We start from the raw sequence: 288,358 nt of genomic DNA on the forward strand, positions 1-288,358 counted from the left end.
ACATCTTCATCAAACTGCTTCCACAGTGAAGTCATGTTAGCTGTTGATCCGCCTCCTGTTAGACTTCATGTTCGAGGGATTAGTTTGCAACACTTGGAGGTTCCGGGCACTATGGGGTGACTCCGGGCCTGGCCCCTCCTTCGTCTCACCAGGTTGGACACCTGCGCGTTGTGCTGCTCCTGCTCCCGCCAAACACTTCATCCTCGCTTGGTAGATCTTCAAGCTGCGATCGTTCTTGCAGATTTTGCCACATGCACACTGCTTCCTCATCGTCGTTTGTTCATTGCCTGGGTCTGATGTCATTGTGTCCATCCGACTGGGGTGCTCATCCTCCAACCCCTCTCGGGCACCCCTGGGGGTATCTTTCCCTTAGATTCATTGTAGCTTTTGTGGGGGTCCTCCTCTCAGAGGACACAGTTTGGGTTGCCAGCCTGTTCTGCCCTGGTTGCCATCTCTCCAGCCTGTCTCAGACTGTTATCTAATATTTTTACAACATTTAGAATACCACAACACATCCTCAAGGAGCGATGCCTCAAATAGGCGGTATCCATCATTAAGGTCCTCCAGCACCCAGGACATGCCCTTTTCTCACTGTTACCATCAGGTAGGGGGCACAGAAGCCTGAAGGCACACACTCAGTGATTCAGGAACAGCTTCTTCCCCTCTGCCATCAGACTTCTGGATGGACGTTGAACCCACTACACTTTTTTCTCTTTGTGCACTACTTACTTATATAATTTATATAACTTATATACACATTTTACTGTACTTTACAATAATAATAATGTTTTTATTAATGCATTGTACTGTTGCCACATAACAGTGAATTTCATGACGTCTGCCAGTGATATTAAACTGGATTCTGAGATGAATTACAGTATAGGGAAGTGCTTCAAAACAGAGAGTAAATTCAGAAATCAGAAGTGCAAAAGGATTTGAGGGTCCTCGTGCAGAATTCCCGAAAGATTAACTTGCTGTTGAGTAAGTAGTAAGGAAGGCAAATACAATGTCAGTATTCATTTCGAGAGGTCTGGGATTTAAGAGCAAGGATATAATGCCAAGACAGCATAAGGCAATGGCAGACAACATTTGGAGTATTTAATATTGGCATTGGAGGGGGTCCCGAGGAGGTTTATGAGTAGGGTTGCCAACTGTCCTGTATTTGCCGGGACATCCTGTATACTGGGCTGAACTGGTTTGTCCCATACAGGACCGCCCTTGTCCTGTATTTCCCCCGCTAAGGTAGAGCGTTCCTATGAAATCGTTTGTAAGTGGAAATGGCGTAAAGCGAAGAAGCAATTACCATTAATTTATATGGGAAAAATTTTTTTGTGTTCCCAGACCCAAAAAATAACCTCCAAATCATACCAAGTAACACATAAAACCTAAAATAACACTAGCATATAGTAAAAGCAGGAATGATATGATAAATACACAGCCTATATAAAGTAGAAATAATGTATGTACGGTGTAGTTTCATTTAATAGAATTGGGAAGGTTAAACCAAAACCGATTTGTAGAAAAAAATTGGCATGTACACGCATGCGCACGTCACGCAGGTGCCCGCGCAAGGCTTCATGGTCATGGTAGTCTTTCTCGGGGTAAACACAAGTGTCCCGTATTTGACTGCTACTGTTGTCCCTTATTTGAGAGTGAGAAAGTTGGCAAACCTATTTATCAGAATGATCCCTGGAATGAAGGAGTAACATGTGAGGAGCATTTGATGGCTCTGGGCCTCTTACTGACTGGTATTAAGAGGAATGAGGAGGTATCACATTTAAAGCTACCAAATATTGAAAGGCTTTTATAGAGTGGACGTTGAGCGAATGTTTCCAATATTGAGTGAGTGAAGGACCAGAGGACACAACCTCTGAATAGGGATGTCCCTTTAGAAAAGAAATGAGGAATAATTTCTTTAGGCAGAGGGTGGTGAATCTGTGGAATTCATTGCAATAGATGGTCATGGAGGCCAAGCCATTGGATATATCTAAAGTGGAAGTCTATAGATTCTTGATTAGCAAGGCCATTAAAGGTTATGGGGAGAAGGCAGGAGAATGGGGTCAAGAGGGACAATAAATTAGCCATGATTGAATGGGAGAGCAGACCAGATGGGCTGAATGGCCTGATTTTGTACCTATGTCGTATGGTGCTGTGAATTTCAGTTCCTATCCACTGGTCCTTTCTCTGTAGTCTTGCAAACCTTTTTCTATGTATTTATTGATTTACCTCTCCTGCACCACACCTGCAGACAAAATGTACCAGATTCCAATCGAATGCTGGATTTAAAAAACTTGTTAAATCTAACTTTCTTTCCCTTAATTTTATTCCTATGATCTTGTGGTCTTCACCTCTTCCTCCAGCAGGAGCAAATATCCCATCAGCCTTTCGGTCCAGACAGTTCACCTTTTTATTTTTTTTATGTCGCATCCGGAATTATTTCCAGTTAACAGACGATTTCCTTCCACGCCGCTCTGATGTACTGGGAAAGTACGTACGAGGCAAGTTACAGCAGGGGTTTGCCATTGCCTTCTGCCGGGTGAGTTTCCAAAGAGATCACCAGCTCCTACCGGGAGGCGGCTGGATTCGAACTCTGGACCTCTCGCCCCGAAGTCCAGCGGTGATGCCACCTCGCCACCAGCCAGTATCATCTTTTTGTTAACTTCTATCAAATCACCTGTCAGTCTTCCTTTGAAACTAAACAGTCCCAGCTTTGCTAATCCATTCTTAGAAATGTCCCTCATCTAAGGAACCATTTTCATAACGTCTTCCCATTTTTCCAAGGAAAGTGCTGACTAGAATTGAACACAATTGCCCTGTGTGGGACAGTGTTTTACAAAAGATTCAGCACAACTTCTTTGCTTTTATACTCTGTGCCTGGACTGGTACATGCCTTGTTAGTCTCTTTCCCAATCTGCCCTTCTAATTTCAATGACATGTTCACCCATAGTCCCAGGTCTCTTTGTTCCTGTAAATCTTGGAGAAAATTATCTTTTATTTTACATTGCCTGTCTTCAATTTTCTTACCAAAATGCAAAACCTCATATTTCTTTACATTAAATGTCCTTGGCTGTGCATTTGCCCATTCATCAGCTTGTTGCAATCTATCATCTCACAGCTCATAATACTGTCAATTTTTGTGACTGACACCCTGATCCCAAGTTACTAGCAAAGATCAAAAATGAAAATCATTGGTCCCAACAATGATCCCTGAGGAATGTCAGAATCCCTCTCTTCTAGTCTGAAAACCACCTACCATGACCTTTAGTTCTTTGACAGAATTGTATTGATGCAATAATATCCCATTTATGTCCTGTCCTCCACTTTCCTGGTGTCTACTATCATTCGTTTGTTATGTGCCATGTCATATGACGTGGGCGATCATGGTCTTTCCATGACCATGACTGTTCTTGGCAAATTCTTCTACAGAAGTGCTTTGCCATTGCCTTCTTCTGGGCAGTGTCAATACTCTTCAGAGATTGTTTGCCTGGCATCAGTGGTTGCATAACTAGGACTTGTGATATGCATCAGCTGCTCATATGACCTGCTCCCATGGCTTCACATGACCCTGATCAGAGGGGTGGGGGGGAGAAGCTAAGCAGATGCTACCCCTCGCCCAAGGGTGACCTGCAAGCTAACGGAGAGAAGGAGCGCCTTACATCTGATTTGGTAGAGATGTACCTCCACCTCCACCCAGGTGTCTACTATATAATTATCTAAAGCCTTCTTAACCCCATGTACATCACTTCAAAGACATAACTTTCATAATCTTTCTCTGTTAACCTTATCAAATAATTCTATTAAGCTGGTTAAAATGAATTGGCCATTAACAAATTCTGTCTTGGTTTGTCTTAATTAATTTTTTTCCCAGGTGAAATATTGTGTCCCACATCAATGTTTTCAAACGTTTTCCCATCATCAAGGTTAAACCTTGTATGCTGAGCATATCATTAATGTATCATACAAGAGAATGACAATTTCAACCCCCCTTACATCACAGATTACATCACACCTGGAGTATTGTGTGCAGTTTTGGTCCCCTAATCTGAGGAAAGACATGCTTGCCATAGAGGGAGCACAAAGAAGGTTCACCAGATTGATTCCTGGGATGGCAGAACTTTCATATGAGGAAAGGCTGGATCGACTAGACTTATACTCGTTGGAATTTAGAAGATTGAGGGGGGATCTTATTGAAACGTATAAAATCCTAAAGGGATTGGACAGGCTAGATGCAGGAAGATTGTTCCCGATGTTGGGGAAGTCCAGAACGAGGGGCCACAGTTTGAGGGTAGAGGGGAAGCCTTTTAGGACCGAGATTAGGAAAAACTTCTTCACACAGAGAGTGGTGAATCTGTGGAATTCTCTGCCACAGGAAACAGCTAAGGCCAGTTCATTGGCTATATTTAAGAGGGAGTTAGATATGGCCCTTGTGGCTAAAGGGATCAGGGGTATGGAGGGAAGGCTGGTACAGGGTTCTGAGTTGGATGATCAGCCATGATCATACTGAATGGTGGTGCAGGCTCGAAGGGCCGAATGGCCTACTCCTGCACCAATTTTCTATGTTTCTATGTTTCTATATTATGGAAAAGCACTGGAGGAGTATGGTCAGAGCCTTTGTGATTTCCTCCCATATTTCCTGAAAGGATGCACCCCATCTGGTCATGGTGACTTACCTACTTAAAGTTCAGCCAACTTTTCTAATACCTCCAGTGCTTTCAGTTTTTAATGCAGCCAGTCTCTCTATGATCTCCTTTCTATTATTTTGGAAGTAGCAACATCCCTTGTGAAAACATTTGGCATCTTAACACTGTTCTCAGCATCCATGTGGAAGTTCCTCTTTTTGACCTCAATGGGCTCAAGTTCTTCACTCCTCCTTTTCATATTAATTTGTCTACAGAACACTTCTCGTTAATATTATCTCAAAAGTTTCCATTATCTCTCTTATCATTTTCACTACCCCTCTGATTATTTTTGTAATTATTCTGGTTCTGCTGATACTTACAACCCAGCATTTGTCATAAATTTGTCATTCGGGTGGCACAGTAGTGTAGTGGTTAGCACAATGCTTTATGGTACCAGTGACCTGGGTTCAATTCCCGCCACTGTTTGTAAGGAGTTTGTATGTTCTCCTTGTGACTGCGTGGGTTTCCTCTGGGTGCTCCGGTTTCCTCCCACAGTCCAAAGACGTACCGGCTGGTAGGTTAACTGGTCATTGTAAATTGTCCTGTGATTAGGCTACAATTAAATCGCGGGTTGCTGGGCGGTGCGACTCGTAGGGCTGGAAGGGCCTATTCTGCACTCAATGCTCCCTTTTACTGTATCTCTCTGCATCTCTTTTGTGACTGTGCTCCTCAAGGGAACATGCCTGGCTTACATATGAACTTAAAGGCAGCTCATTGTTCTGCTACAATTTTGGTTCCAGTTACTGGGGACAGATTCACTCTCACCCCATGGAAACTGGTTTTCCTCCAGTTAGTCATTTTCACCCTAGATTCATCCTCTAATCACGTAGCTAATTAACAAAGGAACCCAGCTGTCTGAAGTCAGCAAGTACATCACAAAGCAGGAGGGAATCTGACTGAATGCACCGTACTATAGGATTCACTCAGTTACTCACTGAACTCATCTCTTGCACCATTCCAATTTGAAGATATTACAATATCCATGGCATGTACTACTAACATGTTTTTGTATAAGATCAGAAACTGCTGACCAGCAAGGTAAAAAGATAACATTTTGAGTCAATATCTTTTCATCAGTATTCATTCCCTTTTGGGGTTTATTTATCTTTTCCCATAGCTAGCTGGAAATTGTTCCCAGTAGCATCGTTTACTGAAACCTCTGTTTTATGGCCTTTGTATAAACCGTCAGCATGAATACAGACACACATTAAATTAAAAAAATATTCAGGAGGCGAGTCAGTTCTGTATCAGTCGCAGCAGGGAGCAAGTCACGTGTAGTGGTAAAGCTCCTTTAAATCCACGGGGAGAGCACCTCACACATACGCACACACACACACACACACACACACACACACACACAGTTGACAGTCTAACAGCGGGAGGGAGGGGGAGCATGAATTCTGTTCTGATCGCAATAACTGTACTAAGTTGCGTTTCAGCAAATGAGCCAAAGATCAACGATATTATTTCCACACTGGAGAAGGCAGCTCTCTTCTTTGAAATCAACTATGATCGATTTAATTTGGATGGCGTGTCGGGGTACAGTATATTACAAGGTAAATTGTACGACGTGTCCTGGCCACGCCACGGATTGGCCCACTGCCCTGTCAGCTTCACCGAGTGCATGAGCTGCTGCGGGGACCGAGACCCCGTGAGTGGTTCCAGCACATGTAGGGGTGAAGGAGAATGAGAGGGTGGATGAGTTGGCAAGGAGGGCGTTAAAGAAAGAAAATGTGGAAATGCACATTAGTATCAGTAAAGCAGAGGTTAAGTGTGTAATCTGGGAAAAAGTCAACCGAATGTGGCAAGAAAGATGGGACAGGGAGGGGAAAGGGAGGCATTTATATCAAATACAAAAGAGTGTTGCAGTTACTAGGGTAGGTAATGGAAACAGAAGAGAGGAAATTGTGTGGACTAGGTTAAGGCTGGGGCATTGTGCATTAAACAAAACATTGAAAATGATAGGGAAACACCAGACAGGATTGTGTGAGGAATGTGAGGAATGTCAGGAAGAGGAGTCAGTAGAACATGTAGTTTTGTGTTGCAGGAAGTATGGGATACAGAGAGAGATGATGAGAAATAAATTAAGGGAGTTGGGGATGCAGGAATTCACATTAAAAGGGTTGTGGGGCAATGGGTGAGAGAGCACAAGTCCGGGTATTTTTAGCGTTTTTAAGGGGTACAGGGGTTTTTTATAGAATATGACGAATAAACAGGAATAGGATACTAGGATGGTCAAAGATGGGAGGGTGAAGTGTAGGTTTGTGTGTGTGTGTGTGTGTGTATACGCGCGCACGTGCGATTGGGTGAAGGGATTTAGAATGTACGTCTAGTGCACATTCTGGAGCAGAGGGTGGCGGTAATGCACCATTAAGCTGGATGCCAACCGCCGTAAAACAAGATACAGACAGACAGAGACCCCATGAGTTCCTCCCGTGGAACCGGCGACGGGGACGAGAGGGGAACGCCCCAGCTGTTACCACCTTGAACGGGTTTTGCGATCTGCTGATGTTAAGAAGAATGAAAAATGTTCTATGCAATTTAGTTTGTAAGGATGTAGAAGGACGATCTTAGTTTTAAAATCATTGCCTTTTTCTTTACAAAAGTTTAACTCGGGGAAAATATCTAGTATGGAAGAAGAAAGCAAAAACTGCTTTCGGAATAAGAAATCCTGCAGATGCTGCAAATCCAGAGCCACACACACACAATGCTGGCAGAGGTCAGCAGGTGTCTATGGAGAGGAAGAAACAGTCGAGCCCAGACCCTTCATCAGGACTCGGTAGGAAGGGTGGAGATGCCAGAAGAAGAAGGTGGTGGGGGGGGGAGGAAGAGGAAGGGATACAAGCCAGAAGGTGATTGGTGAAGCCGGGTGGATGGGGGAGGGGGAATGAAGGAGCCGGGAGGTGATTGGTGAAGCCGGGTGGATGGGGGAGGGGGAATGAAGGAGCCGGGAGGTGATTGGTGAAGCCGGGTGGATGGGGGAGGGGGAATGAAGGAGCCGGGAGGTGATTGGTGAAGCCGGGTGGATGGAAAGGTAAAAAGGCTGGAGAAGAAGGAACCTGATAGGAGTGGAGAGTCAAGTTTGGGAGAATGGGAAAGGACAAGGGGCACCGAGGGGAGGTGACTAGGCAGTTGAGGAGAAGAGGTAAGAGGAGGGTCGGTGGGGAGGAGATTGAAGAAAAGGGAAGGGAGATGTGGAAAAATTACTGGAAGTTGGAGAAATTGATGTTCATGCCATTCGGTTGGAGGCTACCTAGTTGGAATGAGATGTTGCTCCTCAACCTGAAAGTGGCCTCATAGTGACTGATATCTTTTATAAACCTACCAATTCCCATGACTGACTGAACCGCTTCTCATGCCATCTCCTGTAAAGATGCTATTCCCTATTCTCAGTTCCTTTATCTCCGTCACATCAGTTCCAGGACGAGGTTTTCCTTTCCCGGACATCAAAGGTGTGCTCCTTCTTCAAAGAATGGGGTTTCCCTTCCTCCACCATTGATACTGCCCTCGCCTTCATCTCCTCCATTTCCCTGACATCCACGCTCACCCCATCTTCCCACTGCCCTAACAGGGATAGAACTTATATTGTCCTCACCTACCACACAATAAGCCTTCACGTCCAACCCATCATTCTCTACAAATTTCACCATCATCAATGAGACCCTACCATCAAACGCATCTTTACCTGCACCCTTCCCCCCCTCCACTCTCAATTATCCATGGAGATCGCTCCATCCGTGATTCCCTTGTGCATTTGTCCTCCCTACTAATAATCCCTCCTGGCACTTACGAGGGGTGATTGATAAGTTTGTTGCCTAAGATAGAAGGAGTCAATTTTAGAAAACCTAGCACATTTATTTTTCAACATAGTCCCCTCCTACATTTACACACACAGCCCAGCGGTCGTGGAGCATACGGATTTTGGACCTCCAGAAAGTGTCCACAGCAGGGGTGATTGATAAGTTTGTGGCCTAAGGTAGAAGGAGATGAGTTATACAGCTCTCATTACATGCACATGCAGTTCAACTCTTTGAGTGATTACGCAGAAAGTTTGAAGTTAATAACATCTCCTTCTACCTTAAAATTAATTTATTATTTTTTCCTCTATATTATGTGCTGTATTGCATTGAACTGCTGCTGTTAAGTTAACAAATTTCATGACACATGCTGGTGATAATAAACTTGATTCTGACTCTGATTCAATTCCACTATCTAAATCATTGACAAACAATGTGATATGTAGCGGTCCCAATCGTGACCCCTGAGGAACACCACTAGTCACTGGCAGTTAACCAGAGAAGGCCCCCTTTATTCCCACTCACTGCCTCCTGCCTGTCAGCCATTTCTGTACCGAAGCCAGTATCTTTCCTGTAACGCCATAGAATTTCATCTCGTTAAGCAGCCTCATGTGATCCAATATGGCACCTACTGTTGTTGTACTCTCTGCATGAATGTGCACAACAAAGCCTCAACCAAGCGTCTGATATGGCCACAACACCTTCGTTCAATGTACTGATACATGCACTAAGTTCACTAGCTTAACTTAATCCTAGTATTAAAATACACATACTTAAACTCGTCTGTTCCATTATGTCTATTACCTGGGCCCTGCCCGTTCTTTCTGGTCATATCATCTACATGCCTCTCACTCACTCCACTTTTGGACCAGCTATTTTGGTATCCTTCAGCACAACTGAATTATACTATTGTATCAGAGGATTTGAGGGTTCATTGCAAAATAATGCGTTTTATTTTGAATGTTGCCGATAGTTCTGGATTAATATTGAGGAAATGTATTTCTTCATCTAGCCTTTGAACCATTACTACAAATTAATTTCTGGACTTTCAGACCTGAATGGACTCGGACAGACAGTACATTGGTCTATCCTAAATGGAGGGTTAAAGAATGTTTTGAAGAGGAAGACAGTGACACCTGTATGTTTCAAATATTAGGTACCGGGTATGTCTCGCTTTTGATTTTATAAATGGTTTATCATTTATAACTGTAATACGTCACTTATCATTGATAAAGCAACTTTTACAATTCCATTACACCTTACTATATCAAAATACTTAACATCTTAAATATTCTTTTAACATCAAACTAATATTTAGTTTTAAAAAGAAATATTATGTTCCCAGAGGCTGGAAAATGAACATGCAATACTTTATTCCATTAATCAGGATTCAAGTGCTTAATTACAATTTAATAACTGCAGCCTAATATTATGAACATTTTAATTGAGGAATCGATTGCAATTTTAGCTTGGTGATTTAATTATGATTGACCAGATTCGATTTAAATTTTCATTTCATTGTTTCTGTCAGAAATGATAAATTCAAATGTTTGTATCATTGGAGTGAATAAGTTTAATTTACTTCTGGTGAGATTTGTAAAGCAAAATCTTACTCTCTTTTGACAGTTCTGTTCTTATTTACCATTCTTAATTTAGATGGCTACATTTGTGAGATCAATTAAACATGGAAAATGGGAGTTTAAAAAAACAGCAAATGTTAGAAATCTGAAATAAAAGCTGGTAAAACAGTCACCTGTGGAAGGAGAATCAGTCAACATTTTATGTCAATGACCTTCATCAGAAAATGAAAGCATTCACTGTTTGAGACTTTTGTGGCATTTAATGTGATTAATGGTCGATCATATTCCATTTCCCTTGAATTAATCCCTTGGACTTGAGTTAGGAACTAGTACTGGTCCTCATTTTTGATGTTTTGCCAGTTGTCCTAGCTCCAATACTAAATGCAATTTCCTTTTCTATCCACAAATATTATATTTTTGCCATTCAGGAATGAAGAATTGTTTTGTCCATGCTCTCTATAAGCACTTGACATTGTTGATCAACTATCAACATGAGTACCAATCCCCAACTGATCTTGGACAACTCTCGTTTGATACTATAATAGTTCCCTTTATGTAGATTCAGGATCCTAGTCACTGAATCAACTACATTACTCTCCACTTTAGTGAAGGATTCCATAATAATATGGTCACTTCTCCTACGGGCCTCTCACAGCAAGACTGTGGAGTAACCCTGTTTCATTCCATATGAAACACGATCCATAGCCAGAGGTTGAGGAGATTTGGTATGTCACTTTGCAAATGTGTGCAGTGGACCATGCTTTCTGACTGGTTGCATTACCATCTGGTATGAAGGGGCCACTGCCCAGGATTGGAAAAAGCTGCAGATGGTTGTAAACTCAACCAGCCCCATCATGGGCATGTCAGCCTCCCCACCAGCAATGACATCTTTAAAAGGCGATGCCTCAAAAAGACATCCTTCATTAAGAAAGCCCAGCACCCAGGACAGGCCCTCTTCTCATTGTTACCATCAGAGAGGAGGTACAGGAGCCTGAAGACACACACTCAACGATTGAGGAACAGCTTCTTCCCCTCCACCATCAGATTTCTCATCGGAAGATGAACCCATGAACACACCCTCACTATTTTTGCTTTCTTTCTGCGCTATTTATTTAATTTATTTTTATATTTTGTAATTTATAGTATTTTTATCTACTGGACTGTAGTGTTGCCACAAAACAACAAATTTCACAACATATGTCAATGATAATAAGTCTGATTCAAATTCCCATACACAATAGTTAGTCTCCTGTCGACTGCTCTTGGTTGATTTCTGGATGCTTTGGATCACAAAACTGACCTATACACAATCCATGAATTCTTCTTCCATGGTATTGTTATTAATTTGGTTAGGTCAATTCTTGTGTCTATTAAACTCACCTAGTGTTACTGTTTCATCTTTTAGTTCTCTAACTTCCTGTTTAATGTCAACTCCCTAACATGACTGATTACTGTAACTACTCCTAATAGGTATTTTTAGATTAGATTAGATTCAACTTTATTGTCATTGGGCCGAGTACAGATACAAAGCCAATGAAATACATTTAGCATCTGACCAAAAATGCGAAGAATAGTGTTATCTACAAAATAACTGAATAAAAAAAGTGCTACAGCACACAAACATAAAAGTACTGAGACAGTACAATACGGATGCAATACTGCTTAGTGCTGTGACTCTTGTTATTTCATAGAACTGCTCATGCTGAACTTACTTAATCTTTGCATTCTTCCTTCCTATTGCAATAATCTTTTTAACCAGCAGTGCTACCTCTCCTTGTCCTTCTTGCCTGTTCTTCCCAAATATTGAACTCCCCCTGATTGTTCATTTCCTATTCTTGGAGCCCCACTGCCCTCTCTCTGTATTTCCAATGATATCCTATTCATTTACATCTATCAGCATAATTAACTTATCGACCTATTGAAGGATCTTTTCAAGAACCATTCCTATGTCTTCATCACTGACTGGACTGGGACTGCACTGTGGTATTTTGCCACAGAATAAGTAAGCTTGGAGATGGTAAGGATATGCCTGAAAATAGTTAAAAGTTATCCCTTCCATTGGCAGGTTTCTGTTACGAGTGAACTACTGAACTACTGAACTTCAGACCCAAATGATACAGAAGTCACACTCATTTTGTGTGAATAGGATCCTTTTGTGATCCTATTGCAGAGTTCCATTTAAATGAAGAACATCCCAAAGTATTTCACGGGGCACAACTGGAAATTGTACACGGAGTTAATAGAGATTTATTAGAAGGAAGCCAATGAGTTTGAGGTATTTAGGAAGACATCTAAAAATAGTTTTTAATATAATTTCAGGTGAACAGATAATGTCATAATCCACTAAAACAAGTCATCTAAATATGTTTATTCTTTAAAAACTAGGAAGGATTATAGAGTGCCTTGCCTGGATACAACCATGTGTAAGAAGCTGATGACAACACTATATTGCCCAGATTACTCCTTGCCACACCAACTGCTGTACTTTATTTTTACTGAGATTGTAAGTAAAATTACTGATTTATTAACAGCATTGATTCAAAAGTTGTCACTTTCATTATTGTAAAATCTTTGTTGCACTGTAAAAGCAACTATAGAGTTCCATGGCACAGAAACCAGCCCTTTGGACCAATTCACCCATATTGATCAAGCTGTCTATCTGAGGTAGTCTGGTATGCTTGCATTTGGTGTTTGGCATCTTTTAATCATTGTAAAACATTTAACCTTCTTTAGCACCCTGTCTACCTGTGTCACTCCTTTCAGGGAATTATGTCATTGTACCCCCAAGATCACTTTGTCCTACAGCACTATCCATTGTCCTACTATTTACTGTGTAAATCCTGTTTTAGTTTAACTCACCAAAAAGCAAAATTCGTAATTACCGAAGTTAAGTCTCACCTGCCATTTCCCCAGTTCATCCAGATCCTGTTGTAATCTTAGATGATCTGCTCCACTGTCCAATATACCACCAACTTCTGGTGTCAGAGCTACAAACTTGCTACATGTATTCTAATAAGGCACATGGCAAAGTCCCTCTTGGGAGGCTAATCCAGAAGATCAAGATGCATGGTGTTCTTGGTGAATTGGCTGTTTGGATTCAGAACTGGTTTGTGGATAGAAGACATAAGGTAGTGGTTGAAGGGACTTATTCGAGCTGGAGGTCTGTAATTAGCGGTGTTCCGCAGGGATCTGTCCTGGGACCTCTGTTTGTGATGTATGTAAATGACTTGGATGAAAATGTAGACGGGTGAGAAGTTTGTGGATGATACCAAGATTGATGGAGTTGTGGATAGAGTAGAAGACTAGCAAAGAATTCAGTACAATATAAATCAGTTGCAGATATGGGTAGAGAAATGGCAGATGAAGTTTAACCCAGATAAGTATGAGGTGTTGCACCTTGGTAGGGCAAACGCAAGGAGACAGTACACTGTTAACGGCAAGATCCTTAACAATGTTGCTGAGCAGAGAGATCATGGGATTGAAGTTCATAGCTCCTTCAAAGTGGCTACACAGGTCGGTAATGTCGATAAGAAGGCTCATATAAAGCTTGTTTTTATTCGTCAAGCCACTGAGTTCAAAAGTCAAGAGGTTATATTGCAACTTTATAAAACTCTGGTTAGGCCACGTCTGGAGTATTGCATACAATTCTACATGCTCCATTATAGGAAGAATATTGAGGTTTTGGAGAGGGTGCAGAGGAGGTTTACCAGGATGCTGTCTGGTTTAGAGGGCATGTGTTATCACAAGAGGCTGGGCACACTTGGGTTGTTTTCTGTGGAGCACTGGAGGCTGAGGGGAGATCTGACAGAGGTTTATAAGATTATGAGAGGCATAGATAGCATAGTATCGGTTTCCCAGGGTTGAAATTTCTAATTCTAGAGGGCAGGCACTTAAGGTGAGAGGGGGCAGGTTCAAAGGGGATATAAGAGGTATGCTTTTTACTCAGAGTCGTGGATGCCTGAAATGCGCTGCTTGGTATGCTGCTGGAGTCAAATACATTGGAGGCTTTTGAGAGGCATTTGGATAGGCACATGGATATAAAGAAGATGGAGGGATATGGGCATGGTGTAGGCAAGAGAGATTAATGTTTGGGTGTTTTTGATTTGTTGTTTTAGCTGGTTTGGCACAACATTGTGGGCTGACGGGCATGTTCCTGTTTTGTACTGTTCTGTGTTAACAACATCACCATCCAAACTGTTGATCCCTATTTCCAATTATAAGGCATTGTTTATGGTTAATATTTTTGCTATGCTCCCTACTGACCCCTCTCAGTATTTACCATGAACATTGAATTTATTTGTTATGCTGGGAGTGTCAATTCTGTGCCTTTTCTTGTAGATGTAGTGTACTTTAATACAGTTCACAGGAAGGTCTGCATGTAGTCAAAGGAATTGGTCTTCTCCAAGTCAAATTAAAAAAAAGTAAGGAAGTGGTCCTTTTTCAAAAGTTGGTTGACAAGTCAACACTTTATTTCAGATACACTGAGACAATGCATTTTGACCAGCCATTATCCTGTCCAAATGGACCTGCTCTCAAAGATCCAGTGACCCAAGCAAAGCTAAGTACATATTGAGATTCCCTCGACTCAGTCCTTGTGCCTTTGCCTCCTGCCCCACCTGGTGTCATCATCAGCCACCACAGAACCCACAGAGCTCAGGGGGAAACAAGTCAGTATGTGTCTTGCAATATTGAAATGTTAGCATCTTTACAGCTGGGACTGGAAGCCATTGCTTCTCAAGATGAAGGTCACAGACGATGGCAGTTTTTAGTCTCTACACTTGTATCTTGCAGTTCTCAATATGCATTACTGAATTTATAGCAGTGAATCCGTGGAACGCTCGGCCACAGACTGCACTGGAGGCTAAGTCCACGGGTATATTTAAGGTGGAAGTTGATCGTTTCCTGATCGGTCAGGGCATCAAAGGGTATGACAAGAAGGCAGGTGTATGGGGTTGAGTGGGATCTGAGATCAGCCATGATGGACTCAAAGGGCTGAATGGCCTAATTCCGTTGCTATATCTTACGGTCTTATTGTACTCATCCAGTAATGAGATCCTGAGAGCTCAGATGTGATAGGAATGTTGTGCTGAGGGTTCTGCATGGGAACCCAACCTGAAGCTCTCCATCTAGCTAGTCTGGGCTGGTTGGCTGATGGTCAATAGTGCTGAAGTGGCAGTGGTAAACTCCCTATAATCCACTTCAAAGGGAAGCAGCTACTTTGTATTCTGAGTAGTTTATTCTCTGGGGTGACAATTTAATAGATAAATTGAGTGACCTGAGGTAGATTGGATTATGAGGATGCTAGGGTATTCCCAAGATCTGGAACACTGGTGCCCAAAGCAATAGTCTGGACTTCTAGTATAACATAGTGGTTGCTGTTTTTATTGTAAAGGCTCTCAGCCAATGGACCTTGCATAACGGTTGGGGTGCAGGAGTTGGCCACATGTTTTATACGGGAAAAGAGAAGCTTTAGACACTACAAAGAGCTAAGTGCAAAGTTGGACCTGGACTCTCTTATGCTCTTCGATATTTCTCATGGGATTTTTGATGGGCCTGACACGTATCTGCCTTTTCCCAGTGTATGAAATCCAAAGCAGAGTTGGCATGTAACTTGCCCTCCAGGAAACTGGCACATATTACTATTTTCCTCTGGTCTATCTGTCTGAAGAAGATCCCATCTCCAAACCATTCTCAGTTCTTCCTGGACCACCAGAGTGTGCAAGTGAAAGTTGAAGTGATGGGATGTTCTCTTCATTTGCTTCAGTCTCAGAGGCTTGCAAAGCTGGGATCTGAAAAGACAGAGGGTCACAAATCTGTCCCCAGTGTGACAGGAGCAGCATAGAGTTTCTGCAAATGAAGAGATGGTGGAGTGATGGGAAAGCTGGATTTAAGCATGTTAGCGCTCTGATCTATTCTGGGTTGGCTGGCACTGGCAGACATAGTTCCCCAAGGGTTTTTTTCAGAACTGATTGGACTCTATTGTTATTGATCATCGACTGCACATGTTCCCAATTAACTTCTGTGCATTGAAACCCTGCTTAATGTACCTTAATTTGCTCAGTCTTAACGAGTGATCATATAAGTAGCAAGAGCCTCTGGTTTTTTTTAGTCTTTTGTTTTTTTTTGATGTATGTTCACTGCCTGCCATTTCTGGATCTTATTTGAGCATCGAGATCTTGGATTACTGTATTTCTGTTTGGATTACTGCATTTTTGAGTTGGACTGGTTGTCTTTTTTTTGCACATCTTGGCTAAAAGAAAGTAAAATTTGCATTTGAATCTGCACATCAACTGCCTGCCTGCATTGTGGATTCTACAATTGGGTTCATTCACAATCCTCAGTGGTAAGTGCTGGACTTGCAAGCCAGTGACCTGAGTTCAATTCCCAATCAGGCCATTGCCTTACAAAGCAGAAAGGACAACTGTAAATATGTACCATCTTCAGTGACTTCCACACAACCTTGAGCACAGACTCTTCTGGTAGCACAGCCACAGTCCAGACCATGAGCCTGTCTGTCACAAATCTGCTGTCACTGGTTGTGTGCTTCTCTTGCAAGAAATGGGTACTGGTGCAATGGATTGCAATTGTGTTCATGTGAAATTCCTACCATAGCTAAATACTGAACTGTGGAAAAGTCTTGGGTGTATATATCTATATCTATCTCTAGGGCGCACAGTACTGTAGCTGGGAGCAGGAATGCTCATGGGAATTTTAGTGTGGTGCAGGTTAAGTGTGTGCACACCTATACATCTGTTGGAGTGACCCAAAGAAGGCACCGTGGCCTTGCTTTTCCCATTTAGTGCATGGCCCTGACCGGGCGTATGTGGTATCTGCTCAGTGTGAGTGTTGTGGGAAATGATGCTCCACTTGCCGTCTCCTCTATCTCGGTGAGACCCAACATAAATTGGGGGACTGCTTCCTCGAGTACCTTTGTTCCAGCCACAACAAGCAGGGTTTCCCAGTAGTCAGCCGTTACAGTTCCATTTCCAATTCCCATTCTGACATATTGGTCCATGGCCTCCTCCACTGCCATGATGCGACCACTCTCAGGTTGGAGGAACAACATCTTATATTCTGTCTGATGGCATGAAAATCGAATTCTGTGTCTTCTGGTAATTTCTCCCCCTCCTCCTTCTCTCTTTTTCCATTCCCACTCTGGTTCCCCTCTTGCCTCTTCTCTTCTCACCAGCCTATCGCCTCCCATGGGGGCCCTCTTCCTCCCTTTCTTCCATGGTCCACTCTCCTCTCCTATCAGATTCCTCCTCTCTCCGCCCTTTCCCTTTTCCATCCATTAACTTCCAGCTCCTTACTTCATTCCCCTTCACCTCTCACTTTCTACTCCTTCTCCTCCCCCCAGCTTCTTGTTCTGGCCGCCTCTCCTGAAGACAGGTCTCAGCCCGAAACGTCGAGCTCCTCCAGCATTTTGTGTGTGTTACTCTGGGGCAAACGAATGTTGGGTAATCAATGGGGTTTGTAGTTCGTGATGTGAACTATGCAAACTTGCTGTACATTCCCCAACCAAAAGCCGTGGATGAATCAGAAGGTTCGTAGTCTGCTGAGAGCTAGATCTGTGGCATTTAAGTCTGAAGATCCAAGTCTGTAGAAGAAAACCAGGCATGACTTGTGGAGGGCTATTTCAAGAGCAAAGAAACAATTCTTGGGAGAGGTTGGAGGTGACATTGGATGCACATCAAATCTGGCAGGTTGTGCAGGCCGTGCAGGCCATTACTTCCTACAAAGCCAAACCCAACATGGTGAATGGCGGTGATGCTTCATTCACGGCCAAGCTCAATGCTTGTTATGCTTGCTTTGAGAGGGAGAATAAAACCATATCTCTGAGGATTCCTTCAGCATCTGATGAAATGCATTTCTAGTCTGCATGGACTCTGGCGATCTCCAGACCCTCACTGTAATGACTGTGGGACGAGACTGTAGGATAATTTGAGCCTTGAGGACCTCAGTACATCATCCATCTTGTGTCAGTTTCTAGACGTAATTTTTCTTTGTAACTGATCCATTTTCAATTCAATTTTAGAAAAACTGCACAAACATAGTGGGATCTCGGCACCCAGGGCTGAGACATTCAGTAAGTACTCAGCACCTTAAGAAAATCTACTGCACCAATATGATGGAAATAAACTTGCAGATTGAAAATGATGGTTTTCCTGTATATCGACGCGATTTATTTCTGGAAAACAGTAAGTGACTTAAATTTAAAATGAATTATTAAGATAAAATTGAAAAATTAAAGTAGTAGTATCATCTTGTCAGTGTTAACACGGAGTTGTTTTGTACACAAGATTGCAGTGCATCAGTAGAGAAGGGCTTCCCAACCTGGGGTTCATGGTCCCTTTGGTTAAAGGTTGGGGTCCATAAGCATAAAGAAGGTTGGGAACCCTTGTAATGGTGCAAATATTTTGTGTTTCAAGTTTAAATTTATTGTCATTGGCACACATATTCGGGGTATAAATGCTAGTTTTCCTGTAGCAGCAGCGCAAGGGTTCTTCAAACTCAAACTTTTTTTTTGCGTGTGCGTCTGCGTGTGTGCGTCCTGCGTGTGCGATGTTGGCGTGACAATGTCTCGTTCATGCCTTTACACGGCGCGGAGCGAGAGAGAGAGAGACTGTGTGGCGCGCCACTCCTCACACAGATATTTAGCAGCATTTTTCCGTTTTATTTTACGAGGTCGAGTTGCAATCTCGACACTCAACCCAACACGGATGGAAAGCGTACTCGGGAGTGGCCCCGACTGGGCTCGAACCCGGGAACCTCCGTTCCAGAGTCCAGCACTGATGTCATTGCGCCACCAGCCAGCCCTGCCTCAACCTGAAACATTAATTCTGTTTTTTTTTCTCCTCCAAGATGCCTTACCAGCTAAGTATTCCCACCATTTTCTGATATCATAGTTTACTTCTCGAGGGTATCGGAATGGAAAAGACTGAAATTGTCTGTTGGGACTACGGAGTTTTGAGAGAGTTGGGGGGATGGCAGGACTGTCACTATTCACATGGGATGGGAGCTGGGGTGGAAAGGCATATTTTCATGAGGACGGGGCACACGTGGGACCTGAAGGTGATCAAAACTGGGGTGACATTGAGGGGGAGTAGTCATTGAAAATGGTTGATTTATTTTATGGACTGGTTATTCAGCCGGATTCCCAGTCTGGCAATGCACTCAGAAAACCACATTGTCCTGGGAGTGCCCAATACCTGGAAATCTCAGATGACTTAGTCCACAGGAATGTTGCAGGATAACTTGGGCTATGTTGTTCTGGGGTGGGTGGGGGGGGGGGTGGTGCTAGTTATTCAGTTCACACGGTGCTTCTGAGCACAGACCCACCCTGGGAAATTACATAGAACCTAGAAATCTACAGCACATTACAGGCCCTTTGGCCCACAATGCCTCTCATCATCTTATACACCTCCATCAGGTCCCCTCTCATCCTCCGCTGCTCCGAGGAGAAAAGGCCAAGTTCACTCAATGTATTCTCATAAGGCATGCTCTCCCACCCAGGCAACATCCTTGTAAATCTCCTCTGCATTCTCTCTAAAGTATCCACATCCTTCCTGTAATGAGGTGACCAGAACTGAACAAAGTACTCATACTTTATGATTTATTATGATTTGGAATGTATTGTATATGTGATGGAGATAGAATAAATATTAACTGTCCAAGGAGAATTGAATATGTAATTGGTAACTACCCCTCCCAATAATATTAAGCTATTTTAGTGCTCCTACTCCAATGACATCCATTTTTTTCTGAGAAACTGAGCACCTTGAAATGTAATCTAAAGCCATGAAATTAGTTATTGATGCAGTTAACGAGCAGTCATCACTTCCCTTCCCCTACCCATATTGATGTCAAGAGTTGGGAGAACATATTTTTGAATTTTCCTTGTTGGAGAAGTTATTACTCAGTCAGTTCGACCCCGAGTGCCTTTCAGGTCCTGCTGGAATGAGCTGCTCCATGTGAAATTACTGCTCAAATCGGTTTTCTCCCAATACAGAGGCTGGGTCACATCTTTTATATCATTGTTCTTCAGTCAGTTATTGATGGCTGTAATTATTGATGTGTTTAGTTGCTCTGATTCACTTGTTCTTGGACTGCTGCAGCTTGTGCTCATTTGTTCGATTTTTAACTTTCACCAGTGAACCATACAATGAGAGAATGAACTGGGCAGAGTAAAAACACAAGAACAGGGAATGGGAGAGGGACATTTGGTCCCTTGAGCATGCTTAGCCATTATTTTAATGATTAATTCACAAATTTCAGCCATGTTGAATAACTGGAAGAGTGCAGCTAGCTAAATTTGAACGCAAAGACGTGAATAATGATTACATTCTTCTCATGCTCTGTTTCCAGAAGCACCTGAGAGTGTGAGGAGTTGTGAGCGTACTGACAGAGTATTTATGGTTGGACTTTAGTTGTTTAAGGACAAAGTTTCTGATTAAATGTATAATTTACACAGTAATGCTTTGCGGGATGATTGGATATTCTGATTTCTACAAGACCCGGTGGCTCGAAGCCATTCTATCATGGCAGTACCCCAATGGTTGCTATGTGAAGATGGGTGAGTTGATTGATTAATATTCATTGTTTAAAATTAAAGCTACTGTTTGTATTCCTGATGAGATATTTTGAAAAGGTTCTGGTGAAGATCGAATACCAGAGATAAAATGAGAGCACTATTTTTAATATCATGGCTACTTTTGCCTGAAGGTTGCATCAAGGAATTCTGGTTGATTGGAAATCATCATTTGGAGTCTCACCTTGTGCAAAGGAAGATGGTAATAGTCGGCAATTAATCTTTCCGGCTCCAGAGCAACTATACTGTCACTTGTCACGAGAGTGTCCCTTGCTCCATCTTCAGCAATGACTGACCTTCCTTCAAAAGGTCAGAAGTGCATGTTTCCTGATGATTGCATCACAGTATATGAAGCAAGATATGCCTACTTTCAGAAAGACCTTGACAATATTTTTCGCAGGACAGCACGCTTCTAAGATGATTGGAGGGAGGTGTGGAGAGGGGCATGTCAGAGGTGGGTTTTGTTATATAGACAGTGGTGAGTGCACGGAATGCACTGCCACGGGTGGTGGTCGTAGAAGCAGATACATTAGGGACATTTAACAGACTCTTGGAGAGGCACATGGTTGAAAGAAAACTGGAGGGCCATGTGGGAGGGAAGGGTTAGATTGAATCTGGAGTAGGTTAAACCCAGCACAATGTTGTGGGTTGAAAGGCTTATGGAGTAGCACAGCTACCTTGACTACAATTCCTTGCTTCCTGTAATCACTCCATTCCATTCTCCATATACGTGTTTTGTAGAGAACACTTCCATACCAGTCCTTCAGAAATATCTTCTTATTCCTCATTGAACCACAGTTGGCAAGGTTGTTATCTGCTGTCTGCTCTATTTCCAAAACTTCAGCTCTCATTCTCTGTACACTCAGTCAGAACAAAGATCGAGTTCTTCTTTGTTCCCACACTTTCCACCCTCCCAGCCACCACGTTTCAAAGGATCATCCCCAGTAAATTCCACCAGCAGCCACATCTTCCCCTCCTTTCAGTGTTCTGAATGGACCATTCCCTCTCAACTTCATGCTTGTCTTCACCAGCGTTTACCTTCTTCATGTTGCCTTCACATGCATCCTCAGCAATTGAAGCACCTGTCCCTTTTAGCTCTTCCCCACCCATCCAGAGTGAAAACAATTGTCCCATGAGAGCAGGTTGCAGACAGATAATGTAGAAAGGGAGAGAAGAACTGGTGGTGAATACTGATGAGTCCCAAGGGTGTGAGAGGAGAAGAATTTTTATTCTTTTTACTTCTTTAACATACCAAAAGGTCATGATATTTTTCTGGTGGGTACATTGCATAAAGTGATGACTTCCTAAAATTGGAGGAGTTAAAGCAACTGATTAACAGCTGTTAGTAGTAGAGATTGTAAATGGTATCTATAAAGGAGTAAAAAGAGCAATGGAGACTTGAGAAGTGTGGGGAGAGAATTCTGCATCTTAAGCTCTTTATACTAATGTGGAACCATTAACCAAGCAAGAGGTCAGAAGTTGAGTAGTGGGGACATTTCAGTTAATTACAGTGTAGACAGGTGTTATAGGGATGGAGGCAAGATTTGATTATAATGTAAAGTGCAGAGTTCACTGAAAGCGGTGTCATGGGTAGATAGGGTGGTGAAACAGGCATTTGCACTTTGGCTTGTATTAGTCAGAGCATTGAGTATAGAACCAGGGAAGTATGTTGCAGTTATATAGGATACTAGGGAGGCTATATTTGAAGTATGTGTGGTTGTAGTCATCCAGTTATAGGAAAGATGTTAATAAACTAGAAAGATTTACCAGGACTTTGCTTGGTCTTGGGGGTCTGAGTTACAAGGAGACATTGTGTAGACTAGGACTTTATTCCTTGGAATGTAGGAGGTTGAAGGATGACCTGATAGAGATATATAAAATCATGACGGTCATAGACAGAGTGAAGGCATGTTATTTTTTCCAGGGGGTGGTGTGCTAAAAATAAAATGGCAGAGGTTTAAGATCAGAAACTACAGATTTGAAGAGGGAGCTTCTTTATACAAAGGGTGGTGTGCAGTGGGAATAATTGCTAGAAATGGTGGTTGAGGTGGCATATTAGCAACATTTAAAAGCATTCTAGGTAAGTACATGGAGAGGAAGTTTAGATGCAGGAAGATGGGACTATCTTGCTGTTGGCAGGAAGAAGTTGGGCTGACGAATATGGAAAGAAACAAGCCCTGACTTTAAAACTGGGAATAATGTATTAATTTCTCCCTCTTTGAAATCTTGTGTGCCTGATTTAAAATGCTGTTCAACTGAGCACTTCTCCTGAGCAAGGACTCAAAGTGTGAAATGTGGATCCGGTGCCATTTAATTAGCTATGTTTTGTTCAGCTTTTATGTTTCTCTTGTATCGTAATTGCAGTGTTCTGCTTCACATCTCCCTAAAGAGTTCCTTTGCAATATCATCTCATTAGCTCAGGAAACTCTTGGAATATATTTGATCCTGTTTTTTAAAAATTCTTTGCTGTAATTTCTTACAGCTAAGCAGATGAAAAGCAATTCTTAAGCTAGCTTAAAGTCTGATTTACCCTTGTACCATAACAGATGGGCATTGCAAAACAGCTAGTAGTGTTGAGGTCCTGCTCAGTAGATTTTCATGCAGAAGCATTCAATGTGTAAAACAATGTTTTTAATCAGGTATTAATAACTTTGTTTTAAAAAGCAGCATTTTCACGAGTATTTCTTTAAAAATATTAACTATTTTAATCTATTAGTGTAATTAAAAAAAATTAAGATGTGTAATATTTTTTAACACTTATGTTCTGTTGAAACCTGTAAATATCCCTCCACAATTCATGCCTTGTATTTCATACAACATTAGGTAGGAGTATGCACCCAAAAGAGAGGAAAGAAAATGCATTCACAGCACACCAGGAAGTGAAGAGAGAAGATGTCCTATTGGATGGTAAAATATTTCTTTTTAAATATTTACTACAGTTTCTGTTATTGAAATCTGGTACCAAATAGTTGACCAGCACTTGAAATTAATGACAAATGCATGATGTGATTAAATCTCAATATAATCAATGTTTATCTTTTGATTTTTGAAAGTCTATCGAAGAAAATGAATTGCAGTTGCCCCACAAATTGCCTCAAAAAATTACAATCTTGTTGGTATGTCTCAGTAATTCTTAGAGCCTAAATTTCTAGATGTGATAGTATAGTAATTGTTATTGTTTCCATATTTAGAAATGTTTAACAAGGTGATGAAATAATAATGCTCCCTTTAAATACTGTTATACATTACAACAATATTGTTATTGAGACTAATATACCCATGAACTAATATTGTGGTCGTGCATTTCAATGATCCATGAAAGAAAACCATTTTCTATTTAAATATGATACCAAAAAGTCAATTCAAGAAACACACACAAAATGCAAGCCAGGCAGTATCTATGGAAAAGAGTAAACAGTCGACATCTCGGGCCAAGACCCAAAGTCTTGATGAAACAGCAGTGGACTGGAATGAAGTGCATGATTCTACCCGGTGCTGAGTTGAAATGGCCTCATTTTGTGAAATCTGATTCTAAGACGGTAAAATTTAAGATAATTTCACATTGTCCAAATAGTAATAAGACTCAAGATATATGATGTGTGTGTTGGGGGCATGGGGGTAGGGAAGAGAATGAAGGACTGGGGCGTAGTTATGTGATAAGTGTCCAGTGCAATACTACTGACACTTGCGCATAACTTCCAAAAGTGAGCTCCCAGGGAAGTAGTTTGTTAATTTCCAACTACCAAGCCCCCAACTTGCTTTCTATTTCCAACCAAGAGAAAATCTGCAGATGCTGGAAATCCAAGCAATACACACAAACTGCTGGAGGAACTTGGCATCTATGGAAAAAAAGTACAGTTGATGTTTCAGGCCGAAAGCCGTCAGCAGTTCTGTGACAATATAGCAAGTTCAGTTGCCTTGATTTACTACTGCATGATATTCTTAAATATTCCCAACAGAGACATTTAAAAACACATTAACAGTAGTGACATATTTGTCAGAAACCACAGTTTTTCCCCATTTTGAATTTTGTCGAGGGCTATCAGGATAATTCAAGGGTAGGACTTTGGCACTGTGCTCCCTGAGGACCATTTGACATCTGGACCTCAGTGCCCAACACCAGAATGCAAAGGGCCAGCAAAACCAGTCCATATTCTAATCCATTATGGGAGATCTGGGACAGTGGGTCCTATGCATTGCATCTAATCCATTGATGAAGGATCAATCTAAGTGTTCAAATTTAGAGAATTTGTTTAGAGTAAAAATGAAACAGTTGAAATAAGTTACAGCATCACAAAAAAAGATAAATGTCAAAGTAGATGAATTTGCTAAATGTAGCAAGTGATTATGACATGAAAAACACTGACTTAAAAGCAGATTCAGCTACCATGTTCAAAAGGGAATTGGGTGTAGACTTGCCTGCTAAGTCATTGTGAGAACTAAGGGAGGGGGACAGAGTTGACACAAACAAGAAGGACCACATTAAAATGTACTACAATAGTGCTTCTCCATTTGTCCAGGTGTAAATTGCACAAACCTTTCTTGCTTGATTTTCAGTTAATGATTTTTGCACTGTGCCAACAATCACTATCTTTTTTTACATTTGCAGCTGCTTAGCATTGGTAATTTCAGGAGCAATAAGCTCAAATTGAAATTAACCTGCGATGTTCTAGGCTCCGTTTCTTCAACTGTTTCATCAATGATTTTCTTTCTATTATTATTTATTGAGATTCAGCACAGGATAGGTCCTTTGAGCCGTGCAATCAATCCCCTAACTTGGTCCTAGCCTAATCACGGGACAAATTAAATGATCAATTAACCTACCAACCAGTGCGGCTCTGGACTGTGGGAGGAGACTGGGCCCCCAGGGGAAACCCACGGGGAGAACGTACAAACTCCTTGCAGGCAGTGGCCAGAATTGAACTTAGGTTGCCTGTACTGTAAAGTGTTCTGCTAACCACTATGTTAACATGCTGCCCCATAATGTCAGAAATGTAGATGTTTGTGGACAATGCTCAATTCCATTATTAGTCCACAGCAAATGAAAAAAGGATAACTCACTGCAAAGGTGTCACAGCAAAATTTAGATGCTGCATCAACATAGTAAATCATTGTGTTGTCCTTATTTCATGCAAAAGATAAACATTCTGATATTTCATCTCATCATTATGGAATTTTAACAATAAAATTAATAATGCCTCAGAGTAGAGTGGATTGTAGATTATAAAATAACAAATATTAACCTTTACCAAAGAGATCTGATGATCAATGTACTGGCTTCTTTTCAGATAATTGCTCATGTCACAAGACTGCTATCGCTGTAGGAGCTTTAGGTGGCTACCTTCGTTTCTATGGAACGTCATAGAACCATGAAAAATTTAACAATAAACCACAGCTTGTCCTTGCGATTATATTGAATTAATAACACCATAAACTTACCATAGAACAACAATTCTGTAGTTCGCCCTATGACTTAAGTTGATTAGACAATTATTCCTACAATTAGCTGAAGTTGAAGGTGGAAAAATGTTTATCTTGAGTAAGCAAGGGTAAGACATTCAGAGAAATTCTATTTAAAATAGATATAGAATTAGTTGTTTTCAAATGGCGAGTTCAGATCATGACTATGTTATTTTTCCTGGCTCTGGTTTCCTCTTATGTGACTTTTGTTAAGTGAATTAGCTTGGTTACCTATAGTACAGGTGAGTGAAAAAAGAATCAGGGGTAGTCAATAGGTGAGTGAGAAGAGGTTACAGGAAAGTAAGTGGGAGCTGGCCAACGTTCCATCTATTTCCTTTTACAACTGCTCTGAGCAGGAAATTTTTACACGGGCTCTAAACTTAAAATTTTTTTTTTGTAATATGCATATTACAGCATCAGCATTAAGCATGCCAGCAGTATGTTAACAATGAGCTACTGACTTCTGTGTTTGTTACAATTTGTAACTTGAAACACTGACAACGTAAATAGGTTGAAGCTCAAATGTTTCAATGTAAAGGTTGTGGTACGTTTATTATTTAGAAAATTCATGTATTATATTCATTAACAACGACAAGGTATTTTAGAATTGTATAAAAAGATTCAAAATTAGATCAGCATAATTTCAAAATTATATTAAATTACATAAAATAAGTTCCAGCTGTGCGGCAATGAAGTCTATGTGCGCAGGAGCATTTCAGTTAATGCACAACCTGCGCAGCTTCAAGGGACCGGTGAAGCTGGAGTAGGGTCATTAGGTTCAATAGTTCTATATTGTAGATAAATATACGTATCTGGGATAGCTGGTGGGATCATTTTCTTTGGCTGAAAGGACTGAAGTAAAATCAATTTGTTAGCATATACTGGTACTTCATGTAGGCTAACTAATAAGATCCAAAAGAAACTATTACATCAGTCCTATTTGCTTTAACATAGTATGACCTTTATGACTGACAGAACAGGAAGTTGATTAAAAATATTAACATTCAAGAGCCCAGGCTGCTTTATAGTAAATGAATATAATTGATTATTCATAGTAAAATGTTACCATGGGGGCAGTTAGCATTTAAAGTTTAATAGAAGTTCCACCCAATCAGTTGTACAGCATTGTATTGCATGAGTTATGATTCCATTGTTCCTATCATAGTGGCCCAAAAATTTGGAGCAAATCCCTTTCAAAAGATGCTGACAAAATGCTGGCAGGCAAGATAGCACAGTTCTTAAGTTCTTATGATAGACAATAACTTGAATTGTTACTCTGGTTCTCTCTCCACAGACACTGCCTGATCAGTTGACTTCAACCAACAGCATTTTGTTTCTATTTCAGTTTTCCAGTACTTGTATTTTTATTTTGCTTCTCAGTGACGTATTATAATCTTAGTTCCATTAGTTTTTGGATTTTTTAAAAATGTAGTTTATTTCAATGATTTTTTTCCTTACATTTTCTTGCTGAACTTTATGGAAACTACCAACATTTTTTTTTGGAATCAGAGGACTTTTCATTTAATCTTAGAAAATAAGATATTTGAAGTGATTTTTTAAAATACTGTCTGGTTTATACTGTGGAATGTTAAGCAACTCTACTGTAGATTAAATGATGCAACATAATCTGTAGTTTTCATTATCCACTTTATTCAAGATCTAAAATGCAAAGATTTTGTCATTATAGTATTTTAGAAACAGGATTTTTAAAAGTAAGATCATACACTTGTGCTTCCATAAATACACAGAACAATGAAAGTTCATAAAATACTTGTTTGGCATTATTTCTTAGAACTGGTTATTATATTTGGTGAAATGTGGAACAAAATCATCATTAATAGGATTTGAAGTAGTTTGCTTTATCCAGGTTTAGACAAATAAATATGTAAATCACATATTTGTGAAACTGGGAGCATTTATAACATAAATTATACAATGTTGTCTGAAAGCAAAATGCCAAAAAAAATTTCAATAAAAAAATTAACTTCTCAACTAGGGTTAAATTTTAAAATAATTTTATAGTTTAATAGATGATCCAAGTATGTTTGTGTTTTTAAAAATAAAATCTAAGTACTTATTAGCTATTCCACCCGATGATCTCATAGATGAGTGACTTCAACAGTCGTGCCTGGTACGTAACCGTATTCTTTCCTGTATGCAGTCTTTGTTCCTCTAAAGGTTGTTCAATTACTGCTAGTACATTTTTGCCATAAACTAATGGGCCAAAAATAAAAATATTAATGTAATTGTATATTATAATAATAATTATACAATGTTTTTCATGCTTCAGATATAGCAAAGTAAGTTACAATCAATTAATGTTTAAGTGTCATGACTTCTATAAATTCAGCTGAACTATTCATGTGTAAAACATGCAAGAAATGGTTCAGATAAATATTTGTTCCATTGTAAAAACACTGTACTCCTGAAAAGTGTGGTTCAGCTACTATGATCAACAAGATGAGGCAAGAGGCAACATGAAAAAGGCTTACACATAGCCAAGAAAAGTGTGAATGCAACAAATATCTAAATGCAATATATTGTACAGTAAAAACAGTTAAATGCAAAAATTGGAAGAAACACACAAGTGGCACCTAAAGATCTTCAGAAACATGTTGAGAGAATATCCATGCTAATGAAGAAAATGAGCGCACTCAGGTGACACCATAATGGAAGCTAAGGAATGGTTGGTGTTGAACTAACACTTTGAATTGGTTTCATATGAAGAAGGCAAAATACAACTTTTCCACGAAAACTGTATGTAAAGGGGAAGAGTCAAGTCAAATTAATTCAAGAAAAAAAATCTTATTTTTGCATGTCAGGTGGCTGCTCAGTGCTTGGGAATGCTCTTGTTCTTTCAATGACTAATCCAGTTAGTTCATGCCTCATCTCTCTTATGCAGGGAGACCTGGATACCCTGATTTGAGAAGGTTAGCATACAGCATTAGATGTAGTGTTCTTAGAAAATTTAGTCCAACAGTGCTATTAACTTATTTAAAACAAAACTCTTCTTTAATATAGAGAACCTTCAAGATTTTATACTGTAGCATGCAAAAGTTTGGGCACCCCAGTCAAAATTTCTGCTACTGTGACTAGCTAAGCAAGTAAAAGATGAACTGATTTCCAAAAGGCATTAAGTTAAAGATGACACATTTCTTTAATATTTTAAGCAAGAAAACTTTTTTATTTCCATCTTTTACAGTTTCAAAATAACAGAAAAGGAAAAGGGCCCGAAGCAAAAGTTTGGGCACCCTGCATGGTCAGTACTTAATAACACCCCCTTTAGCAAGTATCACAGCTTGTAAATGCTTTTTGTAGCCAGCTAAGAGTCTTTCAATTCTTGTTTGGGGGATTTCTGCCCATTCTTTCTTGCAAAAGACTTCTAGTTCTGTGAGATTCTTGGGCCGTTTTGCATGCACTGCTCTTTTGAGGTCTATCCACAAATTCTCTAAGATGTTTAGGTCGGGGGACTGTGAGGGCCATGGCAAAACCTTCAGTTAAAAAGTTCTATTTTAACTTCATTTGTCCACAGGACTTGTTTCCAAAATGCATCAGGCTTGTTTAGATGTTCCTTTGAACCTTTTGAATTGAACTTTTTGGCTGCAATGAGCAAAGGTATGTTTGGAGAAAAAAGGGTGCAGAATTTCATGAAAAGAACCCCTCTCCAACTGTTAAGCACGGGGGTGGATCGATCATGCTTTGGGCTTGTGTTGCAGCCAGTGGCACGGGGAACATTTACTGGTAGAGGGAAGAATGAATTCAATTAAATACCAGCAAATTCTGGAAGCAAACATCACACTGTTTGTAAAAAAGCCGAAGATGAAACGAGGATGGCTTCTACAACAGGATAATGAACCTAAACACACCTCAAAATCCACAATGGACTACCTCAAGAGGCGCAAGCTGAAGGTTTTGCCATGACCCTCACAGTCCCCTGACCTAAACATCTTAGAGAATTTGTGGATAGACCTCAAAAGAGCAGTGCATGCAAAACGGCCCAAGAATCTCACAGAACTAGAAGTCTTTTGCAAGGAAGAATGGGCAGAAATCCCCCAAACAAGAATTGAAAGACTCTTAGCTGGCTACAAAAAGCATTTATAAGCTGTGATACTTGCCAAAGGGGGTGTTATTAAGTACTGACCATGCAGGGTGCCCAAACTTTTGCTTCCGGCCCTTTTCCTTTTCTGTTATTTTGAAACTGTAAAAGATGGAAATAAAAAAGTTTTCTTGCTTAAAATATTAAAAGAAATGTGTCATCTTTAACTTAATGCCTTTTGGAAATCAGTTCATCTTTTACTTGCTTAGCTAGTCACAGTAACAGAAATTTTGAAAACAGGGTACTAATGTAGGTCTTTCATAACAGTGAGGTTTCGTAAAGCGAACGTTCGAAAAGCGGGGGACACCTGTATTGAGTTTGATGGAAACTTGGCTACACAATCGTGGGTGTACAGTGAGTACAGCAGGGGGCTGAGTACACAGCCTTATGGGGCACTGGTGCTCAGAGTGATTGTAGAGGAGAGCTTGACCCCTATTTTTACAGCCTGGGTCCTGTCTGTGAGGAAGTTGAAGATCCAGCTGCAGATCTGAGTGCTCAGGCCCAGGTTCCGGAGCTTAGAATCAGTTTATTTGGAATGATGGCATTAAAGGCAGAGCTGTAGTCAATGAAAAGGAGCCTTATGTATGTGTCTTTATTCTCCAGGTGTTCTAAGGAGGAATGTACGGCCAGACAGGTGGCATCTGCCGTTGACCTGTTGCTCCAGTAGGTGAATTGCAAAGCGTTGAGGTTGACCGGTAGGCTGTGGTTGATGTGTGCCATAACCAATCTCTCGAAGCACTTCATAGCAATTGATGTCAGAGCCACAGGTCGATAGTCATTCAGGCATGCCACCTTGCTCTTCTTCGGCACTGGGATTATCGTTGCCTTCTTAAAACACGAGGGGATCTTAGACTGAAGCAAGGAGCAGTTGAAGATGTCAGCAAACACTCCAGATAGCTCGCTTGCACAGGCCCAGAGAACCCGTCCTGGGACACCATCTGGGCCCATCGCCTTCTTTGGATTTATCTTCAGGAAGGCCCTTCTAATGTCCTCCTCAGTGACGATGAATCTTGATGCCACCAGGTCCGGTTCATCCGGAGGGAGCAGGACGCTCCTCTTCTGTTCGAATCTTGCGTAGAATACGTTAATTTCGTCAGGAAGAGAAGCACTACAGTTATTGATGTTCCCAGCTTTTTCTTTGTGCCCAGTGATCTCATTTAGACCCTGCCGTAGTCTACTGGCATCCCTCTGGTTAGCCTGGGCTTCCAATTTGGCTCGATATTGCCTCTTGGCACGCTTAATGGCTTTCCGGAGTTCACGCCTGGATTCCGTGTAGCGACTGGTATCCCCGGACCTAAAAGCTGCAGCTCTAGCCTTTAAAAGGGACTTGACCTCATAATTCACCCAAGGTTTCTGGTCAGGGAATACCCGGATCGTCTTGCGAGATACACTATGCATTTTGGAAATCAGTTCATCTTTTACACGCTTAGCTATTCACAGTAACAGAAATTTTGACCAGGGTGCCCAAACTTTTGCATCCCACTGTATCTTGTTCACTTTCTAGTCAATGATATTTCAGATTTAAGAAATGATGTTTTAGGGTACTTACGTTCACAGTGCTCGAGGAACTGAATACATTCCTGTATAACAGTGTCCCTTAGCATAATCATGTGTTTTGCCATATTTTCCAGTAAAGACAAAAAACATCTTTTGGCATAATACCACGTATCAGTTCCAAGCTGTAGAGAAGAAAATAAACTTTAAAGTTTGGGAGTCAATGTATACTAATATTTTATTGAATTGTTCGGTATTATCAACAACTGCCAATTAAAACAAGAAGTTTCATTTTTCTTTAGGTCTTCTTGAAAGAAAATTAATACATCCCTCTTAAATGTGGCTAAATCTAATTTAAAGGAAAATGTTTTTAATGATATTTCTTTGACATACAATGGAACAGAAGGCCATTGACTGTCAAGAATGTCATAGCTGAAATTGGTGGTGCACACAAAGAATTGCCATAATTACACTTGCAAGGTCAAGAATTGACAAGAACAGCCAATGAACTACTGCTTGATTACAAAACTGAATATAATCAATCACAATCAAGTTCTGATTAGTGCAGTGGGAAATTGGAATACACCTCATATTTTGCAATCAACAACCTACATAATGTGCAGATAGAGCATGTATAAAGTGCAGTGTTTTCCCAATGTTCATAGTTTTTAAATCACAGTTACATTGAGTCAAATCTTCTTAGAACTCTACCTGCATTAATGAATAAATCAGCAACAAAACCAGAGGATGAAAAACATGCTACAAATCTGAAATAGCTAATTAATTTACGTTGCTCATTGATAACTCACCCTTGGCCTCCTGTTTATTCTCAAGAACTTGCTAGATATATACAGTAAACTCGTATACAGACAAGACACTTGTATACAATCTGGTATCTGTTTTTTTTTCCCTTACCTTTTTGTTGTATGGTTCCAAGCTCTTTATTACTCTTGAAATGCCAAATTCATAATTTCCTTTAGCACAGTACAAAGTCCTGATAGAATTGAGAATATAAAACTGTGTAAGATTACAAAGAATTATCTATAGAAGTCACCATGTGACTTCTATATCTGCAACTTTAGCTATTTTGCCTGCTCAGAGTAAACAAATGGTGAGTCAGAAAACAACTACTTTACCTGCCAGTGAAAATTTTCAAACAGGCAATTCTAAACCCTTTGATATGTGGTTCAAATACCCACAGACCTGCTGTGCAAGGTTTGGTTTAAGCAAATAACAGGAGTTAACCTGCCCGGAAACATAATTTCCATAAAGTGCCACTTCAATAACAGTATAAGAACCTTTGTCCATGCTAAACTCATACAGAATAAGAGTCATAGAACATTACAGCAAAGATTCAGCCCATCTAGTCCATGCTGAACTATTAATCTGCCTAGTCCCATCGACCGGCACCTGGAAAATAGCCCTCCCTACCCCTCCCATCCGTGTATCTAACCAAATTTCTCATAAATTTTGAAATTGAACCTGCATCCACCACTTTCATTGGCAGCCTGTTCCATGCTCTTGCTATCCTCTAAGAATTCCCCTCTCATGTTCCCCTTAAACATTTCACCTTTCACCCTCTAGTTCTAGTGTTAGCCAACCTCGATGGCAAGGGCCTGCTTGCATTTACTCTATCTATACCCATCATAACTTTGTATATCTATCAAATCTCCCCTCATTTTTCTACACTATAGGGAATAAGGTCATAATCCATTCAACCATTCCCTATAAATCTGGTCCTGAAGTCCCTGCAACATCCTTCTAACTTCGTATCTTTCCTGTAGGTAGATAACCAGAACCACACACAACATTCCAGATTAGGCCTCACCAACTTCTTACACTGCTTCAACTTAGCACCCCAACTCCTGTACTCAATACTTTGATTTATGAGGGTGAATGTGCCAAAAATACCGGAATGGAGATGCTGGAAATCCAGAGCAACACACAGAAAATGCTGGAGGAACTCAGGAGGTCAGTCAGCATCTATGGAAATGAATAAATAGTTGACGTTTTGGCCGAGACCCTTCATCAGGAAAGGAAAAAGATGCAGAATAAAAAGATGAGGGAAGGGTAAGTTAGAAGGTGATAGGTAAAGCCAGGTGGGTGGAAAAGGTAAAGGGCTGGAGAAGAAAGAATGTTATAGGAGTGGAGAGTGGACCAAGGGAAAACGAAGAAGGAGAGGAACCAGGAGAGGTGATGAGCAGGGTAGGAGAAGAGGTAAGAGACCAGAGTGGGGATTAGAAGAAGAGGGAAGGGGGAGGGGAAATATAAAAGAGAAGAAAAATTACCGGAAGGAGAAATCAATGTTCATACCGGCAGTTTGTAAGCTACCTATATAGAATATGAGTTTTTGCTCCTCCACCCTGAGAGTTCCCTCATTGTGGCAAAAGAAGAGACCATGGTCCAACATGTTGGAATGGGAATGGGGACAGAAATTTTGCTTTATAACCCTATGTATTTGTGATGCCATTTTCAAGGAATTATAGATCTGTATTCCTATGTCCCTCTATTCTATTGCACTCTTCAGTGCCCTACCGCTCAACCTTTAAGTCCTACTCTGGGTTGTCCTCCCAAAATGTAACGCTCACACTTGTCTGCATTAAACTCCATCTGCCATTTTTCAGCCCATTTATCCAGTTGGTCCAGATCCAACTCCAAGCTTTGATAGTCTTCCTTGCTGTCCACTGCACCCCAATCTTGGTTTCATCCACATACCTGCTGAAGCAGTTCACCAAATTATCATCCAGATAGTTGACATGGATGAGAAACAAAAATGGACCCAGCACTGATCCCTGCAGCACACCACTAGTCACAGGCCCCCAGTCAGACAGGACACCTCCCGCAAAGCCAATATGTAATCCAGGACCGTGTCAAAGGCTTCCTAAAGTCCATGTAGTCATCATCCAATCAACGGTCCTGGTAACTTCTTTGAAAAACTCTTAAGATCGGTTAGAAATGACCTACCATGCACAAAGTCATGCTGACTATTCCTATCAATTCATATACTTATATATCCAGTCCCTTCCAATAACTTAGCCACTACTGATGTCAGGCTCACCAGTCTATAATTTGCTGGCTTACTCTTAGAGCCATTCTTAAACAATGGAACAAGAATGTTTTAAATTTCTCTGCTAAGGCCCCTGCAATTTCTACACTAGCCTCCCATATTTGTTGAGGGAAGACCGTGGGGATTTATCCACTCTAAGACAGCTAACACCTCCTCCTCTGTAACCTGTATACTGTCCATTGCCTCCCTTTTGTAGAATGTGTTCATCTTCCAAGTAAATACAGATACAAAAAAATCAGTTTAGCATCTCCTCCATCTCTTTGGCTCTATGCACAGTAACAACTCTGATCTTCAAGAGGACCAATTTTGTACCTTGCTATCATTTTGTTCTTAATATATCTGTTCAAGCCCTTGGGATACTCCTTCACCTTGTCTGCTACAGCAACCTCATGTCTTGTTTTAGCCCTCCTGGTTTCCTTCTTAAGTGTCTCTTGCATTTCTTATGCTATAGCTGATATGCTCCTTCTTGCCTATATCTGTTATGCATCTTCCTTTTTCTTAATCAGGGTCCCAATATCTCTTGTAGACCAAGATTCCCTTAACAGGGTATCCTTGCCCTTTATTCTGACAGGAACAGACAAACTCTGTCCTCTCAAAAATCTCACTTTTGAAGGCCTCCCACTTACCAAATACACATTTGTCAGAAAACAACCCGGCTGAATCTACATATGCCAGCTCCTTTCTGATACCATCAAAACTGTCCTTTCTCCAATTCAGGATCTCAGCCCAAGGACCAGACCTTTTCCATAATTATCTTGAAAATAATTATGATCACTAGATGCAAAGTGCTCCCCTACACAAATTTCTGTCACCTGCCCTGTCTCATTCCTTAAGAGGAAATCTAGTATTGCGCTCTTTCTAGTTGGGACCTCTTATGTACTGATTAAGGAAACTTTTCTGAACACATTTGACAAGCTCTATCCCAATCACTCCTTTTACAGTATGGGAGTCCCAGTCAATATGCGGAAAGTTTAAAATCACCTACTATCACAACCTTATGTTTCTTGCAACAGTCAATGATCTTTCTACAAATTTGCTCCTCTAAATCTTGTGGATTTGTTGGGTGACCTATAATCATCATCATTATGTGCCATGTTGTATGATGTGGGTGATTATGGTCTTCCATCTGTCTTTAATTTGAGATATTCTAATAAGCTCTTCAAAACTTTTGCCTGTCCATCCCTTGATGTAGCACATAAATGTCACGCATTGTCGACCGTGACCTTTTCTTCCAACAATTTTTCCCATCACTGCAAAATATTTGAGCTTCTCTTTCCTCAATACATGTCCTAGAAATTCCAGCTGTTGTTTCCTGATTGATAATATTGGCTTTCTTCTTATTCTGGCTTTTTGCAACACCTCCTCATTTGTTACGTCCACAATATTTTCATCATTCTTCTCAAAAACCACATTTCTGCAGCTCCAAGTTTTCCCACATTTTGCTCTGATATTGTCCAGCATTCAATTCCATGTTAGTGTGGAATGAACATAGCACCACAACACTGGTTTCATGCCCATAGAAATTAAATTATCTTTTACTAATTTCCTCGAACACTTAAAAGTGCATTTTAGCAATCCCAATCGTTCTTCTAATTTCAACATCAGCCCTATTGTAAGACGTTATCGTGCTCCCAGGTCATTGAACTTCCATGTTTGTTTGATGGTTTCATTGTCCACTCTCAGTTTGCATTTCTGTATTTCTTTCTTCTTTGTGATAACCGTACTGTATATTCGGTCTACTGAAGTTGATGGTCAACCCTCACTTAGCACTTTCTTTGACAACTGTATCTAGTATTTCTTGGAGCTTCTCTTTAGAAGTAGCTATCATTGTCTGCACATCGTAGGTTGTTCAAATTGTATCCATCAATTATCTTGCCTGGGGTACTGCTAATTTCCCTTGGAATCTTCACGCTGTAAAGGTTGAATAGGTCGAGTAAGAGAACACAATCCTGTCTGACTCCCCTCTTAATCTGGACAAAATCACTTGTCTCATATTCAACTCTCATTCCTGCTCTTTTATCCCCAGTCCAAATTTCTGATGATACTGATATCTTTCCCATCAACATCCAAGTGCGGAAGGATTTTTATAAGCTCATGTCTCCATTCCTGAGGAAATGATCACGTCAGTGTTTATTGCACTGTCAAAAATAACCTAGAGCAATTGAATACAAATTACATCACAAAATTAGTTTGAAGAGCCATGTTGTGAAAGTCCTGCTATAAACATAGAACATAGAATAGTACAGCACAGTACAGGCCCTTCGGCCCACAATGTTGTGCCGACCCTCAAACCCTGCCTCCCATATAAGCCCCCACCTTAAATTCCTCCATATACCTGTCTAGTAGTCTCTTAAACTTCACTAGTGTATCTGCCTCCACCACTGACTCAGGCAGTGCATTCCACGCACCAACCACTCTCTGAGTAAAAAACCTTCCTCTAATATCCCCCTTGAAATTCCCACCCCTTACCTTAAAGCCATGTCCTCTTGTATTGAGCAGTGGTGCCCTGGGGAAGAGGCGCTGGCTATCCACTCTATTCCTCTTATTATCTTGTATACCTCTATCATGTCTCCTCTCATCCTCCTTCTCTCCAAAGAGTAAAGCCCTAGCTCCCTTAATCTCTGATCATAATGCATACTCTCTAAACCAGGCAGCATCCTGGTAAATCTCCTCTGTACCCTTTCCAATGCTTCCACATCCTTCCTATAGTGAGGCGACCAGAACTGGACACAGTACTCCAAGTGTGGTCTAACCAGAGTTTTATAGAGCTGCATCATTACATCACGACTCTTAAACTCTATCCCTCGACTTATGAAAGCTAACACCCTATAAGCTTTCTTAACTACCCTCTCCACCTGTGAGGCAACTTTCAGGGATCTGTGGACATGTACCCTCAGATCCCTCTGCTCCTCCACACTTCCAAGTATCCTGCCATTTACTTTGTACTCTGCCTTGGAGTTTGTCCTTCCAAAGTGTACCACCTCACACTTCTCTGGGTTGAACTCCATCTGCCACTTCTCAGCCCACTTCTGCATCCTATCAATGTCTCTCTGCAACCTTTGACAATCCTCTACACTATCTACAACACCACCAACCTTTGTGTCGTCTGCAAACTTGCCAACCTACCCTTCTACCCTCACATCCAGGTCATTAATAAAAATCACGAAAAGTAGAGGTCCCAGAACAGATCCTTGTGGGACACTACTAGTCACAACCCTCCAATCTGAATGTACTCCTTCCACCACAACCCTCTGCCTTCTGCAGGCAAGCCAATTCTGAATCCACCTGGCCAAACTTCCCTGGATCCCATGCCTTCTGACTTTCTGAATAAGCCTACTGTGTGGAACCTTGTCAAATGCCTTACTAAAATCCATATAGATCACATCCACTGCACTACCCTCATCTGTATGCCTGGTCACCTCCTCAAAGAACTCCATCAGGCTTGTTAGACACAATCTACCCTTCACAAAGCCATGCTGACTGTCCCTGATCAGACCATGATCCTCTAAATGCCCAGAGATCCTATCTCTAAGAATCTTTTCCAACAGCTTTCCCACCACAGACGTAAGGCTCACTGGTCTATAATTACCCGGACTATCCCTACTACCTTTTTTGAACAAGGGAACAACATTCGCCTCCCTCCAATCCTCTGGTACCATTCCCGTGGACAACCAGGACATAAAGATTCTAGCCAGAGGCTCAGCAATCTCTTTCCTTGCCTCGTGGAGCAGCCTGGGGAATATTCTGTCAAGCCCTGGGGACTTACCCGTCCTAATGTATTTTAACAACTCCAACACCTCCTCTCCCTTAATATCAACATGCTCCAGAACATCTACCTCACTCATATTGTCCTCACCATCATCAAGTTCCCTCTCATTGGTGAATACCGAAGGGAAGTATTCATTGAGGACCTCGCTCACTTCCATAGCCTCCAGGCACATATTCCCACCCTTATCTCTAATTGGTCCTACCTTCACTCCTGTCATCCTTTTTTTCTTCACATAATTGAAGAATAACTTGGGGTTTTCCTTTACCCTACTTGCCAAGGCCTTCTCATGCCCCTTTCTTGCTCTTCTCAGCCCCTTAAGCTCCTTTCTTGCTTCCCTATATTCCTCAATAGACCCATCTGATCCTTGCTTCCTAAACCTCATGTATGCTGCCTTCTTCCACCTGACTAGATTTTCCTCCTCAGTTGTCACCCATGGTTCCTTCACCCTACCATTCTTTATGTTCCTCACCGTGACAAATTTATCCTTAACATCCTGCAAGAGATCTCTAAACATCGACCACATGTCCATAGTACATTTCCCTGCAAAAACATCATCCCAATTCACACCCGCAAGTTCTAGCTTAATAGCCTCATAATTTGCCCTTCCCCAATTAAAAATTTTCCTGTCCTCTCTGATTCTATCCTTTTCCATGATAATGCTAAAGGCCAGGGAGCGGTGGTCACTGTCCCCCAGATGCTCACCCACTGAGAGATCTGTGACCTGACCCGGTTCATTACCTAGTACTAGATCTAGTATGGCATTCCCCCTAGTCGGCCTGTCCACATACTGTGACAGGAGTCCGTCCTGGACACACTTAATAAACTCTGCCCCATCTAAACCCTTGGTGCCAATCAATATGAGGGAAGTTAAAGTCACCCATGATAACAACCCTGTTATTTTTGCACCTTTCCAAAATCTGCCTCCCAATCTGCTCCTCTGTATCTCTGCTGCTACCAGGGGGCCTATAGAATACACCCAATAGAGTAACTGCTCCCTTCCTATTCCTGACTTCCATCCATACTGACTCAAAGGAGGATCCTGCTACATTACCCACCCTTTCTGTAGCTGTAATTGTATCTCTGACTAGTAATGCCACCCCTCCTCCCCTTTTTCCACCCTCTCTATCGTTTTAAAGCACTGAAATCCAGGAATATTGAGAATCCATTCATGCCCTGGTGCCAACCAAGTCTCTGTAATGACCACTACATCATAATTCCATGCATGTATGTATCCAAGCTCTCAGTTCATCACCTTTGTTCCTGATGCTTCTTGTATTGAGGTACACACATTTCAGCCCTTCTACCTTACTGTCTTTACACCGTTTATTCTGCTTCTCTTTCCTCAAAGCCTCTCTGTATGTTAGATCTGGCTTTACTCCATGCACTTCTTTCACTGCTCTATTGCTCTGGGTCCCATCCCCCCCTGCAAATTAGTTTAAACCCTCCCGAACCATGCTAGCAAACTTACCTGCAAGGATGTTGCTCCCCCTCGAGTTCAGGTGCAACTCATCCAATCTGTACAGGTCCCACCTTCCCCAGAAGAGATCCCAATGATCCAAAAATCTAAAACCCCGCTCCCTGCACCAACACCTCAGCCACGCATTCAACTGCCATCTCCTCCAATTCTTACCATCACTGTCACGTAGCACTGGCAGCAATCCTGAGAACACCACCCTTGAGGTCCTGTTCTTCAGCCTTCGGCCTAGTTCCTGAAACTCACACTTCAGGACCTCATCCCTCTTCCTGCCTATGTCATTGGTCCCAACATGTATCACGACTTCTGGTTGCTTTCCCTCTCGTACCAGGATGCCGTGCACCCGGTCAGAGACATCCCGGACCCTGGCACCCGGGAGGCAACAAACCATGCGGGTGTCCTTCTCACGTCCACAAAATCTCCTGTCTGCTCCCCTGACTATAGAGTCTCCAATGATGACAGCTCTCCTCTTCTCCGTCCCACGCATCTGCACCACCGGGTTAGACTCAGTGCCGGAGGCCCTGCCACCGTGGCTCACACTTGGTCGGTCGTCCCTGCCAACAGTATCCAGGACTGTAAACTTATTATTCAGGGGAATGGCTACAGGGGTGTTCTGCACTACCTGTCTGCTCACCTTCGTTTTCCCCCCTCTGACTGTCACCCAACGACCTGCTTCCGACAGCTTAGGTGTAACTACCTCCCTGTAGCTCTCATCTATGACTGCCTCATTCTCCCTTATGAGTCGAAGGTCATCCAGCTGCTGCTCCAGATTCCTTACATGGTCTTCCAGATCGCCCAACCGTATGCACTTCTGGCAGATGTGACTCTGCGGGAGAGGGGCGTTCCCCCCAAGACTGCCACATCTCACATGAGAGGCACATCACCGTCTCAGGAGGCATTGTAAAGACTAACTGCGAGCAAGCTTGTCCTCCGCCTCTTCTCATCAAAGCCTCTCGAGTCAAGGCCTCAAAGCTCCACTCCTTCACTGGCCCACTCACTCACTGGCCGCTTCGCTTGAGCTATCCCCTTGCCCGTATGGGCAATAAATCAAATAAATCAAGATGGCAGCAAGAAAAAGCATGAAACCGGAGATCGCGCAAGAGCAGTGCGGCTTCATTGAAGACAGTGGGATGCAAAATACAATCTTCATCCCTAGAGTGATTTGTGAGCATGCCATAGAGATCCAGAAAGACCTACATCCGTGTTTCATCGATTACACCAAAGCTTTTGATAAGGTAAGACACGAAGAGATTATAAAAAATCTTCAACACTTGAACATTGATGGTTTATAACATAATCTCATTAACATGGTCATCCTTTTCTTATTCCTCAGTTCCACCCATATAATCTCCGTAAATGAGCACTCCAGTCTGTCCTACCTGAGCTCCGCTGTGATTCTTTCCTTGACTAGTAATGCCACCCCTCACCCTTTAATCCCTCCTGCTCTATCACATCTAAAACAATGAAACCTGGAACACTCAGCTGCCCCTCTTGCAACTAAGTCTCACTAAAGGCTAAATGTCATAACTCCATGTGTAGATCCATGCCTTAAGATTATCTGCCTTTCCTACAATACTCTTTGCACTGAAATAGATACAACTCAGAACATTAGTCCCACCATGCTCAATCTTCCAATTCCTGACTTTGTATATAGGCTTTGTTTATTGGAAGGTCCCACCTTCCCTGGAGGAGAGTCCAATGATGCAAAAATCTGAAGCCCTCCCTCATGCACCATCTCCTTGGCCAAGTGTTAAACTGTATAATCTTCCTACCTCTGGCTTCACTAGCATGTTGCACGGTAGAATTCCTAGATCACAACCCTGGAGGTCCTATTCTTTAGCATAGCACCTAACTCCTTAAATTCACTTTGCAGGACCTTGTCACCCTTCCTACCCATGTCAATATGTGGAAAGCCCACCATCCCATTTAACAATTCTGTGGACTCAATCCAAGATATCTCTAACCCTGGCACCTGACAGGCAATATACCATTCGGGATCTCGATCTTGCCCACAGAACCTCCTGTCTGTTTCCCTTACCATTGAATCTCCTATAACTATGCCTTGTTTCTTCTCCCTACTTCCCTTTTGAGCCACAGGGCCAGCTGAATGCCAGAGACCTGACAGCTGTGCCCTTCCTCTGCTAGGTCATCCCATTCCAGCACTATCCAAAATGGCATACCTGTTGAGGAGAATGGCCACAGGGATACATTGCACTGGCTGCTGATCTCTTTTCCCCCACCTGACAATCAACCTCCTTGTATGTCCGGTCAATCAACCCCTCAGCCTCCCAAATGATCTGACGTTAATCCAGTTCCAGGTATAATTCCTTAACATGGTCAGAAAGAAGCTGCAGCTAGATGCACTTCTTGCAGATGTAATCGCCAGGGACAATGGAGGTCTCACTGCCTTACCACACCCTGCAAAAGTTGCATACCACAATCCTGCCTAGCATTCACACTGCTCTGACTATGCAATGAGAAAGAATGAAAGAAAAATTAGATGGAAAAAAAGATCTACCCATTGCCTTTGTCTTCTTTTATCAAAGACTGAACTTCCCACTCTAACAATAGCCGCTCCTCTTAAACCTAACTTCTTTTTACTGGTCCTTGCCAAGTGCCTAATAATATACAATCCAATGTCTCCTCAGGAATTGTGGTGTACTGAATGTCCTGATTACCTTCATTCGCTTTATTTGAACTCTCTCTCTCACTACACAATCCAATGTTTCCTCAGGTACTGTGGTGCACAGCATACCCGTTACCTTTCTTAAAAATTCAATTCACTTGACAGAGTGACCATTGATCTACTGATGCTACACTGAGATTTGTTTGCAACTCTTCAGGTCCTATATTCAGTCGTCCGTAATAGAAATCCAATAATCTAATATGGTGTTGCTGGACGGACAGATTTTCCAGATTTTTGGATGTCACTCCCAAAACATCTTGAGTTCACTTTTGTTTAGGTGTTGCAGAATAGCGCAATAAACTGATCAGTGAACCAGGTGACATTAAAGGATGTGAGGAAATGGGACCTTGGTGTGTTTAAGTGGGCCACAGGAAACATCACTCAGTGAGCCAGATGCTGAACCATTGGGATTTCTGAAGAATGGGAGAGCAGATCACAGTTTTGGTGCGTTAGTTATTTTTTGAGATAAAATCCAATATAAACTAAATATAATTATCTAACACAAACACTTAATTAGTTCAAGATATTACCTACCCTATGACGAGATTAACGATACAAAGGTGATAAATTTTTTTATCTGGGTCATCATATGCCAGCTGTTCCTCTTCCTTTTCAATCTTCCTCATCAATTCTTCTGCCTTTCAATAGAGATATAAAAACCCAAAGTGAACTAGCATGAAAAATCATTAGTTAAAAATTAATTAATAAAATCAAAATTGAGAAGGAAATTAAAATAGACAATAGAACAAGGGGAAAAGTAAGTCAGATAGTAGAAACCTGCTGAAAGCTTAACCAACATGAGGCAAGGCTTTGTGGAAACACCAACTATAAAGGTAAATTTGATGTGTCAACCAAATGCATCACTTTGCATTTCTCTGTGTTACTTGAGCCGACATGTGTTCATCCATCTCTCAATGAGATGTGAAAATAATGAAGAGGGTCAATGATAAACTGGTATCAGTGCAAATAAAGGGGATAAAAAACAGGAAAAAGCTGGAAATACTCAACAGGTCAGGGAGGTTCTGTGGAGAGTGAAACAGAATTAATGTACCAACCTGATGATCCTTTATCATGATGGAGAAAATTTAGAAAGCATGCATGTATTAAACATAGAAACATAGAAAATAGGTGCAGGAGTAGGCCATTCGGCCCTTCGAGCCTGCACCGCCATTTATTATGATCATGGCTGATCATCCAACTCAGAACACCGCCCCAGCCTTCCCTCCATACCCCCTGACCCCCGTAGCCACAAGGGCCATATCTAACTCCCTCTTAAATATAGCCAATGAACTGGCCTCAACTGTTTCCTGTGGCAGAGAATTCCACAGATTCACCACTCTCTGTGTGAAGAAGTTTTTCCTAATCTCGGTCCTAAAAGGCTTCCCCTCTATCCTCAAACTATGACCCCTCGTTCTGGAAAGTAACAGTGGAGGAAAGGATAGGGAGAACAAATATAGTACCTTTGATAGGATGGAGATCAAGAAAAAAATGAGTGGCATATTTTGGTGTTGATAGGGAGAAGTTGAAAGTGCTTGTTTAGCTAGCTGAACTGTTTGGAGATGGTGGTGTAAATAGGAGGGGAACAGAAGTGCAAAAAATTACGTGGAAATGGTGCAATATAGAACACGTTGCTGGAAATGTGAAATAAAGGTGAATGTGGGAATATCTAGCAGATTGTGCAGCATCTGTGAAGAGAGAAAAACTGAGTTTTGCCACAGCTTAATCAGATATCAAAAATCTTAAGGCATTCAATAAATGGTGTGATTATACACACACACATTCTTGTATGCATTAAGCATTAACACATGCTCTACTTACCTCTTCATTTTGACTGGTCATTATATAGGAAACACAGAGATTAGCAAGGACAATGGCGCTCACATTTAAGATCTGAAAGTTGAATAAAGTGGATTGTAAGCACATGCCCTCATAAAATAGCATTTCATTTAAAATAATTGAAAGTAAACGGTTGGATGAATCTCAAAATCAAAATAAACAAATTGACACTTCAAACAAGCGCAAATATTGCAATGAACAACTCAGACATTTAAGAATCACAATTAAATTAGGGCACATAGAAATATATCAACATTTTCCTAAGAAATACATAATGCTCAGATGATTATTTCCTAAATAATTTCAGATGAGAAAAAATAGTTCCTCTAATGAAGACTATGTACAAGATTAATGCAACATTTACTAACAGCATTTTTAAATCTCTGTACAAGACACAGTATAAGAATTTATTTTACTAATCAGGATATTAATCCAGTAATGAGAAAATATAAACCTTCAGCCATCAATTTCAGAAACAAAATTGAACTAAATAAAGCAGAGGGATGGGTGGAACATTTTTCTTAGTTGCTAAATTCTAGCGAGTATTGGAATTGCAGTGAAACTAGGTACCTAAAGGATTGGAAATTGAATAAAGAGAGGGGAATGGGAAAAGTGGCCCAAAATAATTGAGCAGAACAGTGATATTGGTCTTTTATGAATGATTCCTCATCTGATATTATTGGGTGACAGCAAGAAGGTGGGTAGATGTGGAAGAGGAGACTTGGAAGATGAAGATGCCACAGTATCACGATTTAGCACAGTTTGGTGCTAAACGGTAGTGTACGGGTTAGAGAGATGCTGTTACAGCTCAGGGTAGAGAACGGCATTCTCTGTCAGGAAGTTTGTATGTTCCTTCCCATGTGTGTGTGGGTTTTCTCTGGGTGCTCTGGTTTCATCCCATAGTCCAAACACCTATCAGTTAGGAGATTAATTTGGTCGTTCTAAATTGTCCCATGATTTGGCTAGGATTAATTTGGTGGGTTGCTGGGCAGTGGACTCGAAGGGCCTGTTCTGTGCTGTATCTCTAAATAAATAAACATCTTTGTGCTAAGAAATGACAAAAATATCAGCAGTACAGTATGGCCAACTGATAAAAGTGGAATGGGATGGAAACCATCTTCGTTGGCTCTAATAGAAAAATATAATTGGTGAATTATTTTGAAATTAATATCTAATCAAAAGTATACTAATATTTAGTTTTATCGTGAAGTATTCCAACTAAAATTGGGCCATGTACTTTTTTTTATATAAGTGACTACTAGAAATAATTTGATGATATACAGGTACGTATTTTGAAATTTAATATAAAGTGCTACACAACAAAGAATGGGAAATGGGATTAGACTAGTTAACTCTAGTTAAGAGACTGAAGAACTGTTGTTACAGTGTGTTTAATAATCTTTTTTAATGATTGATATACTTGATTTTAAATGGAGATTGCTAATTAAACATTACAACCCAATTTAATCAAACAAGGGAAACAAGAAGTTCCAGCTGCAGTACCAATTGATTTTAGAATTAAAAATCTTTATAACAAAGAGAATGCACAGGGAGCTGTAATTCCCTGTTTGGAAGATAATCTAAGTGAATGCCAACTAAAACGTCACATTTAAATTACTGAATTGAGAGGAATGCCTAAAAGTTTCAAAACTACTGGTAATAACTGAAAGAAATAACTGGTAATAACTGAAGAATGGAAGATAGGCAATTCATAATATTACAATCTTCTGTAATATGAAGTCCTGTCACTCCCACATAAATTCAGTGAGAGTGAATTTTATTTTGCAGCTCAAATTTTTGCGTTGTGATTTGTTATTTATGTCAAGGCAAATTTCTGTCACCTGGATAACCTTTACACAGGGGTCACTGGTACTGGGTAGTTTAACTACAAAAAAAAACTGCCATCTCAACTGGATAGCAAATAAGATTAACCTATTCTTTTGAAGTAAAATATTATAAAAGGGAACACACACAAAATGCTGGAGGAACTCAGCAGGGCAGGCAGCATCTAGGGCAGAGAGTAAACAGTCAACGTTTTGGGCTGAGACCTTTCATCAGAACTCGAAACAAAGGGCAGAAGTCAGAATAAGAAGGTGGAGGAGGGGGGAAGAAGTAGTACAAGTTGGCAGGTGATAGATGAAACCGGGAGAGGGGGAGGGGGTGAATTAAAGTGCTAGGAAGTTGATTGGTGAAAGAAATAAAGGGCTGGAGAAGGGGGGAAATCTGATAGGGGAGGAGCACCAGAGGGAGGTGATGGGCAGGTAAGAAGAGATGGTGTGAGAGGGAAACAGGAATGGAGAATGATAAAGGAGGGGGGGGAATTACTGGAATTTTGAATAACCTCCTTGAGTACTGTATTGACCTCATCCTTCCAATACAGTTTACACATTTCAGACATCTGCTACAGCGTCTATGTATCCCAACGTCACCTCTCTATTGTCTCTTTGAGGTTTGGGATTAATCTTACCACCAACCTCTGACTCCCTTCTTTGTGATCAGAACTGTACAGGTGGTCTGACAAGCCACTGATAAGCACAGAATGCAGTGTTTGACTACACAGGGAACCCCTGCTTGCAAACATGTTTCATTGTTGAAACCTGCTCCTAAACTGAACATATACTTCACATCATTGTTACAGTAGCTTGAACTGTTAAGAAGAAACATTCTGGTGTCAGTAAGTGCACTAGTATGATATACTTAATAAAGTACATGAAATATCAAAAACTCAGCACACAGATCTAGATAATTCACTTTTATTTAAGCCTCTGTAAAACAATTGGAGATGATTTGTCTTGCAGTTAATTCTAAGAGCTAAAATCTGTCAACCATGCAAAAATGTCTTTCCACTTGTTTTTGTTTATACAGATGATCCTGTTTGCAAGAATGAATAGTAGGCAATGGTTCAATGAAACAATATCGAAATTCAAGAGAAGTAGGTGGTTCCTATCTAAAGCAATGGTTCTCTTAGGCTCTACTCCCTAATACTTACATTATAAAGTGTGTACTTTGGATAGCTTAATAAAGCGGAGCTTTGAAATGGTTTCTTAAGTAGCCATTTGTAAGTATGAGCAGCGGTACATTGGGAAGTGAGCTGTACTCTTCTAATATTTAGTCAACGTTTTCTTCTCTGCTTGCTTATTGGCTGGTTCAAAGACAATCTTTCAACTTCATCTTTTCTGTTTCCATATCACACATGAAGTAATTTTTGTATCATGTTCCTAATTTCATATAACTTTTGACTAGAATCATCAATTAGAATTTCATAGTTTTTCAGAATCCTGTAGTTATACTGTACGCTATAGCACATATTGCCATGAAATTTAACTAGATTGTTAACATTTTCACTTTCACACACCTGAGATTTACTTGATTATCAAACTACTTCCTAAGTGTATTAAATTTCTAAATATATCTAATATTTTTATATTTTATTACTTTATTGGTACATAATATTTCAAGCAAAACTACCCTTCTATCTAAAAAACATGTTAAAGGTTTACTAAAGCTACTTGCCAAGTACTGCACACAACTTTTATCTGATATGATGTAAACCACTACATTTTACACCTGGTGGTAGGTATAGATTATAGTAAATCAATATAATTATTTAGGTCAATCATATAATGATACTGAAGCCCATATGGTAAGACTTTACAGGGACAATTTAGCTTAAAAAACATTGTTTGAAATGTAATTAAAATCCATAAAATGAACTGTACGCACTCTGAAATAAATTATTAATACAGAAGACCTACTAAGATCTTATAAATACCTGAAAAGCTACTTTTAATCAATTTGCCTAACTTATATAGTTTAAATAATGCAATGGTTTTACATATAATAGTTAACAAAGTCTCCTTAAGTTCTATCTGGTGGATGTTAGCAAAATAGATCTCAATATCCACTTTAAAACAATTTCATAGGTTAATCAAATTTGTTAAAAAGTCAATTTTGCAAAAATGTCCTCAATATAAATTTTAGTTTAAGGTATTGCAAATTTACATTATTCATTACAATAGATACTTAATACCAGAGCTCTTCCTTTGAAACAAAACCAACAGTTTGCACTGTCACTTTGTTCCATTAAACTGCAATGTTAGTTGTCACTGTAGAGAAAGATTTTTGCTATCACAGTGGCCCAACCACAGAATTGCAGGTGTAAAAATTCCAGATAAAGCAACATAGGGTTAATAAGCATAATAAATACATTTAAAATGTAGTATTCCCTTGCTGAATTAATAAAATTGGGAACTCAGCAATTCATATACTATCTGACTGCTAAAACGGTTATTTACTAATGACTTTTAATGTTGGCACAATTCTAAAAGAAATCTGATTAGAATGGACTCTAAATTACCTGCAAATTTGCCATGTTCAAGTACAAATCCTGATGAAATATAGATGCAATATTTTAAGAAAAATCTCCCTTAAAATGTGACAAGTAGAAATTACATTTTACTAAAATTAATTATCTTTATGAAATTTAAAGAACATACATAATTTTTTTGCAAAAATGTTTTACAATTGATATTGTATTATGAAAACCTTTTAATATATTAATTTCCCTATTGCTAATCTATAACGGCAGATAAACCTTTTCCAAAGGAGATAATAATAATTTAGCCCCATGCAGAATCTAGCATTTACAATATTATCAAGCAATTATGACTAAAAATATTCTGAGGGAATGTGCGCAGTTTTGGGTCGCATATCTAAGGAAGGATGTGCTGGCATTGGGGAAGGTCCAGAGGAGACTTACAAGAATGATCCTGGGAATGAAATGGTTAACATATGAAGAGTGTTTGATAGCTCAGAACCTATACTCACTGAATGGTGGGTTGGGGGGGGGGAATCTCATTGAAATCCATTGAATATTGAAAGGTCTAGATCGAGTGGATTTAGAATTAATGTTCCCAATACGGGAAGAGTCTAGGACCAAAGGGCACAACGTTGGAATAGAAGGACATCTCTTTAACACAGATGAAGAGGAATTTTAGACAGAGAATGGTGAACCTGTGTAACTCACTGTCACAGATAACTTCAGAGGCCAAGTCATTGGGTATATTTAAAGCAGAGTTGATAGGTTTATGATTATTAATAATGTCTAAGATGGTAGGAGAATGGGATTGAGAGGGAAAGTAAATCAGCCATGACAGAATGGTGGAGCAGACTCAATGGGCTGAATGGCCTAATTTTGCTCCTATGTCTTATGTTTTTTTGATCTTCACTGCCAAACTTTCCAGCAACAGCCAAGGCATGAACAAATCCTTTGAACACAGTATCTGGTTTTAGCTCTCCAGATTATGCCTGTTCCAGTATTTAGCCCACTTTTTGTCAACTGCATATGGGCAGTAAAAATATGTTTTGTAGTATTCATATGCACACAGAACTAGATCAGCTGGCTTTACTGCACAGTGAATAAACAAGAACAATGCACTACAAAAGAGAATTCTGGGCCAATGAATTAGTGAAAATTGATGCTGATATGTAAATATTTTGGTTTATTTTTTATTAAAAGAGAACGATACAGGAAAATGTAAAACTCTACATTGACTGAGAGAGATGAGCGGTGTTATAAGAAATTGAAAGGAAGGTGTTAGTGATGTTAGTTAAATTAAAAATATTCAAAGTCCAAAGCCTAACTGATACATAGTGTCATAGACTCAGAAACTACAGCAGAGAAACAGGCCCTTCAGCCCATCTAGCCTGTGCCAAACCATTTGATCTGCCTACTCCCATTAACCTACAGCAGGACCATAGCCATCCATACCACTACCGTCCATAACCCTATCCAAACTTCTCTTAAACATTGAAATCGAGCTCGCATTCACTACTTGCGCTGGCAGCTCCTTCCACACTCTCCCGACTCACTGAGTGAAGATGTTTCCTCTCATGTTTCCCTTAAACTTTTCACCTTTCACCCTTAGCCCACGACCTCCAATTGTAGTCCCACCCAACCTGCTTGCATTCACACATCTATACCACTCATAATTTTGTATACCTCTATCAAATCACCCCTTACTCTTCTGTGTTCCAAAGAATAAAGTAGAATAAAGTCCTAATCTATTCAATCTTTCCTTATAATTCATGTCCTCCACTCACAGCAAAATTCTTTTAAATTTTCTCTGTACCCTTTCAACCTTATTTACATCTTTCCTGCACGTAGGTGACCAAAACTGCACCCAATACTCCAAATTAGACCTCACCATCTTAACTTCAAAATATCATTCCATCTCCAGTACTCAATACTTTGATTTATAAAGGCTGATGTTCCAAAGGGTTTCTTTACGACCCTATCTGACTGTGCCGTCACTTTCAATGAATTATGGACCTGTATTCGCAGATCCCTTTGTTCCACCGTTCACTGTGTAAGACTTACTCTGATCAGTCCTACCAAGGTTCCCTATAACGGTTATCTTCATCTTTTATTCTGACAAGCACATACAAGGTTTGTACTCTCAAAATTTCTCTTTTGAAGGCCTCCCACTTACCCTTTCTGCAGAAAGCAGCCTGTCCCAATTCATACTTGTCAGATCCTTTCTGATACCATCAAAATTGGCCTTTCTCCAATTCACAATCTCAACCTGCGGACCTTACTTATCCTTTTCCATATTTACTTTGAAACCAATGGCATTATGATCACCAGGTGCAAAGTATTCCCCTACACAAACTTCTGTCACCTGCCCTGTTTTATCCCCTATATCAGATCAAGTATTGTACACTCTCTTGTTGGGACTTCTATGCACTGATTAAGGAAACTTTCATGAACACATTTGACAAACTATCCCATCTAGTCTTTTTACAGTATGGAAGTCCCAGTAAATACGTGGAAAGATAAAAATCACCTACTATAAGAACCTTACGTTTCTTACAACAATCTGTGATCGCTCTACAAATTTGTTTCTCTAATTACATGGACTGTTGGGTGGTCTATAATATAGCCCCTATTAACGTGGTGGTACCTTTCTTATTCCTCAGTTCCACCTATAAATCCTCACTAGACGAGTTCTCCAGTCTGTCCTGACTGAACACTCCTGTGACGTTTTCCCTAACTAGTAATGACACCCCTTTTCCTTTAATCTCTCCCAGTCTGTTGCGTCTAAAAGAACGACACCCTGGAATATTCAACTGGCAGTCCTGCCCCTCCTGTTACCAAGTTTCACTAATGGCCAAATATCATATTTTCATGTGCTGATCCATGCCTTGAGCTCATCTGCCTTTCCTACAATACTTCTTGCATTAAAATATATGCAGCTCAGAACATTACTCGCACCATGCTCAACCTTTTGATTCCTGACTTTGTCTAAGGTCTTAAAAACATCTGTCCCCACACCACTCCACTATTTGTTCTGGTACTTTGGTTCCCACCGCCCCCCCCCCCCACAACACTAGTTTAAACCCCTTCCCCCCCCTCCCCACCGTGCTGCACTTGCAAACCTTCTCGTTAGGATATTAGACTTCCTCCAGTTCAGGTGTAAACCATCTTATCTGTACAGTTCCCACCTTCCCTGGAAGAGAGCCCAGTGATCCAAAAATCTGATGCCCTCCCTCCTACACCAACGCCTTAGCCACATGTTAAACTATATGATTTTCCTATTATAAGATGTCCTTGTGCGAATAGCATATTCCTGGGTGCAGGAGTATATGCTGAGGGACACAATGAACAATAGTGCAGTCACCACAAAAGCTTTGGGGGATGAGAGAGTGTGGGTGGAGGACAGGTGTCTAGGGTCCTGCCATCACAGGAGACTGAGGGGCTAGGTCCTGTGCAACAGCCTCTCAAGTACTTCATAGATGTAAGAGAATGTAGTCATTAGATGGTACAGTGAATGTAAAAAATGACATGCACAATTAAATTTGTGTCTAATCTTCACCACCCTGCTAAGTGTATTCACAAGGTTAAAAAGATTTACCATTTTTTTTTGGAGAAACTGATGTGTCATTAAAAAAACCAAAAAGATTAAAAAATACATATTTAAAAATAGATAACAATGAACATTTTAATAGGTACATTTAATAATGTATATAAAATGATCTTATTTTTAAAAATGTATTGTATTTCTGTCATTGAAATTACATGGAGGTTGCAATATTGTCAATCCAGTGTAATTATCTTACTGTCTAAAAATTCACTTATTTTAGTATGTTTATCATAAACGATCAAATTTTATTAGTTTGCAAGAACTTGATTAATTTGATGATATGCAACTTTTGGTCACTGCATTCATTAGTCTCTTACTTTTGAAGAATGTGTTAAAAAGTCAGAGACTGATGAATTTCATACTGTGTAAAATGTACATTCCTATTAATGATCTGAGTAAAGATTCATCTGGTTTGGGATACTGCAGCATGAATTCAAGATCACATATTAGACACACAATAAAACTGGCACCTGGTAGGTATAACTTGTAACCGACAGATGGAAAAAATATCATGTCATTGAATTGCTTTTACATTAGGCCCATCAACACAAGTTCTTGGGTGGGTATTCAATAACAAACTATTTCTAATTGATTCAATAAGGAATCCATAAAGGTTAGGGATTATACCTGATTTGAATTTGAAAAGCCTTGGTCACACAGTTAGTAGGGACACTTCCAAAAGGACAGCCATAAAAAAAACCTGTGGTGATCAATTGACCAATGCTGTTCATGTACTATTATTGCTTTTACTAAGTTTTTAAAAAAATTAACTAAAGATAAACTGAATTAGGTGATTGAGTGCTCACACTTTGAGCACCTGTTAGTTCATGTCAGGATACTGTACCTCTCAAAAGTAGTTTGGTTATGAGTAATAATCCTAAACATCAACTGCATACATATTCATAATCAACTTTTAATAACTAAATTCATTTTGTAAATTGTGTTGGTTGATAGCTATAGAATTGAAATAATAAATACTTAATCATAAGGGACACAGAATGACAGTTAAACTATTATTCTTAAAAACATGCAAACATTGGTATCTTACGTTATCATAATGTTTTTTCACAATTGGCTCATAGAAGCCTATTGCCTCTTTATACTTGTTCTCTTGCATGAAGAGAACGTGGGCAACATTCAGTTTCCAAACATCATGCTCATTGCAGAACTCCACTGACTTTCGGAAGATTTTCTCAACCATTTGGTAGTTTTCCAAATTCCAATAGATTCGGGCCTGAGCCATAAGCACTGGAATGTACCTGAGAAAATGCATTCCATTAGGTTTTTAATAATGAAGGTGCAAACTTAATACAAGACAAATGTTAAAAAAGCTAACGGATCTCTATTGTATTATTCCTATTTTGGTAGCTTGTAAAAATACTTCCTAGGGATATTGGACCACTCATTTGGGGGAATGTCACCTTACACTGATCCTTCATTATCAAGCAAACTGCAAGTTTATCTGTACTATGACAATAACCCAGTGTAAGAAATAGTCTTGCATTCTTCCCTTCCCTTTATACTTTCCTTCCCTTTCCTCTTTATTAAAAAAGCTTTATTGTACATTTTAACTCTGACACAAGGCTTTTGACCAGAGACATGAACTCTGATTCTTTTTTCTGACCTATTTCCAACATTTTCTTCTTTAATTTGAGAAGATATGCCAGTTAATCAATGATACTTCTTTATAGCAAAAAGAAGTTTAACTAACCACTGCATTATTCAGATCCTGCCCGGCTCTCAGTAGGTTTGGTCAATCAGTGTTTCAAAAGTAGGCTTGTGCATTCTGAGCATAAGCTTATCTCACAAGAATCACATTGAAAGTCAATGCACAGGTATCTGAAACCTGGACCACTTAAATCCCTCAGGAACATAAGAAACAGGAACAGGCAACCTGGCTTGTTGAGCCTGCTCTGCAATTCAACGAGATCATGGTTGATCTGGCCATCCACTCGGCTCCACCTACCTGAATTTTCCCCATAACCCTTAACCCATCTGCCATGTAAAAATCTAATTATAAGTTAAATATATTTAATGAAGTAATCTCTACTGCTTCTTTGGGTAGAGAATTCTATAGATCCACGACTGCCTGAGAAAAGCAGTTTCTCCTCATCTCTGTCCTAAACTTATTCCCCAAATCGTGAGGCTATTTCCCCTAGTTCTAGTCTCACATACCAGTGGAAACAACTTTCCTGCATTTACATTAATGATGCCTTTCATGATATTTTATGTTTCTATATGATCCCCACCCATTCTTCTGAATTCTAGTGAGTATAGTCCCAGGCAAGTTCATCTCCCCTCATTGCCAGAATCAATCAGAACATATCATTCCTCAAGTGAGATGCAGCCTCACCAGTACAATGTAAAGTTGCAGCATAAACTCCCTGCTCTTATTTGGAAGAAATAGTAATTCATAACATCACCAGAGTATTTTTATTCCCCAATATCTGGTGGAAAATAAAGAAGCTGTGTTGTCCTAGAAATTTTATTTCAGGGCTCTAGTGACCGGGGTGGATAGTAAAATGCTGGGAATTGTCCAAAAAGTTCTGTTTGTAAATATAGATTGACAAGCTAATTTTGATAATTACTGGTTAATTTAAAAGTTCATTTAAATTGTTATTTCTAAATAATCATGAAAGTACCATAGTATTTAGATCAAAGGAAGTATGTATGTAGTTTTATTGTATTTAAATCAATATTAAATAAATTGACTTTTGGCCAGAGGTTAAGAATAGCCTTTCAAAAATGACATTTCCACACTTTGTAATGGTGTTCTGGAGCTAACTTTATTCAATGTATCACTAATTTTGTTTTAAACAAAGGGAGTGGTTGAATTAGCAGTAATTTTGAAGATGAAAGGAAGCTACCAAGGGAAGGCGGAACCACCAGCTAGCTGCAGGCCACATATCAGTACTGCAGCACATCTGCTCTCTTGTTCTGCTGCTGGACTCCGCATTGGTAAATCAGCACTGAGTACAGATATTAGATACACTTTATATCTTGAGTGATGTTGTCAGTTTTCTTTAAAAAGGTAAGAGAAGATCAAGTTGTAAGAGGAATGTCAGCACAGCCGGGAACATGACCTCAGAATTTGTTCTCTGAAATGTACTTGCCTCTTGTGAACTGGTTAGTTTTGTGGAAATGCTCTGACAGTGAAGCTTACAGGGATAATGGGAGAAGAGTGGTGTAAAAGGTTAGTACTGCCCCAGTGATCCCTGCAGTAGCTGAATGTGAGGAATGAACCAGGCTGAGGGCAATCCAACACATTGATAAACTGAGGAAGAAGTGGAATATGGAGTTGAAAGTTACTAAGAGCAAGGTGACACAATTCGATCTGAGTAATTATTCTCTGAATACAAGTTGATGTGCTATTATGGAACAAACAACCAATTAGGAAACAAGAGATTTACAAGTGATTACGGTAATATGGTTATGTAATGATTGTTGTAATGCTACCACCAAGGTAAAATTCTGCTGCTGTCTGCAAGGAGTTTGTACTTTCTCCCTGTTTCTTCCAGTGCTAAGGCTTCCTCCCACATTCCAAAGACAAACCTTTATTAGATTAATTAGTCAGATGGGTGTAATTGGGCAGATGGGCCTGTTACAGTGTTGTAACAATAATATTAACTATTCGGTTACTAGCTCTTTACAGAGGAACTGACAAAACTGATCAACTGAAATAAGTTTACAACATAAATGGCAAGAAGTGATGAACCGATGATAATTCTTAACAATAAAGTACATAGAGCAGCAAATACCATAGTGTGCTCCTTGTCAATATGAATTATTAATATTAACATTAAGGGAAATTAAAAAGGGTTGGATTGAGGTGGTGTTGTGGAAGTGAAGTGGTGAAAGAATGACTTCTTTTGAATGATAAAACTGGAAGAAGTAGTGAAGATGAGTTTCATGATAAAAGAAATTTACACCTAGCATGAGATTATAATTCCAATGGGATCATCCTCCACTGAATTTCATCCTAGAAAAAATATATAGCTTCCATAAAACAGCTGCAGTTATATAGCATTTTGAATGTGGATAAGTCTAAGAATGCTTCATAGAGCCATTATTTAATAGACTGTACAGCACAGAAGACCATGTTAAGACCAAAAGGTTGGTTTAAAAGGCAGGTTTTAAGGAAATTCTTAGAAAACAGTATTGAGGTGATGGGGCTTAAATCAAGAATTTTAGAGACGCGTCCTTGGTAGTTGATAGCACGACTAAAAGAAAGGAGAAGGGGAAGAGTAGAAACAGTCTGCCTTGTTGTCTTTTTGTCATGGAACATTTATACCCAGCCACATCTGAAAAGCAAATATTAAATTCTAATCACATACTTCAAGGATTTTACTAAATGTAACTCACTTCTCAAGTGCTTCATCATACTCATTAACAGCCTTTTTCACAGCATCATCATCCCGATTATGTCTTGCTTCCTGTACCTGGATGGAAAGTAAATGTTCATGTGTACACATGGATCATATTTCACTATCATTTCATTTTCTCTTGCAAAAAAAAGTGAAGCAACCTTCAACCTTTTAGTCAGAATTGTCAAAGCATAGAAATATGGTTGATATTTCACCTCCAGAAGGATGTCAAAAGCTCCCAAATATTTTCATTTTGTCATTGTTATTGTTTAAAGTGAGTTAAGAGTTTGAGCAACACACACAAAATGCTGAAGGAACTCAGCAGGCCAGGCAGCATCTACGGAAGAGAGTATAGACGGCGTTTCAGGCCAAGACAGTTTGAATTCTTATAGTGTACATTACATCTCTATTTTCAGATTGGGTGTAGTTCTTAAAATAAGAGAAGTTCTTTTGTAATTCTTTTGCACTTAGTTTTGCGATATGTACACAGTTTAGAATTAGTTATTGTTTTTTTTCAAGGTCTATCAGCCACATTAACTATTGGAACTGTAAAAGCCTGCGTCTATGGCTAAAAGACAGATAAAAGAAGTCAAAAATATGTCATCTCTATGATTAGAGTTTTAGACTCATAGAACACCACAGCACAGAAACAGGCCCTTTGGCCCATCTAGTCCATGCCAAACTATTAATTTGCCTAGTCCCATCAACCAACACTCAAACCATACCCCTCCTTACCTCTCCCATCCATGTACCTATCCAAATTTCCCTTAAATGTTGAAATCGAACCTGTATCCACCACCTATACTGGCAGCTTGTTCTACAATCTCACCACCCTCTGAGTGAAAACATTCCTCCTCATGTTCCCCTTAAAGAATCCATCTTTCACCTTTAACTCATGCCCTCTAGTTGTGATCTCACCTAACTTCTGTGGAAAAAGCCTGCTTGCATTTTCCTGATCTGTACTCCTCATAATTTTGTATACCTCTCTCAAAGCTCCCCTCTATCTTCTACTTTCTAGGGAATAAAATCCAAAACCATTCAACCTTTTCCTATAACTCAGGTCCTCCAGTCCCAGCAATGCCAACAAAAATTTTCTCTGCACTCTTTCAATCTTATTTACATCTTTCCTATAGTTTGGTGACCAAAACTCCACACAGTATTTCAAATTAGGGGAGTAGGCCTCAGCAACGTCTTATACGGTTTCAACGTTAACATCCCAACTCCTGTACCCAATACATTGATTTACAGAGACCAATGTGCCAAAAGCTTTCTTTACAACACTATGTACCCGTGATGCCAGTTTCAAGGAATTATGGATCTGTATTCCCAAACTCTCTGTTCTACCACCCTCCTCACTGCCCTACTGCTCACTGTGTGAGACCTGCCCTTGCTGGTCCTCCCAAAGTGCAACACCTCATACTTGTCTGCATTAAATTCCATCTGCCATTTCTCAGCTCTTTTTTTCTAGCTGGTCCAGATTCTACTGCAAGCTTTGATAGTCTTCCTCATTGTGCTCTATACTACCAATCTTGGTGTCATCCATAAATTTGCTGATCCATTTTGCCACATTATCATCCAGATTGTCGATATAGATGACAACAATGGACTCAGCACCGATCCCTGAGGCACACCACCAATCACAGGCCTCCAGTCAGAAAGGCAAGCAACCTCTATCACTCTCTGGCTTCTCCTGCAAAGCCAAGGTCTAATCCAATTTACTACCTCATTTTGAATGCAAAGCAACTAAACCTTCTTGACCAACCTCCCATGCGGGACCTTGTCAAAAGCCTTGGTAAAATCAATGTAGACAACATCTACTACTTTGCTTTCATCATCTTTACTGGTAACTTCCTCAAAAAACTCGGTATGATTGGTTAGACATGACCTACCATGAACAAAACCATGTTGACTGTACCTAATCAGTCCACTTCTATCCAAATACCTATATATCCAGTCCCTTACAATACCTTCCAATAACTTTTCCACTACTGATGTTAGGCTCACCAGCCAGTAATTTCCTGACTTATTCTTAGAGCCTTTCTTAAACAGCGGAACAACATTAGGCATTCTCCAATCCTCTGGCACTTCACCCCTGGCTAAGGGTATTTAAATATCTCTACCAGGGCCCCTGCAATTTCTGTACCAGCCTCCCACATGGTGTGAGGGAACACCTTGTTAGGCCCTGGGGATTTATCCACCCTAATTTGTCTCATGACAGCAAAACCCCTCTTCTGTAATCTGTATACGGCCCATGACTTTGCTGCTGCTTTGCCTCACTTCTATAGACTCTGTGTCCATTTCCCGAGGAAATGCAGATGCAAAAATTCTATTTGAAAACTCCCCCATCTCCTTCAGCTCCATGTATAGATTACCACTCTGATCTTCCAGAGGATCTTCCCTTGCTATCCTTTTGCTCTTAATATATCTGTAGAAGCCGTTAGGATTGTCCTTCACCTTGTCTGCTAGAGCAACATCATGCCTTCTTTTAGCGCTCCTGATTTTCTCCTTAAATGTTCTCTTGCATTTCTTGTACTCCTCAAGTACCTCATTTGTTCTTACCAGTTCATAATTGCTATGTACCTCCATTTTTTCTTAACCAAGGCCTCAATATCTCTGGAAAAACAAGGTTCCCGAAAGCTATTATCCTTGTCTTTTATTCTGATAGGAACATACAAACTCTGTACTCTGAAAATTTCACTTTTCAAGTACACCTTTGCCAGAAAACAACCTGTGCCAATCCACACTTGGCAGATCCTTTCTGATACCATCAAAATTGGCCTTTTTATAATTTAGAATCTTAACCTGCAGACCAGACCAATCCAATTCTTTTCCATAATATTCTTGAATCTAATGGCATCATGATCACAAGATGCAAGGTGTTCCTCTACACAAACTTCTGTCCCCTGGTCTGTCTCATTCCCTAATAGGGAAGCCTAGTATTACACTCTTTCTAGTTGGGACTTCTATGTACCGATTAAGAAATTTTCCTGAACACGTTTGACGTACTCTTTCCTATCCAGCCCTTTTATAGTATTTGAGTCCCAGGCAACATGTGGAAAGTTAAAATCACCTGCTATAACAACCTCATGTATCTGGCAACAGCCTGTGGTTGGTCTACAAATTTGTTCCTCTATATAGCGCGGAATGTTAACTGGTCTATAATCCCATCAATATGGTCATACCTTTCCTATTCCTCGTTCTATGCATAAAGCCTCAGTAAACTAGCTCTCCAGACTGTCCTTTCTGAGTACCGTGGTGACATTTTCCCTGACTAGTGATGCCACCCCTCCCCCTTTAATCCCTCCTACTCTATCAAGTCTAAAACAAAGGAACACCGGAACACTGAGCTGCCAGTTCTGCCCCTCCTGCAACCAAGTGTCACTAATGACTACAATGTCATAATCTCATGTGCTGATCCATGCCCAACCACTGTGGCTTTCCTCTGCTAGGTCACTTCCCCTAACAGCATCCAAAGTGATTTACCTGTTGTTAAGGGAAACTGCCACAGGGGTACTCTGCACTGGCTGCCTATCCCCTTTCCCTCACCTGACGATCATCCAGTTTCCTGTGTCCTATACCTTGGGTATAACTAACTCCATGTACATCCTGTCTATCAACCCCTCAACCTCTTGAATGATCCGGGGTTCATCCAATTCCAGCTCCAGCTTCTTAACGTGGTCTGTTAGAAGCCGCAGTTGGTTGCACTTCCTGTAGGTGTAGTCGTCAGGGATACTGGAGGTTTCCCTGTCTCCCCACGTCCTACTGCTCTAAATGTGCAGTATGAAAGAAACAAAGCATAAATAACAAAAAAAATCCATCTATGGTCGACATCTCTCTTCGATGAGCCAAAGCCTAAACTCCCCACTCTAGCACTGGCCCACTCACGCAATAGCCGCTCTGCTTAAGCCTAACTTCTTTTTATTGGATCTTGCCAAATGCCTAATTATGCAGAATCCGATGCCTCCTCAGGAACTGTGCTGCGCAAAATACAGCGATTGTCCTTGCTTGCTTCTTTTAAACTCTGCCTCGCTGTATGAAACCCAGTGGTTCCTTGGGGACTGTGGTGCGCAACATGGAGTATTCTGTAGTTCTTTTTTTAAAAGGTACATTCTTTTGGTTTTCTTTCTGCACACAAGTTTGATGAATGGCATATATGTGAGGTATAGTAAGGGAAATGGGTCACTTGCACTACTTGAAGTGTAATACAATTCTCAATTGTACTTTGTAATGTGGCTTGGAAAACTGCATTATTTTCTTGAAATTAAATTCAATCATAAATATTAGCATATATAAAAAAAGCCTTGAGTTATTGGTTCATAAATCTAATATCTAGAAGAGTCCAAAAGCATGGCACTTTGTAGAATAATTTTGCAAAAGCTTGAAGCATTTAACTTTTGCAAATTCTATTCCTTCTAAACATCCCTCTCTACCTCTTCATCTTCTATCACTTGAAGCTATTGTCCACAATGATCTCTTTAGTAACGCATTACTGTTATTTTTAACTGCAAAATCTATCTGTCCTAATGTATCAATTTAGAAAGAATAGTCATACTTCTCCAAGTTGCTCTGAAACAGAATGAACAGCTGCTAATCACCAGCAATTATAGATTTGTTAGCAGTGTAGTAGTATCACACCAGACGAGCATCGATTTAATTATAGCAATTCTCTTAGCATAGTGATACCAATAAGCTATTCAGTTCTCATAATAAATATGATAGAACGAGGTTGCATATACACATCCACATTGGTATTTAATCTAAATTATAAACAATTATTTTTTAAATTTATTACCTGTTTTGTCAATTTCCTTAACTGTTCAGTGAGTTTACCAGCCATTTCATCAAATTTTCTGAATGCCTTTAACGAAATAAGTAATCAAAATAAAATTTTACTTTTTGAAGAAATTATTAATACAATTGTCTATAACATCAAATGTTCCCTCTGACCATCAACAATTCTGCTGTGGCCTCATGTACAGAACTGTAGACCTCAAGCAGAATCCTGTTTCTTCTGAATTGTTTCTATATTTTGCATGGGATTTTTAAAATACATTTCAGAACTGCATTATCTTGGAAAGTACTGTTGCCACAGGTAGCCTCACTTGAATCACCTCTAATAATGAAATTACTGAGGCTACGTCCACACTAGGCCAGATAATTTTGAAAATAAAGCTTTTTCTCTTTGTTTTGACCCTCAGTCCACATTGAAACGGCATTTTCATCCCCCGAAAACGGAGCTTTTCTAAAACACTCTCCAGAGAGTGTAAATTTGAAAACCATTGTTGTGCGTTGTAGTGTGGACGGGGTAAACGGAGAGACTTAAAAACGCTGTCATGACAACACCACAACAACAATGCTTTTTCTGCTTCTGCTTGGTACTGCGCAAGCACTGCCGGACGGCTGTTATAACGCACGGTCGGTGTGAACGGCGTGGGAGTTAAATTGTAAAGTGAGCTTTTTTGACTAGATCCCTTAAATTGATTTGATTGAGTCTATCTTTAAAAATATTAATGTCAGAAATACTGCGCGGTCTGGCAGCAGAAGATTCCACTCTCTTGTTGATCTTGGGTAGAGAACGGCTTCATGCGTGTGTTGTTTCCTTTATTGTCTACATTAATAGCTTGTTTGGAGTTTAAACATCTCCACGTTCTCCACTGCTTTGCTGACTTTGTAGTCGTTTGTAACTCGCAGAAACAGCTTGACTTCATTGTCTGTCTAAACGAAGTCCGATCTGCTTTTTCCAGCGGAGGTTTTCTTTGTATTCCTCGAAGACATTGTTGAAAACTTTCTTTCGCTGTTGTTGTTGGTACTCTAGCTTTTGACCAGTGGAAATAGCATAACACCGCCGCGGAAATGTAAATATTATACCGTTTCCTCTTCGCTTGTTTTCTGTAGATGTGTCTGCACATGCCCAGTAGGAGACCATTTGCCCAAATATCCATTTTAATGTGGACTGAGATATTTTGAAAAACGCCAAATGTGTGGACACCTGTTGTTTTCACTCAAAACCGGCGTTTTCAAAATTATCCGGTCTAGTGTGGACTTAGCCTAAGAGAAAACTCCAGACCACTCAGATAATTTACATTACAAAACTCTTACTGGCTAAACCGGCTTAATTAGAATGGGGACAATAGGGCAAGCAGAGAAGATAATGGAGCTGATCTTGTGCCAAAAGAATCATGGAACAGACAATGTTTCTCAATGAAGGTGTGGTAAAGTCATTCTTCACAAAGAAACAAGGATACTTCTCCTGACTGCTCTCTGCTTTCACTCTTTTTGATGGGAGACTCCTGTTGTAGTTCAGAGGTAAGCGGGTTGCTGCTGGCCTGCAGAGGTTTTCTGCTGGGTAGGTATGGGGATTTACCCCAGTGACTGGCAGAGCAGTGGGATGGCACAGTATTATCTAGCTGCTCTGGGTATGCAGTGGGTCTTCTTCCAAATGGATATTGGGAATTTCCTGCAGGGGGAAAACTGAAGACAAGAAATAGCTTAACCAGGAGAAAATGTATATCAGCATGAACTGGGATGATGGAAGAGTAGACAGTGCATTTTAACATGCAGGCACTGCTTTTCATACATTCAGAGTTATGGAGGGAGGCTTGTTGGCTTTGTGTTGGAATAATCAAAACTAGAGGCAATAAAGAGAAAGATGAGGGTATCAACAGCAGAAGTCAAGGGGGAAAATTTTGTTCCTCCAATTTTATCTGTCAAACATGCTCTTTGACAACTTTGATACAGTATTGGGTTCAAGAGAATGGAGGTGAGGTAAGGCATCGTCAATATAACGTGCAAATTGGTGTTATATCTTCAAACACTGTTGCCAAGAAACAGTTAATTGATTCAATATAGGAAAGGGCCAAGTAATGAACATTGGTGTGCCAGGAATAATGTTATAAAAGTGGGAGGATAAGCCAGTGCAAGTGCCTATCTGGTCAAAATGCATAGACAATAATCTTAATAATAAAGAACTATGTTCTCACCCTACTTGTTTTTCTGTCACATAAAAACAACTTTACTTGAAAAGCCACCAGTAAAAAGTTGTTAGTTTTAGTTGACCGTTGTTCTATTAATTTTCTACTATTCTTAATTCTTTGATTCTTTTTGAAGATGCTTTAATCCAACACCTTAAACAGTAGACATCTACCGAGGGGTATTCCAGAATAACAAACTAAACAATCAAGCCTATTAACCAATTGCCTATCTATCCAGTGCCTAATGCATAAAAATATTAAGTGTAGTACATGTTTTACAATCAAATGAGTACTTAAAATCATAAGAGATACAAACAAAACTCTTACCTCTTCTGGAGCTGTCTGACAGGTTATCATGGCATCCAGGAACTCATACAAGTACTATACAATATATATAAAAAATGATAAGTATTCAGGTGTGCTTGAAAAATTGTAATATAAAGACATAGCTGAAGAGAATGTGGAAACATTAGTAATGATCTTTCAAGAACCACTATATTCTGGAAAGTTGGAGTCCACTATTAAGGATAAGGATTTGGGGTTCTTGGAGCAACATGATAAAATAGACCAAAGTCAGCTTGTTTTCCTTAAGGGGGAATCTTACCTGACAAATCTGTTGGAATTCTTTGAGGAAATAACAGGCAGGCTAGACAAAGCAGAGTCAGTGAATGTTGCTTTCTTGGATTTTCAGAAAGCCTTTGATAAGGTGTCACACATGATGCTGCTTAGCAAGGTAAGAACGCGTGGTATTGAAGGAAGGATACAATCATAGAAGATTGGCTGACTGGCAGAAAACAAAGACTGTGAATAAAGGGGGCCCTTTCTGGTTAGCTGCCAGTTACTAGTGGTGTTCCACAGAAGTCGGTGTTAGGATAGCTTCTTTTCACATTATATATCAATGATTTGGATGATAGAACTGATGGCTTGGTGGCCAAGTTTGTAAATGGTAGAAAGATAGGTGGAGGAGCAGATAGTGTTTAGGAAGCAGGTAGTCTGCAAGACTTGGACAGATTGTGAGAATGGGCAAAGAAGTGGCAAATGGAATATAGTGTAGGGAAGTGTACAGCCATGCACTTTGGTAGAAGGAATAAATGCATAGACTAGTTTCTAAATGGAGAGAAAATTCAAAAATCTGAAGTGCAATGGGATTTGGGAGTCCTTGAGCAGGATTCCCTAAAGGTTAAGTTCAGGTTGAGTCATTTGTAAGGAAAGCAAATGCAATGTTAACATTCATTTAAAAGCAGATATCCCACCTCTCCAGGAAGTTCCGGGAGTCTCCCGTATATTAATAGTGGCTCCCTGATGCCCGCAAATTATATACAATGTCCCGGAAATTGATTTTTTTGAGAGCAAGCGTGAGAGAGAGCGCAAGAGCAAGAAAGCAAGCGCGAGTGAGAGCGACCTCAACAGCGCGAGAGCAAGAAAACAAGCACGAGAGCAACGAGAGAGAGTGCGAGCGCGAGAGCAAGGGCGAGAAAACAAGCGCAACAGAGAGACAGCGCGAGAGCTCCAAAAAAAGTCAGAGTGGCAGAGTGTTCCAAAAAAAGAAAATATAAAACGTACATCACCCCAGACTACACTAAAGTGTACCCCTGCCAAAAAATAATGACAGTGTTGCTCGCAGCACTGTTTGCAACAGTGACTTTTCTATTGCCCGTGGTGGGTTAAGACTGTAAAAGTCATGTTGAGGTGAGTTTAACAGGTGTCATTCGTTCATTAGCATAACTAACGTTATTTAAACTAGCTGGCTAGCTGCTAAGGAGCTACTCTATTGCAGACATCCCACCTCTCCCGGAAGTCTCCCGCAAATTGATGGTGCTACCTCCCTGAAATGAGTTTTTGCAGGGTGGGATGTCTGCAAAAGGACTAGAATACAAGTGCAAGGATGTAATGCTGAAGTCATTGGTTAGACTGAACTTACAGTACTGTGAGCAGTTTTAGGCCCTTTATCTAAGAGGAGAAATGCTGGCATCGGAGAGGGTCCAGAGGAGGGTCACAAGTATGATTCTGGTAATGAAAGGGTTAACGCACGAGGAGCATTTAATGGCACTGTGCCTGTACTTGCTGGAGCTTAGAAGAATGAGGGGGATCTAATTGAAATCTATTGATTATTAAAAGGCCTAGATAGAGTGGATGCTGAGAGGATTTTTCCTTTAGAAGGTGAGTCTAGGACTAGAGGACACAGACTCAGAATAAAGGGATGTCCATTTATAACAGAGAAAAGAAGGTATTTCTTTAGCCAAAGGGCAGTGAATCTGTGAAATTCATTGCCACAGACACTTGTGAATGCCAAGTTATTGAATGTATTTAAAGTGGAGGTTGATAGGTTCTTAATTAGTCAGGACTCAAAGGTTATAGAGAAAAGGCAGTAGAGTAGGGTTGAGAAGGGTAATAAATCAGCCATGATGGAATGGCAGAGCAGACGACGAGCTGAATGGCTTAATTCTGTTCCTATGTCTTATGTTCTTATCATTACTTTTGCCATTTTATAGAGGATCCATGTCAAAGCTATGTTTAAAACAAGGTGAAGAATTGGTGTGTTAAGTACACCAGAAAATAAATACATATATTTGGTTCTAAACTAGTAGATCAAAGGATGCAGCTGAACTTACAATACTAAAATTCTACATGAATATTATAAACCTGAGTTGCTGGGTGAAGATCACCTAAATCACCTCACCTCACTCATCCTTCAGATCATCTGTGTTAAAATCCCCAATTGAACTACAAAGCAACTTGTTAAATTTAGTCATTAAGCACATACATTTGCATGGATTACAGATTCTACCGGCTGCATGATGCCAAGAGAATTTGGATTATTTTCACATGAAAGAAATGCATGACCACAGGCATCATGTAGGTGTCATAGAATGAAAACAAAATTTCTCATTCTATGATATCTGTATTTCTATGCAACTCCTATTTATTAACTATTGCGATTCTAGACCGGAATATAGAACATACATGGAACACAGAAATTTACAGCACATCAGGCCCTTTGGCCCACAATGTTCTGCTGACCATGTAACTTACTGTAGAAACTGCCCAGAATTTCCCTTCCTCTATTTTTCTGGACTCCATGTACCTATCTAAGTGGCTCTTAAAAGACCCTATTGTATCCGTCTCTACCACCCTCATTGGCAGTGCATTCCATGCACCCACCACTCATCCCCCTTGTACCTACTTCCGAGCACCTTAAAACTATGCTCCCTCATGTTAGCCATTTCAGCCCTGGGAAAAAGCCTCTGGCTATCCACATGATCAATGCCTCTCATCATCTTATACACCTCTATCAATGTCACCTCTCATCCTCTGTAGCTCCAAGGAGAAAAGGCCAAGTTCACTCAACCTATTCTCATAAGGCAGGCTCTCCAATCCAGGTAACATCCTTGTAAATCTCCTTTGCACTCTCTCTATAGTATCCACATCCTTCCTGAAATTAGGTGACCAGTACTGAACACTGTACTCCAAGTGAGGTCTAACCAAGGTCTTATATAGCTGTAACATTACCTCACAGCTCTTGAACTCAATCCCAGTTAATGAATGCCAACACACCATACACCTTCTTAACAATACCATCAATCCGCGCAGCAGCTTTGAGTGTCCAATTAACATGGACCCCAAGGTCTCACTGATCCTCCACACTGCCAAGAGTCTTACCATTAATATTATATTCTGTCTTCAAATTTGACCTTACAAAATGAACCACTTCACACTTGTCTGGGTTGAACCCCATCTGCCACTTCCCAGTCCAGTTCTGCATCCTACTGATAATCCCACTGCAACCTCTGAAAACTCTCCAGACTATCCACAACACCCCCAATATGTGCACAAAGGGCCTAAAATGAGAGCCACATGCTCACAGAGAATATTAGGAACTATGTCAGAATGCACTAGAGCAGCTCCTGTGTACTGAGCTGAGTTGTTATCAGGTGTTCGATGCTACAAAATTGTGAATGCAAGAGGAAGAAGGGGGAGAAAGACAGCAGGCTAGAAATTCATCTTTGGTCACTCTTGCTACAGGCCGGTATGTAGTTGTTGCAGTATAATCCTCTATTACATTGAATTCTCCAGCTTCTTTTTCTTAATGGTGGGAGTTGGTGGTAACCCAAAAAGAGGAAAAAAGAAAATAGACTGTGGAAAAGTGAGTGAGGAAATGAAGTATGTGCTTCTGTGTATGTATTCCCTGCGGCTTGTATGTCAAAATAGAATGTAGGATAAATGAGAATCTGTCCAAAATAAAATAAGGCATGCAGGTTCCCGCACTATTTGCTCATACACAGCTCTGTCCGTGGCCACGATCTCAGTGATGCTCTTTTCCATGATGGCCTTTACCATTATGCCTCTGGGGTTCTGCAAATGTGTTCCATGTCTCCTTTCTTTTCTGCTGTCTATTGATATGTATCCCCTTTTAGATGAGAAAATGCACAAGGCAAACTAAGTGCTTGTCATATCGAGTATGAAATCTTTTACAATGATCAATTCTCTTCAGCATAAGTCTATGATTTCCTCTTGATCAGGGTTTACGTGGATGCATAATTCTTTTTTAAGCACTAAATCTTTATATTGAAATGCTGCTAATTTATACATAACAATAAATTTTTGCAAGTACAAGTAAACACATTGCCTCTTTGTGAAATTCACATACTTCACTATCTTACCGGTGTAAGAAACTTGTACGTAAGATGAGCATTTTCAGCCAAAACATCTGCAGCCAAGTCAAAATACTGAAAGTGTAGAGCAAAATAGTTCATGAGTTTTGCAAGTAGAATATTATTAGATATCTTTGTACAAATGAACCACACACAATAATATTTTAGTAATTTCTTCAGTATTTCTCATAAACTTACTTGATTTCATTTGGGTGATATAAATACCTTAAGATCAATGATATATTTCTGTATAAAAACAGGCATTTAACTTGCAGTGTAACACTAAAAGCATCATTTCACGGCAATAATGCATTGAGTAACTACTAATGTACACTTTGAATTCATGTATATATCTGCATAACCTTTCATTTCAAATTATGCATATTCTAACGAATCCTTAAAATTTCAAGACTGCATTAACTAATTTAAGATTTAAGTTTGTTTGTGCTTCCAAGCCAACCACGTTTATCCAGTGAATCAATGATTGATCTTGCATATGAATTACTGTGCTGCATATGAAAATTGTCAGCTTATGTTCCAGCAAATACTTGAGGATGCCACAAACTCCTTTATACAGTAACTCTCTTGCCTTTAACAGATGGAAGATATGTCATTAATTTCATTTCACTGTATTAAAATTGGATAGAAACATGAATTAATCAATACATAAAAGTAACAATATACTGCAGCACTTACCTATCACTAATAAAATTACTTTTTAGCAAGTAACAGAATTTCATAATTCTTGGAAGCTGATAGGAAATAAATTGATTAAAAAGCACTTCGACATTCTGGGAGGAGATCTATATGGCTAAATGAAGTGCTGTAGTGCCTAGATGAATTCTCTACCTGGCTTGGTTGTGCGTGATTGAAAAAAGTAATGTGAGTTTTTTCCTCCCTCAATGCTGAGAAAACTAGTACTGAACAGTCTCAAATCCAGTTTCACTCAGGATAATCCAATTTAACTTAATGTGATAATTTTAGGTATCCTGATCTTGTTCTGTTACAAATGGGTGGGACATAACACTCACAAAATGCTGGAGGAACATTCAGCTCCTATCACCCTTTGATCAATATATATTGAGTTTCACAATTGACAGTCAAAATTTTCGCACAACCGTAGCATTTTGAAATGCTGTTATTTAGTCAAGTTTCTCAATATTGGAATCAGGTTTACTATCACTGACAATGTTGTGAAATTTGTTGTTTTGCAGTACAGTGTAATAAATAAAAATATAAATTACAATAAGAATATAAATACAAATAAATCATGCAAAACTAGAGCAAAATAGCGAGATAGTGTTCATATCACAAACAAGTGAAAATCTGCAGATGCCGGAAATCCGAGTGACACACACAAAATACTGGAGAAATTCAACAGGCCAGGCAGCATCTATGAAAAAAAAATACAGTTGATGTTTCGGGCCGAAAGCCTTTGGCAGGACTGGAGATAAAAAACTGAGGAGTAAGTGTGAAGGTGGGGTGGGGGGGGCGGGGGAGGAGAGAAACATCAGGTAATAGGTGAAACTTGGAGGGGAGGGATGGAGCAAAGGGCTGGGAAGTTGATTGGTGAAAAAGACAGAAGGCCATGGAAGAAAGAAAAAAAAGGGGGGGAGCAATGGAGGAGCACCAGAGGGAGGTGATGGGCAGGCAAGGAGATAACATGAGAGAGGGACAGGGAGATGGCAAATGGTGAAGTGAGGGGTGGGGAACAGAGGCATTACAGGAAGCTTGAGAAATTGATGTTCATGTCACCAGGTTGGAGACTACCCAAACGGAATATAAGTTCAACGCAAACAACAGGAATTCTGCAGATGCTGGAAATTCAAGCAACACACATCAAAGTTGCTGGTGAACGCAGCAGGCCAGGCAGCATCTGTAGGAAGAGGTGCAGTCGACGTTTCAGGCCGAGACCCTTCGTCAGGACTAACTGAAGGAAGAGTGAGTAAGGTCCTTATCCCAACAGTGGAGGAGACCATGGATGGACATAGCGGTATGGGAATGGGAAGTGGAATTAAAATGCGTTGCCATTGGGAGATCTCACTTGTTCTGGCGGATGGAGCGTAGAAGCTCGGCAAAGCGGTTTCCCAATCTACATCGGGTTTCACCGATATACAAAAGGCCACACCGGGAGCACCGAACACAGTATATGATCCCAACAGACTTACAGGTGAAGTGTCGCCTCACCTGGAAGGACTGTTTGAGGCCCCGAATAGTAGTGAGGGAGGTGGTGTAGGGGCAGGTGTAGCACTTGTTCTGCTTGCAAGGATAAGTGCTAGGAGGGAGATCAGTTGAGAGGGACAAATGGACAAGGGAGAGATCCCTGCAGAAAGCAGAAAGTGGGGGTCAGGGAAAGCTGTTTGGAGGTGGCAGGAGTTTCAGAGACTTATGTGCTGGACACACAAATAGTGTTCATGGACTGTTCAAAAATCTGATGGCACAGGGGAAAAAATTTTTCTTAAATCGTGAGTGTGCTTCTTCAGGCTCCTGTGCCTCATCATTAATAGTAATAATGAGAAGAAGTCATGTCCTGGAAGGAGAGGGTCCTTCATGATGGATGCTGCCTTCTTGAGGCATCCTATTTGGGTACGTCCAGTATGTTCTCGAAGGGATACACGTATCCAGACAGGTCTTGATGAAGTTGGTTACAACTATGGCATATTCATTCAGATCTGAAGATGAATTGCTGAATATGGTCCAGTCTACAGATTCAAAACAGCAATGTCAGCCTTCCTCTACCTCCCATGACTACCCTTCTATGGTCCGTAAAAGTGGTGCTGCAGTTCTCAGTCTCCGTCTGTATGCTGGGAGTAGAAGTACAATCAGATGACTGCATTTGCCAGGTGGGGGTGTGGGATAACATGGTAAGCATTCTTGATACTGGTGCAACAGTGGTCAAGTGTGTTGACTATTCTGGTTTCACAGGTAACATGCGGGTGGTAGCTGATCAGAGACTTCTTCAAGCTGCCCTGGTTGAAATCCCGCACAACGATCAGGATGGCATCGTGGTGCGATGTGTCATGACTACTGATCATGGTACTCATCTGGTCTGGGTGCCAGCCTGACACTGACCTGAGGTGGAAAGTACACTACAACCTGGATAACAGCAGAAAATACCCTTGGCAGATAGAAGGGATGACCCTTGACTGCCTGATGTTCCAGGTCCGGGGTGCAGGACTGCCATGTCTGTGCACCATGATGAATTAATCATGAAGCAAACACTACCACCTCTACCTTAACCTGACACTGCTGTCTGATCCATGAAGTGGAAGATGAAGCCCTCAAGCTGAAGCGCTGTGTTCAGAGTGTTGGGGTGAGCCATGTCTCTGTGAAACAAAGAATGCAGTGGTCCTTGATGTCCCTCTGTACTGCAATCTTGCACCCGTGTCTTCCATTTTATTTTTTGGCGACTGTAAATTATCGAGGAGGATGGCAGGGTGTGGTGGCCCCGCAGTTCAGTGATACCTGTAGCCCAGCCCTGCAGCTGCACTTTCTTAAAGGGAAACTGTGACCACTACCTGGGTAGTATGCAGTCCAGAGTCTGCCGATCTTGAAAAGAGATTTTTTAAATGTCTTGAGACAATGTTGTTTACTGAAGTACCCATAACTGTGACTGTAGCTGTAGTAGCCAAAAAGGGAATATTTGATTATTTCCTTCAGAGATGCGCACAGAGATGCGTCATCTAATATACTTCACAATCTTTTAAGTTTCTTATCTGATCAGAACACCATTGTCAAAATTTAATTTGCTAAGGAATTTACTAATATTTCAAGTTGTGCTTCTGTCTATGGCATCACTCAGGGTCCATTCAATTAAATCCTGACTGATCTGTATCTCAAAATCATTTAAACAACAGGAATTCTGCAGATGCTGGAAATTCAAGCAACACACATCAAAGTTGCTGGTGAACGCAGCAGGCCAGGCAGCATCTCTAGGAAGAGGTACAGTCAACGTTTCAGGCCGAGACCCTTCGTCAGGACTAACTGAAGGAAGAGTTAGTAAGAGATTTGGAAGTGGGAGGGGGAGGGGGAGATCCAAAATGATAGGAGAAGACAGGAGGGGGAGGGATGGAGCCAAGAGCTGGACAGGTGATTGGCAAAGGGGATATGAGAGGATCATGGGACAGGAGGTCCGGGGAGAAAGACGGTGGGGGGGGGGATCCCAGAGGACGGGCAAGGGGTATAGTCAGAGGGACAGAGGGAGAAAAAGGAGAGTGAGCGAAAGAATGTGTGTATAAAAATAAATAAAGGATGGGGTACAAGGGGGAGGTGGGGCATTAGCGGAAGTTAGAGAAGTCGATGTTCATGCCATCAGGTTGGAGGCTACCCAGACGGAATATAAGATGTTGTTCCTCCAACCTGAGTGTGGCTTCATCTTTACAGTAGAGGGGGCCGTGGATAGACATGTCAGAATGGGAATGGGATGTGGAATTAAAATGTGTGGCCACTGGGAGAACCTGCTTTCTCTGGCGGACAGAGCGTAGGTGTTCAGCAAAGCGGTCTCCCAGTCTGCGCCGGGTCTCGCCAATATATAGAAGATCACATCGGGAGCACCGGACGCAGTATATCACCCCAGCCGACTCACAGGTGAAGTGTTGCCTCACCTGGAAGGACTGTCTGGGGCCCTGAATGGTGGTAAGGGAGGAAGTGTAAGGGCATGTGTAGCACTTGTTCCACTTACAAAATCATTTACTAGCATTGGTTCCATCATTTAATACGTTTCTCTTTCAATCTTCATTTTGAATATGAATGCTGAAACCTGGCATCAAAAACCTTTTGGGGGAGAATTTATGTGATTAAACGATTTCACTCACTTAACTGGAGGAAAAGCTCTATTGCTATATACAAACCATTTGACACAAGTGGTGAAAACCAATTACAAACCAGTATTGTTGCAAATTCAGCATGGCTTCAGTTTTGCTATACTTCTACTGTCAAATTAGACAATTTAGATAACATTCATATCTGCTATATTAGTGACCTCAAAAATGTACTCTTCCTAAATTTATAGTAATCAGCTGAAGTTTATAGAAGTACTCATTCACATCGTCTTTAATGGTGATGTTTAGGGTTCAGACCCCTCACCCAGACTGGCTGAAACTTTCACTGTTTATTTCCCTCCATAGATGCGGCCTGACAGCAGACTCTTTTCTGCTCCAGGTTCATGGATAGGAGGGGTTTAGAGGGATGTCTGTTAATTGTGGCAAAGTTGGGCTGAATGGCTTGTTTCTGTGCTGCATGAATCTATGACTCTATAACTCTATTCCAGCATCTGCAGTCCTTTGTGTCTCTTCTACACGGAAGATGTTTAAAGCAGAAATGCTTATTTTTAAAAGATGAAATAAAAACCTGCACATAAACATACTTCATATTTGCAGTACAAAAGAAGAAGGTTGCCAAAGGTTTCTGGTGGAAAAGGGTTCTGTTGGAGTAAGAATTGAAGTTTTTCAAAACCTTCGGTTGGCTTAGAGTCCATGTTCATCAGGGCTTGGTTATGAAGAGTGACTGGGTCAAGTTCCTGTAAGAAAGTTTAATAAATTAGTACAGATGTAATTAACCTCACTTAATACACGTGACAAATTTCTAACAAAGAAAGCTTTAGTAAAAATTCAAGTTTCTTCTTGCACTTCAACATATTTTAAACATTTCCAGGTTGCATTAGTCTTCTCACCCTCAGCTGGCTACAGAACCTTCCAATTCAACTTTCTCGTTTAAAAATTTGCTGTGCCCCGATTATTCTTTCATTTCGATCTCCTTAAGCTATCACCACAGGCCTCGTTTCCACTAATTTTATATCATACTCTACCATGCTGCTGGCTCCATTGGTTTTATACTGCTGTTTCTATATGTAGACATTGTACATGCCCAGCAGATCTCCTGGCCTGTTCCCTCTTCAGTGTATGTTCTAGATAAACATCAGTTCTTTTCCTGTCAGTCAAATCTTTGTAATGTTTCTCAAATAAATAATTTATTCTTCATAGCTCTACAGCTGGTCTCCCATGACTACATAGGTTCCATTATGAAAGGAAGGTTAAAAGAGATAGGGCAAGAAAACTGGAAGAGAGAATTTGGCAAATATCAGGGGAAGGAAAAGGAGTAAATGAGAACATCAAGTAATGTGCTTTATTCTAATAGGGTACAGAGATGAAAAAGTAAAAGGCTTGAGGGCAACAGAGTACAAATACTGAGGCATAAAACTGAAGGGTTGGAGTAAGAGTGCACGATGATTGCAGACATAAATAGAAAAGGAGAGGTGTAGCCAAATGTCAGCAGAGTTAGAATTGTAGACTAGAACTTCAAAAGGACATCGGAAGGTTGTAAGATGGAACAAACTCATCCACATAAGAGAAAAGCACAAAACAATGGGAAAATGTGAAAAATTTGTAAGAGCTGAAACAGCAATGTATGGTACATCAATGGTGCTTTCCAAAGATTTTCCATGTCAAGTTCTTCCAACATCTCCATTGCTTGTCACCTCCTTGTATTATATTGTCGATATAACAGACGGGGGTTACCTTAGCAACTTTGTGGGTAAAGCATGTCCCAGCTTATGCATATGACTTTTATCTCTCTGTGGGCCAAGACTTTACCATTCAGGTCCAGAGCATAATAGCTAGCAGATTTGGCCTTCTGGATCAGAACCAGGCAATACAAAATTCAACCAGTATATGAAGTTAACGGATCTCACATACAAAACAGGTCAAGCACTTTCTCTTTACTCAACCCTCTCCAGAAGCTTGCAGAATGATGGAACCTGTACTTGGCTAACAAAAAAGGGAGAAATGTGTCTACTCTCGCCACATTGGATCAAATCATCTCTACAGGATAGCCTGTCATCATATTCCAAAGGAAACTCAAATTTTCATTTAACACTTACAACATTACTGTTATAGTTTGAAAATTTAACATTTATTTTGACTTCTTTGTAGATAAGTTCAAATAAGTGGAATTAATTATTTGGACTATTACTTGGCAAGCTGTCTTTACTTTCAAGGCTGTTAGGTTTACCCTATTTATGAAAGGTAACACGCAAAACCATTGGATTACAATCAAAGTAATGCAAATGAGTTTTTAGAAATTTATACATAAAGGAATAATTTTGGTTATTTGCTTGGGTCAAATTTTAAAAGTTTATTCAAAAAAAAGTTTTTATCATGCTAAGATATACATGACTGAAAAGTGACATTTTAAACAATTATGACATTAAACACAAGGTGGGTCTTCCTAATGGCTTTACAGTCCAGAACCAAAATGGTTACAGCATTAAGATAAAGGGAATTTCATTTATAACAGGAGAAATTTCTTAGCGGGCATTGAGAATGTGCAATTTACCATCACAGAAGGAGATGGAGGATATGATATTAAACACATTCACAAATTATATATTTATTAATGCTAAAGGGATCAGAAGTTGAAAACAGGGTGTTAATGTGCTGAATTTATTGAATGGTAGAACATGTCTGAAGGCTGAACAGCCTATACCTGCTCATATTTTCTTGCATCTGGTTTACTGGGAAATTATTATAATACATTCATCCACTTGATTACTGGCAAAATTGTGAATCTTTATTGACTAGCAAGAAACTTACCTCTTCAGATCGTGGTGGCATATCTGTCAATGCCTCTTGTGCTGCTTCAACTGTTGAGATAAAAGGACAACAAAAACATTAACATCCATAATACTCAGCCATTACAACAATATTCTCCTAAGTCAAATTAAGCAGTAATATAATAAAGAAATCTATAAAACAAAGAAAATCATTGGAACAGACACAATACTCCCAAGAGAATATAGTTTCTCTTATTTGACTATGAGAATTATAAACAGCAAAGACCCACGATTTCTTCACAGCTGTGCTCAAATCACCACTGTAACCTAGAAATTTGTGTTCGAAATCCTGAACATGCAATAGAGGCTTTAGCAGGTGAAGTCTTGACATGTTATATAGTGTGTCGAAGGAAGTGTGGGTTAAGATAACAAGTGAATGACAGTCAATATTATTAAAGGAATACAATATGAATAATCAGCAAATCTGCAATACTGTTTTGAAAACCTATACAAAATTCATTATGGCTGATATGGAAATATAGAACATTCTTTCTCTGTAACTTGTTACATTGCAGCAATGTTCCCAATACAGGTTTCCCCCGCCATCCGAAGGTAGAGCGAAACAGTTCGTAAGCCGGAATATCGTAAAGCGAAGAAGCAATTACCATTTATTTATATGGGAAAATTTTGTGAGCGTTCGCAGACCCAAAAATAACCTACCAAATCATGCCAAATAACACATAAAACCTAAAATAACAGTAACATATAGTAAAAGCAGGAATGGTATGATAAATACACAGCCTATATAAAGTAGAAATACTTTTCCACAATCATTACTGAACTGTTCTCTGTAGCCAAAATCTCGCGCAAGCGCCGTCAGCAGAAAATCTCACACAACGCTGTTGGCAAAAACACTCTCTCCAGTAACCTTTAAGCTATGAAGCTGCCAAATCATACCAAATTACACGTAAAAATACACAGCCCATAGAAAGTAGAAATAATGTATGTACAGTGTAGTTAGGTGCCACCGACACGTAATTGTCGGCCCAGATCAGTGCTGATTTCCGATTGCGTCGTCTCTAATCTGGGACGACAATTACGTGTCAGGCGGCACCTAATTAATTAGCATGTTTATTTCAGCTTTTTTCTTAAAGATGTGCTGTGTGCATCTCGGCTAGCGTTGCATTTTCCGCGAATTGGTATCTGTCTGTGGCCTGGGGGTTGGGGTGGTGGGACACTAGGGTGTTATCTCATCGTCTGTTTCCATTAGGGCAGGCAGGTCATCTTCTGTCTCTGCCCGCCTCGATGTCGAAGGTCGAGGTTCGTCATCTGCTGTGGCTGATGTGGAAGGCTTGCTTGACTGCTGAGCCTCGCACATTTTTCTATCACACAGTTCTTTAATAAGGACTCAAACCATCCTGCAAATATCTCCTAAACCGACGTACCCTTTCAAAATTAAAATCATACTTTATCATTACTCATTTGATTTCGATTGTTATCCTTTTTTCTTCCAATTGCATCAGCTCTTCATCTGTCAGTTCTTGGTGATGGGATGCCAAAACCTCTTCAACATCATGTTTGTCAGCTTCCACAAGCCAAACTCACTTTGTCCTTACTTTGTTCACCACGATCGAAACGCTTAATTATGTCTAGTTTTACCGTAAGTGTAACACCCTTACGAACTCTTTCAGGCTTTTCTGATACCTTAGAACTCATCTTGTAAATGGCTGCTCACAGGCATGTGTTAAAGCAAAGCAGTTCCCAATCCGGGGGAGAGCGGCTGCTCAGGGTGCGCGCTGCCTTTTATCGCGTGCTGATTTTTTCACGCGCTGAATTTTTTTTCGTAACAGTGAAAACACCTACTGGAAGCGAAAATAGGGTACTAATGTAGGACTTTTGTAACAGTGAGGTTTCGTAAAGCAAACGTTCGAAAAGCGGGGGACACCTGTATAGTAAAACTGATAATCCAGCTTGCTCCGGACTTCCAATATGCCACATTTACAAATTTCTCCTGACCTCTTTTGTTTCCTAGGTTGTTACACAGTATTATAATACAAACGTTTGTAATTTCCTAGTGAACCAGTTAAATTTAAAGGGCGTGAGGGAAAAGGGACCTGGTCAGTTGAAAGACAGTATGGAAACCAGGACACTGGCGAGTCAGAAGAGGGTGACAAATGAGAGTGAATGAGATGCCAAACCATCTGGATTTCTGAATAGCTGGTGGTGAATTATTAGTGTTTTGCTATGTCTTGTCAACAGTTCAAACTTAGTTTTAAATGAATCACATGGTAGTTCAGTACAGATTCAGGCCTGTATAACAAAATACAATGGGTACTAGAAAGTCTTTTAAATGTGGAGCAGCAATGCTTAAAAACCTCCACCCCTGCCCCGTGAAAATGCCCAAACAAAACAAAAACAGCTGACAATGAATATTATCAAACTCCATTCCAAAAAAATCCATTTTCAATTGAATTTAGCTGAATTAAGTAGCCACATTAGAAGATGGAATTTCCAGAGGCACGTCCTTCACAGCTTTAAATAGAGTTTCTATCTATCCCACTGCTAATAACTGGTTTCCTGGATTTGTACTTTCTTCATTCTATCCTATTCTAAATACAAGAATGATATTAACTTCTTGTAAGTTTATTGGTATCATATATCTCCTTTATATTATTTTATTGTAAACAGATATAATTGATCTGAACCAGAACTATCCAAATTTTGACAATTTATTTTCCCTAATAGTGGAGTTAGATTTCTTAGTGATTTGTAATTCAGATTTATCTTTCTTTGTAACAAATTGTTAGGTTATTCACACACTATTAAATGGTGTGTGTATTAGATACCTGTTGTTTTCTCAGCAAGTTCATGGCCATGATACTCAGTAGTATAATTTATAGTAATGATTGTTTGCTGTCAAAGATGAGTTACCACTCTCCATCTTAAAAAATGCCTTCTTAACTTGCATAATTTGACACTCAGAAAAAGACGGCCCCAGAAAGCACAAAGCATCTCCACTTTGTTTTTCACACTTACAATTCTTAAGCTGATATTCAATGGCTGCTTTCAGGTTAAAAGCTTCAATCAATGCAGTTTCATGGAGTACCAATGTGTTTCCAACACTTCTTACATCAATCCCTTCGGTTGTCATTCCAACACTGAGCTCTAAGGAAGAAAGAAAAGTTAATTATTTAAAAAAAAGAAACTAATGGCACAATGATGCCATTCAGTATACTGTATTCATGCTGCCTTTAAAGGTAGATATTTGGTTTATTCATACATGCGAGCTCTTCATTTGTTGTTTTATGTTGCTGTTCTTTAAACGTTCATCCAGGTGTATTTGAAATGTGATGACCGTTACTGCCTCCAACCTTTTATACTGAGCCCTTCTACTCTTTGGGTCAAACAATTTTCCTCAACTCCCCTCTAAAACTACTTTACATCTGTGCCTGGTAGTTACTGACCTCTCTACCATGAGGCATAATTCAGGCAAATATCACGGAAATACTGTAATTAATGGCAAGTAAAATATTTACGGTCTTGAAACTCAAAGTGCGGTTAGGGCAGGACACCAGCAATCATTTTGGTCATTGGCCACCTGTGAATGAATGAGCACCACATCTTTCCATGAATGAAAATCTGTTAATCCTGGAGACAGATCCAAGACTGAATGACGTGGGTTGGATGCAAAATGGTGGGCAAGGAGTACGCAAGAAGGGAGAAATAGAATCACGTCCTCATTGAGGAAATGTGGTCAGCAGCAACATTTTGGAAGGTAAATGGGACTGGGTAGATCAACCCAAAGGATGAGAGGTGCCCAATCTAGCTCTGTGCTTGGAAGACTTTATGGGAGTGTGCATGATGGATGGGTTGAAATCCATATGGTTCCAAGTTCCCTCACAATGTTCCAAAACTAATAATGTGGAGGATGATGCTCTCTTGTGCATTCCAGACATGGAAATTACATTTGTTTACCTTTATATGATCTCTACTGCAGTCTGGCTGTGGTATATATTATTGCCCATAATTATCATGTTTTATTTTGTTTGTTGTGGATACATCCTCTCTCTTTAGTTTTAGCAGCTACTTTACATTTTTGTTCAGTATCTTTATTGTTTCCCAACCATTTCTGTGGCACAATTCCTCAACTTCAAGTCATTTACTCTTCTCTCCTAGAGAACAGCACAGCAACAGGCCCTTAAGCTCATGTAGTCTATGCCGAACCATTAAATTCATCGGCCTGCACCCAGATCACATTTTTCCATACCTCTCCCATCAATAAACCTATACAAATTTCTCTTGAATATTGAAATTGAACCCACATCCACCACTCATTCCACAGTCTCACCACACTTTGAATGAAGAAGTTCCCTCACATTCCCCTTAAACTTTTCACCTTTAGTCTCACCCAACCTCAGTGGAAAAAGCCTGCTTGCATTTATCCTATCTATCCCCTCAATTCTGTACACCTCTTTCCTATCTCTCCTCATTCTTCTACACTTCAGGGAATACAGTCCTAACTTATTCAACTTTTCCCAATAACCCAGGTCCTTAAGACCTTGCAACATGCTTGTAAATTTTCTCTACACTTTTTCAATCTTATTGACATCTTTCCTGTAGGTAAGTGACCAAAACTGAATATAATACTCCAAATTAGGCCTCACCAACTTCTTATACAACTTCAACATAATATCTCAACTCCTGTACTCAGTGCTTTGCTTTATGAAATCTATTGTGCCAAAAGCTTTCTTTAGAACCCCATCTACCTATGACGCCGTTTTCAAGAAATTATACATCTGTATACCCAGATCTGTTTTACCACACTCCTCAATGCCCTACTGTTCACCATGTAAGTCTTACCTTGGTTTGTCCTGCTAAAGGACAACACCTTGTACTGCAATTTATTATCATATATCATTTATTTTTGGCCTGTTAATTGTGGAACTCTTCACAATGAAATGGGTGTCATATTCAAGCGCTCACTTACCTGCTTTATCAAAAACTTGGTCCTCTTCTTTCTGACACACTGATAAGTCAAGCCTCCATCCCATGCTGTCAACTATCCATATCTACGTATATACTCTAAGTCAGTTAGCATATGGCTCAGGTAGCGATCCAAAGACTACTATTCTTATGGTCTTCCTTTTCAGTTTATTATATTTATCATGTAATTTTAAAAATAAATGCAAAAATAAAATCAATCAATTTACCTGGGTGTTCCCTGATTCCACGTTCTATTATTTCTGCAATATACTTAAGAGCAGGTGCATATTGTTTCATGCTGTAATAACACAGAGCGATGTTGTAGGTCAAATCTAAAAGAAAGCACAAGTAATAGATGATATTTTAAATAAAACTGCAAATTACTTTAAGCAAAAATAGATGCACAAAATCCCAAGTGATAGTCACATTCAGTGCTATATTTTCACTGTTTTTTTTAAATGTGAGAATTCTGTAAAAGTAGGTAATTATTTTCAGCCAATTATACACGAAGTTTATATTCTATCATACTGTATTTTTTTAAATTTCAAGTTGCAATAAGAGTAATTGTGAAGTATAAATAGTGCATGACAAAAATGATCCTTAATTTTAATTTGAAGTTTGCACGCAGACTATAAATTAACCTTTGAAAACTACCAATTAACTGTTTCAGTGGAAGTTCTTTATCCTTGATATTCCTTTGACTAAATCTATGTTTACATGTGCTTTGGAAAGGCTTGGCTACTGCATACATCTATATACTGTCTTAGACAGAACTATAATGAGAGGCCAGTACTCATTATAGAGATGCAAATACAAAAAGACAGCTGTTTTGTATTTATCATCATCAAACCTCTCATGATTTTGCACACTTTGCCAAGTTTCTTAATCTCCTCTGTTCTCAGGAGAACAACTCTACTTTTTTCTAGTCCTATGTAGTCTGACCACTATAACACAAGAAAATCTTGATCATTGAATTTTATATTTGACAAAAGCTGCACTTTGACTTAACAGCTAGTTCTTTAGAAGTCAGTCACTGCAGTAATCTGTAAAGCTATGGTCTTGATCTTGTCTAATTCCAGATGATATTATTAATACACCTTCCCTGCTTAAAAGAATCAGAGATATAATGAGATAAATTTACTTAAAAAACTGCATCAAGTTGTTGTGCAATGGAATATGTTGCATAAACAGATAGCAAAACAGATTCATCATTCAAAGAGAATGTCTAAAAGATTAGAGCAGGAGAATATCTGTAACAACATTAAAGAGTAGAGCAGGTAGTGTAGGCTGAGTGGGATCTTTTTTTGCTATATTATTCAATAATACATCTATTTTTATTACACAGAATAAGCACTGCATTTTGCCCTATTGCCAAATTAATGACGAAAACAAAAACCTTTACATTGGAGCATAATTTCTTTAAGAAATTCCTATTGTGGTTTACTGCCATTTAAAAGCATTGGAAACTCTTCGCTTATACACAGACAACAGGTTGCCGACTCTAATTCTGTATGGGTTTCTAGAGAAATGAGATAAAGTAGGTGGGGGAGATGAGAGAAATAGGACAGAGAAACTAGGGTTGAAATTAAAGGATGCATTGTTGGGTAACACGGCTCTTACATTACAGAATAGCAGAATTAGGTACTGTGCTGCCAATGGGCACTAAAACCATGATCATCATGGTTAATCACTGATGCAATACATTGCCAATAGAGATGTTTGTCAGTTCTTTATCAGTGTTGCTTTCCCATCAAAGGTGCAGCACTTATACATCGATGTGGGGAAGTCAATTAGAGTAAAAATAATGTCTGTGATACAGTCCTCATGATTGAATAAGGGAATTACCAGCTCATAACATTTGATTCAATTGCATTATCCCTTAGAAACTCCTCTTTCCACAATAAAATACAGAGAGAAATTATGGTAGTAGTAGAGCTACTAGGACTTGATGTTTCAATCCCTATGGTAAGTCAGCACTCTCGATGTTGGCAGTGGGTTTGGAGTGGTGACAAGGAGGGAGGGTAGATACGTCATCGGGGTCATCAGGTGGGCACCCTCCTTCTTTGACGTTTTGTTGATAAGCCCACGACGTCTCCAGAGGGCTCAACGGTGCTACCTGGCGTCCCAGATACACCCCCCTCAGTTCCATACCCTCCTGTCTTCATCTTGCAGCCCAGTTGTTGTTTTCCCTTTCAATCCAAATCCAATTGCTGCTTTCTTCTTCTTCCACTGAGGCAAGGGGAGAAAAAAACCAGAGGACATGGGTTAAGGGTGAGGGGGGAAAAGTTTAAAGGGAACATTAGGGGGGACTTCTTCACACAGAGAGTGGTGGGAGTATGGAATGAGCTGCCAGACGAGGTGGTAAATGCGGGTTCTTTTTTAACATTTAAGAATAAATTGGACAGATACATGGATGGGAGGTGTATGGAGGGATATGGTCCGTGTGCAGGTCAGTGGGACTAGGCAGAAAATGGTTCGGCACAGCCAAGAAGGGCCAAAAGGCCTGTTTCTGTGCTGTAGTTTCTATGGTTCTATGGTTTTCTATTTGACAAGGACTAGATTGCTTGTTGGAGGGAGTGACCTCTCACCCCCATCTTCTTCAATAGACTGGTCGTAGATGTAGCAACGAATCCCCTGCATCCCACTTCTACAGGGAAAATCTTGGCCTTCCAGCCATTCTGGGCAGCTTCAATTGCCAGTTCGGAGTACTTGGTCTTTTTCCTCTCATAAGCTTCTTTGACACCATCTTCCCATGGTACTGTCAATTCCACAACATATGCCAGCTTGGCTGTTGTGGACCACAGGACCATGTCTGGCCGGAGTGTTGTAGCCACAATGTCTGGGGGAAACACAAGCTTTTTTTCCCCACCCACGTCCATTTTCCAAACCCGAGCAACCTGCAGAATGCTTACATCTTTTGATGTTATATGATGCTCTGGAGGTTGGCCTGCTGGTACAAATCGTGTGATGTGGACATTTCCTGCCAATGTTTGTGGGAGAGCGTTCGTGGTGATTCGCCTCTGTCCCAAGATTGATGCCAGCTGTCTGAGAACTTGGTTATGCCGCCAAGTGTACCACCCCTGGGTGAGGTTCGTCAGTATTAGTGTAAATCACAACTGGTTCAATCACCCAATTTGCAGGATTTTAGCCAGGCATTGCCACGTCCTTCAAAACATAGGTAACATGCTTTTTGTGTATGATTTATACATGAAGAAGTATTTTTTTCAATATCGAAAAGACAAAATATAACGGGAACAAATGATTTTTTTCTAATCTAATTTTGAGGTTTATGATTCAATGAAAGCCAAAATAATTTGGGATTTAAGTCTTAAAAAGATTTTTTTTTTAAACTTTTTTTTTTTAACCAATACTTGGTTAAATTTTAGATCTATTTAGATAATTTACCTGGTTTGTAACCCACAACCTGCATGGCTGTGGTAAACTTTTTGCAGGCCTCTTCACAGTGTCCTTCCTTGTACAGCAAACACCCCAAATTAATCTCCGTGTCTGGATCATCAGATGGCTGCTGCTCTACTAGGCTCTAACGTTTAAAAATAATATATTCATAGAATCAGGTAAGAAAAAAATCTGTTTTCTAGAAACATTTATTCAGATGATGTATATTGCACACTTTATCACATTCTTTCTTTTTCAATCTTTTTATTAATTTCAAAATATAGAAACAAAACATAGCAATAATACAGATAATATGAGATGTATTGTTACATTTAAAAAAAGAGTAATTGCAAAACCAAATAGTGGAAATTACCAAAACTCCCATACATGTAGAACTGATCACGGATAATATAAAGCAAAAAAAAAAGAAAAAAGAAAGAAAGAAAAAAAAACAACTAAACTAAACTAAAAGACTTGGGCAAAACTAACAACTTAAAAATGGAAAAGAAGAAAACCTCAGCGTCGACGATTCCATTCCCCTCCAACAACAGTACAGAGAAATAAAACAAGTTTGGAAATGATCAAATTACATCAAATGAAAATGCTGAATAAATGGCCTCCAAATTTTTTCAAACTTAATAGAAGGGTCATAAACTGCACTTCTAATTTTCTCCAGATTCAGACACACCATAGTTTGTGAAAACCAATGAAATACTGTAGGAGGGTTGATCTCTTTCCAATTCAACAAAATGGACCTTCTAGCTATTTAAGTAAGAAATGCAATCATCCTTCGTGATGAAGAGGTTAAATTATTTGAATCTATCATTGGTAGTCCAAAGATAGCAGTAATTGGATGAGGTTGTAAGTCTATATTTAGGACCGTTGAAATAGTATCAAAAATATCTTTCCAATATTTCTCCAACAAGGGACATGACCAAAACATGTGAGTTAGAGAAGCTATCTCAGACTGGCATCTGTCACATATTGGATTAATATAAGAGTAATAACGAGATAGTTTATCTTTGGACATATGAGCCCTGTGAACTACTTTAATCTGTATCAACCTATGCTTAGCACATACAGAGGATGAATTCACCAACTGAAGAATTTTTTCCCATTTTTCAGTCGGTATATTAATCTCAAGTTCTCTTTCCCAGTCAGCTTTAATTTTATTAGAGGCATCAGGACATAAATTCATAATTATATTATATACAATTGCTATTACACCTTTCTGAGAAAGATTTAAGTCTAAGATTTTTTCCAAAGTGTCCATTGGATATGGGTGTGGAAAATTAGGAGAGACAGTAATTAAAAAGTTTCTAATCTGTAAATATCTAAAAAAGTGAGATCTGGGTAAGTTATATTTATTAGAGAGTTGATCAAAAGACATAAAACAGTTATCCAAGAATAAATCGCGAAAAGATATTATACCTTTGGTTTTCCAATCAAAGTAAGCTTGATCCATCATGGAAGGTTGAAAAACAAAATTTGATATAATGGGACTTGCTAGAATGAATTGATTAAACCCAAAAAATCTTCGGAATTGAAACCATATACATAAAGTATGTTTAACTATTGGGTTATTCATTTGTTTATATGATTTAAAAGAAGTAAAAGGAAGTAAAGTTCCTAAAACCGAACCCAAGGAAAACCCTTGTAATGAATTAGATTCAAGATTTACCCAATGAGGGTTTAAAGATGCGTCCAAATCTTATAGCCAAAATTTTAAATATCGAATATTAATTGCCCAATAATAGAATCTAAAATTTGGGAGGGCAAGTCCCCCCTCCTTCTTGGATTTCTGTAAATATCTTTTACCTAACCTAGGATTTTTATTCTGCCAAATATATGAGGAAATTTTTGAATCTACGTTATCAAAAAAAGATTTTGGAATAAAAATTGGAACCGATTGAAATATACACAAAAATTTAGGCAAAATGATCATCTTAATAGCATTAATCTGACCAATCAAAGACAAAGAGATTGGGGACCATTTGGTAAATAAAAGTTTAATCTGATCAATTAAAGGTAAAAAATTAGCTTTAAATAAATCTTTATAGTTTTTGGTAATTGTTATCCCTAAGTATATAAATGAATCAGTAACCAATTTAAATGGTAAACGTCCATAAATAGGTACATGCTTATTTAAGGGGAATAATTCACTCTTACTAAGATTCAATTTGTAACCAGAAAAGTTACTAAATTGAGCTAACAGATCTAAGATAGCAGGAATTGACTTCTCCGGGTTAGAGATATATAACAACAAATCATCTGCATATAATGATAGTTTATGTATTTCATTTCCACGGGTAATACCAACAATATTTGGCGAGTCACGGATAGCAATTGCTAAAGGTTCAAGAGCAATATTAAATAGTAAAGGACTAAGAGGGCAACCTTGCCTAGTACCGCGAAAAAGACGAAAAAAAGGAGATCTATAATTATTTGTACAGACCGAGGTTACCGGGGAGTAATATAACAATTTAATCCAAGATATAAATGTCAAATTAAAATTAAATTTCTCAAGAACATTAAATAAATAAGGCCATTCAACTCTGTCAAAGGCTTTCTCAGCATCTAATGAGATAATACATTCCGGGGTAGTAAGTGAGGGGGTATAAACAATATTCATTAACCTCCTAATATTAAAAGATGAATAGCGATTTTTAATAAATCCGGTTTGATCCATGGAAATAATTTGAGGTATCACCTTCTCCAGTTTCTTTATAATATTAAAAACATTTCTTTTTAATAACTTTCTTTAATATTCTTTATAATATTAAAAACATTTATCTGTTAGAATGATCAGAATGCAAACTTGTTTTCTGTTAGTGGTTAAGGATCTCAGAAGTACATTAAAATTATTGACAACTTACTCAACTCACCGAAGGGCTGTAATATAGAAACATAGAAAATAGGTGCAGGAGTAGGCCATTCGGCCCTTCGAGCCTGCACCGCCATTTATTATGATCATGGCTGATCATCCAACTCAGAACACCGCCCCAGCCTTCCCTCCATACCCCCTGACCCCTGTAGCCACAAGGGCCATATCTAACTCCCTCTTAAATATAGCCAATGAACTGGCCTCAACTGTTTCCTGTGGCAGAGAATTCCACAGATTCACCACTCTCTGTGTGAAGAAGTTTTTCCTAATCTCGGTCCTAAAAGGCTTCCCCTCTATCCTCAAACTGTGACCCCTCGTTCTGGACAACCCCAACATCGGGAACAATCTTCCTGCATCTAGCCTGTCCAATCCCTTTAGGATCTTATACGTTTCAATCAGATCCCCCCTCAATCTTCTAAATTCCAACGAGTATAAGCCTAGTTCATCCAGTCTTTCTTCATATGAAAGTCCTGCCATCCCAGGAATCAATCTGGTGAACCTTCTCTGTACTCCCTCTATGGCAAGGATGTCTTTCCTCAGATTAGGGGACCAAAACTGCACACAATACTCCAGGTGCGGTCTCACCAAGGCCTTGTACAACTGCAGTAGTACCTCCCTGCTCCTGTACTCAAAACCTCTCGCTATAAATGCCAGCATACCATTCGCCTTTTTCACCGCCTGCTGTACCTGCATGCCCACTTTCAATGACTGGTGTATAATGACACCCAGGTCACGTTGCACCTCCCCTTTTCCTAATCGGCCACCATTCAGATAATAATCTGTTTTCCTATTTTTGCCACCAAAGTGGATAACTTCACATTTATCCACATTAAATTGCATCTGCCATGAATTTGCCCACTCACCCAACCTATCCAAGTCACCCTGCATCCGCTTAGCATCCTCCTCACAGCTAACACTGCCACCCAGCTTTGTGTCATCTGCAAACTTGGAGATGCTGCATTTAATTCCCTCATCCAAGTCATTAATATATATTGTAAACAACTGGGGTCCCAGCACTGAGCCTTGCGGTACCCCACTAGTCACCGCCTGCCATTCTGAAAAGGTCCCGTTTATTCCCACTCTTTGCTTCCTGTCTGCTAACCAACTCTCCACCCACACCAATACCTTACCCCCAATACCGTGTGCTTTAAGTTTGCACACTAATCTCCTGTGTGGGACCTTGTCAAAAGCCTTCTGAAAATCCAAATATACCACATCCACTGGTTCTCCCCTATCCACTCTACTAGTTACATCCTCAAAAAATTCTATGAGATTCGTCAGACATGATTTTCCTTTCACAAATCCATGCTGACTTTGTCCGATCATTTCACCACTTTCCAAATGTGCTGTTATCACATCCTTGATAACTGACTCCAGCAGTTTCCCCACCACCGGCGTTAGGCTAACCGGTCTATAATTCCCCGGTTTCTCTCTCCCTCCTTTTTTAAAAAGTGGAGTTACATTAGCCATCCTCAGGAACTAGTCCAGAATCTAACGAGTTTTGAAAAATTATCACTAATGCATCCACTATTTCTTGGGCTACTTCCTTAAGCACCCTGGGATGCAGACCATCTGGCCCTGGGGATTTATCTGCCTTCAATCCCTTCAATTTACCTAACACCACTTCCCTACTAACATGTATTTCGCTCAGTTCCTCCATCTCACTGGACCCTCTGTCCCCTACTATTTCTGGAAGATTATTTATGTCCTCCTTAGTGAAGACAGAACCAAAGTAATTATTCAATTGGTCTGCCATGTCCTTGCTCCCCATAATCAACTCACCTGTTTCTGCCTGCAGGGGACCTACATTTGTCTTTACCAGTCTTTTCCTTTTTACATATCTATAAAAGCTTTTACAGTCTGTTTTTATGTTGCCTGCCAGTTTTCTCTCATAATCTTTTTTCCCCTTCCTAATTAAGCCCTTTGTCCTCCTCTGCTGAACTCTGAATTTCTTCCAGTCCTCAGGTGAGCCACTTTCTCTGGCTAATTTGTATGCTGCTTCTTTGGAATTGATACTATCCCTAATTTCTCTTGTCAGCCACGGGTGCACTACCTTCCTTGATTTATTCTTTTGCCAAACTGGGATGAACATTTGTTGCAGTCCATCCATGCAACCTTTAAATGCTTGCCATTGCATATCCACCGTCAATCCTTTAAGTGTCATTTGCCAGTCTATCTTAGCTAATTCACGTCTCATACCTTCAAAGTTACCCCTCTTTAAGTTCAGAATCTTTGTTTCTGAATTAACTATGTCACTCTCCATCTTAATGAAGAATTCCACCATATTATGGTCACTCTTACCCTAGGGGCCTCTCACGACAAGATTGCTAATTAACCCTTCCTCATTGCTCAAAACCCAGTCCAGAATAGCCTGCTCTCTAGTCGGTTCCTCGACATGTTGCTTCAAAAAACCATCCCGCAGACATTCCAAGAAATCCTCTTCCTCAGCACCTTTACCAAGTTGGTTCACCCAATCTACATGTAGATTGAAGTCACCCATTATAACTGCTGTTTTTTTATTGCACACATTTCTAATTTCCTGTTTAATACCATTTCCGACCTCACTACTACTGTTAGGTGGCCTGTACACAACTCCCACCAGCGTCTTCTGCCCCTTAGTGTTACGCAGCTCTACCCATATCGATTCCACATCTTCCCGGCTTATGTCCTTCCTTTCTATTGCGTTAATCTCTTCTTTAACCAGCAACGCCACCCCACCTCCCCTTCCTTCATGTCTATCCCTCCTGAATATTGAATATCCCTGAACGTTGAGCTCCCATCCCTGGTCACCCTGGAGCCATGTCTCTGTGATCCCAACTATATCATAATCATTAATAACAATCTGCACTTTCAATTCATCCACCTTATTACGAATACTCCTTGCATTGACACACAAAGCCTTCAGGCGCTCTTTTACAACTCTCTTAGCCATACAATTATGCTGAAAAGTGGCCCTTTTTAATGCTTGCCCTGGATTTGTCGGCCTGCCACTTTTACTTTTCTCCATAGTACTTTTTGTTTCTACCCTCACTTTACACCCTTCTGCCTCTCTGCACTGGTTCCCATCCCCCTGTAGTGAACTAACCTCCTCACGCCTAGCCTCTTTAATTTGATTCCCACCCCCCAACCATTCTAGTTTAAAGTCACCTCAGTAGCCCCCGCTAATCTCCCTGCCAGGATATTGGTCCCCCTTGGATTCAAGTGCAACCCGTCCTTTGATATATCACCGTTTGAAAAAGAGGAGAAAGATAAACCAGGAATCTATAGGCCACCCTAACAGGAAAGTTGTTGCAAGCCATTATCAGAGACCAGCTAAATATGTAGATGTTTTACTTAATTACTGACAACAAGCAGAAATCAACTCCAATATTCTTTGATATGTTATGCATGATACATGGAGTTTTGGAAGATATTCAGTTGCAATATAGTACGCTTATTAAGCTAACTGAATTGAGTGGAAAAATTCAGCATGAATGCGAAACTAGCTCATTGACAAGAAGCAATGGATAATGGTGGACAGATACTTTTTAGACTGAGAGTTGGTTTCCACAGAAATTGTTTGGTCTATTATCCTTTTTGATTCTTCAATGAAGGAGAAACAATGTAAAATTTGGAAACAGTTGGAAATCCTTACAGATTTCAGTTTGGCACCTAAGGGATGATGAAAAAGGTAGAAGCAAGGCAGCTTGGAGATCAATATGAGGAAGCGTTAAATGACAATTTGAGAGGGCTAAGGTGGATAAAGAACAAACGTTAAAAGTTTGCTTGGACAAATGGTTTATGATAGAGGGTGAGAGTGTAAGTTGATAAGCTGGTTGAAAAACATTTGTTATATGCATGTATGAATAAGAGAATGAAATACAAGCATGCTAGAGTTTTATAACTCATTGGTTAGATCTCAACTGGGCAACCATACAAAGGAACATTTTAGGAAAGATGCTTTTGAAAGAGTTCGGTCAGTTTATCAGGATGCTCATGATGGAATTTAGTTATGAGGAGAGACTGGAAAAGACTGGACTCCAACCAGTGTAGCCCTCCTGTCTTCATGAAAACACTAAGCGCTACTGGTGGTCCAGACTCACCCACTTTGTGTCTGGATTGCAACAGAAGCAAATGAACTTCATGCTTCCATAGAAACTGTTAGTCAAGGTCTGCAACTGGATCTTAGTCTTCTTGATGGAAAGACCCCAGTCAGTCCAAGTTGGTAGCAATGTCTCAAGCTCTATCACACAGAACACTGGAGCCCCCCAGGGCTGAGTGCTCAGCCCACTGCTGTTCACATAGTAGTCATAGTCATACTTTATTGATCCCGGGGGAAATTGGTTTTTGTTACAGTTGCACCATAAATATGAAAACCAATTTCCCCCGGGATCAATAAAGTATGACATGCTGCTAAGACTGCATCATCATATAATATCCTGTGGGAAGCTTTGCTAGCACTGAATTGGGGTGGGGGGGGGGGAAGATGTTGGGGTTTAAACTAGAGTTGCAGGGGGATCAGAACTAGAGCACCAGAGCAGATAGAGGAGTGGTTGTGGGGAAAGACATTAAGCTACATACAAACGGAAACACGAGGAAATCTGCAGATGCTGGAAATTCCAGCAACACACATCACAGTTGCTGGTGAACACAGCAGGCCAGGCAGCATCTCTAGGAAGAGGTACATTCGACGTTTCAGGCCAAGACCCTTCATCAGGACTAACTGAAAGAAGAGCTAGTAAGAGATTTGAAAGTGGAAAGGGGAGGGGGAGATCCAAAATGATAGGAGAAGACAGGAGGGGAAGGGATGGAGCCAAGAGCTGTCCCCCTGCAACTCTAGTTTAAACGCCAACACCCTCCCCCCATACCCCAATTCAGTGCTAGCAAAGCTTCCCACAGGATATTATATGATGATGCAGTTTTAGCAGCGTGAACAACAGTGGGCTGAGCACTCAGCCCTGGGGGCTCCAGTGCTCAGTGTGATAGAGCTTGAGATATTGCTGCCAACTTGGACTGACTGGGGTCTTTCCATCAAGAAGACTAAGATCCAGTACCAATCAACTGTCCAGCTCTTGGCTGCATCCCTCCCCCTCCTGTCTTCTCCTATCATTCTGGATCTCCCCCTCCCGCTCCCACTTTCAAATCTCTTACTAGTTCTTTTTTCCATTAGTCCTGACGAAGGGTCTCAATCCAAAACATCGACTGTACTTCTTCCTATAGATGCTGCCCGGCCTGCTGCGTTCACCAGCAACGTTGATGTGTGAAGCTACATACAAAGTCAGGAATCGAAAGGTTGAGCATGGTGGGAGTAATGTTCTAAATTGGGTATATTTCAATGCAATGTAGGAAAGGCATGATGACGTTGCTGCAATTAGTGAGACTTAGTTGCAGGAGAGACAGGACAGACAGCTCAATGTTCCAGGGTTCTATTGTTTCAGACGTGATAGAGTGGGAGGGATTAAAGGATGAGGGGTGGTGTTACTAGTTTGTCACAGTAGTACTCAGACAGATGGACAGCTCATCTACTGAGGCATTATGGTAGAACTGAGGAAAAAGAAAGGTATAACTATGTTAATGAGATTATATTATAGACCACCCTACAGTCTGCAGGATTTAGGGGAGCAAATTTGTAGAGAGATCGCAGACTGTTTCAAGATATACAAGGTGATTTTAACTTTCCACATTGACTGGGAGTCCCATGCTGTAAAAAGGCTGGATGGGATAAGATTGTCAAATGTATTCAGGAAAGTTTCTTTAGTACACAGAGGTCTGAACCAGAGACAGTGTGATACTAGATCTCCTATTAGGGAATGAAACAGGGCAGGTGACTGAAGTTTGTGTAGTCATAGTCATACTTTATTGATCCCGGGGGAAATTGGTTTTCGTTACAGTTGCACCATAAATAATAAATAGTAATAAAACCATAAATAAATAGTAATATGTAAACTACGCCAGGAAATAAGTCCAGGACCAGCCTATTGGCTCAGGGTGTCTGACCCTCCAAGGGAGGAGTTGTAAAGTTTGATGGCCACAGGCAGGAATGACTTCCTATGACGCTCTGTGTTGCATCTTGGTGGAATGAGTCTCTGGCTGAATGTACTCCTGTGCCCAACCAGTACATTATGTAGTGGATGGGAAACATTGTCCAAGATGGCATGCAACTTGGACAGCATCCTCTTCTCAGCCACCACCGTCAGAGAGACCAGTTCCATCCCCACAACATCACTGGCCTTACGAATGAGTTTGTTGATTCTGTTGGTGTCTGCTACCCTCAGTCTGCTGCCCCAGCACACAACAGCAAACATGATAGCACTGGCCACCACAGACTGGTAGAACATCCTCAGCATCGTCCGGCAGATGTTAAAGGACCTCAGTCGTCTCAGGAAATAAAGACGGCTCTGACCCTTCTTGTAGACAGCCTCAGTGTTCTTTGACCAGTTCAGTTTATTGTCAATTCGTATCCCCAGGTATTTGTAATCCTCCACCATGTCCACACTGACCCCCTGGATGGAAACAGGGGTCACCGGTACCTTAGCTCTCCTCAGGTCTACCACCAGCTCCTTAGTCTTTTTCACATTAAGCTGCAGATAATTCTGCTCACACCATGTGACAAAGTTTCCTACCGTAGCCCTGTACTCAGCCTCATCTCCCTTGCTGATGCATCCAACTATGGCAGAGTCATCAGAAAACTTCTGAAGATGACAAGACTCTGTGTAGTAGTTGAAGTCCGAGGTGTAAATGGTGAAGAGAAAGGGAGACAAGACAGTCCCCTGTGGAGCCCCAGTGCTGCTGATCACTCTGTCGGACACACAGTGTTGCAAACACATGTATTGTGGTCTGCCAGTCAGGTAATGAAGAATCCATGACACCAGGGAAGCATCCACCTGCATCGCTGTCAGCTTCTCCCCCAGCAGAGCAGGCGGATGGTGTTGAACGCACTGGAGAAGTCAAAAAACTTGACCCTCACAGTGCTCGCTGACTTGTCCAGGTGGGCGTAGACACGGTTCAGCAGGTAGACGATGGCATCCTCAACTCCTAGTCGGGGCTGGCAAGCGAACTGGAGGGGATCTAATTGTGGCCTGACCATAGGCTGGAGCAGCTCCAGAACAAGTCTCTCCAGGGTCTTCATGATGTGGGAGGTCAATGCCACCGGTCTACAGTCATTGAGGCCGCTGGGGCACGGCGTCTTCGGCACAGGGACGAGGCAGGATGTCTTCCACAGGACAGGAACCCTCTAGAGACTCAGGCTCAGGTTGTATACACGGTGAAGTACTCCACATAGCTGAGGGGCACAGGCTTTGAGCACCCTGGTACTGACACCACCCGGTCCTGCAGCCTTGCTTGGGTTGAGACGTTTCAGCTGTCTTCTCACCTGTTCAGCTGTAAAGCCCACCGTGGTGGTTTCGTGTGGGGAAGGGGTATAGTCATGAGAGCAGGGTGGGGGACTGTGAGGAGCGGTAGGAGGGGAGAGTGGAATATGTGTTGGTTGGGGGCCGACAACAGATGACTCATGTGGGTGGGCAAGGGCCACAATGTCAAATCTAATAAAGAACAGGTTAAGTTCGTTGGCCCTGTCCACACTGCCTTCAGCTCCTCTGTTGCTAGTTTGCCGGAACCCAGTGATGGGAACTCTTTGCATCTAGTGATCATACTGCCATTAGTTTCAAGATAATTTTGGTGAAGGATAATTTTGGTGGTATCAGTAAGGATCTGACAAGGGTGCATTGGGACAGGTTGCTTTCTGGCAAAGGTGTACGTGGTAAGTCAGAGCCCTTCAGAAGAGAAATTTTGAGAGTAGAGGGTTTGCATGTTCCTGTCAGAATAAAAAGTCAAGGATAACAGGCTTAGGGAATCTTAGCTTCGGGAGATATTGAGGCCCTGATTAAGAAAAGAAAAAAAAAGAGATGCATAGCAGGTAAAGGCAGGTGGGAAATGAGCTGCTTGAGGAGTACAAGAAATACAAAATTTCTTAATTTTTTTAAGTAGGAAATCAGGAGGGTTAAAAGAATGCACGAGGTTGCTCTAGCAGACAAGGTGAAGAAGAATCCCAAGGGCTTCTACACTACCGTACATTAAGAGCAAAGAGAGCAGGGGACAAAATTGGTCCTCTGGAAGATCAGAATGGTAATCTAGGTGTGGAGCTGAAAGAGATGGGGGAGATCTTAAAAGGATTTTTTTTTTTTGCATCTTTATTGATTCGGAAGAAGGATGCAAAATCTATAGAAATGAGGTAAAGCAGTAGTGAGATCATAGACCATATACCTGAGGAGCAGGTGTTTGCTGCCTTTAGGAAAATTAGCATGGATAAATCTCCAGAGCCTGACAAGGTATTACCTCAGACCCTGTGGGAAGCTGGTGCAGAAATTGCAGGGGCCCTAGCAGAGATATTCAAACTATCCTTAGTGACGGGTGAGGTGCTGGAAGATTGGAGGATAGCTGATGTTGTTCTGTTGTTTAAGAAAGACTCTAGGAATAAGCCAGAAAGTTATAGGCTAGTGAGCCTGACATCAGTAGTGGGAAAGTTACTGGAAAGTATTCTAATGGACTGGATATTAAAATATTTGGATAAACAAGGACTGATTTTTCAAGAAAGTTTTCAGGAAAGCAAGGTAGTGGATGTTGTCCACATAGACTTTAGTTAAGGCCTTTGACAAGTCCCGCATGGGAGGTTCATCAAAAATGTTTTGTCACTTGGCATTCAAGGTTAGGTAGTAAATTCGATTTGATATTGGCTTCACAGGAGATGCCAGAGAGTGGTAGTAGATGGTTGTTTCTCTGATTGGAGGCCTGTGACCAGTGGTGTGCTGCAGAGGCTGGCGCCGGGTCCTTTGTTGTTTGTCATCTACTGTATAGGTATGATTTGGATGCTAAAGTGGTAAACTGAATCAGCAAATTTGTAGAAGATACCAAGATTGGGGGTGTAGTGCATAGCGACGAAGACTATCAGAGATTGCAGTGGGATCTGGACCAACTGGGGAAAAAAAAAGGGCAGAATGGAAGTTAATGCAGACAAGTGTGAGGTGTTGCACTTTGGGAGGACAAACTAGGGTAGGACTTACACGGTGATTGTCAGAGGACTGAGGAGTGTGGTAAGAAAGGGATCTGGGAATACGCATCAGTAATTCCTTGGAAATTATGTCACATGTAGATAGGATTGTAAATAAATCTTTTGGCACATTGGTCTTCATAAGTCAAGGTACTGAGTGTAGGAGTTGGGATATTATGTTGAAGTTGTATAAAACGTTGCTGAATCCTAATTTAGAGTATTGTGTGCAGTTTTGGTCATCTACCTACAGGAAAGATGTCAATAAGATTGAAAGACTGAAGAGAAAATTACCAAGGATGACCTGAGTTTTAGGGAAAGCTTGAATAGGTTAGGACTTTATTCCCTGGAGTGCAGGAGATCGAGGAAGCATAAACTGAGGTATATAACATTATGAAGGGTAAAGAGAGGGTAAATGTAAGCAGGCTCTTTCCACTGAGGTTGGCTGAGACTCGAATTAGAGGTCATGGGTTAAGTGTGAGAGATGAAATATTTAAAGGGAACATGAGGGGGAATTTCTTCACTCAAAGAGTGGTGAGAGTGTGGAAGGAGCTGTCAGCAGAAGTGGTGGATGCGGGTTCAATTTCAACAGTTAAGAGAAATTTGGATAGGTACATGGATTGGAGAGGTATGGAGGGCTATGGTCCAGGTGCCGTTCGATGGGCCTGGGCAGATTAATAGTTCTGCATGGATTAGATGTGCAAAGGGCCCGTTTTCTGCTCCATAGTGTTCTATGATTCAATGTCTCTGTTACATTTGCTGATGATACAACAGTGGCTGGCCTCATCAACAACAATGATGACTCAGCATACAGAGAGCAGGTAGACAGGCTTGTCATATGGTGTGAAAATAACAACCTGAGTCTCAACATGGACCGGACAAAAAAGATGATTGTGGAAGGCGCAGGTTGACCACTCTCCATTGCACATCAAAGGCTTTGCTGTGGAGACAGTGAGGAGTGCAAAGTTCTTGGTATGCACGTAACAGATAATCTAACCTGGACTCATCACATCTCCTCATTAGTCAAGAAGGCACAGCAGCATCTGCACTTTCTGAGGAGATTGAAGTGTGCAAGGCTCTCCGCCCCCATTTTAACAACTTTCTACAGGAGCACCATAAAGAGTGTTCTGTCTGACTGCATCATTGTGTGTTCCAGAAGCTGCAAGGCATCTGACAACAAGAACCTATAGAGGATAGTAAGATCAACCAAAATGATCACCAGGGTCTCCTTCCCTCCCAATCGTGACATTTATTGGGACTATTTAAGAAGGGCCAGGAGTATTTTTGAGGATCTCTACCATCCATCCCACTATCTCTTTGACCCACTGCTGTCAGGGAGGAGGTATAAGGGCACCAGGACCAAGACGGCCAGACCAGGTAACAGCTTTCTCCCCCAGGCTGTGAGACTAATGAATACCCTGCCATCACTGAGGTCTCATCATCACTAGGACAGTCAGCTGTTTATTGTACTGTTCAGCTGTGCTGCGCACTACCTGTATTTTGAATTATATTTTATTAACTTGTGCTAATATTTTGTTTTATTTGCTGGATGGAATATATGTACAGTATTGTAGGTGCACCATGGTCTGGAGGGACAATGTTTCATTTGGTTGTATATACGTACAGACAGATGACAATAAATGTGAACGTGAACTTGAAAGCACATATATCGCAACTAGTCACTCACATACAGGTCTGAAAGAAACTGACATCACCTGGCCTAGAGGAATTTTACATAATGGCGAGAAGCCTTCAACTTATGTTAGAATAGAAACAAAAATATCTGATGAACCACCTATAAACTGATTCATTCCCCATCTTTTGGTAGCTCAGTCTTAACTAGACTAATCGAAAGTTCAAGCCTGGCAAGTTCCAGCTTGGATATCCAGAGTGTTTTTTAATAGAAGGTGAAAAGAAAGAACCTGCATTTATACATGGGGTAAAGTTTCTGACTAGGCTATAAATCTGTTGCAAGTTTATCATTTCAAATGGAAATAAGACAATCTCCATAAACAAGCCTTTTTTGTTGACTAATTCTCCACGTATGAGGACACACTGATCTAAAGAAAACTGAAAATAACTTCTAATAAACCACATTGAACAATTTCAATGCTTCAATAATCTATGTTCATCAATTTCTTAATAAATACTTCCTATGCAAAAACTTTTACAACATATCAACTAATTCCTCAGCAACTAAGGAAACACAAATAGCTTGAAGAAACAACCTGAATTAGTGCTCCTGGGAAAATGTACAGTTCTAAGCTGGAGAAGAAGCTAACTGTGAGGGCAAAGTTTAATTCTGATGAATAAAATCCCAAATTAACATAAAACATTGAATAATAACTACACACAAGTAGCTCTGACTGTTAAGCTTTTAAAATGCCTAATCCTTTGTGTGTATTAAACCAAATCCATTCAGAGCGTAAAAGTGAGTGGAAAGTGTTTTCCGGTGCATTCGCTATTTAAAAAAAATACTTCACAGATAGCAAATGTGAGAACTTCTGTAAAGATGATGAGATGCAAAGACAAAATAGAGAGTAACGATGTAGCAAGATCTGAAGAAAATATATTTTGGGAGGGATACAACACCAATAATAAAAAGGAGAGGTTGAGATTAGTATATTCACATGAGCAATTACGTTTATAAGCATGATAACCATTTGATGTCTATTGTGGCTCTCACAGATTTACTGGAACAATGTTTAAACTTCATTTTTAGTTGTAGAACACTACTGCACAGAAACAGGCCTTTCAGCCCATCTAGTCCATGCCAAACTATTATTCTGCCTAGTCCCATCAATCTGCACCTGGGCCATTACTCTCCATAGCTCTCCTATCCATGTACCTATTCAAATTTCTCTTAAATGTTGAAATTGAACTCACATCCACCATGTGTGCTGGCAACTCATCCCACAAGCTCACTCTCCTCTGAGTGAAGAACTTTCCAATCATGCTCCCCTTAAACATTTTCCCTTTCACACTTAACCCAAAACCTCTTCTTCTAGTCTCATCCAACCTCAGTGGGAAAAGCCTGCTTGTGTTTACCCTATCTATTCTCCTTATACTTTTTATATACCTCTAGCAAATCTCCCCTCATTCTTCTATGCTCTAGAGAATAAAGTCCTAACCTACTCAACCTTTTCCTATAACTCAAGTTCTCAAGTCCTAGAAAATTCCTTGTAAATTTTCTCGGCATTCTTTCAATCTTATTAATATTTTATCTTTAAATAGGTGGTCATAAGTGCACACAATACTCCAAATTAGGTCTCACAGCTTCATCATAAAATCCCAACTCCTGTACTCAACACTTTGATCTATGAAGACTAGAGTGCCAAAAACTCTCTTTATGACCCTATCTACATGTGACATGACTTTCAAGGAATGATGAGCCATCTATTCCCAGATCCCTCTATTCCACCATACTCCGCAGTGCCCGATCGCTCACCATTTAAGTCCTAACCTGGTTTGCCCTCCCAATGTGCAACACATCACATTTGTCTGCATTAAATTTCATCTGCCATTTTTCATAAATAAAGGATTATTTACAAAAAAACAATGTAATGCCTTTTCATGACTAAAGATATTTTACTCATTTAAGTACAAGTCAATACTTCAAATTTATTTATATATAGAATTTTTTAAACTTTCTAAATTCACATTAATGTTCAGGTATCCAAAACTTAATTGTAAGGATAATGCAATTCTTACTTTTGCTCCTATAAGGTCTTCTTCTCCATATTTAATTGCAGCTTGTAGTTTCAACACCTGATTGGGAAAATCAGATTTTATTTATGCTTACGCACTTTCTAACAAAATTATTACTAAAAACAGTAACCCACAGCTTCTGATCAGTGCACCTTTTTGTTTAATTTATTTGAAAGCAGCAAAGCCAGGACAAAACTTTGCAGGGCCTCTAGCTAGTTCAAAGTCAAAATCAAAGTAAATTTATTATCAACATATGTACAGAATATGTCACTATACACTACCTTGAGATTCATCTTCTTGCTTGCATTTACAGAAAAACAAAGCAATAAACTATAATTTATGAAAAGCTATACATAAACTAAGACTGAAAACAAACCAATGTGCAAATGAAAAATAAATAAATGGTGTATAGAATATGAGTTGTAGAGTCCTTAGAAGTTAGTTTGTAGGTTGTGGAATCAGTTCAGAGTTGAGGTGAGTGAAATTATTCATGCTGATTCAGGACCGTGATGGTGGTAGGGTAATAACTGTTTCTGAACTTGGTAGCTTAGGGTCCTGTGCCTTTTGCCCAATGGTAGTACAGGTGTCCCCCGCTTTATGAACCCTCACTGCTACGAAAGACCTACATTAGTACCCTGTTTTCACTACAGAAGGTGTTTTCACTGTTACGATAAAAGCAGCCCGCGAAAAAAATCAGCGCACGCCCTGAGCAGCCGCTGTCCCCCGGATTCGGAACGGCAATCTCGCCGGCATTGCTTAAACACGTGCCTGTGAGCAGCTGTTTGCAAGATGAGTTCTATGGTATCGGAAAAGCCTGAAAGAGCTCGTAAGTGTGTTACACTTAGCGTAAAACTAGACATAATTAAGCGTTTTGATCGTGGTGAACGAAGTAAGGACTAAGTGAGTTTGGCTTGTGGAAGCTGACGAACAAGATGTTGAACAGGTTTTGGCATCCCATGACCAAGAACTGACAGATGAAGAGCTGATGCAATTGGAAGAGGAAAAGATAACAATCAAAACCGAATGAGTAATGATGAAGTACGACTTTAATTTTGAAAGGGTACGTCGGTTTAGGGGATATTTGCAGCATGGTTTGAGTGCTTACAAAGAACTGTATGATAGAAAAATGCGCGAGGCTCAGCAGTCAAGCAAGCTTTCCACATCAGCCATAGCAGATGACGAACCTCAACCTTCCACATCGAGGCGGGCAATCATAGGAGAAGATGAGCTGCCTGCTCTAATGGAAACAGACGACGAGATGACACCCCTGTGTCCCACCACCCAGGCCGCGGACAGATACCGATTCTCGGAGAATGCAGCAGTAGCCAGGAGACACACAGCACATCTTTAAGGAAAAAGCCGAAATAAACATGCTAATTAATTAGGTGCTGCCCGACACATAATTGTCGGCCCAGATCAGAGGCGATGCAATCGGCAATCTGCACTGATCTGGGCTGACAATTACGTGTCGGGCGGCACCTAATTAATTAGCATGTTTATTTCGGCTTTTTTCTTAATGATGTGCTGTGTGCCTCCCGGCTACTGCTGCATACTTTGTGGATTGGTATCAGTTCGCTGCCCGGAGGGTGGGGGCCACTGCACCACCCAAACTCTGACGACTCAGTCTAACACAGCATCATCAGTGTGCTCGACGCTGTTTTCCCAATTCCGGTAAGTGATACTACACTGTACATACATTATTTCTACTTTACATCGGTTGTGTATTTTTACGTATTATTTGGATGATTTGGCAGCTTCATAGCTTAAAGGTTACTGGAGAGAGTATTTTTGCCAACAGCGCTTGCGCCGTGTTTTTGCCAACGGTGCTTATGTGAGATTTTCGCTACGGAGAACAGTTCAGGCAATGAATGTGGAAAAGTATTTCTACTTCATATAAGCTGTGTATTTATCATATCATTCCTGCTTTTACTATATGTTACTGTTATTTTAAGTTTTGTGTGTTATTTGGCATGATTTGGTAGGTTATTTTTGGGTCTGCGAATGCTCACAAAATTTTCCCATATAAATAAATGGTAATTGCTTCTTCGCTTTACGACATTCCGGCTTACGAACTGTTTCGCTCTACCCTCGGATGGCGGGGGAAACCTGTACTGAGAAGAGAGCATGGTTTAGAAGGTGAGATTCTTTGATAATGCATGTAGCTTTTTTGTGGTAGTGCTCCTTGTAAATGTGCTTAATGGTGGGGAGAGCTTTGCCTGTGATGAACTGGGCTGTATTCATCACTTTCTGTTCCTGGGCATTGGTGTTTTCATACCAGGCCACGATGCAACCAGTCAAGATAATCTCCACTGTGCCACTATAGAAGTTTGTCAAAGCTTCAGATGACATGTTGAATCTACTAGGAAAGTAGAGATGCTGTCGTTCCCCTGACATGATAATACCAAGAAATCTAAATTTACTGATCCTTTCCTCCTCCGATCCCCTAATGAAGATTGGCTCATGAATCTTTGATTTCTTCCTCCTGTAGTTGATCATCAGCTGTTTGATTTTGCTGACTTTGAGTGAGAAGTTGCTGTCGCATCATTCAGATTTTCAATCTGTCAATTCATCACTACCTTGGATTCGGCCAACAACAGCAATGTCATCAGCAAATTGAAATACACCATTGAAGCTGTACTTAGCCACACAATCACAGGTATAAAGCAAGTGGAGCAGGGGGCTAAGCACACAGATTTTGACAAGTGGTAAGAATCAAGACATGAATATCACTCAAACAAATATGGGGAGGATAGGGAGAGGATGAAGAGCTCCAACCTTTGCTGTAATTGAACAGTTACCACAAGTATGGATAAAGACTGCAGTACAAATTGCTCAGAACATCCTGGGAAGTTGGTTCCAACTGGAGAACTGAAAAAAAAGTTTGCAATAAGGCATAAAGTAGTTGGGGAACTCATATTGTACTTTCTTCTTAGTACTAGAGTCCTGGAAGCTGATTTGCTTGTCCTTTGCCAAGTTAAAAACATCTCATCATGGCTAGAGAAATACTTTGAGGTAGATATTCTTCTTGTTATGATGACTTAAGGGAAATAACATAGCTAGAACTAGGAATGAGATTCTGCTGATGAAAGTTTGAAAACCAAGCATACAAAGTAGAAAAGCCAAATCTCTAGGTTACCAATCAACTTATGAGCAAGGTGGTACAGAAAGGCAGCCAGGCACTGGAGGAACTACGCTCTGTAATCAGCAGGTACGAAACTGCACACCCAGATGCCTTCCCTATTATTGCGGGAGATTTCAACCAGGCCATCTTGAAGTAATCTCTGAACAACTATCACCAACATATCACCGATGGAAAAAGAGGAACCAACACACTTGATCACTGTTATACCACCATCAAGAATGCTTATCATGCCCTCCCATTCCGAGCATCAGTGGTGAAGACCAAGACGGTATAGTCAAAGGAAGCGAAGATGCAGATACAAGATTGCTTTGAGTCAGTGGACTGGATAGTATTCAGGGATTCATTTTTAAATCTGAATGAATAAGCCACAGTTGTCACTGACTTCACTGAAACCTTTGCAGACGAGTGTGTGCCTTCGAGTACATACCAGACACACCCAAACCAAAAGCCACGAATGAACTCGGAGATTCGTAACCTGCTGAGGGCTAGCATTTGATAAAGCGAAGCACAGTAAATTATTTGAAATATTACAGAAAACTCTAGATCTAGATTCAAAAGACCTCCACCTAATCAGAAATCTGTACTGGGAACAAACTGCCACTGTAAGAATAGATGGAGAAGTGAGTCAGTTTACGAAAATCAAGAGAGGCGTTAGACAAGGGTGTGTTTTCTCCCCTGATTTATTTAACGTAAACAGTGAAACAGTATTACAAAAAATAAGAGACATCTTGGGAATCAAAGTTGGCGGTGAAAACATCAATAATTTCAGATATGCAGATGACACTGTGTTAGTTGCAAGTACGGAAGAAGAACTACAAAACTTAATTGATATAATTGTTGAAGAAAGTGCAAAAATGGGTCTATCTATCAATTGCAAAAAGACAGAATGTATGGTGATATCCAAAAAGGAGAATCCTATCTGCAGGCTGAGAATAAATGGGGAAGACATAAAACAAGTACAGAACTTTTGCTACTTCGGAAGCTGGGTGACATCAGATGGCAGGTACAATATGGCCATCAAAAGAAGAATAGGGATGGCAAAAGACACCTTTACGAGAATGAAGAGTATACTGACCAATACTAAACTAGGCATGACAACCCGCCTCAGAGTACTGAAATGTTATGTTTATCCAGTTATGTTATATGGCTCAGAATGTTGGACAATATCTAGTAACATGAGGAAACGAATTGAAGCAGCAGGGATGTGGTTTTTGAGGAGGATGCAAAGAATATCATGGACGAAACGAATATCTAACAAGGATGTCATGAACAGAACAAATACAAAAAGAGAAATAATGTATGAGATCATGAAAAGGCAATGTAACTTCATTGGACATGTGATTAGGAAAGAGGAGTTAGAATGCACAGTAATTATGGGAAAGATTGAAGGGAAGAAAGCAAGAGGAAGACAAAGACAAATGATGATGGAGACAGCAGCCAGAGAACTGGAAATCAATACCAATGAATTGATCCACTTGACCTGAAACAGGAATGTGTGGGCCATGACAGTTAAAGCTCAAACTGGGCACGGCACCTGATGATGATGATGATGATGAGGGCTAGATTTGTGGCATTCAAGACCGGTGATCCAGAACCACGTATGATCTATCGAAGACTATTTTAAGGGCAAAAAAACAATTCTGATTGAGGTTAGAAACGGAATCAGATGCACATCAGCTCTGGCAGGATTTGCAGGCCATTACTTCCTACAAAGATAGCAAAGATAGATATATTCCAAATAAGAAGAAATTTTTGAATGGAAGTAGGACACTACCGTGGCTGACAAGTGAAGTCAGAGCCAAAGTAAAAGCAAAAGAGAGGGCATACAAGAAAACCAAAGCTAGTGGGATGATAGAGGATTGGGAAGCTTTTAAGAACTTGCAGAAGGAAACTAAGAAGGCCATTAGGAAGGAAAAGATGAATTATGAAAGGAAACTGGCAACTAATATCAAAGAAAATATTAAAAGCTTTTTGAAGTATATAAAGGGTAAAAGAGAGTTGAGGTAGATATAGGACCAATAGAAAATGATGCTGGAGATACTGTAATGTGAGACGCAGAGATGGCAGAGGAACTGAATGGGTTGCATCAGTCTTCACAGTGGAAGACTTCTGCAGTATACCGGCCATTCAAGAGTGACAGAAAAAATTACGACTGAGAAAGTGCTCAGGAAGCTTAATGGTCTGGGGGTTGATAAATCTCCTGCGCCCTTGGGTTCTGAAGGAAGTAGCTGGAGAGATTGTGGAGGCATTAACAGTGATCTCTCAAGAACGGATAGATTCTGGCATTGTATCAGATGACAGGAAAACTGCAAATATTACTCCGCTATTTAAGGAGGGTGGGAGGCAGCAGAAAGGAAACTATAGACCAGTTAACCTGACATCAATGGTTGGGAAGTTGTTGGAATTGATTGTTAGGGATGAGATTACAGAATACCTGGAGGCACATGACAAGATAGGCCAAAGCCAGCATGGTTTCCTGAAAGGAAAATCCTGCCTGACTAATCTGCTGCAATTTTTTGAGGAAATTACAAGCAGGGTAGACAAAGGAGATGCAGTAGATGTGAGTGTACTTGGATTTTCATTAAGGTTTTTGACAAGGTGTCGCACATGAGGTTGCTTAGCAAGATAAGAGCCCATGGAATTACAGGGGAGTTACTAGCATGTATGGAGCATTGACTGATCGGCAGAAAACAGAGAGTGGGAATACAGGGATCCTATTCTGGCTGGCTGCCGGGTACCAGTGGAGTTCCACAGGGAAGGGTGTTTCCACTGTGGCTTTTTACGATGTATGTCAATGATTTGGACTAAGGGATTAATGGATTTGTGGCTAAATTTGCCGATGATACAAAGATAGGTGGAGGAGCGGGTAGTGTTCAGGAAACAGAGAGCCTGCAGACAGAATTAGATAGTTTAGGGAAATGAGCAAAGAAGTGGCAAATGAAATACAATGTTGGAAAGTGTATGGTCATGCACTTTGGTGGAAGAAATAAATAGGCAGACTATTATTTAGATGGGGAGAGAATGTGCAGCATACTCTAAAGGCTAACCTCCAGGTTGAGTTGGTGGTGAAGAAGGCAAATGCAATATTGGCATTCATTTCTAGAGGTATAGAATATAAGAGCAGGATTGTGATGTTGAGGCTCTATAAGGTACTCGTGAGACCACACTTGGAGTACTGTGTGCAGTTTTGGGCTCCTTATTTTAGAAAGGATATACTGAAGTTGGAGAGGGTTCAGAGAAGATTCACGAGAATGTTTCCAGGAGTGAAAGGGTTACTGTATGAGGAACATCTGGCAGCTCTTGGGCTGCATTCCCTGAAGTTCAGGAGAATGAGAGGGGATCTCGTAGAAACATTCCGAATGTTAAAAGGCCTGAACAGATTAAACATGGCAAAGGGGAGTCTAGGACAAGACGGCACGACTTCAGGATTGAAGGATGTCCATTTAGAACAGAGATGCGGAAAAATTACTTTAGTCAGAGGGTAGTAAATCTGTGGAATTTGTTGCCACGAGCGGCTGTGGAGGCCAGGTCATTGGGTGCATTTAAGGCAGAGATAGATAGGTGCTTGATTAGCCAGGGCATCAAAGGGTGTGGGAAGAAGGCAGGGGAGTGGGGATGACTGGAAGAATTGGATCAGCCCATGATTGAATGGCAGAGCAGAATCGATGGGCTGAATGGCCTACTTCTGCTCCTATATCTTATGGTCTAACGTCATGAATGTCTCTGATGCTTTGCTCCTAGTTGGCCTTGAATGGGAGAATAAAACTATACCTGTATGAATCCCCGCAGCATCTGGCGACGCTGTGACCTGTCTTGGAGGCCGATGTCATAACATCTTTTAAAGCGCTAGGCTCTGGTGATGTACCTAGTGAGGCTCTAAAAACCCGTGCCAACCAACTGGTTGGAGCGTTCAAAGACAGCTTCAATCTCTCACTGTTGTAGCTGGAGGTTCCCACTTGCTTCAAAAGGGTGACAATCCAAGAAGAGCCCAAGAAGAGCAGGGTGAGCTGCCTCAACAACTACTGTCATGAAGGGCTTTGGGAGGTTGGTCATGGCTCGAACCAAATTCTGCTTAAGGACCTGGACATGCTGCAATTTGCCTATCGCCACAATAGGTCTACAGTGGATGCAACCTTACTGGCTCTTCACTTGGATCACCTGCACAATAACAATACCTATGTCAGGATTCTGCTTATTGAATACAGGTCAGCGTTCAACACAATCACACCCTCAAGTTCTAATCAATGAGATCCAAAACCTGGCACTCTACTCCCTCTGCAAATAGATCTTTTATTTCCTCACTGGGAGATCACAGTCTATGTGGACTGGAAATAGCATCTCTTCCTCGCTGGCAGTCAACAATGGTGGGAGCTCAAGGATGCACACTTAGCCCACCGTTCTACCCGCTCTGCACCTACGATTGCGTAGCTAGGCACAGCTCAAACACCATCTATAAATTTGCCGACAGCACAACTATTGTTGGTAGCATTTTATATGATATGAGGAGCAAAATAGATCAGCTAGTTGGTTGGTATTGCAACAACCTTGCACACTCCATCAGTAAGACCAAGGAACTGATAGTGGATTTCAGGAAGAGGGAGTCAAGAGAACACACACCAGTCCTCATCGAGGGAGCAGAAGAGGAAAGGGAGAGCAGTTTTAAGTTCCTACGTGTCAACATCTCTAAGGATTTATGCTGGGCCAAACATATTGATACAATTACATAGGAGGCACAACAGCAGCTGTACTTCATTAGGAGCTTGAGGAGAATTGGTATGTCACCAAAGACACTTGCAAGTTTCCACAGATGTACTGTGGAGAGCTTTCTAACTAGTTGCATCAACATCTGGTATGCTATAAAGCGGCCAGTAAACAGGATTGGAAAAAGCTGTAAGTTCAACTGGCTCCATCATGGGCACTAGCCTCCCCAACATTGCGGACACCTACAAAAGACGATGCCTCAAAAAAAGGTGGCATCCGTCATTAAGGACCTCCATCACCCAGGACATGTCATCTTCTCACATTGGTATCATCAAGGATGAGGCACAGGACCCTGAAGACACACACTCAATGTTTAAGGACCAGCTTCTTCAACTCTGCCGTCAGATTTCTGAATGGACAATGAACCTAAGAACACTACCTCAGTTTTTTTTTGCTCGTTTTGCACTACTTATTTATTTTAATTTTTTATATATTACGTTTGTACTTCTGATTGTAATTCATAGTTTTCATTATTATGTATTGCAATATACTGCTGCCAAAAAAAAACAAATTTCAAGATATATGTCAGCGATATTAAACCTAAGCAACACACATAACATGCTGGAGTAACTCAGCAGGTCAGGCAACATCTAGAGCAATTAATTGATCGTCACTGTTTTGAGATCCTTCATCATGACTGCAAATGCCAGAATAAAAAGGTGGGGGGGAGGGGAAAGAGGCTAGCTGGAAGGTGATAGGTGAAACCAGGTGGGTGGGAAAGGTCAAGGGCTGGAGAAGAAGGAATCTGACAAGAGAGGAGAGTGGACCACAGGCGAAAGGGGAGGAGGGGGCCGGGGAAAGTAATAGGCTGGTGAGAAGTAAATGGTCACAGTGGGGAATAAAGGAAGGAGGGTGGGGGGGGTGGTAACATTTGTTTACCGGAAGGAGAAGTTGATATTCATGCCATCAGGTTGGAGGTTACCCAGATGGAATATAGGTGCTGCTCCTCCACCCTGAGGGTGGCCCCATATTGGTACAAGAGGAGTCCATGGATTGACATAGCAGAATGGGAATTAAACCCGATTCGAATTCTGAAATGTTTGAACGTGTGGCAAAAATATTAGTGTGGGAACTTGGATGTTTCAATTCATGGAATGGGGTAGCTATATAATTCGTATGGATTCCATTAATATTTTATCAAAAGGAATAACTGGCAAATCAATTAACTACTGAGACAGAGTCTTAAATTAATATGAGAATCAGGAGTGTCTTTTTATTGTCAGGCTAATAAACCACCTTCTGAAATATACAGGCAACACACATAATAGTTGCTGGTGAACGCAGCAGGCCAGGCAGCATCTCTAGGAAGAGGTACAGTCGACGTTTCAGGCCGAGACCCTTCGTCAGGACTAACTGAAGGAAGAGTTAGTAAGAGATTTGAAAGTGGGAGGGGGAGGGAGAGATCCAAAATGATAGGAGAAGACAGGAGGGGGAGGGATGGAGCCAAGAGCTGGACAGGTGATTGGCAAAGGGGATACGAGAGGATCATGGGACAGGAGATCCGGGAAAAAGACAGTGGGGGGGGGGGAAACCCGAGCAGATGGGATACGAGGGGGAGGTGGGGCATTAGTAGAAGTTAGAGAAGTCAGTGTTCATGCCATCAGGTTGGAGGCTACCCAGATGGAATATAAGGTGTTGTTCCTCCAACCTGAGTGTGGCTTCATCTTTATAGTAGAGGAGGCCATGGATAGACATGTCAGAATGGGAATGGGATGTGGAATTAAAATGTGTGACATATCAGAATGGGAATGGATTTTAATTCACACATCACGACAACTCAAGCACGGTTAAATGCTTTTATTAGTAAGAATATAATTTCCTTCTTAAAGAGTATTTACAAATGGTTACTATGAATGTTAATATAAACGATGCCAAGTCATTGAAAGGCACTTGATAAGTTCTTCACTTCTTCACTGATGTTGCTCACAGTGTGTCCTTTCAGTCTTTAAATTTTGTTCTTCACAGAGGCATCTGGTAAAGCCTCTTCACCACTCTCGTCACCTTGACTCGATGCGCATAACATCGGAGAAGCTCACCAGCTGCTGCTTTTCAAAGTAAACACTCTCCAATGAATTGGGTAGTGGATTTTGAGTGGAGTGGTACTGTTCAGTACCTGTACGATCATATCTCAGAACCTGCGATCCATCCTCGACACAGGTGTATGGGCTGCCATTCTCTATTCCAAAAAATTGATGAAGGTCTGGGAGAACACAGATTATCTTCTGCACCATCATGAACACCAACCAACCTGGAACTCTCATGGTGTTGATTTCTAGCACTCAGGAGTGATATTGCTGAGTCTGACTGCAGAAACTGGAGTTGTTGCTGCTATTTATTGAGGGGAAGATAAACACCGTGCTCAAATATGGTCGTTGTAATGATGGCTTCATCATATTAGGACATTAACATTATATCTGCCCATATTTAGTCATTTGGTTCATCTAGTTATCAACCATTGTTGATGTGTAACTATGTCACACAATTTATCTTCCCCCAATAAATAGCAGCAACAACTCCAGTTTCTGCAGTCAGACTCAGCAATATCACTCCTGAGTGCTAGAAATCAACACCATGAGAGTTCCAGGTTGGTTGGTGTTCATGATGGTGCAGAAGATAATCTGTGTTCTCCCAGACCTTCATCAATGTTTTGGAATAGAGAATGGCAGCCCATACACCTGTGTCGAGGATGGATTGCAGGTTCTGAGATATGATCGTACAGATACTGAACAGTACCACTCCACTCAAAATCCACTACCCAATTCATTGGAGAGTGTTTACTTTGAAAAGCAGCAGCTGGTGAGCTTCTCCGACGTTATGTGCATCGAGTCAAGGTGACGAGAGTGGTGAAGAGGCTTTACCAGATGCCTCTGTGAAGAACAAAATTTAAAGACTGAGAGGACACACTGTGAGCAACTTCAGTGAAGAAATGAAGAAGTTATCAAGTGCCTTTCAATGACTTGGCATCGTTTATATTAACATTCATAGTAACCATTTGTAGATACTTTTAAAAAGGAAATTATATTCTTACTAATAAAAGCATTTAACCGTGCTTGAGTTGTCGTGATGTGTGAATTAAAATCCATTCCCATTCTGATATGTCACACATTTTAATTCAACATCCCATTCCCATTCTGACATGTCTATCCATGGCCTCCTCTACTGTAAAGATGAAGCCACACTCAGGTTGGAGGAACAACACCTCATATTCCGTCTGGGTAGCCTCCAACCTGATGGCATGAACACTGACTTCTCTAACTTCCGCTAATGCCCCACCACCCCCTCCTATCCCATCCGTTATTTATTTTTATACACACATTCTTTCTCTCACTCTCCTTTTTCTCCCTCTGTCCCTCTGACTATACCCCTTGCCCATCCTCTGGGTTCCCCCCCCCCCACCAGTCTTTCTCCCTGGGCCTCCTGTCCCATGATCCTCTCATATCCCTTTTGCCAATCACCTGTCCAGCTCTTGGCTCCATCCCTCCCCCTCCTGTCTTCTCCTATCATTTTGGATCTCCCCCTCCCCCTCCCACTTTCAAATCTCTTACTAACTCTTCCTTCAGTTAGTCCTGACGAAGGATCTCGGCCTGAAATGTCGAGTGTACCTCTTCCTAGAGATGCTGCCTGGCCTGCTGCGTTCACCAGCAACTTTGATGTGTGTTGCTTGAATTTCCAGCATCTGCAGAATTCCTGTTTGTTGTTCTGAAATATACAAATTAATTTATGTCTGAGCAGATCAGCAATTTAAGTAACATCAAGGAAGCTGTATCAGGAAGAGACAGAGGATTACATAATGGTCATAGTGTTAAGTACAATATCTTGATTGCAAGAAATTAAATACTAGCACAAACAGAGATCAGCATGACCATGTTGGAAACTAAATGTTTCAGAATATGGCTTTTATAAACAATAAGGAAAAGGAAAAGGGAAAATGTGGTTATACAGACTGACAATAAAGGACTAAGTTAAGGGAGAGTGGGAAAAGATCTTATTCATTTCCAGAAAATCTGTATATAGAATTAGTATAGGTGGAATTAAGAAAAAAAATGCAAGAACATAAACACTGGTCGAAATACTTTATATATCACCAAACATTAAGCATGGTGTTGGAAAAAGCACGGATCAGGAGATTTGGAGAGCATACAAAATGGGAAAGTAATAATTATGGAGTATCATTGGAAACTTAAATAGGTTAAATTTAGAGAATGCAAGAATATGTTTCAAGTTCAAGTTCATTGTTATCTGTCTGTACATACATACAACCAAATGAAACAACGTTCCTCCAGACCACGGTGCACTCACAAAATACGTATCACACACCGTACATTAAACATATTACCAGAAAAATTAATAAAATATGACCCAAGATGCATGTGAAGTGCACAGCATAAGTAAACAGTAAACAGCCTCACAGCCTAGGGAAAGAAGCTGTTTCTCAATCTGACAGTCCTAGTCCTGATGTTCCTGTACCTCCTTCCTGACAGTAATGAGTCAAAGAGATTGTGTAATGGGTGGTAGGGATCCTCAACAATGCTTCAGGCCCTTCATATACAATACTTCCGGTAAATATTACAAACACAGGGGAGGGAGACCCTGGTGATTCTCTTGACAGTTTTTATTATCCTCTGTAGGATTTTATGGTCTGATGTCTTGCAGGTTCCCTACCACTCAATGGTGCAGCCAGACAGGATATTCTCGATGGTGTTCCTGTAGAAAGTTGTTTGAATGAGGGTAGGGAGCCTTGCACACCTCTATGACCTCAGAAAGTGTAGACACTGCTGTGCCTTCTTGACTAATGAGGAGGTGTTGTGAGTCTGGGTTAGATTGTCTGGTGTGTGCATACCAAGGAACTTTGTGCTCTTCACTCTCTCCACAACAGAGACATTGATGTGCAATGGAGAGTGGTCGATCTGCACCTTCCTGAAGTCCACAATAATCCTTTTTGTTTTGTCCACTTTGAGACTCAGCTTGTTGCTCTTATACCACTTGACATGCTTCTCTACCTCCTCTCTGTATCCAACATAACATTGATGCTGATGAGGCCAACCACTTTCTGTCATCAGTTAACCTGATGATGCTGTTTCAACTGGATCTGCAGCACACCATGGTGAGTCAGCAGTGGGCTGAATACACAGCCCTTGGGGGCAGGGGAGCACACCACTACTCAGCGTGATGTAGCCTGAGATATTGCTGCCAACTTGGATGGACTGGGGCCTTTCCATCAAGAAAGCCAAGATCCAATTACAAAGAGGTGTGTTGAGTCCCAATGAGGCCATTTTACGCAGCAGTCTGAGGGATGATCATGTTAAACGCCAAGCTGAGTTCAATGAACAGCATCCTGATGTATGAGGCATCGTTTTCTAGGTGTGACAGAATGGAGTGGTGGGCCAAGGCTATGGCATCATCAGTGGACCAAGTGAGCAGGAGATGAACTGGAAATGGTCCAATATAGCTGGAAGGTGGGCTTTTATATGATTCATTACCAACCATTCAAAGCACTTCATAATCATTGAGGTCAGTATCACTGGGCAGTAATCCTTTAGGCCTGTTACTGTTACTCTCTTGGGCAGCCGAATGATGATGACTGCCTTGAAGCCTGCAGTGACAGTGAACTGTTACAAAGAGATGTTAAAGATGTCCGTTAAGACCTGTCAGCTGGCCACACAATCTCTCAGCACCTGACCTGATATGTTGCCCGGCCCCGAGCTTTGTGTGGGATTACCCCGGCTAGGAGCCTCCTCACCTCAGCTGCGGCCAGACAGGGTGACTGTTCCTCAGGGGTACAAGGGGCTTTTCTCGATGTCACATCATTCATCGTGTCAAATTATGCATAGAAGGCATTCAGCCCATCAGGAAGGGAGGTGTTGTTGTCATTGATGCACAGGGTGACCTGTAATCTGTTATGGTTTGTATACCTTGCCACATGCGCCATCTGTCCCTGGTGTCACAAAGTTGTCTGTGGATTTTCAGTACATACTCATGCTTTCCCTTCTTAATGGCATGAGAGTATAACTATTCCTGACCTTACAGTTGTCTTATCCTCCAATATGAACACAGTATCCTGATCACTAGTAAGTGCATGAGCCTCTGAAGTCAGCCATGTCTTCTGATTTGCCTGGGCAGTGTAGTGCTTAATCATGGTGCATCCTTAATGCATTTTCCTATGTAGCCAGTTAATGATCTTGCATATTTATCAATGTCAACGCAATGATCGTAGGGAGCCACCTCCTTGAATATACTATAGTCCTTGCTTTTGAAATAGTCCTGCAGCGCTGAGGTGCCACTTTCTGGCCAGGTCCTGATCTCCCTGTATACTGGCTTGAATCACTTAACCATTGCTCTGTATGGAGGAATTAGCAAAATGGATATGTGGTCTGAGTATCTGAGGTGGGGGTGGAGGCAGCTCCACAGGTGATGGCATAGACCAGGTCAAATATATTCCCTTCTCTGGTTGCAAAATTGACATGCTGGGAGAACTTTGGCAGGAGTATAAGTTCGCATGATTGAAGTCATCAGCAACAATAAAGAAACCATCAGAGCCAGTGGCTTGGTGGTCGCAGATGGTATTGTAGAGTTCCTGCACTACTTCCCCGGCAGTAGCATGGGGGGGTGGGAGTAGGGGGTGCTAGCTGTAAGGAGCAACAATCACAATGGCAGTAAACTCCCTTGGTAAGTAGAAGTGCCTGCATTACACTATTAAAATCTCTATCTGCAGTGAGCAGTGGGCCATTACTACCAAGGTGTTCGTACACCAGTTCTTACTGATGTAGCCACCTAGAGTTCCTCCATGTGTGTTACCAGACGTCACAGCATTTCTGTTGGCCCAAAAGGAGATCAGGCCTTCTAGCTGGATGGCCGAGTCTTGAGTGGTGTCTTGGAGCCACATTTCTAACAGGATGAGTGTGCAGTCATCCCTCATCTCCCACTGGTACAGACGCCTATGCGGGTAATACAGCTTATTTTTTAGCAAGTAGAATCATCAGGATCGCAGGCCTGCAGGGATCTACTTTAAGTCTCATGCGAATAAGGACACGCTTATTACACTTCCGCATCCTCGTATGCCACTTCTGACGTGTTTCACTGAATAGATGCAGCAGGCTGCAGCACGGTGCGAGGGCCCACGCCATATATTAGGCCTTAACTGTGCAGTACCTTTGTTATCCAGTTCGCTAGCAAGGTAAACTTGCGGAATTTGGTGCTTATTACGATCAACAGTGATTCTTGATCATCGAAAAGATGAACAGGATGAGAAATCTCACCATTGATTGGAGCTGGAGAGGCTGTTGTGGCCATGTCTGCCACCATCTTGGAAGTCTAGGACTAGGAACCAAGCAAATGGTTTTAAGATTTAATATTATTTAATACAACATGGTTATTTAGTATGGTTACAGTAAATGAGGTTCTGACAAAATTGATTTTAATTTGACAGTATTTCACGGAGTGAAAAGCAATTAAATTCAAAACTGGGATCTTAAATAAAAAAACACGAACACAAAATGACTCACATATGTTGGGAAGTTTGCTTAAAATTGATAATGTTAAGCAAAGAGAAACATTTAAAGCAATTCTCAAATTTTCAAGAAGATTTAGTCACTGGAACAAAAAATCCACAGGTAAAAGTGGCAAGTCATATTAAACACTGAATAAATATGTTTCAGCAGATATACACAAGAGGGCGATAAACATTTCAAAGAGGAAATAAATTATGCACAGATTGCTGACTGTGCCCTCAGCAGGAAATTTATCTCATTGTTATGAAGATCCAGCAAGTTAAATCTGGGTAACTAGAAACGTTAGGTACAGTTTTAAACTGAGTACAGCAGCTTAAAACATTGCCAAAAACAGTAATATGGCTTTGGACTAGCAGACATTAAAAAAAATATAAAGGATGAGAAAGCAAATGAAATATACCATCAGGGAACAACTTTTAAGAGATTTTACAAGTATGCCAAGAGGACAAGATTAATGAAAATATACCTGGGTGCTTTCGAGATAAAGAAAGGGAAAAAATTCATGAGGAATAAGAAAATGTCAGAGACTATATTATATGTCACCGTTGGGACAATAAAAATAAAAATTATGGGCTATCATCAGTATAATGCAGCTGGAGCATGGTAAAATAAAAGTACAAGAAAAATTAATGGAGGGAAATAAAGGACTTCTGAGGAAGATGCTGAGAGGTTATTTTCTTTAACTGTTTAGAACAGCAAAATTATTGGATCAGCAGTTTAGAACTAAGGAGGAATCTTTTGAATTTTCTGCTTCAGAGGCCTGCTGATGCTCCATTGTCAAAATAATGTAGAGTCATGATCTTACTGAATGGCAGAGTAGGTTCAATCTCTAAACATGTTTGTTTACACCCAGAACCAAACGAATCACCGTTGGGAGGTTGTAAATAAATTCAAGTGAAAACCTTAAAGGTCACTCTAAAAATTGCATTTGTTCTTTTTTGGATCAAAGGTCCTTGGGAGTATATGTTACTCAGAAAATTGAATAATGTGCAGCCAAGAAGAGAAGCAATAATAGGTCAGGTGCCAACTTCCCTGAGAGTGACAAGAGTCCAACTCCAGAGCAGTCAGGTGAGGAGCCTGATGGAACAGCTGCAAACTCTAGGCTGAAAGACATAGTACATAACTGGAACTTTGCCAGATCTGCCTGAATGCATACACAAACAAAATCAAGGATAACCGGACTAATCCTATTCTAGGCATGCAGAGGACATTGGGTGGAGCTTGAAACCCATCCTTTTCAGCATGCTACTAACAACCATCTCCATTTCAACATTTAGCAACTTAACTAAGATGTAGTATCAACTGACTGAGACTTCTTCCATGACAGCACAGGCAGAAGTTGCTTAATGGTCAGCAAGCGCAGAAGAAATTCTGCCTGTTGATCTGGGTGCTCGTTTTGAAACAAAGATTTGGAGAGCTTGACAGTGCTCCAGCAATCCATCCTGAGATAGCTTAAGATTCAGGAGGTGCTGTCTTTGAAAATGGCACTTCTCAATGGAACTCAAATTGCTTGTCCTCAGGATGATGGCATTTGTGATGTCATCAATAGTATTCCACATTGTTGGTAGTTAACCAGTTAACCCAGACTGTTACAACTAATAACAAAGTTACAATCCAAAGCAGATGTTCTAGGCCCAGAAATGCTCAAGGATGCCTGTGGCCACCGGTATAGCACTACAATGAAGAGTAGGTCTAAGAAAGTGTTATACACAAGGGTGATTGGTTGACTTCTAATTTTTTTTGCATTTATTAGAAATGCAAAATGGTTAGTAATATTGGATTGATTTGGTCTCATATTCATAATCTGCAGCCAAGCAATTCTAAAAGAATAATAAATGGAATAAAGATAAGATGGAACTGAGATGCTTGGGTTGAACTTTGCTGTTTATGTTCAGTAGTCCTCCAGGCAGCAGGTCCCAAAGTCAGATCCAGGGCTTACTGAATGACAAATATATCTCATCTGTCACTCTGCTGCAATCCCAAAATCCTTTTGTAAGGCATAGCCTTGTTGGGACCTCCCAGTGTTAGGTGGCAAAATCACCTCAGCACACCTATGGCAGGCCAGATGTGTGTACAACTGAAGATCCCGTTCACTTCAAAAGGGATTCCCAGTCTATGGAATGAGGAATGTCAATTTTTTAATTTTCTTTTTCATTTAAAAAATATTTTATTAATTTTAAGTGTTTTAAAATTTGTTTTAATTTTTAATGTCCAAATATTTAACAATGCTCATCAGGACCTTTTCCTCTTTCCTTCAGCCTCACCTGGCATGTAGTCTTCATCTTTGGTCCCTCTACTCCTGTTCACAATCATACTGGAGACTGACAGGACCACAACAAAAGCTCCCACATTTATCAGTAACTAAGTTTTATACGTCATCTCAAATGGCCAAACGATATGGCAATATATTTTGCAAATGAACTTACCACCCAAGCAACAAGACAAACCTGCAAGTAATTAAGGAGTCCTTTACAGGAGTAATAATGATCGTCTTACAATGATGTCAAAGGATTTTGAAGTGATCAAGTTATTGCAAGTACAGATATTTTGCTTCAGTGTATGAATTGAGGCTCTTAGTGGTCCTTCTACCCAAATGTATTGAATTTTATAGAAAATGACTGAAGGAACATAAGCACCTTGCATCCAGTCATCTCAAATTACAAGGATTGTTATAAAGAAAAACTGTATCCTTCTGTCATTTTGATTGGGAACGTTTGGCTTTTGGGTATTCTCTATTCGTTCATATCCTTTCTAAGCTGCATAAGTATCAAGAGTTTGGATCCATTTTCTGATTAGGACATCCTGACCACATGATCCCTGAGAGAAAACTGAATGTTGGCCACCAAGAATGAGTTCAGAATAAGGCATCCTCATTGCACGATGTTGCCAAAATTATACATCAATTATCTTTTCACGATGACAACAACTGGACATACAGATTTGTATTCATATTTATGAAGTTATACAGTCAGAAACAGGCCTCTTGGTCCAACTTGTCAAAACTGACCATGTGCTCTATGAAATCCCATTCACCAGTGTTTGGCCCATATCTTCTAACCTTTCCAAATATATGCAATAGTCCAGCTATCTTTTATAAGCTATTAGTGTACCAGCCTCAACCTCTTCCTCTGGCAGGCCATTCCATTGCATGTTAAAAAAAAAAAATCCCCTCAAGTTCCTATTAAATACTTCCCATCTCACCTTAAACCTATGCCCTCTAGCTATGGGTTTGCCAACCCTGGTGAAAAGAATAAGTGCATTCACCCTATATATGCCCTTCACCAGTTTGTACATCTCTATAACATCACCCCTTCGACTCCTATACTCTAAGCAATAAAGTCTTTTACTGTAACCTGTTCCTGTGAGTCAGTTCCGCAAGTACTTGGCAAAATCTTCATAAACTTTTTTTTCTGCACTCTTTCCAGTTTAATAACATCTTTCTATACCAGGGACACCAAAACTGAACACAATACTCCAAGTATGGCCTCTTGTACATCATCACTGTGACCTCCCAACTTTTATACTCAATATCATGACTGATGAAAGTCAGCATGCCAAAAGCCTCCCTCACCATCCTGTCTACCTGTGACTTAATTCTATCCTGCAACTCTTTCCAGGGCCCTCCCATTCACTGTGAAAGTCCAACCCTGATTTAACTTTCTAAAATGCAACACCTCACACTTATTTGGATTAAATTCTTTTGCCATTCCTCGGCCCACTTAGCCAATCAAGATTCCCCTGTAATTACTGATAACCTTCTTCCCTGTCCAATATGCCACCTATTTTAATGTCATTTGCAAACTTACTAACCACACCTTCAATATTTTTAACCAAACTCTTGATACAGATGATATACAACAAAAGGTCTAGAACTTACTCCTGAGGCACACCACTACTTGTGGGCCTCCAGTCTGTGAAACAAGCTTCCACCATCACCCTCAGCTTCCTACCTTCAAACCATGTGAAAGGAAGGGGCTTGGGGGTTATGACCTGAACACGGGCAATTGGGACTAGCAGAGAGGATGCTGTAGTTGAACTAGTTGGGCAAAAGGCCTGTTTCTGTGCTGTATTACTCTAGGATTCTAAATAAATGTCAATTTGAGGTGCAATATTTTACCTAATGGATGTAACCATGGTGACTTTGCATGCTAGCATGGAAGTGGTTTGCATGTAGTTATACCATTGGTACTAGTTGTCTGTTTTGGCAAACTCCACAACAGATAAGATACTCAAGCATATTATAACTTGCAACACTATCAGCCTCTGTGGTGGCCGTGATGCCATACTTAGACAGATAGGAATGCATTGACAACTTCAAGTAAGTTGGTGCCCTTGCTACCTATGTCTAAACCTGACAGCCCTGATGCCATGTCTCAGTCAGTCAAATACCACAAAAGAACTTAGACAGGGCAAGTGGGGTTTTATTGCTACTGTTTATCAGGCATCTTGTGTGCCGCACACTCGAAGAGCTAACAAAATACATGTATCCAATTTAACAAAGTGGCAATAAGCTGATGTCAACAGCTGTCTATGCATTCTATGTACACACCTCAAGTGCCAAATAGTGCAAGGAATGTTACAATGGTGTGATAAGGATTTGCAACCAAAATTTAATAGTAGACCTGATTACTCTACTGAGTTTTTTCCCCCAGAATAACTGCAAGAATCCTTATAGCTACTTATGAAATTTTCTCATTATTGGTAACATTACATAAATCATATTATAGAGAAGTCTTGAAATTATCGAATATTGGCATTCTTCAGAGAACAATATGCCAATATAAATTTGCAATGAATTGTTAATTACTATACATACATCCAGTAACTGACAGAAGCTATGTAGTACTTTAAATTGGACAAAATTGACAAATTAATCGCTCCATTGAGTAATGGGAAATACAGATACAAGATTTCTTAGCAGTAAGAGTTCCAAACATATTACCTTTGTCTGATAAACTGGATTATCAATTAGAAAGGTTGCTTTCATGGCCTCTGTATACATGCACGCCTTGTATAGAGACTGTGCATAGTAGAGTTTGTAGTCATCTATTTCTTGATGAATCTGTACCAACTGTTCATAGCAGTCTGCAGCATTTGAGAAGTCTTGCATTTGATAATAGCAATATCCCAAGAGAGAGAGTGCTGCCCGAGACTGAAAAAAATTGGTATCAATTAAGAGGATTAGAGCATATATCATCCACTAGAAATATTAACTATCTTCTTAAATTCCAAAATATTTTCACATAAAAAACCATGAACAGCCTTATCTAAAAATACATCATTAAAGAAAGATGCACATACCTGCCATACAGTTCAACTGTATAACAACGCAAAGTTTAGCTGCAGTGAGATTTTCAGCTCATTAGTCTTAAGAAATTACATATGCTCCTTAAAGGGCCAAAACTCAAATTGCTTTCATTGTCCTCAGTGAGATCCGTGAACACTGACAACTGCAAATGCAACTGCGTGTCTACGTGGATTGCTCAGCCCACGGAAGTCAGGCTCAAAGTCACTTTCAGCTTCTAAACTTCAGTATCATTCCAGACTCCTCCAAAAGGTCTCTGCCATTTCTCGAGGTTTACTATTCAAAATTGAATTAAAGAGGTCACTTGAACTCTGTCCTCGAGGACAGAAGACTGCATCCACTATTCCTACAGACCGCAATAGCAGGCTGGCTGAATGTTGGTATTCACCTTCATTCTACGCTTTCCCAAAATATACATTCAGAAGATGAACTTCTATTTAATGATTCCATCAGCATTTCCTGCTGGGAGGATCACCCCTTCAACAAACATGCATCGCTCGGATTCTCCCCCTACCTGTCCAACTCTCTCTCATCCCCTCACAACAGTCACCTAGCAGCATCACTGAGTAGCAAAGCTCCCCGTAACTGAAAAGGTGATACTTGTATAACTAGATGGGCTGTTCAACAATTGTTAAGAACTTATAACACATCAACAGGAAACCCTGCACTGAAAACCAATGACGTGTGTTTTGGTTTGTTGTTATACAGAAAAAAAATCTAACACTATAGCAATGTCAACCTATCTACTGAAAATCTTAATCTTTATGTGACTTTCATTAAAATAAACCTTAAAGTGAGCCATAATGTTGTTTTTTTAAAATCAAAAACAAATCTTCTTATAACTAAGCAACACACACAAAATGCTGGAGGAACTCAGCAAGCCAGGCAGCATCTATGGAAAAGTGCACAGTCGATGTTTCGGGCCAAGATGGGTTCTAATGAAGGGTCTTGGCCCAAAACGTCAACTGTACTCTTTTCTATTGATGCTGCCTGGCCTTCTGAGTTCCTTCAGCATTTTGTGCGTGTTGCTTGGATTTCCAGCATTTGCAGATTTTCTCGTTTGTTATAACTAAAACTTTTGGCTCACTAGGTACTGCATTTCAGGGGGCAAAGCCTCCAGTCCAATTCCCCTCTATTTCTTAATACCCGTGGCAATATATTCTTTTCCATCTCTGCCAACCAACTCTCCGTTGATTCTTTTTATCCTTTCGTGTAGGGTAATGATATTTTATAGCTATACACTATTTATTTATTTAGAATTACAGCACTGAACAGGCCCTCCCAGCCCAGTGAGCTGCACTGCCCAGTAATACACCTATTTAACCTTCGTCTATCACAGGACAATTTACAATGACCAATTAATCTAGTGAACTGTCTGTCTTTGGAATGCAGGAGGAAAACAATGCACCTGGAGGAAACCCACACATTCACAGGGATGACGTACAAACTCCTTATGGATGGCGCCAGAATTGAACTCTGAACTCCGATGCCCCAAGTTGTAATAGCATTGCGCTAAACACTACACCATTGTGGCGCCCCATTTTTTGGGGTATGGAAGGAAAATGGAGTACCTGGAGGAAACTCAAGTTGAGCAATAATTAGTGCTGCTGCCTTAGACTTTTAAAATCCTGGGTTTGATGCTCAGCTCCAGTGCTTCCTGTGTGGAATTTGCACATTCTTTCCCATGGCTCTGGGATTTTTTTTTTTTTTTTTTTTTTTTTTTTTTGAGTGTTCTAGTTCTCTCCCACATCTAAATACAGGGTAGTAGGTTATTTGGCCATTCTAAATTGTTAATAACATACATAATGGGCAAAATGCTCAATAGGGATAGTCGATGGGCACATGAGCTAAGTTGCTGGGATACAGGGACATATGACTGACATTGATGATGGCATTGCCTTATTGGGAGCCAGTGTGCATTTGATGGACCAAACTTTCAACTTTGTGGTAAGCATATATATTATGCAGACTAATGAGGTTAAAATCATTCAGAAGATTAATTTTGTCTGCTTTGCTACAGCTGGTCATTTGGGCGAGATTTATATTGGGGGAAAAAAGCAAACAAAAATCCTGCCAAAACTTTAGGGAACAATTTATTTAATGAGTGCTAAGATAGTCAGAAATGTACACAATTATTGTTCTACTCTAGGTTAACCCAATTTCCAGTTGAAAGGCACTTTTTTTGTATTTGTGAAAATAATTTCTCAGCCAATGCTTCCCTGGAAAAAGTAGTATGGTTCTGTAAACAACAAACGGCAGAACAATGGCCATAGGAGATTTGTAGGAAACCCTAGTGCAATGCAAAGCCTCTGTAGTTCATTTGTGGCTGACAATAATATAATGAGGCACAATGTCTTCCATGATCTATCAGATTAACAACACACAAAACAATTTTTTTTAAGAATAATTGTTCTTCAGAGTAATAAAACATCTGCACAAATTGCATTGCAGGTCAAACTTCATCATGTAGCCGTTCACACTGTCTTTTATAGAAACAATAGTTTTACTTTTAAATAAACTCATCAGACCATATAAAACTTGCTGGTTAAGAAAATGCTCAGCCACTGGCAGTTAACTTCACAGCTTCTGGAACATCCCAATACGATGCTGTACTAATGAATTTTGTATTTTAGTAAATGCTTAACAGACAAGTTCATCCAAGGGTATTTTATTATTTTGACTATTTATAAGACACAGTACACCCTCAATATTCAGTACATTAGATGTACGTCAAGTTACTTTTGTCAGCAAACATATGAAAGCATTTAAAATTACAATACTTACTTTTGAGTGATTCTGTAGTTCATTGTTGAGAATATGAATGGCCTCTCCATATCTTCCATCTCGGATCTGAAAAATTGAATGGATGCCATTACAGGGATAATTAGTGAAATTTTTCCTTCCTGATATTAAGCAGAATGAAAACACCTAACAAAAGCTGCTAATTGCATAGCACCTTTAGTGTACCACCTTATTGATTGGCACTTTGAGGTCTGTTATCAAGCAAAATATATTACTACTGGGAGATGATAGTGCAGGTTACAAAAGGATGAGTCAAGAACCAGGCTTTGAAACCAGCTCATTAGAGGAACATGATGGAAATACACAAATATTTAGGAAAGTAAATCCAGATTTTAGACCTTTATACTGATACAATGGCCATCAATGGGAGGGAAGTTCATTTTGAGGCCATTCCCAAGCTTGCACTGAAAAAGTGTTAATATCTTGGAGGGTTGTATGAATGGATGAGATTACAGCAAGGAAGAGGGACAAAGCTATGGAGGGATTTCAAAATATGTATGAAGATTTTAAACTGAAGCATTAATCAATCTTGAGTAAACATTGTTTTAGCATAAGGGAGATGCGAGAGGAATGGAATTTGATGTGGTTTAAATCATGGTGTCTACAGAGGGCAGAAGGAGTAGTTTCTCGATGTAACAAAGGAATGGATTAGGATTTCAGCAGGAAATGATCTGGGATGGCTTGGTGTGAGAAGATGTTTTCAGGAAGAAAATAGGCAGCCTTAGTGATGTCAGGGACTTGGCCTGATACTGTTTCAAATTGCTACCAGGAATGCAATGGGTGATTTGGGAATGGGGTTTGTAATAAGGACCAAGAACAATTGGCTAAATAACCACTGCTTTACTATATTTCAGACAATGAATCATTTAAAACTGAAATTTAAGTTTACATTCCACAATCTATTTTTCTACGTCAGCAAAAAGCAATCAGGAAATTAGTAGGAGAGCTGTTAAGTACAGACACTTACTGGTCACACATGGTTCTAAGAATTTCTAAAAGCTCAAGTTTTTATAAATTGTAAATTCGAAGGCTGAAGTTGCACTGGTAGATTAACTAGCCATAAATTAGTATAAATCTTGCTTGATTTTAGATCTTTGGTAGATCTTGGTTAGAATTAGTGTAATTGAGCAGTCGATGAACAACATAGAGTTGGTGGGCTAAATGGGCTGTTTTCATGCTATCTCTCTCCAAGGTCTAATATCTCTCCAATATCTATCTGTACTACAATTCAAAAGTTAATGAACCACAGAACTGCAGACTGGAGAGTTTTTAACCTATATAGCTATGGCAGTGATTAACTGGGATTGGAAGGTTATGTGTTTTATTGGAATCATTACTATTATTCTGTTATCACTCAAACAGTAACTCTTTGTGATCAAAGTGGAACTGGTACAAGTTTCCCCCGCAATCCGAAGGTACAGCGTTCCTGTGAAACTGTTCGTAAACCGAAATGTCGTAAAGCGAAGAAGCAATTACCATTTATTAAAATGGGAAAATTTTGTGAGCGTTCGCAGACCCAAAAATAATCTACCAAATCATGACAAATAACACATAAAATCTAAAATAACAGCAACATATAGTAAAAGCAGGAATGATATGATAAATACACAGCCTATATAAAGTAGAAATACTTCTCCACAATCATTACTAAACTGATCTCCGTAGCGAAAATCTCACGCAAGCGCTGTCGGCAGAAAATCTCACGCAAGCGCTGTTGGCAAGAACACTCTCTCCAGTAACCTTTAAGCTATGAAGCTGCCAAATCATACCAAATAACACGTAAAAATACACAGCCTAAATAAAGTAGAAATAATGTATGTACAGTGTAGTATCACTTACCGGAATTGGTTCAGCACAGAGCACACTTATGATGGTGTGTTAGACTGAGCTGTCACAGGTTGGGGTGGTGCAGTGGCCCCCACCCTCCAGGCCGCTGACCGATACATTGCCATGAAGCATGCAGGAATGCAGCGGTAGCCGGGAGGCACACAGCACATCTTTAAGAAAAAAGCCAAAATAAACAAAAACAAGCTAATTAATTAGGTGCCGCCTGACACGTAATTGTCGGCCCAGATCAGTGCTGATTTCCAAATGCGTCGTCTCTGATCTGGGCCGACAAATTACGTGTCGGCAGCACCTAATTAATTACCATGTTTATTTCGGCTTTTTTCTTAACGATGTGCTGGGTGCCTCCCGGCTACTGCTGCATTCTCCGCGAATCAGTATCTGTCCGTGGCCTGGGGGTTGGGGTGGTGGGACACTGGGGTGTCATCTCGTCGTCTGTTTCCATTAGGGCAGGCAGGTCATCTTCTGTCTCTGTCCGCCTCGATGTCGAAGGTCGAGGTTCGTCGTCTGCTGTGGCTGATGTGGAAGGCTCGCTTGACTGCTGAGCCTCGCGCATTTTTCTATCATACAGTTCTTTGTAAGGATTCAAACCATCCTGCAAATATCTCCTAAACCGACGTACCCTTTCAAAATTAAAGTCGTACTTTATCATTACTCATTCGGTTTTGATTGTTATCCTTTTTTCTTCCAATTGCATCAGCTCTTCATCTGTCAGTTCTTGGTCATGGGATGCCAAAACCTCTTCAACATCATGTTCGTCAGCTTCCACAAGCCAAACTCACGTTGTCCTTACTTCACTCACCACGATCAAAACGCTTAATTACGTCTAGTTTTACACTAAGTGTAACACACTTACGAGCTCTTTCAGGCTTTTCCAATACCTTAGAACTCATCTTGCAAACGGCTGCTCACAGGCTCGTGTTTAAGCAATGCCGGCGAGAATGCCGTTCCGAATCCGGGGGAGAGCGGCTGCTGGGGCGCGCGCTGCCTTTTATCACGCGATTTTTTTTTTCGTAACAGTGAAAACACCTTCTGAAAGCGAAAACAGGGTACTAATGTAGGTCTTTCGTAACAGTGAGGTTTTGTAAAGCAAACGTTCGAAGGGCGGGGGACACCTGTATACAAATTCATGCAATTATATACGGTATGCGTACAGGGTAATCTTGAAGATGACATTCCAATGCAGCCTAATAGTGCATGCGTAATTTGTAAAAGTACAAAGATTAATCAGCGCAAAAAGGTAGTCCAAAAATTCCAAACTTTGTCCTGTCATCTACCAACTTCCTAAATTTTGCCTTAGTATGGTTCCTAATACAACAGTAGGTATAATTTTAAAATATATTAAGAAAAACTTCACTTGGCTTGCTACTCTCAGTCTCTGTGACCTTCTCCAGTTCTCCAACCTCCCAAATTTGTTGTGCCTCTGAATTCCTTTGTATGTCCAGTTTTGAACAGTTCCGTATTGGTGGGAGCACCAGTTAGCTCGGTTCAAGCTCTGAAACTTTCTCCACATCCCACCAACTTTACTACTTCTTTGAAGCCCTAGATCAAACTTACTAGATCAAAGTTTTGCTCACTTGATGTAGGCTTGACAGATCAAGTGGCCTCCTTTTATCCTGTAACTACCACTCTTTGTGATTCGATGTCAATTATTGATTGATAATATGAAACATACTGGAATATTTGTCTCTACAGTACAATACGTACTTTATCGTTTCTGGTATTCCATCTTGTATCTACTCCCCTGTTAAATTAAGTCAAATCTTTCCTAAAACGCTATTTAGCTGATACATTAATCAATTAAAAAAACATAAAACATGGAAGAACTTAGTGGATCAGGTAGCTTCTGTTTATTGTAGTAGTACATAAATCCAACAATCCTAGAACATCAGGTAGGAAGCAGGGATGAGTGCAATTCCAACAATTCTAAAGAAACTTAATACCAGACCAGATAACACAGCCAGCCTGACTGCTACCCATCCAAGCTAATCTGTTTTAACAAAGTGATACAACCTGTGTCAGGTAAGATTTGACATACATGAAAATACATTGAAAAACCCATGGAAATCTTCCTGCATAGGAACCAAATTAACTAAAAGAATATTATTCACATTCCATAGTTGTATGCAGTAAGACCAGACAACATGTAGACATGGGCTATTAAGTAGCAATTAATATTTATGTCATGAAAGTGTCAGGCAAAGATCATCTCCAACGAGATAGACTCTAACCATTTCAGTGAATTCAGTGGTATTATATATCAGCACACAGGAGGGAGATTGAAAACCTGGCTGAGCGGTGTCATGACAACAACCTCTCACTCAATGTCAGCAAAACCAAGGAGCTGATTGTAGACTTCTGGAGGGGGAAACCAGAGGTCCATGAGCCAGTCCTCATTGGAGGATCAGAGGTAGAGAGGGTCAGCAGATTTAAATTCCTGGGTGTCATTATCTCAGAGGGCTTGTCCTGGACCCATCATATAGATGTAATTATAAAGAAAGCATGACAGTGCCTATACTTCCTAAGAAGGCTGTAGAGATTCAACACAACACCAAAAACCCTGAGAAGCTTCTATAGATGTGTAGTGGAAAGTGTATTAACTGGCTGTATTACGGCCTGGTCTGGGAAAACCAATGCCTTTGAACAGAAAATCCTACAGATGGTACTGGATTCGGCTCAGTACATCATGGTTAAAATCCCACCCAGCCACTGAGCACATCTACATGAAATACATCTACACGTAGGAAAGCAACATCTATCATTAAAGATCCTCGCCACCCGGGCCATGCTCTTTTCTCACTGCTGCCATCAGGTAGAAGGTACAAGTATCTTAGGACTCGCACTACCAGGTTCAAGAACAGTTACTACCCCTCAATCATCAGGCTCTTGAACAAAAGAGGATAAATACATTCATCTACTGGGATGTTCCCACGAGCAATGATCTCACTTTAAGGATTCTTTATCTTGTTATTTCATGCTTTGGTTATACATTGCTATTTATTTATTGTTGCATTTTAACACTTTGTTGTCCTCTATGCTCTTGCTCTTTGATTGATCCTGTGTACAGTTACTGTTCTATAGATTTGCTGAGTATGCCAGAAAGGAAAAGAATCTCAGGGTTGCATGTGGTGACATGTACGTGCTCTGATAATAAATTTTACTTTAAACTTTGAACTTCCACATTTCCTGTGATCAACGGTATGGAGGTATGGTCATGGTTGAACGGAAACTCAATTGTACATAAACATAGTTTCATAAGAGCAGAACAGATCATTACCTAGGATGAGCGCTGTTCCAATGATTCCAGAATATCTTGATGCTGTCGTGGATAAAACAGGCAGCTTGACTGCTACCCCATCCTACAGCTTAACTATTTACTGCCTCCACTATCAGCATGCTGCTGCTACTCGCCTGGCTGGCACAAGACTGAACTTCAGCAACAAGTGCATGGGAGCACAACCAGTTGTAGGCTGTTTTCCAAAATGCACATTATTCTGGTGCCTGTCACTGTTCCTTCAATGTTGCTACCTTTCTCCGGATAAATAAGATTCAGAAAGGCAATGCAAACTTCAAATAATGAATAATTCTAAGCATTCACGTAACATCAGCAATTGTATTTTCTAGTCTTTTATCTAACTATTTGTAAAGCATATTCTGCAAATGCTGGAAATCTGAAACCAAATAAAAAACACTGTATAGGTCATCAACATCTATGAGACCATACATGATGCCATTTTAGGTCTGACCCCTTCAGCTAGAACAGGGGTTTCCATGGACCCTTACCATTAACTGAGCGGTTCACAGACCCCAGGTTGGGAACCCCTGGGCTAGAAGATAATGTGAATATTGAGACCTTACAAAAAAAAACACTATTGTGGGTAGGGGGAAAGTGGACATATACAAGGACTGCCATTATACCTAGACTGGGTAAGTCTCACAGAAAACAGCATGATTTGCTTTGGACTAATGCTAACAGGTTAGGTAACTTTGTTCTCCACTCTATGATGTCACTTTACCTCTCTATATTCAGTGAGGTGAGTGCTCAAGTCTCCAGGGAAAGGGGAAAAAATGAACCCAACATTGCACCTATCCTGATGGCCACCTGTGTGTGTGGCTGCACCAAATGCAGGAAATACCATCTGTTGCCATATGCTGAAGCTCTACCTGTCCTGGTTGTTGGGAAGGATTTTCCCACATAAATTCAATGAAAGTAAATTCAGATTCACATTCGCATTTATTTACATCGAAACATACAGTGAAATGTGTTGTTTGCACAAACAACCAATACAACCCAAGGAAGTCTTGGGGGCAGCCTGTAAGTGTCACCAGACGTTCCAACACCAATATACCATGCCCACATTTAATTCTGCACCTCAAAATTTTGGGTAATAATTTAGGGCAAATCTCCCTGACTGATTGACCATAACATACCGTACTAACAATATAGGTGTATAGACCCGATAACTCTGATCCAGGTAACACGATGGATATAAAGAAACCCAGACAATGTTTAATACATCTTCTGAATTTCTGATTTCTCTCTTGCAAATTATTTCCCGAGCTCTATCGTCATCCGCTCAGATTTTGGGCTTCTTGATTTTTATTTTTCAATTGTTCAGTCAAGAGATGTGGGCTGTACTGTCTGAACCAGTATTCAATTGCTCATTTCTAATAATCACTGAGGTCATGAAAGTGAGCTGCCTTCTTGAATTGCTGCAATCATTGAGGTGTGGGCATACCCTGAACTCCTTGCACAAGAGCGAATGATGTAAATTTATATAGAAAGATACTGAACTTAAGGATATCAACAATTATAAAAGGAAAATATTAAAACATTTTCAAACTTTGTGTAATCAGACTTTCAGATATACAGTACCTCCAAACATAACTGATAATCCTGACATACAAATATAACATGTGAAACAGTTCAAATATGAACATGGGAAGAGTCACAGGCAAATGGTTGAGGTGATGCAAGAAATCAACATAATTAGAGCATTAATTTCTTCCAAGTAAGTGTATAGTAATGGAAGTTGGGAGAAGTCAGGTAGAAAGGAGAAAAACTAGCAATGACACTTGTTATTCACAATTTGATCATATGAAGATAGAGGGTGGAACAAAATAAAACGCTTAAGGTATCGGTTAAGATTATATATCAGTAGGCTTGTGTGGGGCACATCAACTGGCACTGTGTTTATTAAGATGAATGGTTTGTTTATGTACCTTTGAATTGTCCATCTAATTTGGTATTTGCCCTTGAAGTGATGCTAATTTTCAATCAATAATTTGTTCATAGGCTCAGCACTGATAAGTTCAATGATGGATGAGGTCGAATGAACAGTGAAGGAAACAAAGGGCCAGGTGGAGGGCAAAACGAAAAAATATCAGGTAGTTGACTGCTGGACAGTAGGATGAATCTTGACTGTTGGGAATCAGTGGACCTGGGTTCAGCAAGGCCTGGGCAGGGAAAGGAAAGGAAGCGTCTTCTTCTCTCTGACTTTAAATGGCAATTGGCATTCCAACTTAAAGGTGCATTACCACCACCAACTAACCGGACTGGAGTATGGTGTAGGGTTGGGAAATAAAACCCCTACTAATAAGGGGTCTGTGGTTTTGAGTGGGACAGTAAAGTTAGTAGAATTGTGGCCTCACAATCAGTGATCAGTGCTGACGTCCAATGTTGTCTGTATATTCTTTCTGTGGCAGTGTGGGTCTCCTTGGGTGCTGCAGTTTTCTCCCACATCCCAAAAACATACAGCCTGCTATGCCACTGTAAATTGCCCCTAGTGTTAGAATCTGGGGTGGGCAGAAGGGAACGAGGAGAGAATAAAGTAGGATTAGAGTAAATGGGATTTATGCTCAGTGTGGACTCACTGACCAAAGGGTCTTTTCCATTCAGATGAAATGAGGACGTAGAAGGAAATTCATGGATCTTTTAATTTTCATTTATGCTTATATCGTTCAAATGGAACCGCAGAGGCACAAGTGTGGCGTCTTGCGATTCAATTGCTCGGCAAGATTGACTCAAGACCTCTGTGACCCAACAGGGGCCGTGAAAGACAGGCCACTTTGTAGCCAGGAGGCCCCATCCCCAATTTAGCCAGCAACTCCATCACAGAGGAAAACATCAACACCCCTCTGCACACCACCAACAAATTGCGGGAATTAATGACTTCAGTCAATCAACAAGAATCTCAGCACTAATGCTGTGAGTGCTTCCGGAATACTTTATTTCTATGCAAATATAAATCTCCGTTTCACCGTTTTTATCCGCCGCCCATTCCCGAGCTTCGTCACGACAAACTCACCAGTTTATAAATGGTCGCCGTATACTCCCCGTCTTTTATCTGCACCAGTGTCATTTCTAACTATGATAGGAACAATTCAAACAGACTTTGAAAGATCTGCTTGATTGATTATATATTAACTCCAATCATTACGGTCACTTGCGATAAAATCGTCCGTCTGCGCGTACGCTGTGATCATGGTAACCGGCCGGAAATGGGAGAGGAAATGAGATCACCGCCCTCGGCTTTTCCAGACAGACCGACAGAACTCCGGGTACCATCTTTACTACTGGCACAGTCGCTGGAGAGTCGAGGTGATGGGCGCCATATTCACTACTGGCATGTTTTGTTTGTACGTGCTGCCGTAATTGTTTTCAATAAATGCAGCTTCATCTAATATTAATTAACATAAATATGAGATGCATTTTCGAAAAGTGGCATCGGACCAATTACTAGAGATTTACATTTTTTTCTGCGAAACTACAGATCATCATAACAGAAGCTGACGACTATCTCACGAAGGCTGAAAAACAAACGTAAGAAAGGACGTACAACTGTATAAATATGCTTTTAAAGTAATTGTTTCAAAATCGCTGAACAAGTGGAACATATTTTTATTAAATAGCGTAAAAGGTTTTATTATTCTCATAAGACATGGATGTTTGCTTCTCCGGGAGGTTAGAGGTTAACAGAGGAGTACCGTTATATATACCATTGGTTGTAGAAATGATTTATACGAATGCTGCCACACTGTTAAAGAATTCTGCTTGAAATAAATTGTACAAAAATAGAGTTATAGCGTCATAGAGCACCACAGAACAGAAACGAGCCCTTTGGCCCATCTAGTCTGTGCCAAACTGTTATTCTGCCTAGTCCGAGCAACCTACACCTGGACTATAGCCCTCCACACGTCTCGCGTCCATGTACTTAACCAAACATCTATTAAATGTTCAAAATCAAACCCTTTCGCTGGTAAAGGTGTGAATGTTATTGGGCTGCTGATTGCAAAGTTCTAAATTCAAACCTGGATCTTAAGCCTTAACTGATATAGATAGCTATGAGTACTAAAGGGAGGTTATACTGTAACCACCTTTGTTGTGTATTTAATATTAAAATAATATTGGAGTAATCTTGTACATGTATTTAAAAACATAAACGAGGAAATCTGTAGATGCTGGAATTTCAAGCAACACACATAAAGGTTGCTGGTGAACACAGCAGGCAAGGCAGCATCTATAGGAAGAGGTACAGTTGACGTTTTGGGCCGAGACCCTTCGTCAGGACTCACTGAAAGAAGAGCTAGCTGTACCTCTTCCTAGAGATGCTGCCTGCAGCAACTTTTATGTGTGTTGCTTGTACATGTATTGTTTGATTAACCATTCTTGTTTTTTAATATAATTAATTACAGGTTATATATATAAATATGTGACCCTTGCACACATCATTACACTATCGCATGGTATACACGCGTCTTGCTTAAAGTAAACATGACAGTAGACCGCATTTCCCGACTCCCATGTCTTCCTTTGAATTAGCTTAATATTTTGAAGTTATAAAACAGATCAAGGGGATGATGAGACGGCCTACAGGGATGAGGTCCAGCACCTGGCTGCGTGGTGTGCCGACATCAACCTGGCCCTAAACACCCAGAAGACCAAGGAGATCATTGTGGACTTCAGGCATGCTAGGAGCCACACTCACGTCCCCATCTACATCAGTGGTGTGTGTATCAAGCTTCAAATTCCTTGGTGTCCGCACTTCTGAGGATCTCACCTGGTCCCTGAACTCCTCCATCCCGATCGAAAAGGCGCAACAGAGCTTTTACTTCCTGCGGAGCATCAAGAAAGCTCACCTCTGTCCCAGGATACTGACGGACTTTTACTGCTGTACCATTGAGAGCATACTCACCAACTGCATCTCAGTGTGGTATGACAATTGTCCCGTATCGGACCGCAAAGCACTCCAGCGTGTGGTGAAAACTGCCCAGCGGATTATTGGCACCCAATTGCCCACCATTGAGAACTTCTACTATAAACGCTGCCTGGGCAGGGCGAAAAGCATTATCAAGGATGCATCTTGCCCTAACCATGGACTTTCTACTCTCCTCCCATCCGGTAGGCGCTACAGGAGCCTCTGCTCAGCAGGCACAGGAAGAGCTTCTTCCCTGAGGCTGTGACCCTGCTGAATCTCACATCACAGCACTAAGCAGTATTGCACCCATATTGTACTGTTTCAGTACTTTTATATTTGTGTGCTGTAGCACTTACTTTTTATTCGCAGTTATTTTGTAAATAACACTATTCTTTGCATTTCCGGTTAGATGCTAACTGCATTTCGTTGGCTTTGTATCTGTACTTGGCACAATGACAATAAAGTTGAATCTAATCTAATCTAATAACAGTGGTGTCTAGTTACTTTTAAAACTAACCTCAGATGGCTACAGACCCTGTTGAAGCGCAGTGAGATGTTCGAACTAAAAATAGGCAGCAAGAGATGGTCGAATTACAAAAAGTAACGAAGCACGTGTTTTTTGGAAGGGAAGGCATGATCCAAGTTTTTAAAAAGTCAGAAAACAGAATTCACCGGATGATAATAATCGTAAAAAAAGAGCTGAAATGACTGGTTACATTGGAAAGTCAGACATTCTTGATTACACAAAGATAACTAGAATATGTATACTAAGCTAATTCAGAAGTATTTGAAGCAAATTAAATAGCCAATGGAAACAAGTACCAATTTTTCTAAGTGCATTGGATTTAAAGACATACAGTTTTCTTCAAAGTTTGACTGCTCCAACCAATCCAGCAGAAATGAGCTTTGCTGATATTGTCAATGTATTGCAGGAACGTTTAGGACCGAAGCTGGCCTTAGCAGCTAAATCACATGTGAAGGCCAGGAGCTGGTCTTGGTTGTCAGAGGCTATTTGAGATGCATATCAATGGGAACATTTAATAAATAATGGGAGCTTATCCACACTACTCCCCCCTACCCCAGGTATAACAACCTTAAGGAACATCTGGAAGTTTAAGTTACTCAAAAGCAACACTTTGATCTCTAGAAATGCCAGCTGCTGTGTTTGGAAAACTGAGCTTGGCAAAAAAGAAAGGCCTCCTGGTTATGGACTGTGAGCATCTATCACATTACAATCCTGATAGATAAAGATTTCTAACCCAGTGTCTTCCTGTAGAATTCAGCTTTGAGATCAGACTCCAGCCGAGATTCCTCTTGGGAGCAGACTACCATCCTATCAACTGTTCCAGTAGGTTACCATTGCTAGAATACCTCTTTGTGATTGGATGTCCAAAGGACTTATTGAGTAGCTCTCAACGTAGGGGTTTCTGTGAAATTATCTTCAGAGTATTCACTTCTTTAATATCAGCTGCACACATTCCCAAACCTCAAAGGATTCTTACCGTTATGTTTTCCATAAATGCATGACAATGACACATTGATGTCTATATTATACCATCTTTCAGATTTTCTTCCTCACAAACAGTTCTTGCCATTTCCTCGATACAAGTTTGGATCACTGAGTTTGCTGCCATTAATTCGTCAGGTCAGCTAATAATGTTTTTCACTGAGCTAAGGAAAGTTCATTTCTTTCACAGGGGTGTTCGTATTGCTTTGGATGCGAGGCACGATATTATTCATGTTTTCTCAAAGTGAGTCTTTAAACAAGTTACTCATTGTGTATTGCTGTCTTCCTTTACCCAAGGATTCTTTTTGCGTGCCATACCCTGCCAGAGCCTCAGCGACCACTTTTTCAAGTGGTTGTCGTGGAGGAAAGATTCTGTGAGTGGTCCCCCACGTCCTTCTCACAACGCAGTCTTTGTTTTTAATGAGTCCGAGTTGAGAGCTTGACACTCAACCCGGCACGGATGGAAAGCTTGCCCGGGAGTGGCCCGACCCGGTTCGAACTCGGGAACCTTTGCTCCGGAGTCCGGCGCTGATGTCACTGCGCCACCAGCCGGCCAAGGATTAGTAATCTTATATTCCTCAGTTACGTGATTTAACAATATATTATACATAGAGGGTGATTCATTTAAAGAAATAACTCACCTCTCTACATGTATAGTGAGGTAAGGAATGGTATAGTTCTCTTGTTGAGAATTGCGAATGTACTTTTATTCTGGGTGTCCTGAAAAAGATGTTAGAACATAAGGGTTGGTTATGTCCCTCCCATGGGAGTGAACATCCATTGGTGTGCTGTAGCTTAGCATTCTGATACCAACCATATCATCTGCATAAGTTTCTTCCTATTTTAGTGATTCTGGACTCCAGGTATAATTGTCTATTATTCCTCTTTACTTTGTTAAAGGATTGGACCTGACTAAGAAGAATTAACACATCTCCCCAACTTTTGTGTTTTCCCAGAAACTTTTAACTGAGCAAGGGCTAGCCATTCTGTTCTTTCAGACCATGGGATTTTATCAACTAAATATACATTATAACATTAATTATGACATAAACAGCAATATTGGTAGGCTTAGTGGTCCTACTTGTTGCATTCTTGGAGTACCACATAGGCATTATATGCGTATACCCAAATGGTAAATGAGACACATTGGGAAGTTCAACTTAGTGACAATATGCCTTGAAGGCATCAGAGGCCCTAGGATTACATCACTGTTTCCGAAGAAATCAGAAGAGAATAGCTAAACAGGTTATCAGGAGTATAACATTCCCCAGGGGTAGCCATTCTCTCCTCCTGGTAAGTCCTTTACCTTTGTATAACAGAACACATGAGTTAGTAAGACAGATTGGTTTTTATAAAAGTCAAAGGTGTAAATCATAATGATGTAATTCCATAATTAGCAGCAAACAACATATTTACAAAGTATATTATATAAATTCTTAAAAATCATATTATATTAAAACTTACCTATGTCAGAAAGTAAACATGCAATAGCCAAATAGGTGAGTGAAAATGTTTTTCAACTCATCTTTCCGTGGGATTGTGGTATTAGACCGATTGTTTGCAACAGGCACATCCTGACCCTCCTCAAGATGAGTTAGGAAACATGCATACCTGTTCGCAACGCTAGTAATCGGAAAGGATAACATGACTAAGGTAGTCCCTGCTCCTCATTCTTCCAAGGTTGAGGATGATCCAGAGGAAAAGGTAAAAGATGAGTATGAGGCAGTGTATGGCAAAACAGTCAGATGAGCCATAACCCATGGTAGTGCAGATTGTGTACTGGAGTTAATAGAGTCATACGTGTGGAGTGATTATACAAAGGCAGACGACACCAAACGTCAGTCTTCAGGTTTCAACGTTTCAATGGAAGGAGCACTACAAAATAATAAATTCCAATGATTAGGGGAATAGTCCATTGGAAAGTGGCAAAAAAAAACTTTAACTCAATTTAAAAATGCAAACACGAGGAAATCTGCAGATGCTGGAAATTCAAGCAACACACATCAAAGTTGCTGGTGAGCGCAGCAGGCCAGGCAGCATCTCTAGGAAGAGGTACTGTCGACGTTTCAGGCCGAGACCCTTCGTCAGGACTAACTGAAGGAAGAGCTAGTAAGAGATTTGAAAGTGGGAGGGGGAGGGGGAGATCCAAAATGCTAGGAGAAGACAGGAGGGGGAGGGATGGAACCAAGAGCTGGACAGGTGATTGGCAAAAGGGATATTAGAGGATCATGGGACAGGAGGCCTAGGGAGAAAGACAAGGATGGGGGGGAACCCAGAGGATGGGCGAGGGGTATAGTCGGAGGGACAGAGGGAGAAAAAGGAGGGAGAGAGAGAGAGAAAGAATGTGTGTATATAAATAAATAAATAACGGATGGGGTACGAGGGGGCGGCGGGGCATTAGCAGAAGTTAGAGAAGTCAATGTTCATGCCATCAGGTTGGAGGCTACCCCAACGGAATATAAGGTGTTGTTCCTCCAACCTGAGTGTGGCTTCATCTTGACAGTACAGGAGGCCGTGGATAGACATGTCAGAATGGGAATGGGACGTGGAATTAAAATGTGTGGCCACTGGGAGATCCTAAACACAAAATAATCTGCAGATGCTGGGGTCAAAGCAACACTCACAACACGCTGGAGGAACTCAGTAGGTCGGGCAGCATCCGTGGAAAAGATCGGTCGACGTTTCGGGCTGGAACCGTGACGAAGGGTTCCGGCTCGAAACGTCGACCGATCTTTTCCACGGATGCTGCCCGACCTGCTGAGTTCCTCCAGCATGTTGTGAGTGTCACTGGGAGATCCTGCTTTCTCTGGCGAACAGAGTGTAGGTGTTCAGCGAAACGATCTCTCAGTCTGCGTCGGGTTTTGCCAATATATAAAAGGCCACACCAGGAGCACCAGACACAGTATATCACCCCAGCTGACTCACAGGTGAAGTGTCACCTCACCTGGAGGACTGTCTGGGGCCCTGAATGGTGGTGAGGGAGGAAGTGTGCCAATCCTGTATTCACTGCTGCAGAAGTGGAGTTTGCAACGTCTGGAAAGGCCTTAGCTATTGTTTCAGCTAAAGTGTTAAGCCAGTTAAGGACTTAGTATTGATCTGCATAGGAAACTTGTGAAAGGTGGTGCCTCACTCACTTCAATGTGTCAGTTCAGTTACTCTAGTAGTGAATTGAGAAATATTCTTTTGATTTTACTGAGTTTCTTCTAGCCATTTTTGATGACTATCAAGATTTTCTAGAATATTCTTTGTTGCATCCATCGTAAATTGTTCCTTAAAACTATTTCAGCTTCTACCATCCAGGAAGCGGTACTGCAGCGTAAAAGCCAGGACCAACAGGCTCTTCCACTAGGCCATCGGACTGATGAACTCACACTGACTTGAGTGTACTCTGTATTACATTGACTGTTCTATTTATTATAAATTATTATAAATTACATTGATTGCACATTTAGATAGAGAAGTAACATAAAGAATTTTACTCCTTATGTATGTGAAGTCAAATCAATTCAAGACTTGTGTTTTTGTCTTGAGATTTGCAACATAGATTAACAAATCAAATAACTCCAAGAGTCTTTTCCTTTGTAAACGTTAAAAAGTGGGTCATCCTGTTATAGCAGTATGTCTGAACAACTTTTGTCATCAGAAATTTTTGCCTTCCGAGCGAACTGAAGGAGCACATAAGTGCCATTATAAGAATGAGCACTGTAAAGGCATGATTTTTTAAAAAAATATCATGACAATTGTTAAAGGCCAAATTGTTAATTTGCCTGTTGATGATAATGCACAGCAATAATTGAAGGCTTGTCTGTTTATGTAACATTGTCCATTTGGCAGTAATATTATCAATGCAATCCCAAAAATTAGCAGTATCAATTGGTTTCCAACAAAGAGGCTTGTTTATCCCGATTTTCAATTTGTAGTCATAGTCTATCAGAAATATAATTGTACTTATAAGGACACCAATTGTTCTGAACTAATCTTAGTAGTAAGGTATTATTCGCATCATGGCACAAACTATTCACGACTATTTGATTCAGAACAAATAGGAAATCTGGGTAGATACAATAGTCTCTAGGACTAAAATCTCTTAAAAAGTTTAATGGTCTTAACAGTTTCAATTCACTGGGGAAGAAAACATTTTCATTTTATCTTGCCTTGAATGCATCTATTCATCATATCTTCCCATGCAAAAAGCAGATAATGAGCTTTGCTGAACCATTTAGAATATAAACCAGTAATGCAGAAGATTGTCATGTTACATTTACATTTAACAATGGAGTGGAATAGTGGCCATAGCTGGGGAAATGGAAATGTCTAAAATCTTTGTATCTCTCTACATTCATATACTTTTTGGCCATAAAGGGAAATTGCAATAAGATATCCATCTAATGTAGAAGAACCTTAATGAAAAGGGTTTTTTTTCACAATGATCCAATCTAATGGTTTCAATGTCATAACAGTGTCTATACTTTCTTCAAGTCTAGAGAGATCCATGTCAAGGGATTCCTCTTTTGGTTTATCTTCAATACCTGGGCTGGAATGTTTCCGTTTTGTTAGGGTTTTATTATCAGTAATCATTTCTGCAACTGTTACTTTGCTTTCCCATGTATCTATGTTTATTCCATCTGCAATATTGTCAGAGTGAATGTTTAACTGGATGGAACAATCACTTTGTGGGTATAATTGAGTATACCCACAAGAAAATACATCTCAGGGTTGTATATGGTGATGGTAAACACAAAATACTCTGCAGATGCTGGGGTCAAAGCCACACTTACAACACGCTGGAGGAACTCAGCAGGTCGGGCAGCATCCGTGGAAACGATCAGTTAAAGTTCTGGCCCGAAATGTTGACTGATCGTTTCCATGGATGCTGCCCAACCTGCTGAGTTCCTCCAGTGAGTTGTGAGTGCATATGGTGATGTATGTGTATGTGCCTTGGAAACAGTAACTTAACACTAAATAAATGCCTCTCCTTTACAGACTTGACAAAAGTTTACTGACTGAAACAGGAGAAAGGGTGTTACATACCTCCATAATGAACACTAATTGGCTGGTATATCTATACTCACGAGTGTAATTGCCGACTCTGTTCAGCAGCCCATTTGCAAGAGTGTCCAGATCCTGCTGCAGAGTCCATGGACACCAACAGAATCAACAAACTCATTCGTAAGGCCAGTGATGTTGTGGGGATGGAACTGGTCTCTCTGATGGTGGTGTCTGAAAAGAGGATGCTGTCCAAGTTGCATGCCATCTTGGGCAATGTCTCCCATCCACTACATAATGTACTGGTTGGGCACAGGAGTACATTCAGCCAGAGACTCATTCCACCGAGATGCAACACAGAGCGCCATAGGAAGTCATTCCTGCCTGTGGCCATCAAACTTTAGAACTCCTCCCTTGGAGGGTCAGACACCCTGAGCCAATAGGCTGGTCCTGGACTTATTTCCTGGCATAATTTACATATTACTATTTAACTATTTATGGTTTTATTACTATTTAATTATTTATGGTTCAACTGTAACGAAAACCATTCCCCCGGATCAATAAAGTATGACTATGACTATGACTATGACCATGGTTGTGACAGGGTTTCCCTCCCTTGGTGCAGCTCCCGGGGAGTCAGAGACCTATGATCCTGGAAGTACCAGAAGAAAGACTTGTCTAGGATGTCATGGGCAGCAACACGTTCCTCAGGGTCGTACCCCTCCCAATTGACGAGATACTGCCCCACACTTGGTGAGACGCCAGGAAGCACTGCACAAGACAGACCAGGTACCCATCCACCAAGCGGGGAGGATGGGTGGAGGTCACCAGCTTGAGTTGGGAAAATGGAACATTGGATGAATCTTCATTGATGATGGTAGACTTTGTTGATAGCCTTCTCCACTGCAAATGGTTCCACATACTGTGAGGCCAACATGCAGCTCTGAACTTTCAAAGGAAGATCTCTAGATGGCAGCCAGACTTTCTCCCCTGGCTTGAGAGGCCTCCCCTCTTGGTGGAACTGATCAGCTTGCTGGGCATATTGATTCTGAGTGTGCAGCAGAGAAGCCCTGACCTGTCTCCATGTGCGCTTGTAGCATTGAACCAACTGCTCAGCAGCAGGAATTCCCAAGTCATTCTCTTGGTCAGGGGAGAATGGTGGCTGGAATCTCATCCGGCATTCAAATGGAGACATACCAGTGGAGGACTACTGAAGGTTATGGTGGGCAATCTCTGGCCAACCTAGCTGGAAGCTCCAGGTCATGGGGTTGGAAGAGACAAGGCAGCACAGGTTTGTCTCCAGCTCCTGATTCACTCTCTCAGTCTGGCTTTTAGATTGGGGGTGGAAACCAGCTGAGAGGCTGGCTGTGGCTCCCAAAAGAGAACCAGAAAGCCTTCCAAAATTGGGACGGGAACTATGGTCCTCAATCAGACAGCATGTCATGAGGGAAGCCGTGCAGATGAACACGTTCTAAACCTTGAGTGTGGCAGTTTCAAGAGCCGATGGAAGCTTGGGAGAGCAATGAAGTGGTCTGCTTTGGAGAACTGGTCCAGAATCACCAAAATGATAGTGTTTCCATCTAATGGGGCAGACCAGAGATGAAATTCAATGAGATGTGGGGCAAGGGGAGGTGATGCAAAGGTACTGGGCAGAGCAGATCCACATGATGCTGACATGAAGTCTTGTTCTGGGCACAAGTGGGATAGACAGATACAAAGTCATGGACTTCCTTTAGACATAGATAACCACCAAAATCACCTCTTTCCTTATAAATTCCAGGATCTGTTGAATTCCCAGATGGCCAACCAGATGGGAAGAGTCACCCCACTGCAACACTCTGGGGCACACAGTGGCAAAGACAAACAGCCATTTGGGATGTCCCCCCACCTGTACCTGGATCCAACTGTTTTGCAGCCTTCACCTCCCCCTCTCGTCCCCAAATCACTGGAACAGCAATGCACAAGTGAGGAAAGATGGGCTCTGGATTGATGCTAAACTGGTGGGAGAGAGCATTGGCCTTGGTATTCTTTCTGCCAGGATGGTAGGTGAGGGTGATAACAAACCAGGTGAAGAAGAGAGCCCAACGGGCTTGACAGGGGTTGGGTTTCTTAGGAATGGTTCTTCTGATCCATCCATACGAGGAAGAGGTGCTCAATCCTGCCAGCCAGTCTTACCATGCTTCCAGGGCAACCTTGACTGCCGGATGTTCTTGGTCCCCAGCATTATAGTTACACTTGGACGGAATCAAGTGACGGGGGAGAAAGGAAGCACAGGTGTGCAGCTGATTATCCGCAGAAGGGCATTGGGAAAGTGCAGCTCCAACGCCGACGTCTGATGCATCAAACTCGACGATGAATGGACAGATGGGCCTGGATGTTGAAGCAACCACATTAGTTCCGAGAAAGCTTGGTCTGCTTTATTTCAAAGTTGCTGGTGAACGCAGCAGGCCAGGCAGCATCTCTAGGAAGAGGTACAGTCGACATTTCGGGCCGAGACCCTTCGTCAGGACTAACTGAAGGAAGAGCTAGTAGGAGATTTGAAAGTGGGGGGGGGGAGGGGGAGATCCAAAATGATAGGAGAAGGCAGGAGGGGGAGGGATGGAGCCAAGAGCTGGACAGGTGATTGGCAAAAGGGATATGAGAGGATCATGGGACAGGAGGCCCAGGGAGAATGAAAAGGGAGGGGGGGGGATAATCCAAAGGATGGGCAAGGGGTATAGTCAGAGGGACAGAGGGAGAAAAAGGAGAGAGAGAGAAAGAATGTGTGTATTATAAATAAATAACGGATGGGGTATGAGGGGGAGGCGGGGCATTAGCTGGAAGTTTGAGAAGTCAATGTTCATGCCATCAGGTTGGAGGCTACCCAGACAGAATATAAGGTGTTGTTCCTCCAACCTGAGTGTGGCTTCATCTTTACAGTAGAGGAGGCCGAGGATAGACATATCAGAATGGGAATGGGACATGGGATTAAAATATGTGACATATCAGAATGGGAATGGATTTTAATTCACACATCACGACAACTCAAGCACGGTTAAATGCTTTTATTAGTAAGAATATAATTTTCTTTTAAAAAGTATTTACAAATGGTTACTATGAATGTTAATATAAACGATGCCAGGTCATTGAAAGGCACTTGATAATTTCTTCATTTCTTCACTGAAGTTGCTCACAGTGTGTCCTTTCAGTCTTTAAATTTTGTTCTTCACAGAGGCATCTGGTAAAGCCTCTTCACCACTCTCGTCACCTTGACTCGATGCACATAACGTCGGAGAAGCTCACCAGCTGCTGCTTTTCAAAGTAAACACTCTCCAACGAATAGGGTAGTTGATTTTGAGTGGAGTGGTACTGTTCAGTACCTGTACGATCATATCTCAGAACCTGCGATCCATCCTCGACACAGGTGTATGGGCTGCCATTCTCTATTCCAAAAAATTGATGAAGGGCTGGGAGAACACAGATTATCTTCTGCACCATCATGAACACCAACCAACCTGGAACTCTCATGGTGTTGATTTCTAGCACTCAGGAGTGATATTGCTGAGTCTGACTGCAGAAACTGGAATTGTTGCTGCTATTTATTGGGGGGAAGGTAAACACCGTGCTCAAATATGGTCGTTGTAATGATGGTTTCATCATATTAGGACATTAACATTATATCTGCCCATATTTAGTCATTTGGTTCATCTAGTTGTCAACCATTGTTGATTTGTAACTATGTCACACAATTTATCTTCCCCCATCCTTGCCCATCCTCTGGGTTTCCACGCCTCCCCCTTTTCCTTCTCCCTGGGCCTCCTGTCCCATGATCCTCTCATATCCCTTTTGTCTATCACCTGTCCAGCTCTTGGCTCCATCCCTCCCCCTCCTGTCTTCTCCTATCATTTTGGATCTCCCCCTCCCCCTCCCACTTTCAAATCTCTTACTAGCTCTTCCTTCAGTTAGTCCTGACGAAGGGTCTCGGCCTGAAACGTCAACTATACCTCTCCCTAGAGATGCTGCCTGGCCTGCTGCGTTCACCAGCAACTTTGATGTGTGTTGCTTGAATTTTCAGCATCTGCAGAATTCCTCGTGTTTACGGTCTGCTTCATTTGTCCAGTGGAAACCCGCAGAGATCTCCTTTTGTGAGTGCATTTATGGGGGCTGTGATGTTTCTGCTGAAGTGGTGATAAAAGTTTTCAAACCCATGAAGTGCCTCCCTGTTTGACTGTAGAGGGTTTGGGCCAGTCTGGGACTGCTTGAATATTACACGGATCCATTTTGAACACTGGGGTGAGGAGATAGCCAAAGAACAACACCTGCTCTTTCTGAAACTCACATTTCTTTGGCTTGGCATAAGGGCTGTTATCAAGGAGCTGTCTGAGAGTCTCCCAGACCTGCTAGTGGTGTTTTTGGTGGAGCAGGAATAGATCAGAATGTTGCTCAAATACACAAAAACAAACTGATTCTGCATGTACCAGAGAACATCTTTGACCAAGGCCTGAACAGCAGGGGTATTGACGAGACCAATGAGCATCATGAGGTACTCATAGAGGCTAGTGGGGTTATTGAATGCTGTCTTTCACTCGTCCCTTTCTTAGATAAGAACCAAGCTATAAGCATTGTGCTTACTGTATCTATCTTGGAGAACATGGTTGCGCCCTGGAGATACTCAAGTGCAGAGGCAAGGGGAGAAAAGACGTGGCTCTTTACTGTGATGTTGTCGAAGGACTGATAATCCATGCAGAGTCAGAGCTTGTCATCCTTCTTGCTCACAAAAAAAGAAGACCCCCCCCCCCCCAGCCCTGCTGGCGAGATTGACAGATGGATAATTCCCAAGGCCAATGGCTCCTGATGTACCCTTCCATGGCCAGCATTTCAGGACGAGAGAGGGGAAGGAGCCTGCTCTGTGGAGGACTGGTGTCAATACCTCCAGTTGGACCCTGTCTTTCTGTGTGTTTCCCCCTAGCCGTCAGTCTGTGGTTTTGTATTGCCACGTGCTCCTGCTCTACTCCATCTCTCATCTGCTTCTCATTATCACCTGTATTGCTGCCACCTGTGTCTCATTGTGCTCCACCTATCATTTGCCTCTCTGTTTATTGCTCAGTGTATTTCAGTCCTGTGTTTTCAGCTTCTTGTTGCCAGATTTGGTCAGTGAATTTTCCTGAGGCTTGCCAGCATTTGTAGCTGTACTCTGTCTGAGTGTTGACTCTGCCTGTTTCCTGATTCTGGGTTTTGGATTTCTCTGGATATTTTGATCTCTGCCTGAACTTTGATGCAGACTTTGTTTGCACCTCAGGATTTGTTAGTCAATTAATATCACTGTGTGCACAGTACTGTGTCTGCAATTGGGTCCCTGCTCCAGTGCCCTGACAGTACAATCTGGCCAGAATGGATCCAGCAGACCCTGGTTGTCTGAGAGCTGCCCTGGAACAACAGGGAGTGATGATGGGGAGACACCAGAATCAGCTGGACTCTGTGTTCAGGGCAGTGGAGTCTCTTTCTGCCAATGCAGCTGATCTTGTAGCCCAGACTCAGTCACTCCAGCTGTCCCAGAGTGCCTATCAATATTCTGTGACTGCATCTTCCGCCCCGCCCTCTGCGTTCTCGCTCACTCCTCCCGTCCAAGAGCCCCGTCTGCCTTCTCCAGAAAAGTACTCGGGTGAGCCTGGTGCCTGCTGCTCTTTGCTTTCCCAGTGCACCCTAATTTTTGAATTACAACCAACAACTTTTCCAACTGATCGAGCCAAGGTTGCCTAAGTCAGTGGTCCCCAACCACCGGGCCGCGGACCGGCACCAGGCCGCAAAGCATATGCTACCGGGCTGCGAGGAAACAATATGATTTGGCAATATGAAACAATGAGTCAGCTGCACCTTTCCTCATTCCCTGTCACGCCCACTGTTGAACTTTAATGCACGCGAGGTCATCAGTGACCCAAGATGTGAAAAGGAATGGGTCCGTAACCCATTTGTGGATGTTTCCGGTGAATCTTCCATGTCAGTGCGGTAAGAAGATCGACTCCTCAAGCTTGCAAATGACGGTGGGCTGAAAAGTATGTTTGACATAACATCTCTGCCGGCCTTCTGGATCAAAGTCAAGGCTGAATATACTGAGATAGCCACAAAAGCACTGAAAACGTTGCTTCCATTTGCAACATCATATCGCTGCGAAGCAGATTTTCCTGCAATGAATGGAACGAAAACTAAATTGCGGAATAGACTGGACATAAGGAACCCCCTTCGAGTATCGCTGTCTCCCATCACCCCTCGATAGGACCGTCTTGTTGCAGGAAAACAAGCCCAGGGCTCCCACTGATTCAGCGATATTGGTGTGTTGCAATGATTTTATATGTTCATGTGAGGAAAATATGTGCTGTGTGTTTAATATCCAAACGTTACTTAAAATGTTATGATGCTATTGACTAATAAGTGACTTATAATTCAGTGGTCCCCACCCTCTGGGCCATGAAGAATATAACGGTAGCCAGAACGCACCCAGCACATCTTTAAGAAAAAAGCAGAAATAAACAAGCTAATTAATTAGGTGCCACCCGGCATGTAAATGTCAGCCCAGATCAGAGGTGATTGCCGTTGTGTCGTCTCTGATCTGGGCCGGCATTTACGTGCTGGGCAGCACCTAATCAACTAGCTTGTATATTTCGGCTTTTTTCTTAAAGATGTGCTGGGTGTGTTCTGGCTACCGCTGTACCGCTGCATTCTTCACAGCCTGGAGGTTGGGAACCACTGTTATAATTGGTTTATCACTATATTCATGCAAGGAAAATATGCGCTGTGTGTTTAATATTAAATTTGTTAGATAATCCCCTTTAGAAACAAAATTGAGTGTATTAGCCACTTATAAGTGACTTATCACCTATGTTCCGGTCATGATTAACACCCACCCCCCACGCATCCCTGGGTTGGCCGGTCTGCAAGAATATTGTCAATATTAAACCAGTCCGTGGTGCAAAAAAGGCTGGGGATCTTTGGTCTATGTCGTCACTCAACTGTCCGGTCTGGCGAGAGATTGGGGAACAGCTGTCTGGGAGGCAGGCTCCCCTTTCTGCATCAGTTTTCAGTTATTTTCTGAGGAGATGAGAAAAGTGTTTGATCAGTCCAAACATGGGAGAGAGGCTGCCTGTGAAATGCTGCACATGCTCCAGGGGTGCAGATCTGTGTCAGATTACACCATGGAATTCCAGACCCTAGACACCTCCAGCGGCTGGAACTCGGAGACACAGTATGACAACTTCCTTCACGGCCTCTCCGAAGACATTAGAGATGAACTAGTTATCCAGGACCTTCCTGCCATCTTTGAAGCCCTGGTGGATATGGCCATCCGTATTGATGTTCGCCTTTAGCAGTGCCGCAGAGGGAAGGGTTCCAGAGAGTCCCCTGGGGCACTGGGTGAGTTCCAAGCTCCTCGTCAGTCTACATTGCCCTGCCATTTGCCCCCATCTACAACTCCCATTCCAGAGCCCGAAGCTATGAAGGTTGACTGTACCCACCTGATGCTGACTGACAGACGAAGGAGAATCAGCACCCGCTCCTGTCTGTACTGTGGCCAACCAGACCACTTCAGCTCCACCTTCCCAGTAAAAGCCAGTGCTCACCAGTAGGATGAGGAGTACTGGTGAGTGTTACCCCTGTCCGGCCCTCCTTGACACCACTCACTCTCATACCTGCTTCTCTCTAGTGGGCGTCCGACGACGAGCAGTCTCCGTCTTGGTCGATTCTGATGCGGAGGGGTGTTTTATCGATTCCAGCTTAGCTGCCCAGGGGGATTACTCGTGTCTGCCGTCCAGTCACCATTGGTGGCCAATGCCTTGAACGGTCAGAGACTGGTCATGGCCCTAGTGAGTCTCAGTTTATCTGGCAACCATCAAGAACAGTTAACCCTTTATGCTATTGACTCTCCTCAAGCTCTCATTGGCCTGGGCCATCCCTGGTTAGTAAAACACAACCCCATATTGACTGGCTCAGTTGCAAGATTATAGGCTGGAGCCCATTCTGTCACTCCTACTGCCTCCGCCACGCTCAGATCCCCTTGCCTCCAAGCCCAGTTTCCGCCCCCCCCCCGCCAAGGAACTTCCGGACCTTAGTGTCATCCCTCCTGAATACGTGGACCTCAAGGCTGTGTTCAGCAAGTCCTGGGCCACTTCCCTACTGCCTCATTGTCCATATGATTATGCCATTGACCTCTTGCCTGGCACATTTCCCCCAAGGGGCCGCCTGTACTCCCTGTCTGTACCTGAAACAGAAGCCATGAGTAAGTACACTCGAGAGTCTCTGGCTGCAGGCATCATCTGGCTGTCTTCCTCCCCTGCTGGTGTCTGCTTTTTTTTTTGTTAAAAAACATCCATGCACTGATTACTGGGGACTGAATATGATATGATTATGAAGACACGTAGTCCTCTTTTATTGTTATTTAGTAATGCATGCATTAAGGAATGATACATTATTTCCTCCGGTGTGATATCACAAAACACAGGACAAACCAAGACTGAAAAAACTGACAAAACCACATAATAAAAACATATAGTTACAACAGTGTAACAATACCATAACTTGATGAAGAAGTCCGTGAGCACAGTAAAGTTCAAAGTTTCTCAAATGTCCCACATCTCACGCAGACGGAAGAAGGAAGAAAAACTCTCCCTGCCACGCCGACCACAATCCGACTCTGAGTCATCTGAAAACTTCAAGCTCTGATCAGCCCTCCGACACCGAGTACTGAGTGTCATCTCTGTCCGAACGATTTGACCTCCTTCTCGGTCGCCAAAAGCAGGCAAGGCTGGGGATTTTGAGGCCTACCCTCCGAAAGATTCCCGACCACGCAGTAATGACAGCAGTGAACGGGCGTTTCAGAAACTTCTCCAGATGTTCCTCTGTGCTTTCACGTCCATTCTCCATCAAATCAGAATTGTCTATGGCCCCTATTTAACAAATACGATATCATTTTCACCGGAGAGCTGCGCACGTGCGGCGCGTCGCCATCTTCTCCAGTGAATGAAGTCACTGTTACCCTCTTCCGCTCATAACCTTAGCATTTGAACTACTGCAAGGATCCTTAGTTTTCACCAAGCTTGATCTCTCTAAAGCCTACCATCTTGTCCGGATTCGCGAAGGGGACATGTGGAAGACTGCCTTTAACATCACCTCAGGCCATTATGAGTATCTGGTCATGCCATTTGGTCTCACCAATGCCCCCGCTGTCTTCTAAGCCCCGGTAAATGACGTTCTCAGGGACATGCTGAACCAATTTGTCTTTGTGTATCTCAACGACATTTTGATTTTTTTTCTAAGTCCCTTGCTAAACACACAGGTCGTGTCCGCAGAGTTCTCCAGCACCTTCTGGAGAACCAACTCTTTGTGAAGGTTGAGAAATGTGAGTTTCAATGCAATGTTGTCTCCTTCCTGGGGTATGTAATTTCAGGCAGTTCCATTCAGGTGGACCAATGGAAGGTCAAGGCAGTGGTCGAATGGTCCCATCCTTTGACTCATCAGGAGTTGCAACACCTCTTGGGCTTTGCTAACTTCTATCGCCGCTTCATCAGAAATTACAGTACACTGACTGCACCACTCACTGCTCTTACCTCATCTGCTGTCAGATTCTCCTGGTCCCCTGCTGCTGAAAAAGCATTCTCTGACCTGAAGCAACATTGCACCTCTGCCCCCATCCTGATTCAACGTGACACCGACCGGCAGTTCATCGTGGAGGTGGATGCGTCTGACATTGGCGTCATCTCAGTGCTCGGCCAATGACGAGAAGATAGACCCCTGCGCCGCCTTCCCACGGAGTGGAATTACGATGTCAGAAACCGGGAGCTGCTGGTTGTGAAGCTAGCTCTGGAGGAGTGGCAGCATTGGCTGGAGGGAGCCAAGGTGCCATTCCTGGTCTGGAATATACCTGTACTGCCAAGCATCTCAACTCCCGTCAAGCTCGTTGATCCCTGTTTTCCTTAAGATTCAATTTTACTGTCCTTCCACCCCGATTCCAAGAATGGAAAACCTGATGCCCTCTCCCAAAGATTTTCTTCCTCTGAGACCCCTGAGGTACCCGAAGTCATCTTCCCTGCTCACTGTCTCGTGGGTGCAGCGCAATGGGACATTGAAACCATAGTGCAAGCTGCTCAACAGAGCGAGGCAGCCCCTAGTCAATGCCCCACTAACCGTGCCCAACTCTGTCCACTCACAGGTATTGCAGTGCGGTCATTCTTCCCGGTTATCCTGTCACCCTGGAACCAAGTGTACTCAGGCCTTCATCAGTCGGCGGTTCTGGTGGCCCTCCATGGAAGATGACATCCGCAACCATCTCAGCCTGCTTGCTCTGTGCTCTAGGCAAGAACTCTAACCGGTCACGTGCTGGTCTGTTACAACCCCTGTCTATTCCCAAGAGACCCTGGTACCACATTGCCCTGGAATTTGTCACCAGTCTTCCCCCATCAGATGGTAACACCACCATTCTCACAGTAGTTGATCGTTTCTCCAAGTCTGTACACCTGATTCCTTTACCTAAACTCCCCTCTGCCAAAGAAACAGCCAAATTACTAGTACTGTATGTTTTTAAATTACATAGTTTACCTGTAGATGTTGTGTCAAACAGGGGCCCTCAATTCACATCCAACTTCTGGATGGCATTCTGTAACTTTCTTGGTGCCTTTGAGTCTGTCGTCAGGATTCCACCCACAGACCAATGGCCAGACCGAGCGGGCAACCAACAGCTAGAGACAGTATTGCGGTACCTGGTCTCCCAGAACCCCTTCGCATGGAGTCAGTTGCTACGCTGGGCCGAGTACACTGTAAACTCTCATCTGTCCTCATCCACTGGTCTGTCCTCCTTTGAGTGCTGCCTTGGCTACCAGTCTCCACTGTTTCTTGCTGAGTGGGAGGAGGCTGGCATTCCATCTGCTAAGGCATTCATCCGCCGTTGTCAGTGGACGTGGGGGCGCACTCACTCTGCCCTTCTCCGTGCCTCCGCTAGGATCAAGTGTCAAGCTGACGGTTGTCGCTCCAAGGCCCCTCGTTACCACCAGGGACAGTGTGTGTAGCTTTCAACCCGAGACCTGCCCCTTGTGGATTCCCGCAAGCTCACCCCCCCCCCCACCAGCTTCATCGGCTCCTTTCCCATTGCTGAAGTCATCAGTTCAGCCCGGCTGCCGTCCATCTCAAGCTCCCCTCTACTTTCTGCTGCATTCATCCTACCTTCCATGTGTTGTGTGTCAAGCCTTTCATGAGCCCAAGCCACCCACCCCCCCAACGGCTCATCTTTGGGGTTCATCGATGGGGCAGAGGCCTTCACAGTGTGTCAACTGCTGGATGTTCATCGCCGGGGCCATGGCCTCCAGCACCTTGTAGACTGGGAGGGCTACTGTCCTGAGGAGAGGTGCTGGGTCCCCGCCCATAACATCCTGGACCCCCCTCTCATCAGGGACTTCCATCGCCAGCACCCAGCTCTACCTGCTGTAACACGCCAGAAAGCGTCCATGGGGGGGGGGGGGGGGGTACGGTCTACTGTCAGTGCCTCCAGTTGAACCCTGTCTTTTTGTGTGTTTTCCCCTTGCTGTCAGTCTGTGGTTTTGTATTGCCATGTGCTCCTATCCCCGCTCTTGCTCTACTCTGGCCCCTGTATTACTGAGTACTCCGTCTCTCATCTCTTTCTCATTACTACCTGTGTCTCATTGTGCTCCACCTATCATCTGCCTCTCTGTTTATTGCTCAGTGTATTTCAGTCCTATGTTTTCGCCTGTTTGTTGCCAGATTATGTCAGTGAATTTTCCTGAGCCTTGCCAGCATTTGTAGCTGTACTCTGTCTGTCTGAATATCGAGTCTGCCTGTTTCCTGATTCTGGTTTTTGGATTTCTCTGGATGTTTTGATCTCTGCCTGAACTTTGATGCTGACTTTGTTTGCACCTCGGGATTTGTTACTCAATTAATATCACTGTGTGCACAGTACTGTGTCTGTAATTGGATCCCTGCTCTAGCGCCCTGACAACAGCTACCTGCTAATGGTGCAATTGTATGGCAGATATGGAGGCAGGGAGGTGGCTTTCTTCCTCCAGAAGACATCAAGAAGGTCAGCATATTCAGCCAGAAAACCAGATAGGTTCACACTAGTAGTTGGCACAGGAAGGGATAGGGTGACATGGACTTGAGATGGACCCAGACAGATTTACAGGCACGTTTGTGTAATTGGATCCTGGATTTCCTCACTTGCAGACCCCAGTCAGTTCAGATTGGCAAAAACATCTCCTCCACGATGTCCATCAGCACAGGAGCACCACAGGGATGTGTACTTAGCTCCCTGATCTACTCACTTTACACCTATGACTGTGTCTTAAGCCCAGCTCCAACACCATAAGCAAGTTTGCTGATGACACCACTGTGGACTGTATTAAACATGGTGTTCAATCAGCATACAGGAGGAGGATTGAAAATTTGGTTGAGTGGTGCAATAACAACAACCTCTCACTCAGTTCTCAAAAGACCAAGGAAACGTAGACTTCAGTAGAGGGAAACCAGATATCCATGAGGCAGTTCTCGGAGGGTCAGGGGTGGAGAGGGTCAGTAACTTTAAATTCCTGTGTGTCACTATCTCAGAGGACCTGTCCTGGACCCATCATATAAACATAATTGTGAAAAAAGCATGACTGTGAGTCCACTTCCTCAGGAGTCTGGGGAGATACGGCATGTCATTAAAAACCTTGGCAAACTTTTATAGATGTGTGGTGGAAAGAATGCTGATTGGCTGCATTATGGCCTGGTATGGGAACACCAATGCCTTTGAGCAGAAAATCCTACAAAAAGTAATGGATTCAGCCCAGTACATCACAGGTAAGTCCCTCTCAAACATTGTGCACATCTACATGAAACTTTGCCATAGAAAAGCAGCATCCATCATCAGAGATCCTCACCACCCAGGCCATGCTCTTTTCTTGCTGCCGCCATCAGGCAGAAGGTACAGATGCCTCAGGGCTCGCACCACCAGGTTCAAGAACCTCAGCCATCTGATTCTTGAACACAAGGGATAACTACACACATTTATGGACTCTTTTATCTTGTTACTTCATGCTCATTATTTTTTGCTATTTATTTATATCTGCATTTGCACAGGTTAGAGTTCCTGATGTTTACAGTTTATAGATTCTGTTTACAGCTACTGTTCTATAGATTTGCGAAGTATGCCTGCAGAAAAAGAATCTTGGGGTTGTATGTGGTAACATGCATGTACTCGGATAACAAATTTTACTTTGAACTTTTGAACTTTGCAGGTCTCTACTCTTGGAGTGCCTTTAGGATCCAATGGATTCATGTATTGTGTTGGTTTAGCCAGGGAAGGCCAAGCTCCAGTGGCAGTTCAGGCGAATCAACAGGATAGACGGAGAGCTGTTCCTTGTGGTTTCCTTCTAGCACTAGCTGGAGGGGTTCTGTGGAAAGGTGAGTCTTCCCAGTGCCGAGAAGCTGACCATCTAGAATGTTGACATCAATATTCGCTTTCAATTGCTGAATTGGAACTCTTCATCTTTGAGCTAGAGAGATATCCATGAGGTTCCCTGCTGCCCTGAAGCTCGTGGGTCTGGGACCTGCATGACAGGGAAATTGGGAGCATTACTCAATTAGTAGAAGATGCTTTGGAGAGAATTGATCCATCAGAATTCTCAATCCTGCTGATGGGTAACCTTGTTTACTGGCCACATGGGGCATGATCAGTGGAAATATCCTGGATCATCACATTAGAGGCAAGAAGCTGTTGTCCTGCACTGAACTCATTTCTCCTGAAAGAAGTGCATGTCTTCAGGATATAATAGAATTTACCTGACAGTTTGAGATGGAGAAGTTAAAAACAGATGCAATGATATTATAGTGTAGTAAATGGAATCACAGGTGTGTAAGAGAGGAGTTGATTGGAAGAAGCACTAGCTATAATGAGCTCTTCAGGCCTGTTTGGGAAGGAAGCTGGGCTTTAAGGTTTTTAGAGCACCTGAACTGGTTAATTGCTGCTTACTGAAAGTCATTAATTGTTTAGATTTCCTTGTGTTTTTCCCGAGTAATGCACTCTCCTGGTACTTTCTGTTTAAACTTGTTAAGTTTATTTTGATAGGCTCGGGGATTCTGTGTTTTTTTTTGTATTACTTAAGCAGTTGTCTGATTAGTACTAATTGCGGGGTCCTAGTTTTGAGAGCGCCACATCTTGTGGTGTCACTCAGCGGAGACACCGATGTCCTGTTCAAACTCTTATTCAAAGTTCTGCTCACTGTCTCTACATTGGAGTCTGTCTTTCCTCCCCACTTGGGTTCTGACATTACCAGCGCACATCGTGACAGCAGCAGGGATGACAGTGAAGCAGTAATAGCTGGAGTTTTTGGGAGTACTTTGAATGTCGCAGGATCAATTCATCCCGAAGAAGAAGAAACGTTCTGAAGGGAGGCTGAGACAACCAAATCCAAATAGGGAAGTCAAACAGAGCATAAAAGCAAAAGCGAGGGCACACAACATAGTTTGAAGGTAGAAGATTGGGAAGTGTTTTAAAAAAAAACAACAGAAAGCGATTAAAAAAGCCAAAAGGAGATTAAAGGTGAAGTATGGTATGCTAGCCAATAATATAAAAGAAGAAACTTCTTTACTTATTGTAGTTATGATCTGGAACTCAGTGTAAGATTGATCAATTATTGCCTTTTATAGACTCATGGATATGATAGAGAACAGCTTTCAGGGCTTTGGAGGAAGAATGGTGGAATGGGATTGATGATCACTCAGCTGGATGTCAGTATATCCTTCATGGGCTGACCGGCTTCTGTTTGTGGTGTAAAATTATTCTGTTTCAGCTCGCACTGAGCTCAGCTTTGCATACAAAGGATATATGCCCACCCTCCAACGGCTAAAATACCTTGTTGCTCTGATGAGGCCTCTGTCAGTCAGGGTCGACCATGGATACTGCATCCTAGCTGTTTAGATATGCAAGCCAGGGCAGTGTAATATAGAGGGCAAGCAGTTGCCTCTGTGGCAAGTTCCTCCTCTCCACGCATCTGATGAACCCAAAGGAACGGCAGAGCCTGATATAGCTTGGCACCAGTGGTGTCAGAAGAGCTGCCAGTCAGCATTGAACTCAACATAGGGACGGCAGCTCTGGATTTTTCCATCAGAGTTTACTCCTGAAGCCTTCCACGTGGACTTTTTACTCTCCTCCCATCCGCTAGGCGCTACAGGAGCCTCTGCTCCCGCACCAGCAGGCACAGGAAGAGTGACCCAGCTGAACCTCACATCACAGCACGAAGCAGTATTGCACCAGTATTGTACTGTTTCAGTACTTTTGTATTTGCTTGCTGTAGCATTTACTTCTTATTCACAGTTATTTTGTAAATAACGCTTTCTTTTGCATTTCTGGTCAGATGCTAACTGCATTTCATTGGCTTTGTATCTGTACTCGGCACTATGACAATAAAGTTGAATCTAATCTAATGGGATGTGAACTGTGGTCCTCAATCAGACTCAATATCCTGAAGGATGCTATGAATCCTGACCACAGGCTGAGCTATGAAGGTGGTAGTCTCATGAGCTGACCAGAGCTTAGGGAAAACAATGAAATGGGCAACCTTGGAGAATTCATCCACAACCACTAGAATGGTAATGTTTCCATCAGATAGGGAAAAGCCAGTGATGAAATCCACCTGGTGGTGAGACACAGGCAATGTACGTAACAGACCTGCAGGGTGCTTGCATGACGTTTTGTTCTGGACAGAAGAAGGGACAGCAGAGATGAAGTCCTGGATGTCCTGGGACATCAATAGCCATCAGAACTGTCTCTTGATAAATTCCAGGGTATGTTGAATTCCATAGTAGGGGCAACTAGACAGTTGGGAGACCCCAGAGCTGAGCCTAGATCCCAGATCCCAGATCCCATTGTCGGGAGGCTCTCACCTTCACCTCTATTCCCGAAGTGACTGGAGCAGCAATGTATGAGTGAGGAATGGTGGCCTCTGGCATTGTCTTCAGACACATCAAAGTGCCTGGAGATAGCAATGGCCTTGGTATACTTTCTGCCAAGACAGTAGGTAAGGGTGAAATTAAACCAGGCCAAGAAGAGATCCCAATTGGCTTGACAGGAGTTGAGCCTCCTGGCGTCTCAAATGTAGGAGAGCTTCTTGTGATCTGCCCATACCAAGCAATGGTGCTCTGCCCCCTCCAGACACGGTCACCATGCTTCCAGGGCCCGACAGCCTGGAGTTCGCGGTTCCTGGAATCACAGTTGTACTCGGCCAGAGCCAAGCAATGAAAGGCATAGTGTTGCAGCCAGTTATGGGCAGATGTGTGCTGGGAGAGTACAGCTCCAGTGTTGACATCTGATGAATCCACTTTGCAGATGAGTGGACAGGATGGTTCTCTGTGATGCCACACCAGGGCAATGGTGAAATGTCGCTTTGGTTCTGAGAAAGCTTGGTCTGCTTCACTTGTCCAATGGAACCCTGAAGAGGTCTTCTTGGTGAGTGCATTTCTGGGGGCCATGATTAAACTGAAGTTTCTCGTGATGTGGTGAGAAACATTTGCAAACCCCATGAAGCACCTCAACTGTTTGACCGTAGATGGTTTGGGCCACGCTGTGACTGCCTGAACTTCAAGTGGGTCCATTTGTCAACAGCCGCAAGGTAGTGGGGCCAGACGGCATCCCAGGGCGCGTACTCAAAGAGTGTGTTGAACGGCTGACTAGTGTGTGTATATGAACATTATCTCTCCCTCTTCCAGTGTGTAGTACCCTCCTGCTTCAAATCATCCTTCATTGTCCCTGTACCTAAGAAAACCAGAGTAGCATGCCTGAACAATTGGTGTCCTGTCGCACTCACCTCAATTATAAGCAAATGCTTTGAGAGGCTGGTTGAATGCATCTGCAACATGCTACCACCCACATTGAACCCCCTACAATTTGCCTACTGACGGAACTGGTCTACCAATGACGCCATAGCCACAGCACTACACACCATCCTCACTCGGCTGGAGAAGAGGGAAGCATACGTTAGAATGCTGTTCCTGGGCTACAGTTCAGCATTCAATACCATAATTCCCTCCAGACTTGACAGGAAGCACAGAGACCTCGGCCTGCACCCTACCTTGTGCAGCTGGATCCTAGACTTCCTATCAGATTGCTGATGGGTGGTAAGGATGGGCTCCCTCACCTCTGCCCCTCTGACCCTCAACACAGGTGCCTCCGGGGTTGTGTCCTGAGTCCCCTTCTCTACTCCCTTTACACCCATGACTGTGCTCCTACACACAGTTCCAATCTGCTGATCAAATTTGCAGATGACACGACTTTGATCAACCTTATTTCTAGCACTGATGAGACAGCCTACAGAGGAGAGGTTAACACCCTGACACAACTTCTCCCTCATTGTCCAAAATACAAAAGAGCTGTTTGTGGATTCCAAGAGGAATGGAATCTGGCTCAGCCCGATCAACATCAATGGGTCTGCAGTTGAGAGGGTGAATAGTTTCAAGTTCCTTTGTATACACATCACTGATGATCTCACCTGGACTGTACACTCCGGTTTTATAGTTTTAAAAAAAGCGCAACAGCATCTTTCCACCTCAGGAGACTGAAGAGGTTTGGCATGAGCCCCTAAATCCTCAGGACCTTCTGCAAGGGCACCTTTGAGAGCATGCTGACTGGCTTTATCACCACCTGGTACGGGAACTGCACCAACCTTGATCGCTGGGCGCCTCAGAGAGTGGTACTGTGACAAGAATACACATAGATTAAGATGTTCGCTGTCCTGTGTGATCAGCAGTTGGTCTGCCACCTGTCTTCAGGAGAGAGAGAGATAAGGAAAACAATGGAGCAGCATTTGGAGATGTGTAATGAAGGGACGGGAGAGAGAGTAATAGAAGGCGGGAGCTGTCAAGAGCGGCTCCCCCTTTGAACCCTGAACTGTTTGAAGTGATGGACAGGCGATACCCCAGCAGGGGGATAAAAAGGGACAGGTTCGCTAAGGCAGCACACACACGACACCCGAGGTAACGAGACCCTGGAAGCGGTGCGCCTCTCACAAGTCGGTGGGAAGCTTTTGGACGGCTGATTGCGGGATCAAGCCTTAGACGCTCAGGGTGGAAAGGCACGCCTGGTGTGCGTCCACCCTTGCCTGGGTGCCAGGTTCAGCGCAGAGAAACGGTCGTATCTGGAAACGGAGGGGTCACGGTCAGTGACCTCAGATGACATCACAAAGGGCTCGCACGAAAGCTGACTGCGAAGATCTGTGTGTGGAAGCTGTTTTGAATATTCATTTGTTTTGCTCTCTCTCCTCCCCCCACACTGTCCATCTCCCACGGCAGCGATTACTGCGAACTGAACTGAACTTTGCTTCATTTTGAAACTGGTCATTTACCCCTAGACAATGATAGAGCTTGATTGATCCTGTTATCTTAATTCTGTGTACATGTATGTTTATCATTGCTGAACTGTTGCATTCATTATCCTTTTAATTAGAGTACTGTGTTGCTTGTTTCTTTAATAAAACTTACTTAGTTCTAGTAATCCAGACTCCAACTGAGTGATCCATTTCTGCTGGTTTGGCAACCCAGTTACGGGGTACGTAACAGTACATACAGCCCAGCGCATCTGTGGATGTAAACCTCCCTCCATTGAGGACATTTACGCAGCAGGTGTGTAAAGAAGGCCCAGGAGATTATCGGGGACACCAGGCACCCCAACCATAAACTGTTTCATTCTGGCAAATGGTACAGTAGCATTAAAGCTAGGACCAACAGGCTATGGGATAGCTTCTTTCTACAAGCCATTAAATGCCTAAATCCACATGTCTGTACATGGTGATGGAGTCATAACGCAAAGATTTTTACTCCTTCATGTTGTGGGATGGATATAAGATTTAAATAAATAAAAAGAATGGTCTTTGAACACTGGAAGAGGTGAGGACATAGATCAAGAACGGCACCTGCTCTTTTGGAACTTGCACTTCTCTGGCTTGGCGTAAAGGTTGTGCTTGAGAAGCCACCTGAGAGCCCTCTGGACATGCTGATGAGAGTGCGAATAGATCAGAATGCTATCCAGGTATATGCAAACAAACTGATTCGTCATGTTGACCAGGGCCTGAAAAACAGCAGGGGCACGAGCCAGATCAAATGACATCTCAAGGTACTCATAGTGACCAGTGCAGGGGTTGAATGCTGTCTTCTTAATGTTCCTTTCTTGGGGAAGAAACAGGTTGTAAGCATTATGCAGATCTATACTGGAGAATACAGTAGTTCCTTGGAGATGTTCAAATGCAGAGACATGCAGGGGAAGAGGGTAGCAGTTCTTCACTGTGATATTGTTGAGGGGCTGATAATCAATGCAGGGACACAGTTTTCCATCCTTCTTGCTCTAAAAAAAAGCCAATCCCTGCTGGTGGGGCTGATTAATGGATAAATCCTAAGGGCTACTTAATGTATTCTTCCATAGCCAGCATTTCTGGAAGAGAACGGGAAAAGAGCCAACCCCGGGGAGGGCAAGTATCTGGTAAGAGGTCAATGGCGCAGTTGCATGGCTGGTGTGGTGGCAGGGAGGTGGCTGCCTTCTTACTGAAGGCCTCAGGAAGGTCCACATATTCATCTGAAAAACCAGACATGTCCACACGAGCAGCTGGCACAAGAGAAGATATTCAGAATCATGTTTATTATCACTGGCATGTGACGTGAAATTTGTTAACTTGGCAGCAGCAGTTCAATGCAATACATAATGTAGCAAAGAGAGAGAAAAAAATAAAACATAAATAAACAAGTAAATCAAAATAGATTATTTAAAAAATGTGCAAAATCAGAAATACCGTATATTTTTAAAAAAAGTGAGGTAGTCTCCAAAGCTTCAAAGTCCATTCATGAATTGGATGGCAGAGAGGAAGAAGCTGTTCTTGAATCACTGAGTGTGTGCCTTCAGGCTTCTGTATCTCCTACCTGATGGTAACATTAAGAAAAGGGCATGCCCTGGATGCTGGAGGTCTTTAGTAATGGACGCTGCCTTTCTGACACACCGCTCCCTAAAGATATCCTGGATACTTTGTAGGCTAGCACCCAAGATGGAGCTGACTCGATTTACAACCTTCTGCAGCTTCTTTCAGTCCTGTGCAGTAGCCCCTCTATACCAGACAGTGATGCAGCCTGTCAGAATGCTCTCCACGGTGCAACTATAGAAGTTTTTGAGTGTATTTTGACTGTTATGTTTGGTCTTTAACAAAGATAAACTTGCATGGGAAGAAATACTAACACATGGTTTATTTACAGAATGACTTAATCTTGACCACATTTTACTTGGCACACTCTAGCCTGCCAAGAGTGTGTGTGTGACCCATTCACCAATGTCACTCCCAGTTCCAGGTGAACTGCCCACATTGCATACCGGGAACTGAAGTTCTTTATTATGTACACACATAATAACACACTGACAGATGCTTGAGCTGGACCCAGACAGGTAGAGAGAAAGGCCTGTCCCAAATCTTAGAGCACCTCTAGGGACTAGTCAATCCATGGGTGTGTTGGTTTAGCCAGGAAAGGCCAAGTACCAGTGGCAGTTCAGGCAAATCAACAAGATAGAAGGAGAGCTGTTCCTTGTGGTTGCCTTTTACCACTAGCTGGAGGGGTTAGTTAGAAAGGTGGATCTTGTCAGTGCCCAGAGACCAAACATCCAGTGTCTCTGACATTCTCTCTCAATTGCTGAGTCAGAGAGATATACATGAGCTCCCGGCTGCCCCAGAGTCAATAAATGCCTGAAGTTCATGGGTCTGAGACCCCTGTGACAAGGAAGCTTGGAGCATTATGGGATTTTGGGATGATGCTTGCAGGGAGAATCAACCCATAAGAATTCCTCTTCCTGCTAACAGGGATCCTCTGGGCATTTACTGGGCATTTGGGACATGATGCCCCAAAGTGTCCTGGATCCCCACAGTAGAAGCAGGAACCTATTCTCCTGCACCATCTCATTCCTCCTGATGCACCCCACCTGCATAGGTTCCTTTGTGGACTGGGTACTGGGTGATGAGAGAGAAGGTGAAGGCAGACAGTGATTCGAAGAGTAGGAAGCTCGGGGCATTTTTTCTCTGTGCCGGTTGCCATTTCGAATGACGAGATTTATCAGGTCATCCAGACTGTCCTGACTGTGATCTAATGCAAGACCCCTGTTCTCAGCACACGTTGGAAAGCAATGATGAGGGATCTCTCATTCCACCCTGTCTCAAGTGTGTGGAACTTTACTGTGTAGTCATTCACTGTTGATTTCCCTTGATGCAGGTCCAGGAGACAACGGGCTGACCCCAGATCCCATACTAGAAAATCAAACACTCTCTTGAACTCAACCACGGGTTGCTGGAGGGACTCAGAAGTAGGGGAAGCTTGTTCTCATAGACCATTGGACAGTCTGAGTGGTGGTCTGTCTCAGAGGCTCATCATTTACACCAGTTTATGTGAGTCATTACTGAACCAGCCAGGCTGCACTTGGAAGGTCAACTCACATTGGTAATAAAAGTCCTGCAGCCGTTGGAGTCACAGGAGTATCTGCTTAGTGGAGGAACACTTGTTTCTGGCCCAGACACAGTTATAGGAGTTGGGGCATTAGTGGCTGAGCTAGCTGACAACACTGAAGAAGAGAATCTGGGAGATGGTGGGAATGGGACTGATATGGCTAGAAGATGCTGAGTTGCAGCAGTGAGTGATAGTAGCTGTCACCTGATTCATGATGTTGTTAGTAAGCTGCTGGACTGCACTTTTGAGTAGTAATCTCTGCCTCCTGATTCTGGCTGTCTGCAGAGAGTTGCTGAAATGTTGTTGAGAGGGCTGATACCTGTTCCAGCAGCTTGCTTCTCTGAAAGTAGCTGTTGCACTGAGTAAGAAACATCAACCAGCCCAGCTTCTACTGATTTTAGTTTCTTCTCCATGAACTTTGGTTTGGATTAGGGTTGTCGTTCTGAAAGCAGCTGTTGCATTGCTACTGTCACTTCTCTCCATGCAGCTTCATCTGACTGTACCTTTGTTCCTATCTGGCCAATGAAAGTCAGGGCCAAGGTCAGCTGTTGTATCTTTGCTGGGTTCATTTTATTGTTGACTGAGGCTTGCTGACACAGATGTGTGTGTGGTTATGACCCAAGTGCAGAGGGGGAGACACTGAAGCAGATGAACAGTTCCCAGGCTTTTAATAAGAAATGTGCAAAATTAAAGGAAGAAAAATAAATGCCAGACCAACAGAGCCATTAACAAAAATACTCAGACTGAAAGCTAATGTCAACAATACGGCTAGGAAGCAGCAACTTAATATTATATGGATTCTGCTCCTTTACAGCGACAAACGAAATGGTAGTTTTCTTTCCTTTACAAGGACAAAGGTAAGCAGGGAGCATGGACGCGGATATGCTTTTTGGTCAAGTCTGGACAAGTCTGGAATGAGAGGAAGGGAGTTAAATACCACCACAAGGAAATACTAGTTGGCTGGAACATGCATACTCATGAGCGTGATTGCCAAACCCACACCGTGGCCTGCCTATGAGGGCACGCGGACTCCGCAGCAGAGTCCATAATTGTGACACTCACCCTGCCAAGTCTTGAACTCGGTGCTGCTGTTCTAGCAGCTGGGATGGCAGAGGTGATAACCGTACAGCTGGACTTAGAACTAGATAATATCAAATTATTTACCGACAGCAAGGTTGAGTTCGATTATATGTATATTTATTCAAACAAGGAGATTCCATGTTTGTGTATATTATAGGATCCCATGCATCAGCTAATCAACCCAATGAAACTACGTTCCTACTGATCTCAACCTTTTCTGAGATTGCTACAAGAGGGCTCCAAGCTAATCAGCTCAACCCCTCCTTGTGTTCCCAGCATTTCTTGCTGATGCCCAGCAGGAATATTATCAAGGCCAACATTTTCATGAAATGATCATTTGACTTTTAGCTTTAGTAGTAAAATTTGATATCCTATGGATGCCAGGCAGGGAGTGGTTTGGCCTCTAGACGCACAGTTTGTTTTGTATGCCTGTACGTAAACTTTTTTTAAAATATCATTTCCTGCATGGGTTAATTTGGATTCGAGTTGAAGCACACTGGAAAAGTATCTATCTCCATCCTCTCACTATCTGCCCTTGAAACAGCAATATCTTTTTCATAAGTAAGATCTCATTAAAACCGTAAAGAAAACTTCCATCTTGGGTGATTTCTGGATAAGCATTTAACTCACGGCATAGTTTTGTACATGTGCATTGTGAGCACAGTAGAAGTATAGTTTACCCTAATAAATATATGCTGGTGTTCCTTTTGTTAATTCACAGTTGTCCAAGTCAATCACAGATTTTGTTCATTCCAACAACTTTCTGTTGATCAAGATTCGTCTGATTGGCTTATTGTTACTGTGTTTATCCTTGCATCCTATTTTTAAATGACGGTATAATACTTGTGATTTCTAAATTGCAAAGCAACATTCCTTTGTAATAATTATTCAAAGAGAATCAGAGTATTTATGCTCTGCCCTTGCCTCAAGCATTGTACAAAATATGCACTCTACACTCATTGGCCACTTTATTTGATACACCTGCTTGTTAATGCAATTATCTGAACTCCCAATCATGTGGCAGCAACTCAATTCATAAAAGCATGCCAGACATGGTCAAGAGTTTCAGCTGTAGTTCAGTCCCAACATTAGAATAGGGAAGAAATGTGATCTGAGTGACTCTGACCATGGAATGATTGTGGTGCCAGATGGGGTGGTTTGAGTATCTCAGAAACTGCTGATCTCCTGGGATTTTCATGCTCACTAGTCTCTAGTGTTTACAGAGAACACCGTGAAGGACAAAAAAATCCAGTGAACAGCAGTTCTGTTGGCGAAAAGGCATTGTTAATGAGAGAGGTCAGAGGAGAATGGCCAGACTGGTTCAAGCTGACAGGAAGGCGACAGTAACTCAAATGACCATGCGCTACAACCTTGCTGTGCAGAAGAGCATTTTGAAAGCACAACATATTGACTCTTGAAGTGGACGGGCAGAAGACCACGAACATACACTCAGTGGCCACTTTATTAGGCGCAGGAGGTACCTATTGAAATAGCCACAGAGTATCTCTGCCCACCCCACCACCACCTTTTTAGGCCTCAATTTAGTTGGACCACCCACCCCTTTATGCTACTCATTTATTATTTACAAAGATGTAGAAAACTGCTGAATTCCTTTTTGTGTTAATTCTCAGACTACTCCATATTGTCCCTTCCCCTCTTACTGTATTTCCCCATTCACTTCTTCAGAAATGTTTAACCTGATTCTCACTGCCGTTATCAATCTGACACTAGCCACACGATGCTTTCTTTTCTCACTGTCTTGTTTATATCTATCTTCACCCATTAAGGTGTGGTTTTGGTTGCTCTACCTTTTCCCTGGTGGAAATGTACCCAGACATGCTTTACAGCAGCTCTTTAAAAGCTGCACTTGTTTCACTTGTGTTCATGCCTATTGTCTACTCATGTCACGATTTAAGTTTACTATGACCAGATTTATTTACAAGTCGCTGAAGTTGACCCTTGTTAAGTTAATGATTTTTATTCCTTGTCTTTTCCACAGATAATCAAAACTGTGCTCTACTGCAGTCATTATTCTACAACTGACACTTGCTTATCTTGACGTCACATCCAGATTCAGCAACGCCCCTTCCTTGGTGGACTGGAAATATCCTAGACAATATTCTCCTGAATATATCACATAAAACTACCTCTCCTTATCTTTTACACTGCAATCCCATCCTCTGTTATGATCACTGGACTTGTATTTGCATTTCTCTGTAATTTTCCTGCTCTGCAACCTCACTTTTAATTGCTGAGCTATTGAATACATCCAGCTGTGTAATGATACTACTACTGTTTTGTTACTCTAACCTTGCAGATTCTGTCCTTGATGTCTCAAGGACATCTCTTCTCTCCAGCACCACAATATACTCCTTAACCAATCCTATTCTGCACCCCCCCCATTTTGTTAGCTTCCTGTCTTTCCTGAACTCTTTTTCATCAGCAATATTTCAGGTTAGGTAACCATTATGGCTGCAGCATTATAATCTGAGGCAGTATATCCACTTAGGCTTCTCTAGCATTATCTACCACTCTCAGGGTGCTTACACACCTGTAATATAAAGCTATCTTAAACCGGTTTGAAAAACAGTAATTTATTTGTAAATTTTCCAATATAGTTAGTTGTATTTGGTGATCACAATGTGGCCTTTAGTTTGGAAAAAACGATCAACTGCAATTACAGTCAGTGTTGTTTTTGGATAAGTCTCTATTAGCTTTGCACAATATGATGGAGCTAGATTTTTCCTTTCCTTCCTGCAGAATTGCTCAAGTTGTGCCAGGTTAGTTGGGAGCAGAAATGGACCGCAATCTTGAGGACTTGCCAGAGATCCTTAACGTTCAGTTAAGTTAAGGTCAGGACTCTGACTGGTCCACCGAAGAACATCAGTCTTCTTCATTTGAAGTCACTCCACGGTTGCTCTGGCAGTGTGCTTCGAGTTGTCCTGCTGAAAGATGAGCTTCCTCCCCAGCTTTCTGGCAGAGGCTAGTATGTTTTTATCCAGCATCTCTCTATATTTAGCAGCATTAATCTTCCCATCAATCCTGACCAGATTTCCATTCCCTGCTGCTGAAAATTCGCCTACCGACGGAACTGGTCTACCAGTGATGGCATAGCTACAGCTCTGCACACTTTTCTCACTCACCTGGAGAAGAGGGATACATACGTTAGAATGCTGTTCCTGGACTACAGCTCAGCACTTGACACCATAATTCCCTCCAGACTTGACAGGAAGCACAGAGACCACTGCCTGCACACCACCTTGTGCATCTGGGTCCTACACTTCCTATCGGATCGCTGACAGGTGGTAAGGGTGGGCTCCCTCACCTCTGCGCCTCTGACCCTCAACACAGGTGCCCCCACGGTTGTGGACTGAGCTATGTTCCCTCTAAGCTGTGCATGTGTGTGTGCGCACACACATTTTTCAACCAGCGCGCAAAGGAAATTAATGTGCGCACAAAAGGTTAATTACCTAAAATAATGTAGTAATTAATAATTATTGAAAATAATCTTTTAGCTAAATGTTTCTGTTAACTAGTTCATTGGTTTTTCAAATACCACAATCCACGTCACTAAGTTACGTCACCTCACCTTTCCTGTTCCGGTTTGTACAGCTGCATCACGGCTGCAGCCATCTTTGGTGGACAGTGTTCATATCGTAAAGTTTACAAAGATCTGTTTCAAATCCTGTAGATAGCTTACTAAGTTTTTATTGAAAAAGATCAGTCAAATGACCCTGTGGCTAAATACTGTCACAAGAAATTGATAAACAGCACATACAAAGTAGCTTTACAGGTTTTAAGTGATGTCTTTGATGAACTGGACTTTGCTAAGCCAACAACGTGAAGAAAACGTCAGAGTAGATACAAGTTCGCTGTTGACTTTTATAAATAGTCTTTGTGTTCATTTAGAAGAAATGTTTCCTGAAGATGACGTACAAGAATGGTCAGCTTTTGATTTCTCTGCAATTGCAAATTGTGACTTCACATTTGGCGATGAACAAGTTAATGCCTTATGTTTAAAATATCATGCTTTTCGAGCTGAAAATACTGTAATAGTTTAATGATTTCAAATTTGCCGTGCAAGAAAAAATTAAATCCAAACCGATTTCAAACTTTGCTCAAATGGTGGCATTTGTACTTCAAAATGAACAGCTTTGCGACCTTGCACAGTTGATGGACATTGGGGGAACCTTCCTCGCGCTTAGTGCGGACTGTGAACGAGGTTTTAGCCTAATGAATCAACTCAAAAACAAGCTGAGAAACCGTTTAGGATATCATCATTTGGATATGTTAATGAGAATCAAAAGCTATCAATTGGATGGAAGTTCCATTAGTCTACATAGAGTTTACAAAGTTTGGGTAAATGCCAAAGACAGGAAAAATAACTGAGTGACTTAAATATGTATGTTACTTTGTTGTTATTCTGTGCAGTTTTATGTCAAATATTTTGTAAACCTACATAAAATGTGCCATGTGTGCATTTAGTGCGCACATACTTCCATCACAGGAAAAAAATTTGCACAACGTAAGATTTTTGCGCACACTGACTATTAAAATTTAGGGGGGACATTGGTCCTGAGTCCCCTCTTTTACCCAGTTTACACCCAGGACTGTGCTGCCACACACAGCTCCAATCTACTGATCAAATTTGCAGGTGACACAACGTTGATCGACCTTATTTCTAGTGGTGATGGAACAGCTTACAGAAGAGAGGTTGATACCCTGACACAGTGGTGCCAGGATAGCAACCTCTCCCTCAATGTTCAAAAAACAAAAGAGCTGATTGTGGATTACAGGAAGAAAGGAGACAGGCTCACCCCGATCAACATCAATGGGACTGCATTTGCCAGGGTGAGCATTTCATGTTCCTTTTTATACACATCACTGATGATCTCACCTGGACTGTACACACCAGCTTAGTGGCCAAAAAAAGCACAACAGCATCTTTCCATCTCAGGCGACTGAAGAAGTTCAGCGTGGGCCCCCAAATCCTCAAGATCTTCTACAGAGGCACTGTTGAGAGCATATTGACTTGGTACGGGAAATGCACCACCCTTGATCACTGGGCACTGCTGAGAGTGGTACAGACAACCCAGCGCATCTGTGGATGTGGACTTCCCTCCATTGAGGACATTTACGCAGCAGGTGCAGAAAGAAGGCCTGGAAGATCATTGGGGACACCAGTCACCCCAACCATAAACTGTTCAGCTGCTTCCATCTGACAAAACAGTACCGTAGCATTAAAGCCAGGACCAACAGACCATGGAACAGCTTCTTTCGACAAGCCATTAGACTTATAAATTCATATGTCTGTACATGGCAACAGAGTCATAACACAAAGGTTTTTACTCCCTCACATTGTGGGATGGATGTAAGATTTAAATGAATTCAAAATTTAAAAGCATGGTACAACCTCCACCATACTTAACAAGAATGATGTTACCTGGCTGTTGTGCAGTATTAGTCTTTTTCGCTGCACATACCACCAGGTGTTGAGGCAAAAAAGTTCCACTTTAGTTTCATTGGACCACTGGACCTTCTTCCACATCTTTGCAATATCTTCCAAGTGATGCTTTGCAAAGTCAAGGATACTCTTTCTTTAGCCAGGGGCTTCTTCCTTGCCTCTCTTCCATAAATACCCCTTTTGTGCAAGTCATTAGAAATGGTGGAGCCGTGAACTTCATCTTCAGTTGCAGCTACTGACTTCCGCAGCTCACTCAGAGTCACAGTAGCTTCTCTTACAAGTGCCATTCTTCGATGACTTAATTTAGAGGAGTGGCCTGACCTAGTGTCTGTGGTTTCATATTTTTTCCACTTTTTCATGATCGACTGCACTGAGTTCTGAGGTATGTTCAGTGCCTTATACTCTTCCCCAGATTTGTGCTTCTGTATTATCATTTTCCTGACTTGTCTGGAATTCTCTTTTGTCTTCATTTTGGGTTGGTCTGTTCAAAATCTACCATGTTGTTGGAGTTCACAGAGAGGGGTGTATTTATTCTTATGAATTCATTGAAAACGGGTGATGGTTTATATTTCTCAGTAAATTGTTGACAGGCTTTTGAATTTTTCTTTTGATTCGACATGATGCACATTGTTCTGTAGATAAGCTCAGTAAATCCTATTTCAATATACTTTAAATTTATAAAATGAGACAGTAAAATGTGAAAATAGCGATGGAAGCCGTATACTTTTTCAAAGCACTGTATATTCTGGTTCCTATTTCTCTGTTAATTCAGTTTAAATCCACTTGCACAGCACTGGGAACCTCCCTCCTATGATCTCAGCTCCAGGAAATGCAACTCACCAGGTCTGTGTAGGTCACAGTCAACATCAATGCCTCAGAAATTTAAAACCATCCCTCTTTTGTCTTCATCAACCATAAATTCAAAGTTAAATTTTTTTTTTGCATTTTTTCCTATGAGGCAAATGACACTATTGCTGTACAGGTTTCCCCCGCCATCCGAAGGTAGAGCGTTCCTATGAAACAGTTCGTAAGCCGAAATGTCGTAAAGTGAAGAAGCAATTGCCATTTATTTATATGGGAACATTTTGTGAGCGTTCACAGACCCGAAAATAACCTGCCAAATAACACATAAAACCTAAAATAACAGTAACATATAGTAAAAGCAGGAACGATATGATAAGTACACAGCCTATATAAAGTAGAAATACTTCTCTACAACGATTGCCTGCACATATCTCCATAGCAAAAATCTCACGCAAGCGCTGTTGGCATAAACACGCTCTCCAGTAACCTTTAAACTATGAAGCTGCCAAATCTACCAAATAACACGTAAAAATACACAGCCTATATAAAGTAGAAATAATGTATGTACAGTGTAGTATCACTTACCGGAATTGGGAAAACAGCACCAAGCACACTGATGATGGTGTGTTAGACTGAGTCGTCGCAGGTTGGGGTAGTGCAATGGCCCCCACCCTCCAGGCCACCGACCGATACATTGCTGCGAAGAACGCAGCAGTAGCCAAGAGGCATACAGCACATCTTTAAGAAAAAAGCTGAAATAAACGTGCTAATTAATTAGGTGCTGCCCGGCACGTAAATGTCGGCACAGATCAGAGGCGATTGCCAATTGCATCGTCTTCTCCTATGACTGCCTGCCTCGATGTCGAAGGTCGAGGTTCGTCGTCTGCTGTGGCTGATGTGGAAGGCTTGCTTGATTGCTCAGCCTCACGCATTTTTCTATCATACAGGTGTTTGTAAGCACTCAAACCATCCTGCAAATATCCCCTAAACCCACGTACGCTTTCAAAATTAAAGTCGTACTTTATCATTGCAGCGAAAATCTCACGCAGTTGCTTCACTTTCTGCATTCGGTTTCGATTGTTATCCTTTCCTCTTCCAATTGCGTCAGCTCTTTATCTATCAGTTCTTGGTCATGGGATGCCAAAACCTCTTCAACATCATCTTCGTCAGCTTCCACAAGCCAAACTCACTTAGTCCTTACTTCGTTCACCACAATCAAAACGCTTAATTATGTCTAGTTTTACGCTAAGTGTAACACCCTTACGAGCTCTTTCAGGTTTTTCCAATACCTCAGAACTCATCTTGCAAATGGCTGCTCACAGGCACGTGTTAAAACAAAGCAGTTCCGAATCCGGGGGAGGAGCGGCTGCTCGGGGTGCGCTGCCTTTTATCGCGCGCTGATTTTTTATCGCGCACTGATTTTTTTCATAACAGTGAAAACACCTTCTGTTAGCGAAAACAGAGTACTAGTCTTTCGTAACAGTGAAGTTTCGTAAAGCGAACGTTCGAAAAGTGGGGAACACCTGTATACTTTTTGAATATTAGTATAAACATCAGTTTATTTGGTATATCTGGTAATGGCTGTCTGTTTGGAGAAATATAACCATATAACAATCATAGCACGGAAACAGGCCATCTTGGCCCTTCTAGTCTGTGCTGAACTCTTACTCTCACCTGGTCCCACCGACCTGCACTCAGCCCATAACCCTCCATTCCTTTCCTGTCCATATATCTTTCCAATTTAACTTTAAATGACAACATCGAACCTGCCTCAACCACTTCTGCTGGAAGCTCGTTCCACACAGCTACCACTCTCTGAGTGAAGAAGTTCCCCCTCACGTTACCCCTAAACTTTTGCCCTATAACTCTCAACTCATGTCCTCTTGTTTGAATCTCCCCCACTCTCAATGGAAAAAGCCTATCCACGTCAACTCTATCTATCCCCTCATAATTTTAAATACCTCTATCAAGTCCCCCCTCAACCTTCTACGCTCCAAAGAACAAAGACCCAACTTGTTCAATCTTTCTTTGTAATTTAGGAGATGAAACCCAGGCAACATTTTAGTAAATCTTCTCTGTACTCTCTCAATTTTGTTGACATCTTTCCTATAATTCGGTGACCAGAACTGTACACAATACTCCAAATTTGGCCTTACCAATGCCTTGTACAATTTCAACATTACATCCCAACTCCTATACTCAATGCTCTGATTTATAAAGGCCAGCAAACCAAAAGCTTTCTTCACCACCCTATCCACATGAAACTCCACCTTCAGGGAACTATGCACCATTATTCCTAGATCCCTCTGTTCTACTGCATTCTTCAACGCCCTACCATTTACCATGTATGTCCTATTTTGATTAGTCCTACCAAAGTGTAGCACCTCACATTTATCAGCATTAAACTCCATCTGCCATCTTTCAGCCCACTCTTCTAAGTGGTCTAAATCTCTCTGCAAGCTTTGAAAACCTACTTTATTATCCACAATGCCACCTATCTTAGCATCATCTGCATATGTATCTTTGTAATTCTGAAGCCACTCAATCACATTATTTATGACTGTTATTTTGAAATAACAGTCATAAATATTTGCCTTACTAATCAAGTTATCTTCTTGCATCTAAATTAAGTCATTGTGGACATGATTTTCACTGTGCATGACAATTAAAATGTTTAGGCTGATTCAATTAAAAGTGAAGGTTTCCAGTAGCCTTTAACTTATCCCTTTCATTTGCAGCAATGTATCCCCTTTGTAATTATTGGAGTAATTCCACATGAGAACCTCTCAAAGAGCTCAAGATTTCCCTGTTTTTATCTACTTTTGAAGGAATCCCAGATTTTCTGTCAATTCCCTGTACTTCTGAGGAATATATGGGCCTTTATTTTATTTCTGGAAAAAATGTCAATATTGATGTAGGAGAATGCTTGTGATCTTAATTGTGAACAAAGATTTTTAAGGTTTCTATTCCTTTGAGATCATGCAGTGTGACTAACAGCTTGCTGGGTTTAAACAGTAAGTTTTAGGCAGTTCCTAAGTCTGCATAAAGCCCTTAAATATACTCCACATTGCTTGAGTTTTTGGAGGTTGGGAAACCCTGAGGACATGGGCTGTGCACTTGGTTGATGAGTGGAAGATGACAATGGAGTTGAGAGAGGCATTTCTGAAATGTCAACTGTTAATTCACCTCCATAGATGCTGTCTGATCTGCTGAGCTCCCCTGGCATTCTGTGTGTGTTGCTCAGAATTTCCAGCATCTGTAGAATCTTTTGTATTTCTGAAAATTGCTTGATGGGCAACCCAATGGACAAAGCCTGCAATTACAGTAACACAAGACACATTTGAATGAGAAATGTTACAATAGGCACACTTCTAATACACAAAATTTCTGCCTAAGAACAATAATAATTATGAAACTTTTCATAAAAATACGTCGGATCTTCTATGATGTTGCAAATTAGAAAGTAGAAAGTATTGTATATTCATGTAGGATCGTACAGGGATTGCCTAAGTTATCAATAGCCTGATTTACAGAAATACAATTTTACGCAAATTTTCCCAAGTATTTATAACACATTTTCAAGTTGGTAATAATAATATTAACAATAAGAAGAAAGGATGCAGTAAAGGACATGAAAGAATGTAAAGAACAAATGATATTAAATTCTGTAATTCTAAATCAATCCCAGCGGAACAGCAGAGTCTTTCATGTCATTATATTGACTACCAAAAGGCATTTGTTTCTTTTCCCACACTCATGGTTAATAGAAGCTCTTAATATATGTAAATTACATCCACTTCTTGTGAAATTACTACAACATCTAATGGAGTATTTGCATACCATAATTACTTTATTGTAAAGACCAACCACCATTATCAAAATAAATGGAGGCATTTTCCAGGGCAACTCCCTAAGTCCACCATGGTTTTGTCCAGCTTTAAACCCGCTCTCTAATTTACTGACTCAGATGAAAATAGGGTATAGGGAAAATAGAGAGAACCAAGTGAATTATACCTTGACACACCTTCTATACATGGGTACTTTGAAATTATGCACTCCTTCATTAGTAAGGCTAAAGCAATAAATTTAAATAGTGAAGCTATTTCCAAAGATATAAACATGAGTTTTGTACCAGATAATGCAGAACATCAAACATAAAGGAAGGTGCAATAGAGCTAGTAGAATATAAAACAGAGCAGCAGGATACAATACCACCGATGGATGAATATAAAACATATAAATATCTGAGATATCAACAAGGAATAGATCATAGTGTGATAAAGGGAAACATTTCGATAGAATTTACTTTAAGGCTTAAGAAAATCTGCCAGATGGAGCTCAATAGTAAAAATGTAACACAGGCAATAAACACTTCACTATTCCTATATTAACGTATTCCTTTGGTATAACGTTTTGGTCCAAAACCAATCTGGAAAATTTATAAAGGAAGATAAGAACTGAAATGACAAATTTTAGAAAACACTATGTACACTCGAAGGCACTTACATTAACACTACCTAGGACAGAAGGAGGAAGAGGAATTACAGACATAAAAATTTCTGTGGATATATTTTCATCAATGAAAACTGAATTCATCACTCCACGCGAACATATGCAATTCTGATGAGAGGAAGGTCCCTGCATTCAAATGATCTTTCCTTCAATGCTGTTGGAGGATGGTACCAAAGTTCTGGGTCTGTGGTTTATGGATTGGACTGTAGTTTGATTGGGCTCTTTTGATCTTGTGTTTTTATATTCTGTGTTTTCACTCACTCTTTCTTGTTGCTATATGTGCGACTTGTTTGTTTGTTTGTGGCTGGGAGGGATAGATGTTCTTGTTTGTTTGTTTGTGGCTGGGAGGGATAGATGTTCTTGTTTGTTTGTTTGTGGCTGGGAGGGATAGATGTTCTTGTTGCTATTTGCGCAATTTGTTTCTTTGCATGTGGGGCGGTTGGTGTTCTTGTTGCTGTTGTCGTGATTTGTTTTTTGGTATGTGGAGGGTTTTGATGTTTTTCTTCAAATGGACAATGGAATGCTTTCCTTTGTTTCATGGCTGTCTGAAGAAGATGAATCTCAGATATACTGTATACTGTATGCATACTTTGCTAATTAATGTACTTTGAAATTTGATAACAGGATAAACAAGCAAGCACAGCCTAATAGATGTAGCTGTTCCAAATACACAACATACCAAAATTAATAAGTTAAAAACACCAGAAATATGTTGAATTGAAATAGGAAATTGAAAAACTATGGAACATGAATACCAACATTACTATTGTACCAATAGTAATATCTACAACTGGTGTCATCCCAAAGTCACTACACGATAGCATTAAACATTTAGGCCTATACGCAGTATTGATGTAAAATCTCCAGAAGTCTACAATGCAAAGCACCACTAGAATAGTCCCAAAGTTCCTAACAATTGAGAGATGAATGAGCTTGGCTGTGCCTATACCTCAGGTTTTACCATCTTGAGCTGAGAAAAAATAAAAATAATAATAGGGTGAAGGAACCATGGGTGACAAGTGAGGTGGAAAACCTAGTCAGGTGGAAGGAGGCAGCATACATGAGGTTTAGGAAGCAAGGATCAGATGGGTCTATTGAGGAATATAGGGAAGCAAGAAAGGAGCTTAAGAAGGGGCTGAGAAGAGCAAGAAGGGGGCATGAGAAGGCCTTGGCGAGTAGGGTAAAGGAAAACCCTAAGGCATTCTTCAATTATGTGAAAAAAAAAAGGATGACAGGAGTGAAGGTAGGACCGATTAGAGATAAAGGTGGGAAGATGTGCCTGGAAGCTGTGGAAGTGAGCGAGGTCCTCAATGAATACTTCTCTTTGGTATTCACCAATGAGAGAGAACTTGATGATGGTGAGGACAATATGAGTGAGGTTGATGTTCTGGAGCATGTTGATATTAAGGGAGAGGAGGTGTTGGAGTTGTTAAAATACATTAGGACAGATAAGTCCCCGGGGCCTGACGGAATATTCCCCAGGCTGCTCCATGAGGCGAGAGAAGAGATTGCTGAGACTCTGGCTAGGATCTTTATGTCCTGGTTGTCCACGGGAATGGTACCGGAGGATTGGAGGGAGGCAAATGTTGTCCCCTTGTTCAAAAAAGGTAGTAGGGATAGTCCGGGTAATTATAGACCAGTGAGCCTTAAGTCTGTGGTGGGAAAGCTGTTGGAAAAGATTCTTAGAGATAGGATCTATGGGCATTTAGAGAATCATGGTCTGATCAGGGACAGTCAGCATGGCTTTGTGAAGGGCAGATCGTGTCCAACAAGCCTGATAGAGTTCTTTGAGGAGGTGACCAGGCATATAGATGAGGGTAGTGCAGTGGATGTGATCGATATGGATTTTAGTAAGGCATTTGACAAGGTTCCACATGGTAGGCTTATTCAGAAAGTTAGAAGGCATGGGATCCAGGGAAGTTTGGCCAGGTGGATTCAAAATTGGCTTGCCTGCAGAAGGCAGAGGGTGGTGGTGGAGGGAGTACATTCAGATTGGAGGATTGTGACTAGTGGTGTCCCACAAGGATCTGTTCTGGGACCTCTACTTTTCGTGATTTTTATTAACAACCTGGATGTGGGGGTAGAAGGGTGGGTTGGCAAGTTTGCAGACGACACAAAGGTTGGTGGTGTTGTAGATAGTGTAGAGGATTATCAAAGATTGCAGAGAGACATTGATTGGATGCAGAAGTGGGCTGAGAAGTGGCAGATGGAGTTCAACCTGGAGAAGTGTGAGGTGGTACACTTTGGAAGGACAAACTCCAAGGCAGAGTACAAAGTAAATGGCAGGATACTTGGTAGTGTGGAGGAGCAGAGGGATCTGAGGGTACATGTCCACAGATCCCTGAAAGTTGCCTCACAGGTGGATAGGGTAGTTAAGAAAGCTTATGGGGTGTTAGCTTTCATAAGTCAAGGGATAGAGTTTAAGAGTCGCGATGTAATGATGCAGCTCTATAAAACTCTGGTTAGGCCACACTTAGAGTACTGTATCCAGTTCTGGTCACCTCACTATAGGAAGGATGTGGAAGCATTGGAAAGGGTACAGAGGAGATTTACCAGGATGCTGCCTGGTTTAGAAAGTATGCATTATGATCAGAGATTAAGGGAGCTAGGGCTTTACTCTTTGGAGAGAAGGAGGATGAGAGGAGACATGATCGAGGTGACAAGATAATAAGAGGAATAGATAGAGTGGATAGCCAGCGCCTCTTCCCCAGGGCACCACTGCTCAATACAAGAGGACATGGCTTTAAGGTAAGGGGTGGGAAGTTCAAGGGGGATATTAGAGGAAGGTTTTTTACTTAGAGAGTGGTTGGTGCGTGGAATGCTCTGCCTGAGTCAGTGGTGGAGGCAGATACACTAGTGAAGTTTAAGAGACTACTAGACAGGTATATGGAGGAATTTAAGGTGGGGGCTTATATGGGAGGCAGGGTTTGAGGGTCGGCACAACATTGTGGGCCGAAGGGCTTGTACTGTGCTGTACTTTTCTATGTTCTATGTTCTATAATAAACAATTCCATGGTATCCAAAGTAAATTTATTCACTAATGATACAATAAATCATCTGTTAGTTTAATTGTGGTTTCATTAGGGTGATTATTCAATTAAATAAGAGGAGTATAGCAAGTATACGTAGGGCAACACAAAATGATTTACAGTGGAAGTCTGAAGTTTCTGACAGAGAAATCAGTTTACGGACAGTTCTCAGGAATAGAACCCTTGTATAACTCAATGGACAGCCTGAACTACATAACACATACAGTATATTAACAGCTAAAAATTATCTTCTCTTGATCATGTCCCTTTTTTTCCAAATAACTCCAGCTGAATGGTAGAATTCTTAGCTCTGAATCAGAAAATTTTAGGTTCAAGTTTTGCCCCAGTGCTGAGCAGCAATGTAAGCTGACACCTCACTGCTGGGCTTTCAGATATTATATTAAACTGAGGCATCATCTTCACTCCTAAATGGCCCCCTGGCACTATTTTGAAGAATAGCAGCCTGCGTCTTTGCCAATATTTAACCATCAGCCACTATTACTGAAAAGAATGTTTATTTTGTGCAAGCTGCCTACTGGGATTCCTGCACAGCAATATTAATTAAATGTAAAGTGTTCTGGCAAGTTCTATGTTACTGTCTACTAAGTGCTTGAGGGTCTCCATGAGATCATAAAGGGGAATATTTTTTTCATGCATATGTCCCTCTCTTTGTCTGTGTCTTTCACCATTTCCCTTTATGGCATGATTTTCAAATATTTTTCTCATTACAGCTTTTGTTACATTATCCCTAATGTTGTTACCCTCCTGTGTCTCTTTTCTCTCTGTCTGTGCAATATTATTTCCTTCCCTTTATGTATTGCTCCACTTCTTCCTGGTATATATAGTATTAGACTGATGAACAAAATATCCTTTTAATTATTGTAAGCAAGTGAAGAGGCAACACACACTGATTTTAAGATGGAGTTTTGAGTGAGAAGGTCAGTTTTGCTGAATATGGACTTGGGAACTGTCGCTTGTTTGACTGGGTGGTATTGGAAAGCAAAGAACCCTAAGTGGTGTAAAGTAAGGTGGGGGCAAGAGTTGTGAAAGTATAGGGGACAATGTACTAAAATGGGCTTGGATACATGTCACTACACATTGGCGTATCTAGAGTAACGAGGAGGGTGATAGTATCTTTTGGCATGAATGAAAATGCCAAGTGTTAGGATGGGGGCTGATTACCTGGAGGGAATCTTGGAACCTTGAGGAAGAAATGTAGACATAGAAGCAGTTCAAAACACACAGGGAAGCTTGTGTACTAGCAGGTTAAGTTTCTAGTCCAGGGATGTGGGACAAGCAGTTTCATGAATGGGAACAGATCCCAAGTGAGTGCACAACGTGGCAGATTGATTGGCAGCGACAAAAAGCAGAAGTAGCAGCCAAGGGACACAGAAAGGGCGTTGGAGTCTCTGAAACGGGAAGAATGCTGCATATGCCAGAAGTGAACACATTTAGAATACAGACAAAACACCTCTCCGAATAACATCCTGAAAAATAATTTGCTGTAAATTCTCAAGTCTGTCTTCAGGCGCTGCTCTTTCAAGTAATCACATTTCCAATATTAATAACAAATGTCTATAAAAACTATCTAGTTTTGTAGTTATTAAACTTCTTTTTGAATTAAGTCACAGAAAAAAGCACTAACTTTATGACACTCTTATCCAATGGTGTTGGCTAGACTATGTATTTTGTTTTACCTCTCATTTTGTTCTTCCTAAGCACCACGATTCAACAATTGCTTCTCTTCTTTTTTTATGTTTTCCTTCACTTTCATCTCCCTGCCCTTGCCTTCACAGTAGGCTGTAAGACCGAGCAGATCAGTAGCTGTAGAAATGGAGGTGCCAAGGCTGATGGTTGTTAAGTTGAAAGTACCGTTGTGAGTGAGCTTAGCGAGTGTTTTGCCGGAGACACAATCGGATGTTGAAATTTGGAGGGGGACGGGGTGTGGTGGGAGTGAAGGATGAAGGAACACAAGTCTATTGTTATGGTTCAAGTGCAGAAGGAGAGGCACTGAAATGGATGAACAGTTCACTGACCTTTACAAAGAACTGTGCTAAATTAAAAGCAAAACAATAAACGCTAGGCCAACAGGGCTATTAACTAAAATGCTCAAACTGAAAGCTAATGCCAGCTCCCTTACAGTGTCAGTCTAAGTGGTAGTCTTCTTTCCTGGAACAGGGGCGAAGGTAAACAGGGAGTGTAGATGTGGCTGTGCTTTTGGTCAAGTCTCAACAAGACTGAAACAAGAGGAAGGGCGTTTAATACCAGCACAATGAAACACTAATTGGTTGGAGCATGCATACTCATCAGCATGATTGCCAAAGCTGTTCCGCAGCCTACCTGTGAGGGTATGCAGGCTCCACAGAAGAATCCATGGTTGTGATGGGGCCCATCTCCCTAGGTGCAGCTCCCCAGGTGCTAGAGATCTCTGCCAGCCGTAAGTCCTGGATGAAAGAGTTGTCCAGGATATCATAGGCTGGACCCAAGGATGTTCCTCAGAGCCAGACTATTCCGAATCCATGAGATACTGGACCCTGCCCTGCACCTGGCAAGATACCAGGAGGCAATACAAGAAATAGACCAGGGACTTATCTATCATATGGGGAGGGCGGGGGAAGCGACTGCAGCAAGGTGGTGGATGCGGAAGTCACTGGCTTGAGTTGGAAAACAGGGAATACTGGATTAGTCTTCACTGATGATGGTGGGTGCAATCTATATGAGACCTTGTTGATAGCCTACACCACTACAAATGGTCCCACATAGCATAGGGCCAATTTGCTGCTCTTGACCTTCAAGAGAAGGTGACTAGATGCCAGCCAGAATTTCTCCCCTGGCTTGAGAGGCCTCACCCGTCAGCGGAGTTGATCAGCTTGCCTGGCATGTTGATTCTAAATGCACATGCGCTTGTAGTATTGGACCAACTGTGTAACATCAGAAACTCCCATGTCTGTCTCCTGGTCAGGAACGAGCAGGGGCTGTAATCATTTCTGGCACCCAACTGGGAGCTCCAGGTCATGAGCATGGAAGAGACAAGGCAGCGCAGAATTGACTCCAGCTCCTGATTCACTCACTCAGTCTGAACGTTGGATTGGGGTGGAAATGAGAGGCTGGCTGTGGCTCCCAGAAGAGAACAGAAAGCCTTTCAAATATTGGAAGTGAACTGTGGTTGTCGATGAGACACTATGTCCTGAGGGAAACCATGCAGGTAGAAAATATGCTGAACCATGAAAGTGGCACCTCATGAACTAGTGGGAAAACAATGAAGTGGGGAGCCTTGGAGAATTGGTCCACAGCCACCAGAATAGTAGTGTTTTCATCAGATGGGGGCAGACCAGTGATGAAATCCACCGAGAGACGGGACTGGGGCAGTGAGGCACATACCAGACCCCAGGGCCCTGGCATGATGTCTTCTTCTGGGCACAAATAGGACAGACAGAGATGAGGTCGTGGGCATCCTGGGACATAAGTGACCACCAAAATCAGCTGTTGATAATTTCCAGGGTCCGTTGAATTCTTGAATGTTCAACTGGACGGGAGGAGTGACCCTATTCCACCACTCTGGGGCACACAGTGGCAGGAACAAACAACCAGTTGGGAGGTCCCCCGCCTGGGCCTGGATCCAAATGTTAGGTAGCCTCTATTTCCTAAATGACAGGAACAGCAACGCAGGAGTGAGGAAGGATGGACTCTGGATTGGTGTTGTCCTCAGTCATGTCGAACTGCCAGGTGAGGGCATCAGACTTGATACTCCTGCTCTCGGGATGGTAGGTGAAGGTGAAATTAAACCAGGTGAAGAAGACAGCCCAATGGGTGACCAGATTTGAGTCTCTTAGTGTCCCGAATGTAGGAGAACTTCTTGTGATCTGTCCGCTCCAGAAAGGGCTGCTCTGTCCCTCCAGCCAGTTAGATTAGATTAGATTATGAGACATGCAGTCCTCTTTTATTGTCACTTAGTAATGCATGCATTAAGAAATGATATAATATTCCTCCGGTGTGATATCATAGAAACACAGGACAGACCAAGACTGAAAAACTAACAAAAACCACATAATTATAACATATAGTTACAACAGTGTAAACAATACCATAACTTGATGAAGAACAGGCCACGGGCATGGTAAAAAAAAGTTCAAAGTCTCTCGAAAGTCCCACATCTCATGCAGACGGGAGAAGGAAGAAAACTCTCCCTGCCATGCACGACCACAGTCCGACTCTGAGTTGTCCGAAAACTTTGAGCCTCTGACCAGCCCTCTGACACTGAGTACCGAGCACCATCTCTGCCGAACGGTTCGACCCCAGCCCCAGTCGCCAGCAGCAGGCAAAGCCGGGGATTTTGGGGCCTTCCGGAGATTCTCAATCGCACAGTAGCAGCGGCAGCGAACCGGGCATTTCAGAAGTTTCTCCAGATGTTCCTCTGTGCTTCTCACATCTGCCTCCATCAAATCAGAATTGTACACGGCATCCTACTTACAAATATGGTATTATTTCACCGGAGAGCTGCGCGCGCTGCGTCGCGCCGCCATCTTCTCCTCCTGCCTTGCCTCAGTATCATCTTGTTTCCAGGACCACCTTGACAACCAGAAGTTCTCAGTTCCTGACATTGTAGTTCCACTCGCCAGAGTCAAGCAATGAAAAGCATAATGGTGCAGCCGGTTATGGGCAGAAGTGTACTGGGAGAGTGCAGCTCCAATTCCGACATCTGATGTATCCACCTTGACGATGAACAGACAGAATGATTCTCTGTGATGCAGCACCAAGGCAGTGGTGAAATGTCATTTTAGTTCTGAGAAAGCTTGGTCTGCCTCACTTGTCCAATAGAATTCTGCAGAGGTCTTCGTGGTGGCTGCACTAATGGGGGCTGCGATGGAACTAAAGTTTCTGATGAAGCGGCGATAAAAGTTTGCAAACCCCATGAAGTGCCTCACCTGTTTGATCATAGATGGTTTGGTTTAGAATGGCACCTGCTCTTTATTGAACTCATACTTCTCTGGCTTTGCATAGGGGCTATTCTCGAGGAGCTGTCTGAGAACCCTTCAGACATACTGGACATGTTCCTGGTGGGAGCAGGAATAGGTAAGGATATCATCAAAATGCACAGAACCAAACTGATTCAACATGACCTGGAGCACATCTTTGACCAAGGCCCGATAAACAGCAGGGGCATTGGCCAGACAAAATGGCATCATGACATTCTCATAGTGGCCAGTGGAGATTTTGAATGCTGTCTTCCACTCATCATCTTCTTGGACATGAATCAGGTTGTAAAGCATTGTTCAGAGCTATTTTGCAGAATATCTTTGCTCCTTGAAGATGTTCAAATGTAGAGGCAAGCAGGGAAGAGAGCAGTTGATGTCTTTGAGGGGCTGATAATCATTCTTGCTCACAAAAAAAGAAGCCCACCCTTGCTGGCTAGGTTGCTGGATGGATAAATCCTAAGGCCAATGTCTCCTTGATGTATTCTTCCATGGCCAGCATTTCAGGATGAGAGAGGGAAAAGGGCTGGCTCCGCAGAGGCCTAGCACAGGGCAAGAGGTCAATGGTGCAGTCATATCGCCAGTGTGGAGTCAGGGAGGAGGCCTTCTTCTTACTGAAGACCTCAAGAAGGTCTATATGTTCAGCTGGAATCCCAGACAGGTCCACACTAGCAGTAGGCACAGGACCCTGAGCTTGAGCTGGACCTAGACAGGTAGATGGACATGCCAGTCCCCAGTCTTGGAGTGCCTTTAGTGATCAGTTGATCTGCAGGTTGTGTCAAGCTAGCCAGGTAAGGCCAAGCACCAGTGGCAGTTCAGATGAATCAACAGGTGAGAAGCAGAGATGTTCTCTATGGTTGACTTCTAGCAGTAGTTGGAGGGGTTCTGTGGATCTTTTGGACCCAGAGGCCAAACATCCAGAGTTTTCCCATCGATATTTTCTCTGAATTGCTGAGTTAGAACTTTCCATCTTTGAGCCAGAGAGACATCCATGAGGTTCCAACTGTTCCAGTGTCAATAAATGCCTGAATCAAATCAAAATCAAATCAAATCAGTTTTAATTATCATTCAAACCATACATAGACGCAGCTGAACAAGACAGCATTCCCCTGGGGCCAAGGTGCAAAACATTCAAAATAGCAAGCAAACGTTCAAAAATAGCGAGTAACAGTGAATAGTGAATGAAGCACATGGATCTGGGACTGCCCCGACAAGGAAGCTGGGAGCATTACAAAATTAGAGATGGTGTTTGCAGGGAGTATCGACCTGTCAGAATTCCCCTCCCTGCTGTTAGGAACCCTCTTTTACTGGGCGCATGGGACATGATGCCCAGAAGTGTCCTGGATCGCCACAGTAGAGACAGGGACCTGTTTCCCCATTGTGGGCACTTGTGCCCACCTGCATAGGCTCCTCCGTGGACTGGGGACTGGGTGCTGAGGGAGAGGGTGAAGACGGACTGTGATCTAAGGAGTGGGAAGCTCAAGGCGTTCTTTCTCTGCATTGGTCGTCAATTTGAAAGGTCAGATTTATCAGGTCATCCAGACTGTCTTGCTTTTCACACACTGTGACCTCATGCTGGAGCGTTGTACTCAGCCCACGTTGGACAGCAACGACAAGGGATCTTTTGTTTCACTCGGTTTCAACCTCAAGTGTACGGAACTTATTGCGTAGTCCCTCGTTGTCCCTTTCCTTTGGCGCAGGTCCAGGAGCACTGGGCTACTTCCTGACCCTGTAATTGGAAGATCTCAACCACTGAATATTGGAAGGACAGGGCCGTGGCAGAGCCTTGTCTTTTAGACCATTGATCAGGCTGAGTGCGAGCCCACCTAAGAGGCTGAAGCACCTTTAATAACTCCAAAAGACTGAAGCAGGGTAAATACTGAAAGGCTTTTGTTTGCTGTACAATACGACTTCCATGCTGAGTGTCTTCCCCCGGACTGAGGGGGAGGGGCATGGCGAAATCACCTTTATTCAGGGTTCTGTGGGAGGAGCCACAGGGGCAGTCAGCAGAGGGGCGTGTCCAGACAGGTAGCCCAGTTACAACATATGTATATGGTTTACCACATTCACCCCTCCTTTTTTTTTTATAAAAGAGTCCCGCGGGGTGAAGTGACTGACAATATTTAAAACAAGTATATTTACAGGTCAGGTCTGTCAGGTGGTCGAGTCCGTCGCTGTGATCTACGTAGCACCGGTGGTGATTGCGTTGGCGACGGCGGTTGTGCTGGCTCCGGCCTGACTTGAGGTGTCAGCATGTTAGGCATTGGTAATCCCTCGTGCGTGTGCGTTGCGCCCGGTATGGGAGTGTCGTGTGGTGTCTGTGTAGGGTTTGGAGTGCGCGGTGTCTTGTGGGTACATACATTGGTGGGTATGGGATCAATAGTCACCACGGAGTGTTCAGGCTAGGGGCCTGGTGCTCCTGCGGGCGCCGGGTCGCGGATGGAGACCATGTCCTCCCACCCATCAGGTCAAACCACATAGGCATACTGGGGGTTCGCATGAAGTAAGTGAGCCCTCTCGCCCATCGGGGAGTATTTATTGCTCCTCACATATTTCTGGAGCAGCACTGGCCCCGGGGAAGTCAGCCAAGTTGGTAGGGTGGTCCCAGTGGTCGATTTTCTGGGAAAAGAAAAGAGCCGCGCATGAGGGGTGGCATTGGTGGCTGTGCATAACGGGGAGCGGATGGAGTGGAGTGCCTCAGGAAGGACCTCCTGCCAGCGGGAGACCGGCAGTCCCTTTGACCTGAGGGCTAAGAGTGTGGCCTTCCACAACGTGCCATTCCCCTTCTCCACCTGTCCATTCCCCCGGGGGTTATAGCTCGTGGTCCGACTAGTTGCAATTCCCCTAGCCAGCAGGCATTGGCGCAGCTCGTCACTCATAAACGAGGACCCTCTGTCACTGTGGATATAGCATGGGTATCCGAACAGAGTGAAGAACTTGCGCAGGGCTTTTATAACTGACGTGGTAGTGGTGTCGGGGCAGGGGATGGCAAAGGGGAACCGCGAGTACTCGTCAATTACGTTAAGAAGGTACACATTGCAGTCAATGGAGGGAAGGGGGCCCTTAAAGTCAACACTCAGTCGCTCAAAGGGGCGGGTGGCCTTGATTAGTTGTGCCTTTTCAGGTCGGTAGAAGTGCGGTTTGCACTCTGCGCAGACTTGGCAGTCCCTGGTCATCGTCCTGATTTCCTCAAGGGAGTAAGGCAGGTTCCGGGCTTTCACGAAGTGGAAAAGCCGGGTGACCCCCGGGTGGCAAAGATCTACATGTAGGGCGTATAGCCGGTCGATCTGCGCACTGGAGCACGTTCCCTGGGATAGGGCATTGGAGGGCTCGTTTAGCTTCCCAGGCCCGTACATGATGTCATAGTTGCAGGTGGAGAGTTCGATTCTCTACCTAAGAATTTTATCATTTTTGATTTTGCCCGGCTGTTGGTTATTATACATGAATGCGACTGAGCGCTGGTCAGTTAGCAGGGTGAACCTTTTGCTGGCAAGATAGTGCCTCCAGTGCCTTATAGCTTCCACTATGGCCTGGGCCTCTTTGTCCACCGCGGAGTGCCGAATTTCAGGGCCTTGAAAGGTACGTGAGAAGAACGCCACCGGTCTTCCCGCCTGGTTGAGGGTAGCAGCCAGTGCAAAGTCGGAGGCGTCACTCTCTACTTGGAAGGGAATGGCCTCATCCACCGCATGCATTGCTGCTTTGGCAATGTCCCCTTTTTATGTGGCTGAAGGCCACGCAGGCCTCGGCTGAGAGGAAGAATGTGGTGGACTTGACCGGGGGCGGGCCTTGTCTGCGTAGTTATAGACCCATTGGGTGTAATATGAAAAGAAGCCCAGGCACCTTTTGAGGGCTCTGACGGTGTTGGGAAGAGGGAGTTCCAACAGGGGGCGCATACGGCCGGGGTCAGGGCCAATGACTCCATTCTCCACGACACACCAGCCTCTGCAGAGTATTTTGTGTTTCGTTAGGAATAGTCAAGGAACAACAAGAAGAATGACAGAGATGGGGTGAATTAGAATCCATTTCTTTGCTTTTGATTGGTGCTATGGAGGACTTACTTATTGCAACTCATTGGTATGTCTTTTTAACTTTTAGGAATTGTTCCTGTTATTTTGGAAATCCTTTGTGCTTAGAAATTGTAATTTGGAAATCTTTTATAAAATAGAACACCTCTGTGAGTTTTAAATGTGTTTTAAGAATATTATCTAAGTTTAAATATGTCACTAAAATAAATGAACTGTGAATACACGATTCTGAATTAACGAATAAATTACTTTTCTAGCTGGAAGTATCTCCTCCTTGGTAGGGATGGGAGACCCATCTCTTAGATAGCGGGTAGGAGCAGCTTAACCCACCATGGAGAATAACCAGGGAAGTAATCTAGCCTTTGAAGAGTAGGCAACTGCAGTATAACCTTCCTTTAGTGAAGGTACTTGTAGCTATCTATATTGGATATTAAGAACTTTCTTTGAGTCAAGAACTTCACGGTCAGCAAACCCAATATCATCACACCCAACTCCTGTATTCAATGGCCTGATTACTATACCAAAAGCTCTCTTTATTGTGCCACCTTCAGGAATTATGGATCTATATTCTCATTTCCCTTTGTTCTACCACACTCCTCAGTGTTCACAGTCCTACCCTAGTTTGACCTCCCGAAGTGCAACCCCTCACACTTGTCTGTATTAAGTTCCATCTTCCATTTTAAGCCCATTTATCCAGCTGGTTCACATCCTACTGCAAGCGTTGATAAGCTTCCTTGCTATGCTCTATGCCTCTAATCTTGGTGTCATCCGCAAATGTGCTGATCCAGTTTACCACATGATCACCCAAATCCTTAATATAGATGACAAACAACAATGGACCCGGCACTGACCCATGCTGCACACCACTGGTCACAGGCCTCCAGTCAGAGCGGCAACCATCCTCTACTCTGGATTCTCCCACTGAACCAATGTTGAATCGAATTGACCACCTCATCCTGAACGCCAAGCAAGTGAACCTTCTGGACTAGCCTCCATGTAGTACCTAGTCAAAGGCCTTGTGAAAGCCAATGTAGACAATGTCTACTGCTTTTTATTTATCAACTTTCCTGGTAAACTCCTCAAAAACCTCTATAAGATTGGCTAGACATGAACTGCCAAACACAAAGCCTTCTGGATTATCTCCAATCAGGCCTTGTCTATCCAAATACTTATATATCCTGTCTGTTAGAATACCTTCCAATGACCTGTAATTTCCTGGCTTATTCTTAGAGCCTTTCTTGAACAATGGAACAACATTAGCTGTCCTCCAGTTCTCCAGCACCTTACTCACATCTAAGAGTGTTTTAAACACCTCTGCAGGGGCCATTACAATTTCTGAACAAGCCAGAAATGTGATTCTGCTACCTTTGGAGCCCGTGATATACATTTTGGTGCCGTGTTTTTGGGCCGATTAAACAATCTGGCACCATGCTACCTCTGAGGGGGTTTGGTGAGGTTTTAAGCAAAGTGTGCGGCTTGGAGGCCAAGAGGCCTGTAGATGGATTGCGAGCCCATGATAGACTCCGTTTCTCACCAATTACTGTCTACTTGTGGGTGACCCATTTCTCTCTCCCTCTCGCTCGCTGCTGATGGAGGAAGGTGTCTGTGTGTGACGGTCTCTCACTCTCCCTCTGATCCACTGCTCCTGGAGGAAGGTCCCGGTGCTTGAATGGTCTCTCTCTCTCTCCCCCCCTCTTGCTCGATGCTGCCGGAAGATGGTGCCGGACTCCTGGGCAATCGACACGGCTTGTGGATTGAACGTTATTGTAGTTTACATTATGATATGTTTCTGGTTTCCGTTTTCTCCTTTTTTGTTGCTATTTTGTGTAATTTTAAGCAGCTTGAAGTTAATGAACGACACAACATTAGTTTGAACTCTCAGGTTGGAGGAGCAACACCTTGTACTTCATCTGGGTAGCCTCCAACCTGATGGCATGAACATTGATTTCTCGGAATTCCGGTAATTGCTGCCCTATTACTATTCCCCCATTCCCATTTCCCTCTCACTTATCTCCTTACCTGTCTATCACCTCCCTCTGATGCTGCTTACTCCTTCCCTTCCCTTTCTTCCGTGGTCTTCTACCCTCTCCTATTAGATTCCCCTTCTCCAGCACTTTATCTCTTTCACAAATCAAGTTCCCGGCTCTTTTATTTCAGCACACCCCTCTCCCAGCTTCACCTATCACCGACCACCTTGTACTTCTCACTCTAACTTCTCATCTTTTATTCCCAGTCCTGATGAAGGGTCTCGACCTGAAACATTGACTGTTTACTTTTTTCCATAGATGCTGCCTGACCTGCTGAGTTCCTCGAGCATTTTATGTCTGTTGCTAGATTGAACTGAACTGAATATGCCTGGATAGGTTTGGTGATTTGTGGTTTGGTGTTTTATATTCTGTGTTTTTCCCTCTTTTTTTTGCTGTTTGTGCAATTTGTTCTTTTTTGCGGTTTGATGTTTTTCTTTGAATGGGTTCCATGTTTTTTTTGTTTCGGCTCTGTCTGAGGGAAAACAAATCTCAGATTGTATACTGTATGCATACCTTGACAAGAAATGTGTTTTGAATCTTTGAATATTTGAATTTTTGAAATACTTCATATACAATATAATCTGCAGTACATACTGCTCCTAAGTCAAGCACTGATACTTGACTTTTCATAGTTAATTTATAGCCCTTAACCTCTCATTTGATCAAAGGTCATTGATCTGAAATGTTGACTGTATTTCCCTCCACTTTTCCTCCAGGCTGCAAACCAATTCATTTGTATTGTTGTAAAACTTCCACTGGTTTTTCAATAGTTAGAAAATTCACCTGGCAGAATTTTTGCTTTCAGTCAGGATCCACTACTATGTGGAAAGTTCAGTGCAGGACAGATTATGAAACTAGAGATTAGTTTATGATTTATCAGTAAATTTAACCTATTACACCAACAGATTTTTGAACTGATAACTGTAGGAAATGTTGTACAAATAAAAGCACTGCAATTGTATTGAAGCCCTGCTGGCCTCCCACCGCCTCTTCTGGGAGGCTGATGGAACGCTCTGGACAATTCAGAAGCAGGTTTAATACCTCCAGCATATCTTGTTAAATTTGTTGTATTTGTGGCAGCAGTGCAATGCAATGCAAAATTTAAAAAAAAACCTGTGAATTACAGTAAGCATATACAGTATATATTAAGTAGTTATATTAAATAAGTAGTGTTAAAAAAGTAGTGAGGTAGTGTTCATGGGTTCAATGTCCATTCAGGCATCTTATGGCAGAGGGGAAGAAGCTGTTCCTGAATCGTTGAGTGTGTGCCTTCAGGCTCCTGTACCTCCTTCCTGATGGTGGCAACGAGAAGAGGAGAAGAGGGCATGTCCTGGGTGATGGGGGTCCTTAATGATGGATGGAATATCAATAATGAAGGCAAGGAAAGTTCTTAGCATTTCCTTGATTTTCAATGAAGTAGAGTTTCTACTTAAAACAGGAGGCCAGAGGCACTGCTGTAGAATTTTATAGCCAAAAATAACAGTTCTCAATATATTATTTCAGCTGTCATATTGCCTCTGTAGAGATAACTCAAACATGTGACAGAAGCAGTCATACAAACTTGGAAAAGAATATTTATTGGTTTACTGAGAAAAATATTTTGATTCATGTAAATGAAGCCAGGAAAGAACAGTTCATCTGGAACCAGCAGCAGAACGTTATGTAAATTGACAGTATTCTTTCAAAATATGCAGAAGAGAATAATGGACAATAGCCCCTTATGTGCAGATAGTAGGTAAATATATTAACTACTCATTTTCTATGTATGCTTGTGGGGTAGTGTTCATGGGTTCAATGTCCAATGTATGTGTTCCTGAAATATATGTTTTGTTCTTTAAAACTGAAAGAACAATTGATACTATGAAAAATTTTGGAAAAAAAAACATGCTGAAAATGAGTTTAATGCAACATGTGCCAATACAAATATGGTTTGACAACGTGGCACTGTCATTCCCTTAAGTAGGCAACACACACTTTTCCTTTCTTGGTTTACATAACTCAATTTAAATAAGTTGACAACTTTTCCATAAACAAATGCAGTTTAATACTTAATGATATTTTATACTTTTTTTTAAACTAAAGGGCACACAGAGTAATTGTTCTCCAGTGCAAGCAATTTACAATTGAATTCTGCTTGGCATTAATTGACATTAGCATTGGACTAGACAATGTTTATTGTAATTATTTTATATTGACTTCTGTTTGTTTATGATCAGAGAGTTATACCTCATAGAAACAGGCTCCTCTTTCTGCGCCTGACATTCCACTTTCCTGCATTAATTCCCTGTCCCTGTCCAGATACCATTTAAATGTTGTTACTACCCTTGCCTCCACCATCACCTCTGGCAACTCAGTCCAGGTACCAACTACTCTTTGTGCGAAGCATCTTGTTAGATTCCCCTTAAATATCTTTCCTTTCATCTTAAACGTCTCTGTCCTACCGTGAGTGCCAGACTCTGATTATCTAGCCTGTTTGTGCCTCTAATAAATTTATATACCTCCATCATGTCATCTCTCAGTCTCTTTCACGCCCAGCCTATCCATTCTCTCCCTATAAGTCAAGCCCGCCAATCCAGGTAACATCTTTCTGAAGTTTTTCTGCACCCTCTCCGGCTTAGTTACATCTTTTCTTTAGTGTGGTGGCCAGAACTGCAAGTGCGACCTTAGCAATATTTTGTTCTGCAGTTACACAGCACCCCAATTTTTGTACTCAATTCCCCAGCTGATGAAGGAAGTGTACCGTTCACCTTTTTCATGACTCTTTCTACCAGAGTAATACTTTCACAAGGAATGGTAGGGCTCTGGTAGGAGAATGAGGACATAGTTCCCCAAAAATGGCTTCATACATTGACATGGTAATGAAAAACACTTGGTTTGTTGACCTTCGTCAGTCAGGGCACTGAGTACAGAAAATAGGATGTTATGTTAAAGCGGCTCACCTGAGGACTGGGAGAAAATCAGAGTCCAGCAGAGGAGGACAAAGGGCTTAATTAGGAAAGGGAAAAAAGACTATGAGAGAAAACTGACAGGGAACATAAAAACTGACTGTAAAAGCTTTTATAGGTATGTGAGAAGAAAAAGATTGGTTAAGACAAATGCAGGTCCCCTACAGACAGAAACAGGTGAATTGATTATGGGGAACAAGGACATGGCAGACCAATTGAATAACTACTTTGGTTCTGTCTTCACTAAGGAGGACATAAATAATCTTCCGGCAATAGTAGGGAACAGAGGGTCTAGTGAGATGGAGGAACTGAGGGAAGTGGTGTTAGGTAAATTGAAGGGATTAAAGGCCGATAAATCCCCAGGGCCAGATGGTCTGCATCCCAGAGTGGTTAAGGAAGTAGCCCAAGAAAAAGTGGATGCATTAGTGATAATTTTTCAAAACTATTTAGATTCTGGACTAGTTCCTGAGGATTGGAGGATGGCTAATGTAACCCCGCTTTTTAAAAAAGGAGGGAGAGAGAAACCAGGGAATTATAGACCGGTTAGCCTAACATCGGTGGTGGGGAAAATGTTAGAGTCAGTTATCAAAGATGTGATAACAGCACATTTGGAAAGTGGTGAAATTATTGGACAAAGTCAGCATGGATTTGTGAAAGGAAAGTCATGTCTGACGAATCTCATAGAATTTTTTGAGGATGTAACTATTAGAGTGGATAGGGGGCAACCAGTGGATGCGGTATATTTGGATTTTCAAATGCTTTTGACAAGGTCCCACACAGGAGATTAGTGTGCAAACTTAAAGCACACAGTATTGGGGGTAAGGTATTGATGTGGATAAGAGAATTGGTTGGCAGACAGGAAGCAAAGAGTGGGAATAAACAGGACCTTTTCAGAATGGCAGGCAGTGACTAGTGGGGTACCACAAGGCTCAGTGCTGGGACCCCAGTTGTTTACAATATATATTAATGACTTGGATGAGGGAATTAAATGCAGCATCTCCAAGTTTGCGGATGACACAAAGCTGGGCTGCAGTGTTAGCTGTGAGGAGGATGCTAAGAGGATGCAGGGTGACTTGGATAGGTTAGGTGAGTGGGCAAATTCATGGCAGATACAATTTAATGTGGATAAATGTGAAGTTATCCACTTTGGTGGCAAAAACAGGAAAACAGATTATTATCTGAATGGTGGCCGATTAGGAAAAGGGGAGGTGCAACGAGACCTGGGTGTCATTATACACCAGTCATTGAAAGTGGACATGCAGGTACAGCAGGCGGTGAAAAAGGCGAATGGTATGCTGGCATTCATAGCAAGAGGATTCGAGTACAGGAGCAGGGAAGTACTACTGCAGTTGTACAAGGCCTTGGTGAGACCACACCTGGAGTATTGTGTGCAGTTTTGGTGTCCTAATCTGAGGAAAGACATCCTTGCCATAGAGGGAGTACAAAGAAGGTTCACCAGATTGATTCCTGGGTTGGCAGGACTTTCATATGATGAAAGACTGGATCGACTAGGCTTATACTTGTTGGAATTTAGAAGATTGAGGGGGGTTCTTATTGAAACGTATAAAATTCTAAAGGGATTGGACAGGCTAGATGCAGGAAGATTGTTCCCGATTTTGGGGAAGTCCAGAACGAGGGGGTCACAGTTTGAGGATAAAGGGGAAGCCTTTTAGGACCGAGATTAGGAAAAACTTCTTCACACAGAGAGTGGTGAATCTGTGGAATTCTCTGCCACAGGAAACAGTTGAGGCCAGTTCATTGGCTATATTTAAGAGGGAGTTAGATATGAACCTTATGGCTAAAGGGATCAGGGGGTATGGAGAGAAGGCAGGTACAGGGTTCTGAGTTGGATGATCAGCCATGATCATACTGAATGGCGGTGTAGGCTCGAAGGGCCGAATGGCCTACTCCTGCACCTTTTTTTTTCTATATTTCAGTTGCACTAGATGTTAGCGAGGTCACATTTGAAATATTGTGTTCAGTTTAGGTCACCTTGTTGTAGGAAAGATGCCATTAAGATGGAAACAGTTAGAAAAGATTTACGAGGATGTTGTCAGGACTTAAGGAACTGGGTTATAGAGAGAAATTGGGGAAGCTGGGAATTTATTCCTTGGAGAGTAGGAGACTGAGGTGCAATCTTATAGATGTGTACAAAATCATGAGGGGCATAGATTTGGTGAGGAAGGCAAGTACAATGTTAGCATTCATTTCAAGAGGACTTGAATACAGACATCTCACCTCTCCCAGAAGTTCCGGGAGTCTCCTGCATATTGATAGCGGCTCCCTGACACCCGCAAATTATATACAATATCCCGGAAATCTATTTTTTTTAGAGCGAGTGAGCAAGAGGAGAGAGAGAGAGAGACAAACAGACGTAGCAAGAGAGTGACAGAGAGAGCATCCTGATTGGTCTCTCTTTGTGCTAAGTAGACCTACCAGTTTTCTCTGTGGGCAGCCTTTACAGTCGACCTCTCTTTCTCTTTCCTTGTCCATCAGTTCAGTTTAGTGTCCTGCAGCGCCATAGCAGAGTGTTCCAAAAAAAGAAAAAATAAAACGTACGTCACCCCAGACTACACTAAAGTGTACCCCTGCCTAATAGGGGTCAAAAATAATGACAGTGTTGCTCGCTGCACTGTTTGCAACAGTGACTTTTCTATTGCCCATGGTGGGTTAAATGACTGTAAAAGACATGTTGAGGTGAGTTTAACAGATGTCATTCGTTCATTAGCATAGCTAATGTTATTTAAACTAGCTGGCTAGCTGCTGAGGAGCTACTCTATTGATGTCCTACGTGATGAGGCCAAACTCCCTGCAGACTTGCTTAAAGTTGTAATAGAGTAAAAAAAATGACTCCATGACTCCATGATAAGTTGAGATTCAAAGAGCTCTGCCAGTTGATGAAGCTGCTTTTGGTGCTGCCAAGTTCTAATTGTGATGTAGAAAGGGCATTCAGCATGGTGCGTCACATTAAAGACTGATTTATACTTGTGTGTCAACTCGATGCTGTAACCTACGCAAGTGGCCTACGTGCGTTGTGAGCATTTATATTTGTGCATTGGTGTGTCTGCATCGCTCTGCAATTCGGGCACGTCGCGCATGCGCACACATCTGCCCATGCAAGGCTTCATGGTTATGGTAGTCTTTCTCGGGGTAAACAAGTTTAAAGCGAGTGTCTTTTTTCGTAAAAGCGAAATGTGTCCTCCATAATTTTGGAGGTCTGTGAAGCTTTATGGAAAGCATTGCAGCCAGAGTTCCTTCCCTGCCCTTCAGTCGCCCAATGGGAAGCTATTGCAGCATAGGAAGAAATGCGATGCTACCAGGCGGACCAATCATAGTTGTTGCGGTCTGCGTTCCTGCGATGCGTAGTTACATTTTCGGAGAGGTGCGCGTCAGGCTACAGCATAGGGATCCGCGTAGGCTCTGCGTAGGGTTCGCGGAGATGCCATACCTACATCATCAAGTTGATGCACAAGTATAAATCAGCCTTAAGACAGAATTCAGAAGTCAGTTGTCTCACTTGTGAATCTGATGTCTTGCAAAATTAACAAGTTCATTGACACAGACTGTTATGAAGTTGAGACTTCTGGCAAAATGCTCAAATCTGCCATGCAAGCTACATCACAATACAAGGAAAGTTTGCAAAAGAAATAGAAAAGCTATTTGCATTAACATTTACAGTATATGTGTGTGTAAATAGTTTCAATATGTGATCAAATAAATTGTTGTGTTCTTTCATAATCAAATGTTCTGTGTACATACACCCTTGGAGGTCGAACGGGGAGGGATATGGGGTTGTGGGGGGCGGGGGCGGTGGTGCTACCTCCCTGAAATGAGTTTTTGCAGGGTGGGATGTCTGTGAATATAAAAGCAAGGATGTAATGTTGAAACTTTATGAAGCACTGGTGAGACCTCATTTGGAGTATTGTGAGCAGGTTTGGGCTCCTTATCTTAGAAAGGATGTGCTGAAACTGGAGAGGGTTCAAAGGAGGTTCACGAAAATCATTCCAGGATTGAACAGCTTGTCATATGAAGAGCATTTATGGCTCTAGGCCTGTATTCACTGGAATTCAGAAGGATGAGGGGTGACCTGATTGAAACATACCAATGATAAAAGGCTTTGATGGTGTGGATGTGGGGAGGATGTTTCCTATGGTGGGAGAGTCTAAGACCAGAGGACACAGCCTCAGAATAAAGGGGCGCCCTTTTAAAATGGAGATTGCGAGTAATTTTTCCAGCCAGAGGGTGGTGAATCTGTGGAATTCTTTGCCACAGGCAGCCATGGAGGACAAGTCTTTATGTACATTTTAAGGCAGAGGTTGATAGATTCTTGATTGGTCAGGGATATGAAGAGATATGGGGAGAAGGCAGAAGACTGGGGCTGAGAGGAAAATTGGATCAGTCATGATGAAATGTCGGAGAAGACTCGATGGGCAAAAATGGCCTAATTCTGCTCCTGTATCTTATATCCCAGATGGTGAGAGTCCTTCATGACGGCTGCCACCTTCTTCAGCCATCACCTTTTGAAGATATTCTGAATGGTGGTGAGGTGAGAGCCCACGACAGAACTGGCAGAGTTTACAACCTTCTGCAGCGTTTCCAATCCTGCGCTTTGGTCCTATGGTCTTATATGAACGTGCATCATCTTTTCCCCTGAGTTATGGAAGCAAGAACTGGAAAGCATAGGTTTAAGGTGAAAGGGGAAAAGTTTAACAAGCACCTGAAGGACAACTTTTTCAGACAGAAGACACTGCACTTGTGTGAAATTAGCTCAGACAGCGACAATAACAACACTGTAGGATATTTGGTCAGGTAAATAGATAGGAAAGGCTTAGAGGAATATAGGTCAAACACAGGCAGATGGGACTAGCTTAGATAGGTACTTGGTTGGCATGGACAACTAAGGCCATTCTACTTCCACACTGCATAACTCTATCACTCTATGTCTCTACCGTGTCGCCAGTTTCAGTGAACTTGCACATAGTTTCATTGCACAGCTGTCACTATTTAGGCTCTATGATATAACTGCCATAATTGTCATTGAGATATGTTTTTATCATTTCTGTAAAATCTACGGAGTGAGATAAACCATATATATTTAATTGCTGGAACACAGGAAGAACACATCAAACCAGAAGCAGAAGTAGACCACCTTGTCCCACAAACTTGCCCCTCAATTCAATATAAACAAGGCTGATCTATCCCAGGCCTCAGTCCCTCCTCATGCTGGATCTCCATAGCACTCAATTCTCTAGTGTTTTAAAAGTGTATCTACCTCCTCTTTAAATGCTTCCAATTATCTAGCCTTCACCACTTTCTGAGATTCACTTCACTCTGTGAGAAGAAATTTTGATGTACTTTGGAGCTGACATCCCTGTCTGACTACCCCCGGTTGAGAGGACGGATCCCTCTAAGCACTGAGCTGATTTGGAGATGTTGAGAATGGCTTCGGGCTGGGCAGCATGGTGTAGGCCAGGAGTATTTTACTGTGGTGGGGCCCAGGCCCTAATGCAAAACGCGATCCACTGTGTGGACAATTTAAACACCGGCCCTGATAGATTGGAAAGGAAGGGTGTCGGGACCAGAGGTGAGATTCGGGCCAAATTCACTTGCCCTCCCGCGATGTTTACTCCTTTGTTTGTTAGGCAGAGGCTGTGAGGCTGCCATGGCTGCTGTGCTTCGTGTCTGCAATTTGCCCCATTAATATGAGGCTTTGGGCCTACTCCAAGCTGCTCTGGGGATTTGGATCTAAGGACTCAATTTGGTTCTTTTTCAATCTTTTTATTGGTTTCATAATGGTAAACATAACGTAATATTGATACAAAGTTATTGGGATTACATTGTTATAATTAACTTATTTAAATATAAACCCAGTTGACACACGGGTGTTAAATCTCCCAGTCATACAGGATACAAATATAATATACATAAAAAAAATCATGAAAAAGGAAAAAAAATATGAAAATATACCCCAAAAGAAAAACTAGCTTAAACAGTGTTAACCAACTAAACTAAAAAAAAAGACACGGGCTGTTATGTAACATCAAAAAAAAAGAACCATTCGTGTCGTCGACTCCACTCCTCTCAACATATAATAGAAAGAAATTGAATAAGTTTGGAAAAGGTCAAATTACATCATATGGAAGCGTTGAATAAATGGCCTTCAAGTCTTTTCAAATTTAATAGAGGGATCATAAATAACACTACTAATTTTCTCTAAGTTTAAACATAACATAGTTTGAGAGAACCAATGAAATTGGATGATCAGCCATTATCATACTGAATGGCGGTGTAGGCTCGAAGGGCCAAATGGCCTACTCCTGCACCTATTTTCTATGTTTCTATGTTTCTATATGGTGGGAGGATTAATCTCTTTCCAATTCAGCACTAAGGACTCAATTTGGTTCAGAATACTGTGCTCTCTAATGTTATTTGCATGATTTGTGTTTTTTTTTCTCTTTCTCTGCACATTGGGTGTTGGTCTTTATTTTTTTAAATTGGATTTTTTCAGGTCTCTTAATTTGTGGCTGCCTGTAAGCAGACAAATCTCCAGGTTGTATAATTTATACATTCTTTAATAATAAATGTACTTGAATCTCGAATCTTGAATTTTGAAATGAATGGCCACTTATTTTGTAACTATGCCCGCCTTGTTCAAGACGAGAGAAAATATCCCAGCATCTGTCTTGTCATTCCCCCCTTAGGATGGTATATGTTCTTCTAAACTACAATACAGAGCTAACATGTTAAGCCTCTCTTGATAAAACAAATCACTCATCCCAGAAGAAACCTGGTGACTCTCCTTTGGACTGCCTCCAATGCTACCATATCCTTTCTTAGATGAGGAGATGTACCAATCCGAAATAAATATATAGACAAATACAAACGGATTTTAATACTTGTGTAATTTACACCAGTTCTTTGTTGGACATTTCTTAATTGAGATTTTTTTTTTCAAAATTTCTCATTAAATTTCATTTAAATAGGTTATTAACCATTTTAACTTGAAGCATTTCAATGTCATCAGAGTACCTTCATAACAATGTTTTGCTGCGGGGTACTGTTAAACAAATGCTTAATATATTTGTGTAAAGTTCCTAAGCGTATTTTAAATGGATTTTTTATGAGTGATATGGATGAAATTGAAAGTAGGTTGATAAGTAAGTTTGCAAATGACATGAGAGATGTGGATGGTGAGGAAGGTTCTCAATGGATTCAGCAGGATATAGATAAATTGTAAATGTGGACAGAAGAAAGGCAATTTAATCTGGGCAAGTGTGAGGCATTGGATTTTGGGAGGTCAAATGTAAAATGAAAGTATACAACAATTGGCAGGACCCTTACAGCATTGACGTTCAGGGGGATCTTGGATGCTCCCTGAAAGTGACAACGCAAGTAGATAGATGGTAAGTAAAATATACGGTATCCTTGCCATTGGTCAGGGTGTTGAGAATAAAAATTAGGACGCTCACTTAGTAGCTATACAAAAGTTCGGTTAAGCTTTACTTGTGTGAAGTTCTACTTGCCACATTATAGGAAGGATGTGGAGGTTTTGGAGAGAGCGCAGAAGAGTTTTACCAGAATGTTGTCCGAATTAGAGAGTTTTAGCTATAAATGAGAGATTGGACAAACTTGGATTATTTCCTCTGGGGTGGTGGAGGTTGAGGGGAAAGCTGAAAAATAGGGACCTAAATTTATGACAGGAGACATAGGGTCGATAGAGTCTTTTATCTAAGGTAGAAATGTCAAATACTGGAAGGAATAACTTTAAGATAAGAGGAGGGAAGCTTGAAGGAGATTTGTGAAGTGAGTGTTCTACACAGAGAGTAGCAGATGCCTGAATCGTATTGGTAGAAAAAATGGTGAAAGCAAAAATGATAATAACATTTCAAAGGCATTTGGACAGGTGCACGAACAGGCAATGGATAGAAGGATATAGAACACATGCAGGCAGATGGGATTAGTTTGGATGGGCACCATGATTATCACAGACACTGTGGGTTAAAGAGCCCATCCCTGTTCTTTGTTCTTAACCTGCTTATATTTGTGAGGAGAACTTCATAAGGCTTTGTTAAGAGTTTAAGTGTTTTTATTTTGGGTTTCTTCATAATCTATAATGTTTCCTAAATGCTCATTAGAATCTACCAACAGCACAAGATTTTCAGGGAAGGTGTGTAGATGAAATTAGATTTATTTCCTATAGACAGAAATATGCATCTTATTTGCAACTCACAAGTATCAGCAGAAATAATATGGCATTTTAGAGTGAGAACCAAGACAGAAAATACCAGACACTTCTAATGGGTGAAGGAACATTTGTGTTGTGAATAGATTTAGAAATGAGCCATTTGTCAAAATACTTTATTGAGAATTTATGATTCTTCATTTCTCTCCTATTTCTTCTTAAAAGATAGAAAGAGGTCATTTGGCCCATCAAATCTGTTCTTACTCCCAGAGCAATCTCATTCCCCGATTTCCTCTTCTAATACTTCATTTCATCTTACTCTGAATCCACATCACTTTATCATGGTTAAATCCCAGTATAGTTTATCAAATCTGCTGTCAATAGTTGCGAGACGCTAATATGTGATGTTGAAATATAAATTAATAGCACAACTACATGACAAAATCGACCGCAGAATACCAATCATTTCCTAGATTGTTTTTTCTGGAGATCTTCCTGCTGTTATGATCAACCTAATGGATCTTCAAAAACCATGTTGTCTGGATCTATCTCCTATCCAATATGTACTAAAAGGATCAGTATTGGTCAAGATGTCACTCATTAGTCCGGTCTCTGCCCAGTTAGATAAGCGGATGACACCAAGATTGGGGGGATCGAGGAAGGCCATCATGGCTTGCAGCAGGAACTGGACCAGCTGAAAAATGGGCAGATGGAACTTAATGCAGCCAAGTTGTTGCACTTCAGTAGGACCAACCCGAGTAGGACTTAAACAGTAAACGGTAAGGCACTGAGGAGCTCAGTAGAACAGAGGGATCTGGCACTACAGGTCCATAATTCATTGAAAATGGACTCACAAATAGATAGGGTCGTAAAGAAAGCTTTTGGAACTTCGGCCTTCATAAATCAAAGTATTGACTACAGGACTTGGGATGTTATGTTGAAATTGTACAATTGTACAAATTGGTGAGACTGAATTTGGAGCATTGTGTGCAGTTTTGGTAACCTACCTACAGGAAAGATGTAAATAAGGCTGAAAAAGTACAGATACATTTACAAGGATATTGCTAGGTCTGGAGGACCTGAGTTTTGAGGAAAGATTGAAAGGATAGGACATTATTCCTTGGAATAGAGAAGATTGAGGAGAAATTTGATCGTGGTGTACAAAATTATGAGGGGTATACATAGGGCAAATGCATACAGGCTTTTCACACTGAGGTTGGGTGAGACTATAACTAGAGGTCATGGGTTAAGTGTGAAAGATGAAATGTGTAAGGGGAACATGAGGGGAAACTTCTTCACTCAGAGGGCCATGAGAGTGTGGAATGAGCTGCCAGCACAAGTGGTGAATTTGAGCTTGAATTCAATGTTTAAGAGAAGTTTGGATAGGCACATGGATGGTAAGGAAATAGAGGGCTATGGTCCAGGTGCAGGTCAATGAGTCTAGATAGTTTAAGTGGTTCAGCATGGACTTGATGGGCTGAAGGGCCTGTTTCTATGTCGTACTTTTCTATGACTCTCTGCCCAATGCTAAGTATCCTAACTGGTTGCATTTCGACTTGGTATGGAAATAGTAATGCCCTGATGGCCAGGAATGGAAAGGGCTACATACAGTTATGGATGCAGCCCAGTCTATCACAGGCAAAGCCCTCCCCGACTTTGAGTACATTTACATGGAGTGCTGCCAGAAGAAGGCAGCATCCATGATCAAAGACCCCCCACCATCTAGGCCATGCCCTTTTCTTACTACAACCATCACATAGCAGGTATGGAAGTCTTAGGTCCCATGTCACCAGGTTCAGAAACAGCTATTACCCTACAACCTTCAGGCTCTTGAACAGGTGTGGATAACTTCAATTGCCACTACTCTGAACTGATTCTATGCCCTATAGTACTTTCACGTACTCTTTACAGCTCATGTTCTCAGTATTATTTTTACTGGCACAGTTTGTCTTCTTTACACATTGGATGTTTGTCAGTCTTTGTTTATGTACAGATTTTCATAAAACTCTACTGAATTTTTTTCTAGTGAATGCCTGCAGAAAACAAACCTCAAGCTAGTATATGGTCACATAAACACACTTTAAATTTACTTTGAACTTTGAACTCTGTCTAAATTGCCCACCACTCAACTTTCCTTCAGTACGATGTTGAGGATCCCCTTGTGCTTTCTCCTTACCCTGCACCTTCAGCAATTTCTGCTACGTCTAAGTAACATACATTAGGACGTGGCTGTTGGTTCCCGACATGTCCTCCCCCAACTTCATAATGACTCCCATGATACACTGGTTCATTCTTCCATCAATTCTACCAAATTTTTGTCTCACATGCAAGTGTTGCAGATAATGTCTATTCATTCACCTCTTGCATTATGCCTTGAGCCTCAAATGCTTGTTCCTCCATGCTTTCTCCAACCTGTCTTTGCTGTTTGGACAATAATGCTATTAATAGTGGGAAGACATAAATAAAATATAAGTCAATCCTGTCATATCAGAACAAGTTCAATGACCTGACCAAAGCTGCAAAGATAGCAATAGTTGTATTGTTCTCTGTACACATCCATAATGACTCATAGAGCTCCGCATCTAACCCTCACCCTTCTGCAGTCATTGAACCACCTTCCACCACATTTTCTCACAATAATAGTAATAGATATTAGATTAGATTATGAAGACACGCAGTCCTCTTTTATTGTCATTTAGTAATGCATGCATTAAGAAATGATACAATAATCCTCCGGTGTGATATCACAGAAACACAGAACAGACCAAGACTGAAAAACTGACAAAAAACACCTAATTATAACATATAGTTACAACAGTGCAAGCAATACCGTAATTTGATGAAGAACAGACCATGGGCACGGTAGAAAAAGTTCAAGGTCTCTTGAAAGTCCCATGTCTCACGCAGATGGGAGAAGGAAGTAAACTCTCTCTGCCATGCCCGACCACAGTCCAACTCTGAGTCGTCCGAAAACTTCGAGCCTCCGACCAGCCCTCCGACACCGAGCACCGAGCACCATCTCTGCCAAGCACTTCGACCCCGCCCCGGCCACCAGCAGCAGACGAAGCTGAGGACTTTGAGGCCTTCCTTCTGGAGATTCTCGATCGCACAGCGATCGCAGCGGCAGCGAACCGGGCATTTCAGAAGTTTCTCCAGATGTTCCTCTGTGCTCCTCACGTCTGTCTCCATCAAATCAGAATTGTGTACAGCATCCTACTTACAAATACAATATCATTTCACCAGGGAGCTGCGTGTGCTGCGTCGCGCCTCCATCTTCTCCTCCCGTCGAGAGAAGGGAGAGGAGATAACTAAATGTTTAACTTTAGCTTTACCTATCCTAAATGTAACATCAACCACTTTTCATGAAAAGTACATTCCTAATAAACTTAATAACACTCAATGGAGAGGAAATGGAGGACTGTCTGGTAGGGTTATATGAAGAGGGTGGGCAGAAACCTTATGGGAGCAAAGTTCTGGCATATTCCAGGTAGAACCCCTGGCTCTAATGGTGTGAAGATACCTCTGCTACTTCAGGAGCAACAAGCATATGTTTTTGATGAAGCTGATTCATTCATCTCATTGACACATAAGAACATAAGAAATAGGAGCAGGAGTAGGCCATCCGGCCCATCGAGCCTGCTCTGCCATTCAATAAGATCATGGCTGATTTGGCCATGGACTCGTCTCCACCTACCTGCCTGCCTTTCCTCATAACCCTTATTTCCCCTACTATGCAAAAATCTATCCAAACTTGTCTTAAATATATTTACTGAGGTAGCCTCCACTGCTTCATTGGGCAGAGAGTTCCACAGATTCACCACTCTTTGGGAAAAGCAGTTCCTCCTCATCTCCGTCCTAAATCTACTCCCCCAAATCTTGAGGCCACGTCCCCTAGTTCTAGTCTCACCTACCAGAGGAGGCAACTTTCCTGCCTCTATCTTATCTATCCCTTTCATAATTTTATGTTTCTATAAGATCTCCTCTCATCCTTCTGAATTCCAGTGAGTATGGTCCCAAGTGACTCCATCTCTCCTCGTAGTCTAAACCCTTCATTTCTGGAATCAACCTGGTGAACCTTCTCTGCACTGCCTCCAAAGCTAATATATCCTTCCTCAAGTAAGAAGACCAGAACTGCACACAGTACTTCAGGTCCACGTAAGTTAGAGGTTAGGCAGCATGAGCTGATTTCAGGTAATGATTTATTAGGCATAAGTGTATAGGAGCTAAGACAGACATTAATGTTATCTCAGAAGGAGGAGAAGATGGTGGCGTGATGGCAGCGCGCACGGCCTCTCCGGTGAATGATATCTGTAATCTGTCAAGTAGGGGACCGTGCACAATTCTGATTTGATGGAGATAGGCGTGAGAGTGCGGAGGGACATCTGGAGAAACTTCTGAAATGCGACTGCTACTGTGTGGTAACCGGAATCTCTGGAGCAGAAGGTCCGAATCCTTGGCTTTGCTTGTTTCAGCGGCCGGGGCGAGGTCGATGGCGTTCGGGAGGCTGTATCGGAGGGGCTGGTCGGAGTCTCAAAGTTTTCGGATGGATGGACTCAGAGTCGGCTGCTTCCAAGGCATCGGCAAGTTGACAGTGCCTAGAGGTTTATGGCCGGGAGTTTCTCCCTTTTGCTGCCTGCTATTGGAGACTCAGGAGTCGATTTACTCGGGACTTTGAGACTTTTTTTTACCGTGCCCATGGTCTGTTCTTCATCAAATTATGGTATTACTTTGCACTGCTGTAACTATATGTTATAATTATGTGGTTCTGTCAGTGTTAGTCCTTGGTTTGTCCTGTTTTCTGTGATATCACTCTGGAGAAACATTGTATCATTTCTTAATGCATGTATGCATTTCTAAATGACAATAAAAGAGGACTGAGTGTTCTCATAATCTAATCTAATGGACAGCACTACATTATCCATTACCTTTGTCATAAAGCCTAAATTGCATAAGGAAACATCTGGCCATGTGTCATGAAAATGGGTGGACTGTTCAACTGCATCTCTTCCATTTTACACACATGTGCCCTCACCCCATCCTCCTGCCACCCCACCAGGGATAAGGTTCCTCGTCCCCTCACCTATCATTCCACCAGCTTCCCCTTCCAGCACGTAATTCTCCGTAACTTCTGCCATCTCCAACAGGATCCCAGTACCACAGCACATCTTTCCCTAACCGCCCCCCCCTGCACTTTCCACTTTCCACAGGGTTTGCTCCTTACGCGATTCCCTTGTCCATTCGTCCCTCCACAATGATCTCCCTCCTGGCGATCATCCTTGCAAGCAGAACAAGTGCTACACCTGCACCTACCCCTCCTCCCTCACTACTATTCAGGGCCTCAAACAGTCCTTGCATATGAGGTTACGCTTCACTTGTGGTCTATTGGGGTGACCTATTGTACCTGGTGCTCCCGGTGTGGCCTCTTGTATATCAGTGAGACTCGACGTAGATTGGGAGACCACTTCACCGAGTACCTGGGCTCTGTCTGCCAGAAAAAGAGGGATCTCCCAGTGGCCACCCATTTTAATTCCACTTCCCATTCCCATTCTGACATGTCCACCCGTGGCCTCCTCTACTGTTGTGAAGAGGCCACAATCAGGCTGGAGGAGCAACACCTTATATTCTGTCTGGGTAGCCTCCAACCTGATGGCATGAACATCGATTTCTGGTAATGCTACCCTGCCTTTCTCTATTCCCCATTCCCATTTCCTTCTGTCTCCTTATGTCCTTGCCTGCCCAACACCTCCCTCTGGTGCTCCTCCCCCTTTTTCTTTCTTCCACAGCCTTCTGTCCTCTCCTATTAGATTTCCCCTCTCCAGCCCTGTATCTCTTCCACCACTCATTTCCCAACTCTTCACTTCACCTTGTGTTTCTCCCTCCCCTCTCCCACAGTTTTACTTTGCCTCCTCATCTTTTTTCTCCAGTCCTGCTGAAGGATCTCGGCCTGAAACATTGACTGTACTCTCTTCCATAGATGCTGCCTGGTCTACCGAGTTCATCCAGCATTTTGTGTGTGTGTTACCTGGATTTCCAGCATCTGCAGATTTTGTCTTGTTAGTTAACTTGTTCCCATGGAATTCGTCCTGATTTGGGGCAAGGATTTGCTGAGAAAATGGAGGCCATGTTTTCCAAATGTAATTATCTATATCAAGAAGCAGGTTTGCTGAATGTCATGAAAGGGCTCAATTGCTATCATGGAAATGCCAAAAACTGTCATTTTGACTGAGTGGGCTGCAATTGAAAGAGGCTGCCCAATTGTTATCTCACCCATGCACTCTGTTCTTGAGCAGGGCTCTTGGTGTATTGAAGCACATTCCTGGGAGAGAGACTTTAGTTCCAGTGCCCTTGTTAGTCCCATGTGTACAGCTGGTCCACACTGAGATCCTGTGTCAGAGCACAGAAGGATTTGATCAGTTCAGGAGAGCAAAGTTAGGCCATGTGAAATGGCATAAAGGTTGATCTGTTTGGAGTTAGAGAAATGGCTTTGGTGAAGGGTTCTACAATGACTTACTCCTTTTGAATGCTCTGGTAGGGGGGTGCATCCAGGCTCTTACATATCAATAATTTGGCTGATGGAATTGATGGCCTTGTGGCCAAGTTAGTGGAAGATACAAAGATAGGTGAAAGGGAACGTAGAGTTGAGGAAACTAGGAGTTTGCAGAAGGACTTGGATATGTTAGGAGAATGGACAGAGAAGTGGCAGCTGGAATACAGTGTAGGGAATGCACTTCGTTAGAAGGAATAAAAGTGTAGGATATTTTCAAAGCATGGAGAAAATTTAGAAATCAGAGATGTAAAGAGATTTGTGTCCATCTGCTGGATTCCCTAAGCAGTAACTTGTAGATTGAGCTGAAGGTAAGGAAGGCAAATGCAATGTTAGCATTCATTTCAAGAAGATGAGAATATAAAAGCAAAGATATAATGCTTGGAATATTGTGAGCAGTTTTGGGCCCTTTATCTAAGAAAGGTTGTGCTGGCATTGGAGAGGGTCCAGAGGAGGTTCACAAAAATGATTCTGGGAAAGGGTTAATTTGTGATGAGTGTTTGATGGCTCTGGGTTTATTCTCACTGGAGTTTGAAAGAATGAGGGGATGGGACCTCATTGAAAACTATCAAATGCTAGAAGGGCTAGATGGAGTGGATGTTTGCTATAGTGGAGGATTCTAGAGCTAGAGGTACAGCTTCAGAAAGATGTCCCTTTAGAACAAAGATGAGCAGGAAGTTCTTTAGCCAGAGGGTGGTGAATCTCTGGAATTCAGTGCCACAAACAGTTGTGGCATCCAAGTTCTTGGGTGTACTTAAAGCAGAAGTTGACAGATTCTTGATTAGTAACGGTGTCCAAGGTTATGGGGAGAAGGCTGGAAAATGTGTTTGAGAGGGATATTAAATCAGCCATGATGGAATGGTGGAGCAGACTTGGTAGGCTGAATAAGCTAATTCTGCTCCTGTGATTTATAGTCTTATGGTCTTTCTATTTTCCATTCTCAGCACTTGTTGCTACACATGCGGTGGTGAGGCCTGCCACCACTTGATGCCAAAGTTACGGAGTCTGTGGGAAGTGGCTTCAAATCATATGCTTGTTCACTGTCATTCAGCAAAGCTCTTCCTACAAGGTCCAGACAATGGCAATGTCACTGTCATGTGAAAATTGTTTGGGTAATGCCATTGGACATAGCCTCTTCAGAGTCAGGAGTAAACTGGAATCTGGAAAGATCCTAATGGAAAAGAACAAAGATAGCAATATTATCTAAAATATTATCTAAGTGTTAATTTTAATAACTCTTCTAACTGTTATCTCCACCAGCTCACATTCCCTGTGGTGGCATAACTCTAATTGTAAGCTGGCACCGCTACTGCAGCTAGAAAATATTATATTGTCCATTTTAGAATGAAAGATTAAAAAAACTTGTTATCTGAATGATGAGGGGTTACAGAGCTTTGAGATGCAAAGGGTCCAGTGTGTCTCTGCACAAGATATGCAAAAAACTAGTACTGGAATAGGTTTATTCTTGTCACCTGTACCAAGATGTACAAGGTTCAGTGTAAAGCTTGTCTTACATATTATTTATTCAAATCAATTCGTTATCTCAGTGCATTGAGGTAGTGCAAGGCAAAACAAAAACAGAATGTGGAATAAAATGTTACAGTTACAGAGAAAGTGCAGCGCAGGTAGACCAAAAGCCTAGCAAGTAATTAGAGGAACTGATAGAATGTAACTGTTCATTGCTAGGGAATTGAATACTAAAGTAGGAAAGACATGGTTTAGTTATATAAGGAATTGGTGAGGCCACAGCCACTGTATTGGGCTCCTCATTTAAAGAAAGTTAATGCATTGGAAGCGGTTTTGAGAAGAATTATTAGAGTAATCCAAATCAAGTTTATTATTATTGATGTACATAGTGAAATCTGTTGTTTGGTGACAGCAATACAGTGCAATGCATAGAAAGATTACTCTAAGCTACAGTAAGAATATATAAAAGATAAATAGTGCTAAAAGGGAGCAAAATAATGATGTTTTTTGTCTACATGGGTTCATGGATGATTCAGAAATCGGACGGCAAAGATGGAGAAGCTTATCAGGTAGCTCTTTACCAACTATAGCTCGGTATTCAATATTATCATCCCTTCAAAACTAATCAATATGCTCCAAGACCTAGGCATCAGTACCTCCTTGAGCAACTAGATCCTCGATTTCTTGACTTGCAGACCGCAGTTATTTTGAATTGGCAACAACATCTCCCTCACAATCACCATTGGAACCACGGCTTAGCCCCCAGCTCTACTCGCTTTGTACTTATAATGGCTCCAATTCCATATTTAAGTTTGCCGAATCAAAGGGGTGATGAATCAGCATGTAGGAGGAAGACTGAAAATCTGGCTGGGTGATACCACAACAACAACCTCTCACTCAATGTCAGCAAGACCAAGGAGCTGATTAGTGACTTCAGGAGGAGGAAATCGGAGGTCCATGAGCCTGTCTTCATCAGGGTAATCAGAGGTGGAGGTGGTCAGTAACTTTAAATTCCTCAGTGTTACCATTCCAGAGGACTTGTCCTGGGCCCAGCACGTGAGTGTCATTACGAAGAAAGCACGGCATCACCCCTACTTTCTTAGAAGTTTGTGAAGATTCAGCATGTCATCTAAACTTTGACAAAATTCTGTAGATGTGCATTGGAGAGTATATTGATAGGTTGCATCACAGCCTGGTATGAAAACACCAATTCCCCTGAACAAAAAACCTACAAAAAGTAGTGGATACAGTCCAGTCCATTACGAGTAAAGCTCTCTCCCCCCCCACCCCCCCCATGAGCACAGCTGCTGGGAAGACAGCATCCATCTTCAGAAACCCCCACCATCCAGGCCATACGCTCTTCTTGTTGCTACCATCAGGAGAGAGGTACAGGAGCTTCAGGACCCACACCACTGGGTTCAGGAAAAGTTATTAACCCTCATCCATCAGTCTCTTGAACCGGAGTGGATAACGTCACTCACCCCAACATTGAACTCTTTCCACAGCCTATGGATTCGCTTTCAAGGACTCTTCGTCACATGTTGTTGATACTTATTGCTTGTTACAAATTTGCTTTTTTTTGTTGTTTCTTTATATTTATTGTGAATGTCTGCAAGAAAATGAATCTCATGGTTGTATATGGTGACATATATGTACTTTGATAATAAATTTACTTTGAACTTTGAAGCTGTTCTTAAGATATTGAGTGTGCATCTTTAGCTTATGTACCTTCTCCCCGATGGTAGTAGTATGAAGAGGGCATATAAAGTTATCAATATTACAGTAGAGTAAAGGGAATTACAGAGGTATGAGACAGAAAATGGCCAGAATTGACTGGAAAACAATACTGGCAGGGTTGATGGCAGAGTAGCAATAGCTGGAATTTCTGGAAGCATTTGGGAAGGCACAAGACAAATACATTCCAAAGATGAAGAAGTATTCTAAAGGCAAGATAACACGTGGATGAAATTACCAGAGAGACAGAGTCACTGATAGATACAAAGCAGCTTCTTTATTCAACACAACAAGGTACAGCAGGCATCATATGGACGGAGACGCTTTCGGTAGAAAGGTCTGCTAGCTCAATGTGGGCTCGATATTTATATGCTAAACACAAAGGCAATCGCTACTTAAAAAATTACAGACAATGCATAGACAATGCTTCCTTTTGAAGCAACATACAAAATATCACACCATCCTTTCCTCCCGACACCAACATGTCTGGGTTGGTATCCACAGCCTTTAGGAATGTAAGTTAAGTCTATGATACATTTATTTGGCATCTCCCATGCTAACATAGAAGACAATATTTATCATGTATAGATAATACTATCTTCGAAACTACAGCATTAGGTCAAACTACGGTGCCAGATGCATCTGGTATTTACACCTTTTAGGAAGCCCATTGTGGTGGACTCAATCCACAGTCCTTTGTCAAACAGTTAAAATAGAAGTCTGGTGGCCAAAGTCACTTAAGTGTAAATGAATCATCTACCCAAAAAAATTCACTCTAACAGTCCCTGCTCTTGGCCTTCCTGGACAAAAATTAAATTTGTATCAGGAAAGGCCAACCGAGGAGGATCTGCTCAAATAGGGCAGCCAAAAAAATGCCCTGTCTCGAAATTCCCCCCCAATCTTATGTACCTCTATCTATCCTAGCATTACCTAATCGCTAGCTACCAAATGTTAAGCAGAGAGGCTGTCCCAAGTCTTTAGAAATGCGGCTCCTTTCGTGTGCCTGTGGCTTTCCCTGCAGGCTGACTGCAGCTTAATTACATTCTATTGTCTGCAACCCTTTATCCTCTGGTCACTGAAACTCTCCTTCCAGGAGCACTCACAGGCTCTCTCATCGATGAACAGGAAGGGGTTGAGGTGGCCTCTATGTAAAAGGATCTCTCCCCAGTGACACCCCCTTCTGAACTGTTCGGTTGATCACTGGCTCAACTGCTGAAAAGGGCTCAGCTCCTCAGACTCGGGGTGACTGCTTTCAGATGCCGTGTGCAGTCTGACATGCCATCGAAGTGGTGGAACTTGTCGTCTCTGCTTTAACTCAAAAATCTCTCCCTGTCTATTTCCCAATAAATTTCCATACTATGCTATAAAATTAATCATCTACCTTCAGCAACCAGCCTTCTTTACAGAGCACCATCATCATCACACCTTAGCAGGCTATTCATGGTTTTCCAACACGTTCTCAGTGTCTTCTGCCATGCTCTCGCGTCATAAGGTGGTGGCTGGGAACGGACCCAAGTGTAAGACACAGACACTGAAGTACTAGGGACAGGACTAGGATACAGGGTGAGGGCTAGGACATAGACACGAAAACCGGGAACCCGGAACAGGACTGGACAAGAGAGCTAGGAGCCCGGGCTTGGACTCTGAGCCAGAGACTGGACAAGGACCCAGAACCTGGGTCTTGCCTCTGGCTCAGACCCCAGATCTAAGCAAGGATGTGACTTGGCTGGCAGGCAGGACGAGGCTGAAGTCTTCAGACTTGAGGCGAGGCTGGAGACCAGAGACTTGAGGCGAGGCTTGAGACTTGGGGTCTTGAAGCTTGGCTTGGGGTCTTGAAGCTCCTCCTGGGCAGAGTGTGGCACTCCTGGGCAGGGCACGGATCACCTGGGCAGGGCGCGGATTTCCGCCTGACGGAGGCAAGGGACAGGAAGGGACAGGAACCACTGCAGGGTAATGGCAATCTGGCCTGGCTTACCCGACGGAGGCAAGGGACAGGAAGGGACAGAACCAACCATAGGGTAACGGCAAAACGGCCTGGCTTACTCGATGGAGGCAAGGAACAGGGAGGGAGCTAGGTACAGGATGGCTCTAGGACAAGACTTCAGGGGAGACGAGGCGAGAGTTACCAGCAAGACAAGGCAAGGCTTCAGGCAATGCAAGGTGAGACAAGAACTTCAGGCGAGGCAAGAGTTACCGGCAAGACAAGGCAAGGCAAGGCAAGGCAAGGCTTCAGGTGAGAAAACAGAAAGCAGGGGAAGGGATACAAGGAGTAAGGACAAGAGCAATCCAGCAGCCACGCCCCGGTCTCTGGAGGTATTTATGCAGCCAGCCCCAATGAGAATCAGTTGCCTCAATTAGTGCTCAACAGGAACAGAAACAGGGTAGATAGGAAAACCTGGAGCAAGGGTCGATGGACCGGACTGTGAACCGGAATGCGGGCTTCACGGACCGGACCATGACATCTCGATGTTTTCTGCCTTTGCTTTTTCTCCAGGGATGTTTTCATTAGCTGTGGTCAGGTCTGGCATGGCCAACTGGTTTTCCTCTCTTAGGTTCTCTGTAATTACATGGTTACTGGGTACACTTGGTTCCCCACTCTGTCTGTGGGAGCAACAAGAGGGTGAGTTGCTTGCTTTAACCTGAGTCCAGTGTTTCCACTGGCTGCCTCACTGAGTCTGTACGCAGACACACGTATCATTGGTTAAGAGTACCGTCTGTGGTCCTATCCACCTGGGGGCAAACCCTGGCCTTTCTGGCAGCACCCCCACCACAACTTGGTCGCCGGGCTGTGGAAGAACTATCCCCTTTCCGTTGAGTTAGTCCTGACGAAGGGTCTTGGCCTGAAATGTCGACTGCACCTCTTCCTAGAGATGCTGCCTGGCCTGCTGCGTTCACCAGCAACTTTTATGTGTGTTGCTATCCCCTTTCCCTCTGGCTCTTTCTGATCAGCAATTCGCTGTTGTTGTTTCGCTCAGTCCTTTAATACTTTAAGTTGGTTACAAAGGTCTTTCACATATTGGGTCATTCTATCCCTGTAAGTCCCAGTCCCCCCGCAACCCACAATTACCCCATAAGGAAGTCGCATTGCTCGCCCCATCAATAATTCGTAGGGGCTGAGACCCAACCTGTGGTTCCAGGTTGCACGCAATCTCTTTAGGATTCCTGGTAATACATCAACCCATGTCTTTCCTGTCTCAGCTATAGTTTTGGCTAACGCATTCTTGATTGTTCGGTTCATCCTTTCTACCACCCCTGAACTCTGGGGGTGGTAGCGTACGTGGAACCGTTGTCGAATCCCTAGCAGTCGGCACATTTCCTACATCACTTTCACTATGAAATGTGCTCCCTGATCTGAATCCACCTGAACTGGGGTTCCCCACTTTGGGAGGACTTCCGGAACTAGGATCCATGCAGCAGTGCGGGCGATGCAGTCCCTTGTTGGGAAAGCCTCCACCCACCGGGTGAAGTGATCCATGATTACTAGACAGTAACTTTTCCCCCTGCTTTTTGGCAGGGGCCTGTGAAGTCTATATGGATGTTTTCCCAGGGTCCCCTCGGCCGAGGCTGATTTGCCAGCTGTAGCTTTCTGCCCTTACCAGAGTTATGCTGGGCACAAATGATACAACGGTGGCAGAATTTCTCATCATCCCTGCCCATCCCTGGCCACGACCAGTCCTGCCGGAGGGTTGTGATCACGCTCTGCCTTCCCTGATGCATCCCCTCATGATATAACTTTAGTAGTATCTGTCTAATACAGGGTGGGGCCACCGCGACTCTTTCCTCCCCATGTGTCCAGCACCCATCTGATCCCTCCTTTGCTCCTTTTCCCCTCCATTTTTCCTTCTCTTCTGCCTCTACCTCTTCATATAACTTTACTAAGCTGGCTTCTGTCGTTTCCTCCTGCACACTTGCAATTGCAATTGCCTCTTGTTCCCTTGCTGCCTTATTTGCAGTAATGTTTGCCCTGACAGGAACTGGGAAAACTTTATGTTCTGGAATGGCCGCAGTCTGTCCGAGTATCCCCTGGTGTTTTTGTTCCTTCGCTATACCCAAAACAGCGGTCAGTGTGTCAGTTTGTATTGGGTCCTGCTTAGGGGGTTTATACAGACCCTCCTCTATTTTAACTGGGTTTATCTTCACCTGCCCACAGTCTTGCTTGTCTCTAGCCCACACAGCTGGGAATTGCTGACAAGGTAACCCATAGGCCCCATCTGGGCTGCTGTCTCTGGTGATCGGGGCAGCTGCGACTGTACTAGGCAGGCTGTGTATTCTGTTGGTTGTATGCATTCGCTGCCCCTGACTCGTCCATATTATTTCTCAAAATATCATAAATGGGTAGCAGTTAAACAGTACATACTTAAAACCGCAGAGTATGTATTCCGCAATCTGCCACTTTTGAGTACCCGAACTCATGATACCTGTTGTATTCCTTTGCATCACATTTGCACAAGCATACACTAAAATGCAGCTCCCCAAACGAGTATACACGCCCCTACTCTGTGTCTGGAACCGTACCGTTGGTTACCACCTTTCGCAACTGGTGGTCCAAGTCTCACCAAGTTAACCAAGTTAACATGCAAAGTTTTCCCACTTACATAAACACACACACACACACACTACTTTTATATCTACCAGCTCAGCTCTCCACGTTCGTGATACCTCGTGTTCCTGTGTGTCCACCGACCGAATAGATCCAAGTGTGAGTGTTATTTTAGGAAAATGCTCACCAACTTAAGACTGCTAGGAACTCTGGCCACACGACGGGTCACGAAGGTATCCCACTCCTGACACTGAATGTTGTAGCGTGGATGAAATCACCAGAGAGACAGTCACTGGTAGATACAAAGCAGCTTCCTTATTCGACACAACAAGGTACAGCAGGCATCTTATGGACGGAGATGCTTTCTGCAGAAAGGTCTGCTAGCTCAATGTGGGCTCGATATTTATATGCTAAACAAAGACAATCACTACTTAAAAAGTTACAGACAATGCATAGACAATGTTTCCTTTTGAAGCTACATACAAAATATCACACCATCTTTTCCTTCCGACACCAACATGTTTGTGTTGGTATCCACAGCCCTTAGGAATATAAGTTAAGTCTACGATACATTTATTTGGCATTTCCCGTGCTAACATAGAAGACAATTAATACTTATAATGTATAGATAATACTATCTTCGAAATTACAGCATTAGGTCAAACTTCGGCGCCAGAAGCATCTGGTATTCACACCTTTTAAGAAGCCCATTGTGGTGGACTCAATCCACAGTCCTTTGTCAAACAGTTAAAATAGAAGTCTGGTGGCCAAATGAATCATTTACCCAAAAAAATTCACTCTAACAGTAATACAAGGGAAGTCAAAGCCAACATAAAAGCCAAAGGGAGGGCATATAATAGAGCAAAGATTAGTGAGAAGTTGAGGATTGTGAAACTTTTAAAAACCAACAGAAGGCAACTAAAAAGTCATTAAGAAGGCAAACCAATCAGAAAGAAGAGAAAATCAGCAGATGCTGGAAATCCAAGCAACAGACACAAAATGCTGGAGGAACTCAGCAGGCCCAGGCAGCGTCCATGAAAAAACATTACAGTAGACGTTTTGAGCCAAAGCCCTTTAGCAGGAGTCCTGCTGAAAGGTCTTGGCCTGAAGCATTGACTGTACTCTCTTACACAGATGCTGCCTGACCTGCTGAGTTCCTCCAGCATTTTGTGTCTGTTATTAAGAAGGTAAAGATAGAATATGAAAGTAAGCAAGCCAATAATGTTAAAGAGGATATCAAAAGATGCTTCAGATACATAAAGTGTAAAAGAGAGGTGAGAGTGGATATTGAACCACTGGAAAATGATGCTGGCCAGGTAGTTATGGGTGACAAAGAAATAGCAGACGAACTGAATAAGTATTTTGCGTCAGTCTTCACTGCGGAAGACTCTAACAGTATGGTGGAAGTTCCAAGTGTCAGGGGTATGAAGTGTGTGAGGTTACCCATAACTAAAGAGAAGTTTCTTGGGAAATTGAAAGATCTGAAGGTAGGTAAGTCACCTGGACCAGATGCTGTACACCCCAGGGTTCTGAAAAAGGTGGATGAAGAGATCATGGAGGCTTTAGTAATAATCTTCCAAGAATCTTTAAGAAAGAGGATGTGCTGGAGCTTTTGGAAAGCATCAAGTTGAATAAGTCTTCGGGACTGGACGAGGTGTACCCCAGGCTACTGTGGGAGGCAAGGGAGCAGATTGCTGAGCCTCTGGCAATGATCTTTGCATTAGCAATGGGGATGGAAGAGGTTCCGGAGGATTGGAGGATTGCAGATGTTGTTCCCTTATTCAAGAAAGTGTTTAGAGATAGCCCAGGAAATTATAGACCAGTGAGTCTTACTTCTGTGGTTGATAAGTTGATGGAGAAGATCCTGAGAGGCAAGATTTATGAACATTTGAAGAGGCTTAATATGATTAGGAATAGTCAGCATGGCTTTGTCAAAGGCAGGTCCTGCCTTATGAGCCTGACTGAATTTTTTGAGGGTGTGACTAAAGATGTTGATGAAGGTACTGCAGTAGATGTAGTGTATATATGGATTTCAGCAAGGCAGTTGATAAGGTACTCAATGCAAGGCTTATTGAGAAAATAAGGAGGCATCGGATCCAAGGGGGCCTTGCTTTGTGGATCCAGAATTGGCTTGCTCACAGAGGCAAAGAGTGGTTGTAGACAGGTCATATTCTGCATGGAGGTTTGTTGTAGCGTGGATGAAATTACCGGAGAGACAGAGTCACTGGTAGATACAAAGCAGCTTCTTTATTCGACACAAGGTACAGCAGGCATCTTACGCACGGAGACGCTTTCAGTAGAAAGGTCTGCTAGCTAAATGTGGGCTTGATATTTATATGCTAAACACAAGGGCAATCGCTACTTAAAAAGTTACAGACAATGCATAGACAATGCTTCCTATTGAAGCTACATACGAAATCTCACACCATCCTTTCCTCCTGACGCCAACATGTCTGGGTTGGTATCTACAGCCTTTAGGAATGTAAGTTAAGTCTACAATACATTTATTTGGCATTTCCCGTGCTAACATAGAAGACAATTCATACAATTAATATTTATAACGTGTTGGTGATACTGCCTTCAAAACTACAGCATCAGGCACCAGAAGCATCTGGTATTTACACCTTTTAGGAAGCCCATTGTGGTGGACTCAATCCACAGTCCTTTGTCAAACAGTTAAAATAGAAGTCTGGTGGCCAAAGTCATTTAAGTGTTAACAAATCATCTACCCCAAAAGAATCCACTCTAACAGTCCCTCCTCTTGGCCCTCCTGGACAAATTAAATTTGTATCAGGAAAGGCCAACCTAGGAGGATCTGCTCAAATAGGGCAGCAAAAATGCCCTGTCTCGGAATTCCCCCCCAGATTTTATTTACCTTGATATCTATCCTAGCATTACCTACCAAATGTTAAGCAGAGAGGCTGTTCCAAGTCTTTAGGAATGCAGCTCCTTTCATGTGCCTGCAGGCTGACTGCATCTTAAATCACATTCCTTTGTCTTCAGCCCTTTATCCTCTGGTCGCCGAAACTCTCCTTCCAGGAGCACCCACGGGCTCTCTCATCCATGTACAGGAAGGGGTTGGGGTGGTCTCTATGTAAATGTCTGCAAGGACCTCTCCCCGGTGGCACCCCCTTCTGAACTGTTCTGTTGATCACTGGCTCAACTGCTGAAAAGGGCTCAGCTCCTCAGACTCGGGGTGACTGTTTCCAGATGCCGTGTGCAGTCTGACATGCCATCGAAGTAGTGGAACTTGTCGTCTCTGCTTTAACTCAAAAATCCCCCCCATCTATTTCCCAAATAACTATACTATAAAATTAATCATCTACCTTCAGCAACCAGCCTTCTTTAGAGAGTACCATCGTCATCACACTTTAGCAGGCTATTCGTGGTTTTCCAACACGTTCTCATTGTTTTCTGCCTTTGCGTTTTCTCCGGGTATGTTTTCATCAGCTGTGGTCAGGTCTGCCATGACCGGCTGGTGTTCCTCTCTTAGGTTTTCTGTAATTACATGGTTACTGGGTCCACTTGGTTCCGCCCTCTGTCTGTGGGAGCAACAAGAGGGTGAGTTGTATGCTTTAACCTGAGTCCAGCGTTTCCACTGGCTGCGCTGCCTCGCCGAGTCTGTACACAGACACACGTATCATTGGTTAAGAGTACCGTCTGTGGTCCTATCCACCTGGGGGCAAACCCTGGCCTTTCCGGCAGCACCCTCACCATGACTTGGTCGCCGGGCTGTGAAAGAACTATCCCCTTTCCCTCTGGCTCTTTCTGATCAGCAATTTGCTGCTGTTGTTTCGCTTGTTTCACTCGGTTCTTTAATACTTTAAGTTGACAGTAACTTTTCCCCCTGCTTTTTGGCAGGGGCCCTGTGAAGCCTATCTGGATGTTTTCCCAGAGTCCCCTCGGCCGAGGCTGATTTGCCTGCTGTAGCTTTCTGCCCTTACCAGGGCTATGCTGGGCACAAGTGATACAACGGCGGCAGAATTTCTCATCATCCCCATGTGTCCAGCACCCACCTGGTCCCTTCTTTGCTCCTTTTCTCCTCCATTTTTCCTTCTCTTCTGCCTCTACCTCTTCATATAATTTTACTAAGCTGGCTTCTGTCGTTTCCTCCTGCACATTTGCAATTTCAATCGCCTCTTGTTCCTCTGCTTCCTTAATTGCAATAACGTCTGCCCTCGGAGGAACTGGGAAAACTTTATGTTCTGGAGTGGCCACAGTCTCTCTGAGTATCCCCTGGTGTTTCTGTTCCTTCGCTATACCCTGAACAGCGGTCAGTGTGTCAGTTCTAATAGGGTCCTGCTTAGGGGGTTTATACAGACCCTCCTCTAACTTAACTGGGTCTATCTCTACCTGCTCACAATCTTGCTTGTCTCTAGCCCACACAGCTGGGAACTGCTGACAAGGTAACCCATAGACACCATCCTGGCTGCAGTCTCTAATGATCGGGGCAGCTGGGCCTATGCTAGCCAGGCCGTGTATTCTGTTGGTTGTGCGCGTTCGCTGCCCCTGACTCGTCCATATTATTTCTCCTTTTCCTGAATCTATGACAGCTCCTGTTTCTCTTAATACGTCTATTCCAAAGATCGTGCCCTCATTATTTGGACATACCCAGAAATACACTGGAAGCTGTACTCCCCCGATTTCTAGTATTTGCTTCTCGCTTCTTTCTGCTTTTACTGTTTTCCCTCCTACACCCCTGATACAACTGGCCTGTCCAGTTGTTGGTAAGGGATAGTCTGTTATCGATACTGATGCCCCTGTGTCCACTAACATATTGCATTGCCATCCCCCAAACAATGCCGTAATGCACATCCGTGAGTCATCAGAGCTGGCCGTGGAGCCTGCTGCCACATCCTTTTCTGCCTTAAGAGGCGCTGTTACTAACTCTTTCATCTGATGGACAGTCAGACTGGTTGCTAATGGGATGAGTGAGTGGGTGCCTGCCGTGACCTTCGCCCGGGTTGCACCCCTCCCTTTTGGACACTGTCTCCAGCCATGTCCCAATAGGCCACAGCTGTAACATATCAGCTCCTTCACTGCCTTATACCTGGTCCGGCAGTCCTTTGCAAAGTGCCCTGGCTGCTGGTAAGCAAAGCAAGCCCTCCGGGACATCACAGCAGCTGCATCCACTATACCCACTTTACGATTTTGCTTGCCTTTTCTTTGGTGTATCTCACTGGCCCATGAAACTATCTCAGAGTAGTTGGACCCTACCGTTATGCCTAAATCTAAAACTTCCTGGTGGGCTGAACTCAGGCCTTCCTTCAGCATTTTTAGGAAGACTGGGTCGTCCCTCCCTGGGTTATCCAACCCGGAGTACTCCTTGTACACTCGGTATTTACATTCTGCGTAGTCCATGGCTATCTCGTCAGCTTTTTGAATCACTGCCATTATCGTTCCCCAGCTACTCTCGCCTCCCCCCAGCCGCTGCCTCACTTCCCCTTTAAAAGAGCGATATCTTTCTTCATTACTGGCGGTCCCGGTAGTTGCCCATGTACCATCCCGCACCCCCTGGGCCATACTGTCCCACATATTCCTCGGGCACTTGGCTTTCACTAACACATGTATATCTTTAGGGCGCATCTGGTGAATTCCAACCATTTCCTCGAGTTTACGCCAAAATTCTAAATTCCCACATGCGACTTTAAGTGAGGGCAACTCGGACAAAATGCTCTGTTTCTCCCCGGGGGTGAAGGGCTTATGAATAGTCGTAATCAAGGTCAAGGGCTGGCTCGGATTATCAGGGTTCTTAACCTGACGTTGCCTGACCTCAACAGGTGCCATTCTGGTAGATCTATCTGGGTAAAACCTCTCCCTGAGATATCTCCATACTAATTCCCACACTACGCAAAATATCATAGACGGGTAGCAGTTAAACAGTACGAACTTAAAACCACAGAGTATGTGTTCCACAATCTGCCAATTTTGATTACCTGAACTCATGATGCCCGCTGTATTCCTTTGCATCACACTTGCACACGCATACACTAAAACGCAGCTCCCCGAACGAGTATACACGCCCCCACGCTGACATCTCGAACCGTACCATTGGTTACCACCTTTCGCAACTGGTGGTCCAACTCTCACCAAATTAACATGCAAAGATTCCTCACTTACATAAAGACACATGCACACGCACACACTACTTTAATATCTACCAGTCATTTCTCCACGTTCGTGATACCTCGTGTTCCCCTGTGTCCACCGACCGAACAGGTCCAAGTGTGAGCAACAAACAACAGGAATTCTGCAGATGCTGGAAATTCAAGCAACACACATAAAAGTTGCCAGTAAATTCAGCAGGCCAGGCAGCATCTCTAGGAAGAGGTGCAGTCGACGTTTCAGGCCGAGACCCTTCGTCAGGACTAACTGAAGGAAGAGTGAGTAAGGGATTTGAAAGTTGGAGGGGGAGGGGGAGATCCAAAATGATAGAAGACAGGAGGGGGAGGGTTATTTTAGAAAAATACGCACCAACTTAGACTGCTAGGAACTCTGGCCACACGATGGGTCACGAAGGTATCCCACTTCTGACACCAAATGTTGTAGCGTGGATGAAATTACCAGAGAGACAGAGTCACTGGTAGATACAAAGCAGCTTCTTTATTCGACACAACAAGGTACCGCAGGCATCATATGGACGGAGACGCTTTCGGTAGAAAGGTCTGCTAGCTCAATGTGGGCTGGATATTTATATGCTAAACACAAAGGCAATCGCTAATTAAAAAGTTACAGACAATGCATAGACAATGCTTCCTATTGAAGCTACATACGAAATCTCACACCATCCTTTCCTCCTGACGCCAACATGTCTGGGTTGGTATCTACAGCCTTTAGGAATGTAAGTTAAGTCTACAATACATTTATTTGGCATTTCCCATGCTAACATAGAAGACAATTCATACAATTAATATTTATAACATGTTGATGATACTGCCTTCAAAACTACAGCATCAGGCACCAGAAGCATCTGGTATTTACACCTTTTAGGAAGCCCATTGTGGTGGACTCAATCCACAGTCCTTTGTCAAACAGTTAAAATAGAAGTCTGGTGGCCAAAGTCATTTAAGTGTTAACAAATCATCTACCCCAAAAGAATCCACTCTAACAAGGTTGGTGATCAGTGATGTGCCTCAGAGATCTGTTTTGGGACCACACCTCTTCACGATTTGTTATAAGTGACCTGGATGAGGAAGTGCAGGGATGGGTTAGTAAATTTGATGATGACACAAAGTTTGGGGGTGTTGTGGATAGTGTGGAAGGCTGTCAGAGGTTACAGCGGGACATTGATAACATGCAAAACTGGGCTGAGAAGTGGCAGCTGGAGTTCAACCCAGTTAAGTGTGAGATGGTTCAATTTGGTAGGTCAAATATGATGGCAAAATATAGTATTAATGGTAAGACTCTTGGCAGTGTGGAGGATCAGAGGGATCTTGGGGTCCGAGTCCATAGGACACTCAAAGCTGTTACGCAGGTTGGCTCTGTGGTTAAGAAGGTATACAGTGCATTGGCCTTCATCAACCATGGGATTGAGTTTAAGAGCCAAGAGGTAATGTTGCAGCTATATAGAACCCTGGTCAGACCCCACTTAGAGTTCTGTGCTCAGTTCTGGTTGCCTCACTAAAGGAAGGATGTGGAAACCTTAGAAAATGTGCAGAGGAAATTTACAAGGATGTTGCCTGGATTGGGGAGCATGCTTTATGAGAATAGGTTGAGCGAATTCGGCCTTTTCTCCTTGGAGCGACGTTGGATGAGAGGTGACCTGATAGAGGTGTATAAGATGATGAGAGGCACTGATGTGTGAATAGTCGGAGGCTTTTTCCCAGGGCTGAAATGGCTAACAGACGGGGGCACAGTTTTAAGGTGCTCAGAAGTAGGTACAGAGGAGAGGTCAGCGGTAAGTTTTTTTACTCAGAGGGTGGTGAGTGTGTGGAATGGGCTGCCGGCGACAGTGGCGGAGGTGGATATGGTAGGGTCTTTTAAGAAACTCCTGGATAAGTACATGGAGCTTAGGAAAATAGAGGGCTATGGGTAACCCTAGGTAATTTCTAAAGTAAGTACATATTTGGCACAGCATTGTAGGCCGAAGGGCCGGTATGGCGCTGTAGGTTTTCTATGTTTCTAATCACTAAATTCTGGAATCGTTCTGGAAGGCTGGAAAATTGCAAATGTCACTCCACTTTTCAAGAAGGGAGAGAGGCAGAAGAAAAGAAAGTATAGAGGTTGGGAAGATGTTGAAGTTGATTATTAAGGATGAGGTCTCAGTGTGCTTAGAGACACATGATGAAATAGGCCAAAGTCAGCATGGTTTCTTCAAGGGAAAATCTTGCCTGACAAATCAGGTGGAATTCTCTGAAGAAGTAACAAGCAGGACAGACAAAGTAAAATCGGTTGATGTCATGTACTTGGATTTTCAGAGGGCCTTTGACAAGGTGCCACACATGAGGCTGCTTAACAAGCTACGAGCCCGTCGTGTTGTAGGAAAGATTCTAGCATGGATAAAGCAGTGAATATTTAGCGAGAGGCAAAGAGAGGGAATAAAAGGAGCCTTTTCTGACTAGCTGCCGGTGACCAGTGGTGTTCCACGGGTTTTTGTGCTAGGACCAATTTTTTAAATTTTATATGCCAATGATTCAGATGATGGAATTGATGGCTTTTTTGCCAAGTTTGCAGATTATATGGAGACAGCTAGAGGGGCAGGTAGTTTTGAGGAACTTAAGAGACTACAGAAGGACTTAGACAGATTAGGAGAATGGGCAGATGCAATACCGTGTCGGGAAGAGTGTGGACATACAGTTTGGTAGAAGAAATGAAAGGGTTGACTATTTTCTAAGTGGAGAGAAAATACAAAAAACAGGTGCAAAGGGCCTTGGGAGTCCTTGTGCAGGATTCCTTAAAGGTTAATTTGCAGGTTGAGTCTGTGGTGAGGAAGGCAAATGCAATGTTAGCATTCATTTCGAGAGGACTACAATATAAAAGCAAAGATGTAATGTTGAAACATTATAAAGCACTGGTGAGGCCTCACTTGGAGTACTGTGAGCAGTTTTGGGCCCCTTATCTTAGAAAGGATGTGCTGAAACTGAAGAAGATCAAAGGAGGTTCACAAAAATGATTCCAGGATTGACTGGCTTGTCACATGAAGAGCATTTGATGGCTCTGTGCCTGTATTCACTGGAATTCAGAAGAATGAGGGGTGACCTCATTGAAAGCTATCAAATGGTGAAAGGCCTTGATAGAGTGGATGTGGAGAGGATGTTTCCTATGGTGGGAGAGTCTAAGACCAGAGGACACAGCCTTAGAATAGAGGGGTATCCTTTTAAAATGGAGATGAGGTAGAATTTCTTTAGCCAGAGAATGGGGAATCTGTGGAATTCTTTTCCACAGGCAACTGTGGAGGCCAAGTCTTTATGTATATTTAAAGCAGAGGGTAATAGATTCGTGATTGGTCAGGGCATGAAGTGATATGGAGAGAAGGCAGGAGAGTAGGGATGAGAGGAAAATTGGATCAGCCATGATGAAATGGCGGAGCAGACTCGATGGGCCACGTGGCCTAATTCTGCTCCTATATCTTATATCCCAGATGGTGAGAGTCCTTCATGATGACTGCCATCTTCTTGAAACATCACCTTTTGAAGATATTCTGAATGGTGGTGAGGTGAGAGCCCACGATGGAACTGGCAGAGTTTACAAACCTCTGCAGTGTTTCCGATCCTGCGCAGTGACCCCTCCATACCAGACAGTGATGCAGCCAGTTAGAATGCTCTTCACAGTACATCTGTAGAAATTTGCACAAGTCTTTGGTGATATACCAAATCTCTTCAAAGTCCCGATGAACTAAAGCTACTGGCCTGTCTTCTTCAATATGTTGGGCCCACGATATATCCTCTGAATACTGATGTCCAGGAACTTGAAATTGCTCACCTTTTCCATTGCTGACCCCTCAGTGGGGACTTGTGTTGGGAGGATTATCTTCTGAGGAAAGTTTTGTATCTGTCAGGGTTTAAAACAGTGAGAGGGAGTCTGATTGAAGGGTGTAGTCTATGGTTCCTTGCAACCCAGTGAATCCTACCATGTCGATGAAGGTAGGAGTTTTTCCCCATCCTAATTATTAGTCTCTGTAGAGAAGTAGATTCCACAGTATTAAAACACTAGCAAAATGTTAGCTGGCTGGAAGTCAAGTTTTTCACTGTACCTTGGTACGTGTGACAATAATAAACCAGTTTACCAATTTATCATGTCAGATAACAAGTTAAAGAAACAGATGTTAACTTAAAGCACAAGGAAAGACATATGTTTAAGCATATCAAAATCAGATTTCTCCAACAGGTTTAGAGTACAGTGTTTTCCATGGCTTGGAATGCACTGTGAATGCCTAATTCACTATGGTAGGCATCACATATCCAGCTTGGAATCAGTACACACTTCCTGTTCATCATTTTGGAAGAATCAGAATCAGGTTTAATATCCACAAGACCATAAGACATAGGAGCATAATTGGGCCATTTGGCCCATCGAGTCTGCTCTGCCATTCAATCATGGCTGATCCTTTTCTCCCCTCCTCAACCCCATTCCCTGGCCTTCTCTCCATAACCTTTGATGCCGTCTCCAATCAAAAACCTATCAATCTCTGCCTTAAGTACACCCAAAGACCTGGCCTCCACAGATGCCTGCAGTAACAATTTCCACAAATTCACCATCCCCTGGCTAAAGAAATGTCTCCACATCTGTTTTAAATGGATGCCCCTCTATCCTCTTGTCCTAGACTCCCCCACCATGGGAAACATCCTTTCCACATCTACTCTGTCTAGGTCTTTCAACATTAAAAAGATTTCAATAAAATCCCACCTCATCCTTGTAAATTCCAGAGAGTACAGACCCAGAGCTTTTGAACGTTCCTCGTGTGTTAACTCCTTCATTCCCAGAATCATTCTTGTGAAATGCCTCGGGACCATCTCCAATTCTAGCACATCTTTTCTTAGGTGAGGAGCCCAAAACCATTCACAAGTCTCAAGCTGAGGCCTCACCAGTGCCGTATAAAGCCTCAGAATCACATCCCTGCTCTTGTATTCTAGACCTCTTGAAATTAATGCTAATATTGCATGTACCTTCCTCACCACCAACTCAATCTGCAAGTTAACCTTTAGGGTATTCTGCACAAGGACTCCCAAGTCCCTTTGTATCTCAGGTTTCTGAATTTTCTCCCCAGTTAGGAAGTAGTCCACACATTTATTCCTACTATCAAAGTGCATGACCATGCACTTTCCAACATTGTATTTCATTTGCCATTCTCTTGCCCATTTTCCTAATCTGTCTAAGACCTTCTGCAGCCTGACTCTTTTCTCAACACAACCTGCCCCTCCACCAATCTTCATATCATCTGAAAACTTGGTAACAAAGCCATCTATTCCATCATCTAAATCATTGATGTGCAGCATAAAAAGAAGTGGTCCCAACACCAAACCCTGTGGAATACCACTAGTCACTGGCAGCCAACCAGACAAGGATCCTTTTATCCCCACTTTCTGCCTCCTACCAATCAGCCAATGTTCTAACCATGCCAGTAACTTTCCTGTAAAATGGGCTCTTAACTTGGTAAGCAGCATCATGTGTGACACCTTGTCAAAGGACTTCTGAAAGTCCAAATATACAACATCCACTGCATCCCCTTTATCTATCTCACTTGTAATCTTCTCAAAGAATTCCAACAGGGTCATCAGGCAAGATTTTCCCTTATGAAAACCATGCTGACTTTGTCCTATCTTGTCCTGTGTCACCAAGTGCTCCACAACCTCATCCTTAACAATTGACTCCGACATCTTCCCAACTACTGAAGTCAGGCTAACTGGTCTATAATTTCCTTTCTACTGCCTTCCTCCTTTCTTAAAGAATGGAGTGACATTTGCAGTTTTCCAATTCTCTGGCACCATGCCACAGTCCAGTGATTTTTGAAAGATCATTGCTAATGCCTCCACAATCTCTATCGCTATCTGTTTCACTCTTTCAGAACCCTAGGGTGCAGTTCATCTAGTCCAGGTGACTTTAGGTTCTTTCAGCTTTTTGAGCACCTTCTCCCTTGTAATGTTAACTACACTCACTTCTCTTCTTTCACACACTGCGACATCTGGCACACTGCTAGTGTCTTCCACAGTGAAGACTGATGCAACATATTCATTTAGTTCATCTGCCATCTCCTTGTCCCCTGTTATTATTTCTCAGGCCTCATCTTCTAGCGGTCCTATATCCACTCTCATCTCTTATTTTTTACATACTTGAAAAAGCTTTTACTATCCACTTTGATGTTGTTTTCTTGCTAGTTTTCATATTTCAACTTTTCCCTTCTAATGATTCTTCTAGTTGCTCTCTGTAGATTTTTAAAAGCTTCCCAATCCTCTATTTTCCTGCTAATTTTTTTGCTTTGTCACATACCCTCTCTTTTGATTTTACTTTGACTTCCCATGTCAGCCACTATTTTGTACTAATTTGCCATTTGAGTATTTCTTCATTTTTGGAATACACATGTCCTTCCCCTTTAGCCAACTTAATTTATCCAACTTAATTTATCCAAGTTACTTTAGCCAACTCCTCTCTCATACCACTGCAATTTCCTTTACTCCACTGAAATACTACTATGGCAGACTTTACTTTCTCCCTCTCAAATTTCAAGTTGAACTCAATCATATTGTGATCACTGGCTCTTAAGGGCTCTTTTACCTTAAGCTTTCTAATCACCTCTGGTTCATTATATAACACCCAATCCAGTATAGCTGATCCTCTAATGAGCTCAACAACAAACTGCTCTAAAAAGCCACCTCTCAGGCATTCAACAAACTCACTCTCTTGAGATCCATTATCAACCTAATTTTCCCCATTCAACCTGCTTGTTAAAATCTCCCATGACTATTATACCTTTTGACACTCCTTTTCTATTTCCTGTTGTAATCTGTGGCCAACATCCCAGATACTGTTAGGAGGCCTGTATATAACTGCCATCAACATCTTTTATCCTTGCAGTTTCTTAACTCAACCCACAAGGATTCAAATCTTCCAATCTTATGTCACATCTTCCTACTGATTTGATGCCATTCTTTACCGGCAGAGCCACGCCACCCCCTCTGCCTACCTTCCTATCCCCCAATTCAACGTGTAACCTTAGACATTCAGCTCCCAACTACAAGCATCCTTCAGCCATGATTCAGTAATGACCAGAACCTCATACCTAACAATCTGTAAAAGTGCAACAACATAATCCACCTAATTTCTTTTATTCTGTGCATTGAAGTATAAGACTTTGAGAGCGGAATTTGCTACCCTTTTTGATTCTGCAACCCTAATGCATTGATACTCACCCTGCTGGCTGCAATTTGTCCTATCATCTGCCTGCTCTTCCTGACAATCTGACTGCACGGTATCCTTGCTGTTTTACCATCTGTCCTATCCTGAGTCCCTTCACTGCTGTTCCCATGACCCTGCCAAGTTAGTTTAAACCCTTACCAGCAGCTCTAACAAACCTGCCAGTGAGAATATTGGTCCCCTTCGGGTTCAGGTATGACCTGTCCTTATTGTACAGGTCATACCTCCCCCAGAAGAGATCCCAATGATCCAAGAACCTATAGCCCTGTCTCCTGCACCAGCTTCTCAGCCACGCATTTATTTGCCAAATCATCCTGTCTCTACCCTCACTGGCACATGACACAGGTAGCAATCCAAAAATTACTATCCTAGAGGTCCTGCTTCTCAGCTTTTTACCTAGCTCTCTAAAACCTCTTTTGTGGACCTCGTTGCTTTTCCTTCCTATGTCATTGGTACCAACATGTACCAAGACATCTGGCTGCTCCCCCTCCCTCTCCAAAATGTTGTGGACGCGATCTGAGATGTCCCTGACCCTGGCACCTGAAAGGCGACATACCATCTGGGTGTCCCATTCATGTCCACAGATTTTCCTCTCTGTTCCTCTGACTATTGAGTCCCCTATCACTGCCACTCCCCTCACCTCCCTCTTTCCCTTCTGCACCATGGATCTATGCTCAGTATCAGTTACCTGGTCTCCACGGCATTCAACTGGGAGGTCATCCCCACAAAAGTATCCAAAAGTATCATCGAGGGGATGGCCACAAGCGTGCACTGCGCTAAGTGCCGATTCACATTGCCATTTCTCCTGACGGTCACCCAGCTACTCGCCTCCTGCAACTGCAGGGTGACTACTTCCCCGTAACTCTGATCGATTGTTTCTTCACTCTCCTGTATAAGCCAAAGGTCATCCGCCTGCTGCTCCAGATCCCGAACACGATCTTCAAGGAGCTGCAGCTGCATGCACTCCAAGCATTTGTAGTTCCCTGGGAGACTTTGGGTCTCTCAGGGCTCCAGCATCTGGCATGAGGAGTACACTATGGCCATTTGCTACGCTAAATACAGAAAGAGAGAGAGGAAAAAGGGAACCTTAGCAGAAACTTACCCAGAGTCAATGCCTCTTTTGAGCCCAAGCCTGACACTCCTGCTCTCACCACTAGCCTACTTGAACAATGGCCGACCCTCTTGTCCCTTCTGTACTTTTACTTAATTTACTGTACTCTGCTCATGATGCTGATTGACCCTCCAGAATGTCCGAACGCCCACGAGGATCTCCTTTTAAACAAGCATCGCCGACATGCGTATGTCATGAAATTTGTTGTTTTTCTGGCAACAGTACAATGGAATACATAATAAAAGAAATAAGAAACTGAATTACAATAAGTGTGTATGTATGTATATAAGCTAAATTCGATAAGTAGTACAAAAATAGAAATAAAAAAGTAATGAGGTAGTGTCCAAGGGTTCAATGTCCATTCAGAAATCGGATGGCAGAGGAGAAGAAGCTGTTCCTGAATCATTGACGTCTGTACCTCCCTTCTGATGGTAGCAATGACAACAAGGCATGACCTGGGTGATGGGGCTCATTAATGATGGATGCTGCCTTTTTGAGGCGTTGCTCAATAAAGATGTCCTGGCTACTACGGAGGCTAGTGCCCATGATGCAGCTGACTAAGTTTACAACTCTCTGCAGCTCTTTACTATCCTGTGCAGTAGCACCCCCCCCCCACCCCATACCAGAGATGATAGACCCAGTTAGAATGTTCTTCACGGTTCATTTGTAGAAATTTTCGAGTGTCTTAGGTGATATACTAAATCTCCTCAAACTCCTAATGAAATATAGCCACTGTCTTGCTGTCTTTGTGGCTGAATCGGTATGTTGGGTCCAGGTTAGATCCTCAGCGATATTGACACCTAGGAACTTAGAATTGCTCGCTCTTTCTACTTCTGATCCCCCTGTGAGAACTGGTGTAGGTTCTCTCGTCTTACCCTTTCTAAAGCCCACAATCAGTTCTTTGGTCTTAGTGACATTGAGTGCAAGGTTGTTGCAGAACCAACACTCAGCTCTCTCATCACCATATGAAATTCTGCCAACAGTAGTTGTATCATCAGCAAATTTATAGATGGCATTTGAGATGTGCCTAGTCACACAGTCATGGGTAGAGAGAGTAGAGCAGTGGGCTAAACTCACATCCCAGTGGTGTGCCAGTGTTAATTGTCAGCAAGATGGAGCTGCTATTTCCCATCTGCACAGATTACATAAGAACATAAGAAATAGGAGCAGGAGTAGGCCATCCGGCCCATCGAGCCTGCCCCGCCATTCAATAAGATCATGGCTGATCTGTCCGTAAACTCAGCTCCATCTACCTGTCTTTTCCCCATAACCCTTAATTCCCCTACTATGTAAAAATCTATCTAACTGTATCTTAAATATATTTAGTGAAGAAGCCTCAACTGCTTCCTTGGGCAGAGAATCCCACAGATTCACCACTCTCTGGGAAAAACAGTTTCTCCTCATCTCCGTCCTAAATCTTCTCCCCTGAATCTTGAGGCAATGTCCCCTTGTTCTAGTCTCACCTACCAATGGAAACAACTTTCCTACTTCTATCTCAACTATCCTTTTCAAAATTTTGTATGTTTCTATAAGATCCCCACTCATTCTTCTGAATTCCAGAGAGTATAGTCCCAGGCGACTCAATCTCTCCTTATAGGAGGAAGTCGAGGATCCAGCTGCAGACGGAGGTACAGAGGCCCAGGTTCTGGAGCCTTTTGATCAGAACTGTAGGAATGATTGTGTTGACTGCTGAGCTGTAGTCAATAAACAGCATCCTGACAGGGGTATTTGTATTGTACAGGTTTTCTAGATGTTCATGAAGAGCCAATGAGATTTCATCCATGGTAGAGCTATTGTGGCAGTAGGCAAATTGCAGTGGGTCCAGGTTCTTGCTGAGACAGGAATGGTAGAGCTATTGTGGCAGTAGGCAAATTGCAGTGGGTCCAGGTTCTTGCTGAGACAGGATTTAATTCTAGCCATAACCAACCTCTCAAAGCACTTCGTCAGCGTAGGTTTGAGTGCTACTGGACGATAGTTGTTAAGGCAGCTCACCCAGCTCTTCTTGGGCTGTGGTATGAGTGTTGCCCTTTTGAAGCAGGTGGGAACTTCTGACTGCAGCAGTGAGTGATTGAAAATGTCTTTGAACACCCCCAACAGTTGATTGCACAAGTTTTCAGTGCCCCACCAGGTACTCCATCAGGGCCTGTCGCCTTGCGAGGGTTTGTCCTCTTGAAAGACAACCTGGCTTTGGCCTCCGAGACAGAGATCACAGGGTCACAAGGTGCTGCAGGGATCCTCATAGCTGTCATTTCACTCTCCCTTTTAAAGTGAACATACAAGGTGTTGAGCTCATTCGCGAGTGAAATATCACTGCCATTCTTGATGTCAGCTTTCGCTTTGTAGGACGCAATGGCCTGCAAACCCTGCCAGAGTTGACATGCATCTGATTTTGCCTCCAACCTTGTTTGGTATTGTTCCTTTGCTCTGGAGATAGCCATCCATCATAGTTTTCTTGTGCAGACCTGCGTCACCAGTCTTGATTGCCACAGATATAGCCCTCAGCAGGCTATGATCCGCAGCTTTTGATTTGGGTATGTACAGTCTGTTCTTGGAGGCACACACTCAGTCACCCAGATTTTTATGAATCAGTGACAGCTGTGGCATACTCGTTCAGATTCAAAGATGAATCCCTGAATACTACCCAGTCCTCCAATTCAAAGCAGTCCTGTCAGTGATCCTGTGCTTCCCTTGTCCATACCTTCTTGGTCCTCACTACTGGTGCTGCAGTCTTCAGTCTCTGCCTGTACTCAGGGAATAGAAGTGCAGCCAGGTGATCTGACTTTCCAAAGTGTGGGCGTGGGATAGCACAGTAAGTGCTGTTGATGGCGGTCTAACAGTAGTCTAGTGTGTTGGTTCCTCTGGTCCTACGAGTGATTTGTTGGTAATAATTATTTTGAACTATTTACTATGTAAATACTTTAAATGTCAAATTCATAGTAACCTTCTCACTAGCAGCAAAGTAGCTACACACATCCTAAAGAATGCTTTAGGTGGAAATACTCAAAAGGTATATTTATGCATGGAACCAGCTGATTTCTCTGTGTCCACATGCTGTGATGCAGTCAGACAATGATCAATTGATGTGCCTGCTTCTCGGTGTAACAGAGTGCATTAAGTCAAAGAATCACCTATAAGTAACTTTGTTTGTTATTTTGAAAACGTATATGCATATATGTATATATGTTTGTATATATCAGAATCAAGTTTATTATCACTGGCATGTGACATGAAATTTGTTAACTTAGCAGCAGCAGTTCAATGCAATACATAATCTAGCAGAGAAAGAAAAAAACAAAATAAAATATGATAATAAATAAACAAGTAAATCAATTATGTATATTGAATAGATTATTAAAAATGTGCAAAAACAGAAATACTGTATATTAAAAAAGTGAGGTAGCGTCCAAAGCTTCAAAGTCCATTGAAGAATTGGATGGTAGAGGGGAAGAAGCTGTTCCTGAATTGCTGAGTGTGTGCCTTCAGGCTTCTGTATCTCCTACCTGATGGTAACAGTGAGAAAAGAGCATGCCCTGGGTGTTGGAGGTCTTTACTAATGGACACTGCCATTCTGAGACACCACTCCCTAAAGATGTCCTGGGTACTTTGTAGGCTAGTGCCCAAGATGGATCTGACTAGATTTATAACCTTCTGCAGCTTCTTTCGATCCTGTGCAGTAGCCCCTCCATACCAGACAGTGATGCAGCCTGTCAGAATGCTCTCCACGGTACAACTATAGGAGTTTTTGAGTGTATTTGTTGACATGCCAAATCGCTTCAAACCCCTAATAAAGTATAGCTGCTGTCTTGCCTTCTTTATGACTACATCAATGTGTTGGGACCAGGTTAGATCCTCAGAGATCTTGACACCCAGGAACTTGAAGCTGCTCACTGTCTCCACTTCTGATCCCTCTATGAGGATTGGTATGTGTTCCTTCATCTTACCATTCCTGAAGTCCACGATCAGCTCTTTCGTCTTACTGACGTTGAGTACCAGGTTGTTGCTGCGGCACCACTCCACTAGTTGGCATATCTCACTCCTGTACACACTCTCGTCACCACCTGAGATTCTACCAAGAATGGTCGTATCATCAGCAAACTTGTAGATAGTATCTGAGCTATGCCTAGCCACACAGTCATGTGTATACAGAATACAGAGCAGTGGGCTAAGCACACACACTTGAGGTGCGTATAAGGAATAAGAAAGTTATGACCACATTATTGGGTGTATATTATAAACCACCCAACAGTCTGCAGAATTTGGAGAATCAAATTAGTAGAGAGATCACAGACTGTTGCAAGAAACATAAGATTGTGAAAATAGGTGATTTTTAACTATCCACATATTGACTGGGATTCTCATACTGTGAAAGGACTGGATGGATAAAGTTTGTCAAATGTGTTCAGGAAAGTTTCCTTACTCAGTACAATCAGTACATAGAAGTCCCAAGTAGAGAGATCGTGATACTAGATCTCCTACTAGGAAAAGAAACAGGACAAGGTGACAGAAGTTTGTGCAGAGAACACTTTGCATCTAGTGATCATAATACCATTAGTTTCAAGGTGATTATGGAAAAGGATAGGCCTGGACCTTAGGTTGAGACTCTAAATTGGAGAAATGCCAATTTTGATGATATCTGAAAGGGTCTGGCAAATATAGTTTGGGATGGGTTGTCCTATGCCAAAGGTGTACTTGGTAAGTGCGAGTCCTTCAAAAGTGAAATTTTTGAGACTACAGAGTTTGTGCAGTACATTTCTGTCAGAATAAAAGGCAAGGATAACGGTTTCTGGGAACCTTGATTTACAAGAGATATTATGGCCCTGGTTGCAAAATGGAGGTATAAACAAATGAGGTACTTGAGGAGTATAAGAAATGTAAGCGAACACGTGAGAAGGAAATCCGGAGGGATAAAGGAAGGCATGAGGTTGCTCTAGCCGATAAGGTGAAGTAGAAGCCTATGGGCTTCTATAGGTATGTTAAGAGCAAAAGGATAGCGGGGGACAAAATTAGTCCTCTGGAAGATCAAAGTGGAAATCTAAGTGTGGAGCTGAAATAGATGGGGAGATCTTAAATGGAGTTTTTTGCATCAGTATTTATTTGTAAGATGGACACAGAGTCTGTAGAAGTGAGGCAAAACAGCAGCGAGGTCAACCACCCTATATAGAATACAGAGGAGGAGGTGCTTGCTGTCTTGAGGCAAATTAGGGTGAATAAATCCCCAGGGCTTGACAAGATGTAGCAGAAATATTTAAAACACCCTTAGCCAAGGGCGAGGTGTCGCAGGACTGGAGGATAGCTGGTGCTGTTTAAGAAAGGCTGTAAGAATATACCGGAAATTATAGGCTGGTGAACCTGACATCAGTAGGGTGAAAGTTATTTTATGGTATTCTAAGGGACAGGATATTTAAGTATTTGGATAGACAGGGACTGATTAGGGCTAGTCAACATGGTTTTTTTGCATGGTAAGTCATGTCTAACGAATTTCGAGAAAGTTAGCAGGAAAGCTGATGTTGTCTACATGGACTTCAGTAAGGCCTTTGACATGCCTCAGATGGGAGGTTGGTCAAGAAGTTCCAGTTGCTTGGCATTCAAGATGAGATACTTTACTTTATAGCTTATACTTTATTGTCGCCAAACAATTGATACTAGAATGTACAATCATCACAGCGATATTTGATTCTGCGCTTCCCGCTCCCTGGAGTACAAATCAATAGTAAATATTAAAAATTTAAATTATAAATCATAAGTAGAAAAGATATTAAATTGGATTAGACATTGACTTTGGAGGAGAAGCCAGAGAGTGGTAGTAGATGGTTACCTCACTGACTGGAAGCTTGTGAATAGTGAAGTGTCTTAGGGATTGGCACTGGGTCCATTGTTGTTTGTCATCTATAACATTGATCTGGATGATAATGTGGCAAACTGGATCAGCAAATTTGCGGATGACAATAAGATCGGGGATGTAATAGATAGTGAAGAAGACTATCAAAGCTTGCATTGGAATACGGATCTACTGGAAAATTGGGCCAAAGAATTTGCAGATGGAATTTGATGTAGACAAGTGTGAGTTGTTGCACTTTGAAAGGACCAACCAGTGTAGGACTTGCACGATGATTGGTAGGGCAATGAGGAGTGCGGTAGAACAAAGCAATCTGGGAATACAGATCCATAATTCCTTGAAAGTTGTGTCACTGCTTGATGGGATCGTAAAGAAAGCTTTTGGCACATTAGTCTTCATAAATCAAAGTATTGAGTACAGCAGATGGGATGTTATGGTGAAATTGTATAAGACGTTGGTGAGCTCTAATTTGGAGTATTGTGTGTAGTTTTGATCATTTCCTGGAGGAAAGATGTCAATAAGATTGGAAGAGTGCAGTGAAAATTTGTAAGGATGTCGCTGGGACTGAGTTATAGGGAAAGGTTGAATAAGTTAGACTAGAACCTAAGAGATTGAGGGGAGCTCTGATAGAGGTATACACAATTATGAGGGGTATAGTTAGGGTTAATGCAAGAGGGCTTTTCCCACTGAGGCTGGGTGAGACTACAACTAAAGATCATGGGTTAAGGGTGAAAGGTGAAATTTTAAGGGGAACTTCTTCACTCAGAGAGTGTTGGAAGTGTGGAACAAGCTGCCAGCACATGTGGAGGATGCGGGTTTGATTTCAATATTTAAAATAAATAGATAGGTACATGGATGGGAGAGGTATGGAGGGCTATGGTCCCAGGGCAGGTCGACAAGGCAAATTAATGGTTTGGCATTGACTAGATGGGCCGAAAGGCCTGTTTCAAAGCTGTAGTGTTCTATGACTCTATTGCATATCTTTTCTGTCTTTAATATGTTCATGAAAAAAATCATAGTTTCAATTAAAGATCACAGGAGGAAGGAGAAAATGTGGTTGCAGAAGAGCAGGAAGCAAATCTGATGATGCCACATCCATTTTTTACATTCCAAATATACACTTGAACATGCTGTGTGATTGGTGATGTTTACTCTAAACTCTGAACTGAAAGTGAACAGGAGTGGGTAATAATGATCTGTCTAACAATAAAACATCTTGACAGCTAATAACAGACACACGCCAGTATGATGAACCACACTGGTTACACATTAGCAGTTTGGAACTCATGAGGGCACTTGTTTAGTTTGAAAGTGTATGAGACTGTTTACTTGGGGAAACCTCCAGCCCTGTGCTGTCTCCAAGTGTGTTTGGTGACGCTGATGAAAAGATTTTATTTGAGGTGGTACTGCTTTACTTACTCTCGTGCCTAATTTTACTAATGTCCCCTTTGATAGACCCACAAGCATGAATGCTGTTCACTGAAATTACTTTGCAACAAACAATACTACATCAGCCTGCAGCTGTTAGATAGATTCTGATACAGGGGAAAGCACAACCCCTAATGTCTCTCGCCAGAGATACAGACCTATTATGTATGCCTCTCATAAGACATCTGTTCACTTGCTTGCAAAGACAGGTATTCTTTTTTATTTTACTACTTTTGTAACAGTAACTCTGTCCAGACACCACTTGACTTCAGATGCTAAACAGATGCCATGATTATATATTTTGGTGACAAAAGTAGCTCCAGAATCTTCCATATTAAGAAAGCTACATTAACTTGAAGCAAAATAACTTGGATAAGTTTGTAGTATTTTATTCAGCAATTATGGTACCTTCTCTCTGTCCTATCCACTTCATCCTGCTTCTCTGCAACTTAAACCTAGCATGCTTTCTCTTCACAGTTCTTGTAAAGGATATGAAATATTAACTCTAATTCTCTTTGTGCAAATGCTACCTGACCCTACTGAGTTTTTGCAGCATTTTCTTCTTACATTTCAATGTTCTCTGACTTGTGCTTCCTATATCTCAGGAATCTGATTAGAATTTAATTATTGTACTTTTGTTTGATTCTGATAAACAACCTTCCTGTTTTGTTGGCCACATCAATAATCATAAATATGATAACTGCACTGCACTACTTATCAGTACTAAAACAAGGCAGTGACAGAAAAATCAACCCCTTGATTTAATTTAAAATGTATTAATCTCTCAGAGGGAGTTAATCTCCGGATTCTGAGATGGTAGAGGCCCCATCATTAGAAATATTTAAGGAAAAGAAAGATAAATAATTGAAACATTTGAGTTGAACTGTAATCATATTGAATGCGGGTACAGACTTGAAGGAGATGGTGATCTACTTTTTCACCAATTTATTTTTGTGTTCTTTATTTCTCCTTTTCAATAATTAGATGCCCACTGTTGGAATGGGACAGTGTCAGAGTGGGAGACTTTTGACTTTGGCTCAACAGGATTGGGTGATGTAAGTATCTGGTAAGCTTTTTCTCTCTCATTCTTCGTCTAAAGTGCATAGTTAGGACAGCGAGAATGACTCCAAGGGGTGTGTTTTGTTCCTTGTGGGATGTGAGGAATCCTGGGAGCCCTCCACCCTCCCGGATAACCACATCTGTACCAGTCGCACTGAGCTGGAGCTCCTCGGAGAACGTGTTAAGGAACTGGAGCTACAACTCAATGACCTTTGACACATATGGGAGAATGAGGAGGTGAAAGGCAGGAGCTACAGGGAGCTGGTCACCCCTAGGTTGCAGGAGGCAGGTGAATGGGCGACTGTTAGGAGAGGGAAGGAATATAGGCAGCTGGTACCGAGCACTCCCGTGGCCTTTCCCCTCAATACCAAGAATATCGTTTTAGATGCTGTTGGGGAGAATGAGTTACCGGGGGTGCTGCACCGGCTGGGACTCTGTCACTGAGTCTGGCGCCGTGGCTCAGAAGGGAAGGGGGCAGAAGAGGAGGCAAAAGTGGTAATAAATAGATCCTTTTTGGATTGGCTGTTGGTGGCCATTGGTGTTCCAATGGGGTCTGTGTTGGAAATGCTTCTTTAAATGTTGTATGTCAATAATTTGGATGATGGAATTGATGGTTTTCTGGCCAAGTGTGCAGACAATACGAAGATAGGGAGGAGGGCAGGTAGTGTTGAGGAAGTAGGAAGGTTGCAGAAGGACTTAGGGGAATAAGCAGCAAGGTGGCAGATGGAAAGATGGAATACCGTGTCAGGAAGTTTATGGTCATGCACTTTGGAGGAAGGAATAAAAGCATAGACTATTTCCTAAATGAGGAGAAAATTTAAAAATCTGAGGGGTGCATAGGGATTTGGGAGTCCTTTTGCAGGATTCCCTAAAGGTTATTTTGTAGGTTGAATTGGTGGTGAGGAAGGTGAATGCAATGTTAGTATTCATTTCAAGAGGACTAGAATATAAAAGCAAGGATGGAATGCTGAGGCTGTATAAGACACTCGTGAAGACCCCATATTTAAGAAAGGATGTGCTAACATTGGAGACGGTTCGGAGGAGGTTCACGAGAATGATTCTGGGAATGAAAGGTTTATCATATGAGGAGTGATTGATGACTCTGGACCTGTACTCACTCGAATTTAGAAGAATGAGGAGGGATTTCACTGAAACATGTCAAACATTGAAAAGCTTAGATAGAGTGGATGTAAAGAGGATGTTTCATTTGGTTGGGGAGTCTAGGACCAAAGGGCACAGCCTCAATACAGAGGGATGTCCATTTAGAACAGAGATGAGGAGGAATTTCATTGGCCAGAGGTTGGTGAATCTGTGAAATTCATTACCAGAGGCGGCTGTGGAGGCCAGGTCACTGGGTGCTTTTAGGGTGGAGGTTGATAGGTTCTTGATTAGTTATGGGAAGAAAGCAGGAGAATGGGGTTGAGAAGGAAATGGATCAGCTGTGATGAAATGGCAGAGTAGACTCGATGGACTGAATGGCCTCATTCTGCTCCTATGTTTTATGGTCTTACGGCTTGAACAACCGATATTTGATTGTTGTCCGACACAGCTAAGTATTCACCTGTTCAAAGACATAAAAGCACACTGACATAGATGCAAAGTATCTTCCACAGCCACCATTGCCCAAACGTGTCCAGTTAATATTGATCAGGCCTCATTGATTCTGAGGTCAATCATTTGACAATTCTGATAAGAACTGAAGTGATAGACACCTTTTAAGCAAGTCACAGCCGTGTGCAAATCTTCAGTGGCCTGGAGCTGACAATGTTATTGGCAATGGCTGATTGGAACCTGGCTACACCTTCAGTTTACCACTATGCTGATCAAGGGAAATCAACTGAGGAGAAGATTGCCAAAAAGTTAAAAGTGTTTCAGTTACTTTTGAGAAACACTAGAGATTCTGCAGATGCTGAAAAGCAACATGCACAAAATACTGGAGGAACTCGGCAGGCCAGACAGCATCTGCGGAGGGAAATAAACAGTCAATGTTTCGAGGTGTGACCCTTCATCAAGTCTGTTCATTTCCCTCCATACATGCAGCCCGGTCTGCAGAGTTACTCCGCCATTTTGTGCGCATTGCTCAATTACATACAAACCATTTTAGCGAATGGATTAATTGGGCAACAAAGACATTTTATATAAATGTGCACTTAATTCTTTTCCCATGATGTGGTATAGATTGCTCGGTCCTTTTGCTCATCTGATGGTGCTGTTCTTTATAGGACCTCTTCCTGTCACACCCAGCACTCTTCTCAAATGCCTTATTTAGGTTGTTACCAGGTTCCTTTGGCTTGGTATAAATAAGGGCCAGCTTTAACATGAGTGTCTGCCAAAGTCCAACTCCTCATCCTTGCTGGCTCTTCCCAGTCACAGCAAATGAGCTGTGGTGAGGTTAAAGGCTAATAATAAAAAAGAATTCATGTGTTTTCCTTTTATAGGAACATCATAAAAGCAGATGAAAATCAAATAGCAACGTTTGCCATAACTTTGATCCACTTACCAATAAAAATCACAGCAAGACAGCCTTACACTCCTTCATTAGAGGAAGGAAAAAGGAAAGCTTGTAAATTGCTGCAGGAAAGGTTTTTGATAACATGGCTCAAGAATATAACCAAAAACATCTGTAATTAAGTTGTAACTCTGCATTTACATTTTAGAGTTTTACCCTTTTTATAGCAAAATGAGGGGTATGGAAGGAAATATGTTAACACAATGCAACATACTATGAATGCTGGAAGTTTGAAATGGAAACAGAAAATGCTGGAAAATAGTTGCAGATCAGGTAGCAATGTGAACAATGGCAAGGAATATTTAGGCTTCTTCCATCTCAGTAAAACCCACTCTCTTTTCTCTCAGTACCTCCCTATTGCTTGCATTTGTGACTCCTTTTCTCATGCTCTACAGATTTTCTACAGTGCCCATCTCTCAGTATGTGTAGGGTCAGTGGGACCACATTTCCAAAGGCATTTTAGATTCATCAGTACTGTGAGACACCAGTGTCCCTAACCATCTATGTAAGGACACTAGTCCTAAATGGTCTCAATATAGTGCTGTTCTATTTACCCCTTGGAATGCCATTCATAAACAGGATGCAAATGCAGTGGAAAAATGTTCACCTCTCCTCTGGTAACATATGGCCAGTGTGTCTACCTGGTCCTCTCTGTTAACACCTATAACAGAGGAATTTCAATTCCTCATTTGTTCCCCGACCTTGTCATTGTATATCTGGCAAGGCTGAGTGTGTATCTGGGTGCAACCACATTACAATCAGTCCATCATTGACCCTGTATTACTCTTTGATGACTAGTTGCCCGGAACAGCTCCTGAGGATCATCACTGAACACGTATGTCCCAATACCTTCAGCAATATCTCTCAACTGCTGTAACCTGAATGGGACATTCTGGTTTTGATTTCTTGTGCTGGCTCCCCACTTTCTGACAGTAACTAGGGGGGACAGTGGTGTCATCGGCACCATCAGTTCCTTAAGATTGTATGCTGGTGGGGCATCTTCAGAAAAGACTAGTGTAACCGTATCTGGCCACATCATCTGCTGAACCGCTCCAATCTATATCTCCATATTCACTCTCTGCCCCGCTTTCAAAAAGCACATCCCATTCCTCTCTGTGCAGTAAGCTGGTCCTGCAGCTTCTGTATCTGCTTTGAACACTTCTTATGAAGATAGTGTTATTTTTCTTTTCGTGTACTGATTTCTGTACCACATTCATAGCTGACTTTAATTCACTGCACTCTTTCTTCAATCCCTTCATCTCAGTCTTAACTACTTGGCTGCTTCCTCCTGTTTACTCTTTTATTTAACCCGTTTCTCACATTTTAGCTGAAACTGTTTCATATGCATCAAATCCATACTTCTATGTCCCTGTAAATCAATAACCTTTTCCTTGAGGTGAAGGAGCTTAAGAAGGGGCTGAGAAGAGCAAGAAGGGGGCATGAGAAGGCCTTGGCGAGTAGGGTAAAGGAAAACCCTAAGGCATTCTTCAATTATGTGAAGAACAAAAGGATGACAGGAGTGAAGATAGGACCGATTAGAGATAAAGGTGGGAAGATATGCCTGGAGGCTGTGGAAGTGAGCGAGGTCCTCAATGAGTACTTCTCTTCGGTATTCACCAATGAGACGGAAATTGATGACAGTGAGGACAATATGAGTGAGGTTGATGTTCTGGAGCATGTTGATATTAAGGGAGAGGAGGTGTTGGTGTTGTTTAAATACATTAGGACGGATAACTCCCCGGGGTCTGACGGAATATTCCCCAGGCTGCTCCACGAGGTGAGGGAAGAGATTGCTGAGCCTCTGGCTAGGATCTTTATGTCCTCGTTGTCCACGGGAATGGTACTGGAGAATTGGAGGGAAGCGAAAGTTGTCCCCTTGTTCAAAAAAGGTAGTGGGGATAGTCCGGGTTATTATAGACCAGTGAGCCTTACATCTGTGGTGGGAAAGCTGTTGAAAAAGATTCTTAGAGAAAGGATCTATGGGCATTTAGAGAATCATAGTCTGATCAGGGACAGAAGGCATGACTTTGTGAAGGGCAGATCATGTCTAACAAGCCTGATAGAGTTCTTTGAGGAGGTGACCAGGCATATAGATGAGGGTAGTGCAGTGGATGTGATCTACATGGATTTTAGTAAGGCATTTGACAAGGTTCCACATGGTAGGCTTATTCAGAAAGTTAGAAGGCATGGGAACCAGGGAAGTTTGGCCAGGTGGATTCAGAATTGGCTTGCCTGCAGAAGGCAGAGGGTCGTGGTGGAGGGAGTACATTCGGATTGGAGGATTGTGACTAGTGGTGTCCCACAAGGATCTGTTCTGGGACCTCTACTTTTCGTGGTTTTTATTAACAACCTGGATGTGGGGGTAGAAGGGTGGGTTGACAAGTTTGCAGACGACACAAAGGTTGGTGGTGTTGTAGATAGTGTAGAGGATTGTCAAAGATTGCAGAGAGACATTGATAGGACGCAGAAGTGGGCTGAGAAGTGGCAGATGGAGTTCAACCCAGAGAGGTGGGAGCCTGGTACACTTTGGAAGGACGAACTCCAAGGCAGAGTACAAAGTAAGTGGCAGGATACTTGGAAGTGTGGAGGAGCAGAGGGATCTGAGGGTACATGACCATAGATCCCTGAAAGTTGCCTCACAGGTAGATAGGGTAGTTAAGAAAGCTTAAGGAGTATTAGCTTTCATAAGTCGAGGGGTAGAGTTTAAGAGTCGTGAGGTAATGATGCAGCTCTATAAAACTCTGGTTCGGCCACACTTAGAGTACTGTGTCCAGTTCTAGTGGCCTCACTATAGGAAGGATGTGGAAGCATTGGAAAGGGTACAGAGGAGATTTACCAGGATGCTGCCTGGTTTAGAGAGTATGCATTATGATCAGAGATTAAGGGAGCTAGGGCTTTACTCTTTAGAGAGAAGGAGGATGAGAGGAGACATGATAGAGGTGTACAAGATAATAAGAGGAATAGATAGAGTGGATAGCCAGCGTCTCTTCCCCAGGGCACCACTGCTCAATACAAGAGGACGTGGCTTTAAGGTAAGGGGTGGGAAGTTCAAGGGGGATATTAGAGGAAGGTTTTTTACTCAGAGAGTGGTTGGTGCGTGGAATGCACTGCCTGAGTCAGTAGTGGAGGCAGATACACGAGTGAAATTTAAGAGACTACTAGACAGGTATATGGAGGAATTTAAGGTTGGGGGGGGTTATATGGGAGGCAGGGTTTAAGGATCGGCACAACATTGTGGGCCGAAGGGCCTATACTGTACTGTACTGTTCTATGTTCTATGTTCACTTCCCTGCAAAGCCTTTTGATTTCCTGTTCAAATCTATCTTGTTAGTGTTGCACATCCCTATGTGGTGGTGGTTGTGGGGGGGTGCGGTGCGGGGGTCCATGACATTCCTATGCATAGTCAACTGAAGGAGAAGGATAATAATCCTAAGATAAATATCTTTGGATGAAGAGGAGGGAGATATTGGCTAGGAAGAACTACAGTTTACAAACCAGTGAATTTGAGTGAATCAAGTACAGTGGAAATAGACTGACCAATTGACTTTGTTCTTGACATGAGGTCGAAGGAGTGGAGGCTGCCATTTTGTGAAGCTACTATGTATCCTCCATTTTGTGAAGTGGCTTTGCTTGGCTGAATAATTGTTTTAAAGTAGAGACAAAGATGTTCCAAGTAATCTGCTGGGCTAGAGTTGATTTCCAAATAAGAAGTTATTTGTGGGATGTTGGTATGATATAACATGCGGGTTTGTGACTAACCTGAGTGATTTGAGCTGGTTACTAGGTTGAAGAAAAAGAGTCTATGAACAGTTGTCACTTGTGGAAGAGGGCAATAAATGGATGCTGTCTTGGACCAGGTCAGTCAGGTGACCTTGAGCTAACGAGATTGAAATACAATATTTGAACAGGTGAGGAAAGTGTATAAAAGGAGAGGCTTCGAATGCAAGGCAGCGACAATTCCGGATAATACCCTTCACAGATATGGGTGAGCAATGCCACGTCAGACACGTGGAGAGTGGATTGGGACTACGAGGAACACTTGACGAGTGTAGACTCCTTTGCCTGGGTATTATCATTTCTATTCTTTGACTATTTAGGAGAGTCAGGGAAACCTAGTGAATATGCACACAGGTGCATAGTTTGTGAATTCACATGCTTGTCAGTTGAGACAACAAAGGTACTTGTCAGTAGATACAGGTTCTCTCTGTGCCCAGCTGGTTATTGTATCTAAGGTGTTACCCTTGCTAACACCAGGTAACCACAGGAGATGAAACACTCTCTCATAATTTCTTACTTTTCCAACATCAAGGAACCCAAGGAGCATTCACAGAGTGAGCTCTATATAGGAGAAGCCGAATGCAGGTTAGGTGACTAATTTGTCAAACTGTTACATTCGTCTACAAGGGTGACCCTGATCTTCCAGTTTCCTGTCACTTTACTTCACATCCCACTCCGATTTCTTAGTCTTTGACCTTGAACACAATTCTGATCTAAAGTCATGATGTGGAATAGCCCTCACTCAGTTCTCTACACCTTAGCATATGTTTGATTTGTAACTTCTCTCAATTCTGCTGAAACAACATTCATCTGAAATGCCAATTCTTGTTTCAATCTCCACACACACTGTCTGATCTGCTGAGTAATTCTGCAATTCAAATTAGTTTTAAGCAAGATGCAGGGGTGGGGAGTAGGGAGGAAAAATTACTAATGTTTTTCTGCCACGTAAATACACTTGAAGTGAACCATGCATAGGAAACCATGTCTAGACAGAAATCATCCTCACTCCTCTGCTTGGATGTCCAGAGTGATGACAAATTTCACCAAGAAGAAAAAGGAAGAGTATGTAAGCCTTCGGAAGTTAGGATCAAATGGTCATCCAAGGATTATGAAGAAGCCAGAAAAGAACTCAAGAAAGGAAATAGGAAAGCCAGAAGGGGAAAAGTCCATAACAAGTGGAATTACGGTGAATCCCAGGGCATTCCATACATTCATCAAGAACAAAAGGATAACTTGGGAGAGGGCAGGACCACCCAATGACAAAGGGGAAAACATTTGCCTGGACGCAGAGAATGTGAGTGAGGTACTTATTGAGTACTTTGCTTCAGTATTTACCTAAGAAAAGGAAATCGAGGACCAGGAGATCAGTGCTGAGTGTATAAATACATCTGGGCATTTTGTGGTCAAGGAGGAGCAAGTGGCTGGTCCTCCTACTGAGTATTATTATGATTATGATTATGAGGACACGCAATCCCCTTTTATTGTCATTTAGTAATGCATGCACTAAGAAATGATAAAAGTGCTTTTCCAGAATGATATCACGAAAACACATGACAAACTGACTTAAAAACTAACAAAAAAACCACATAATTATAACATATAGTTACAACAGTGCAAAGCAATACCGTAATTTGATAAGAACAGACCATGGCACGGTAAAAGTCTCAAAATCTCTCGGAAGTCCCATCATCTCACGCAGGCGGTAAACCCCCAGCGCCGCCAACTTGCCGATGCAGCAATCTGGAAGCATCCGACCACGGTCCGATTCCGAGTCCATCTAAAAAACTCCGAGCCTCCGACCACCTATTCAGCACCGAGCACCGAGCACCATCTCCGCCGAGCGTTTCGACCCCAGCCCCGGCAACAGGCGATACGCAAAGCTGAGGATTTGGGGCCTTCATCTCCGGAGATTCTCGATCGCACAGTAGCAGCGACAGTAGCGCAGTAGTATTAAGGTGGATAAGTCACCAAGGGTTGATGGGATTTATCCCAGGTTATTGAAGGAGGCAAGAGGTGAGATTTCTAGCCCTTAACCAGTATTTTCATGTTCTCTCTAGCCACAGGTGAGGTCCTGGAGGATTGGAGAGTGGCTAATGTTGCAGCTCTATGTAAGAAAGTAATAAGGGATAAGTCCTGGGTTCTATAGACTGGTGAGTCTCACACCAGTTGTAAGGAAATTGCTGGAGAAAATTCTTAGGGATAGGATATATGAGCATATGGAAACCCATGGCCTAATTAAGGAGAGCCAGCATGCCTTTATGCATGGTAGGTTGTGCCTTACGAACTTGATTGAGTTTTTTGACAAGGTAATGAGAGAGATGGATGAAGGTAGGGAAGTGGATGTTGACTACACTGATTTTAGTAAGGCGTTTGACAAAGTTCCTCATGGGAGGCTAATCCAGAAGATTTAGATGCATGGAGCCCGTGGCGAATTGGCTGTTCGGATTCAGAACTGGCTGGTGCATAGAAGACAGAGTAATGGTTGAAGCTAATTTTACAAGCTGGAGGTCTGTGGTTAGTGATGTTCCACAGGGATCTGTGCTAGGACTTCTGCTGTTTGTAATGTATATAAATGACCCCAATGAAACTGTAGATGGGTGTGTTAGTAAGTTAGTGGATTATACCAAGATTGGTGGAGTTGTGGATAGTGTAGAAGACTGGCAAAGAATACAGCATGATATAGATCAGCTGCAGATATGGGCAGAGTAATGGGAGACGGAATTTATCCCAGAGAAATATAAGGTGTTCCACTTTGAAAGGCAAATGCAAGGAGAGAGTACACTGTTAAGGGCAAGATCTTTAATAGTGTCGCTGAACATAGAGACCTTGGGATCCAAGTTCATAGCTCCTTGAAAGTGGCTATAGAGGTTGATAAGGTAGTTAAGAAGGCTTATGGAATGCTTGTTTTTATGAGTTGAGACATAGAGTTCAAAGTCAAGAGGTTATGTTACAACTTAATAAAACTTTGGTTGGGCCATACCTGGAGTATTGCATTCAGTTCTGGTCACTCCACTGTAGGAAGGATGCTGAGGCTTTGGAAAAGGTGCAGAAGAGGTCTACCAGGATGCTGCCTGGTTTCGAGGGCATATACTGTCACGAGAGACTTGATAAACTTGTGTTGTTTTCTCTGGCGCACTGGAGGCTGAGCGGAGATCTGATAGAGGTTTACAAGGTTATGAGGGGCATAGATAGAGTGGACAGAGAGTATCAGTTTCTGAGGGTTGAAATACCTAATACCAGAGGGCATGCATTGAAGGTGAGAGGGAGTTAGGTTCAAGGGGGGGTGTGAGGGGTAATTTTGTTTTACTCAGAGAATCATGGATGCCTGGAATGTGCTGCATGGTATGTTGGTAGAAGCAAATACATCAGAGGTTTTTAAGAGGTGTTTGGACAGACACGTGGATGTAAGGAAGATGGCGGGATATGGACATCATGTAGGTTAGAAGGATTAGTGTTTGGGTGTTTTTTGACTTACTTTCTAGCTGGTTTGGCACAACAGTGAGGGCTGAATGGCCTGTCCCCGTGCTGAACTGTACTGTCCTATGTTCTATGTTCTAAGTCCTCCCTTTATTGGTAGGATCGTTGATTATTGCATGGGAGGAGAGTGTTGTTCAAAGAAATAAGTGGCCGCATGGTGTCCAACATCTTCTTGAAGTAGAGGTTGCCATTTTATTTAAGAAGTGGAGCAGCACCGTGGTGTAGCGGTTAGTGCTAGCTGCAAGATCGGGATTCGATTGCTGCTGTAGTCTGTAAGGAGCTTAGATGTTCTCTCTGTGACCATGTGTGCTTCCTCCGGGTTCTCTGGTTTCCTCTTACATTCCAAACACATGATGTATGGTTAGGGTTAGTGAGTTATGTGTATGCTATATTGGAACTGAAAGTGTGGCAACAGATCCGGGGAGGATTGGGCTGACTACCCAGCATAATCCTTGTTGATTTGATTTGATGCAGATGTTGGATTTCACTGTATGGTTCAATATACAGTGACAGATAAAGCTAATCTTTCCTTTAAAAATGGGGATTTTAATTGTGATCCATTTATCTTCCAACATAATTCCTGCTACAGAGGGTCTGAAGACAAGTTTGCGTACCACTGAGGCCAAAGGGAAAGGAGGAGAGAGGCTCTGGCCATGAGTACTTACATTTCAAAAGTCTTCTCATAGCAACTGTTTCATGGCAGAGATAATATGTCAAAAGTTTAATTCTTCAAGATGCCATTCATTGTTGCCGGAGCTCTGGTCTACCAGATGTGCAGGGAAAATCAGTGCAGTCTTCAGTGTCTTGGGTTCTGCATAATTTTGGACATGTGTCCAAGTCCTCCAAGTTGAAGCATGGAGAAATAAATGGTAATTGCCATCTTCCAGGGAACTTTGGTGACTGAAGGCCACTTCAACTTATCCATTGTGCCTCTAACAACAACTGCCTCTTGGGGAGACAAAGGCTGTTCCCTTAATTTCCAGTGCCAGGGCTCCAGCTAGCCTTGCTAGTTACCCATAAAGGATCCATAGATATGGGCATATATGAAACCTTTGTGTACCTCAAAGAAAGGTTCCAGATGTGGCGGTGGTGTTTGGGGGTGGTGTCGGTGTGGGGAAGGGGAACTCTAAGACATTACAGACAGGGTTTCTCATTTGATCACCCTTTACAGCTCCTATGTAACCTGGCCTTTATACAGGTGTTGGCTTTGTCTGTGGCAGGTGAAAGAGATTTGTTGAGGAGTTCAGAGTTCAAAGCAAGACCTAACAACAAGTACATACTGTTAGCTATAGATTTCATTTCACCTAATTGAGGCTCAGATAAAGGGACAGGCCATAACTGGAAGACCTGGTTGACATTCCAGCTTAGGCAAACATGTAGTGAGCTACCTTCACACTGCCCAAGTATTGATTCCCACAATGGGAAGCCTAATTGTTGCCCTTCGAAATTCAGTGGCAGCACCATGGTCGTTATGGACTATTAACCTTCAAGCCCTGAGTAATGATTTCTAATTAATTTAAATGGTTAAATTATCTGAAATACTTCAAAAGATACCAGTATTGATAATGGTGACCTTGAAACTTCACAGTTCACTGATGTCCATCAGTAAAGGAAATGTAATCGGTTTTTAGGGCTAGAGTAACATGTTCAGCATTTAAGTATCCTTTGAAACTGAGTAAGTGGCTTAGTTGTAACAAACTGCTATATATAAATATTAGTCAGAAGTCAGAAACAGGAAGGGAGCAATAATTCTACTGGATGTTTTTTATAGACCCCCCCCCCCCAATAGAAACAGGGACATTGAGGAGCAGATAGGAGGCAGGTTCTGGAATGGTGCAATAATAACAGGGTTGTTGTGATGGGTGATTTTAACTTTCCTAATATTGACTGCTCCTTAGAACAGGGGGTTTAGATGGGATGCAGTATGTTAAGTGTGTTCAGGAAGGTTCCCTGAAGCAACATGTAGATAAGCCAACTAGAGGAGAGGCTGTATGTGATCTGGTGTTGGGAAATGAACCTGGTCAGGTGTCAGATCTCTCAGTGGAGAGCACTTTGGAGCTAGTGATCACAACTTTGTTTCCTTTACCATAGCGCTGGTGAGGTATAGCAGCAGACAATTTGGGAAAACACTTAATTGGGTGGGGGAAAATATGATGCTATTAGGCAGGAACTTGGGAGCAGATGTTCTCAGGGGAGTGCAGGTCAGAAATGTGGCAAATTTTCAGGGAATATTTGCATGGTGTCTGCATAGGCATGTTCCAGTGAGGCAGGGGAAGGGTGGTAGGGTAAAAGAACCATGGTGTACCAAACGATGTAGAAAATCTAGCTAAGTAGAAAAGAAAACTTATGAAAGGTTCAAGAAACTAGGTACTCACAGAGTTCTGGAAAATTACATGGTTGCCAGGAAGGAACTTAAGAATGAAATTAGGAGAGCTAGACGGGGCCATGAGAAGGCATTGACGAGCAGGTTTAAGGAAAATTACAAGGCATTCTACAAGTATGTGAGGAGCAAGAGGATGAACCGTGTGAGAATAGGACCAATCAGGTGCGATAGTGGAAACGTGTGCATGGAGATGGGGAGGTAACGGAGGTATTTAATGAATACTTTGCTTCAGTATTCACCAGGGAAAAGGACCTTGGCAAATGTCCGGATGACTTAACAGCGGACTGAAACACTTGAGCATATAGATATTAGGAAAAAGGATGTGCTGGAGCTTTTAAAAAGCATTAAGTTAGATAAGTCTCTGGGACCGAATGAGATATACCCCAGGCTACTGTGGGAAGTGAAGAAGGAGATTGCTGAGCCTATTGCATCATCAATAGGGTCGAGAGAAGTACTGGAGGATTAGAGGGTTGCAAATGTTGTTCACTTGTGCAAGAAAGGAAGTAGAGATAACCCAGGAAATAATAGACCCGTGAGCCTGAATGCAGTGGGCAAGTTATTGGAGAAATTATCGTAGATGGTTCATATTCTGTATGGAAGTCGGTGGCCAGTGGTATTCCACAGGGATCTGTTCTGGGACCTTTTCTCTTGAAGTTGAAGAGTGCGTTAGTAATGGCACAAAGGTTGGGGGTGTTGCAGATAGTCTGGAGGGTTGTCAGAGGTTATTATGGGACATTGGTAGGATGCAGAACTGGGCTGAGAAATGGCAGACGGACTTCAACCCAGATAAGTGTGAAGTGGTTCATCTTGGTAAGTCAAATTTGAAGACAGAATATAATATTAATGGCAAGACTCTTAGCTGTGTTGAGAATCAGAGAGATCTTGGGGTCTGTGTCCATAGGATACTCAAAGTTGCTGTGCAGGTTGACAGTGTTGTTAAGAAGGTGTATGGTGTGTTGGCCTTCATCAGCCATGGGACTGAGTTCAAGAACCGGGCAGTAAAGTTACAGCTATGTAAGACCTTGGTCAGACCCCACTTAGAGTACAGTGTTCAGTTCTGGTCACTGCAATACAAGAAGAAGGTGGATACTATAGAAAGAGTGTAGAGGAGATTTACAAGGATGTTGTCTGGATTGGAGAGTGTGCCTTATGAGAATAGGTTGAGTGAACTTAGCCTTTTCTCCTTGGAGCGACGGAGGATGGGAGGTGACCTGATAGAGGTGTATAAGATGATGAGAGGCATTGATCGTGTGGATAGCCAGAGGATTTTTTTTCCCAGGGCTGAAGTGGCTAACATGTGGGGCATTGTTTTAAGGTGCTTGGAAGTAGGCACAGAGAGGTTGTCGGGGGTATGTTTTTCACACAGAGAGCGGTGGGTGTGTGGAATGCTCTGCTGGCAGCGGCGGTGGAAGCGGATGTAATAAGGTCCTTTAAGAGACTCTTAGATAAGTACATGGAGCTTAGCAAAATAGAGGGTAATGCGGTAGGGTAATTCTAGGTGGATTCTAGAGTAGGTTACATGATCAGCACAACATTGTGGGCTGAAGGGCCTGTAATGTGTTGTAGATTTTATGTTTTGTGTTCCATAATATGAACAAAATCAAGCCAGGTAACAAATATGGACACAGCAAATACAGCCCAGTTGAGACGGCAAAGTTGTCTTCACAAAGATCTGGAGTATAATGTCCCAAGCAACAGCCTGACATAATTACATAATCATCTTACCGACAATGTGCCAGACTCTTCCATCCAAGACAGACCTATTAAAAATGGTGGTACAGTGGTATATGGGTGCAAATACTGACGCTAGATTCTATGACGTCTCAAGGCATTAGGTCTAACAGAAGCAAAGACACAGCTTGTCACCCAGGGTCTGCTTGCAACTTGTGAATAAGTGCTCTAATGCGCTGGAAACAATACACAGAGGCCCATGAAGTACTGAAGGTTGAAGTACCAGGATGAGTCTGCATTATGTGGAGAAAGAACCAAAAAGGGGATAAGCTAATCAACTTTGTCTTCATGAACACAAGAATTCTGTAGATGTTCAAAATCCAAAGCAACACAGACACAATGCTGGAGGAACTCAGCAGATCAAGAAGAATCTATGCAAATGAATAAACAGTTGACATTTTGGGCTGAGACCCGTCTTCAGGGTTGTGTTCATCCATCTGTTGACTTGTTGTAGGCTTACCTGCCCATTGGCAGGAGGGACCTTCCTACCTTTCAAATGGGTTAGATTGGGTAACAGTTTAAAGCTGGACATCCATAAGGTAGCATTAGTCATCAACAGCATGAAATTGTGTTTTTTCACCAATATTAAACCCTAACCCTTGTTTCCTACAGTGTGGGAGTCTAGGACCCAAGGGCACACCTCTGAATAGAAGAACAGAGATGAGAAGGAATTTCTTTAGCTAGAGGGAGGTAAATCTGTGAAATTCATTCCCACAGATGGCTTTGGAGCCTAAGTAATTGGATATATTTAAAATGGAGGTTGATAGATTCTTGATTAGTCCGGGTATCCAGGGCGAAGCAGGGGAATGTGGTTGAATGGGATAATAAATCGGTCATGACGAATGGTAGAGCAGGCTTAGTGGGTGAATGACCTCATTCTACCCCCATGTCTTGCGGTCTTATGATCTAAGGTTTGCTATTATGATCAGGTTAAACTAGTGAACCAATCTTGTTTAATGAGGAGCAGAGTGGTAGGGTCGAGATACGTCTCTTTCAAAGGAGGTGAAAGACACTCCTTCCCTTTGCTAGCCCACAGATCACCCTTGGGCAATCTGTAGCACCTGCTTAGTGCCCTCCCCCACCCGATCAAAGTTATGTGAAGCCATGGAAGCAGGTGGAGGATGGTCAAGTGAGCAACTGGTACATGTTACAATCCCTGGTTCTACGACCACTGATGCCAGGTAGACAATCTCTGAAGTGTATTGATAATGGCTTGGGTCACCCGTCCTGTAAAGACACTACCCAGAAGAAACAATGGCAAAGTACTTCTGTAGAATTATTTGCCAAGAACGTCATGGCCATGGTCGCCTATGTCACATGACACGATGTATAATGATGATGATGATAAGAAGGATATGCCAAGATCAGTAACAGCCATACCTAAAAATTAAGTGCCAAGTGGGTAAAGGAAAAGCATAGGACTGGATGAAAACTAGTGTGCAATCAAGTAATCCGACAACCAATAGTTCAGGTCAAAGCTTTGAAATGCTCCCCCATCCAACCATGAATGGTGATGAAAAATCAATCTGCTAATAGAAGCGGTAGACTTTGAAGAGAACTCACATCATGATGACACAGATAATAAAACTTTGGTTTAATTTATTAAGTATATAGGTATGCTTCAATAGTTATTCAAATGAAGAGTGCCTTACTGTATATTTAGGGTGTTGTGCCTGAGAAAGATGATTGTTTTTGTAAAGGGATAACTGAATTTTGAACATAGTGCTGACCTGAATTCAATGTGATACAGTCTGGCCCTTTTCTAAAATACCGTGAAGATGATATAATAAGTTTCACTGGGCTACAAAAACATTTATTTTTATATTTTAGTCATTAATGGAGATTTTCCTTTTCGTCCTCCAAGTGAACAGGAGGCAGATAGTGTTAATTACCTTAAGTGATGATTGGCACACTGTGTCTGAAGTTTCAAGTTAATTTGAGTTGAATCACAGGACTGAGCTCTGTGTGGAAAACATGGAAGAATTGACTGTTGCATATGAGGAATAGGAAATCCTCTGTTATTGAAGAGAACATAGAATCCTGTGGTAGAAAAGGAGAACCAGCAGCCAGTAGTGTCTGTGCTAAAAAGAGCGGCATGATCAGCCTTACACTCAGAATTTAATCTATAAGCTTCTTATTCTCCAAAGCCCAACTAACTCTCTTTAAAAAATATTCGTGGAATCAGCTTCCATCATCTTCTTCAGGGAGAATGTTCTAGTTCCTAACAACTCTCTAAAAGTGAAAACTAAACATTATCTATTTCCTCAATTTCTTGCCAATAATGTAAAACCCATTGAACACTAGCCAAACAGAAGAGTTTGTCTCTATTAAGACCGCTCATCCTTCCTGGAAACTTCTCTTATCCTTTTTTATTCCAAGGAGATTAGATTTGGCTTTTACAATCTCTCCTCATAACTGAAGTCCCTTACAAACCTGGTCATGTTCTGGAAAATCATTACATTTTTCTTAAATATGATGTCCAGAACTCTCCACAATTTATTAGCTGATGGCCAACAGATGATTCTTAGTATAATGGCTGCTCTTTTTTAAAATCCCATTCCTCTAAATACTAGTACTGCTTTGAAAAAAAAAATGTTTTTCTTTTTAACCACTTTTAAACATTGGTTTATATGGATAATGGGATCTCACTGGTCATCTATAAACATTATTCATCTATTCAATATACTTAACTAGCCTCATATGAGTCTTCACGGCGTGCACCACTGTACACTTCTCTGCACTTATTCCCAATGGCCATGCCTCTGCCCATTTCCCCATCCCGTTCAGGGCATCTTCAGTACTATCAGCTACTCCACCAAGTTTCCTGTGATCTGCAAGTTTTACATCGTTGCTCTTGGTTCAGTCACAAGAACATGTACAGTCACTGTAAAAGGTGTTTGATCCAAAAAGGATTGTTGCTAAGCCCCACTGTAAACTATTACCCAGTCTGAAAAATGCCCTCTATCACTACTTGTTGCCTCTTTCCACTGGATCAGCTTTGTAACCATATTTCTACTTTCTCCATAATTACATGGGTCCTCATCTTTTTGGCAAACTCCTGTGTCAAATGCTGGATGCTGATGATCTACATTTATGAATATTGTATCAACCAGACTACTCTTCCTTGTTATTTCATCAAAAACTGCAAAGAAATCAATCAGATATGAGTTCCTTAAATAAATACTTGCTGGTTCTCCTTGACTAATAAATGACTTTCTATATGAAGTTATTGTGTTCTTAATAATGGTTTCCAATAACCTTCCTGTTACTTATGTTGGGCTAACTTCCCCTTTTTTAAATATGATATAAATTTATTAACTCTGGTAGTCTGGTGCAAGTCCTGTATTGAATGATAATTGCAAGTTTATTACCAATGCCTCTGAAATTTCTATCTTGTTTTTTTTTAATCAAGCAATCTATGATGCATTCCGTTCCAACCAGTGATACACCAATTTTGACTAAAATTAATCTACCCAGCATGTTTTCCTTCTCCATTGCAATCTTGTAGGTAAATTCATTTTCTCCAATCATTGGAGGGTTACACTGGACAACAAAGTTTTTGCTTCCTGAATACTTCTGGGTGTATCTTATGGATTTTGGGCTGCTGGTCATGAAAATCACCATGAAATTTCCCTATCATGCACCATTTTTTTAAAACTCTCCTACATTAGTTATTTCAATTCATAATTCAAGTCAGAATAACTGATGCCAGGATTAAGGAAGGCATTTTTGTTGGTCCACAAGTCAAACAGGTCATCCATGACAGGCAATTTGAAGAACTTCTAGTGGGACTGCAGAAAATTGCATAAAAAGCATTCAAGAATGTTGTTGAAAAATTTCTTGGCAGCTACAGAGCACCGAACTACATGCAGCTGGTTGACAACATGCTTCAATCATACAAATTCATGAAGTGCAACATGCCACTAAAGAATCATTTTCTAAATTCCCACTTAGACTTCTTCCCTATAAATCTTGACGCTGTCAGTGACGAACATGGTGAAAGGTTTCACCAGGACATTGTGGTCATGGAGAAATGGTATCAGGGCGACTGGAATCCATCAATGCTGGCTGATTATTGTTGGATACTTAAGCAAGAAGCTTCAGACACTGAATACAAATGAAAATCATCAACAAAACAGTTTTAGCTTTGTTGAACTATTGCAAAACCTAAGCACCGTTATGCAATTAAGCACATTATATTCAATAAAAGTTAATTTATTCGTTCTCCAAGTTCTTCCTACATGATACAAACAGTCTGAAATTATATTTGTGTTCAGCCTCCAGTAGTCTATCATAAACAAAAAAATTCTGAGGAAGCATTACTTTTGTAAACATTTGTTGTCGAGTGTTATGGGCTGAACGCAGGCAACTTGCGCAAGTGGGGAGGATGCTGTGGTCGGCTTGGACCAGTTGGACCCAAAGTTCTGTTACCTTGCTCTATTACTCTATGACTCTATAACCTTCACACCATTTGGTTGCTTTGTATAGATCAATGTGACACTAATTTAATACTTCAACCACGCATTCACTTGATAAGATTTCCTTTTAGAGTTTTAATAAAACTGAATGTTTCTCATGGCCAACCACAAAAGATTTTATTTGCAATATGTTTGTGTTCAGGTTAATGCTCCTGCTAATCTAGTCTTTTAATCTTTTATTACTCCCGTATTAAGTATTTCAATTTCCCTTGGGAATTTCCATAACCTGCTTGTTTATTAAATGAATCTTGATCCTGCATGCTTACTTGCTTCTGAAGATATCAGTTTACCACTTTGGCTTGAAATGACCTTCTTAGGTATCAGAGATGAGCTCTTCTGTACTGAGCATTTTACCTTTGATGTTTCATGGCATCTTTCATCAACTGCTTATATCTGAATTATGCTTCGGTTGTTATTTTTCAGCTGTAGCATGCTTCACTTGCTCCATTCACATTCCCCACAAAGTCTCACTGGGCCAGAGACATAATGTATACAAGGCAGATAAATAAATAAAGTTCTTCTTCTTCTGTTAATGCTGTCTTCCTATTCTAAGGTCATAAAATTTTCCTAATTTTTGCCAAACAAATTTGTTTTACAAGCAAATATGTTTATGTTTCCTTAAAAGGAAATCCACACAATAACACAGCTACTCCTTATATTTTCTAAATTATGCCAAAGAGATTGAATCCAGGACTTCCTATTTACAGCCTTCCTATTTAGCAAACTAAGTTCACCCTTAGTCAGTACTGCCACACCATTTCTCTTCGCTGTGATCTCTGAATTCTCGACACCAGGAATATTCAGAAGCCATGTGTGAATAACATCTTTGTCAATCTAATCATATTTATAATCCCATGGTGCATCTTTTCTCAGAAACTCTCACATTTTACTAATTATTTTATGAGCATTGATATCTTATTTGCTTCAATCCAGTCCTTCCAATTTCTTTACTATTTCTCATCTTATTGTTGATAATTCAAATATTTCAGTCTTTTTCCCCCTACCAAACTAATGTAGACCCTCTCCAACCAGACTGGGGAGCTTCACAGTACAATTATAGGTCCTGGCTTTGTCTCAAAGCAGATTACCAAGGTGCACACGCTTATTCCTCCAGAACCAGTCCCCTTGCCAGGAAGGGTGCAGTTTGAACAACACTCGTTATGCTTGGCTCCAACAAGGTCAAAATGCATGCATAATTGGTCCCCATCTGTCACCCTAGGTATTCATTCCTTCCATCATTTTTATCAACTGGCAGCACCACAGTTTACAGATCCCTTCTTCAATTTGCACATCATCCGGATTTGGGAATAGGTTTCAAAAACAAGGAGTCTCACCAAAATCTTCTCAAAGGCAGACAGGGATGCGCATTAAATATTAGTCTTGTCAGTGACATACCAAACACTGTATAAACTCTTTTCTGTGTTCCTCCCATGTACAAACTCTGATTTTTGTAACACACAAAAGGCTGGAGGAACTGAGCAGGTCAACCAGCATCTATGGAGATGGATAAACAGTCGAAGTTTTGGGCTGAGGCCCTTCATCAGGACGAGTCGATGAAATGAGGTAGAAGGGGTGTGGACTAAGCTGATTCATATAGACAACAAAAATCTGCATCTTGCTGAGACCAAAAACCTGGGATGCAGAGGACTTGGACAAAAGAAGTCTTTTTGAGCATAAAAAGTTGCTTTCTTCTACTGTATAAGAGAGTTTTATTGAGTGCATTATTGATTCAAGTATATTAGTCTCAGCAACCAAAAATATCTTTACCTTCCAAAGGATTCATAGAGACTGCACATTTTAAGGATCTAGATATCATAACAAAGCTGTCAGCATCTGTATGATCAACACACATCAAAGTTGTTGGTGAACGCAGCAGGCCAGGCAGCATCTCTAGGAAGAGGTACAGTCGACGTTTCAGGCCGAATCCCTGCGTCAGGACTAACTGAAACATCGACTGTACCTCTTCCTAGAGATGCTGCCTGGCCTGCTGCGTTCACCAGCAACTTTGATGTGTGTTGCTTGAACTTCCAGCATCTGCAGAATTCCTCGTGTTTGAGCCTCTGTATGATAGCTATTTCTAAAGGTAAATTTAGGATGTGGAAATGTGTAAAACGATGAGCGACTCATCAATTCTACCCTGGACCTGGGGCAGCCTGCAACCTCTTAAAACTGACCAGGTCTGTCTGTCGCTATCTTGGGGTGCTAAAGCCTATGGCATCTCATGCTCTTTCTGAATGCATTCCCTAATTTCAATGTGCCCGATACGCAGACATGACCGCTTAAAGTGAAGCTATGCAAAAACAATGGGTGAAGATTCGTCGTCACCATATCAGTATCCCTCTCATAAGCTAAATTAACAAAGTGTTTTATTCTGGTCGCTCCATTTTTTTGTTGCTATTTTGTGCGATTTTGATTGGGGGAGCTTGCAGATAATGAACGACACAGTGCTACATTGAACTGAACTGAATACACCTGGACTCATTCGATTACTTTTGTGGGCTGGTGTTTAATATTCTGTGTTTTGGGTTTGATTTTTTTGTTGTTTGCACAATTAGTTTTTTTTGTGCATGGGGCTGCGGGGTGAGTGTGATGTTTTTCTTTGAACGGGTTCCATGGTTTGCTTTGTTTCGTGGCTGTCTGTGGGAAGACGAAACTCAGGGTTGTATACTGTGTACATACTTTGATAATAAATGCAGTTTGAGTCTTTGAATCAATAAAATAAAGGTAGGGTGACTAAGAGAAAGGGAAGGCATTTCTTCTTGTGTGGTCACATGTAGAGAGGCAAATCAAATCTAGCCCATTCCACACTAGCAATGTATGCATACATTCAGAGCATGAGATACTCCAAATATTACAATAGGTAATAATACATATAATAATAATATGTTGCATCCTTAATAATGAACAACTAGAGGGGAAACAAAGCCAAAAAAAAAACAAGAGCTCAAAATAACTGCGTAGGGTAAAAAGTGAGCGGCCTGAGGAACTCAGCAGGTCAGGCAGCATCTATGTAGAGGAACAAAGAATAAGAAACAGGTTTAATATCACTGGCATATGTCATAAAATTTGTTATTTTGCAGCAGCAGTACAAGGCAATACATAATAAAAAATAAAATATGATATATTAAAAATATATTAAATAAGTATTGCAAGAAGATTCTCTTTATTAGCCCAAAACATTGAATCTTTAGTCCTCTGCTGCCTGACCTGCTGAGTTCTTCTAACAACTTGTTTGTTTATAGCAGATTCTAGTATCTGCAGTCCCTGGTGTTTACCTCCTGTACCCAGTGAAGTGGCCACTGAGTGTATGATTGCGGTCTTCTGCTGCTGTAGCGCATCCACTTCAAGGTCTGACATGTTGAGCTCTTCTGCACACCAATGTTGTAATGTGAGGTTATTTGAGTTACTGTCGCACCCCACCCCTGTTAGCTTGAACCAGTCTGGCCAATTTCCTCTGACCTCTCTCATTAACAAGGCATTTTTTTGCCACAGAACTGCCACTCACTGGGGTTTTTTTTGTTCCCGCACCATTTTCTGTAAACTCTAGAGACTGTTCTGCGTGAAAATCTCAGGAGATCAGCAGTTCTGAGGTTCTCAAACCACCCCCGTCTGGCTTCAACAATGATTCCATGATCAAAATCACTTAGATCACATTTCGTCCCCATTCTAATCTTTAGTCTGAACAACAACTGAACGCCTTGACCATCTCTGCACGCTTTCATGCAATGAGTTGCTGCCACATGATTGGCTGATCAGATCTTTGCATAGGAGCAGGTGTACAGGTTTACCTAATAAAGTGTGCCAGTGAGTGTATATGTATGTGACATAGTGTGTTGTTATTGTTTAATATGATATTCACGTTAATTGTTAAGACCTTAGTTGCTGGGAGAAATGCGGTCACTTGCCTAATGAAGAAATGTTCAGTGTAATATCTATGTGAGAGACAAACTTAGAGTCGATGGAGCGGACCTGAACAATGTAATTGAGAGAAGATCAAGATTCAATGTTTACTGATAAAATGTACAGGATGATTGGAGACACAAGTGACTGTACACACTGGAATCTGGACACATGGATGATTGGATGGTTTGAGTTGAATGATTGGATTGTCAGGAGGTGACAAGACACACTCCAAAATTGACTAAAGAAATAAACAAAATTACATTAAGCCCACTTCTGAGATAGAAGTACAATAAAATGTGTGAAACTTGGGTTCACGGGAGAGATCAAGAGAAAGAGATAGGAAGCAAGAGAGTGTGAGTGAGCGAGTGAGCCTGGGCCTGCCTGGTCATTTGCACCAGTCTGTTGTTTAAATATGGTTAAAAACCTGAAGCCAGACAACCAGAGCTTCAATCAATATCAACACATGCAGTCCTCAGGAAACTTGTGGGAACTGGCCATCTGAGACTGGTTAATATCTATAACCTCAAAGTAGCTGGGGTGTTAAGTTTTGTAACTTCAAAACATTAAACCAATTCAAAGGAAGATGCAGGGTTCCAAAATGCAGGTCTAACTTTGTGTTTACTTCAAGCGAGGCGCACACGTATCACATGGCAGCGTGATGACGTATGCAACTCACGTAATTATACTTATAACCCATAATGAATTATTTAAACAAACAAAAATGCTTAGTCAACCAAAGTATATAAAAGATTACTCGAAAACTGCTAAAATATTAAATACACAACATGGGGATATAACATTAAAATCAATTAGTTTGACATGATTATGAGCTGTTGATTATTCAGAGGTTATTTATTTATTTAATTTATTGAGATACAGTGTGGAATAGACCCTTCTGACCCTTCAAGCCTCACCATGTGATGTTCTTACGCTGTGGAGAGACTGGTCCTCTTTCCATCTTTGTAAAGATTCTGAGTTCGTGCCAGTTCTACTGAAAGGGGGTTGTCCTCCATCAGGCACTTGCTTAATCTGAAGAGACACATGTTGTAAACGACGCTGAAACTTCTGTCACTTTCTGGTATTGGCCCATTGTGTTTCTGACTGCCATTGTTGACCTGTCTTCAGCACTTCTGTAGTGTGCATGTCTCCGTACAACTACCTCCAGTCATGTTGGGCCTCAAACAATTCCATCAACAAGATTTCATACCTGCAAGTGTGACAGTATGTTGGTCTATGACATTGAAGCTCTCTTGATTCCTGAAGTTTAATGACGGTTTCCTGAAGATTCTGTGAGCAATGCTCTGCTGGCTTCACGTAGTTCCACGTTGACAGTATAACTTGTTGGTTACAACTGCACTGCCTTTAGATTGATGACTTATTTCAGGAAGATGTTGCATGTAGTTCCTGAATCAAGTTGAAATATCACAGATTGTCCTTGCACCAGGGTATTGATGTAGGTTGTGTGTTCTGACTACTGAATCAGTCTCACTTTACACCAGCTGTACTCTATCTTCTTACTGCTTTTTAAGCTGCCCTCTGTTAGTTTTTAAAAGCTCTCCAATCCTCTATCTTCATGCTAGTTTTTGCTTTTTTGCTATATTGTATGCACTTGCTCTTGCTTTTATGTTGTCTCCGACTTCCCTTGTCAGGCCTGGTTGCCTCATCCTCCCTTTAGAATGCTTTTTGTTTTTTAGGATGAACCGGTCCTGCATTTTCCAACTTACTCCCAGAAACTTCAGCCATTGTTGCTCTACTATCATCCCTACCAGTGCCCTCTTCCAATTACCTTTGGCCATCTTCTCTCTCATGCATAGTTATCTTTACTCAACTGTAATAGTGATAAATCTGATTTTAGTTTCTCCCTCTCAAGTTGCAGGGTGAATTCTATCATGTTATGATTACTGTCTCCTAAGGTATCCTTTATCTTAAGTTCTCTGATCAAATCTAGTTCATTACACAACACCCAGTCCAGAACTGCCTTTTCCCTAGTGGACCCAACCAGAAGCTGCTCTAAAAACCCATTTCAAAAGGCATTTTATACATTCCTTCCCTATATACCTGCATATTGAAAATTCCCATGACCATTCTAACATTGCCCTTTTCACATGCCTTTTCTATGTCCCATTTTAATTTGAATCCCACATCCTGGCGACTGTTTGGAGGCCTGTATATACTTTTATCAGGGTCTTTTTCCCCTTGCAGTTTCTTAACTCTAATCCACAAGGGTTTTCCATTTTTTTCTGAGGATTTGATTTCATTTTTTACCGTCAAACACACTCCATTCCTTCTGCCCACCTTCCTGTTCTTTTAATACGATGTTTATCCTTGGATGTTAAGCTCCCAGATGTCAAACGTCCATGGGTGCAATCATAAGGTGAAATGCTCCAGTGTCTTTTCTTTCTTAGAAGGTTAAGCATGTTTAGCTTGTCATTCAACACTCTTAACAAACTTTTACAGATGTACTATTGAAAGTATCCTAACTGGTGGCATTGTGGTTTGATAGAACTATTCAAATGTGCGGGAAAGTGAGAAACGGTGGAGTGTAGTGGACTCCATCCAATACATCATAGGCACATCTCTCCCAACTATTGCTGATATCTGCAGGCGTCCATGCCTCAAGAAGACAGCATCTATCATCAGAGATCCTCACCATATGGGCCTTGCATCTTTTTGCAGCTACTATTGGGCAGGAGGTATAGAAGCCTGAAGTTCCACATCACCAGGTTCAAGAACAGATACCTTCCTCCAACCATTCGGTTTTTGTACCAACTTACAAATCCCTAATCATTATAGTTTAGCAACACTACAACCACTTTGACCACCTTGCACTAAAATGAAAATTATAATTTTTTAAACTTATGTTTTCTTCTAAAAATTGTGTATAATTTATGTTTTTTTTGTGTATGATGCTATGTGCCTGTGATACTGCAGGAAGTACTGTAAGTTTTACATTGCACATGTGTGTACAAATACTTGTGCAAAGATTTAGATTTTTAAAAACTTATTGCATGTCAGTGTCATAGGTAAAAATGTTTATTTAGTGCTTATCTTCTCAAATTGGTGTGGTACTTCTGGTGACATTAGTCCCACTGTGATATTGGATAGGGAATTCCAGGAGCATTCATGGTGAGAAATCGCAGTGCATTTTGTAGATGGCATGCACTGCAGTCACAACACGGTGAAGTTAATGTTTTAGGATGGTTTACAGAAAGTTTATCAAACAAGCGGCTTTTTTTGAGAAGAGATTCCATAATTTCATTTCCTTCTTAAACCATCTCTCAGGACCCAGTATGAATTACATAACACTCTAGTTCTCTGGGTTCCAAGGGGGCTGATGAGGCCAATGTGAGAGGTGCAGACTGCCCCACAGAGAGGGCAAGAGGTGCTTGATTGAGGATGATGGTGTGTTCCTTCTACCATTTACATTGGGCTTCTATGAGCTCCTGTCAAATGAACTTAAGGACCTCAGTGTCATTTCAATGTCCCTTTACATTCTGGATGATCAGTTAGGGATTCAAGATATGTGTAGGAACCTTACACCTTTTCAAGGAGTCTTTCAGAATATCCATGAATCTTTTCCTCTCTCCATCAATAATCTCTTGTTTTGACTAGGCTTGGAGTAAAATACTTATACTGTGAATGTAGCATTGGGCCTTTGAACAGCATGACCTGCCCATCAAAGCCAGCTGAGTAAAATTGGTGCCTCAATGTAATTGGAGTCTTTCAGCCTTGTGTTGTTTGCCTCGGAGAGGTTGCTGACATTTGCTTGTTTTTCACGTCAGTATATCTGACAGATGAATATGTGGTGTTTCTTTGTGGTACCTGCTCTATTTAGTTTATGGCCCTGAAGGTACAGGAAAGCAGGAATCTGTGTTGGGTTTGAGGTCATGCCTGATGTTCCAATGTTCTTTTCTACAGTTGGCCAAGGCTCTGTTGGTGCACTGGAGGCAAAAGCGAATTTCATCACTGAAAGATGGTACCTGAGATGTAGGCAGTGGTCCAGTCTAACCAGGATCTCATCTTGGATCTTTCTCTTTGAACAGTGGTGTTGTCAGTGGTGAAGTAAACTCATTTTGTTTTGTCCACTTCAGAGAAAGAGGTAGCATTGACTTGGAGTTTGGTCCTTGAGCATCCATCCCATGGCTGGGAGACAACTTGACCCTGGAATCGAGGAGACAGTGAACAGATACTTATTTTGACAGTAAGTGTCAAAGATGTGTTGAAAATACTTCTTGAAGTTTTCTTCCATCGAGCCCATTGTGAAGACAGAAGCTGGCAATGTTGCCTTACCAAGTCCGACAGCTACTTAGCTAGCTTGTCGGTCAGTTCAGGCTCCAGTCCAAAGATGGAAGGACCCTAGATAAAGTTGAGGAACAAAGGGACCTAGGTTTACAAGTCCAAAGATTCCTGAAAGTTTCAGAACAGGTGGGCAAGATTGTGAAAAAAGCATACAGAATGCTTGCCTTCATTAGCTGGCACACGGAGTAGAAGAACAGTGAGAACCTGGTACAAATTTATAAAACTTTAGTTCAGTAACAGCTGGAATATAGTGTGCAGTACTGGTTGCCACACCCTAGGAAGAATGTGATTGTAGTGAAGAGAGTGACAGAAGATTCACCAGGATATTATTTGAGATGGGGTGCTTCTGTATGAAGAGAGGCTGAGGGGGTACCTGCCAGAGATATACAATACTATGATACACAGAGATGGGGTAGATATTAAGAAACTTTCCCCATGGCAGATGTGTCCAAAACTAAAGGATATAGGTTTAAAGTGAGGGTGGTGGAGGCAGATATTCTCACAATATTTGCATAGCACATGGTGGAGAAGTTGAATCATTAAGACGTAGTTTGCTATGGATTAAGAAAGAACAATACTATTGGTTATATGGTATTGATTGTCAGCATGCACAGTGAGCTGAAGCACCTGTAGCCTTGCTGAATGACTCAATGGTGATGCTATCTCAGCCTCTCATCAGCAAATTTGCCACACTGAAGTTCAGTCCCTGGTTGGTACAAAGTGCTGCTCCATGTAATTTTATTCTTTTCCTGTTTCAACTTTGTGGTCATGTTTGGTCATTTTGGGGTCAACCAAATAGCTGCAAGTTTGGAGATACATAAACACCAGACCAAGTGAGGACAGCAGAATTCCTCCTCTGAATCACACCAGGCAGCTGGATGAGATTTTAAACAATAGGTCACTAAGTTTGAGGTTACTATAACAAAGAAATGGTTTTGTAAATCTTCTGTAGCTATTAACTGAATTTAAGTTTGACAGCTGCCATGCTGGGATTTAATCACATTCTTTGAGTTGTTAGCCAGATAAGTGGTTACTAGTGGAAGAACTGAACTACTATACTATGCCACTTAATGGATATTTACTGATGTAATTAGAATTTTCAGATCGGCATTGAACAAAGAATGCTGAATTCATCATTTAACTGAGAGATTGAACCTATCAAGGTTGTTATTCTGGTTGCAGGTCTGTGAATTGTGTTCGGCAGGGATCAGTGCTGGGACCTCTATTCTTTGTGACACTTAAATGACTTGGATGAAAATGTAGATGGGTTAATAAGTTTGCAGATGACATAAAAATAAGCAGAGTTACCGACAGTAACAAAAGTCATCAAGTGATACAGAAGGTTGTAGATCAGCAACAGTCATGGGTGGAGAAATGACAGATGGAATTTAATATGGGCAAGTGTAAGCTGTTGCACTTTGGAAGGTCAACGCAGGGGAAAGTATAGAGTTTCTGGCAGGATTCTTAACAGCATTGATGTTTGGCGGTATCTTCGGATTTAGGTCCATAGGTCCCTGAAAGAAGCAACACTAGTAGGTAGATGGTAAAGAAGATGAATGGCATGTTTGCTTTCTTTGCTATGGGGCATAGAGTATAAGGAGTCATGTTGCAGTTGTATAAAACTTTAATATAGGCTGCCCATAGAGTATTACTTTCAGTTCTGGTCACCCCATTACAGGAAGAACGTGAAGTCTTTGGAGAGATTTACCAGGATGCTGCCTAGATTACAGGATATTTGTTCTTAGGAGAGGTTGGACAAACTTGCATTCTTTGCTCTGGAGTGTTGGAGGCTGAAGAGAGATCTGTTTGAAGTTCAGAAAATTTTAAGAGGCATAATAGATAAGGTAGACAGCTAGAGTCTTTTCCCAGGGCAGACATGCTGAAAACTGGAGGGCAAGTGGAGAGATATGGATCCTGTGTGGGCAGAAAAGGTTAGTTTAATTTGGAGTCATGCTGGGCATAGGCATCATGGGCTGAAGACCCTGTTCCTGGGCTGTACTGTTCTATGTCCTATGTAACTCTCAGCAAATTTCCAAGTGGTTACGAGCCAATAGCCTCAGGGTTTAGGAGGATGTGTGTTGACAACTACTTCACACTACAAAGAAGTAATTTACTCTTTCATGTCCTGCAAGATTGCTCCTGATCAGTTGTATGCATTCACTACACATGATACTCCCACTTTATAATGCAAAATGCATTAGAGCAACATCCAAGTCACAATAGTAGGACTTCCAGACCCAACAACTTTTAAAGCATTATATATTGAATTTAAGTACACTACAGGGTGACTTATCCTTATACTCCAGATGCGATTTCAACATCACTCACTGATAAATTTAAGACATTCTTTGGATAGAAATGTCAAATGTCATACTATGATATTCCTGTTCTACAGGAATTTTATATTCTTATGAAAAGTCCCTATGGAACATTGCAGGAAAGAATAGGCCACACTGACCCAAGAACAACTATTGTTGGACACTTCTGGTTTTACTAATATGAACAAGGATTGAGATCCCTGTAAGTTATGGCCCATACCGACCTTTGAACCTATCCAAAATGGCAGCCCTATTTTTGCCCTTGATTCTCCTTGAGACACCCTAACACTCTAATACTCCAGACACATAATACCCTCAACTTCTCAAAATCTTTAATCTCCTAATGGTTATAATCCTCGGAACTCAGTGCCCCTGTCCTCATCCTTAGGAAAAATGTCCTAGTGTGTGTGAGAGAATTTTATCAAATAAAATTAAACTGATAGAAGGTTACATAAGACTATAAGGAGACATTAGTTCAGATAACTAAATGATGAAAGTGGTAGCTCTTAAAATAAACAGAAGGGTGGAAAGGTTTATAGAGTGAATGAAATTTAGGGTCTTTTCAGCTCATTGTTTGGCACCTAATAATAGACAATCACAAATACCCCAGGGTATGATAAGGCTGGAGGTGGTTAAGGAGACAGAGAAGTTAAAAAAAGAATCTTGAAAACAAAGTTGCTGCTTAAGCAGGCAACAATGAAGGTCAGTGAGTGCAGGGTTATGGTCAGGGAACTGGACAGGCTTTGGAGAGTGAATCATTTTAGGGTAGGGAAAGAGTGGGGAAATGGGAGTGGAGGGATTGCTGTATTAGGAAGCAGTTTAGATTCAATGGGCTGAATAGCTTCCCAAAGTTCATTCAGTTCAAAAATTCATTCTGTTCACAATACTTCTCCAATTATTTGACAAAGGAAATTCCTTCTTAAGCTTCTATAAAAGAATGCAAAATGATACCTACTTAAATGTGTAACAAGAAGACTAGCTTCTTTTTCTTTAAAAACTGTCACACAATATAGGGTTAAAAGAAGCTTTTTTTTGTAGCTGCTTAAAAATTTAAAACACATGCTAGGAGCATTTTTAGCTTTATCCAGATGCTAAGTACTTATTTTCTGTCCTCCACTCCCAGACCATGTGATGCTGGCAGTCGTCTCCACATGTTCCAACACAACATTCAAATCAATTCCAGATTAAAGATTGCAAAGTGCTTGTTGCATTGAAGGAGTTCACAGCAACCACTTCGTTCAGTATAGAGTAAGGAATTTTATTTACTTCTTGGAGAAATGCACAATCCATTGAAATAATATTTTCTTTTGTAGAAATGTGTATATTTAGAATTCTAATCATTTTGTTTTATAAAAGTCCAGCACTAAATAGTTTAAGAAATGTGATTTGAATATACTGTACAAGCTCATTACTGCTGTTTTTTACTTTGCATTCTCTCGTTACTTCAGGATAGTTATTGAGGGGAGCTTCCTACCTTTCAACTCAGGATGCTTCTCAGACTCTTTGTGATTTCCTTGTTTCTTTTAACGGTTGTGCAGAGCAGAAAACGACCTTTGCAAAGTGATGTGTGGGACTATAGATATGGATGTGAGTACTGTTTTTGTAACTGATCGATTGTGCTTTAAAATGTTCAATTCCTTTCGCCAACTGAGAAACCTGATCTGATCATCTTCAGGAAGCATACTTGAACTGATGATGGACACTTTGAAGACCAATGAGATATTTGTTCTTATCTTTGTATATTTATATTTACTATTTCAAAAGTAAAGTTGAGTATTGAAGCAAAGCGTGAAAGCACGGAGCTTCCAATTATTGTTTTGTTACCTTACAAATTGATTATAGCTTGACTTAAAACCTTCTGTTACCTTTCAAAGTCTTAGGTCTAGAAAAGTCATAAAAATTGCCAAATTTTAAATTGTACTTCCAATTTCCAAATTGGAATGTAACATTAAGCTCCTTCACAGTGTCTGTCAGCATGTCAAATAATAAAAACAGCTGCAGGTAGTAGTATTTCTTAAGGGCATGATGATAGTTTATATTATCAGTTTTTTTATTGAAGCAGTTCAATTAATATGAGTTATATAGATATCTAACATTTCTTTGCAGCTGAAAAGGTTAATATGCGAGGAGTTGCCAATTTGACAGAAGTATTGGACAACTGGAGATTTGACATCATGACTCAGATGAGAAACTTGCTGACAAATGATCACCAGTCTCTCCTCCCTGACTATTCCAGGTGATGGATATGTTAGATGCAGTAACTCAAAACTGATTGATCTAATTGCCTTTAACCAAACTTAAGCTATCATAGGAATTCTTCTTTAATGAGATATAGTACTAACACAGGGGTGCTCGTTTTATTTACTTGATTCAAATATAGATTCAGCTTCAGATTTAATGGACATTTTAACCTTAATTGTAATGACACCTGTTTGCCTAACTTAATATAGAAACTGATTCACTAAGAGTATAAATTAAACTTTTTTGCCAACTGAAATTGATCTTTTACTGTAGAACAAAGAATGGGGACATTTTTCAACAAATTTACATCTCACCCCAAAGGTTAAGATTAACAAAATCCAGAAGTCTGCTGAGTAAATATTTCAGAGAATTGTTTGATTTGGCAACTTTTATTTCAATGCTGGAGCTATCATTTTGTACTTGGATGTATCAACATTAGTTTCAGTAACTTAAATTTCCAATTGATCAACAAATCTAGTTTGATTTTAAAATGTTTTTGCAAAGTTAAGAGACAGAACTTTGGCTTTGAATTACTTAGTTCAATTTGTGCCAGGCTAGCATAATCCTGAATCCAAATTTCCTAGCGTTTTCTGTGGCAGCCAAGAACATCATGGTTTGATTCAGCACCAATTATGGGGTATTGCTGTAAAACGATTGAAGCTTCCAAATGTTGACTGTTGTTGATCCACCCAAATCATTTCACACATTTGAAATCAGCAATCACTTTGTCCAAGGTGGAATATTTAGAATTTTATAAAGCAAAGCTTAATGACAAAGAAAGAACCCTAGATGGTGCTGTGTTTTCAAGTCCATATGGGGGAATCAATATTTGATCAGAGTGCATATCCCTGAATAACAAGTAACTATCGCCATTTCTTTAAAAATAATTGAAGATCATAGACTGGAAAAAAGTACAGCCTTTAATGTTAAAAACAAGAGGAGATCTGCAGATGCTGGAGATCTGAGCAACACACACAAAATGCTGGAGGAACTCAGCAGGCCGGGTCAAGTAGCATCTAGGACATGTGTACAGTCGATGTTTTGGGCCGAAACTCTTCGGCAGGACCCGACTAAAGTTGGAATACAAGTTTACAATCAGATGCAGATACACTAGTTGAAAGGTACAGATAAAATCAGACAATATCCTGTGGACAACCTGCACCAGTTTGAAATTTACTCAATTTTCCAATGTCATTAGAACCAATTTGCAAACCTGCAGACTGTTTGCATAGATTGATAGTGGGGAAGCAAGATTTAAAAAAATCATGAAGTAATACCTACCATTGTACTTAAGTGCCTCTACATCATCAGGAACACTGATCTGCTGCGAACAGAGCTCAAATCTCTATCTGGAACACAGGTTACATCAGTAGAGAAGTGGAGGGAGGGGAAATCAGAAAGCAAATCAATTTGTCCCACCTAGTGCACCTTCTAGGATCCAAGCCAAGCCAACAGCAAAGTAGGTAACCCTGATAATTTAGGAAGGCCACAAAAAATGGAAAACAATGCAAAACAATGACTCAAAACAAGGCTACTTTAATAATTAGTGTAAAATTTGTTGCATTTTTGAAATCTTTTTCTATTTCAGAATCTCTCCTCTGTCCGAGGCACTTGATGATCTCTTCAAAGAGTTTAATTCACTGAAAGAACACCTCAGACACCTAACTGAAAAATTTAGTGCTCTGGAAGAGTCTGTTGATCAAATTAAAGTTAAACTTGCCGAAAAACCAAGCGGACCCAGGAAAAAGCAGAACCTTCCAAAGAGAAAAGTTCTGGTTCCAAAAAGGAAAGTACCTCAGCAATAAGTCAATATACAAATTATCTACATGATTTACAAATCATATATTTTATATATATATATATATATATATATATATATATATACACTTACTGATTTTGTTGCAGTTGGTTACAGTTTGATGGTGAAATGCTCAAAGAATGATTTTGTTAGTTAAGGATATTTCTTATATACTTCCAAAATCTGACCAGTACAATTTCATGTAAGCTGGTGTTCTCACACTATTTTGTTGATATTTTCTTCGCATTATCTTTATGCCTTAATATATGTAACACCAGTATTCCTGAAAACGTATCTTTTTCAGCATTTGTACTTAAAGCTGTTAAAATAAAGTATATGCAACAACACTGTGCTTTTTATTTGATTCCAACCAGCAAGCATTTAAAAATAAAGCTTCTATCACTCATGATTATATATGGGATATTATTTAATATCAAAATAACTAAGTAAGGTAAGTAAGGGCACGTTATTGGCACTGACTTTGTTTCATTTGTAATAATCTTATATAATATAATTATTTCAAATAATTTATCTTAGAGAGTGTGAGTGTACTCTTGAACAGTACATGTATCTCACTTTGAGATTATAGACTCTCCCTGCAGATAGTACTTAAAGAGTGCACTTCCCTCATCCTTCAGAGAGGTCAGATCCCTCACCCTTGGAGAGAACAGATCCCTAATCTGCCCAAGAATACAGACAGATTATATATCTAAGGTGAATATTATCCCCCTTAATAACTCAAACTCCTCACATTCAGAGAATGGAGGTCTCTTATCCTTTAAGATAGAGCCCTAGTCTCTCAGAAAGTATACGACTTGATGCTAAGTTGTTTTGGTTATCCGTATTCCACAAAAGAAACTTGGTTAGCTTGGTGTATGGCAACTCCAAGTGGAGAAGGCCTTTTGCTTCACCCTTGAGAATACAAATTCCTCACCTTCAGACAATATAGAACTCTTGCCCTTGGAAAGTACAGACCCCTCACCCCTGAGAATACTGATTCCTCAACCTTGAGACCACAGATCCCTAACCTTAGAGATCAGCAACCCCTCACCCCTCAGTAAAGAACAACCCCTCATTCTCTTAGAGAACAAAAACCTGCATCCTCGTGACCAAAGACCACAAACGTTTGGGCGGTACGGGCAACTCATCCTTAACAGTGCTGTCCCGGTAGAGTGTGACACAATGGAGCAGCTGATAAAGATGTTGTTCCACAACTTCAACGGTCCTGGTTTGATATTGATTTCCCATGCTGTCTGTGTGACGTTTGCACGTTCTCCCTGTGACTCAGTGGATATGCGGTGCAGGGTGCAGAGTTTCAGATTTCTGGATCATTGGGATCTCTTCTAGGAAAGATATGACATTACAAAAGGGATGTGTTATACCTGAATCTGAAGGGGAGGATTAAAATTGATTTGGCAGGGAGATGCGAACCAGAGTGTTAGGGCTGAGGATAGGGCTGTTGCTTTACAAGCAGAGACAGTGTATACTGAAAGTCAGGAAGGACAGGCAGATGATAGGGTAAGATAGCAGTCAGTAGGATGAGTTGCAGTGCAAAAAGGGGGACAAAATTGAAATGGGTGATGGAAACAGGACTGTATATGGAGTAAGGTAGATGATTTTGTAAAGCAGTTGGAGATTGTTAGTTGTGGGCATCACTGAGTCGTGGCCGAAAGAAGTTGGGAGCCTAACATCCAAGCATACATATTGTACCGAAAGGGCAGGCAGGTAGGCAGAGGGAGTGGTGTGCCTGTATGGTAAAAAATGAAAACAAATCCTTAGAGAGAGGTGACATAGGATTAGAAGATGTAGAATCTCTTGGGTAGAATTAAGAAATTGCAAGGGTAAAAAGACCCCAATGGGAGTTATGCACAGGCCTCCGAACAATAGCCAGGACGTAAGCTGCAAATTACAATGGGAGATAGAAAAGGCTTGTCAAAAAAGCAATGTTATTATAGTCATGTAGGATTTCAATATGCAGATAGATTGTGAAAATCAGATTGGTGTTGGATTCCAAAAGAGAGAATTTATAGGATGCCTACAAGATGCTTTTTAGAGCAGCTTGTGGTTGAGCCCACTAGGGGATCATCTATTTCTGGGATGGGCCTTGTGTGATGAACCAGATTTGATTAGGGAGCTTAAGGTAAAGGAGTGAGTGATCATAATATGATAGAATTCACCGCAGTTTGAGAGGGAGAAGATGAAGTTAGGTGTATCAGTATTACAGTGGAGTAAAGGGAATTACAGAGGCATGAGAAAGGAGCTGACCAAAGTGGATTGGAAGGGGACATTAGCAGGGATGATGGCAGAGCAGTTATGGCTAGAGTTTCTGGGAGTGATTTGGAAGGTGTAGGACAGATACAGCCTGAAGAAGAAGTAGTATTCTAAAAGCTGGATGGATGCAACCATGTCTGACATTAGAAGTCAAAGCCAACATAAAAGCCAAAGAGAAGGCATATAATAGAGCAAACATTAGTGGGAAGTTAGAGGATTGGAAAATTTTAAAAAACAAACAGAAGGCAACTAAAAAAAACCATATGGAGGAAGAAGATGAACTATGAAGAAAAGCTAGCCAATAATATCAACGAAGATACCAAAACATTTTTCAGATATATAAAGAGTAAAAAAAGTGAGAGTGGATATTGGACCACTGGGAAATTACACTGGAAAGATAATGGGGTACAAGGAAATGGCAGACGAATTGATTAACTATTTTGCTGTTGTGGAAGACACTAGCAGTATGCTGGAGGTTCGAGAGTTTCAGCAGGCAGAAGTCAGTGCAGTTGCTATTACTAGGGAGAAGGTGCTTGGGAAACTGAAAGGTCTGAAGGTAGATAAGCCACCTAGACCAGATGGACTATACCCCAGGGTTCTGGAAGATGTAGTTGAAGAGAGTTTGGAGCCATTAGTAATGATCTTTCAGGAAACAATAAATTCTGCCATGGTTTTCGAATACTAGAAAATTGCAAATGTCACTCTACTCTTCAAGAAGGGAGCGGGGTAGAAGAAAGGAAATTATAGGCTGGCTAGCCTGACTTCAGTGGTTGGGAAGATGTTGTAGTTGATTGTTAAAGATGTAGCTTTGGGATTCTTGAAGACACATGATTAAATAGGCCAAAATCAGCTTGGTTTCCTTAGGGGAAAAACTTACCAGACAAATCTGTTGGAGTTCTTTGAGGATAGACAAAGGAGATTTTGTGTATTTTGATTTTCAGAAGGCTTTTGACAAGGTGCTGTACAGGAGGCTGCTTAACAAGATTAGAGCCTGTGGTATTACAGGAAAGATACTAGCATGGATAGAGCATTGGCTGATTGACAGGAGGCAAAGAGTGGGCATAAAGGAAGCTTTTTCTGATTGTCTGCCAGTGACTAGTGGTATTCTGCAGAGGTCAGTGCTGATACCATTTCTTTTTATGTTATATGTCAATGACTTGGATGACAGAATTGATGGGATCCTAGTTGGTGGATGATACAAAGATAGGTGGAGAGGCAGGTAGTGTTGAGGAAGCAGGGAGTCTGCAGAAGGGCTCAGACAGATTAGGAGAACGAGCAAAGAAGTGGCAGATGGGTTTGGATTGGTATTGAAATGGGTGCTTCATGGTTGGCATGGATTTGTTGGGCCAAAGGCCTGTTGCATTACTGTAACTATGATCCTCCTCAGCTTGGAGAGTAAATATCCGCAGACATCCCGCCCTGCAAAAACTCATTTCAGGGAGGTAGCACCATCAATTTGCGGGAGACTCACGGAACTTCCGGGGGAGATGGGATGTCTGTAATAGAGTAGCTCCTTAGCAGCTAGCCAGCTAGTTTAACTAATGCTAGCTATGCTAATGAATGAATGACACCTGTTAAACTCACCTCAACATGTCTTTTACAGTCATCTGGGCAATAGAAAAGTCACTGTTGCAAACAGAGCAGCGAACAACACTGTCATTATTTTTGACCCCTATTAGGCAGGGGTAACAGGGAAAATTGATTTCCAGGACATTGTATCTAATTTGCGGGCATTAGGGAGCCACTATTAATATGCAGGAGACTCCTGGAACTTCCGGGAGAGGTGGGATGTCTGTATCCGGCATCTTCAAACGATACAAACCCAGCACACAGAAAGTGTATATGTCCTGGGCCCTGGGCCCTGTGCCCGGGCAAGGATGGACTGCAGAAAATGCTGGAAGCCAGCAACCTTGGAGAGATAAACAGAGTGGATGTTTAAGTTCTGATGAAAGATCTTTGACATGAAACACAAGAACAAAATAGAAGCAGGACCAGGCCATCTGGCCGCTCAATGCTTGCACCATTCAATATGATCATGACTAATCTGTCCTAGGCCTTAATTTCTATTTTGTGCTATCTATTTACTGCCCTTCCTGTCACACTTTGTGTCATCATGCACCATCATTTGCTCATTTCTTTCTGAGTTATTAAAGTTCCCATCACTATTACCCTCTCCTTTTTAATTTATTCAAAGTCTTTAACCATACTGATGTGCTTTGCACAGATCAAATGAAGCCTGAAGTCTGCCCAAATGGAACAGTTCTCTCTTCCTCCAGTGCAGCCGCCTGCCCCCATGATTCACAACGCAAGCTATTAAATCAGTTAAAATCAAAGAGCTTTCCCTAGCTCCCAAAGTAAGCTGTGGAACAATACACATCTTCCATCTGGGTGATAAGGCAATTCTATTTTAAGGCAATAACGCTGTTAGAACAAGCTATTGCACGGGGAGTTTGATCTTTCTTTCTAATGCGTGTTACTGATTTCACAATTACTAAACAAACATAATAATATATACTACATTACTTTGCTTCTGAAGGGTAGGATTGAGACTGAATGGAAGAATGAGAATCATAAGGAAACTCAAGACATTAAAAATTTATAATACAAGTGGAAAATCTTGGAAAAACTCATCAGCATTTGAGGAAAGAGAAGCAGAATGATTGTTGCAGGTGAAGGATCTTTGACCTGAAATGTAAAGGCTGAGGTGAATTATTTTAAATAAAGTTGACTTATTGTCAAATAACCAAGCTTAGAAATTACCCACTTAATGCATTAATCACATATAAAGAGCCCTTTGTACATTTTGAGCTTTTAAACTGTTAGCATATTGTGACTTTCTGAGGTGGAGGGGCGTGGTTGACAACCCGCCCCTGCATTTCTAATGACCAGTTCTGTTTATTGTTCTTGTGTTAAAATGCTTTTGTGGGATTATGGTGGGAAGTTCCAGTTCGTTTACTGTTACATTTTAGCTTGGGTTATGTAGTTGTTTCCTTGTGTATTAACTGTAACCGGGGTGTGTGATGGTCACCTCCCCCGAGTGGTGAGACTGGTTGGGTTCATTCTCCGGTCATGGTGCCCTGTCTGTTTTGTGTTTATCACAATAAAATGGTTGTTGAGTTCAATGAGCTTCCTCGTCTGTCATTATGGACCAAATGCTTGACACATTGGTGTCAGGAGTGAGATGTGAGATCGGCGATGAGATTGAAGAGCTATGACGCCGGATAGAGTGCCTTAAGACCCGGGGGTAAGACGAGGGACTGAGCAGTATGCCTCCCCAGCACCCATGGACTGGGCTTGTGAAGACAGGACCCAGAGGGAGGACCTGGGAACTGAGCATCGTGCCTTCTCAGGGAGCCCCAAAGGAGCGAGCGTACCCAGGCTCCCCAACCTAGGGGACAGAGCGGAGCGCATCACTCGTCTCCGTCGCCACCCACACTGGAGAACCCAAGCCACCGTAGCCGTGGGAGGATGGCCACCATGGCAGACGCCGCCAGAGCAACAGAAAGATCAAGGGCTGTGACGATTTGTGTCTCAAGGTCCGCCCTGGAGCTCCCCAGATAGGAGGGCACCAGCTGCCTGGAGCCTTATCTGGCACAAGTCAAACTTGCCACGTGACACAACAGGTAGAGCCCCATCGAGACCCCGGTGCACCCTTGCCCTGGCACTGGAGGGAGATGCCCTGCAGGCTCTCCTCAACCTAACGCCGCAAGAGCAGCGTGACTACAGGGCGTTCGTAGTGGCGCTGGAGCAGCGTTTTGAGCAGAGGCCGTTGGTGGAGGCAATGAGGGAAGAACTGTGCAGCAGACAGCGCTGTATGGGAGAAAGTCTGGGGGCATTAGCTGCTGATCTTCACCACCGTGCTCGGCATGGCTACCCCAAGTTCACTCCCATGAACCAGGAAGAGCTTGCCCTCCATGCCTTTGTAAAGGCACTGACGCCATGATGCACCATCAATAACTTCAAAAGACTGAAAGTAGAGTAAATACTGAAAGGCTTTTATTAGCAGTAAAATGTGACCTCCAGCATGCTGAGTATCTGCCCTGGACTGAGAGGAGGAGCAATGGCACAATCGCCTTTATTCAGGGTTCTGTGGGAGGAGCCACAGGGGCAGTCAGCAGAGGGGCATGTCCAATCAGGTAACCCAGTTACAACATATATATATGGTTTACCACATTCACCCCTCCTTTTTTAAAAAGAGTCCCGCGGGGTGAAGTGACTGACAATATTTAAAACAAGTATATTTACAGGTCAGGTCTATCAGGCGGTCGAGTCCATCGCTCTGACCTACGTAGCACCGGTGATAATTGCATCGGCGACGGTGGTTGTGCTGGCTCCGGCCTGACTTGAGGTGTCAGCATGTTAGGCATTGGTAATCCCTCGTGCGTGTGCGTGGCACCCGGTATGGGAGTGTCGTGTGGTGTCTGTGTAGGGTTTGGAGTGCGCGGTGTCTCGTGGGTACATACATCGGTGGGTACGGGATCAATAGTCACCACGGAGTGTTCAGGCTAGGGGCCCGGTGCTCCTGCAGGCGCCAGGTCGCGGATGGAGACCGTGTCCTCCCGCTCATCAGGTAAAACCACATAGGCATACTGGGGGTTCGCATGAAGTAAGTGAACCCTCTGGACCATCGGGGAGTATTTATTGCTCCTCACATGTTTCCGGAGCAGCACTGGCCCTGGGGACGTCAGCCAAGTTGGTAGGGTGGTCTCAGTGGTCGATTTTCTGGGAAAAGAAGAGTCGCTCATGAGGGGTGGCATTGGTGGCCGTGCATAACAGGGAGCGGATGGAGTGGAGTGCCTCGGGAAGGACCACCTGCCAGCGGGAGACCGGCAGTCCCTTTGACCTGAGGGCTAAGAGTGTGGCCTTCCACACGGTGCCATTCTCCTTCTCCACCTGTCCATTTCCCCGGGGATTATAGCTCGTGGTCCGTCTAGTTGCAATTCCCCTAGCCAGTAGATATTGGCGCAGCTCGTCACTCATAAACGAGGACCCTCTGTCACTATGGATATAGCATGAATATCCAAACAGAGTGAAGAGCTTGCGCAGGGCTTTTATAACTGACATGGTAGTGGTGTCAGAGCAGGGGATGGCGAGGGGGAACCGTGAATACTTGTCGATAAAGTTAAGAAAGTACACATTGCGGTCGGTGGAGGGAAGGGGGCCGTTAAAGTCAACACTCAGTCGCTCAACGGGGTGGGTGGCCTTGATGAGTTGTGCCTTTTCGGGTCAGTAGAAGTGCGGTTTGCACTCTGCGCAGACCTGGCAGTCCCTGGTCATAGTCCTGATCTCCTCAAGGGAGTAAGGCAGGTTCCGGGCTTTCACGAAGTGGAAAAGCCGGGTGACCCCCGGGTGGCAAAGATCTACATATAGGGCGTATAGCTGGTCAATCTGCGCGCTGGCGCACGTTCCCCGGGATAGGGCATCGGAGGGCTCGTTGAGCTTCCCAGACCTGTACATGATGTCATTGTTGTAGGTGGAGAGTTCGATTCTCCACCTCAGAATTTTATCATTTTTGATTTTGCCCCGCTGTTGGTTACTAAACATGAATGCGACTGAGTGCTGGTCAGTCAGCAGGGTGAACTTTTTGCCGGCGAGATAGTGCCTCCAGTGCCTAATAGCTTCCACTATGGCCTGGGCCTCTTTCTCCACCGCGGAGTGCCGAATTTAAGGGCCTCGAAGGGTACGGGAGAAGAACGCCATTGGTCTTCCTGCCTGGTTGAGGATGGCAGCCAACCCGAAGTCGGAGGCGTCACTCTCTACTTGGAAGGGAATGACCTCATCCACCGCATGCATTGCTGCGTTGGCAATGTCCCCTTTTATGCGGCTGAAGGTCGCGCGGGCCTCGGCAGAGAGGGGGAATGTGGTGGACTTGACCGGGGGCGGGCCTTGTCTGCGTAGTTAGAGACCCATTGGGCGTAATATGAAAAGAAGCCCAGGCACCTTTTGAGGGCTCTGAGGGTGTTGGGAAGAGGGAGTTCCAACAGGGGGTGCATACGGTCAGGGTCAGGGCCAATGACTCCGTTCTCCACGACACACCCAATGATCTCAAGTAGGGTGGTTCCGAATACACACTTGTCCTTGTTATAGGTGAGATTGAAAGTTTTGGCCGCTTGGAGAAATTTTTGGAGGTTGTTGTCGTGATCCTGCCGGACGTGACCGCAGGTGGTGGTGTTATCCAGATATGGGAACGTGGCCTTCAGTTGGCACTGGTCCACCATCCGGTCCATTGCCCTTCTGGAAGACAAATACACCATTCGTGACACCGAAGGGGACACGCAGGAATTGATAAAGCCTGCCATCCGCCTCGAAGGCGGTGTAAGGGCGGTCCTCCCGGCGGATGGGGAGCTGATGGTAAGCGGATTTTAGGTCTATGGTCGAGTACACCTTGTACTGTGCTATCTGATTGACCATATCCGCGATGCGGGGTAGAGGGTACGCGTCAAGCTGCGTGAACCTATTGATGGTCTGGCTATAGTCCACGATCATCCTATTCTTCTCCCCGTTCCGAATAACGACCATCTGGGCCCTCCAAGGACTTGTGCTTGCCTCAGTGACCCCCTCCCTGAGCAGCCGCTGCACCTCCGACTTAATGAAGGCTCTGTACCTCCTGCTTTTAGTTGCCACAGGTTTACAGTCAGGGGTCAGGTTGGCGAACATCGGTGGGGGAGGGATCCTGAGGGCGGAGAGGCCGCAAGTGGTGTCGGTAGTGCGGCAGTTGGCATGGTGTTGGGTGGGATGCGCGGGTCGGTGTGTGGGAGTGGTCAGTTGCGGGGTACGTGACGTATCCCTACAAAACTGGAGATTTACGACAGTGTTTGGTGGGAGGGGCCCATCATACTCCATTGTCACGCTTTTCAGGTGGCTCTGGAAGTCGAGCCCCAATAGCACAGGGGCACACATTTGAGGCATGACCAGTAATGTAAAGTCTCGATATTCTGTGCCCTGCACCACTAGCGTCGCTACATAACCCGCCCCCCCCCCCCCCGGATGTCTGCTGTATGTGACTCAGAAGCCATGGCGCATGGCGACCCTCTGACCTACCGGCCATATCGCGAGTTCGCAATGCCTCACTGTGTCCGGGTGGATAAAACTCTCCGTGCTGCCTGTGTCAAACAGGCAGCTTGTCCTGCGCCCCCCCACCAGGATGTCCATCATTGACCTTGCGAGCTGGTGGGGAGCGCTTTGGTCGAGGGTCACGGAAGCCAGGGTGGGGTCATTATCTTGGTCCGGCGCGGTGGAGTGCCCCGTGAGCACCTTTTGGTCGTAGGCAGTGGGAGGTGGCGCCGACCAAGATGGCTGCCCCCATGTCTCGCACGTGGTGGCGGCGTGCAGGGAAGATGGTGGCAGGCAAGATGGCGACCCCCATGTCTCGCATGCGGTGCTGCTCGATCCCGTTCACAGTTTGGACTTACAGGCCTTGGCAAAGTGGCCCTTCTTCCCGCAGCTGGAGCAGGTAGCTTCTCGGGACAAGCAGCGTTTCTGGGGGTGCTTCTCGAGTTCACAGAGGTAGCACTTTGCGGACTCGTGACTGGCAGCAGCCGAGGTCGATTCGCCAACGGGTTGCGGGGTCTGCGGCGCCTACGAAGCCATCGGGGGATTGCGTGCCTGGAGAGCCTTGGAGTTATGCAGAGCGGCCTCCAGAGTATCAGCCAGCTCGATCGCCGAACTTAAGGTAAGATTGGCTTTTTCCAACAGCCACTGGCGCACATACACTGACCTGGTCCCCGTGACGAAGGCGTCTCTCACTAGGAGCTCTGCATGCTGTTCTGCTGTCAGCCCCTGGCAGCCGCAGGTCCGCACGAGTGTCTGTAGTGCCCGGACAAACTCAGTACACGATTCCCCGGGCCGCTGTTGCCATGTCGCTAAGCGATGCCGTGCGTAGACAGTGTTTACCAGCTGCAGGTATTGTCCTTTGAAGGCGCTCATCGTGCCGTCGTAGCTCGGCTGGTCTCTGATCAGCGAATAGACCCATGGACTGACCCTGGAAAGGCGATCTCTGCGCTTCGCTGTGGAGTCGGTCACTTCAATCTCCTCGAGGTATGATTCGAAGCAGGCCAGCCAGAGTTCGAAGGCGTTTCCAGCTTCCGGTATTTGCGGGTCAAGGTCTAACTTGTCGGGTCTCGGAGCGCGTTCCATGCTTTAAAATTACTGCTAATAAAATTGATGCACTATCAATAACTCCAAAAGACTGGAAGTAGACTAAATACTGAAAGGCTTTTATTAGCAGTAAAATGTGACCTCCATGCTGAGTGTCTGCCCCTGGACTGAGAGGAGGAGCAATGGCTCAATAGCCTTTATTCAGGGGTCTGTGGGAGGATCCACAGGGGCAGTCAGCAGAGGGGCGGGTCCAGACAGTTAACCCAGTTACAACATATATATGGTTTACCACACGCCGGAGCGCTTTCGGCATCATGCTTGCCTGACCTCGTCATCATCGCTGGACAAAGCGCTAACTGAGATGGACAGAGCAGAACTAATTTTAGCCCCTCAAGGTGTTCCAGTGTCGCCTGCATGAAGCGAACCCGGGTTTGTGTCACCGAGGCGGAGGAGGAAACCGACAAGGAGGAGCCCGTGAGACAGGTCCGACCAGCGCCTCGCCGACCCTGCCAACGGCCACAAAATGACCTTGGCTACAGGGGCGGTGAGACAGGTCACTTAGCTTGGGACTGCCCCGCACCGGCACCACGCCACAACTCAGAACATCCATCTGGAAACGCCGATCGGGCAGCGCCGCCCGAATCCTCCAGCAGAACCCTTCCGTTGTCGCCCCTCCGGGTGGGCTGTTTGAGTGAAGAGCAAGGCTTATACGTGGACTGCGTGGAGGAGGGCATCAGGTGCTGTGCGTTGGTGGACAGGGGTCAAGCATCGCCATCATCCGGCCCGGTGTTCTCCCCAACACGGACCAGCCATCCCCCCGGGTGGACAACGATGGCGGTCCAGCTGGCGACTGTCACCGGTGACTGTACGGCGATGGGCAATGTGAGGGAAGAGGAGGCTGCACATCACAGTGGGGAGAAACGCAGCAGAGCACGTGCAGCTCGCTGACATCCGAGAGTCCTGCATCCTTGGCCTGGACCTGCTGTCCCGCTGGGCGGCCCGTGTGGATGTGTCGGGGAAACACTCTCCCTCGGCGCCGAAGCCGTGGCTCTCCAGCAGGGCAGCTCCAGGAAGCGGACCCAGCGGGAGCCGCAACCACCACCGGTCTCACAGCGGCCCGCGGCAGTGCAGCACACCCGGCTGCGGCCCAACGCAACACAGCTGAACCACAGGCAAGCGATAGTGATGGCCAGCGACGACCCCCTCGCCATGGAACAGCAGCTGCAAGGTGAACAGGTGAGAGGTCGCGTGCTGGCCCAGGTTAGGAGATGGCTGGGGGTGGAACGACAGCCAGAGTGGGCAGAAGTCTCTGCCCTGGATTCAGAGACCAAAGCCTTATACTCACAGTGGGGAACACTGGACCAAATGCTCGCCACAATAGCATTGCTGGTAGGAGTCCAATTTCCTAGCATCCAATCCAGTTTCTTTTGAGACTTTTTGTTGCATTTTCCTGAAAATGCACCATCATCATCTTCATTAATGTGCACAGCACAGATATCTGATTGCAACAGATTCCATTCCAGTATCGACACACTCTTGTGTCTCTTGTCTCTCGTGTTGATGGAGAATCGTTAACCAAAAATAAATCAAAGGTTTGCAACTTACAACTAATATTTTTTAGTCATAAATAAAAGTTGGCAACTTGCAAATAATATTTTTCAGTCATAATAAGGGAAATGGCACACTGTCACAAACAGCATGTGACAAAAAAAGTCTGCCTGGTTTTGGTTTTTATTGCCCACATTGTCCTGTACGGTCAGTTTCCCTGTTCAGCACCTTTGCAGGTAGACACTGTTATGCATTTGTGTATATTTTGAACCTTATGGGTTACTTTCAAGTTTCCCTGTGTGTTACAAACTGAACATAACGTGAGAGGGCATTCTGGGTAGGTGACTTACAGAAAAATAAACAGTAGTACATTTGTTCCTCACCTCTCCGTCTCTTGTATGTGCTATGCATGGCTGCCTGGCTTCCCAGTACTACAAACATAACAAATAGTGATGAGGTGACAAGCCTTTATGCAATATTTACTGTTCTGTTCCCTGTAACAAGAAAAATCCGAGTGTAACACTGGTTGTGTACTGCTATGTAATGTGGGTGAGTGAAAAGACAAAGGCCACAGGAAGCGTGGTGAGTGAAGAATCCGAGGGAAGAGAACAAGAAAGGGACAGTTAAATAAAACAAATGAGAAAGGGAGGGAGAGGGATGGAAAAGATTAACTTGATTGTGTTTAAAAATGGCTCTATGACATAAAATGGCTCTATAAAAATGATAGAGCATTGTAATTCATATCCTGAAAATTTGAATATTTTGCACTGGAAAATTAAATTTCAGATGATTTTCATGTTCTAACTTTTCTGAGGGTGATGGGTGCAAAAATGTTTACAGTAATTCATTACGCAGGGTAGTGCAACCAGCTAAGCCTGGTGATAGCCTTATGAGGACATAGTTCAAAGATTTAAAGGTTCAAAGGTTCATTTATTATCAAAGTATGTATCCATATAGAACTCTGAGATTTGTCTTCTTCAGATAGCCACGAAACAAAGAAAGAACATGAAAGTTAAAATCTTAAAGAACCACTATTCACTTAAAACTTTGATTATTGCTGAGAGGATTAGATTTCTTAAAAGGAATCAAGAGAAAAATGAGTCTATTTCACAGTTCATGGCAGGACTGAAGTAATTATCTGAACACTGTGATTTTGAGCAGCTTTTGAACTGACATTTTATGTGCTAGACTCGTATGTGGTCTGTGTAGTGAGGCAATTCAGAAACATTTACTTACGGAAGACAGACTAACGCAACAGAAGGCAATTGGGATTCCTACATCTACGGAGATGGAAGCTAAAGATGCACAGCTATTGTGTGCATCTTCCCAAGTTCGTGAAGTTTCTATTGACTAAGAATAAGAACATTGGCAATCAATGTTCGTGTTGTGGCAAAGCTGGGCATTCAGAAAAAGGTTGCTGGTATAGGGACTTAAATTGCCAAAGCGGTGGCAAAAAGTGACATATTGAACACACCTGTAAAAGTAAAAAGACACTGTCAATCAAAAACACTGTAATAAAGAAAAATGACTTTTGGAAAAACAAAAATAAACACATAAAAAGATGCAGCAAACAGAGGACAGACTGAATGACCCCCACTCTGGGGCTGAAGAAGCTTTGCATGTTTTACCTGTTTCAGGACATTGGATGATCTCACGGTTGGATGGGGTCACAGTGAAGATGCAGGTGGACAGGGTACTGAAATATTGCTGGTGTCAGAGACAGTTTAGAAAGAGAAATTGCAGCTTCTCACCACAGAGGGGACAAGGTTGACATTAAAGACTTGCATTGGTGAGGCTGTTCCAGTGAGGGGTTAGTACATGTTACAGCGGAGATTAGCAAACATATTAGGGGCAATTTACAGAAACCAATTAACCAACTAACCATTTCTGAAGTGAGGCAAAACAAAAACAGAGCCTCCAAGAAAACCTGTCAGGTTATTGGGAGAACGTGCAAACTCCACACGAACACCAGAGGTCTGTATCAAAACTGGATAATCCTGGGCCACCAACCAGCAAAGATGCCTTCTTACTTTACTTCAAAATAAATCTTCGGTTTATGGGCAATTTGAAAACACAGTATATGTTATAATGGCAGTCTTCTGCAACGATATGAGAGCCCGTTGCACCAACTAAAATATATATTTAACCATCAGGATCAACACAACACACACTTTTTGAGCACGTTTTCTGATAGCTGGCAGATCAGAAAACTCTATTGTTGTAGAGCATTGCCATAATCTTCCTGCATCATCAGAGTCTGCCTCATTAAACACAGCAATGGCATTCGGTGAAGGAGGCCCAGAAGGCAAGGCCAAAACTAGGGACTAACACTGATCCTGAACTCCCACTTCTGAAACTTCTTTACAGTTCATGGAGAGATTTACTGGTATTTCTCCAATGGCTGACCCGTCAGATTTATTGTTGCAGACTTATAAAAAATACAACAGGAAAACAGGTGCTTCAGTGCACTGGGTCTACGTAGTTCCCACAGCCACAGAGTCATAAAATAAAACAGCACAGAAGGAGGCCCTTCGAACCAACTGGCCCCTGCTGACATTGCATCCTCTCTGATAGTCCGCGTTTGGCTCATAAGCTTTCAATTACCTTCCCTCCGTGCATCCATCCAAATGATTTTAAATAGCGCAATTGTACTCAGCCTGACCACTTCACCTAGCAGCTCATTCCATGTAATCACTCCACATTGTGTAAAGAAGTTCCCTCTCAGGTCTCTTTTAAATCTCTTCCCTCTTATGTTCTCTTACATTTGAACATTCTCCCTGTGACCTGATTTTCCTTCATGCTCCAAAGCTAATCTTCCTTTAATTTTGTATCTGTGACCTCTAGTTTTAGACCCCCAATCATGGAGATGGCATTATGACTATCTACCTTATCCATGCCCCTCATGATTTTATAAACATCTAAGGGTTCACCTCTCATTCTCCTCCACTCCAAGGAATAATGATCCATTGTGGCTAGCCTCTCCCTGTAACTCAGGCTCTCAAGTCCAGGCAGCATTCTCATTGAGTAACTAAAAAAAACAATAATCTTTATTTGTATCACTGGTGACCAGTGCTGTTTTGCAGAGGGTCAATGATAAGTCCACTGCTTTTCATGTTATATGTCAATGATTTTGAAGATGGAATTGATGGCTTTGTGGCCGGGTTTATGGATGACATAAAGACAGGTGGACGGGCAGGTAGTGTTGAGGAAACCTGCAAAAGGACAGACAGATTAGGAGAATGACTAAAGAAGTGGCAGATGGAATAGTGTCGGGGAGTGTATGGTCCTGCATGTTGGTAGAGGAATAATGGCAGAGATTATTTTCTAAATGATGAATGAATTCAGAAATTGGACATTCAAGGGGACAGGGAGGTCCCAGTGCAAGGTTCCCTAAAAGTTAACTTGCTGGTTGAGTTGGTAGTAAGGAAAGCAAATATAACGTTAGCATTCATTTCGAGAGGACTAGAATATAAAAGCAAGGATGTAATGCTGACTCTTTATACGATGTTGGACAGAGCAAATTTGGAGTGTTATGAGCAGTTTTGATTCCCTTATCTAAGAAAGGATGAGCTGGCCTTGGAAAGTATCTAGAGGAGGCTTACGAGAATAATCCTGGGAATAAAAAGGTTAACATATGAAGAACATTTGATGGCTTTGGGCCTGCACTCACTGGAGTTTTTAAAAATTGAAAGGGCATCTCATTGAATCCTATCGAATATTGAAAGGCCTAGATAGAAAGCACAAAGATAGGCTGTTTGTAATAATGGGAACGTCTAGGAACAGAGAGCACAACATCAAAGAAAAAAGGCATCCCTTTAGAACAGGGATGAGGAGGAATTTCTTTAGCTTGAGTGTATGAAACTGTGGAATTCATTACCACAGATGGCTGTGGAGGCAAAAATCATTTGGTGTACTGTATCTACAGTGGATTAATCAGAATTAAGTTAAATATCACCAACGTATGTCGTAAAATTTGTTAACTTTGCAGCAGCGGTACAAAGCAATACGTGATAATATTGAAAAGTCAGTAAATTACAGAAAATATATATATCAAACATTTAAAATAGATAAGTACTGCAAAAACAGAAATAAAAATGTAGTGAGGTAGTGTTCAGATTTCAATGTCCATTCAGAAATTGGATGGCAAAGGGGAAGAATCTGTTCCTGAATCATTGAGTGTGTACCTCTTTCCTGATGGTAACAGTGAGAAGAGGGCATGTCCTGGGTGGTGGAGGCCCTTAATAATGGACGCTGCCTTTCTGAGGCAGCACTCCTTGAACGTGTCTTGGGTACTACGGAGGCTAGACACTATGATGGAGCTGACTAATTTTACAACTCTCTGCAGCTTACATTAATCCTGTGCAGTAGCCCCTCCCCCATACTTTATACTTTATACTTCATTGTTGCCAAACACTTGATACCAGAACGTACAATCATCGTAGCGATATTTGATTCGGCGCTTCCCGCTCCCTGGATTACAAATTGATAGTAAATATTAAAAAATTAAATTATAAATCGTAAATAGAAAATATAAAAATGGAAAATAAGGTAGTGCAAAAAAACTGAGAGGCAGGTCCGGGTATTTGGAGGGTACGGCCCAGATCCGGGTCAGGATCCATTTGGCAGTCCTATCACAGTTGGAAAGAAGCTGTTCCCAAATCTGGCCTTACGAGTCTTCAAGCTCCTGAGCCTTCTCCCGGAGGGAAGAGGGACGAAAAGTGTGTTGGCTGGGTGGGTCATGTCCTTGATTATCCTGGCAGCACTGCTCCGACAGCGTGCGGTGTAAAGTGAGTCCAAGGACGGAAGATTGGTTTGTGTGATGTGCTGCACCGTGTTCACGATCTTCTGCAGCTTCTTCCGGTCTTGGACAGGACAACTTCCATACCAGGTTGTGATGCACCCGAGAAGAATGCTTTCTACAGTGCATCTATAAAAATTAGTGAGGGTTTTAGGGGACAGGCCAAATTTCTTTAGTTTTCGCAGGAAGTAAAGGTGCTGGTGGGCCTTCTTGGCAGTGAACTCTGCTTGGTTGGACCAAGTCAGGTCATTTGTGATATTGACCCCGAGGAACTTAAAGATTTTGACCTGTTCCACTTAGGCACCACCGATTTAAATTGGGTCGTGCGGTCCGCTACTCCTTCTGAAGTCAACAACCAATTCCTTCGTCTTGCTGACGTTGAGAGATAGGTTATTGTCTTCGCATCATGCCACCAGGTTCTTAATTTCCTCTCTGTACTCAAACTCATCATTACCCGAGATACGGCCTACAATTGTTGTGTTATCAGCAAACTCTTATATTGAGTTTGATGGAAACTTGGCTACACAATCATGGGTGTACAGTGAGTACAGCAGGGGGCTGAGTACACAGCCTTGTGGGGCACCGGTGCTCAGAGCGATTGTAGAGGAGAGCTTGTCCCCTACTTTTACAGCCTGGGTCCTGTCTGTAAGGAAGTTGAAGATCCAGTTGCAGATCTCAGTGCTAAGGCCCAGGTTCTGGAGCTTAGGAATCAGTTTATTGGGAATGGTAGAATTAAAGGCAGAGCTGTAGTCAATGAAAAGGAGCCTTATGTATGCGTCTTTATTCTCCAGTTGTTCTAAGGAGGAATGTAGGGCCAGAGAGATGGCATCTGCCGTTAACCTGTTGCTCCGATAGGCGAATTGCAAAGCGTCGAGATTGACTGGTAGGTTGTGGTTGACGTGTGCCATAACCAATCGCTCGAAGCAGTTCATAGCAATTGATGTCAGAGCCACAGGTCGATAGTCATTCAGGCATGCCACCTTGCTCTTCTTCGGCACTGGGATTATCGTTGCCTTCTTAAAACACGAGGGGATCTTAGACTGAAGCAAGGAGCAGTTGAAGATGTCAGCAAACACTCCAGATAGCTCGCTTGCACAGGCCCAGAGAACCCGTCCTGGGACACCACCTGGGCCCATCGCCTTCCTTGGATTTATCTTCAGGAAGGCCCTTCTAATGTCCTCCTCAGTGACGATGAATCTTGATGCCACCAGGTCCGGTTCATCCGGAGGGAGCAGGACGCTCCTCTTCTGTTCGAATCTTGCGTAGAATACGTTAAGTTCGTCAGGAAGCTTCTCTTCCTGACGAACTGGATGGTAATGCAGCCAACCAGTATGCTCCCCATGGGACTTCTATAGAAATTTACGAGTGTTTTAGGTGACATTCCAAACCTCTTCAAATGCCCAAAGAAATTAGCCACTGTCTTGCTTTTTTATAGCTGCATTGATGTGTTGGGACCAAGTTAAGTCCTCACAGATATTAACACCCAGGAACTTGAAATTCTTCACACTCTCCATTTCTGATTGGTTCGTGTTCCCTTGCCTTACCCTTCCTGAAGTCACTATCAGCCCTTCCGTTTTACTGACGTTGAGTGCCAGGTTGTTGCTGCGGCACCACTCCACTAGTTGGCATATCCCACTCCTGTACGCCCTCTCGTCACCACCTGAGATTCTACCAACAATAGTTATATCACCAGCAAATTTATGATGGCATTTGAGCTATGCCTAGCCACACAGCCACGGGTGTAGAGAGAGTAGAGCAGTGGGGTAGGCATATATCCGTAGGGTGCGTCAGTGTTGGTTTTCAGTGAGGTGGAAATGTTACTACCAATGAGCACGCACTGTGGTCTTTTGGTTAGGAAATTGAGGATCCAGTTGCAGAGGGAGGTACTGAGGCCCAGATTCTTTAGCTTTTTGATCAGGACTAGAGGAATGATGGTGTTAAATGCTGCACTACAGTCAATAAACAACATCCTGACATACGTATTTGTATTGTCCAGGTGATCCAAGGCCGCACTGAGAACCACTTAGAGGAATTGATGAGTAAGGCCATCAAAGGTTACTTTGAGAATGCAGGAGATAGCGATTCGGAGGGAAAATAAATCAGTCGTGATTGAATAGCAGAGTAGATCTGATGGGCTGAATGGCCTAATTCTGCTGTTATGTCTTATAACCTTGTTGTCTTATGGTCTAAGAACAAAGAGTCATGTTTAACCTGGATCTCATTTATTTTTCAATTCTATGAGTCTGAAAATTGCAAGTAGAAGACTTTTGGTTCTGTATTAATGCTGTGCTGGGATTGAACTGGTATGCTTTACTTAATCACGATAGAGGAGCTCCTCATTGTGTTCATTACATTGCTGTACTTGGGTTGGCTGTGTTTGATGAATTAATTTAGAAAGTGCTTTACACTGTACTTTAATAAGTATCCAATTTGTGCTGTACTTGTTTGGTCAGTGATTGATGAGGCAGAATAAGGGAACCTCTAGTTCTTAGCTGTACATGTAGCTCTGTGTATCATTGGAAGCTTAGCTGATTGCCGAGCTTGGCAAAATATTTCCAGACAGTTCGGCTCCAGTTGAGAAGTCATCATCAGTACTCAGTCGAGAGCGTTGTCTCCTCAGAATGCCGGCTTATATACTCCTCCGTGGTCCAAGAGGATATTGATCGGATGTCATGATCTGGTTGGTTGGTTCAAAGCATTGTGAGCAGTTTAGCAGAGAAGATTCTGATTGGCTAGCTTTGATTGAAGTCTGTTGGAAACGCTTGCTTCACTATCCAGATAGACTACTGATGATTCATTAATTGCTGACATCATTGCTACTCTCTTCACCATAAGGGATCTATGTTGATGGATCCTTCTGTACAGAACCGTGCTTCAAGACATTCTGGTTCTTTTAATGTTCTTGCTAGAGTCAAGACTCTAGCTGCCGTCCGGTTGAAATGGTGTCCTTTGGCTTCATGAGCTGATAGTGGTGAGAGTGGGTCGTGCCTTTTGCTTGCTAGCTGATGCTCGCGTAGCCTGGTCAATAGTTTTCTTCCTGTTTGACCAATGTGGTACTCGTTGCAGGCACTGGACTGGATTTTGTTGATAATATTTGTTCTACCAGTCACATTTT

General features: G+C 42.2%; 2 protein-coding genes across 2 annotated transcripts; one reads left to right on the forward strand and one right to left on the reverse strand.

Moving 5' to 3' along the window:
• Positions 1-6,072: 6,072 nt before the first annotated feature.
• c9h16orf89 (chromosome 9 C16orf89 homolog) lies at positions 6,073-26,009 on the forward strand. The gene is made up of 7 exons (XM_072267296.1): positions 6,073-6,349; positions 9,489-9,639; positions 12,442-12,559; positions 18,092-18,254; positions 20,528-20,629; positions 23,468-23,551; positions 25,933-26,009. Exons 1-7 carry the CDS (start codon positions 6,073-6,075, stop codon positions 26,007-26,009), a joined length of 972 nt encoding a protein of 323 aa, XP_072123397.1.
• A 1,774-nt stretch (positions 26,010-27,783) lies between these two features.
• Positions 27,784-131,831, reverse strand: ift70 (intraflagellar transport 70). Its single transcript, XM_072269479.1, has 19 exons — positions 131,649-131,831; positions 123,478-123,543; positions 120,331-120,540; positions 99,981-100,037; positions 84,373-84,508; positions 81,195-81,299; positions 79,021-79,149; positions 76,025-76,074; positions 73,801-73,953; positions 68,445-68,510; positions 64,111-64,164; positions 61,605-61,670; positions 56,811-56,887; positions 53,497-53,707; positions 44,509-44,580; positions 43,225-43,328; positions 32,610-32,688; positions 31,750-31,879; positions 27,784-28,318 (listed from the first exon to the last, which is right to left on the reverse strand). Exons 1-19 carry the CDS (start codon positions 131,700-131,702, stop codon positions 28,182-28,184), a joined length of 1,956 nt encoding a protein of 651 aa, XP_072125580.1. The 5' UTR covers positions 131,703-131,831; the 3' UTR covers positions 27,784-28,181.
• Positions 131,832-288,358: the final 156,527 nt, after the last annotated feature.

This window comes from Mobula birostris, chromosome 9 (assembly GCF_030028105.1).
Source record: "Mobula birostris isolate sMobBir1 chromosome 9, sMobBir1.hap1, whole genome shotgun sequence".
NCBI lineage: Eukaryota > Metazoa > Chordata > Chondrichthyes > Myliobatiformes > Myliobatidae > Mobula > Mobula birostris.

What these genes read in the sequence shown, in the direction of transcription:
- c9h16orf89 (XM_072267296.1), top strand. Translation starts at nt 6,073, where the DNA reads ATGAATTCTGTTCTGATCGCAATAACTGTACTAAGTTGCGTTTCAGCA. An exon ending in CGTGAGTGGTTCCAGCACAT is followed by an intron (nt 6,350 to 9,488) that starts GTAGGGGTGAAG and finishes TTCTTCATCTAG; the next exon opens with CCTTTGAACCATTACTACAA. An exon ending in TGGTTGCTATGTGAAGATGG is followed by an intron (nt 20,630 to 23,467) that starts GTGAGTTGATTG and finishes ATACAACATTAG; the next exon opens with GTAGGAGTATGCACCCAAAA.
- ift70 (XM_072269479.1), bottom strand. Translation starts at nt 131,702, where the DNA reads ATGACACTGGTGCAGATAAAAGACGGGGAGTATACGGCGACCATTTAT. An exon ending in TGACCAGTCAAAATGAAGAG is followed by an intron (nt 43,329 to 44,508) that starts GTAAGTAGAGCA and finishes CTCTATTGAAAG; the next exon opens with GCAGAAGAATTGATGAGGAA. An exon ending in ATCGTTAATCTCGTCATAGG is followed by an intron (nt 32,689 to 43,224) that starts GTAGGTAATATC and finishes CAATTCTATCAG; the next exon opens with GACTTTGTACTGTGCTAAAG.